The following is a 288358-nucleotide window of genomic DNA, read 5'->3' on the forward strand; positions in this document are numbered from 1 at the left end:
ATATAATTTAAGTTTAATGTTTCCCTGATGAACACAGATACAAAAATTCTCAACAACATATTGAAAAACCAAATTCAACAGTACATTAAGAGGGTCATACACCATGATCAAATGGGATGTATTCCAGAAATGCAAAGGTAGTTGAATATCTGCAAATCAGTGTTATGATACACCACATTAACGAAAGGAAGGTTAAAATTGTATGATTACCTCAATAAATGAAGAAAAGCACTTGACAAAATTTGATATCCATTCATGAAAAAAACTCAACAAACTGGCTATATGGGAAATGTACCTCAACAGAATAAGGCAAGCCCACATCTAGCACGACAAGCCCACAGCTAATATAGTTAATGTGGAAAGCTGTAGATTTTCCTTCAAGACCAGGAATAAGACAAGGATGTTCCACTTTTGCCACTTTTAGTATTGGAAGACTTAGCCAGAGTAATGAGGCAAGTAAAGGAAATAAAAGCATCCAAATCAGAAAGAAAGAAGTAAATTTGTCTTTATTTGCAGATGATATGATGTTATATGTAGAAAATCTTAAAGCTTCCACCAAAAAGCTATTATTAGAACTAATAAATTAATTCAGTAATTGTAGGATACAAAATCAACATACAAAATCAGTTGCACTTCTATATACCAATAAATTATCCAAAAAAAGAAGAAATTATAGGGGCACCTAGGTGGCTCAGTCAGTTAAGCATCTGTCTTTGACTCAGGACATGATCTCAAAGTCCTGGGATTGATCCCCGTGTTGGGGGCCCCTGCTCAGCAGGGAGTCTGCTTCTCCCTCTGCCCCTCCCCCACTCATGCACACACTCTCTCTCTCTAAAATAAATAAGTAAAGCCTTTTAAAAAAAAATAAGAAGAAATTATAAAAACAATTTTATTTATAATAGCATCAAAATAATAAAATACTTAAACATAAATTTAGTCAAGGAGGTGAAAGATCTGTGCATGGAACATTGTTAAGACTTTGATGAAAGAAAGTGAAGAGTACACAAACAAATGGAGAGATATTCTGTGTTTGTAGGCTGAAAAATTAATATTGTTAAAATGGTCATACTATGCAAAGCAATCTACAGATTCAGTGCATCCTATCAACATTCCAACAGCATTTTTCACAGAAATTTTTTTAAAAAGTCTTAAAATTTGTATGGAGCCACAAAAGACTCCACGTAGCCAAAAAAATCTTGAGAAAAAACAAAGCTGGAGGCATCACACTTACTGATTTCAAGCTATGTTACTAAAGCTATACCTCAAAACAGTATAGTATTGGCATAAAAACAGCCACATAATAAATGGAGCAGAAAAAAGGAACCCAGAAAGAAACCCATGCATATATGGTCATTTATTTTTTTTTTTTTACAAAGGAGTCAAGAATATACAATGGGGAAAGAATTGTCTCTTCAACAATAGTTTTCGGAAAACTAGACAACTACATGAAAAGAATGAAACTGGACCCCAGTTTTACACCATATGCAAAAAATCAATTCAAAATGGATTAAAGACTTGAATAGTAAGACCTGAAACCATAAAACTTCCAAAAGAAAATATAGAGGGTAAGCTTTTTGACGTTAGTCATGGTAATGATTTTCTTGCATTTGACAACAAAAACAAAAATTAACAAGTGGAACTACATCAAACTAAAAAGCTCCTACACAGCAAAGGAAACATTCAGCAAAATGAGAAGGTAACCTTCCAAGATGTATTTGCAAACACATATCCAATAAGGCGTCAGTGTCTAAAATATTCAAGGAACAAATACAACTCACTAGCAAAAAAAAACCCAATTTAAAAAATGGACAAAGGACCTAAAATAAACATTTTTACAAAGAAGACATACAAATGGCTAATGAGCACACGAAAAGGTGCTTAGCATTACTAATCCTCAGGGAAATGCATATCAAAATCATGAGATATTGCCTCATACCTGTAGGATGTTTATTATTGAAAAGACAAGAGATAGACGCTGCTGAGGATGCGGAGAAAAAGAAACATTTGCACAGTGGTGGTGGAAATGTAAACAGGTATATCCACTACAGAAAATAGTATGGAGGTTCCTTAAGAAATTCACAACAAAACTACCATATAATCTAGCAATCTCAATTCTGGGAATATATCCAAAGGAAATAAAAACCATTGTCTCAAAGAAACATATGCACTCCCACGTTTATTACAGCATTATTCACAATAGCCAAGGTATGAAAACAACTTGAGGCATGTAGACAAAAGAATGGATAAAAAACATGATATATATGTTATATATATATGTTATCTATATGTTATATATATATGTTATACATATATATATAAAATGGAATATAATTCAGCCTAAAAAAAAAAAAAGGAAGTCCTGCCCTTTGCAACAATATGGAGGGCATTAGGCTAAATGAAATAAGCCAGAAAAAGACAGATACTGAATGGTGTCATTTACATGGGGTATTTAAAACAAACAAATAAAAAAACAAAACCCTTGAACTTATAGAAACGGAGAGTAGAAAAGGTGGTTGCTAGAGGCTCAGAGGTTAGGGGAACTAGGGAGAGATTAGTAAAGGATACAAATTTTCAGTTATTAGATGAATAAGGTCTAAGAACCTAATGGATAACATGGTGACTATAGTTGGTAACACTGTATTGAATAATTGAAATTTGCTAAAAGGGTAGGACTTAAATATTCTCACAAAAAAAGTAAATATATGAGGTGATGGATGTGTTCATTAACTCAATGGTTGGAATCCTTCCACAATGTACGTGTATATCAAATCATCCTGTTGTACACTTTAAATCTTACAATTTATCAGTTTTACCTTAATAAAGTTGGAAACAAATTATTTTTCCCTCTACTTAGCAGAGAACTCCCTAAGACTACATGAAGTTTTTGTAGACATGATGTTTTTCTGATAAAATGACAAACCTTTCTTATTCCTTGCCCAACACATGTGATAAGGCTCTGACTTTGGAGTCTAAAGTATATATGAGTCCACAAGTACTATGACATTATCTGACACTTTTTCTTTATGGTATTTAAAAAAAAATTTTATTATAAAAACACATTTACAATAGAAGAGTTGAAATGTTTTGTTTTGTTTTTTAATTAAAGAAGAGAAAATCTGAGGCACCTGGGTGGCTCAGTCGGTTGTGTCCAACTCTTAATTTCGGCTCACGTCATGATGTCAGGGCTGTGGAATCAAGTCCCAGGTCAGGCCCTGAGGTCAGTGGGGAGTCTGCTTGAGATTCTCTCTCTCCCTCTCCCTCTGGCCGCTCTCTCTCTCAAATAAATAAATAAATCTTAAAAAAAAAGAAAGGAAAATCTTACATCACCCCACCACCCAGAGAAGATTTCCTTTTTTTTTTTTTTAAAGATTTTATTTGTTTATTTGACAGAGAGACACAGCAAGAGAGGGAACACAAGCAGGGCGAGTGGAAGAGGGAGAAGCAGGCTTCCCATGGAGCAAGGAGCCTGATGCCGGGCTCCATCCCAGGACGCTGGGATGATGACCTGAGCCGAAGGCAGACGCTTAATGACTGAGCCACCCAGGAGTCCCCCCAGAGAAGATTTCTATTAATATTTTGGTGCAATGTCTTCCAGTCTTCACTCAGTATAATTCTTTTCTAAACATGTGGCCATACCATCCAAACAAAAAGTACTCTTTTTTACACATAAAAATTTTTACATGCTATTACAATTACAAAAATGAATATACCATTTTTATTGAGATATAATTTATATACCATTTAGGTTACCCTTTTAAAGTGTATAATTCAATGAGTCTCAGGATATTTGTAAAGTTGTACAACTATTACCACAATCTAGTTTTAGAACAGTCTCATCACCCCAAAAGAAACCTGTACCCATTAGCAGTCATTCCCCATTTGCCACTCTCCCTAGCCCCTAACAACTACTAATCTTTGTCTTTGTGAACTCCCCTGCATATGTCATATAAACAGAATCATAGAATATGTGCTCATCTGTGTTCCACTTCTTTCACTTAACATAATTTTTCAAGGTTCATCCATGTTGTAGCATGTGTCAGTACTTTATTCCTTTTTATGACAGAATAATATTTAATGTATGACTATACCCCATTGTGTTTATCCATTTATCAGCTAACAGACATTGGGTTTTTACCACTTTTTGGCAATTATGAATAATGCTGCTATGAATATTCATGCACAAATTCTTGTGTGAACATGAGTTTTCAGTTCTCCTATGAGTGGAACTGCTGAGTCATATGGTAATTTCATGTTGAACTTTTTGAGGAACTGATATTTGAGAATGTTTTCCAAAGTGGGTGCCCCATTGTATGTTTCCACCAGCTATGTACCAGTGTTCCAATTTCTCCACATCCTTGCCAATGTGTGTTGTTATCAGTCTTTTTAATTAAGGCCGTCTTAGTGGGTGTGAAGTCGTAAGTACCTAATTGTAGTTTTGATTTGCATTTCCATAAAGACTATGATGTTGATCATCTTTTCATGTGTTTCTTGGTCTTTACCTTCTTAACAGAAATGTCTATTCAAATCCAATGCTTTTTAAAGTTGCATTACTGTGCTTTATTTTTGGTTCATAAGTTTTACAAAATATATTCTTTATGCCAGATCCTTATCAAATTTATGATATACAAATATTTTCTCCTTTTCTGGGGTGCTCTTTTCAGTTTTTTGATAGTGTCTTTTCTTTTTGGTCCTTTCACAAGATGGAGGGCTTGAGTGTCACTTTCCAACTATGCTTTTCTTATTTCCTCTAAATCTTCTCTATTGTTCTCTATTGATAGAGACTAAAGGGAGCCAGTCTGCAAAGCTGGGTTCTAGCCCCACCATCACAATGCAGAGTATTGAAGGGTGGACTTGAAGTCAGTAGACAACAGCTTAATAAATGGCACATAGGAAAGTAAATCTTCTTATGGGTTTATCAATTGCATGTTTTTTACCAGAAAAAAATTTTTTTCATTGAGCCTATCTATTAAATGGTTGTTTTCCATTTCACTGATACCTGTTCTTTGTTGTTTCCAGCTTTGTAATCTCTGAAATTTTCTTTTGGTAATTTCTTGAAATGTATAGCTCAAGTACTTTCAGCTTTTTTTTTCATTTCTAGTGTATGCATTTAAAGTTAAAATTGCAAAAAAAAGTTAAAATTGCCCTCTAAATATGCTTTTAGCTCTATCTCACTTGTTTTGATATGTATTTTTAAATTATTATTAAGTTCAAAAATATTTTCTAATTTTCATTGTGATTATTTTCTTTTATCGATAAGATTTACTCATGGGCTACCCATGTGTTAATGCATCTCCAAATATTTGGGGTTTTTAAGTTACCTTTTTGCCATTAATAAGTATAGAATGATGTTTCATATAATAACTAATGTATAAAATGTTTTATAATAGTATAGTTATCTTTTTATGTCAGGATATAAAATAGTAATTATAGATATATATGGATCTATAAATAGAAATGTGTAAATATATAAAATATATAGATAATTTCATATGGGCATACATATTTGGAATTACTATATCTTCATGGATTGCAAATTGTGTTATTATGAAATGTCCTATCTCAAGTAACTTATCTTATGTTAAAGTTTACTTTGATATTAATATAGGTACATCAGTATATCTTGGTTAGTATTTGCATAGTATATCATTTTCCAAATATTTACTTTTAACTTTTCTTTAAATTTATATTTAAGTTTGTCTCTAGTAATCATCATGTAGCGAGTTTTGGTCTTTTTTTTAATCCAGTCTGTCGGTCATTATCTTTTTAAATGGATAATTTGGTCAATTTACAGTTAAATTATTATATTTGGTTTTAAATCAACCATCTTAACTATATTTTTCTATTTTTGTACCTGCTCTGTTTCTTTTTCTCTCCTTTCTTTTCTTCTTCTGGATTCTTTTTTCAATGTTCAATTTCCCTCCTCTGTTAGCTTGCTTATCAAATGTTCTTTTAATATTGATTTTAGTAGTTACCCCAGAGATCATAACAAACATCCTTGAGTTATTGAAGTTATATTTAATTAGAACTTTTTAACATATGCTGGACAACACAGGACTTGAGAATCTCTTAATTCCATTCAATGTATCTTGCCTTTTATGTTATTATTTTGTTAACCTCAAATCAATATTATTATTGTTTTCAGAGTCAATATTTATTTATATTTACTCATGTTGTTCTTTACTCTTTCCTTCATTATTTTGTTTCCTCTATGATCATTTTTTTCTTTGCCTAAAAGTCTCCATTTGATATTTCTGTAACTATGAGTCTGTAGCTAATGAATTCTCTCAAGATTGGTTTACTCCAACCAGTTTTTATTTCCCTTCTTATATAAAGGATTTGTTCACTGGCTATATAATTCTAGCTTGGCAGTTATTTTATTTTAGCATCATTAAGATATGGAGATGTCTTTTGGATTCTAAGGTTTTCATTGAGAAGTCAGCTGTTGGTCTAATTTTGCTTCTATAATGCCAATACCATTTTTGTGGTTGTTGTTCTGGATGCTTTTAAGATTTCTTTTTTTCCTTATCTGATTTTCAGCACTCTCAATATAACATGTCCAATTTCATTTTAATTTAATTTTTTTTTTTTTTTAACTTAGCCTGCATGAGTTCCTAGTGTTTCTTGAATCTCTGGCTTGATCTTTTTCATTAGTGGGAAATTCTCACCCACTATCTTTTAAAATATTGCCTCTTCTTCATTCTCATCTTCCTCTCCTTCTGTGGTCCTATTAAGATTTACATTAGGTCTATTCATGTGTTTCACTTTTATTTTCTCTTTTCTGTACTATCCATTCTTGGTCTCTGTGTTTTATTTTGTAGATTTCTTCTGGTTTATCTTTTAGCTCAATGGTTTCTCTGTAGCTCTTTCTAATCTCAGGTTAAATTCATACATTGTTTTTAATTTCATCATTTGTCTTTTCCTATTCTAGAATTTTTATTTAATTTCCATTTCTTACTTGAAATCGTCAATATTCTCTGCCAATTTCTTGAATATATTACTCATAGTTCCTTTGTTGTCTTGGTTCATTTTCTTGATCTCCTGTGGAACTGTTTTGTCTACTTGTCTGCTTTATCCCTTCCTTTCTTGGAAACATCCTTTTGTGTGTATGTGTTTGATTTGATGCTGGATATTGTATATTAAAAATTAACAAGTTAAGCGTCTGGAAGATGTCATCTTAATTGAAATAGGATTTAGTTTTGCTTCTGGCCAACAGCTAGGCTGAGAGAAGAAACAATTCCAGATTGCCTTTCTCAAATAAGGAGTAAAAATATTTAGGACTTTAGTCTTGTGATTTTGTCTATTTCGGGTACATTTTTTACTCATAGGTTAGGCTTTTTAGAGTCCCAGCTAAAAACATGGGGTGTTTATTAGGGCACTTCATTTTTTGTGATCCTTAAATTTCAATTTTTATCTCCTTGCTTCATGAGTCTGTCAAGCTCTGCTTATCTTACCAGCTTTTCAGTTGTTGTTTTTCAGTCAGTAACTGCTTTGAGGGAGACGCTCCCCGACATGACAGGATCACTCTTTGAGCTTCTTTTTCTTGCAGATCATGACCTCACAGTTTCTTAAACACTTCGGTAGCTATCCCATGCATTCAAAACAGAAGCTTTAGTTAAAACAGCATTTTGACCTAGCTGTTCACAGCAGGAGAATTGGTTTGAGCTCCATGCAAAAATTTTTAAGTTTATATGGCTAATTTAAAATTTTATCCTTTAATTACTTGTGAAATTCTGATTCATGATTAGAGTGACCCTCCCTATTTTGCTGTTATTAGAAGTTTTTTGTGTTTTGTTATAGTACTTTTATGGTTTCAGTCTTTACATTGAAAATTTTGATCCATTTGTAATTTATTTTGACCTGCTGAGAAGTTTATATACAACTGACTTTTACTTTTGATGCCCACCTCTTTATCTATTCTCATTTACTTGACAGTCTATCTTTTTTCATAGACTTGAAATTTTCCTTTTTATATACTAAATTCATCTGTGAATTTGAATCTCTGGGCTTTGTTTTTCTATTGCTTATTCGTATGTCTCTATTCATGTGTCTGTGTGCCATTCTTTGTTCTTTAATGACTTTATTTAGGATTAATTATCATGCAATACTCTGCATGCATTTAAAGTGTATAATTTGATCAGTTATAACATATGTATACACTAGTGAAACCATCACTGCAATCAAAACAATGAACAAAATTTTTCTTTTGTGTCCTATTTTAATCTATCACAAACTGACCCCATTTGCTGTAACCAAGCAACAAAGTGATGGGCTTTCTGTCTTTATAATTTGCAGTTCCTAGAATTTTGAACAATGGAATTCTACAGACTACATTCATTTTGTCTTTTATTCAGTGTAGTTGTTTTCAGACTCATCTATGTTACCTTTATCATTAGTTTGTTCTTTTTTATTGTAAAATAATAGTATTCTATATTTTGAATATATAACTTGTTTATGAAGTCACCTGTTGTTGGACATTTGGGTTAATTCCAAATTTTGTTAAATTTTAATTCCACTATAGTTAACATAGAGTGTTATATTAGTTTCAGGTGTACAATACAGTGATTCAGTAATTATGTATATTTCTCAGTGCTCATCATGATAAGTGTACTCTTAATCCCCTTCATGTATTTCACCCATCCTCCCACTCACCTCCCCTCTGGTAACCATCAGTTTATTCTTTGTAGTTAAGAGTCTGTTTCTTTTTTTTCTTTGTATATTTGTTTAGTTTCTTAAATTCTACATATAAGTGAAATCATATTGTATTTGTCTTTCTCTGGCTGACTTACTTAACTTAGCATTATACTCTCTAGATCCATCCGTGTTGTTGCAAATAGCAAGATCTCATTCTTTTTTATGGCTGAGTAATATTCCATTGTATATACATAACGACTTCTTTATCCATTCATTTATCAGTGGACATTTGGCTTGCTTCCATAATTTGGCAGTTATAAATAAGGCAGCAATAACGTAGGAGTGCATATAACTTTTTGAATTAATGTTTTCCTTTTCTTGGGGTAAATACCCTGTAGTAGAATTAACTGGATCATATGGTAGTTCTATTTTTAATTGTTTTAGGAACCGCTATACTGTGTTCCACAGTGGCTGCAGCAGTTTTCATCCTACCAGCAGTGAATGAGGGTTCCTTTTTTTTCACATCCTTGCCAACACTTGTTTTTTCTGGTGTTTTTGAAATTAGCCATTCTGACAGGCAAGTGGGGGGTGATATTTCATTGTGGTTTTGATTTGTGTTTCCCTGATGATAAGTGATGTTGAACATTTTTTCCTGTGTCTATTGGCCATTGGGATGTCTTCTTTGAAGAAATGTCTAGTCATGCCTTCAGCCCACTTTTTAATTGGATTATTTGGGTTTTTTTTTTTTTGGTGTTGAGTTATACAACTTCTTTATATATTTTGCATACTAACCCCTTATCAGATATGTCATTTGCAAATATCTTCTCCCATTCAGTAGATTGTCTTTTAGTTTTGTTCATTGTTTCCTTTGCTGTGCAGAAGCTTTTTATTTTGATGTAGTCTCAATAGTTTACTTTTGCTTCTGTTTCCCTTGCTCAGGAGACGTATCTAGAAAAATGTTTCTATGGCTAATTTCAGAGACTTTACTGCCTGTGCTCTCTAGTAGGAGTTTTATGGTTTCAGGTCTCAGTTTTAGGTTTTTAATCCATTTTGAGTTTAATTTTGTGTATGATGTAATAAAGCGGTCCCATTTCATTCTTTTGCATGTAGCTGTCCAGTTTTTCTAGCACCATTTGTTGAAGAGATTGTCTTTTTCTGATTGTATATTCTTGCCTCCTTTGTCAAAGATTTATTGACCATATAAGTGAGGGTTTATTTCTGGGAGTTCTATTCTGTTTTATTGATATATTTGCCTATTTTTGTGCCAGTTTCATACTGTTTTGATTACTACAACTTTGTAGTATGTCTTGATATCTGGGATTGTGATACCTCCAGTTTTGTTCTTTTTCAGAATTACTTTGGCTATTTTAGGTCTTTTTGGTCCCACACAAATTTTAGGATTATTTGTTTTGATTCTGTGAAAAATTGTTGATATTTTGACAGGGATTGCATTAAGTCTGTAGATTGCTTTGGTTAGGATGGACATATTAACAATATTTGTTCTTCCAATCCATGAGCATGGAATGTCTTTCCTTTTCTTTATGTCTTCTTCAGTTTCTTTCATCAGTGTTTTATGGTTTTCAGAGTACAAATCTTTCACCCCTTTGGTTAACTTTATTCCTAGATATTTCATTATTTTTGGTCTAATTGAGATTATTTTCTTAATTTCTTTCTTCTACTTCATTATTTGTGTATAGAAATGTAACACATTTCTGTATATTGGTTTTGTATCCTGTGGCCTTACTGAATTCATTTATCAGTTCTAGTAGTTCTCTGGTAGAAACTTTAGGGTTTTCTATATGTAGTATCATGTCATCTGCAAGTAGTGAAGAGTTCACTTCTTCCTGACCACTTTGGATGCCTTTTATTTTTCTTGTCTGATTCCTATGGCCGGGACTTCCAGTACTATGTTGAAGAAAAGTGGTGAGACTGGACATCCTTGTCTTGTTTCTGATCTTTGGGGAAAAACTCAGTTTTTCACCATTGAGGATAATGTTAGCTGTGGATTTTTCATATGTGGCCTTGATTATGTTGAGATATGTGGCCTCTAAACTTACTTTGTTGAGAGTTTTTATCATGAATGAATGCAATACTGTGTCCATTGCTTTTTCTGCATCTATTGAGATGATCACATGGGTTTTATCCTTTTTCTTATCAATGTGATATATCACATTGATTTGCAAATATTGAACCCACCCTTGCATCTTGGGACTAAATCCCACTTGATCGTGGTGAATGGTTTTTTTTAATGCATTGTTGGATAATTCCCATTTTTTTACTATTACAAGTAGAGTTGCTATGAACTTTTGTATATAAGACTTTGTCGATCTAATGCTTTTGCTTCTTTCAGATAAAGATGGAATGGCCAGCTTGTATGGTGTGTGTACGTTTAACATTGCTCAACTATTTTCCAGGGGAGCCTGGGTGGCTCAGTTGGTTAAGCAACTGCCTTCAGCTCAGGTCATGATCCTGGAGTCCCAGGATCGAGTCCCGCATCGGGCTTCCTGCTCAGCGGGGAGTCTGCTTCTCCCTCTGACCCTCCCCCCTCTCATGCTCTCTCTCTCTGTCATTCTCTCTCTCAAATAAATAAAATCTTTAAAAAAAAACTATTTTCCAAAGAACTTGTACCATTTTACATTCCAACAAGAAGTGTATGGGATTTCTAGTTGATCCACATCATCACCAACACTTGATACCATCAGTCTTTACAAGGTTAGTTATTCTAATGGATATATAATGGTATCTTACTGTGATTTTAATTAGCATCCTCTTTAAGATGCAGTATAAAGATAAAAAAGGTCTTTCATGTGCTTATCTTCTTTCATGAAGTGTTTGTTCAAATATTTTGCTCATTTGCTCATTTTATGTATATTTTCCCTTCTCATTAGTTGTAAAAGTTCTTTTTATATTTTGGATATAAGTCCTTTGTCAGGTTTGTTTTTGACTATCTTCTCCTAATCTGTGAATTGCCTTTTTATTATCTGTTGGAAAAAACAGCATTTAATATTGATGAAATCCAATTTAATGATGTCTTTATATCTATAGACCAATTTGTGGGCAATTGATATCTTCATAATATTGATTCTTCCAATCTGTGAATATGGCCTCTTTCTTCAATTATTAGGTCTTCTTTAATTTCTCTGAGGTATGTTTTAGAGGAAGGGCTCAGAAAACAATGGCTAATAGGTCAAATTCAGCTCATGGCTTGTTTTTGTATGGTCCATGAAATAAGACTAAATTTTACATTTTTGAGAGTTGTCAAGAAAATAAGGAATAAAATGGGATAGAGGTAATCTGTAGCTTATAAGCCTAAGATATTTAATATATGGCCCCATACAGAAGAAAATGTCAGCCCTGTTATAGAGAATTGTGTATAAACGTCTTGAACATAACTCATTAGATTAATTCCCAAGTATTTTATATTTTTAATGTTGTTGAAAAACATCTTTTTATGATTAAGTTTACTTAAAATGTTACATTCTTGGTACAAGTTAGTTGTTCAATGGATATTCAATGAATAAATGAAGAAAAACATTTTCACTTTCTCATATAAACTTGTGAAATAGCCTGTTAAAGGATATTGATTTAAGACTATGACAGATCAGCAAAAGGAAAACACAGGGAAGAGATTCTAGAGAGTTGTAGGTTTCATTTCTTTTGTGGCTTTCTATCTCTGCTCTTTCCTCATGGGCCCTTGTCCCATCACCTACTTCCTCTGACAAAAACTTCTGACACCTTGGAGAAATGGCAATTGGTGCTATATAACTGAGGAAATTTAAAAGGCATTATTTTTAAATTTTTCTATTTTTTTTAAATATATTTATTTGTCTGAGAAAGAGAGAGAGAAAGAGAGAGAGGGAGCATACAAGCAGGGGGAGGGAGAAACAGGCTCCCCACCGAGCAAGGAGCCCAATGTGGGACTCAATCCCAGGACTCTGGGATCATGACCTGAGCTGAAGGGAGACAGAACCGACTGAGGCACCCAGGTGCTCCTAAATTTTTTATTTCTTTATTGTTCACTGGTATATTAGTCGGGGTTCTCCAGAGAAACAGAACCAATAAGATAGATGTTTTAAGAAATTGGCTTACAGAAACAAAACAGAGGATCATAGAGGAAAAGAGGTAAAAACAAAACAAGATGGAATCAGGGAGACAAACAATTAAAGACTCTTAATCACGGGAAGCAAACAGGGTTGCTGGAGGGGAGGGAGGTGGGGGGATGGGGTAACTGGTGATAGACATTAAGAGGGCATGTGATATAATGAGCACTGGGTATTACATAAGACTGATGAATCACTGACCTCTACCTCTGAAACCAATAATATATTATATGTTAATTAATTGAATTTAAATTTAAAAAAAGAAATTGGCTTACATGTTTGATTGTGGGGGCTGGTAAGTCTGAAATCGGTAGGGCAGGCCTGCAGACTAGAAAGTCAGGTAAGAGTTGATATTCCAGTGTTGAGTCCAAATACCTCAGGGCAGTAGGCTGGAAACTCGGGCAGAGTTTCTATGTTGGAGTCTTAGAGAGAATTGCTTCCTTAGGGAAAGCTCAGTCTTTGCTCATAAAGCCTTCAACTGATTAGATGAAGTCTAACAAAGATTCTGTCTTTGACCAAACTTTAATGAGGCTCCTCTAAGCTCTCTCTCAACCAGGCCCTGACTTTTGAGCTTCTGTGTCGGTTTCCTCATTGTTCAATTTTATCAAGAACCCACTAACTCAGCTTAGTCAGAATCCCTCACCTTTACTGTCCACTATCTTGTTTCTCATCCTCCATCACACCACAAGTGATGACTGAACAAGATGGCTTGCCTTCAGCAAGAATCCTATCAGGTCAATTTAGCCAAAATCCCCCCTTAACCCCGATGTTACCTCCTAATAATTTTCCACCCACTGGCATGCGCTCTACCCTAGCCTGCTCCTGAGCTGTAAATTGTCACTTTTCCTTGTATTTGAAATTGAGGCCAATCTCTGTTACCTACCACAAAACCCCATTGAAGTAGTCCTCCTGAATAAAGTCTGCTAGGACACTTCTTTAACAAGTGTCAGGAATAATTTTTCTTTAATAGGTTCATCCACATTATGGAGGATCTTTACTTTACGTAAAGTCTACTGAAATGCATGTTAATCACATCTAAAAAATACCTGCACAACAACATCTAGAGGGATATTTGACCAATTTGACCACATTGACAGATATGATCATCCATCACAGCTCATATAGTATATTATTTTATTTTGCCTGTTAACTTTGTGTTCTACAATTTTTTGTATTAATAAAATTTATCCATAGTTTTTTTTCCTAAATGTCTAATCATGTCTTCAGTAAACAATAATTTTATTCTTCCTTTCCAAGCCTTATATCTTTTATTTCTTATCCATGGTTATTTCTCCTGGGTAAGATCTCCATTAACATGTCAAATTAAAGTGATGACAAAAGGCATTCTTTGTGCATTCTCAATCTCCGTGGAAATCTTGACATTTATTCTGGTCAAGTATGGTATTTGCTGGTGATTTTTTTTTTTTGGTAGATTCCATTTATCATATTAGGAAGATATTTTTATTCATAATTTGAGATATTTTTTTAAAGTCATGACTCTGAGTTTAATTTATTAAATGTTTTTCTGCATCTATTGAGATGGTCAGTAGTTTTTGTATTTTATTCAGTTAAGAATTACATTAGTTCATTTCCAAATTTAAACAATTCTTGCATTCCTCTATTAAATCCCATTTAGTTGCATTGTAACTCTTTCTCTCTCCCTCTCTCTCCCACTCCCCGCACATATACACACAACACACATATACAACACTTGGATTTGACTTTAAGATTTTTGCGCCTAAGATTTTGAGTGAGTTTGACTTGTAATTTTCACTTCCTGCAATGTCCTTCTCAGGTTTTGATATCATGATTATGCTGGCCTCATAATGTAAGGTATATATATTGCTCCCTTCCTCTTTTTAAATGCATTTTTGGAAGAGTTGTATAAAATTGGTAATATTTCTTCCTTCAGTGATAGAATTTATTATCTGGAAGAATTTTATAATGAATTTACTAAAAATAAGCCAGTTAAATCTTTATTTGATTCAATTTTGATAATTTATGTTTTTCTAGGAATTTGTCTCTTTTATATAAATTTTGACATTGTTATAAATTGCTTATAGTACCTTCTTGTTATGTTTTTAATGTGACTAGAATCTGTAATAATACCTTTTTTTATACCTCATGTTATTTGTTCCTTCTTTTGTTGTTGACTATTCTTTCTGGTAACATATCAGTGATATAAGTCTCTTAAAATAATAAGAGTTTAATAAACGAAATAAATTTTGGTTTCTGAATAATTTGTCCATTTTATATTATTGAATTTATTGGAAAAACATTCTTATTAACTTTTAATTGTAGGATGTGTAATGTCCTTATCCTTTCTTTTTCTGGGGGAGGGGCAGAGGGAGAGGGGAGGGAGACAAACAGACTCCTAGCTGAGGGAGGAGGCTGATGCAGGGCTTGATCCCAGGACCCTGGGATCATGACCTGAGCTAAAATCAAGAGTCCAACTCCCAAGAGACTGAGCCACCCAGGGGCCCCTGTGCTCCTCCTTTCTGATATAGGTATGTGTGTGTGTGTGTGTGTGTGTGTGTGTGTGTGTGTGTGTGTGTGTGTATTATATATATGTGTGTGTGTATCATCATTTATGCTACAGGCTTATCAATTTCTTTTTTTTTCCCTGAAAGAACCAACATTTGCCTTTGCTGATCTGTTAAGTATGCTTCCTTTCTATTTCATTAATTCTTATCTTATCCTTTTTCTTATGTTTAATTTACTTTTCTAACTTCTAACTTCTTGAGAACTTAGATGCTCATTAATTTTCAGCTTTTTTTGGTAATGTTAATTTAAAGATATAAACTTTATGTTGCATTTTCATTATCATTCAGTTCAAATTATTTGGTAATTTCCATTGTGATTCCTTCTTTGAATCATAGGTTATTTGTAAGTTAAATTAGTTTCCATTATATGGAAAATTTTAAATTATCATCATTATTGTTGCTATTCATTCATAATCTCATTACATTTCTTTGAAATATGTTGATAATTCCTTTATGGCTTAATACCTGATCATTTTTTTTTTTTTGCCTGATCAATTTATGTAAGTGCTCCATATGTATACTTTAACTGTTAGATGCACTATTTCATGTGGATCATTTAGGTCAATTTTGTTAATAATTTTTTAAAAAATGGTATCCTTCTTAGTAATTTTTATCTTCTGATCCAATCAATTACTATAAGTTATTATATGAATCTAGATTTGTCTTTCTCATTTCAGTTCTGACAATTTTTAAAGTACAAGTTGATATTTTGTTAGAGCATTACATCCATCATTTTAATCACTATTGCATTCAGTTATATTCTCTTTACATTCCTAAGATTTGGTGATCCATCAAATAGATTTACAGCTCATTCAGTTAAGCATGCAGGGAATAACAGGTTAAGGACTAGCAAATTCCGTCAGAACAGCTAAACTCTTTTGCATTTTCAGACATTATTAATAATGGAATGTTTTTGGAATTCTTAAGGTCAATTCTAAAGAACTCATCTGAGTATCACTTTGTTGACAGGACTTACAAAACTCACTTGTTAATAGGACTTACAAAAGTTTTAAGAAAATAAACTCTTGGGTTTATATTGTATTTCTCTTAATAACCGAATCTTGCCAGAAATGTCTCAACTTTTCAAGTATTCTAATATTCAGATTTTTGCTCTATTGTTTCTCTTTCTTACATTTCAGTAAAGTTTTCTTTTTCCATTTCTTTGGATATATTCATTTTCTACTTTGTTTTAACCTTTCTTCTCTTTTAATATAAGAATTCATAATTATACATTTCCATCTATGTTCTAAGTACTAATATAATGATAGCTTTCATATCTAAATTGTTTTCTTAATCTGCTTGGTTATTTTTAATAATTTATTTACTTTCCTTCTTTTATTTTTAAAAATATTTTAAATATACAAATTTCTGTTTTTGAAAAATCCAGTATCTGAAGCCTATAGACATTGTTTTTAAAGTTCTTTTACTCTCGTTTTTTATTTGCTCTCATTTTGGACGGCTGGTTTTTGTGGGAATGAGTCACCCAGGTGATAGGAATCCTTGTCTGGAATTCATGTGAGTACTTTTGCTAGGAATTTTCATTAAGAGTTTTAACCATTTTCAAATCAAAGAAAATTTGAGTCAGTCAAGTTTCCGTCTTTTGTAGGAGAAACTTTCCACCCCCACAAGTTCTTTCACTGAGAGAGGTGGCCCTTCTAGGTTCCCAGCTATACCTTGCGTGGGGCGGGGGGGGGGTGATGGGTGGAGTGGAGGGAGTGGGCGTCACCAGTCTGGTTACCCCATTCTATTTGGCCTCAGTCTCTTATTTTCCTTGTTTCTGTAAAATCCCCTGATCTAGGACCTTGCTACTAAAAATGTGGTCCTCAGACCAGCAATATCAACATCCCTTGGGACTCTGTCAGAAATGCTTAGGTACCGGCTTCACAAGTTGTTCTTGTGGATTTTTCTTTTTGTTTTGGCTGCCTTTCCTGTCCTAACAGCTGTATACTTACATGTACATTTTCCAATGTTTTCTGTGTACATTAAGAAGTTAAAAAATAATTTTAGGAGCAACGGCGTTAGCCATTTAACGCAGAAAAAAACCGAAAGGACATCAACATCTGTTCTTTAGATGCAGTGTGTTTGCTAAGACCGGCTTCTGTCCGTTGCTGCGTGGTTGATCACAAACTATTAAATATATCGGCGAGGATGAAATCCGTTCGTGCTATCGTGCCTCTCCCAGTTTATACTAAACTCCTCATCAGTCTCCCCACCCCACCCCCCCGCCATTCCCCAGCGAAGCTTCCCGCAAAGCTCCCTCTGGTTCAATCACAGTAGGCCACCAAACCACCGCGAAAACCCGGAGTAACGGATTTGGGGCGTAGCTAGGTTCCTCTAGGGAGCAAGAAGAATTTACAGAGCATGCGCAAAGACGGGCGCGCGCACATGCGCAGTGGTCGGCGCAGGGCCGCGCGCCGGTCTCTCCGGGAGGCTTGGAGGCTGCGCGCGGTTGACGTGTTCCGTGGCTGTGGAGGCGGTGAGGCTCTGGGAGGGGAAGGAGCAGAGAGAGGGAGGGTGAGGTGGGGGGCTGAACCCGGAAGTGGGTAGGCGCTGGAGAGAGCGCGCCGACAGTGGAGCTCAGCGGCTGGGAGCCAGCGGGGGAGCCCTGGGTTCCCGGTAATGGATCTGTGGGGCGTTTGCCCAGGGAAACTGGGGTGGGAAGGGTAACGGGTTCGCGTCGGCGAGCGCTGTCTGCGCCTGGGCAGGGCCTGGGAAGGCTCTTCTGCTTCCTTTAGTCGTACCTGTGGTTGACCCTACTCCTGCTCTGCGCCCCTCCTGGGGCCATCTCCTGCGGGGTGATTTTGGCCGGGGGACACTCTCTGTCCATGAGGAGGGGTGCCTTGCCCGCCCTGGAAAAAGGCATGTTAATGGAGAGACATGGATTTCGCGGCCGCGACGGCCTTATTGTCATCAGCCCAGCGCCCCTAAACCATGAATGTAGCGCGCCTTAACCTGCACCCTCAGTGATCTTGGAGGGATCCCTCCCTTTTCAGCCCTCCTTTTTCCCACCCTGTTCGTGAATCAGGCCTGAAAGGTGTGCTGCGGCTTCCTTTAAAATTATTCTTTTGTTGGCTGTCTTTTATAACCCGGCCCTTCTTGTTCTCCACGCTAAAATCTTAGCCATGAGTAGGTGTGACTTTATCATAATTTAGTTCTAATTTAGAAAGGATTAGTAGACGAATGCCGTGAATAATTAATTTAGCATTGTTTTGCCATGGAGTTTTTTTACGTGGTTCTTACTCTTTTGCAGACCATGAAACCCTCGGGCACGCCCCTCCAGAAGCTGTTAACCAAGACAATCTAGTTTTTTGTTTTTTTAAATAAATCCTTTAAGACACTTATGAAGTTTCTTGTTCTGAAATTGTTGTACTGCAATGAAGAAAAGGAGAAAGGTTACTTCAAATCTTGACGAGAAGATCCATCTAGGCTATCATAAAGATTCTTCAGAAGGCAATGTTGCAGTGGAGTGTGACAAAGTAACCTATACTCATTCCACAGAAAGACCAATTCCTGAAGCTCTTCACTGTTACCAGGAACTTCCTCCCTCTCCAGATCAGAGAAAACTTTTGAGTTCTTTGCAGTATAACAAGAATTTGCTGAAGTATTTAAATGATGATAGGCAGAAGCAACCATCTTTCTGTGACTTACTTATCATAGTAGAAGGAAAAGAATTTAGTGCACATAAAGTTGTTGTTGCTGTTGGCAGTAGTTATTTTCATGCGTGTTTGAGCAAAAATCCAAGCACTGATGTTGTCACCCTGGATCACGTAACACACTCAGTTTTTCAGCATTTGCTTGAATTTCTTTACACATCAGAATTTTTTGTGTACAAATATGAAATACCTCTTGTTTTAGAGGCAGCAAAATTTCTGGACATTATAGATGCAGTTAAGTTGCTAAATAATGAAAATGTTGCCACTTTTCAGTCTGAGCTGGCTGAAAAGTCATCACCAGAAGAAACACTAAGTGAATTAGCTGGAAGACTATCAAATAATCATCAGTGTAAATTCTGTAGTAGACATTTTTGTTATAAAAAGTCTTTAGAGAACCATTTGGCTAAAACCCATAGGTCCCTTTTATTAGGGAAAAAACATGGGTTAAAAATGCTGGAGAGAAGTTTTTCCGCAAGAAGATCGAAAAGGAATCGGAAGTGTCCTGTTAAGTTTGATGACACCAGTGATGATGAACAAGAAAGTGGTGATGGGTCAGACAATTTGAATCAAGAAAATTTTGATAAGGAAAAGTCAGACAGAAATGATTCTGAGGACCCTGGAAGTGAATATAATGCTGAAGAAGATGAACTAGAGGAGGAAATGTCAGATGAATACTCTGACATTGAAGAACAAAGTGAAAAAGATCATAATGATGCAGAAGAGGAACCTGAGGCTGGTGATTCTGTAGGAAATATTCATGAGGGGTTAACTCCTGTAGTCATTCAGAACAGTAACAAAAAAATATTGCAATGTCCTAAATGTGATAAAACATTTGACCGCATAGGTAAGAAAAGAAAGATTGTTTTCTGTCTCTAATAACTTAATTTTTCCTGGTATTTTAAAGGTGATAATGAAAAACCAAACTTTGAAGGTAACTTTTGAAAGGAATACTTAACTAGGGTGGGTATTTGATAGTCAATACATATTTTATCCTGTTGTTTTAAATTTGTTTGATTCAGGAATTTAACTGTTTTTATTAGCTTTTATTTTCCCTACCTCATGTTCCATTAAAAGGTGATAGATCATTAGTTCAAATATTTGGTATGAAAAAACTCCCGACTTAATAATTGTGAATGTAGTGCTTTGATTTATATGTTGATTTAATTTCATATATAAGTGCCATTTTTGAGTCATAGAAAATTATATTATTCAGTTTAATAATTTGTATACTATTTCCTCTTGAACATGGCTATACCTGAGTTAGAAATACAGTCACTTCTCTAGTATCTAGTACTGTTTAGAATTGGAATGTTTCAGTTTAGGCTTGTAATTAAGAATAAAACCGAACTGGATATAATTTATTCTGTAGATAGAGTCTTTAGGAAACGTCTTGATTAGTAGTAGTCTTTGGTTATTATAATAACTAATAAATCAACTTTTCCTTTATTAGAAAATATATGCCAGGAAATGTGGTCTATAAGCTTAAGTTAAAATTATGTCAGTGAACATATAATTTCAGGAGGTCTAATATTTGCTAGTAAAATAATTTTTGGAGGTGTTTTACATGAACTGTTCTAATGTGAACTTTTAAATTGCAGCAATTAAACTATTTCTATATAAATCAAAGTTAGGAAATTGTGAAATATGTCTGCCACATATAATGTTAAAAGGAACATTTAAGTGCAGTTTGACCTTGTAATATTATTTATGCAGTTTAATATATCCCCATGTATTTTGCAGTGTTGAGTTACTTACGTTATTGGTTTAGGTGGAATGATTTTATAAGGTATTGGTAATCATTTGTTCTCAAAATATGGGACAGTACACACTATAGCATAAGTGGTAACCTCTTTTTGCTTTTTATTATGCCTTTGAATCCAAATCAGAATATTTTGACAGTCCAATTTAATAATTCCTTATCATTGTTTTTACTGTGTTTGAGACTCTGTTAAAACATGAGTAAAATAACTTTTCATGAGTAACTCAATTGGAAGAGCATAGCATAGGAATACAAGGAACTTGCTACACTCAGGCTGGACAAATGCTCTCTCTCTCGTAGAGCTATAAACAAGTACTGTGAGAAGAGAATATTTTTGGATTCAGATACCTGAGAGCACATTATCTTTTCAGTAGATTCTGCTTCTTCAACTTTATATTTTAGTACATGCCTCTCTATTCTGCCTTAATTTGACCTAATTTGACTTGAGATGAATGAGCAGGGGTCAGGTCACAAATGGCATTGTAGGCCCCCAACACTTAGATTTCTGAACTGTCCTATTGAACACTAGGGCTGTGAGATACTTTAAGAGAGAAGAGTTCTATGTTCAAGTAGGTTTGGAAAACCTATATACTGTAATTCATAGTCTGTAATAACTCTGTCAAACTCTCTAGTAAAGAAAGTTGGTAATTTCATTTAGTCTGGTATTTCCTCAAATAATTTTATCATAAGACATTTTTGTGGTACTTCTTTTAATGTCCAAAAAACCCACTACCTTTCTTTGCACACAATTTAGGAAAACACTGCTCAAGATTAAGTTCCTGATATACTAAGAGGAAGGTGTTTTGCAGCTTTTTTAACCGAGGGCAGCCCAAATAATTGTGAGAATCAATAGGTCACATTGTAGACTTACCTGCAGCCTTCCTGAATGCATTGGACTTTATACCTCTCTTTTATCTACCCTTCTCTTTTGCTTAAGTCTCCCACGGGGCTGCTTGCGTTTCCCCAGGACTGAGAGAGAGGAAGATTGAGATTATATCATATTGGTTAAAAAAGCATGAGCTATAGTGATGTCAGACCACCTGCATTTCTGAATCCAGGTCTTGGGCAGGTACTTAACCTGTCTGTATTTTTGTTTCCTCATAGGTAGAGTGGGATGATGCTAATGTATGCTAATAGTACCTTCTCATGGAGGTTATTATGAGAATTAAATGGGATAGTCTTGTGAATCACTCAAAATACTGTGTGAAATTTAGGTGTTCAAGGAATACTAGCTGCTCATATTGTTAATATAGTTATTGAGTATCTCTAATACCAATAAACAGGTAATGAAGTTATATCTTCTGTGTTCTCAAGAATTTTAAAGTTTTATGAGTACATGCAAAAACACAGTCGTATTGCAGTGTACAAAGGACTAAAGGAATCAGTAAAGATTTCATAGAGCAGATAGCATTAGAGCTGAGAACTAAAGAATAGGGAAGAATTTACATGGCAAAAGGACCAACATGTGCAAAGACATCTAGGTATGTTGTGTTCTGGAAATTGCTGAGGGGTGGGTGATTTCAAGATGGGCAAGGAGGTATAATGAAAATGATAGATGAAGATAGGCAAGTAGGCAGAGGTCAAATTTTGCCTGGTTTTTATGCTGTATAGAAAGTTTAGATTTTATCCAGTAAGTGATAGAAACTTGAAAAACCTTTGACAAAGGAAATGACAGCCTATTGAAGTTTTAGGAAGGTCATGCTGGCTTCAGCACAGAGAATGAAATTGGCAAGGACCAGAAGGATATTGTAGGCTTGGACTAGTTAGATGAGTAGCGTTGAGAATGGGCTGTAGGATGAGGGTAGATCAGAGAGTTGCACTGAATATAGGTAGGCTAAGTGGACTGGTTGATGGATAGAATGTAAATGTGTGGAAGGAGAAGACCTCTGTTTCTTAAATGTCCTCCTTTCTCATCTCCCATCAGAAGTCCTTTTTATTCTTAAAAAAAAAAAACAGTTTAAAGACCATTTTCCAATAAGCCTTATAGCATCCATAATTCCTATCATATGATGTAAAAATGTCTACCTAGATTTTTGGTTATTTATTTCTCATTAGAGTTTAAGCCTGAAAATTTTGTGTCTTGATTACTGTCCCTTGTTGATACCCTAGGTCATTTCAAAAAGCAAGTGCTCAGTAAGCTCCTATTTGAGTGAACTAAATTGAAAGGTTGGTGTCTGACTTAACTTTGAACTTGTAAGAAGCCAGTTGGGCTTCTTTATAAGCTTCTAACTTTGGTGTCTTGGAGTGGGTTATGAGAATTAATGAATAAGCTGTGAGACCTGCTGGAACCATTAGCTCCATGATATGTAGTCGACTAATTTGATTCCATTACTTTGGATCTTTTACCCTTTCTGATGTATTTAATAGTTGCTTGGAGTGGGACTCCTGATCCGTTTACATTTTTCCTTAGGCTACCAGCTGTCTTCCCCTTAGTGTATTCTCATGCAAAGAGAGTCCTTTGACCTTTGCCCCTTAAGGTTAAAGTGGGTGAAAAAACCTAGTGGGTGAAAAAGCAAAAATAGGGAAAAGATGACAGATGGGGTGAGAGAGAAAATTTGGATAATTTATCTCTTTTATTGTTCCTACTGGGAACTAAAATCTTTCCTTGGATTAAATTTATAATCTCTTCTAGAGGTAAAAAATGCTTTACAGCTTTTTTAAGAAATGTGACTCTCTAGACCAACCTGACAGAGATTCCACTTTGTTCTTAATAGATTAGAGTTATAACAATGACACAATTCTTTAAGGTTAAGTATTTTAGTTAAGTATTTTTTAGAGTATGCCATATGCATAAATTCAAGGAATAATAGAAGATTTAGTAATATCAAATAAATAATGAGCTAATTTGGCAATGTTTCTCTTTGTGAAAACTCACAAAATCTGACTGGTAATTTTGCATAATCCATATGGGGGAATAATAAATTTTTAAGCACAAGGTCAAGTTTTTTCATGTGAAAATTTCTTTAGTTTGGGACACAGTTCATATTGGGATTCATTTCAGAAAAATTCTGTGGATAAAATTTGTTAATATTATGCATTTTCTTTTGGTAATCAAGAATGGTTGGACATAGTATATTATTCTCTGAAGGAATACGATTTTTTATTGAAAAGTTATTTGAAATAAACATTTTGATTTATTGTTGAATCTCTCCTCACCCCATAAGAAAAGAAGAAACATGTAGATATTGACTGTTATTTATGCTGAGTACCTCCCACACTGCTATCCATTTTTTTAAACATGGAATTTCTTTAGAGATTCAAATTTTTCCCCACTGGGGGAAAAATGCCCTGGAGATCTACCTGACTCTTATGGGTTCAGTGTTTCCACAGAAGTTGTGTCTCTTTTATGGTTCAGAAAATCAAATCCATAGAGATAACTGGCCTTGCAATGCCTGTGTGCATAAAATTGAATTAATAACTTAAAAAAGTTTTTTCACCTTAGAGATTCTTAATGTCATAATGAATCGTTCAAATTTATGTATTTTCACTGGTCTCTGGACTCTGCTTAATTTATTTAAATTAATTTTTTTTAAATTTTGGCTCTTCTGGCTAAAATTTTTTTTCTTGGTTAAATCTTAAGTCTTCCTGTCTGTAGGAGAATGGAAGTTTAATAGTTAAAAGTGCTTTTGATTTTTAACTTGTCATTTTGATGGTTTTACTATTCAACTACATGTAACTTAATTTGTATTTGCAAGCAAGAAAAAAATTCTTTAATTAAAAGGAAAATGCTATTAATGATTAACATCTTTTCAGCAAAGGCATTTGCATAAGAAATACAAAATTTGGTGAAAAAATTTTCTTACACTTGAAGACTTTATTAAGTTGCTGTTTTTGTTCACTTGGGTATAAAAATGAGATTTTTGCATTAGATGGTTGGTTTTCTTTTAACTAAATATACACAGTTAATGCCCAGTTAAGAGTGGGCCTATTCTAAAAAAAAATACTTAAAAGTTAATCATTTAAAAATCACACTATATACTCTTGATTTGTTTACACTTTTTTTTTTTACCGCAAGTGTGTGTCACTTACATAATTTGAAAAGCAAGTTTAATAAAAATGAAATGTGGAAATTTTCACAATCACGGAAAACCTTTTATTCCATGCAATGACCTCAATCTTTTCAAAATTAAAATTCTGGGATTTTAGTACATATTAATAATGTTTGGATTCTGTACTTTATATCTAACTGATGTGTAATAAAGGTTAAGGAATCTAATACATGCCTGCCATATTATAATAACAGAAAAAGAATAAGATCAACTCAAAGTATTTTCCCAAAGATACTATAACAGTAATGGTCTGGTTATATCCTGCAAAAAGTAATGTAAATCAGTGTTTTGGATAGTTCAGGGTCAGAGATGCAAATTTTATTATATATACGTATTTACACATGTGCTCATATATAAATTGAAGCAAAAAATTGCACAAAACTAACGTGAATTTATTCTGGTATTTTCTACTCTATTCTTTTCTTCCCCCTGCCCTTAGGTCACAACCTAAGGGATTTATTTCATGAACACTAATGACCTTTAGTTTGTAAAACACTGATTTAAACCATAACATAGCTCAGCTCTTGTTCTATAGAACCTACTTATTTGTGATGTTTCAGATTTCACTTGGGGACACACAAGAACACCTTTCCCTCAATAAATTCCGGTGTTAAATCTCATCCCTTGAACGCAGCAGAGGAAGGGGTGATGGTAGGGTATGTGTATGCATGTGTAAATGGAGAGTATGCCCCAGCAGTGGTGGAGAGAGGACAGAAATACTGGGCCATTTTAACAATGGCAGGGGGAAAAAGTGAAGTTCTTAGAGTGTTCTCAGCTGAAACCCCACTTTGATCTATTGTAATGTGTATTCATAAATCAGCTATATCCATATTTATATTTGAAGTATACCTACATATCTGCACTGTGACTAGTAACCATGTAATAATAGTAGTAAATGACTAATATTTATTAGTGCTTACTATGTGCTAGAATGTCTTAAGCGTTGTGTACATATTAACTCGTGTACTTCTCACAACCCCGTGCAGTATTAATAAACTCAGAGAGGTTAAATTATTAGCTTAATTAAGATCCCAAAGCTAATTTAACAGGTAACCAAACATTGAGTTTTTTGACTACATGTATGTAAATAATGCATCGACATCATCTATGTGGTCTATACATAAATGCCTAATAGATTTTCATCATACTTCTGTTTTTCTTTGCCTGTAATTGTCAGCCTTCCCCCTCCCTTGAGGAAAATACTTTGGTTCCCTTTCCTGGGTATTCTTTATGTAAGTGCAGTGGAATTAATTTTTAGGTAATATACTATGTGTTTATTAAATTTAATCATACATAGACTATGTAATAGATTAGTGAACTCATTTATTTTACTAAGTAGAAAAATAATTATTATCTTTCTTTAGTGGTCTGGAATTTTTTTTTTCTAATTTCCATGACATATATAGAATTTTTTCTGAGTATATGACTGAAATGCTGCTACACTTTTACATTAGCTTTGGCCTGAAGAAAAATTTATACACTTACTTTGCAGAGCAAAGCTAAGCTTTTAATTGAAAACTGCTGTTCTTACCAATATATTTTTTCTTATTTTTATTGCTTTTTGCTCAAAAGTATCCTTCGTTGAAATTTCTACTACTCTAGATGTGCACGTTCACAGCTTTGATTCCAGAGTAATAATAGCAAACATTAATTGATAGTTTATAAAGTGTCAGACACTGTTAGAAGTGCTTTAATGTGTACTGATTCATTTATTCCTATGACAATCCTATATAGTAAATATTTTCATTTCATACTTTCACTTGAGAAAGATTTTAGGCATAGAAAGGTTATTTTTTTAGGCATAGAAAGGTTATTTGTCCAAGGTCCCCTAGCCTGTTATTTTAAGAGCCAGCATTTATATCTGGGTGCATGGACCCAGGGTCTGTGCCCTTACCTGTGATGCTGTTCTGTCTCTGGACTTTAGAAATTTCTATTCTAAATAATGATGTGAAAAAATTTTAGTCTAAATAGGAAAAAAATTAAAATTAAGCCAAAATATATCTTCTTATTTCATTTTTTATCGTAACTTTTTCCCCTGGAAAGTCCATGTTAAAATTTCTTGATTTTTTTTTTTTTTGTTTGTTTGTCTGTTTGTTTGTTTTTGTTTTCGCTGTTGGAGAAACCTGTAACATTTGTACAGAATTTAGATATGTATTCAGATTATAATACAAATCTCATATTAGTATGACTCTGGATGTCTATGCATTATACCAGTTCATCTTTTCCTTTTCCTGCTTTCTTTGATACTTCCCGTATATGTTGACTTTGGCAGTTTAGCGTTAAGCATGCATCAGGTACAGGTGATTTACTTGTTTTCTAATGTCTTATAAGTTGGAGAGATCTTACATGAATATGCTGTGGTGAAGTATAGGTTTTGTTGAGTAATCTAGATATGTGGTACCATTTCCAGATTACTTTCTGTGGGAAGATAGATAAAACTGTTATGTATTATAAGAAACGTAAGTATGTTATTTTGCCTTTTTAAGGTATTTTTAAAAGGACTGTCAAATCTGAAAATTTCTTTCCATTTATGCATATACATAGTAAAAGTGAAGTATAAAAACAGCCAGTCTTCTCTTGAGTAGAACTTTTGATGGTCAATTTTAAATTAAAAAATATATATATTTTATTTTATTCAAAGATTTTATTTATTTATTTGATATAGATAGTGAGAGAGGGAACACAAGCAGGGGGGAGCCAGAGACGGAGAAGCAGGCTGGAGAGGGAGAAGCAGGCTCCCCGCCGAGCAGGGAGCCCAACTGGGATCATGTCCTGAGCTGAAGGCAGACACTTAATGACTGAGCCACCCAGGCGTCCCCAAAATATATATATTTTATTTATTTTTCTTTTTTATTGTTATGTTAATCACCATACATTACATCATTAGTTTTTGATGTAGTGTTCCATGATGCATTATTTGCATATAACACCCAGTGCTCCGTGCAGAACGTGCCCTCTTTAATACCCATCACCAGGCCAACCCATCCTCCCACCCTCCACCCCTCTAGAACCCTCAGTAAGTTCGGAGAATTTGCCAACAGAATTTTGAGCAAATTTACCCAAAGTTTTGATTTTTTTTTTAAAGATTTTATTTATTTATTTGACAGAGAGTGAGCACAAGCAGGGTGAGTGGCAGGCAGAGGCAGAGGGAGAAGCAGGCTCCCTGCTGAGCAGGGGGAGCCCGATGTGGGACTTGATCCCAGGACCCCGGGATCATGACCTGAGCCAAAGTCAGTTGCTTAACCAACTGAGCCATGCAGGCGCCCAAAGTCTTGATTTTTAAAATGTGTAAACATGAATAATTTTTTTCTTTTTTATGACCCAAGTTTTCAAGGAAAGCAGTGAGACCAAAGTAGTAAGTCTTGAGGTTTATCTGAGACACATATTTAGGTAAACTTTTTTCTACTTTTGTGTGTGGGTGTGTGTATTAAATATGGTATTAATCATGGAATTTTATTCAACTGTCGAATTTCAGTCACTGTACTAAATGTACTGAATTTAATTTTAATTTATCTCTTTTTATAGGGAAATATGAGAGCCACACACGTGTTCACACAGGTGAGAAGCCCTTTGAGTGTGATATTTGTCACCAGCGCTATTCGACAAAGTCTAACCTAACTGTTCACAGAAAGAAGCACAGTAATGAAACAGAATTTCATAAGAAGGAGCACAAGTGCCCTTACTGTAATAAACTTCATGCAAGCAAGAAGACTTTAGCCAAGCATGTTAAGAGGCAAGTATTATCTTGCTTCCATAATATACTTTATTGTGCCTTCTAATTTAAATATGGAGTAAGCTAAAAACATCCATGGAGTGCTTGTCTCCAATTCTTTCTTTGCTTAATATTTTCCAGACAATTTTTATTGCAAATATATTTGATTACAGATTTATTAAGAACAGTAAATGTTTGTTTTTTATTAATGCTATTGAGATGAAGTTTTTTGATGTTGAAACAAGAACTATGGAAGTTTAAGACAGCATTTTGGTTATCCTGTTTTTTATTTTGGGTTTTGACAAGTATATTTTCAAAATATATGGTTTTAGAACTCTAGGAAACTTATTCCTCATGCTCAACTTTGTCTTTAGTGTATAAAAATTTGTGAAAGAAAGCATGCTTAGTGCAGTATTGCATATTTAATTTTAAGAAAGGATATTTACTGAAATTTGGATCAAAAAAAATCAAGTGAATTACCTTGACAATTATCTGTGAATAGCTAGGTTCCTGAATGTATTTAAAATATTAGACTTTTCTTTGACTTCTTCTGCATAAATTTAGACATATACATTTTTAAATGTTAGCAATACTTATATTCTTTAGGTATTTACATGTGCCTGTCTCTTTATGAAAGGAATCAGTGCCTGATTCTTATAATCACTGTTGACAGATCATATGGAATATGGACTTAACTAATATAATCTTTTGCTAATAGTCTTTTTTTTTTCTTGTAGATTTCACCCTGAAAATGCACAAGAATTTATTTCCATTAAGAAGACCAAGAGTGAAAGTTGGAAATGTGACGTAAGAGCTTTTAATTTGTAGTAGAAAACCAAAATAAATAGATGTTACCTTTGGGGAAAGTAATTAGATTTTAGAGTAATATAAACCTAGCTTATCTCACTTTTAGAATCCTTCTTTTATACAAAGTTATCCTAATATTTGTAAATTAAGCCCCATAGAGGTTAGTTTCTAGATGGTGGACCTGGTGGAAATCTTAGTTTTTATTTTTAATGTAACTACCATACCATATGCTTATATTTGTGTATATAAACTGACATTACTGTATAAGTAGGAATTAAAATGTTAGAATTTTCCCCCCACTTCTGGTTATCTGTCTCAAAACTTAGTGGTTTTTAACAACCGTTTTATTATATCCCACCATTTTGTGGGTCAGCAGTTACATTTGGAGCACAGCTTTGCTAGGTAATTCTGTTCCACATGGTGTCAACTGAAGTCACTCAGTTGTTTTCAGCTGATAGAAGTGGTCTGGTTTGGTTTGGAGCCACTTCCAAGTGTCTCAGTCACACGACTGCAACTTGGTGTTGGCTGACAAGGGGCTCGGCAAGGACAGTTGGCTAGGAATTTTGATTCTTCTCCACAAGTAGTCTCTTCATGAGGCTACTTAATCTTCTTTCTATCATGGTAGCTAAGCTCAAAAAAGCCCAGATAAAAACTATCAGGCTTTTTTTTTTATAAAGATTTATTTATTTTTAGAGCTAGAACATATGTGAGTAGGGGGGCAGGAACAGAGGGGAAGGGAGAGAAATCTCAAGCAGACTCCCCACCAAGCACAGAGCCCGGCATGGGGCTCAATCCCATGACCCACGATCACAACCTGAGCTGAAATCGAGAGTCAGATGCTTAACCAACTGAGCCACCCAAGCACCCCAAAACTATCAGACTTTTTATGGCCTAGCTTCAGAAATCAGACAGCATCACTTTCAACACATTCTGTTGTTCAAACAAGTCACTACAGCCAGGTCAGATTTAAGGAGATGGGGATTAGTTTCTATTTTTCCAGTAGTAGCAAAGAATTTTTAGATATCCTGCCACACCCCCTAATACTTTTTTCATTATATAGGTAAATATTATTTGAAGGAGTCACAAGCTATCATTTGTCTTCCTTATTTTCAGGCTTCAGTTTATGTATACAACAAAATTATTACCATTTCTCTGATTTCAGCTTCTAGGGATTGAAGTTAATTATTAGCTATTTGAATCTACATAAGCTGCTTTCTTCTCCTTGCTAAGCTTCATCATCCTCAGCTGTAAAATGATTATAATAATTATATCTACCTCATAGGATTATTGTGAGAATTAAGTAAAATAAACCATGAATTATTTAGCATTGTGCCTGGTATATAGTACATGCTATAATTATTGTTGTTTTATTGTTGTTGTCATCATTATGATAGCAGCCCCTTCTCCCCCAACTTTTTTAATAAAAAAAAATTAAGACTTTATTTTTTAGAGCAGTTTAAGTTTTATAGCATAATTTTTGAGGAAAGATAGTGATTTCCCATATACCCCTGCCTCCACAAATGCATAGTCACCCCCCATTATCAGCATCCCCTCAAAGTGGTATATCTGTTACAATGATGAACCTACATTGACCTCCCACTTTTTAAATCTCATGTCTGCCAGATTTCTTTAAAAAGTTGTATCTCGGGGCACCTGGGTGGCTCAGTCGTTAGGCGTCTGCCTTCGGCTCAGGTCATGATCCCAGGGTCCTGGGATTGAGCCCCACATCAGGCTCCCTACTCTGCTGGAAACCTGCTTCTCCCACTTGTACTCCCCCTGCTTGTGTTCCCTCTCTCGCTGTGTCTCTCTCTGTCAAATAAATAAAATCTTAAAAATAAATAAATAAATAAATAAAAAGTTGTATCTCTTCCTTTTGACCACTTTAAGAGATAAATTCTAAAATTATTTTTCTGTGGTTTCTTATTCCTATTCCTAATTAAATGTATGGCAATAATAATAAAACATTTTATTCATGACATATAAGTGATTTAAAATACAAATTTAATGGATTTTAGAAATGTTGACTAGAATTAAGATACTAAGATTACTGTGTAATCCTAGAAATTAGCCTATTCGAATGGGGGAGTTGAAATTCAGCTACTTTTAGTACAAATTTAAAATAATTCCATACTGTAATTCCTCCAAGGCATTTTTTTCTGCACAATGAGAATTTGATTATACTTTTGGTAACTTTTCTGTTGGGAGAAATTTCTCTTTACTTGAATTGGTATGTTTATTTCACATCATGAGCTTGGTATTTTAATTTTTAATTCAGGCTCCCTTACATTTTGTGTACATTTTCTGTTAGATTTGTAAGAAATCTTTTACTCGAAGACCACACTTGGAGGAACATATGATTCTACATTCTCAAGATAAGCCTTTTAAGTGTACCTATTGCGAAGAACATTTCAAATCACGATTTGCACGGTTAAAGCATCAAGAAAAATTCCATCTGGGTAAGCAAATTACTTTTTCTAAGAGCAGTCATAGCAGTTATTTTTTTAAGTAATTTTTTTTCAAGATTTTGTTAATTTATTTTAGTGGGGGAGGGGCAGAGGGCAAAGGAGAGAATCTCAAGCAGACTCTGCACTGAGTGCAGAGCCTGACATGGGGCTCAATCTCACAGCCCTGAGATCACGACCTGAGCCAAAATCAGGAGTCAGACGCTCAACCGAATGAGCTACCCAGGCACCCCAGTCATAGCAATTATTGATTATCACATCATGCTAGAGGAGCCTGCTGCTGTTGAACCACTTAGGAGAAGGAAGTCAGATAAATTGGGAGGAACACTGGATTTGCTGCTATTCCTGCAGATGAGTAAATATGTTTATTTTCTGTTTTGGTGGCAGATGTGTCTGTGGTCATAAACTGCATTTATTCACAGTTGATTGTTGGATAGGTCTGTGAGTGCTTGAATACGGCATTTTTGTTTTGGAAAAACTCATTTTTCAGGGAATGAAATGAACCTAGTATATGTGGAATTCAGTATGGTATTTGACGAATCCTCTATCTAATGCTTATGGTTACGATGGAAACTTGTGTGCTAGATGGTAGTACAATTAGGTACATTTATGACAGTTAATACTGATAGGGAGTTACCGTCATCCAAAGTAGAGGCTATTTGCTCTGCAGCATTGGTGATATAGTGGTGAGCATGGCTGCCTTCCAAGCAGAAGGCAGCCTTTTCCCTGTCCTAATCAATGGTTTTATTGACAGATGAAAGTAGATACTTAATGCTTATAAAATTTGTAGATGACATAAAGCTGGCATGGGTAGTTGATATGGTAGGAAATAAAAATGTAAAAAAAAAATCTTTGTGCTATGGAAAAGGTTAAAACAAATTAAGCTAAAATTAAGAGTAAATACAAAGTCATAAACATGGGAATTATCTGACTTTTAGTCGTTGGGGATTGCAGAACTGTAAAATGGTATAGAATCCAAACTCCTCTGTTTACAGATGGGCTTAAAAGCAGAAGCTTTTTAGGCAGAATCTGAACCAGTAATATCATATGAATAGTTTTAAACTATGTTAATAAAAATCTGTTGTTCAAAATCAGGGAGGTAATTATCTCACTGATTTTAAATTCATCTGTAATATTGCATTCATTTCTGGGTACCACATTCAAGATGGATATTGACAACTACATTCTCAAGAGGTGGGTAATTACGGTGACCTAGCGTCTTAAAATTACATGGAAGAACCTTGAAATATTTTGGGAAAAGTAGAACAATTGTGCAATAAGGGATCTTTGCAATTCTAGTATATAAGACATGTATGCTGGAAGATTATTTTCTTAGCTTAGTACTTTTGGAATTGCCTTTAGTAAGTTCTATCAGGGTATTTCATCAGCATTTCTAAGAAGTCATCATATGAGGCAGTTTTTATACTTAATAGAACTGTAGTTGGAGACATGTTCATGATCGCATGAGGCATGTGAGAAATTTCTTTATACATTAGTTCCAGGAAAAATAATTTCTCCTGGGAAATTGGTGGGCTTCTTCCTTTTTGAGATGAAAACCATAGGTAATCTTTTTTTGTCCCATGTTATAGAAACATCATAGCAAAATATAATTTTTATGGTTAACATAGTTGCTTCTGCTTCCTTTTTCTGTTCCTGATTTTCTCTTTCAACATTTGTTAAATACATCATTTAGTAAATACATAGGCATTCTAAGAATATTAAGTGGATATCCTAAGGTATAGGTTTAGTGTCAATTTAGAAATTTTTTAAAGTATTGGAACTTATAAATTGAAGTAACTTATCCTGCACAATAGTTATTTTCCTATCAGTAAAATTATACAAGCAGATCCTTGAACTGATAACAGAATTGTTGAAGAAAGCATTTCTCAAAAGGTGGTTGAATTAGAACTATGTGTGCATGTGTTTTATATATGTATAATATATGTGTGTGTATATATATATATTATGTAGTATATACATTTTATGTATACACACATCACACCTCTATGCTTCTGTTTACTTGAATCACTGTATGCTAGGTGAGTGGTTCAAGTCTGAGGTATGGCCCAAGAATTTGCATTTCTGACACATTCCCAGGTTGATGCTGATGATGCTGGTCCACATACCACACACCTGTGTATTACTGCTTTTAGGTTATTCAAAGACATACTTACACTACCTGCATTAGGATTATATATTCTGTAAATCAGAGGGAGATATTTCTAAGAAATACAGTCTGTGAACAGTTAGGGTAGAAGAATAATATATTTCTGTGTATAAGTATAAAAATCATAGTTGGCTTTAAAGTCAAATCTTCTAATTTTATCCTATTTAGAGAGTTGGCATGAAAACTGCTTTAGTAACTTCCCAGCATAGTTTCATAAATACAAGTTCAAGGAAGTTTAGCTTCATGCAATACTGGGTATCTAATATAGGGGAAAGAATGTAGGTATTTCCTTTGAAAAACTGGTAGGTAACTGAACATGAAGGAGAATGCTCCTTTCTTTCTTCACTCAGCTGGAGCCTTCAAAAATAGGTATAGTTATTTCACTCTTTGCCTAATACACACTTGCCATAATATACTCATCTTGGCACTTTTCGCTTTTATTTGCTTCATCTATTTATCTTTAACTGTGCAAATGCTGAATCTCCTTTTTTCCACCTTCTTGGAGTTTTTTTTTTGCGGGGGAGGAGAGGGATGTAAGGAGGTGAGGGATTTTCCATAGCACTACTTTACTTAACCCAGTGCTAGATATGAATTAAGAATCAATAAATACTTGTTGAATTAGTTAATGAAAAAAAGGCTCAGATCTCATGAAAGATGAAATATTAGAGATTTTAAATGAGAGTATGTTAAAGATACTTAATATATTTTGAGGTCATCTCAAAAACATGTTGAAACTCCCCCAAAACTACTGTGGCTACCGAACAATTCTGCTTATAGATTTGCTTCTGAATTTCAGTGTCCAAATGCCATTTTCTTTCCATTGTTCTATTATGATTAATTTCTCATTAGAGTTCACAGTAGAGTCTACAGTATTTTCAACCTAGGCATCATCATTAAAAATTTGTGGTCTTGGGGAACAACAGTTCATTTCCAGTTTATGAAGTCTCTGAAGTCCTTTGTTTATTCTTCCAAAGTTTCTCAGTACCTTCTTTTCCCAGAAATCTGGTATATAACATTTTTTACTTTGTTCCAGTCTGATTTCAAACTAGGAACTGGCCATTTCAGTTTATTAACCCATTAGATTATACAGCATTTACTATATTAGATGCCACACCATAAACTCAGCTCTAAGCATATAAGGATGAGTGTAACTTGCCTTCTAGGAATAAACAATCTAGAAGAGAAAACTATAAATGAATAACTGCATTGTGTTATAATATATGCACTTACAGTGGTAGATACACATTCGTAACATACCGATCCTATTAAATTTAACTTAGTATCTATTCTTTAAACTTTAAATATATATTCTTTCCTTTTTAGGTCCTTTTCCATGTGATATATGTGGTCGCCAGTTTAATGACACTGGAAATTTGAAACGCCATATAGAATGTACCCATGGTGGAAAGAGAAAATGGACTTGCTTCATCTGTGGAAAATCAGTACGAGAAAGGTGAGGAATTTACTACACACCCAGAAAAATCCTGGTAACTGTTATATAGAAATAATTAATGAATATAGTTTATAAGGATTAGGGTAATACAAGATATAAGATACTTAAAATTATACTTTAATTTGAAATTTAAGGACAGAAGAAGAAATTTTGTAAAATGCTATAGAAGATGATATAAAGTCAGGATTTGCCGGTTTAGATGGTAAATTTCACATAGATACCACTTTGTCTCTTTCTGAAACCCCACTAAAACTATATTAAAGGTTATTGATTGATTTAAAAGACAGTAAGCTACAAAGACAGGAAGAACAGAAATGTGACAAGAGCAACACAGATTCGGGAGGTAGAAAGCAGGTGGATCAGTGGGAACTGACTTAGCAGATCTAAGAAAGACAAATCCCAGGGTGGCAACGGAGAAATCGAGAACATAGTTTACATCATAGAATCCACAAAAGGTGTAGGAATGGGCAGTATCAGATACCTCTGGAACTAGGGTGAAGGAGAGGTAGAACAGGGAGTACTTGAGTAAAAACTTCTTTAGAAGTTAGATTATTTGGATTTTCTCCTGCCATCCACACAGGTCATTGCTGCTGAGCACCTACCCCTATCCCTACTTGGCAGATATCTGGACTGGAGTATACCATGTTGTTATATGATGAATGCATTCTGAATGCTGAAAGCAGTGAGCCACAGGCCTTATCCCTGCTGATGTCTTGGATTTTAGATTTTATCCCCCAGGCAGTAGATTAGAGAACAATTCCCTGAAAATCTGAGCAACCAGAGGGCAAATATATTCCATAACAAATAGTACACTTGGGTCACCTACTGTGTAGCCTAGTCATCAAGACCCACTTATGCATGCTCTTTGATTGTACCATCTACTTTTTAGTCTATCACATGTAATCGACAGATCAAAGAAACACAGAAGGAAATCATTTAACATGGAAGCTAGATTCTAACACAATCAGGAAGAAAAAACAATCTTGAAGGAAACATTATTCAGAAAGAAGAAAACTTTCAAAAAAAGAAATAAACAGCTGGTTGCTTCATAAGAAATACTCATATTATGAATATCCCCAGTTGAAGATCTAGAATCCATTAGACAAGAACAGGGTGCTATAACAAATCAGAGCACCCAGAAATTCAAGGCATGATAGACAAAGTAAAGACCCTAATAGAAGGATTGAAGAACAAAGTTGAGGGAATCTCCCAAAAGGTAGAGCAAAATAAGGTAATAGTGTAAAATAAGGATTAGAACATTAGAGAACCAGTCAAGAGGTCCAGAAAGAAAGAGCGAACAACGAAAATAGCAAGGGAAAAAAATCGTCACTGAATAATTCAAGATAATAACCCAGAACTGAAGGACATGAGTTGCCAGACTAAAATTACCCATCAAATGCTTAGGACATTAGATGAAAATAAACCTACTCCAAGATACATCACTGTGATATTCCAGAACACTGGGGACAAAGAGAGGCTTCTGTATGCTTCTAATTGTTCAGGGAAAAAAGTTACATATGTTGAATTATGAATTAGAATTACTTGGACATCTCTCTGAAGAGCAACACTAGAAATAAGATGATACAGTTGTACTTCGAAGATTCGTAAAGAAAATTATTTCCAGCCTAGAATTCTGTTCTTAGTCAAACTAACAATCAAGTCTGAGGATCATTAAGACATTTTTCATGATATCAGAAAGTTGGCCTTTGATGTACTCTTTCTCATGAAGCAACTAAAGGGTATGCTTTACCAGAATGAGAAAGTAAACTGATGAAGAGGAAGACAAGGGCTACAGGAAATAGAAATTCTAATACTGGAAAGAGGCAAAAGGAATAATAGGAGGATAGTGCATGAAGTTTCCAGGATTGTGAGATGTGCAACATGTCTAACAATGGGTAGTCAGTCCACACTAGTAGTAGTAATGCCCCATGACAGATTGAGGGTTGTCACTGCTATGATCCCTGCTGGCATGTTTCCTCTTTTAACTAGGGGACAGAATGTGAGAGTAGGTCTGACCCCAAAATTTATTTTTTATTTTCTGTGGTAAGAACATTTAACATGAGATCTACCCTCTTAACAAATGTTTAAGTGCACAATACAGTATTGTTACTAAGTTACAATACAGTATTTTTATCAATACAGTATTATTATTGTGTTAAGGCACAATGTTGTACAGCAGACCTCTAGAATTTACCCATCTTGCGTAACTGAAACTTCATACCCATTGAATAGCAGCTCCCTGTTTCTCTCTCCCTGATTCAAATTCTTATCTATACTCTGCCACTGTATAGTACCTGTATGCTAGTATACTAGCATACACCATTGTACTATTATATTTATGCCTTGCTACTTGATTTAACTGAGGACACTTGTTTCATTTCACAGAAATATTCTTTTTTGACCTGTGAGAATTAGAGATAGTTCATAGTAAGTTTAGAAGCAAAATATATACATCAGCCTTTTTACTTTGGCTGTATTTCTGCCAGACTTCTAGTACCTGATCCACTCTAGATTGTCAGATGCTCTGATTGTGAGATGAGCTCTCTTTTCCAGTATTTATTTATGACTTTACCCGTTGACATGTTGGAAAGGACTCTTGCCAATGCTCAGGCAAGCTACAGCCAGACTTTGATAAAGAGACCATGTTCATACTATCTTGTGGGCTCTTTAGCTAATAGTGACAATATTGTTAGATTTGTGCTTGCTACTCGGTTTTTCAAAAATATACAGTATATTGTTTAGTGATATATACTACTAAGTAGTAAAACAAAGAAGAAAGGGAATAGTTAACATAAATGGTTATCTCTGAGAGATCAAGGAGGAACATGTAGAGGCATTCTAAGGTATAGCAATGTTCTAGGTCTTATCCTGCATTTAAGTGTAGTAATAGCATTCTTTAAACAATATGTATACATTTTCTATCCTTCAGTATATAAAAGTTCCATAATTTTAAAACATTAGAATTGCCACATTCTTAAAATATCAAATTGATAGGATGGTAAAATAGGGAAACCAGTATGCTACACTTGATCTTAGCCTACAGATGGATACAGTTTATTTTATGCATTATACATTCTTTTTTTCTTAAAGGTCTTTCTATAAAAGCAAAAAGCAAACCAAAAACTAAAACAATCTCTCCATCTTTTTACTTTTAGTTACTTAGTAGGTAGGGGTCTCGGAATAGTTTTAGGGATAATTTCCACAAAGCAGAATATACCTGCAGATGCACCTGTCCAGTGTTGGTGGGCCTTGTAGAAGAGCACCATCTACTGGCATAGATCTGCCTTCATTTCAGGTTCAGCCTTAACACTCACTAGATGTGGAATTAAAATAAAAACCAAGTGGTAGAAACAGTCAAAAGCCTGCAAAGGTCAGACACATTGCCTTTTACTTCTTTCCTCCCAAAATAACTTTGTCTATCCTTACTCAGCACTTTACATATGTAGGAAATCTCCGAGTGTTAGAACTATAGGAAATGCTAGCTATGTATTTGGAGCAGCAGTGGTTATACAATAGCCTGCTAAAAGTTCAGAAATAACAGAAGTAAAACCAATGAATCACCAAAGTAGTAATTAGTAAAAGCTTATTGTGCATATGTAAAAAGACAGTTTGCAAACCAGGAGAACTCAAACCAGAACACAGAATGGGACTCAGGTATATTGTTATATGCAGCTTAAAAATGAGAAAGCAGTGACTGTTTATTCTTCACAGTAGTTGGTTGTGACATTAGGATTTTCTTAAGTGATAGGGAATTGGTAAATGGTTACCTCACATCAACCTTGGGAAACAGTTTAAGTTTTCCCTATGATTTTCAGAGGCATAAACAAATGACCCAGGACAGGTTATCCTTGCAAAATAAGCTACATTAGGCTTTGTTTATGGGACTAAACTGTTTGGGGAATTTTCAAGGCTGGTCTCTGTTTTTTATTTTAACAAGTCCATCCCAGGTCAGTAGGACTGGAAGATTTAGGAATGACAGTAATTGTATTCTTTATATGGTTTCCCCTTTTCACATTGGCATCTGGAAGTTATAAGTACCTGTAAAGCTTTCTTTGCCTTAAAACATTCTTTTCACAGATACTGAGCACATATTTGAAAGGAATAGTACTGATAAACTGGGTTGGCTTATGTATTATTAAATTTTCTCTGTTAAAATTCACATCAGTTTTACTTAATGCAGTAGTAACAGTTGAGAATTTTTCATTGTACTCCTTGATAGCTGCTTAAGCTATATAGTTAAATCTTTGAGCAAACTGATGGCAAAGGAAGCCAAAGTTAATTTTGTGTTTGTGTGTGTTTTTAAAGAAGAGAGACAAAGCAGGCATGATTATATGCTGGTGAGACTAATCCAGTAAAAAGCAAAAATACTGTAGGAGAAAGGGAAAATTGTCATAATATCTGTTAGCTTGAATACCTTTCTAGTAAGCTTTCTGAATACCATGTTTGAGAGAGAGAGAGAGAGAGAGAAAATGTAAGCAGGCGGAGGGGCAGGGGAAGGGGCGGGGAGAGAATCTTAAGGAGGCTCCATGCCCAGCACGGAGCCCTATGCGGGGCTTGATCTCACAACCCTGAGGTCATGACCTGAGCTGAAATCAAGAGTCAGATGCTTAACTGACTGAGCCACCCAGGCACCCCTGGAAACTTATGTTTAATATAGATAATGACATTAAAAAGTCTCTAGATAAATGTATATTTTTTAACACAGGACTACTTTGAAAGAACATTTGAGAATCCACAGTGGAGAAAAACCTCATCTTTGTAGTATTTGTGGGCAAAGTTTCCGTCATGGAAGTTCATACAGGTAAGTCAAGCCATTTTTCCCCTATATTAGGTAAGGTAAATTATTTTAATTCTCTTTTATCATTGCATTAGTTGTTTGTTGAATTAAAATATTTCTTAGCACTTACAGTAAACAAAATTATGCAAAAAAACTTTACAGACTTTTCCCCCACATTACAACTTTTAATAGTCTTTATTCTGTAGTACAAAATATTAAATATTTCATCACCAAGTTTGCTAAATGCTTTACTGTCCAAGTCACTGTCATTTAAATGTTTATTTCATTACTTTTCTTTGATTCAAAACTCATTAAAACTGTGATATTCTAACCTTAGTGTATTTCATTACTCTTGATTATCAAAAAAATATTTTGGTATGAAATATGGCAAAATTGAAAACTCTAGTAGGACTCTCAATTTTGGAAAGTCTTCTGTGTATTAGTTGTAACCTGTGTAACTGTTTTTATAGCTGAATCCCTGACCACATTTGAAGTTTATGAAAAGTTGGCTTTTTCCTGAATAATTAAAAGTGACTGCCTACTGTTAGACATGTACATTTTACATGTTTATTAATGCTCTTAGGGTTTTTAATCTTAAGGCTTTAATTTTTACACTTTCATTTATTATTTACTTCTTTTACCTCTTTTTAAAAAATTTTAAACATAATGGGTCCTTTTTAGATGCAGCTCAGTTGGTTTACTGGTTTTAGTTACGGAATCGATATCTGTTTTGGCAACTTGAATGGGAAAGCTATTCATTTCACTGGGATATATATAGATGGAGGATTATGGTGCTAAAAATAATTCAAGTTAAATGAATTTTAATAATTTAAACCTTTTATAATCTGTCTTTGGGTGACTATAAAATGAACTAACTTTGGTTAGTGTGAAGAAAAGTAGCAGAATATAATTGTGAGAAAGTTCATTACTTATAAAATTTACCAAATTCTCATCTATCGATTTGTAAGTGGTATCGTCATCCAGAAAAGGGTTAATTCTTAATTATTTGCTGTATTGTGAGTTTAAGTCACTTACCCCATTTGTCTGATTCTAATTCTTTCTGACTCATTCCTACTTGCTATCTCTGAAACTCCACCAGATAGATAACAACCCTAGACATTTAGTATGTTTAGTGAAGTAGATTTAAGTCAGGAAGGAAGGTCATGTAGACGTAGTGTATGTGCAAATGTTGAGGTGTTTTTTTGAAAGAGGTGACTAGGAGCCCTGGAGTTAGATAGTGAAAGAGTGGGGAAAGAGGAAAGTCATAGAAATGAAGCAAATAATATATGAGGGTGGGTGAGTCCAGTTTCCCTATTTAGAGTTAATCAGGATTTTACCTTTGGTGTCACCAGTTTTTATGGTCTTCAGTTTTTTTTTTTCTTTATAGACTTCACTTACGAGTACATCACGATGATAAAAGATACGAATGTGATGAATGTGGGAAAACGTTTATTCGTCATGACCATCTTACAAAGCACAAAAAAATACATTCAGGTAAGGTGTACTTTGTAATGATGTTTACAAAAGCCTTTAAAAAAGCACCTGCTAGAGGACATACTACATCATGTTGATGTTGGCTATAATTTTAATAATTTGGCATTGATAATGCTGACTCTGAAAATTTTTTTTTTAAATATCTGAAAGGGACATAATTTTATGACATGTTTTTGTTCACTGTAATTTTAATCATTTGGTTGCCTTTTATGACTACAGACTATATTTTGATGTTTGTTTTAATCAAATTCTCAAAATTTGCATTTTGCATATTATGTGGATGTATACAATAATTAATATTGACATTTCTCTAAATGGAGATGCCAAGATAACATTGCTCATTTTGATTGGATTGGAAAGAAGTTAGCAAAACATGTTTGAAGAGATATGATTATAATTGGGTGTTAAAGTTTATGTATTAGTCAATTTTTGAAACCCTGTCTTTGGAAAAGAGTACCTTAATAATCCTGATCAATTTCAGATCTTTATACCATATTTATAATTTTCATATTCCGGGGCTTTCTTTCATATTTTCCTCTCAGATTGATGTTCAGGAAGTGCTTAAGAGAGCCAACTATATGAGCACAATAATGGGAAAGAGCCATCTCTATGAGCACAGTAGAACAGGTGATTATTATTATTATAAACATAATCTAAGTATAAAGTGTGCAACAGATATAATTATTTTCTTAAATGATCCCAGTGAGGTTGCAGGATGCAGTTGTTATCAACACTTTTAAGAGATGCTCACGGTCTGATGACTTTTTCACTGAAACTATGCGTTTTCGTTTTTAGGAGGAGAATTCTAAATTCCTAATTCTAGAGATTACATGCTTTAATTGCTTACTGGATTAAGTTGAGACAGTGGTTTTTAAAGGCCAAGGCTTTGTAACTGAATATAAGAACAGAGATGAGAAATGGGACTCATCTAGAATTTTACTTCATATTTGTATTTTGGCTCATTACAAATAAATATATGAAATCCCCATAGATGAAAAATATTTTAAAAGTAGAATACAAAGAGGGTGCCTGGGTGGCTCAGTAGTTAAGCATCTGCCTTCAGCTCAGGTCACGATCCCAGGGTTCTGGGATTGAGCCCCGCATCGGGCTCCCTGCTCAGCGGGAAGCCTGCTTCTCCCTCTCCCACTCTCCCTGCTTGTGTTCCCTCTCTCACTGTCTCTCTCTCTGTTAAAAAATAAATAAAAAATCTTAAAAAAAAAAAAATAGAATACAAAGAGGGGTGCCTGGGTGGCTCAGTCGGTTAAGCATCTGCCTTCAGCTCAGGTCATGATCCCAGGGTCAAGCCCCTTGTTGGGCTCTGCTCAGCAGGAAGTCTGCTTTTCTCTCTTCCCCTGCCCCTCCACCCTGCTTGTGCTCTCTCGCTCACTGTCTCTCTCAAATAAATAAATGAAATCTTTTAAAAAAAATAAAAATAAAGTACAAAGATCTGAAAATGTTCAGGTCCTTTTTATTAACAGTAAAACAGCCTCTTCTTGATTCAGTGTATTTTCATTTGAAGTGTTTGACATCTAGACTTACTATATTCCTAAAAAATTACTGAGTTTTGAAGTAATTTCATTTATCTTGCTCTGTTACATTGAAAGGTAAGATTTGAAGTCTACAGCAAAAACCCTATTCATTCCTTTTCCAAGTGAGGGAAAAGGGCTCACATCCATGAAAATAAGCATAGATTCACTGAAGAAAGGTTTTTGAGTAAGGAATATAAAGCAAATAGCCCAGAATAAAGGGTGGCTTTACTTTTCTGGTATATTTCCCATCATGTTATCTTACTGTTTGATAATATATTTCTGGGGAAAAACTGAATTGCATATTATAATCAAAATATTTGGGTCTTTAAGGTGAGAAGGCTCATCAATGTGAAGAATGTGGAAAATGTTTTGGTCGTAGGGATCATCTCACTGTTCATTACAAAAGTGTACACCTGGGAGAGAAAGTGTGGCAAAAGTAAGTGAAAAAGCAGTTTCCCATAATTACTACATTGGATAAGTGTAGGTTAGAGGAGAGTTATAACTTTTCTCATAGTTTATTTTGTTTAATTGGGGATAGGTTAACTAGCTCTCTTTTTTCTGGCTTCTATAGCTTCTCTGCTGACCTAATGGAATTGAATGAAACATTTTTGTTTTACTTGTTTTCAGTTGACTTAAGGCTGGAGTTGGTAGACATTGAAGCTAATGACTAATATAAAATCTTGAAATTCTTTGGGCGTTTCATTTATCTTTGGTTGCTGTGGCTTTTACCTAAAAGTATAAATGTGCTGCCCTATATATTACACTTAATAAGAGCAATTATTGAGACATGTTTCTAGTCAGAATTTAGATTTCTTTTTAACCACACTGAGCATTTAAAATGGTATTTTATTTGAAGGAGGCATGTGTTATCCTAAATAACCAACTTTTTTTTTTAATTCCAATATATTTAACATACAATATTATATTAGTGTCAGATATACAATATAGTGATTCAGCAATTCTATACATTACTCAGTAATCATCATGATAAATGTACTCTTAAATCCTGAACCTGTTTCACCTATTCCCCCTGCCTACCTCTCTCTGGTAACTATCAGTTTATTCTCTAAGAGTCTGTTTTTTGGTCTCTTTTTTTTTCTTTTGAACACCAACTTTTTAATAAAATTTAGTATTCAGGTTTAGCTGAGATGAGTTGTTGAGTGTAAAATGTTCAGAGAATCCATGTTCTTGGACTAGGTGTTTGGAACGAATGCTAAGTAATGGGTGCCAAGAAACTTAGGTTAATATACTGAGCATGATCAACAAAATATACATAGTATCTTTAAATGTAATAAGTGATAGACCACTTTGAAGAAGAGTAGGAAGTGCTGATTTGTATCCATTTTTAATATATTTACATACTGGTTTATATTTTCTTTCACTGATTTTGTTCAGTGATTCACTCATTAATCAATGTATTTATTGTAGTCATTGAATTCTTTTATTCATGAGATAATAGGAATCCTGCTAAGTGCTAGGATAGAAAGATATACATGATGCTGTATAGAAAAGGAAATAAGGGGGCACCTGGGTGGTTCAGTCGGTTAAGCATCCAGCTCTTGATTTTGGCTCAGGTGATCTCGGGGTCGTGGGATCAAGTCCAGCGTCAGGCTCTGTGATCAGCTTAAAGTCTGCTTGTCCCTCTTCCTCAGTTTCTCCTGTCGTTCGTGTGCACTCTCTCTCTCAAATAAATAAAGTCTTTTTTTTTAAAGGAAATACGAATTTCAACATAATGTACGAATGGGTGGAAAATAGACTGAACTGCAGACTCACTTGTTTCTGAGGGTCTATAACTTTTTCTCAACCTCTTTATACAACTTTAAAAATTATCCAGTATCTCAGGAGCTCTTGTTATATAAATTACAATATAAAAATTATATTACTGTTTAAATAAATTATATAAATCATATTAGAAATTGAATTGAGAAAAAATTCAGTACTTATTAATTCACTTAAAAATAGTAATATACCCATCACATGCTCACATAAAAAGCAATTTGTGAAGAATAGCTACTTTACAAAACAAATTAAAAATATTAAAAGAGTGGCATGTTTTACATTTTTGTAAATCTCTCTAATGACTTAATAGAAGACAGTTGAATTATCATATCTGCTGCCATGCATTATTTTATTTGAAGTAAATGAACAAAATCTAGCCTCTCTCTATACATAGTTGGTAAAAGAAGGAGTATTATGATAGCAGTCTTAGATAATTGTGGTTATTAGTCTTTGCTACTGCACTAAAACTGTGCTAGTTTCTTAAAGGTAGTTGCAAGGTGCAATCTGAAACAAGATTAATGAAGTTTTCATACCCTGTTACAGTCTATTAGTCTTGTACTTGAATGAATTTTTTTACCTATGCATAAATTGTAATATGATGCATTTGTCATTTGGAAAATATGGGTTCACTAAATTATGCCAGTTTTCTAAATGCTAGCACATTTCACAGTACAGGATCAACAAATCACATTTGTTAATATTGCCTCTAGTCTCTCAGAAAGGGGTATTGGGAAGCTGTCAACATCACAAGGGCAGCTGCAAGTTCTCCACAATTTTTATACTAGCTTGAAAGCTCAAACTTTATCGTTGATGACAAACACTGAAGTAACAGTTTTACTTCCTTTAATTTTCGAGAAAATATCTGCCAAATATTCAAGTTTGTAACTGTGGCTTGTCTTTTATTCTTTTCAAGTGAAATGGTATTTCATGAAGGAAGTGGCTCCTTCAGCCCACCACTCAGACTCAGGTACTTCGGTGTGCGGTAGAAGTGCTGTGTCATTGCCACTTTATCACAGAGAACATTACAAAGGCCACAGTCTGAAAGGTTGAAACTTAGAAAAATTAGTAATTTAACTCCTTTACCACATTTTTCTTTTCTTTCTGGCAGTGGGGAGCACAGTGATAATTAGTACATTTTGGTACCACTACCTTGTTTAGAGCTGAGGTACTGGTACTTTTACCTGCCATGTCTTTTGTATATGTCATTAGTGTAAATGTCAACACAATGAGAAAGGCAAATAATGTTATGGTATCATTTTGAAAATAACTTTGAGCTTAAAAACCCTATGAAAGAATTTTGGGATTCCCTCACTGCCACAAGAGCCTGTGGGCCTATCTGCTGGCCTAGATAATTATGGAACCAGAAGCTGTAGGTTCCACTTTCTACAAGGGTTGGCTAATGGTGGATCTAGAATATGAAGCCTTGCATATCATTTTATGGAACCAGTACTTATCCCAATGTGATAAACAGCCACTGAAGATTTTAAACAAGAGGGTGACACAGTTGGATTTCTTTTGGGGTAGATCACTCTTATTGGTGTAGGGAGGCTGGATTTGTGGTGGATAATTCGAGGCAAGTAAATCAACCAGTTAGAAAGCTGTTAGAATTTAGGAAAAAGATGGTGAGGGCCTAACTAGGTAGTAGCATTAGTAATAAATAGTAGAAGGTACTTATTTGAAAAATACTTAGTTTTTTGAGATAATGGGAGTAGTCATGGCTAATTCCTGTTTTCAAGGAATTCCACTTTTCAAGTGGTTGGTTGATAAGCCAGCCACTGAGATAGAGAAAACAGAAAATGGACTAAGTTTACAGAGGGAGATGATGAATTGTTTGGTGTGTATTGACTTTGAGATGCTTAATGGAAACTCAAACATAAAATGTAATAGGTAAATCTAAGTCTAAATCTCAGGAGTGAAGTCTGACCTGTGGATAAAGATTTATACGTGAATACGTAAAAGCAGATTATCCAGGGAAAGAATGTGGAGTGCTTAAGGTTAGTACCCCTCCTTCTACCCATTATTTTCTAATGTTTCTTCTTCCCTTTTAAACATTTTAAAATGGTGACTCTATTTCAGTACCCTTATCTACTTCTCCACTTCCCATTCACTGTAATAAGCTATTGCGATATGACCTCTGACTTTACCTCTTAAATTGCTGTCAGTATAAGTTCCTTATTGCCAACTCCAATAGACATTATTAAGTCCTTTTTACACTGGGCATCTCAGCTTCAGTTGGAACTGTTTATCACTCCTATCCTGAAAATCTATACTCTAGCATCCATGTGAGAAGGGAGAGGTACATATATAGGGCCTGACCCATCGAGGTCTTTGTACATTTTATCTTTATTCTATGTTCACTGTGAGACACTTAAAGTGTTGTGAGCATATGTATGTTTAAAACTTCATTCCGTTCATGGTATAGACCATGATTTCTTAGCCATAGCTAAGGGGAGGACATTTTGGGCCAGATAATTCTTTGTTGGGGAGCTGTCCTGTGCACTGTAGGATGTTTATTTATTGGTATTCCTGGCTTCTATCCAGTAAATGGCAGTAGCACGTACCTACCCCCAGTTGTGAAAACCAGAAATGTCTTCAGGCATTGCTAAATACCCCATGCAGGGCAAAATTGCCCCTAGTTGAGTACTGCTGTGTCTCTATGTGTGTGCCCATGGTGACCCTGTTTGTATCTCTCTTTATATTTACTATGGATATGAACAGAATGAGACAAACCAAGTATACTGGTTACAAGTCTTTTGCTAAGTTTATCAGTGACACTCCCAAGTCACTAAATCTAGATTATCTTTTTAAATGTCTGTTTCATCAAGTATAGAAGTAAGTTTCTGGAAGACAGGGCCTTGCATAGGGTTTTTGTAGCCACTTTGTAAATGTTGAGTTGAACGACTTGAAAAGTATGAGTGGCATTTGAAACCTTAGGTGTACTATTGCTATTGAATATTGGTAATGATATACTAAACATTCCAGTAAGACTCGGTAGATCTGTTAAAAGCAAACTGTCTTACAGAACATTATAGTAGTCTATATTTGAGTTAATTATTTGGCATGTACTCATCAGATATGAATTATTTCCAAGGTGAGATGATAGGCTTTCCTAATAACCACCACTTAAATGCTAATCATTTTAGAAATATCTTAATCCTCACAATGAAATTGGAGTCTAGGATTATTTAAATCACAAACACGTATTCTTAGGTACTGCTCTCTACTGCCTGATAAGGTAGCTTTGAGTACTTTATAGCTTTTTATGTCTATTAATCTGTAATAAAAATAAAGGACTGGTATCTCGTTCTTTTAAAATTTAGGTATAAAATTTAAGTTCAAGTTTGTAATATTTATTACTTGTGTTATTAAGTGAACCAGTTAGAGCAGTGTCACCTTTTTGATGAAGGCACATTTTGAGGTTGCTGTAGTTTCTCTTCATTCAGCCCCAGCATCTATTTTTAAATTTAATTGTTATACTCTACATGCAGAGAAATTCATTGTTTGTAGCGTATAGTTCTGCAAGTTTTGACAGATACATGTAGTCATGTAATCATTACCACAGTCAAGATACAGAATAGTTCCATCACCCCTAAATTTCCACCAGACTTCTTTGTTCAACTCCTTTTTTCTTCCTTCAACCCATCATTGATCTGTTTCTGTCCCTATAATTTTTCCTTTGATATTTTTAATAGCAAATAATAATAATACAGAAGTCCAGGGATTTAAATCTTAAAATTAAGTGGTTTAAAGTTAAAAGTCTAAGGACCTCTTTTTACAAATTTGTATGTTGAATGTAACTGGAGGAAGAAGAGCCAGAGGTAAGGTTGGTACTTTAAAAGTATTTCCACATTCCTTTGGATTTCTGTGCTTTATTAATATGAGAATTATATGTAAATCTTGTAGATGTAACCTATTTTCATTATGTTATTAAAGTTATATTGAAAACTCAACCCTTTTTATGTTTCTTAGATACAAAGCAACCTTTCATCAATGTGACGTTTGTAAGAAAATTTTTAAAGGCAAATCAAGTCTGGAAATGCATTTTCGGACGCATTCAGGTAAAAGCTAATGGGTACTTTATTTATATATTTGTGTAATTATTCAGGAGTAAAATATGGACATTTAAACTTTGTTGTTCTTGGTTAAATTTTTTCTTTTCCCCATACAATTTTTACTTATTTTATTAAAATTGATGTCATAAATGAGCAATATTCTGCCTTTCGATTATCTATAAGCTTCAATATTTTTTAATATTATTTTGTAAAATTGTGGCAAATTTTTCTTCATAGGGAATTTACTCAATGTTTAGCTGTAATTTTCCCCTTTTCTGGATGTTTATATTTGCTCTATATCTGTGTAACTCTGAAGACATTCCTTTTTTTTTCCTCTTTTAAAAGAATAAATCAGATAGGATTTGATTATCTTGCTTAACCAAGTTACTCTTGTATACTTTCCTTTACACATAGTCATTTGTGATTTGTAGGTAGTTACAGTAGAATGACTTGCTTCAGCTCCTTTCCAGAAGATAATCATTTTCTAAACCTTTATTTTTTCCCCCTTGGTAATGCTACCACATTTGAAATATAGACTGTGTTGGATTCTTTCTTATATGTTGTCATAGTCCTTGTTTGACTTCCCATAGAAATTAACAATTCTTAAACCTTTCCTTTCTTTCTTTTTAAAAAAGAAACTTATTTGTGCATTTATGGCTGTTTTATATTTATTTGGATTTTGTCAAGCTGCTGTTCTAGAAGAGAAAAATAGTTGATTTCATAAATATTAGAATGGAAAATAACTGGATTTGGGAAATGTCAGTACCAAAGAATTTATTACTTATAAGGTGCTGCTGTTAAAAATAAAATACAACCCCCTCCAAAGGAAAAAGTCATAATTTGGGGGTACATACATAGGGATATAAAATGAGGAAACCATATTAATGCTATCTTCCATATTATTTATAAATAATAAGCTTAATAAACTCTTGGTTTGAAAGAAATGATGAACTTACAGAAAGTTAATTCAAGACCATTGATGATTTAAGAATTGTAAAACTGCAGGAATTATTTTAGAGGAGAAACTTAAGGGCTGGCTTTATAATTGCATTCAGTTTCTAAAACCATTGATTTATAGTAATTAGTCAATGACCAATGACAGTGTGGAATTTCCATCTCTGAATATCTCAGTTAGTTGGAATTAGGGACAAGTCACTCTGCCCATTGAAAATTGCAGAAATGAGCTCTATTACAGAATAAGACAAAGATTATGGCAGTTATGAAATGAGAGGGAGAAATCACCTAAAGCAGAGGTCAGTAAACTTCTTTGGTAAAGAGCTAGATAATAAATATTTAAGGTTTTGTGGGCCAGTCTCTATCACTCAGCTCTGCTTCTGTAGCATGAAAGCAACTGTAGACAACGTGTAATCAAATAAACATGGCCACGTTCCAATAAAACTTTATTTGCAGAAACAGGCAAGAGGCTGTATTCGTCTTTCGGGCTATAGTTTGCCAACTTCTAAAGTAATCAGCAGGCTACCAGACAGGACTTCAGTGTGGCCCTTCGACAAACTGGTTTCCATATTTCCCGGTCCATTCCTGAAATTTATAGGTCCAGAAACTCACTTTTATATCTATACACTGAGAGTTATAAATACTCTTAGGAGTTCTTTGTAATAACCACTGGAAATAGATTCATGAGAATGTCCGCTTAATTATTCACCTTCTAGAGAATGAATAGTGTACTAGCCAAGTATCCTTTTCTCTAATCAAGGAAGCAAAGTTGCTAAATTTATTAGGCAGAAAAATATAGAGTAAAATTAGGTAGTAATTTTATGGAATAGTTTATCAAGAAAATGGTGAGGGATACTGAATCATCCTTACCCTTGTAATAGTGTACCTCTTCTTGTGACCAGAATAATTTTGCTCCCCAGATTCTTTTTCCCTAGCCAGGATACCCTTAGTGCATTGTCTATACTGCTTTTTTTAAGAAAGAGATTCATGTTTTTTTGGAATCCCCTTAGCTAGATTCCATATAGACCTTTCCTTTTCTGGTAATATATTCTTTCTCTAGGCGAGCTATAACTAATGGATTGGTTTCAGTTTTGGCCAGGTCAGTATACTTAATTGGTTCAAATGAGTAGATATGATCAGTGCTTAGCCCAGGACTTGCAAATAGTAGGTGCTTAATAAGTATTTGTTGAATGAATGAATTTACCTTTGACTAACCTCTCATCTATCTGATGTTTTCAAACCACACAATTAGGGAAATTGGTTGAAGTACAGATCAAGATTTTTTTTTGTAAATGGCTTACTCTCATCCATTATGTGTTTTGCTTGTTGTAATTCTCAAGAGTAGTGATTACATCTGTTCTTAGCAGTAGTCTTGTTGAAATGTAGTGTATTTATTTAAAATAGGCATTAAAGCTGATACATTTAGGGCCTGATTTTAGACTTGGTAGAATTTTTTAAGCTGTATGTAAAGTACCCAGATCTTAATGAACAGCTCAATGAAGTTTTATAAATGAATACATCTATGTAAACACCACTCAGATTAATATAAAGTATTAATATGTTACCAGTACCAGAATTGCAGAAGTATCTTCTCTGGACCCTCCCAGTTGATAACCCCCTTGCAAAATAATCATTATTTTGACTTCTATCACCATTCATTAGTTTTGCCTGTTTGAACTTGATATAAATGGAATCATACAGTATGTACTCTTTTTTTTTTTTTGTCTGGTTTCCTTCGCTCAGTACGATGTCTATGAGATTCATCCATAGAAATGGATTTGTTTCTTTTAATTTTCATAGGACTATACCACAATTTATCCATTGTACTTAGATGGACACTTGGTTTGTATTTACTTGGATCTATTATGAATAAAAGCTCTAAAAATTCTTGTTCATGATTTTTCATTATACATACACATTTATTTCTCTTGTGTATATAATATGCCTTGCCACGGGATTGTTGGCTGATAAGATATGCATATGTTCTACTTTAGTAGACACTACTGAATAGTTTTCCAAGGTAATTGTGCCAGTTTGCATTCCTGCCAGTAAGTATATGGTTTATGAGAACTCCAGTTGCTCCATGTTTTCACCCACACTTGACACTGTCTTTTTTTTAAGCCATTCTGATGGCTATGTACCACTGTCTCAAAGTGGCTTTAATTTGCATCTCTGAAAGTAGTGATACTGAGCACATTCCCATATACTCATTTGAATATCCTCTTTCTTGGAATACCTGATTCATTCTTCTGCTGATTTTCTTAAACTGGATTGTCTTTTTCTAAATGATTTGTAGGAGTTCTGTCCATATTCTAGATATGTGTCCATTGTTGGATATCTAAATTGCAGATTCATTCTACACTGTGGCTTTCCTCTCACTCTAGTAATGGTATCTTTCAGTGACTGAAGTTTTTGAATTTTATAGAAGTCACGTATCAGGGTTTTTTTTCTAGTTAGTTTCTTACTGTATCCTCTTTAAGAAATTGTTGCCTGTTCCAAGGTTGTTAAATATTTTTTTCTGTTACCTTCTAGAAGATCTATTTTAACTTAAATATTTAGGTTATGAAACTTCTGTAATTTACTTTTGTGTTCATTATTAGGTAAAGGTCAAAGTTCCTTTTTTACTTTTTTCTTTTTACATGTAGCTATCTAGTTACCCCAGCACCATTTATTGGAAAGACCGTCCTTTCCTTACAGCATTTCATTGGCGTATTTGTTTTAAATTAAGTGATCATATATGTGTGGTTTGTTTGGGGGCTTTGCTCAGTTCTTTTGTATTATTTGTATACCCTTGCACCGTTGCTATACATAAATTACTATGGCTTTTGATATCTGGTACTGTAAATTATCCAACTTTGTTCTATTTTGGTGTCTTTATTATTCTTGTTCCTTTATGTTTTTATACAAATTTTGAAACATCTTATTAATTTCCAAACACAAACACCTGCTCGGAATTTTATTAGAATGTCATTGAATATATAGTCAATTTTTCCTTAATTGATTACTTTATAGTATTGAATCATCCAGTCCATGAACAATCCCTACATTAACTTAAGTTCTTTTAAATGTTTTTCAAAGATGTTATAGTTTTTGGGGGTACCTGGCTCATTTGGTGGAGCATGTGACTCTTGATCTCAGGGTCATGAATTCAAGTTTGCCGTTGGGCATGGAGCCTACTTAAAAAAGAAAAGATGTTACAGCTTTTTAGTGCAGATATCTCACACATTTTCATTAGATTTATACCTAGATGTTTGATGTTTTTGTACAAAATTATAAGTTGTATTTTTATTTGTATTTGTTTCTGATGTATAGAAATGCAGTTGAGTTTGTATATTCACTTTTTATCCAATGACTTTGCTAAGTTCTCTTATTAATTTTTGTAGTTTAGCTCTTTTTGGATTTTCCAAGCATACAAACTGGTCATCTGTGAATAGTGACAATTTAATTTTTCCCTTTTCAAATCCTTTTCTCTCCCTCTTGGCCTTATTGCTTTGGTTGACATCACCAGTGGTATATGAGTAGAAATACTGAGTAGTGGACATCCTTGTCTTATTTGCAATCTTCAGGGAGAAGCTTTCAATATTTCATAATTAAGTATGATGTTTTCTGGGACTCCTGGGTGGCTCAGTCGGTTAAACATCTGCCTTCTGCTCAAGTCATAATCCTGGGGCCCTGGGATTGAGCCCTGCATTGGGTTCCCTGCTCAGCGGGGATTCTGCTTGTCCCTCTTCCTCTGCCTCTCTTCCCCTGCTCATGCTCTCTCTCTCTCCTCTCTCAAATAGATAAATAAAATCTTTAAAAAAAAGTATGACGTTTTCTATATATTTTGTAGGTACTGTTTATCGGATAAATTACCATCCATTCCTAAATTATTTAGAGTGTCATGAATAGGTATTAAATTTTATCAGCTTTTTTCCTGCATTTATTGAGGTGATCATATCTTTTTCCCTTATTAATGAGATAAATTACATTGATCAATTTTTCTAATATTAGATCTTGAGTTCCTGAAATAAACACATATTGGGGTTATTTATTTTCCAGTTACTATATAGTTGAATTTAGTTTGTATTTTGTATCTTTTTTCTTTTTTGTCTATGTTAATTAGGCATATTCCTTTTTTTTCCCCCTTGTAATGTCCCTGACAGGTCTTGTTATTTTGACTCTGCTGGCCTCAAAAAATGATTTGGGAAATAATACATCTTTTTAAATGAAATGGAGGAGTTTATGTAAAGTTGGCATTATTTTCTTATTAATATTTGGAGGAATTCACTGATAAATCCCTCTGAACTTCAATAAAACATTCTTTATTAGTTACAGAGCTGTCAAATTTTTATTTATCTTTTATTTTTAAAGAACTCTAAAATATGAAATCTATCAGCAGAATTCAAGTTACCATATTCTGTATCTTTTCAGTGACTGTAGGAATTTGTTGATTTTTCCCTTTTTTTTTGATTTTTCCCTTTATACATGTTTTTTAATTTCATTTCTGCTTTTTCTTTTTTTTTTAATTTTGTTTTGGTTTAATTTCTGTTTTTCCCTAGTTTTTTTTAATCCATGCCTAACTTATTAAATTTTAGCATTTCTTTTTTTTTCTTTTTTCTTCTTCTATGTATTTTAAAGTTCTAAGCTGCCCTCTGAACATTTCTTTAGTTAGATTCCACACTTTGTTTTATGGTTCATGTTTTCATTATAGTTCAGTTACAATAATTTCTAATGTCTGTTCTGATTTATTCTCTCATTAATGGCTTATTTTGAATTGTATTACTTAATTCCTAAATATTTGGGGTTTTTCTAAGTATTTTTATGTTACTGATGTCAGTGTGTATTTTTTCTTTTTACTTTCAATCCTTCTGTGGACCTGTATTTAAGATGTGTGTCTTTGGAGCATTGTTTTATTATTTATTATGATAATCTCTTTTAATTGGGATGAGTTTAGTCATTAAAATTTTACATGGTATTTATTTGGGTTTAAATCTGTCATCATGCTATCGGTCCCATCTGTTCCTTGATGCTTTCTTTCTCTTGTCTTCACTTCCTGTAATCATGAAGAATTTTTATTATACATTTTCCCCTCAGTTAGCTTGTCAGTTGTATGTTCTTGCATTGTTCTTTAGTAGTCACCCTAAAGATCGCTATGTGTATTCATAAATTTAATAATTAGAGTCTATCTTAAGTTAGTTCTTTATCAATTTCTAGACAATGCAAAGACCTTACAATACCCTTATCTCTCACCTTTTGTGCGTGGTATGTATTTTAATTCTACATATACTTTAAACTACATAAGAGATAATTTTTTGGTTTGTTTTAAATAACTCATATTATTTATTTTTAACCATATATTTGCCCATTACTGTTACTACTTCCTGCATTTGCATTTTTCCACCTGGAATTATATCCTTATGCAAGAAGAACTCCTTTGGTGCCTAGGCACCAAGTTCTCGTAGGTTTTGATTATCTGAAAATGTTTTTATTTTTCTTTATGGAGAATATTTTTCCTGACTATAGAATTTACAATAGTAGTTAATTTTCCTTCAACATTGTAAATATGTCATTTTTCCTCTTTGAACTTCTTTTGTTTTTGTTGAAAAGTATACTGTTGTTATTCTTATTGTTGCTCATTTAAAGGAAATGCCTCTTTTTTTTTTTTTTTAAGAGAGACAGCAAGAGAGGGACTACAAGCAGGGGAAGTGGAAGAGGGAGAAGCAGGCTTCCCACTGGGCAGGGAGCCCTATGTGAGGCTCCATCCCAGGACCGTGGGGTCATGACCAGAGCCGAAGGCAGATGCTTAATGACTGAGCCACCCAGGCACCCCGGAAATGTCTATTTTTAATTGGTTGCTCTTTAAGATTTTTCTGTCTGTGATTTTTAGTAGTTTTATTATAGTGTGTCCAGATGGGGTTTTTGGCTTTAGGGTTTTTTTTCCGTGTTTTGTGAGGTTTGTAGAACTTACTGCATCTGTCACTTGAGATGTCTTTCTATTGTTTAAGAAGACTCTCAGCCATTTTGTCTTTCAAATATTGCTTTTGCTCTGTACTCTCTCCTTTTTCTGGGATTCCAATTTATGTATTTTAGATATTTTACTTTGTTTTTTATATATATATCTCATGCTCTTCCTATTTTGTTTTGTTTTGTTTTTTTTAGAGAGATAGAGAAAGAATGTGTGTTCTGGTGGGAGGGGCAGAGGGAGAATCTCAGGCAGGCTCCATGCCCCGCCACAGAGCCCAACACAGGGCTTGATCTCACAACCCTGAGAGCATGACTTGAGTTGAAATCAAGAGTCAGATGCTTAACCAGCTGAGCCACCCATGCATATTTCTGTATTTTCTGTATTTTCAATCCTATTTTTCTCTGTGCTTCTATTTGGATAATTCCTATTGATCCATTTTCCACTATACTGATTATTTCTTCTGTAATGTCTAATTTGCTACTGAATCCATCTACTGAATTGCTCAATTATTTATCTGTTCCAGAATTTCCTTTTTTCCAATAGATTCCAATTCTGTGGTGAAATTCTCTTTTCTGTATTTTCCTAAACATATTAATCATACTCAATATTTCAGGTCTTAATGTAATTTTTCTTTACCTTTAGATGTATCTGTTATCTTTTTTTTCCTCCCTCTTTTGGCATTTGGCCATTTGGTTCTGTTTCTTGATATGCCTGACAGTTTTGAATTGAACTTTAGATTTTGTGAATGAAAAATTGTAGAAGCCCCTGAAGTTGTGTTTTTTCCCAGATATATTTAATTTTCTCACAAGCAGATAGACTGAGATGGCATTGACCTGTTCTGGTCTATTTCTACTCTACATTTCTTCTAGTTCATCATCATTCTGGGGTCTCAACTGAAGTATGATGTTTGTACCAGAGTCTCCCCACTTTGGTGAGACTTAAACTCCAGTCTTTGTCTCTGCAGTACCCTTGGGATTGCTGCAGTATCTGTTCAAACCTTCAGTATCCCAGCTTCTGGTTTTTAGCTGTCTCATCCAGCAAATGTTCATCTTGGGAGTTAAAAAATAGAGGCATTTTTGTTAATTTCTTTGTTGTTCTTTCCAGGCTCTTGACCCCTTAAATCCTTGGTAGTTCCAAACTCCAGCTATTATCTTTCCATTCCAGTGGAATGTCATCAAGCTCTCGGCTGCCACTTGGCCTCTGTTTCCCTATACTTTAAATCTGAAAGTGCACTGAGAAAAGAAAACACCTCCATATCTTCCTGTGTCTCCAGAACCTTGGCCTCTTATGTCCTGGCTGCCTTGTTTGTACTTCAGTGCCTCTAAAGAATAGATTGTTTTGAGTTTTTAAAAATCTTGTATCTTTGCCCCTTCACCAGCAAGAGACATAGTGTGACATAAACTGCTCCATCAAATCTGAATGGAAGTTCTCGAGTTCTCTTTTCATTTACTAATTTTTAATATCTAAACATAACTGATCCACTGGAAGACTTTTTTAATTCTAAAGATTTTATTTTATTTATTTATTTAGAGAGAGCATGAGTGGGGGGAGGAGCAAAGGGCAAGAAGAGGAGAGCATCTCAAGCAGACTCTGCGCTGAGCATGGAGCCTGATGTGGGGCTCAATCTCATGACTGAGATGATGACCTGAGCCAAAATCAAGAAGCAGATGCTTACCTGACTGAGCCACCCAGGCGCCCCAACAGTTTTTAATTCTAAAAACTCATAAGTTACTATGATTTTAGCTGAGAAATAGATTACATTTCTTTGAGCATTGTTTTATCTACTCCTACTCTTAAAAAATAGACTTTCTGTATATCTTGCAAGAGACATTTCCTTTGTTTCCTTAGGTCTCTGATATATGAAATTGAGATTCATCCAGCTTGAATTATTGTCAAATAGGTAATTTTGCTACAGAAAGACTTGCTGTAGAAAGTATGGTTCTTTAATATGTATTCCTCTTTTCATTAAGTTCATAGTTGTTGACCCTTTTCACTATGTATCTTTAAGCACTCTAGATTTGGTTTTTAAATATAATAATATCAACATTTCCTTTGTGGTTCTTTATACAAACCTAAATTGATTTTTATATTGGAAAATGACATTTGTTTAAAATGATCATAGAAACTTCTCAAAGAAATATGCCTGTTTGGGTCCCAGTTTCTTAAAAGTATTTGTGGGACACTGGAACTGAGTAACTATGACTTTAAGTCCTTTATGAAAGCTTCTTAATGAATGTGCTTAAGAAACTATCATGGTTAGTACTGTGCCAAAGGAGAACACTTAAAACCAATACTTTTATCTTTAAAAATAAATTCTGTGCTTGGTGGTGGTGTGAATAATGCTGTGCTAGGTAAAAAGCTCCTGGTGTGACTGGTTTTGATGCCAGGAATTACAGAAAGAACTTTATAGTTCTTGCATTTTGGAAGTGTAATTTTGTTTTTCAGAACAGTCTTTTATAAACTTTTTCATACTGTCCCTGATTCTAGGTATTTCAGGTGAAATCAAATGTTGGATACAGTGTGTTCTATACACAGTTGCAAATACTATCTTTTCAGGAATTTTAACCCTTTATATAATGTATTACTTCGTGTCTTAACTTCTTCTTTAGTGACATCAGTAATGGTATTAGTCTAGAAACTAGTAGAAATCTAATAGTACCAGAAACCAGCATCCAAGTCTGTATAAATTTTCTTCACTGGGATTTTAAAGTTCTAATGGTCTACAAAATAACAATTAAGCAATAAAATTTAACAAATAATTGTTTGATATTAGTGGCTCAACTTGACGATGCAATTCTCTTAATTTTCTAGGAGAATTGGCCTTGTTTTAAATGGAAAGATGAAGAAAATAGTGCTATCAACAAACCAATATAACAATTAATATAAAATCTTTTCATTTAGCTTTAAAAATATGTGCCTTTGTGTCTGTTGTACAGTTGTATGTCTGGATTTATTTGTTTTGTATTGCTGCTGTAACAAATTACTACGACCTTAGTGGCTTAAACAGTATAATTGTGTATGATCTTATAGCTCTGTTGATGAGAAATCTGACGTGGGCTAAAATCTAGTTGTTGGTAGGGCTGCATTTCTTTCTGGCAGCTCTAGGGAAGAATCGGTTTCCTTCTCAATTGTCTTATTGGTAGAACTGATTCTTTGAGCTGTAGGACCAAAACCCAGGTTCTAGTTTTATTACTTACTGTAAGCTGAGAGTCTTTCCTAGCTTCTGGAGGCCACCATATTTCTTGGGTCCTGGCCCCTTTTCCATTTTCAAAGCCAGCAATGCAGGGGTTGAATTCTCTTCCTGTTGCATCTCTCTGACCCATTCTTCTTCAGTTAGCAGCCACTTTTGAAGACTCATGTGTTTAAATTGGGCCCACCTGGGTAATCCAGTTAATCTCCCCATTTCAAGGTCATTAATCTTAATCAGATCTGCACAGTCCCTGTTGCCATGGAAAATAACATATTTATAGCTCCCAGAATGTGTACATCTTTGGGAGGCCATTATTCTGCCTATCACATTGGTTAATGTAGGAATTTATAATGTTTCATATTTTAAAAAAACAAAAACAAACAAACAAAAAAACAAACCCAACACTACAATGTGGAAACCTGACTCAGGAAGAAGTGAGAACAAGTCCAGTTTCCTTGTTCTTTACCCTGATCAGCTCTCCTTATGTTAACCTCAGGCTAGACCTAAGTATCACTACTTCTTAGCCTGATTCTAAGAACCTGGTTAATCAGAGTTGCTGTTTTACTTTTTGCCCTTGTGTGGGAGGATATCAGATGTTTTGGTTTTACAACTTTTTTAAGGGCTGTAGTAGGAGTAAAAGAAAGCAATAATAATAGTTTGGGTCCATTAAGTACTTATGCCAGGTACAGATCTAAGCACTACTCATTTTCTCATTCAATCCATTTACCAACTCTGATGTAGGTACTATTGTTACTCCGTATTACTGGCAAAGAAACAATGCTTAGAAACTGTCTTGCTCCGGGTTTGACTGGGAAGTGGTACAGCGAGAATTCAAACCCGGATCTTTTTAATGTTTGAGCCCATTCTCTTTATTGTGATAACATTTAATATCACTACTTTTATTAAGTTCTTGTGAGTATTCATGTGGAAAATGTGTTACTTTAAATCACTGTCTTACCAAGCGAATGCATTTTACACTTAATTTCATTTTTGTTCATACAGGTGAAAAACCATACAAGTGTCAAATTTGCAATCAATCTTTTAGAATTAAGAAAACTTTAACAAAACACCTGGTTATTCATTCTGATGCCCGACCTTTCAACTGTCAGCACTGTAATGCAACATTTAAGCGGAAAGACAAGCTGAAATACCACATTGACCATGTTCATGGCATAAAATCTCCTGACGATCCTCTCAGTACTTCTGAGGAAAAACTTGTATCTTTGCCAGTAGAATACTCGTCTGATGATAAAATCTTTCAAACAGAAACAAAACAGTATATGGACCAACCCAAAGTTTATCAGTCAGAAGCCAAGACTTTGTTACAGAATGTGTCTGCTGAAGTGTGTGTTCCAGTAACATTGGTTCCAGTTCAGATGCCGGACACTCAGAGTGATCTGGTGCGTCATACAACCACGCTGCCACCATCTTCTCATGAGATCTTGTCGCCACAGCCACAAGCAACTGATTACCCCCGAGCAGCTGATTTAGCTTTTCTGGAAAAGTATACTCTCACTCCTCAACCTGCAAATATAGTTCATCCAGTACGACCTGAACAAATGCTAGATCCTAGAGAACAGTCTTATCTTGGAACATTACTAGGCCTTGATAATGCTACTGCTGTACAAAGTATTTCTAATAATGAGCATCATTCATGAGTAAATCTAAACATTCCACAGACTTTTTTGATGGTTATGTGCTAATGGTAGCCTAGACTGATGGCTTTTAAATTAGTAAGGCTGCTATTTTTTCATTTTCTCTAGTTTCTCCAGTCCTCAGAACCATTTCAAATCAAGAAAAATATGTATATCTGTTTACTGAACATATGAATGAATATTTGGACACATTTTGAGGTATAATATTTGAAATGAACATTTTTGTGATTTTTTTAAAGATGACTTAGTGCTAATTTTTAATGGTTTCTCAAACTTTTCAAAATTACTGGCTGTTGACTTTATGGTTTTGTTTTTGGTTTTGTTCTTAATTATCCATGGAAATTTTTATTGTTTAATTTCAATCCTTTTTTCTCCCTTCACCATCTTCTAAACAAGCTTAAGGACCATGTAGCCTTTAAGAAAGAATTTAAGAGTACACTGATAATTACAACTCTTCCTTATCCTAACTTAAGATTCATTATTCTTCCTTCCACATTTTAAAAAACTGAAATTAGGAATTTAATTTTATAGGGAAGTCTTGGATATTTCTGTGTTTTTTATTTTTTATGTGGCCCTAATTTTAGGTTATTATTAATCCTTTGGTCTTTTGACAAACTCAAAGCCAGAAAGCTAACTTAATTAAGATTAGCTTGTTAAATGAAACCTAGAATTGAAATAATTCTCCAAATGATTGGTTTTTGCCTATGCTTCAATTATTGTAAGAAATACAAATTTTTAATGTATAGGCATTAAATTATACAAGTTGAAAATGTATTAAAGACAAATTGTGACAGTTTTAACTAGATAGCTTTGAAGGTAAGTTCATCTTTTATATTTTGTCACTTAAGAAACATCAACAATACATCATACCAGGTATCTTCATCTCACTAAAGGAGGGGCAATTATAATAATCAATGAAATTTAATTAACACGCTACTTTTGGTCTCATCTACTTTGGCTAACAAAATTGTGGGAAACAGAACCTAGGTATTTCATATATAATTGTTAGGGAAGGTGCCAAATTATAAAATTCATGTCTAACTAAACTTAATGTTTACTTTAATTAAAGGGAACCACTATTTGTATACAGATTTACATGTAATCTAGATCTTTATTTTGCTTTTCACAGAAGCCTAATGTCTGTAATTATCCTTGATTTTTATTTTTGTAGGAGATAAAAGTTGAGGACTTGGTGAAAGGAAATAGCAGTTAGAGCAAAAACCTCACTGATAAAAATTAATCGAGGAAAAAGTCAGTCAAAATTATAAAATACCTTTAAAGATGTGCACTTTCCATATTTTCAAGTCAATTTAAACTTAAGCTAGGATAATGTTTCCTAGTAGAGCTGCTTGAAGGATTAGAATAGGCAGGGTTGATTTATTATTAGCATGTCATTTGTATGTAAACTACTGGAAAATAGCAATTTTAAGAGTTTTCTAGTTCAGTTTTGTTTACACTCCTAATTGCTTTAAGCACTTTTTTTTGTGTGTAAACTGTAAAGTCTGGCCCAGCCCTTGTGAAAAAAATCACAAATAAAATAATGAAGTTTTAATGAATAAAATTTAACCACTTAATAATGGGGAAACTTGTTTGCTGAAGCACTTAAGAAATGAAGGTACTTTAACATTCACCATACTAGTGGCAATAAAACAAAAGAAAAAAAAATGTTGAGATTGAGGCAGTTAACCAAAGTAGCTCATATAAGTAACAAAACCGACCTGAATTTTGCCTCAGTTATCAAAGTTTGGTTGTAATTAATCTAGGACCAGTAGATATAATTAATGTATTCTTCTTTTTAAAAGGTTCTTACTTTTGTGTGGAAATGTTATATCTGGGGTACTTACATGATTTAACTTGACTATATGAGGTACTATTGTTAGTCTGTTAGTCTTTCAAATTGACTTAAATATACAGATCTTTATGATTTTTATCATAAGGAGCAGCAAGACTTTTAACTAAAAAACATACTGTAATGAGATGAAATAATACCTAAAAGTATACCCTGCCTTACATATAAACCATCATAGAAAAGTTTGGACTTATCAAAAGGCAGATGATATGTATGTGTCTGTGTATGGTATATTGTATGCTTGGTAGCAAGAAAGAAGGTGTTGCATTTTCACATTGAAAAGAATACTTTGCTTTTTGAAGGTATTTACTTTAGGATTCTTTTAATAATAATTTCCTAATGCTTTAAATATATAATTTGATTGTAGGAATTGGTTTACGGTATAAAACTTTTCTGGAATACATCTCTTAATGTAAACTGAAATAGAATTATATTTAGTTATTATTGTAGATAAACTTGAATACTGATTTACTCTTTCATAAAATGCTTTCAGTTATCTCGTTTAACCTCATAACCAGCTCTGAAAGAGAAAGGACATGCTATATTCCCATTTTAGAGATGAAGAATCTGAGGTTAAGATAAAGGACTCAGTTAAGCTCACATCATTAATAAATGTCAGAGCTACTAATAGGGAAAGAAAGCCAGCATTAATAAATGCTTACTAAGTGCCAGGCACTACATTTTCTCATGTAATCTTAAACAGTCTGGGAATTAGATAGTATAATTCTTACAAAGAAATTATCTCAGCGGGTGGACAAACACACACAAATCTGCTGCCTCTAATTTCCAAAATTAGAATATAGGAAATTTTAAAATTGTGAAAACCTCATGGATTTGGGCAAACTGAATGTATATAAGTTGTTGAAGTTGGCACAAAAAATAATGTAATGAGGCCTACTCTTTTCAGTTAACCTTTTGTAATATTTGGAGTATTTGGACAAATGTTCCATTAACTCTGAAATCCATTAATTTTGTAACTATACTTAAAATTTTGAATCTTGCAACTAAGTTTAGCCTCATTCAGAATTTTTTATTTTATGAACATAATTTATTGTTTTAAATTAATTTTTTAGCTGATAGCAGTTAGCACTTAATATGTAAATTGAATAATTTATGAAGTATAGAAATTTGTTAACCTAATCAGTTTTTACTTAAATGCACCAAAGATTTTTAGTAGGTATTAAAATAGTTTAAAAGAATTAAAATTCTTTGTTGTTTGAATAAATATTTGTCCAAAGAAGCACAGTTGAAGTCCTAGGATTATGGATTTTTAAAAAAAAAATCATTAGTTTGAATAATAAGATTAAGTGTTTGTGTTTATATGTATAAAAATAAAAACAGAAGAAAACACTCTGGGAATAGTCATACTGACAAACCAATTACAAGTAAGAATACTCAGTTTTCCTCAGTTTAATTAATTAAATGTTACCTTTAAGTGGACACTATTAAATGCTAAATAATAAGCTTATTTTTTACACTACACTATTAAAATAATTTTGCCTTAGAATTTTTTTTTTTAAGACAAGTCGAACTTATTTTTATAAGAAACCCCACCTATTTTTTGCAGCCTAAAATACCATTTAAGATTAGGGTTAGTTCTTCATGCCAGCAAGATTTAACCAACAACTGTAAAGGTAATGATCTTTGCATACTCTTAAGTAACTTAATCATTTATTGCTGGGAGAAAAGGAATAGCATAAATAGGGTTTTAAACTGGTGCTTTATTAAGTGACTTCCTTTTAAGTGATTGTAGGTCATGAAGTAGGTACACTAATATTCTGTCAGCTTTAAAAGTGTCAAGACATCTTTGCAGAGTGACTATAAACTGTTAAGGGCTCATAAGTAATTAAATATCACTCAATTGCTTTTCACTCTTTAATTGCAAACAAAAACACAAACTGGTGTGTTTAGAAGTTTGAGTTCTCTTCCTACCGGATCATTTTAACATAGCATTGATGAAAAGTCAGATTTAGAGCATTAGCTCTTTGACAGTGTCCTTTTTATACCCAGTCTTTTCTGAATTGAATGCTTTGTGCCTTTTCGCTGTGTTGTAGTTGCTTAAAATTGATTCTGCTCACTAGATTGTACTGGTTAATAAATGATTTTGATTTTGTTGTTGTTGTTATGGGTTTTATGTTTGTGTTGCCTGCTGGTCAGGCAACACTTTTTTAGATTATTTTATGATTATTTAGGAAAATGGCACTAAGTACAAGTGTGAACATTTGGTTTTTTAAAATCTCTTTTGTGGCCTTTATAGTTACTGTGAAGCCACTCCAGGCCCTGTCTCTAGATGCTTATTAGAGGAATCTGGCAAATAAAATAAAATGAGTAGTGTGTCTGCCTCTCTGTCTCCTCCTCCCCTCCCTTTTTAAAAATAATCAGTTCCCATAACTGCACAGCTCTACATTGAATGGCTTCTCATTTCAGTTTGCCTAAAACTGAACTAGAGGTGATGGTTTGAGATGAGTTTCTCATTAGGAGCAGCAACATTCCAACCAACATACAATTTGAGTTGATGAACTCAGGAAAAATTAGGACTTTTAAAGTCATATTGGATTATTCTAAGATTCAGTGCCAAATTTGGAGTAACTAAAAATGTATTCTTTAATAGGGAACAAGTAGCATTCTAAAACTTTAAATAGTGTTATGATAAATGTTACTTGTGATTAGGGTGAATAACGGATAATGTGAGAATAATTTTCTAAATAATTTCTAGGAACTATAGGCAATTCTTCCTTAGATCCTCCCCCTTTCTTTTACACATTCCTCTCGGTAAAGTCTGTGGTGTTCTTTTGGGGGATCACCCCCTTGTTTCCTCTAATGTTATTTCAACTTAAAGATACTTTTATCCTAGAATATTAGCATGCTTTCTGCTCTTCTCTTTGGAAGTAGCATTAATAAGATAGAAATAATAGGATTAGGTTGTGTGGAAGACGAGAGAAAGAAGGTCTTGGTAGAGTGACTATGTTTTGTTTACTCTTCATGTTTCATTCAACTTGCTATGTATTGATCTTAAATCTATGACTATTGAAGAAGCCCAAGACAATTTAAATTTAGCCTCTGCAGCCATTTATACAGAGAAAATAATTATATTCAGAGAATAGAGGTTATATAAAGATGGACGTATCTTTTTTTAAATCTCAAGTAAAAAAGTAATTTCAGTGCTTGCATTGTTGGAGATTCTAAAACATTTCTTGAATGAAGAGCATGTATACTTCTCATTGTTATTTTGCCTCTTTGCTTGGTATTCCTGCTTGCGTTAAAGTTGGACAGTGTACTGTGGTGTAATTACAAAATTTTTATTTCTTCCAACAATTGGACTTTTCTTATCCCTATAGATAACAACTGTATTACAATAGTTGAGTGTGGCTGCCAAAAAGAATGAATACAGAGGTGGGCATTTAGCTGCTCCATGTTGTGTAGTAAGTGTTCTAATTAAAGGGATTTATGATGTACATTAAAGTGGAAATGCTTTTGAACTTAGCCTTCAGTCTCAAATCATAAGTTTTGTTTTTAATCATTAAAGGACACTTAAAAGCAATTACAAAGAAAAATCTAAAATATCAAAATTCATTATTTTGTCAACCGTGTGTGAAGTATCTTGTGAGTTACATAGGTATTTTAGCTGTCTCATGTTTCGTAAGTACAAATGTATAGAAAAACTCAGTTCTCTGTGAAGACTAGGAAGTGTATTGTATATTGAACTAGTTCTTTGTGTTATTTTGATATTTAAAATAAATACAAAGTTCTTTGGTCCTAATAAAGCATATCTAGGTTTTATTGAACACATTTTAACAGCATGGAAATGCAGAACATACTCTGCATGACTCCTTAAAAATTGAATGCAAAGACCATAAACAAATGGAAAATCTGGCTTACCATACAGTTCCATCCATAAACCAGGCTTTTCCTTCCTTTACGAAATGGTCATAAGGAAATCCCCAATTTTCCCAAGGTGTAGATTGAGAGAGAGCCTGCGAAATACAGTTGACTCTTGAATAATGTGGGTGTTGGGGGAACTGACACCTGGTGTAGTTGAAAATCTGTGCATAATTTTGACTCCTCAAAAAGTTAACTACTAATAGCCTACTGTTGACCAAAAGCCTTACCAATAACATAAACAATACATGTTTTGCATGTTATATGTATTATATACTATATTCCTAACAATATAGTAAGCTAGAAAAAATAAAATGTTAAGAAAATCATAAGAGGAAAATACATTTACAGTACTGTAAAAAGTCATGTAAGGGAACCAGTGCAGTTCAAACCCAACTGTCACCTACATTTGCAAAGATGTGACTGGGATGTAGGGAAACAAGCAATAATGCAATACCCTGGAACTATTAACAACTATGGTATTCCCTCCCCCAGATCCAACGGGACAAGGGGAAAGACCCCTGTGGAGAGGGCACCTGTTCAGCTATGTGTTGCTTTCAATGTTGAGATGTAGTCAGCCCAAGGTGGGAGAGGGGAGGAAGTAAGTACCCTCCCCTCCCTCTTTTTCCTTAGTGATCTCCCTCTTTGAAGCAAAACAGAAGCCACAGAGTAAAAAGGCTATTAATGTAGCATATACAGAATGTAGATCAGAATCCCATAGCAAAGTACAGTCTGGAAAACAGTGGGGAGTAGAAGTGAAGGGGCAAATACAAAATATCCAGTACAGTAAAAAAAAATTGTGTTAATAGCATTTGTTCATGAAAAACTATGAAGGGAAAACATTAAAAAATGTGCTATCACCATGTTAAAAGAGTTGCACCAAACATTTCAGTGACTTAAGCTTTAAGAGGACTTATATTTGCAATGTTAATTTGATGAATAACAATAATATGAAATAATATAAAGTGTACTTGAAAATCATTGTAATTAATATTAACATTTTTTGCTTAAAAAAACTAGTAGTGTTCTTACTGTGCATCAATCCTAAAGGCTTCCCCCACCAAAAAAAACCTCAATAAACAATTTTGTTTAAAAATTGTTAAGGTAACAGGATTCAACTTCAGGTTATGTTGGGCATAAGTGAATATAATTTAATATCTCCCCTGTCTCATTTTTCTACTCAGACTTTGCTTTCTCTATACTTCGTGTACCCATACACACATCCATACATTATAGTTTCTTAATATCTTTAGAGGCAGTATGGTATAGTGGGTAAGAGCAAAACTAAAAACTGCCTGTGTACATATCCTAGCTTTGCAAGTTGCAGTCTTGTATGCTCTGTATTGTTCATCTGTAAAATACAAATAGGAGCTATTTCAGAGTTGAAGTGAAAGTTGAGGTAAATGTGTAAAGGACTTTAAACAATCCCTGGAATATAGTAATAGCAATATGCAAGCCATAATCATTATTATTAGATACCTACAGTTAAAAACCAAGAAGTTGTTAAGGGCAATGGCTGTCAAAACCATTACTTACGAATTCTTGGGAATCTCGGTTTTCTTTGTTTATCTAGTTTTGCTCCCTGAGGTAAGAACCAGCATGGAGAATTACTGAGCACTTGTATGGTCAGTCACTGAAATAAGCACGTTCACACAACTATAAATTTAATTTTCTTCATTTTTCTCCCATCTCTCCCCAGGAAACCGCAAAAGGAAAGCTAATCAATATAATTCTGGGTGGGGTCTATTAGATGAGAGGAATGATTTAAATTAATTTTTGCCTACTTAACGGTTTTACCTAAGGTTGTCTCGGGCACCCGCAATGATTGCTACATTTACTGTGGAAATGCTTTTACTCTGTCCCCTTTAACCCAACCTGTTTACAAATAAGCTAATTTCAGTTCTAAACCATGGGTTTCGGGGTGTCGTCAAGACTCCACCAAGGTTTTCGCCCTCTTCACGCAGAGCGAGCGGCTGCCCATGTAATCGTTTAAATAAGGCGCTGTCGTCCCATTGGCCGGAGGCTGCTGCCCATTGATTGGCCTTGTAAGGAAGTGGGCGGTTCCCGGGCGCACCCATTGGTGGAGGCGAGAAGTTTAAACCGAGGTTAGGGCCACACTTGCTTTGCTCCGCTTTGGAGTTTGCGAATTTGTGGCGTTTGTTTCTTTTTTTCCGGCGTGTCGGCGACTGGAAACGAAAGGGGGGAGAATTCGCTGTACGACCTCCACAGCCGCCTCCGAGGGGCCGCGGCCGGGGTCCCCGCTCCGCAGCAGCCTTGTGGGAGCCGCGCCAGAATCTCGGCGGCGTCTCGAAGCTGCCATGGCGACCCGGCGTATGGGGCGAAGCTGGGAGGTGAGCCCCACCGAGCGGAGGCCGCCGGCTGGGCTGCGGGGCCCCGCGGCCGAGGATGCGGCAGCTTCCCCGCCGGTCCTGTCTCTCAGCCACTTCTGCAGGTCTCCTTTCCTCTGCTTCGGAGATGTGCGCTTGGGAGCCTCGCGGACGCTGCCTCTGGTCCTGGACAACCCTAACGACGAGGTCGCTGAAGTGAAGATCTCCCACTTCCCAGCCGCGGAGCAGGGCTTTAGCGTCTCGCAGCGCTGGTTCGAGCTGCAGGTAGGTGGTAGGCGGGGCGTGCCCGGGCCTGCGCCCCGGCTCCCTGCTCTCCCGTGCCCTCTTTGCGGGGGGTGGGAGGGGGCGACTTGGAAAAGACACCCACAAACGAAGGATGCCCTAGCTCCTTTTCACTGATTCTGGGCTAGTCCTTATCCCACCTGCTCCACAGATGGTTAGGGTAAGTGCTAATTTGGGCGGTGACAGCACATCACCGCGCGTGCAGGGTGCATCTTTAGAAGCATTTTAATAGATCTATCTATTTAGTTATTTTTAGGATTGCCAGGAGTAACTTGGTTAGAGCAGCTTTTTAAAAAATTATTGCTTCCTATCAGTCATCTTAATATGCGTTTTAGTGTCCATATGTATCAGGGAAACTGACTCCAAATAGAGTCAGGGTAACTACTTATGCAGGTGAAATAGGGAGCTTTGTTTTGGCTGAATGTGTCTACAGCAAAAAAAACAAGCATGGGTGGTACATATGTTTTAATATCATACTCCTTTTTTTCCTCTCTGCTACAGTGTCGTTTTAATGGTGAATCAAATTTAATTTTACAACTGTTGCTTCAAGAACAACCTGCGTAGCTGTTCTGCATTGCATTGGCCATAGTAATGTTCCCATCCCTCTTACCAAAAGCTAGAGAATTTATATTATTTTGACTGCTGTGGCCTTCCCATTGAGAACCTCTGAAAGTGTGAAAATAAACCATTAGCTGAGGGAGTCTGACTAGTCTATACAACTGCTTCATAATGTAGTGAGAAGAGGCTCTAATCTGAGGTCTATTAACTTGTGAGCCAGCAGTGGTTCAGTTACACTTTAAGAACCTGTCTCTCCCCTCTACTTTAGGAATGCCTGCTTTTCGTTCTATGCGAAGATAGACTTTTTTTTTTTCCGTCTGTATAATACTTTTTATTTCTTTTTGTTATGTGGACTAGAGTTGTTTTATGGGGTTTTTCAATTTATTTTGTTAGAATTTGCTGTTTTATAGGATAAAAGTTCACTTTTTTAAAGTGTTTTTTTGTTTATGTTAGTGACCATACAGTACATCATTAGTTTTGATGTAGTGTTCCATGATCCATTGTTTGCGTATAACACCCAGTGCTCCATGCAGTACGTGCCCTCCTTAATACCTATCACCGGGCTAACCCATCCCTCCACTCCTCTCCCCTCTAAGACCCTCAGTTTGTTTCCTGGAGTCCATAAAACTAGCTGTTTATGATGTTTTATGGTTTCTACTTTAAAACAAAACTTGTCTTTTTTCCCCTGAAAAACGATGGACACAGAGTTTGTTTTGTCATTGTCAGAGTTTTGCATTTGACAAATTCCTGCCAGGCTACGGGTATAGATGCAATTAAGATTTTATTATAATTTTATTTTTTTGTTGAACCTTGTTACTATTAGTGGCTTTTTTCCTTATAATGAAATTAGGGTAAGAAAATATATTTGACTGTTAAACTTACTAGGGTGTAGAGCATTGGTGACTAACAATTATTAGTCATCTGTATTCTAAACTGTACGTAATATGTTTCGATTATTATGCATCACTATTTTTATACTCATTCAAAATGTGTTCTTTGATTATAGCCTAAAGAAAAAATAGTTATTTCTGTTAAGTGGACACCATTAAAAGAAGGCCGAGTAAGAGAGATTGTGACATTTCTTGTAAATGATGTTCTGAAACACCAAGCTATATTACTAGGAAATGCAGAAGAACAGAAAAAGAAAAAGGTAATCAGTTTTAATCATTCTGTGATTTACTCTAAGAAAATAAGAACATGTAAAAATTTTGAGAAGTCTTTTGTGTTATTTTGTTTCAGATTTTTATTTAAATTCTAGTTAACATATAGTGTAATACTGGCTTCAGGAGTAGAATTTAATGATTCATCATTTACATATAATACCCATTGCTCATCACAAGTGCCCTCCTTAATACCCATCACCCATTTAGCCCATTCCTCACCCACCTCCTCTCCAGCAACCCTCAGTTTGTTCTCTATAGTTGAGTCTCTTAAGGTTTGTCTCCCTCTTTTTTTCCCCCCTTCCCCTATGTTCATCTGTTTTGTTTCTTGAATTCCACGTATGAGTGAAATCATAGGTATTTGTCTTTCTGTCACTGATTATTTCCCTTAGCATAATACACTCTAGCTCCATCCACCTCGTTGCAAATGGCAACATATTCTTTTTGGTGACTGAGTAATTGTCCATTGTGTATATATACCCATCTTCTTTATCCATTCATCAGTCAATGGACATTTGGGCTCTTCCCATAATTTGGCTATTGTTGATAATGCTACTATAAACTTTGAGGTGTATGTGCCCCTTTGAATCGGCATTTTTGTATCCTTTGGGTAAATACCCAATAGTACAATTGCTGGGTCGGAGGGTAGTTCTATTTTTAACTTTTTGAGGAACCTCCATACTGTTTTCCAAAGTGGCTGCACCAGTTTGCACTCTCACCAACAGCATAAGAAGGTTCCCCTTTCTCTGCACCCTTGCCAACATCTGTTTCCTGTGCTAATTTTATCCATTTTGACAGGTGTGAGGTGCTATCTCATCGTGGTTTTGACTTATATTTCCCTGATGATAAGTGATGTTGAGCATATTTTCATGTGTCTGTTAGTCATCTAGATGTCTTCTTTGGAGAAATGTCTGTTATGTCTGTTCTTGTTTTCTGCCCAACTCCTGATTGTTTGTTCTTTGGGTGTTAAGTTTGATAAGCTCTTTATAGATTTTGGATACTAACCCTTTATCAGATATGTCATTTGCAAGTATCTTCTCCCATTCCTTAGATTACCTTTTTACTTTCATTGATTGTTTCCCTCACTGTGCAGAAGCTTTTTGTCTTGATGAAGTCCCAATAGTTCATTTTTGCTTTTCTTTCTCTTGCCTTCAGAGACCTTTTAGTAAGAAGTTGCTACAGCTGATGTCAAAGAGTTTTCTGCTTGTGTTTTCCTTTAGGATTTTGATGGTTTCCTATCTCACATTTAGATCTTTCATCCATTTTGAATTTACTTTTGTGTATGCTGAAAGAAAGTGGTTCAGTTTCATTCTTCTGCATGTGCCTGTCCAATTTTCCCAACACTATTTGTTAAAGAGACTTTTTCCCATTGGATATTGTTTCCTTCCTTCTTTGTTGAAGATTAGTTGACCATATAGTTGTGGGTCCATTTCTAGGTTTTCTGTTCTGTTCTGATCTATGTGTCTGTTTTTGTGCCAGTACTGTACTGTCTTGATGATTACAGCTTTGTAATAGAGCTTGAAGTCCAGAATTGTGATGCTTCCAGCTTTGCTTTTCTTTTTCAAGATTGCTTTGGCTATTCAGGTCTTTTGTGGTTTCATACAAATAATAGGATTGTTTGTTCTAGCTCTGTGAAAAATGCTGGTGGTATTTTGATAGGGATTGCATTAAATGTGTAGATTGCTTTGGGTAGTATAGACATTTTAACAAAATTTGTTCTTCCAACCCATGAGCATGGGATGTTTTTCCATTTCTTTGTGTCATCTTCAGTTTCTTTTATAAGTGTTCTGTGGTTTTCAGAGTACAGATCTTTTACCTCTTTGATTAGGTTTATTTCTAGATATCTTGAGTGTTCAGAATGATTGTTTATCTAGCTGTGCTTGAAGGACAAGGCAAGCATAGGGTCCCCCTACTATTCCATCATCATAACTCCTCTGAAAGATCATTTTGGTAAGTCTTGAGGTAACATACATAATATTGCTAATTTAAAGGTAATATTCAGTAGCTATCAACTTAACCTGTATGTTTTGCTTATTTTTTGCAGAGAAGTCTTTGGGATACGAGTAGTAAGAAGAAAATGTCAGCCTCTTCAAGTAATAAGAGGATTTCCTGTATTCAAAATGTTAACAAAACATTTTGTGTTTCACAAAATGTTGACAGAGTTAGGAACCCACTACAAGCTTGTGAAAATTTGGCTATGAATGAAGGCTGTTCCCCAACAGAAAACAGTTCTTTAATCCTTGAAGAAAATAAAATACCAATATCACCTATTAGTCCCATTTTCAAAGAATGCCATGGTGAGACTTCCTTGCCTCTTTCTGTACGTCGGTCTACAACATACACATCTCTTCATGCCTGTGAAAATGGGGAACTGTTGAAAGTAGAAGGTGCCAGCATTTTGGAAGATTTTAATTTTAGTGAGAAAGTTGTAAATGAAACTTCCTTTAACTCCACAAATAATATTAATGGCCAAACTGAAGAGAATAGTAAACTTATTCTTACCCCAAACTGTCCTTCTACTTTGAACATTACACAAAGCCAAAGAAATTTTCTAAGTCCAGATTCCTTTGTAAATAACAGCCGTGCAGCTAATAATGAACTAGAGGTAGTGGCGTGTCTTTCATCAGATACGTTTATGAAAGATAATTCAAGGCATGTGCATTGGGAATCAAAAACTGTACATGAAAATTACCAGACAATCTTAAGTCCTGATTCTTTCATAAATGATAATTACGGACTAAATCAGGATCTAGCATCAGAGTCAATTAATCCAATTCTATCCCCAAATCAATTTGTAAAAGATAATATGGCATATATATGTATATCTCAGCAAACATGTAAATTATCACCATCATCAAATAAAAATTCTCAGTTCTCACAGTCTCCTCAAGATCAGAGAACAAATGGAGTTTTACCTCATATTCCTGAATGTCAGGGTTCAGAATCTCCCAAAGCTATTTTTGAAGAACCCAGAGCTTTAGAAATGAAGTCAAATTGTTACAGTTCTACAAAAAATCGACCTAAATTTTCTGCAATTCAGGATATTTCTAGTTACAGCCATGATAAACTTAAAAGACGCCCAATACTTTCTGCTACTGTTACTAAAAGTAAACCCACTTGTACCAGGGAAAACCAAAAAGAGACTAATAAACCAAAGGCAAAAAGATGTCTCAACAGTGTAGCAGGCAAATTTGAAAAAGTAACAGATAATCAAAAAGAGAAAGATGGTTTTCAATCTTGTCTTCCAATTATAGATCCAGTATGCAATAAATCTACAAGTTATAAAAATGTAATAACTCCTCCCTCAAAAACCACTTTAGTTGCCCGTAAAAGAAAGAGTGAGGGAGACAGGGACGAAGCAAATGTTAGAATTACAGAACATACAGAGGTACAAGAAATCAAAAGAATCCATTTTTCTCCTGTGGAATCTAAAACATCAACTGTTAAAAAAACGAAAAAACTGGTAATACCCATCTCAAAACATATGAACAGAGAGAAATTAAACCTGAAGAAGAAAACTGGTGAGTCTCGTTTATAAAATCTTCGATGAAAATATACCTCTAGGGTGCATATTTGCTCTTTCTTTTGGTTTAGTAAATTGCCCATTGATAAGCTTGAATTAAGTTGCACTTTTCATTTACCAGTTTGCTTAGTAGTAGTTGGGGCCGAATTCTAAAATAGTTTTGATCTTGTTCTTAATGAAACTTTGATATTTTGTTCACTTTTTGCATTAATTTCAATTTAAAAAAAACTGCATTAAAATACTTATCTTGATTACAGAGTTACTTGGCACCCCTCAAGTTTTATACCCAGGGGAAGTACTTTACTTGCCTCACTAAGGTCCAGGCCCTGACTGGAAGACCCAGTGATGTGCCTGGCCCCCATCATACCATCTGAGAAAATGCAAAAGAGGCCTTTGCATACTCTGTGCACCTCCTGACATTATTCTCCCTCAGCCTTTACTTAGCCATTAATTAGGAATGAAGATAGGGCCCCAGAGCTCTGCATTCCTTTGGGAAAAACATCACTGTTCCTTCCCCACTACTCGCAGCCTTACCATCAAATCTGCCTCAAAAACAGGACTAATTCCATCATGCCCTTTTAACCCAAATTACCTCATGACAGTCAAGTTCCAGGCAGGAAAACAAATCACACTACTTACTTAGCAGATAATTTAAAAGAATCCTAGAAGTCCCAAGAAGTATCATACATCTCATTTCTCATTTATTATCTCATTTCCCTTTGAACATCCCCTAATTTGAACATCCGCTCATTTATTATCTCATTTCTCTTTGAACAGCCCCCAATCTCTCATTTATTATCTCATTTCTCTTTGAACATCCCCTAATCTCCAGCTCTTTAAACTGTCTGTGCCCTCTGAACTCATGGTCCTTCATTAGCATTGTCTTTTATAAACATTCCCTCATTTTGTTACCTTGCTGAAACCTGGCTCTTCTGAAAACACTGTTTTCATTGCAACCCTCTCAAGTTGTGTCTGTTTTCTTTCCTATTCCTCTGACCTTGGGCCTCTTGATGAGATAGTGGTCCACCTTCCTTCTCACATCTACTTCTAGACTATTTTTTTCTTTATCCTTGAAAACAAATGAAAAGAAAACAAACAGCAACAGAACAGCTTGAAGTTCATTTTTCATTCTCTTCCACCTATATTCCTTCTTGTAATAATGAAAGATTACTCTCAAGATTTTTACATATGGTTCATTTGGCTTCTCCAAAACAGCCATCATTGTTTTTTATCATTTCAAAATCCTTGTAGGATCTTTCCAATATCCAGGCCTTTTAGTTCCAACGTACTTGGTCCTAAAAACATCTCCATCTCTAATCACCGTCTCTATGATTTTAGCATTTTCTCTAGAAACCCAACTCAAACATTTTTTTCTCCCCTTCCTACACGTACAGTCCTTTAATCCAGCATGGTTTCAGCAGCTCTCATTCTGACATGTCCTTACTTTCTTACTTCTACACCTGGATTACATAACTCATGATCATTCCATTGATCTCTCTTCCCCTCATTTGTCTCGCAAATTCCAATCCCAATCCAACTCTACCTGCTCTGTGCCTGAATCTTGCTGGTTGGTCTTTAAATTAATGACCACAAATCTCAAGTAAGCCCTTAACTCTTTTTGGCTATGTCTTTTTGGGTTTATTGACTTTTATCACTTTGCTACAGACCGTCTCATCCCTCCTTTCTTTTCTCCTGAAACCTCTTAACACTTTTCTTTCCTCCTCTCCCATGATTGAGAATAGTAGGTAACACTTACTGAGCGTGTCTTCTGTCAGACCCAGTTGTAAGTGCTTTACTGTTACCTCCTTTAATACTAATAACAATCACACAAAATAATTGTTATCAATACATTTTCAAAATGAGGAAATCAGTGCCTCCAGAAGTTGAATAATTTGCCCAAGATCGCAGAGGTAGTAAATGATAAAGCTAGGGTTCTATCCCAGGCAGTTAGGCTCCAGAGATAGTCCTCTGAACCTTGTCTAAACTGATGATCTGCTTCTTGCTTCATTGAGTCAGTAGAAGTATTGAAGAAAACCTTAACACACTTGACATTTACCACCCTTACTTGTGTTTCATCCACTGCTTTCTTCCCACTTACTAAAGCATGAAATGTCTATGCACTCGATGTGGCTGGGCTCTTTACTGGTACAAGAGATCCTGTGCCCTTCTACGCAAGGACGTTGCTTTAGTGATTGTCTTCTTTCTCCCATATTTTCCAATTTTTTACTCCCTGAGTCATTTCTGATACAAATATGCTGTTATTCCATCCCTTAAAAAACAAAAACTTATTAATACCATTTATCCCTCCTTTAGCCCCTGCTCCATTTTTCTGCTTTCTTTTTAGCAAGACTCCTTAAAAGAACCTAAGTATTCACTTTGTCATTGTTCACTGAGATGTGTATACTTTTATGTGTAAACATTTACTTGAATTAAAAGGTGCTTTTTAATGTAAAAAAATCATTTAGAAAGTTGCTTGTATTAGCTGTTTCCACTTTTTTGAACCCACTTCAGTCAGGTTTTGACTACTGAAACTTTTCTTGTCGATTAAAACCTCCCTCCACACTATTAAATCTGATAAATATTTATCAATCTTCATCTTGAACTATTACAAACTGATACTTTGAACCTCTGTCTTCTTGGAACACGTGATGCTGCCATCCCCACTCCCTCCTGGTTCTTTTCCTACTTGTTGCTTCTCAGTTTTCCTTGTGGAGTGCTCTTTATCACTCCAAACTCTAAATCTTGGAGTAAGTGAAGCCTTAGTTACTGACCCTTTTTCATACTCTTTCTTTTTTTTTTTTTTTTTTTTGAAGATTTTATTTATTTGTCAGAGAGAGTGAGAGCACAGGCAGGGGGAGCGGCAGGCAGGGGGAGAAGCAGGCTCCCTGCTGAGCAAGGAGCCCGATGCGAGATTCGATCCCAGGACCCTGGGACCATGACCTGAGCTGAGGGCAGCCGTTTAACTGACTAAGCCACCCAGTCGTCCCCCTTTTTCATATTCAGATTCTTACTCATTTCCTTAGTGATCTCGTTCCATCTCATAGTTTTCAGTGCTATCCATACATGGAGGCCTCCCAGTTTTGTGTCTTTAGGATGGACCTCAAATTTATTTTATCCAACATGTAACATTTCTGCTTCACTGTCTAGTGAACATCTTTATTTAATTTGTCCAAAGCCAAACCTTTGCTGTCCCCTCTCCCATGATACTCCTACCTGGCATGTCATTCCCATCACAATACTTCTTGTTGGGACCTCTCATCTCAGGCCCAAACCTTGTAATGTCCTTAAGTGTATTTCTCTCCAACCTTTTCTTTATAAATTCAGTCTGTCTGATTCCAAATTCAGTCCTTCGATGAATCCTATCTTCTCTTTCTTCTAAATACAGAATCTGATCACTTCTCACCATTTCCAGTAGCACCTAATTTAGTCTCTCATTGCAGAGCCTACTAATAGATCTTGCTTTCACCTTTGGCTTCTCTATAGTCTATTTTTCATATAGCAACCAGGGTAATACTTTAAAAATTAGTTGGATTCTGATGTTCTCTGGTTCTGTACCCTCTAATGGCTTCCCATTTCACTGAAAGCCAAAGTTTTTCCAATGATGTTCAAGGCCTTGTGAGATTTGTATTACCACCCATCTCCCCACTTCACTCTTAACCTCTCTCCCCCTTGCTCACACTGCTCTTACCACCCTGGCTTCCTTGTTATCCTTGAATCCTCAAACATGCTCTGTCCTCAGGGTATTTCAAGTTTATTGTCCCATCTACATAGAATGATTTCCTTCTCCAACTCCCTTATATCAGACTCAAAAAGGTCAGTAACTTGCCCAAGGTCACAGAAGCTACTAAAATAAAGTTTATAATTGAAACTCAAGTCTCCCTAACTACAAAGTAAATGTTTTTTCTACCATATTTTGCTATACCATGGTTTAAGGAAGAGAAGGAACAGGTAAATGTAAGGATTTTATTTTGGGCATTGACCAAAGATGATAGTGATTGGGATCCACTGGCCTCAAATTTCTGATGTGCCAAAATAGAGGGAGGCAATGAGTGGTATCCAATATCTGGCTTTCCCACTCCCTTGCTCAGGAAACTTGGAGTGGCTCTCTGCTGTTATCAGATTATTTCCAGGCTTGTTATTCTGCCATTTAAGGTCGTCCTCATGTGACCTCCATGTAGCCAGCCTGCTAACTTACGTTCCACAACATTCTTGACCATGCTGGTTCTGGTTCTGTCATTCCATCCATTTATCTTCCCTTTTTTTTTTTTTTTTTTTTTTTGCTGCTGTTAGCCTCATACATAGTTACATAATTTTTTTTCTTGTGATGAGGACTTTTAAGATTTACTTCCTTAGCAACTTTCAAATAGGCAGTACAGTATTATTAACTGTCACCATGCTGTATATTACACCCCTATGACTTAGGTATTTTATAACTGGAAGTTTATACTTTTGACCCCCCCTCACCCCCACTCCTCCCCACCTTAGGCAATCACAGATCTGTTCTCTGTTTTGTTTTTGTTTTTGTTTTAGATTTCACATACAAGTGAGATCATATGGCATTTGTCTTTCTCTGTCTGACTTATGTCACTTAGCAGAATGCCCTCAAGGTCTTTCCATGTTGTCAAAAGTGGTAAGATTTCATCCATTTTTATAGCTGAATAATATTCCATATATATATATAGCATTTTCTTTATCCATTCACCCATTGAAGGGACTCTTAGGTTGTTTCCATATCTTGGTTATTGTAAGTAATACTGCTGTGAACATGGGAGTGCACGTATCTGTTTGAGTTAGTGTTTCTGGTTTCTTCATAAAAATACCCAGAAGTGGAATTGCTGGATCATATGGTAGCTCTAGTTTTAATTTTTTGAGGAACCTCCATACTGTTTTCCATTGGCTGTACCAATTTACATTCCTACCAACAGTGCACCAGGGTTCCCTTTTCTCCTCTTCCTTGCCAACACTATTAATTCTTTTTGATTGTAAACGTTCTAACAGGTATGAGATAACAGCTCATTGTGTTTGTGATTTGCATGTCCCTGATGATGAGTGACGTTGAACGTCTTTTCATGTGTCTGGTGGTCATCTGTATGTCTTCTTTGGAGACATGTCTATTCAGATCTTTTGCCCATTTTTTATTTGGATTATTTGGGGGATTTTTTTTTGCTATTGAGTTGTTTGAGTTCTTTTTCTATATTTTAGATATTAACCCCCTATCAGAGTTTTCTCCCATTCAGTATGTTACCTTTGATTTGGTTGATGACTTTCTTTGCTGTGCAGAAGCTTATAGTTTGATATAGTCTCACTTGTTTGTTTTTGCTTTTGTTGCCTTTGCTTTTGATGTCAGGTCCAAAAACTCATCACCAAGTCAAGGAGCTTACCGCCTGTGTTTTTTTTCTAAGAGCTTTATGGTTTCTGGTCTCACATTCAAGTCTTTAGTCCATTTTGAGTTGATTTTTATGAATAATATAGTAGTAGAGCTTCATTCTTTTGCATGTGGCTGTTCAGTTTTCCCAATACCATTTATTGAAGAGACTGTATATTGTATATTCTTCCCTCCTTTGAATGTAAATCAATTGAACATGTATGTATGGATTTATTTCTGGGCTCTCTGTTGCACTGATCTGTGTGTCTGTTTTTATGTCACTACCATACTGTTTTGTTTACTATAGCTTTGTAATATAGTTTGAAATCAGGGAGTGTGATGCCTCCAGCTTTGTTCTTCCTTCTCAAGATTACTTTGGCTATTTGGGGGCTTTCGTGGTTCCACAGAAATCTTAAGACTATTTGTTATATTCCTGTGAAAAATCCATAGGACATTTGATAGGGATTTCATTGAATCTGTAGATTGCTTTGGGTAGTATGGACATTTTAACAACATTAATTCTTTAAATCCATGAGTCTGGAATCTTTCCATTTATTTGTGTCTTCAGTTTCTTTCATCAGTGTCTTATAGTTTTGTATATTGATTTTGTATCCTGCATCTTTACTGAATTAATTTATTCTAACAGTTTTGTGATGGAGTCTTAAGGAGTTTCTATATATAATATTTCATCTGCAAGTAGTGACATTTTTACTTCTTTCTAATGTGGATTCCATTTATTTCTTTTTCTTGACCAATTGCTCTAGTGCGAACCTCCAATACTGTGATGAATAAAAGTGGCAAGAATGGGCATCCGTGTCTTATTCCTGACCATGTATCCTCTTGTTAACTTTCTTACCTATTGTTTTCTCACTAATTCAAATCTTTTCACTTATTTCAGGTACTATAGTCAGCTTTTATTAACTCCCTGATGGCTTTCCCTCTAGGTATGTTCCCTAAGCAAATTTGAATTCATATGTAACATCTCGTATGTTAACTCTATTTCTTTCCTTCTGTTTCTTGTTTCTTATAGATATTATCTGACCAGATAACAAATTCTTTGAGAATAAGGAACATACCTATACCTGTTGTGATCTCCTACGAGATGTATAATAAATGATGAACGAATGACAGTTTCTTTAAGGTGGCCACCTAGTTGGGCCTCTTTGTGAGGTTTAAAGAGAACTGGACACATTGAGTATCTGACTTATGAGCCCATATGAAAGCATGGTAACACTCACTAAGAATAAATGACTCCATTCTGGCAAACCCATGAGAGCAAAGAAGTCAATTTTCCAAGATACATTTATTCAGTATTGATAAGGTGCCTACTGTGTGCTATGCATTTTTCTAGGATTTATGGATACAAGGAAAAAAGGTATAATTCCTGTCTTCAAGCTGCTCTCAGTCCTCTAACTGAGCTATGCCCAGGGAGTCATGGAAGCACAGAAAGGGAGGCACTTTACTTGGCCTTTCTGAGTGGTGAGGTGCTGTGAGATGGTCCCATGAAAGCATTCCCACAGAATAAAATGATTCCACGCAGAGGTACCAGCTTCTGTGGTGTTTTGGAATGAGGACTTTTCCCTCTTATTTTTATTTTTAAAATGTTCAAATACAAAGAAACGCATAACCTCATAAATATGTCACAATTTGACTGTGTTCCTTACTTTCACAATTGGCATAGATTTGCAATCCCTGTAAATCAAAACTAAGCAAACTTTTTCTCTAAAGGTCCAGATAATAAATGTTTAGGTTTTGCAGGCCAAATGATCTCTATCACAACTACCGAACCTCCCCCACTATAGAAGGAAAAAGAGCCACAGACAATGTGTAAATGAATAAGTGTGGCTGTGTTCCAATACAGTTTTATTCATGGACACTGAAATTTGAATTTCATGTAATTTTCATGTGTCATAAAATACAATCATTTTGATTTTTTCCCCAATTATTTACAAATGTGAAAACTAATCTTAGTTTGTAGACCATATAAAAATAGGCAATGGGCTGGATTTTTGCCTGTGGGTCATAGTTTGCTCTTTCTGCCTTGTCTTAGCTCTTTGTTTATATTTAGTAGGTGTATCATCTGGTATGATATCTACTTTTGAGAGAGTGAACTGCTATTCTGATATAACCTATATTAACCTATGAACTATATCACTTTGCCACTGTGACTTTTATCGCAGTTTCCTTTGTAGATACCACATGCTATCTCCCTCAGTCACCTGGGTTAGATACCTGGAAATCCTCTGAAGTTCTCATTCTTTACCACTCACCTAGCCAGTGATTATTAAGGCTTGTAGGTTCTACTATTAAAATAACTCTTCTTTCTAGCTTATCTACACTGCTTCTGTTTTAATTTAAATTCTCATAATAGCTAAGTTGGGCCACTGTGATAGCTTCCTCTTAGTTTTCTAACGCTAGTCTTGACCCCTTTTATTCCATTGGCCACTGTTTTCTAAAATGTAAATGATGGTGTTACTTCCTAGATTTAAATCTTTCATTGGCATACCAGATACATCAAACTGATTAATAGTGCAGGCTCTGGGACTATACTGCCTAGCTCTGCCACTTACTACCTTGTGTGACTTTGACCAAGTAGCTGAATTGTTCTACGCTCCAGTATCCTAATTATATAAGATATGGATAATAATAGTACACTTCTGAGAGGTTTGCCAGGGTGATTACCTGAGGTATTCTATATTAAAAGACTGTGATAGTGCCTGCAACAAAGTATTCAGACATTAGCCACTATTTTTATTATGATTGAACTCTTTTCTACTTTTTCAACCTCTTCTTCTGTTGTTTTTCTGATAGGTATTTTTTACTCCAGCCACATTGCAGTTCTGTCAACAGGTCACATTCCTCATACCTGATTTCCACTTTAAGAGTCAGCTCGAGTATATCCACATTTAGGAAGGCTGTCCTACCCTTCTAGGTGAAGTTAGCTCTCCCTTTTTGTTCTCATAACTGCTTAAATGTACTTCTCCTTTATGTAGTGTATTATAATTTCTTTTAAACTCTGTACTAGCCTGACAACTTCCAAGGGCTGGGACCATATCTGCAATTCTGCATTCTCAGCACCTAGCACAGAATCTGCAATATATACATACAATAAATGGTGATTGAATGTGAATCATAGCTTCTGCAGACAGAAGATAAAGTGTAGCTTCTGGTCTGTAACTTCCAGATGTAGGTTTTGTTGACCACCAAGTTCATAGCATAGTACCAGACACATAGTAGTTATTAAGTATTTGCTAAATGGATGTGATATTGAAGAACTTAAATTCAACTTTAAAACAGTTCATTCATGAAATGTATTTCATTTTTAATGCTATTATTCTGCTTTCTAATTTATTTTAGATTCATTAGTATATAGAACTCCTAATTCTAAAACAAACAAAAGGACCAAACCCATTGTTGCTGTGGCACATTCTACTTTGACCTTCATAAAACCATTAAAAACAGGTAAGTGTTCATTATTTTTTAAGTAACTGAAAAACTGACATGGGATGAAGCATTAACTGCATTTCAAGTAGAAATGAATTGATACTTTTTATTGAATTAAAGCCTTGGAGAATTGTAAATATGTGTATTCAAATAACAGGATATTTCCTCAGACTTCGGTGAAATTAACTCATGGTGACTGGATTTTTAAATAACTAGGAGGTACAGTGGTACTTTTTTCCTTCAAACTTTGACTATATTTTATACCTAAAACGTTTTCAACTGTTTTTAGCAAGTGGTGGAAAGGCAAATATTGTTCAGTGTTTTAAAGGTGGTCTTGCTAGTAAAAAATGGTCTTTTGCTATATATTGCATGATAATTTAAAAGAGAATTTCTTACACAATAAACCAACTGTATTCTTAGATATTCCTAGACATCCAATGCCGTTTGCTGCAAAAAACATGTTTTATGATGAACGCTGGAAGGAAAAGCAGGAGCAGGGCTTTACTTGGTGGCTAAATTTTATATTAACTCCTGATGACTTCACTGTAAAAACAAATATTTCTGAAGGTAAACATTAAATTGATGTTTAAATTAAATAATGCTCTTGTTTTAACAGATAGTTCTTAATATGAATTGTCATTTTTAATTATGCATATATATTATAGTTAATGGCATGGTTCACTAATTCATTCACATGAATGCTAAAGAATGTGTAGGTGAGAATTTTTAGGGAATTCTTCACTGAAGGTACTAAACTTTGCTTTTTCCTTTTGCTTTCCATTCTTGTTTATCAGCCAGTGCAATTCCAGCATCTCAGGGGAATGAGTTTTATTTTAATATAGATTCAGTCTGAGTTAAAAGTGAAACATGGCTACTAAGAAATCCAATTCAATCTTCACCACATTAATAAAGTATAATGTCCTAGTGAATAAATCTAACAGTCTTCTATGGCAAACATCTCAGTGCATGTTCTGGAAAAGAGGAGACTCAGGTGTAGAACAAGATGGAAACATGCTGTCCTTCAGATATTTGAAGGCTTTTTTCCTGAGAGAGAAGGAAACTTCACTTGTGATACTCTTGCATAGAAATTACAGGTTCAGTTCTACTCAAGCTAAGAAAACATAGTTTCTCCTTTGTTGCAGTGTTCAGAGGCCTGTCTCTATTTGTTAGAGAATACTGTATAGCATGTTTACATTAAAAGGCCCTTTGGCAAGACAATCTCTAAGGCAGCTTTTCTTTTTCTCCAAAAGTAAACACAGCCTGATTTTTAGTTTTCTTCTTCAGAGAAAATATGTTTTATAAAAATTCAAGTTGCATTTCAGAATTTAATTGATTGTTTAAAGTCACATTCTTTAGAGACTTATTTTGTTTTTAGTTTATTAAAAAGGATGGAAACAGAAACTAGTTGGGAGACTATTTCATTAGCATAGGTTAGAGATGATAGTATGTGAACTTGGGTAATAGTGGTAGAGTTTGTGAGAAGTGATTAGACTTGAGATCCATTTTGCAGGTAGAGCCCCAAGTTGCAATGATAGAATGGCCTAGGGTACTGAGTGAATGGTGACACCCGTATTTTGAGATAGGAAAGAAAAGAGCAAGCTTGGAAGGGGCGGAGAATAGACCCTGTTTTGGCCATCTTAAATTTGCATTTATTGCTGTATTTAAGGACATATGTATATATTGTTTAACCAGAAACATTCTTCCTTTTGTTTTTGCCCAGTAAATGCTGCTACTCTTCTTTTGGGAGTGGAGAGTCAACATAAAATCAGTGTTCTTAGAGCTCCTACAAAAGATGAAATGTCTCTCAGAGCTTATACTGCTCGGTGCAGGCTGAATAGATTACGTCGTGCAGCATGTCGCTTATTTACTTCTGAAAAAATGGTTAAAGCTATTAAGAAGCTTGAAATTGAAATTGAAGCTAGGCGGTTAATTGTTAGAAAAGATAGACACCTCTGGAAAGATGTGGGTAAGAAGATTATAGAAATCTTTATTTATAAAGATTCTTTATATCTAAAGATGTGATTATTTAAATTTTTTAAAGATTTCTTTATTTGGGAGAGAGCATGCGTGTACATGAGTGGGGGGAGGGCCAGAGAGAGAGGAGGAGGGAGAGAGAGAATCCTCAAGCAGACCCCCCACTGAGTGCAGAGCCTGATGCAGGGCTGATCCCAGGACCCTGAAATCATGACCTGAGCAAAAATCGAGTCGGATGTTTAACTGACTGAGCCACCCAGGCACCACTTGAGATTAATTCTTTAAAAATACTCAAGATTTTATATTTCAGAGTCAAATATATACATGATCTGACTTCATTGCCTAAAATCTCATGTACTTTAATATGATCATATATATTTAAGAATGGCATGTATTTAAGTGATTATCCCTATTTTCCACTGATTTCTCTCCATAAAATTTTATTTATTGTCTCTATTTGATTAGTGGTCTGAGCTTACTTGCTTTTCACATGCATTTCAGGAGAACGGCAAAAAGTCCTGAATTGGCTGTTGTCATATAATCCTTTATGGCTACGAATCGGCCTAGAGGTAAGCATACACGCTTCAATTTTTGAAATTTTATATTTTTTATTATATACTTTTTTTATATATACCTTTAGCAGACTTATTATGTATTTTTAATAGATTTTTTAATAAAATATGGTTTCACTTATAAAGTCATTTTATTAGCTTAATTGGTCTTTCAGTATAAAATTTAAGGTCCTTTAATAAATGCTTAGTAGGTAATTAGATCTTGCCAGTATATATTGTTGCCGTATCATCACATAGTAATTTTCCTGTTTTCTTAAATATATATAGTTTGGTACTGGATATCATAAGTATTGTAAGCTCCTTTTTGAGCTTTTACAAATGATATCCTTGGCTGTTTTAAATATATTTTCTAATTTAAGCCTCTTCAAATCCCAGTAAGGTATGTTTTGTTATTTCTACTTCACTGACAAAACTGAAGCTTAGATTTTAAGTGACAAGCTTAATGTCAGGATTTGAATCTATACCCATCTGATGCCAGAGCCTAAACTTGTAACCATTTTGATGCAACACTTCTCATAAAAATGTTGTCAAATTTGAGTTTTTCACTTAGTGCATGGTTCAATAATACTTAGAGTTTTAAACTAACTGAATGAAAAAGACATTAGTAGTTGACTATTAAAGATATGATTCTATTTTAAAAATGCTCTGTTTCCAGTTTTCTTTCATCTTTTACTAGTATACTTTTACATTTTCTTTAGGCTTTTTGCCATTGTCATGTAGGATATTCTATTCTTCAGTTTATTCCAGGTGTTAGAATAGAATGATCTTTGGGACTGAAAGGAACTGTTAACAATAGTTTGGCTTTTATTTATCAAGAAATTGAGGCCCAAAGAGAACAAATGATAAGCTTACTGAGGTCACACAGTTTGATAGTATCATTGCTAAGTTTTCTTATTTCAATTTAGTATGCTTTTTGTTAATCAGAAAATTACGTATCAACTGGCTCTGCTTTCACATGTCAAATAATTCTAGAACCTTAATTGGAGTAGAACCCCTCTATTTGGGCCAAGATAAAAAGCAAGAGAGTTAGTAGAAACTTGTAATGCCTTTTAAAACTTCTGCTTGGGAGTGCCTGGGTGGTTCAGTTGTTTAAGTGTCTGCCTTCGGCTCAGGTCGTGATCTCGGGGTGCTGGGATTGAGTCCCGCCTCAGGCTCCCTGCTCAGCAGAAAGTCCGCTTCTCCCTCTGCCTCTCCCTCCCAGGCTTCTGCTGTCTGTCTCACTGTCATTCTCTCTTTCCTTCTCTCTCTCTCAAATAAATAAATAAAATCTTTAAAAATAAATAAAAAATAAAACTTCTGCTTAGGTGTAGTATGTGTCGCTTCCATCCATATTCCACTGGCCAGAGCACATTATCTGGCCAAACACAAATGAGGTAGGAATATTATCCTCCCACAAGAGACACAGCAAGTCCATGTCAGTTGGTGGGAATGTATAATCCTTTTAGATGGAAAGGAGGGATGAGTAACTGTGAACACCTTAAGGTTCTGGTGGTGGTCATGACCTTTGAGGATTTTAAGAAAACATCAAAGGCAAAAAAATAAGTAAATAAAGTTTTTCTATTTTGGCATATATTTTCAATGCTTTTATCTCTACGTTTGGTCAATGTAAGGTTATAAAATATAATTTAATATGGTTTTTTTTTCTAATTGCTTTAAAAATCATTAATAATGGGGCACCTGGGTGGCTCAGTCATTAAGCGTCTGCCTTCAGCTCAGGTCATGATCCCAGGGTTCTGGGATCGAGCCCTGCATTGGGCTCCCTGCTTGGTGGGAAGCCTGCTTCTCCCTCTCCCACTCCCCTTGCTTATGTTCCCTCTCTTGGCTGTGTCTCTCTCTGTCAAATAAATAAATAAAATCTTTAAAAAATAATTAATAATAAGCATATTGATGTTAAATTTCATATTTAAATCAATTATGTTATACGCAATCAATGAATCATTGAACACTACATCAAAAACTAATGATGTACTATACGGTGGCTAACTGGTCATGATAAAAAAATTTTTAAAAATCAATTATAAACAGATCTGAACTTCGTAAATTATCATTTTAGATTATTTGCAGATGGGTTTCTACCCGTTAACTATTAGAAAACTTATAATATTTAAGTTTCTGTTGTACCTCCATGATATACTTAGTAGAATAATTAAAATTGAATTTGAACAACATGCTTACATTTGATAGTTCTTTAAAGGAAAAAATTAAAATGTAAATATGGTTTGTCAGATGATTTTTAAGAATTTATCTTAGTCCTGAGCGTTTGCCTTTTTTCATCGTACACCATATACACTAAAGAATGCACAAAGCATATAGAGTTTAAAGAGGTTGTTCAGCAAATATCCATGTTATTTCCATACTACTTAGAAAATAGAACATTGCCAAATCCTTAGAAGATTGTAGTTTGCTTTCCCCTTGCTGTATCCTTTTGCTTCTTAAAGGTCACATAGTCTTGACTTTAATTTCTTTTCAGACAATTTTTGGAGAACTCCTGTCTTTGGAAGACAACAGTGATGTCATGGGGTTGGCTTTATTTATTCTGAACCGCCTACTTTGGAATCCTGATATAGCCGCTGAGTATAGACACCCCACCGTTCCTCATCTATATAGGGATGGTGAGTAGTTCTGCCTCCACTGCATTCTTTCCACACTGTGCATAAATGGCTTCTTCTTATTCTTTCTGGTCTCTGTTTAAAGTTTACCTTCGTAGAGATGCCAGTATAAATATTCTCCCTTTCTTTACACCCATCACTCCCCATCACTTCCTCCATCACTATAATTATTTTTACCTTTTTGTTGTCTCTACCCACCTTCTCCTCACAAGTAAGCTGTAAGCCCTGTGGAGGTCATATTTCTTTTAGCTTGTTACTATAAATGTGGCATCTAGGATGCCACTGGCATAGAGTAGGTGCTCGTTAAAAATTTGTTGCATGAGACAGACTAAATCACTGGATACTCTGTGTCTGTGCTTCCTCCTCCATGAGCTGGAAATATTAGAAACATGCAGTTTTATGAGTATTACATGAATTCATATATTTAAAGCACTAAGAAAGTCACATAGTGTTCTATTTGTGCTTATTATTACTTTTCTTTATTAGTATGTTATATTTTAAGGTGAAACTTTTCTTTCACAGATTAACTTGCTATGCTTTTTTGTACTTTTACTTAAGGTCATGAAGAAGCTTTGTCTAAGTTTACATTGAAAAAGTTATTGCTGTTGGTTTGTTTCCTTGATTATGCCAAAATATCCAAACTTATTGATCATGACCCTTGTCTCTTCTGTAAAGATGCTGAATTCAAGGTATAGTTCTCATTTTCTCTTTTATATTTCACATTTAAGACTTTTACTTGTTTTTATTGTATATTTTCTCTTTAAAAACTTCTAAGTTTCCCAAAGAAGAGTACTCTGGAGTGGAATAGGATAGGAATACCTATCTAGTCCATTTTATTAGTAGTTCTAATCCTGCCTAACTTATTGGTTGACCTTTCACCAGCACACAACCCTATTAAGTTTTGTTGATTTGAGAACTCTGAGGAATTAACCGGAGGGGAAATTTCTTTCCTAATTTAGCATATTATCAAATGAATTCTAATTTTTGGAGTCTGTTATTAATTATGAGCAATTTTTTAAAAGGCCTTAAATTGGAAATAGATGTACATTATTACCATATGATATGAAACTGACTTTTGTTATGCTACCATTAATTTTACCTCATTTCTGTACGCACAGGATAAGAATTTGTTGTTATTGTAAACAAAATTATAATCTTGGGATTTAATACCTGCAACTTGTTTCTCCACAGACTAGTAAAAGCATTCTTCTGGCTTTTTCACGAGACTTCCTAAGCGGTGAAGGTGACCTTTCCCGTCACCTTAGCTTATTGGGATTACCTGTTAACCATGTTCAGACACCATTTGATGAATTTGATTTTGCTGTTACAAATCTTGCTGTAGACTTGCAATGTGGGGTGCGTCTTGTGTAAGTATAAGAAATAGAAATATTTTACTTAATGGAATAGACTAAAATTTTCTGGAAAACACTTTTTTTCTGTATTTACATAGTCTTTCTTGCTCTTTCTTTTTTAATTATTAAATTAATTTTAGAGAGAGAGAGAGTTGGGGGAGGGATCGAGGGAGAGAGAGAATCCTCATGCAGACTCTGATGAGCACAGAGCCCAATATGGGGCTCAGTCCCACAACCCTGAGATCATGAAATGAGCCAAAATCAAGAGCTGGACACTTAACCAACTGAACCACTCAGGTGCCCCCTCTCTCTTGCTCTTTCATGTGATGTAATAAATTTTTTTTAGCGTAAAAAAGATTGGAATAAGTATCTGCAACACTTTTATAAAATGGTGTCAATTTTAGGTCCAGAAACCTTGTCTCCTATGCACATTTTTTTTTCATGCTGACAGTGACAAGGGTCTGTGAGTAGTGACCAGTGATGCCCCAGAATAGAAGTTGGGACAAGCATGGAACTAATTAAAATTCAAACATTTAAGTAACACATTATGTTGACAGGGTTTCATAAGTACTGTTATTACTTGGAACCAATTCTAGTAGTATTATTAACCTTGTTTTACACATGAGAAGTAACAGTTTTATACCAAGTTTTATACCATGGTATTGGGACATAAATTCAGGATGTCTGGCTTCAAATCATATAATATTTCTCAGTAACAAACTAAAATCCTCAAAATTGGCTTTTGTATGAGTCCAGTGAATTACCAGTTCCTGCTTTGGAAGGAGTGAGCATGAGCACAGTACTGCAGTTGGCCTTTTCAGGATATCTGCGTGGGGGACATTTGTCTTGTTTCTAGGAAACTCTCCAGTTTATATTACATTTGACATTTGTGAGGAAGGGATCTCTGGATCTTTATGAATCCCCAGTTCTTCAAAAACAACATACATGGCACTTGCTTCCTTCTAAATTAAATTTCCATGAACATTCTTTTCTGATTATATGTTCTCACAACAAGGTAATAGTCTTTTGAACCTTACACTAACTATTTCTCACTTGAGCAGTTTCCATATAGGCTAGAGCATTTGCTGAAAATGTTTCATATGTTATTTTTATATTTGTTTAATTTGTTCATTTCATAAATCCAAACCACTACATCTGTTTTCTGGCCAATAGGAATTCACATTTTTAGACTTTCTCCACTTTCCAAGGGGGGGCAGTGATTGGTTTTATGTTCAGTGCTATTTTCCACAATGGAAGACATTTTTTAGGCTTTTAGGCTAGTTACTAAGGATTTAGCAGTGTTGGATGCTGATGCTTTTTAGTTGGTCAGGAATTCTAACTCGTTAAGAGACTTGATTTTGCATACTAGATTTCTACTTACTTCAGTGTCAGCAAAATGATCATGGATCTTCAAGGTCATTTGAGAATGCTTGAGAATGGTTAATCCACTAATGCCATTGATAACGGGTTGGTCTACTGTTGCAGAAATACTTCATATGTCAATTGGGTGGTTAGCTTGGGATGATCTGAAGTGACTTTCTAACCTTTAGAGATTATGGTTATATAAACAGTTCTGCCAAATTTTAGTTCTGTAAACAATTCTGCCAAATTTTACCTGTCTACAATAATCCATTGGGGCTCACTTTTTCTGTAGAAATATCGATTATTGTCTAGTAGATAAAATACTAGTGACCTAGATGATATTAGGGGTTTGAATTTAAGTTGTAGTATATATGTCTTTTTAAGGTAGGTGCTCAAATATTTTTACAATAATCTGGTACAGATATAACAGAATGGCTTTTGAATCTGTTAAATCTGAGTTTTAGTTCGTATTATTAACTGTGTGACTGTTAGTAACTGTGTGACTGTAGGTGGTTTACTAAATTTCTCTGGGCTTTGGTTTCTTCATCTGCAAAAAAAATGGGATAATAATGCCTGATTGTGGGACTTGCTATGAGGACTAAAATAAGAAAAGAAAGTACTTGCTTGGTGTGTAGAATACAGTAGCCCCTTCATAAATATACTTTCTCCCTTCCTTTCCTTTTCTTTTTTCCTATAGAACTCTGTTAATTTGTTCATGTGTGCATTTGTGTATGTCTTATCTTTTTTTCTTACATTCTCTTCATAGACCTCAAACCGCAGGCTTAAAATGAAAAATGACTTATTTGCCAATTATGGAGCAACAGTTTTCAGTTAGTTTTTTGGGATCTTTTTCACCTAAAATCCTTTAAATTAGGGGATTTATGTGGGTGATAACTGTATTTAAACAAAGTTCATCTTGCATTTTTTGTTTGTTTTTTAAAGGAAAGTTAAGTTTATTTCTTCACATGATAAGGACAATCATACATTGACAGATCCTTACTGTCTCAGTGTGGGGAGGGTAAAGGCAGGATATTTATGATATTTTGGGGTCTGGTTTGAGCCCCACCTTTTGATGCAGGGAGCTTTTCATATATGTTTTTATATGCCAGTGTCATCTGAAAATTCCTTTATTGTTAGGCGAATCATGGAACTTCTCACACGGGACTGGAATCTCTCAAAGAAACTCAGGATTCCTGCAATAAGTCGCCTTCAAAAGATGCACAATGTTGACATTGTTCTTCAGATTCTTAGATCACAAGGAATTCAATTAAATGATGAGCATGGTAAAAATTGAGTAAAGATAAAACTTTTTCTTCTCAGCAAAAATTGATATGTATGTATATTGTGCTAACAGATTGTCTTTTCATTTACAGGAAATACAATCCTATCTAAGGATATTGTGGATAGGCACAGAGAAAAAACTCTTGCATTACTTTGGAAAATAGCATTTGCTTTTCAGGTAATATACATTTGGTAAATTTTACACTTCTTATCAAATTTTAGTATTAATTTATAAAAGCATTTTTCATCAAATAGACTAACAATAACTGTTCTTACTGGGGTTTATTCTGTCCCAGGAACTGGGGCAATTGCTTTATATATATTCCAATTTAATCTTCACAACACCCCTATAAGGTAGGTGTTATCACTGCTTCATAGGTAAGGAAACTGAAGCTAGAAGTTATAGCATTGATAGGAAGCAGCAATGAGATTAGAACCCAGGCTTGTGTGACCCCAAATCTTACACATGACACACTATACATTAGCCACTATGCATTCTATCACTTCTGCATAAACTATGTTTGCCTTTAAAAAAAAAAAAGAAGAAGAAGAAGAAGACAGCAATGACAGTGACTAATTTCTATGGGTTAAAAATGATATATGAAAAACATAAAGATAATTATCCTTTTTTGTGTGTGTTTCAGGTGGATATTTCCCTTAATTTAGATCAGTTAAAAGAAGAAATCGACTTTTTAAAACACACACAGAGTATGAAGAAAACAATGTCTGCACGATCATGCCATTCTGATGCTATTATCAATAAGAAAAAAGACAAAAGAAATAGTGGTTCCTTTGAACAATATAGTGAAAGCATAAAGCTGTTGATGGAGTGGGTAAATGCTGTTTGTGCTTTCTATAATAAAAAAGTAAGTTTCTTTGTTTTTGTTTTAGCTCACTATCTCTTAAGTACATTTTGGTGAAAGTAAAACTTTATTCATAAAATATTTTATTGCATTGCTTAAATAATGTAGTTTATATATAAGCAAACTTTTCCTCAAATGAGTGAGGGTGTTTTCACATACTGTATTTTATCTAATCTGTCAACAATTGTAGAATGCACAATCTTTTTATGTATTACTAAGAAAGAAAAAATGCCCTAGTCAGGAGTCTCAATAGGAGACATTTGTATAGAATGGGGCACCTAAGGATCACACCCTTATCTGAAAGGTAAATGCAAATAAACTCACCATGCAGAAGGGGACAATAGAGAACCTGACCACTGGGTACAAGGAGGAGAAAAAAATCTAAGTTGAGTGTTTTGTAATCATTTGTTTGATTGATACTGTATTTCTTTATGAAGTGTACCTTTAAATGTAAATATGTGAAAATGAATAAAATATCTAGTAGAGAATATGAAGCCAGAAAAATGATAAGAGTACATGTTACTAAATATAGTAAACTGTTAACACCTTGAACAATATTGTTAGTAGAAAATTTGTCAGATATATGGATAATCTTCTACGTTTTGACTAAATACCAGAGAGCTACTGAAGGCTCTAGGGGAGAATGTGTTCAATACCTTTTCTCTTAACTTCTGGTGTTGCTGGCAGTCCTTGGCATTCCTTGGCTTATAGATACTTTACTCCAATCTCTGCCTCTGTCCTCACATAACATCTTCCTGTGTGTCTGTCTCTGTGTCTCTCTCCATATAAGGATACCACACATTGGATTAGAATGAATCTACCCTACTCCACTGTAAAAATTAAACCTGTAATGGCCCTATATCCAAATAATGTGATATTTTGAGGTTCTAGGAAGGACATGAATTTTTTGAGAGACCCTATTTCTCCTAGCACAATAATCAAATTCTGTTTTTGAAAGTATTTTATAATTGAGAATTGGCTATAAATATGGTGTTATCCTAGGTGCTATTAGCCACTAATGTGATTTTCATAGCTATTAAAAGGAAATATGGACTACAAAACCACTAATATCCATATTACTGTCTAAATACAGTTAATCATTTTTCTGCAATTTCCAATCAGGTGGAGAATTTTACAGTGTCTTTCTCAGATGGCCGTGTGTTATGTTACCTGATCCATCACTACCATCCTTACTACATGCCTTTTGATGCTATATGTCAGCGTACTACTCAAACCGTAGAATGCACACAAACTGGTTCGGTGGTGTTAAATTCATCATCTGAATCTGATGGAAGTTCTCTGGATTTGTCTCTCAGAGCATTTGATCATGGTTAGTCCCTTTTGCCTGATTAACTTTTCAAGTGTTTTCTTTGTCACATCAGATTTTTGACTGGAGCTGTCTAATCTCTTTTTTTTACTTACATAGTAGAAAACACTTCAGAACTATACAAAGAACTTCTAGAAAATGAAAAGAAAAATTTTCAATTGGTTAGGTCTGCAGTTAGAGACCTTGGTGGAATACCTGCTATGATTAATCATTCAGATATGTCCAATACAATTCCTGACGAAAAGGTAAGAGTTTCTCAACTAATAACAAGAGTCTCAGAAGGTGACAGTAAGATGTGTATTCTCTGTCAAACTTCTGTTTTCATCTCTTCTGTTTTCTCTTAGGTGGTTATCACTTATTTGTCATTTCTTTGTGCAAGGCTTTTGGATCTTTGTAAAGAAGCAAGAGCTGCTAGACTTATACAGACAACTTGGAGAAAATACAAACTAAAAACAGATCTAAAATGCCAACAGGTACTCCCCCAAAATGAAAACACTACAATGTGAATTGTACTTCACAAAATACCAGTTGATTGATTCCCGATGTGATTTTTACATTTTACTGATGTATGAAGTTATTGACATAATTTTAATAATTGTGTGTGTTTTGAGTTAGGGATGGGTATTTCTCCCTAACTCCTGATGTTTCTTCCTTCACTGGGTGTGGCTTCAGCCACTGTGCCCTCGCTTGCTCTACGGAAAGTAGAGTAACTTACCCCCTTTGTAAATTTGTAAAAATGAACTGAGGATACCTGACTCAGCTCTTTTCTTCTTCGTGGAACCTATCTCTGGGAGCAGTTTTCCATGAATTTTTCATGGGGTGTTCTGGAAGGCTTGACCTTGCTGCTGGAGTGCCCCTTGAGTCTGGGTGTCAGTGTCTGATTTTGCAGTTCAGTTAGCCAGCTCATTTTATCTGTCATGAAACTGTTTTCCAGTGTATCCTTTATTAGTTTAAATGTGGAATTTGGTTTCTGTTGTTTTATTTCTCAAAATGTTTGGGACCTGGGCACAGGGATAGTGATGTTATTTTTCGTTTCCTTTTGTGACCCCAACAGTACAAAATTTTACGTTACTGTAAGCTTTTTTTTTAATTCTGAGAAAAATGCAATTTTTAACCATCTGTGAAATGGTCTCCTTGATCAAGTTGAACAAACTATTCTAACGCTTTTTTCTCCCTACCCCTATAATGATCCTATATTCACTTATTTGGAAAATCAAACAAAATAAGCATCCAGGCTTGATAAATTTATCAGATATTTCAGAAATACTTTCCACCTTATACTCCTCCTCAGTTTTGAGTTACTGTGCATTTATGATAACGTTCTTAATAACTATAAAACAACTACATTTTGGCAACTCTTAAACATAACATGTATTTTGTCATAGTTTATCAGACTCGGAAATAATGCTAATTGAAATAATTTGCTCTTACCCACTCAAACTCTTGGTAATAACTTTTGGGAACTAGGCAGTGGCTTATACTCACAAATGGTCTTTTCTGCTCCCGTATATATTCTTTGTGCCTTCTTGTGCCCCTTATCTTCTCAGAATCTGCCTCCTTGCCCACATATTCCTTAGAGGATAACTTTGTACTTCTGGAAGCTTATAGGAGAATTGCTTTAGGAGAGTTTTCAGCAAAGACTCTTTCCTGGCTGGTCCTCAAATTATTTCACTAATTCTGTTTTTATGACATGGAGAGATTTAAAATCCCATGAAACAGATACTTATCAGAATTGGGGGGGGTAGTAAATGAAATCTGCTTTATTTTCTGCTCAAGATGACCTTATACTAATAAGATATAAACTAGAAAGATTTCTTATTAGCTCTTTGCTGGTGAGATCCCTTTTCCTGATTTAGGAAGTAGAAATTTTTCCTATCTAGGTAGTAGAAATTTCCCTGTTTTTTGAAGACCACTGGTTCTCTCCTTTCTCCAGGCAACCATGCTCCATCTCTTATACAATTACACTAGCATCCAATTACGTCTTTTCTTTTGCTATTTGGAACATTAAGCAGTAGGTCCCCCGTATATTCTCATCGAAATATTATAAGCTAATAAACATATAAATATTACCTTGGGATAGCTAATTTTTCAGGTGTTGTATTTTCATGTTATTGTTATTCATATAAACTATCCATTGAGAATAGACTGGCTCAAGTTCTTGTAGTGACAAGTGAAAATTGACTAATGGTCTAATTACCTAATGAATGAAGCAGGATTATCCAAGGGTACCCTGACACATTCTACCTTTTAGTTCTTCCTGTCAAAGAGTAGGCATAAACTGTAAATTAAAGTAAATCGCTGTATGTGGCCCATATGCAAGGTAAAATAAAACAACCTTGTAATAGGTGGGCTTAACAACAGTATAGAATTAAAAATGATGACATGCAGTCTAATTTAGAGAAGAAACAGTGACTTCCAGGATTGGAATTTTTACCATCAGTTTATATAAGTTTTCAAACAGTTGCTAGTTTTTGTAGTACATTTGCTTCTTTGGGTTTGTCTATTTTCCATCTGTAGCTTCTCTAATGTCACATAAAATTGTTCCATTTTAATCGGCTTGAGATTGAGATGTTCTACAAACAGGTAAGTGTCAACTTACCTTAGCCTACTGTATCTAGGAGTGCCCCTTGCCCATAGAACTTTCGACTCAAATGCAACTTTTGACTTTTTTTTTAAGCTAATAGGAAATGCTTTTTTTTAACCCAGTTTTTGTTTAATTGTGGTAAAGAACACATCATAAAATTTACCATCTTAACTCTTTTTAAGTGTACAGTTCAGTAGTGTTAATATATTCACATTACTATAAAACAAATCTTCAGAAATTTTTTAACTTGCAAACCTGAAATTGTGCTCCTTAAATAACCCCATTTCCCCTTCCCCCTAGCCCTGGAAACCACCATTCTACTTTCTATTTCTATGAATTTGACCATTTTAGATACCTCACATAAGTGAAATCATGCAATATTTGTCCTTTTGTGACTGGATTATTTCACTTAGCATATGTCCTCAGGTCTCATCCATGTTGTAGCATGTGGAAAAATTTCCTTCATTTTTCAGTCTGCATAGTATTCCATTATATGTAAATAGCACATTTAGTTTATCCGTTCATCTTTCTGTGGGCATTTAGGTTATCCCCACCTATGGGTTCTTGTGAATAATGCTGCTGTGAACATGGGTGTATCTCTTTGAGACCCTGCTTTCAGTTCTTTTGAATATATACCCAAAAGTCGGATTGCTGGATCATACACGGTAGTTTCATTTTTTAATTTTTTTGAGGAACTGCCATACTATTTTCCAAATTGGTCACTATGCATCGCATTTTACAATCCCACCAGTAGTGCACAAAGATTCCAACTTCTCCACGTCCCTGCTAATACTTGTTAATAGTGCGGAGATACCTCATTGTGGTTTTGATTTGCATTTCTCTGACAATTGGTGTTGTTGAGCATCTTTTCATTTGTGTGTCAGCCATTTGTATGTCATCTTTGGAGAAATGTCTATTCCTTTGTCCATTTCTAGATCAGGTTATTTGATTTTTTTTTTTATTGTTGAGTTATAGGAGTTCTATATATATTCTTGAAGTTCCCTTATTAGATATATGATTTGCAGATATTTTTTTCTCATTCTGTAGATTAAATTTTCACTTTGTTAATTGTGTTCTTTGCTGAACAAATTTTTATTTATTTATTTATTTAATATTCTGGTTCCTTTCTTCTTTTTTTAAGTTTTTTATTGTTATGTTAATCACCACACATTACATCATTAGTTTTGGATGGAGTGTCCCATGATTCATTGTTTGTGCATAACACCCAGTGCTCCAGGCAGAACGTGCCCCCTTGAATATCCATCACCAGGCTAACACATCCCCCCACCCCCTCCCCTCTAGAACCCTCAGTTTGTTTTTCAGAGTCTGTCGTCTCTCATGGTTCATCTCCCCCTCCGTGAACAAATTTTTTTTTTAAGTTTTTGATGTAATCTCATTTGTCTGTTTGCTTTTGTTGCTTGTGCTTTTGGTGTCCTCCAATAAATCATTGCTAGATATGAGATTTTTCTCTATGTTTTCTATAAGTAGTTTTATAGTTTTGTATCTTACATTTAGTACTTTAATCCTTCTGGAGTTGATTATGTATATGGTATAAAAAAAGGGTCCAGCTTCTTTCTTTTGTATGTGATTATCTAGTTTTTCCAGCAGCATTTGTTATAGAAACTGTTCTTTTCCCATTGATGGCTCTTGACACCCTTGTCAAGGATCATTTATCCATGTATATGAGGGTGTATTTCTGGGCTTTCTATTCTATGCCATTGGTCTGTATGCTTGTCTTTATGCTAGTACCACAGGCATTATTGTAGCTTTGAAATATGTTTTGAAATTGTGGGTGGGAGGGGGGATGCTTTTAATTTGGATATCTGCAGTCTTAAAGGCCATACGCTTCACAGGGGCACTGACAGTGATGTTAGATGGCTTCATCAATTTGTTGGACGTAATTCCTCAGCCCAATTTTAGAATTGTCTAGTCTTCTTTCACTTAGGAGTGACCTAATATATAACTCTCACCATTTCTTAGTATTTGTTTCAATCCATTAACTACATTTTTCCTTTCTTAGAGTGGCTGTTTGATCCCTTCCATAGTTGAATGTGTTCCCATACTGTGCAGTTTCCACCCATAGATACCAACACCTGATTGTAATTAATTAATAATTAGAATCTAATGTCTGTGTAGAGCCCATCCTTGGATGGTGTGCTGTCCCGAATAGCTACATAAAGGGTTATCAGACATGCTATAAATTGTTCTTTCCACCAAAGGGAATAACTTATATTCTAGTTTCCAATCAGATAACTGAAATGATAAGTCTGGCCTTGGAGAGTGTGGCAAAGTGATTGCATAGTTCAAGTACTGGTTATCCTACCAGTGGACTGACAGTCTACTTGACTTCTCTATCTCAGTTTCCCCATAGTCATAAAAGTGGTACCTGTTCATCTGTTCTTATGGTTGTGTGAGAGTTCATGAAGTGTTTAGAATGGTCTCTGAAGCCTAGTAAGTATTTGACCTATGTTGTTTTTGCTGGTAATTCATTATTAGAAGTAACAGAAATAGAGATATGTAGGGTACCAGCTTGTAGTGCTCCCAGGGCAGGTAGCTCTTCTTCGGTCACTTATGCTATCGAGCACTCCTGCTAGCACTTCTCGTAACCTACTATTCTGTCGTCTTGACTGTCTATGCCTTAAAGCCATAATGTATTCTGTGCTAAAAGTAGATATTTTGCTGCTTCTCCCTTTTTGTAAATTCCTTTGTTCAAGTTGTTACAAAGCAATACAATTGTAAGGCATTTTGTTTATTTTAGGGTCTCCTTTTTTCTTTTTTATTTCCCCATATGGCCCACTGCTTTTTTCAAAATCAAGCATGAATTCTTTGGGCCGTAATCTAAGAAACATACCACATTTAAATTGCCTTTATATTGATTATTGAGGATCTGTGATAAATCAAACATGTCTGTAATCTTTATCTTAGGATTATATTCCTAGGAATTTTTGTTCCATCATATAAATATATATGCATGTCCACCTATCAGACCTTTAAATATTCCTGGAAGTATCTATATGCCAAAGATAAGCATATCTTAAGTCTGGGGGATGTTTTATTTTCAGGATCAATTTGATTAATATTTAATAGATGATCTTCTTACAAATTTAAGTAATTAAGCTTTTGATTCATATTTGCTTTTTTTTTTTAGGAGCGAGACAAAGCTGCAAGAATTATTCAATCAGCTATAATCACTTTCCTAACTAAACAACGATTGAAAAAGGAGATTAATGCAACATTGACCATTCAGAAATATTGGCGAAGACTCTTAGCACAGAGAAAATTATTAATGTTAAAAAAGGAAAAACTAGAAAAAGTTCAAAATGAATCAGCATTGGTTATTCAGGTATAGTATCCTGGTATTTTGAATTTAAAAAGTTTTAATGACATTTTTAAGGAAGAAAGTAAAATACAAAGTTTTCAATTTTATTTTAGGCTTTCAAATTTTTCTGGTACTTGAACAAATATTTAATACCTTCCTACTACCTCCAAAACTCTTTACTATAGTCAGCATAAGGCTCAAAAAAGGAGATGCCTCCTTTTCTCTGAAGTCTAATTCTTTACCTGTTCTGTCTTCTTTGTTTTTTATTAGAGGTTTATGCTCCATGGGACATGATGACATACTGCACCATTTTACTTTGTATATCCGCAGACTCAACCAAGCTCTTTGTTTAATCTCTACTATGGGTCCTGGAAACTTATTTTGGGATAAATGTGTGCACGTTTTCCTCTGTAGCCCATTTAGTTGGCATATAACAAAATATTACCTATAATGTATAGAATGCCTATGTTTTCTACATAGTAAAAAAAATTTTAACATATCTACTTTACATAGTAGACATATTCTTTATGTTATTAGATCCTATTTTAATAACAACAGAGAGGTGTACTATTTAAATTTACCCTATGTAAATGTCATTGAAGCTTCACCCCATAATTTTATCTATTTTATAAATTTGGAAATTTTTGTGTCTGGCTACTACTATTGATAAATGAAAGATTCTGATTTAATAAATTATCTTTTTTTGAACCTTTTTTTAATGTGAAATATTACATATAGAAAATTGCATAGAACACATATGTAGAGCCTGATAGTTTTTCACAAAGTTAATACCCATGTAACCACTACCAGATCAAGAAATAGAATATTGTCAGCTTCTCAGAAGCCATTTCACAATCCATTAACCCTCCCCACTACCCATAACCATTATTCTAATATAGACTGTTTTTCTATACATCTTCTTTAAACACTATAGTTTTGTCTTGCCTGTTTTTTGAATGTTATGTAGCTAGGTTCAAACCATGTAAATTCTTTATTCTACATTATTAAATTTGTGAGATTTATCAGTGTTGAGTATAACTGTTGTTTAACTTTCAGTCTATAATATTCTGTAATTTATCTTTTCTATTGATGGACATTTGGCTTTCCAGTTGTGAGTTATTATGAGTAATGAATGCTTCTATGAATGTGCCTTTTGGTGTGAAATGTATTCACTTTGTTTGATATATATACCTATGAGTACAATTCTTTGTTTTTTGAGTGTATAGATTTCAGTTTTCATAGATACTGCCAAAAAGTTTGTAAAGCAATTGTAATACACACCAGCTATTTATGAGTGTTCATGTAACTTCATGTTCAGGTAAATAAATACTAGGAAATTGTCTATTTAATTTTAGCCATTCTGGTGGTTGTGTAGTAGTATCCTGGAGTAGTTTTAATTTGCATTTTCTTGATAATTGGACACCTTTTTAAATTGGAAATCTTCTCTTGTGAACTATTTCAGGTCTCTTTTTCAATTTTTCATTTTGATGGTTTGTCTTCTTGTGGATTTGTAAGAGATGTTGAATATTCTGGTTATTAGAATTTTGTTGGATTTGGGTGTTATAAATACCTTCTCCTAGACTGTGATTTATTGTTTTATGAAATGAAAATTCTTAATTTTCTATTATTGTTAGTGTTTTTTGTGTACCATAATCCAAGGCCTTGAAGATATTCTTCTACAGTATATCCTAAAAGCTTTAATGTATTATCTTTCACATTGAGATCTCTCCTGATTTGTATTGGGGACTATTTTTTCTTTTTTTATATATGGATGGATATCCAGTTGTTTCATTCGATTTACTGAAACAACCATCCTTGCCTCATTACTATACCACCTTTAGCATACATCAAATATTCTTATATCTGTGCTTCTGTTTCTAGAATTTTTTTCTGTTCCATTGTTCTTTTTTGTCTTTCTTTGGGCCTTGTACTCTAGCTTTACATGAAAGCCAAATAACTGGTAGATAAGTCCTCCTTCTTTGTTTTTTTGTTTGTTTGTTTTTTTAAAGATTTTATTTATTTGACAGAGAGAGACAGCGAGAAAGGGAACATAAGTAGGGGGAGTGGGAGAGGGAGAAGCAGGCTTCCTGTGGAGCAGGGAGCCTGATGTGGGGCTCGATCTCAGGACCCTGGGATCATGACCTGAGCCGAAGGCAGACGCTTAACCAACTGAGCCACCCCGGCACCCCGCTCCTTCTTTGTTTTTTTAAAAGAAGTTTTTATTAATTCTTCTGCATTTTGATATACATTTAGAATCTGAAGTTTAAAAGTGTTGGAATTTGATTGAGATCTAATAAATACTGAACATGGTATCTATTCCCTATTTATTTTGGTCTTGTTTAAATGTCTCCTAACTTGGTTTTATGATTTGATGCAAGAGGTCTTAAATATTTTTGTTTTTATCTGTATGATACATTTTTTAAAATTTAGATTAAAAAATTTTTAATTAACGTTAATTAAAATTTTAATTTTTAAATTAGCACTCAGTAAAATAGACCTTTTTTGATGTGCAGTTCCATAAACTTAAACACCTGTACATATTTGTGTAATCACTACATCAGTCAGGTTACAGAACAGTTCCATCACCCAGAAAAACTTTTGCCTGCTATTTGTAGTCATTCCTCCAGCCACACCCAGCCCTAGGTGACCATAACTCTGTTCTCTGTTACAACAGTTTTGCCTTTTTGAGAATGTCACCTAAATGGAGCCATATAGTATGTAGCCTTTTGAGACTCACTTTTTTTCACTCAGCGTAATGCCTTTGAGGCTCCTTTAAGTTGTTGCATGTATCAATAGTTTGTTTTCATTGCAGAGTAGTATTCTGTTGTATGGAGGTACCACAATTTGATTATATATTAACCTGTTAAAAGATATTTGTGTTGTTCCCAGGTTTAGGTGATCTCATTTCTTTAAGGTAAATATTTATGAGTGGGATTGCTGGGTCATTTGGTGAGTGTATATTTAACCTTATAAGATATTGGCAAACTGGTTTCTAAAGTGCCTATACCAGTTTTCATTCCTACCTTAGTGCATAAGAGTTCTCATTGCTCCACATCTTCCAACACTGTGATGTTAATGTTTTCTAGCTGTTCTGTTAGATATGTAGTGGTATCTAATCTTGGTTTTATTTTGCATTTCCCTAATCACTAATGATGTATATGTTTTCAAGTGCTTAATTTTCTTTAGGGTATCTTGTGAAGTATCTGTTGAAATCTTTTGCTTATTGTTGTAATTGAATTGCTTATCTTAATGAGGTTTGAGAGTTCTTTCCATATTGTGAAGACAAATTGTTTGTCAGTGATTTGCGACTATTTTCTCCTAATCTGTAGGCCTTTTACAGAAAGTTTCCTGATCCCTGGTCTTGGTGAATGGTCTGAGTACTTAAAAAGAATATGTTATCTGTTGTTGTTGTGTGAAGTGTTCTATAAATGTTAGATCTATTTGGTTGATGATGTGTATTTAGTTCTTTTATATCCTGGCTGATTTTCTGTTTGCTCTCTCAGTAAAAGAATAGTGTTTGAGGGCGCCTGGGTGGCTCAGTTGGTTAAGCGACTGCCTTCGGCTCAGGTTATGATCCTGGAGTCCCGGGATCGAGTCCCGCATCGGGCTCCCTGCTCAGCGGGGAGTCTGCTTCTCCCTCTGACCCTCTTCCCTCTCGTGCTCTCTATCTCTCATTCTCTCTCTCTCAAATAAATAAAATCTTTAAAAAAAAAAAAAGAATAGTGTTTGAATCTCCCAACTGTAATGGGATATGTTTTCCTCCTTTCAGTTCTTTGTTTATCTGTTGTTAGGCACATGCACATTTGAAATTGTTCTGTTTTCTTGGTAAGTTGGGTCTTTTATCATTATGGAATGTTCTTTTTTATCCCTCATAGTTTTCTTTGCTTTGAAGTCTACCTTGCTGGCTGTAATATAACTACTCCAGCTTGGCTGTGGACTTGACTGTCATCTGGAAGTTATATTTTTTTCTTTCCTTTTACTTGTTAATTACTTACATGATTATGTAGGACGTGAAATCTAGGCAGGATTTAGTTTTTATGTTTTGAAAATCTCTGTCTTTTGATTGGTGGTTTAGACTATTTATATTTCAAGCATTTATTGATATTTGTGAATTTAGGTCTATCTTTTTATTGTTTCTGAATGTTTCCATTCTTTCATTCTTCCCTTTCTCCTTTCCTGGATTTTCAATTCTTTGAACACCTGATAGTGTTACACTTTAGTCTGTTTTCTTTCTATTTCCCTTTGTACAGGTTTGTTTTGTTTTGTTTTTTGGTAATTGCTCTAGGGGTTACAGTATATGTAACTTTTAATCCACTTAGAATTAATATTTTATTACTTAAACTTGAATATAGAAAACTTACTACTGTCTAAGTCCCTTTGTGCCCCGTCTCCCACTTTTATGTTTAGTTGTCTTGCTTACTACATCTACATACAATGAAAATCACATCAGGGAATGTTATAATTTTTGCTTTCAATCATAAATATTTTAAACAACAGATGAGAATAATATTCTATGCTGTTAATGCAGATGTTTATCATTTCTGTTGCTTTGCTTTATTTTTTTGTAGTGCATTTTTTACCATTTATAAACCACTAGTGATTCATTATTATTAACTAAAGTCCATAGTTTACATTAGGGTTCACTGTTTATGTGGTGTCGTTATGTGTGTTTGATCAAAATCCTGCCCTGGAAATCCTCTGTATTCCACCCCTCCTCACAATTCCTGGCAACCCCTGATTTTTTTTTACTGTCTCTATAGTTTTGTTTTTTTCCAGAACATCCTGTAGTTTGAATCCATCAGTATGTAGCCTTTTCAGATTGGTTTCTCTCACTTAGCAATGTGCACTTAAGTTGCTTTTTTATGTCTTCTTTTGGCTTGATAACTTACTTGTTTTTATCACTGAATAACATTCCATTGTAGGATGTACCTCAGTATTTTTTTTTTATCCATTCACCTACTGAAGGCTATCTTGGTTGCTTCTAATTTGGGGCAGTTATGAATAAAGGTATTATAAACATCTGTGCACATGTTTTTCTGTGGACCTAAGTTTTCAACTTCTTTGGATAGTTACCTTGGAGTGGGATTGCCTGATCATATGATAAAACTAGGTTGTGAGAAACTGTCTAACTGTTCTCCACAGTAGCTGTACCATTTTGCATTCCCACCAGCAGTGAATGAGACTTCCTGTTGCTCTACTTCCTGGCCAGCATTTGGTGTTCTGTGTTTTAGATTTTAGCCATTTTAGTAGATGTATATTGGCATCACATTGTATCAGTTTGTAATTCCCTAATGCTATATGATGTTGAGCATCTTTTCATATGCTTATTTACCAGATGTTTATCTTCTTTCATGATGTGTTTGGATCTTTCGCCCATTTTTTTAATTCTTATTGTCCATTTTTTATTTCTTGTTGAGTTTTAGGGGTTCTTTGTATATTTGGATACAAATCCTTTATCAGATATGTATTTTGCAAATATTTTCTCCTAGTCTGTGGCTTATCTTTTTGTTCTGTTAACAGTTTTTCACAGAGCAGACTTTTTAATTTTAATGAAGCCTGACATCAATTTTTTTTCTTTCATGGATTATACTTTTGGCATTATATCTAAAAATCCATTGCCAAACCCAAAGTACTTAGATATTCTATTGTTATCTCCTATACGTTCTATGATTTTTACATTTTACATTTAGATATATGCTTTATTTTAGTTAAGTTTTGTGAAAGGTAAAGAGTCAGTGCTTACATTCATTTTTTTTCATATGGTTGTCTGCTTATTCTGCATCATTTTTTGAAAACAAAATTATCCTTTACTCAGTTGGGTTGTTCCTTTGTCAGAGATCAATTGACTGTGTTGCATGGGTATACTTCTGGGCTCCCTATTCCATTCTAGTGATCTGTTTGTCTATTAGTTTGCCAATACCACACTGTCTCAATTACTATAGTTTTATAGTAAGTTTTGAAGTTGGATAATGTTGGTCCTCCAGCTTTCTTCCTCTTTAATAATATGTTTGCTATTCTAGGTCTTTTGCCTCTCCATTTAACTTTAGAATCAGTTTGCTGGTATTCACAGAGTAACTAGGTAAGATTTTGATTGAGATTGCATTGAATTTATAGATTAAGTTGGGATGAACTGACAACATTGAGTCTTCTACCCATGAACATGATACATCTCTCCATTTAATTAGATCTTCTTTGATTTCTTTCATTAGAGTTTTATAGTTTTCCTCATACAGATACTGTGGATATTTAGATGCATTTTGAAGTGTTTCTCTTTTTTTGCTAATAATGTTAATGGTGTTATATCCTACAAATTTACTGTAATTGCTTATTAGTTCCAGGAGGTTTTTTTGTCATTTCTTTGGATTGTCTACATAGATGATCATGTCACCTGTGGACAAAGAAAGATTTATTATTTTTGTCTTTTGTATACCTTTTATATCCTTTTCTTATTACAGTAGCCAGGAGTTTCAGTATGTGTTGAATAGGAGTGGTGAGGGTACATCCTTGCATTATTCCAGATCTTAAGGGAAAAGCATCTAGTTTCTCACTGTTAAGTTTGATGTTAGCTATAGGTTTGAATAGATGTTCTTTATCATATTGAGAAAGTTCCTCTCTATTCTTAGTTTGTTGAGGTATTTCTTTTTTAAGTCATTTTTCTTTTTCAGCCTAGATAATTTGTATTGATCTTACAGTATATTCTTTTATCATCTTTATTCTGCTATTGAGCCATTCCAATGAGTTGGTTTTTTGTTTGGTTTGGTTTTGTTTTTTGATTATTGTGTTTTTCAGTTCTAATATTTCCATTTGGATCTTATTTGTATCTTTGATGTTTTTACTGAGACTTTCTATTCTCCCATTAGTTTCAACTTTTGGAACATTTTTACATCTGCTGTTTTAAAGTCTTTGTCAGGTAATTCCAATGTCTAGGTCATCTTCATTGGCATCTGTTGATTGTTTTTTCCTATGCAAGTTGAAATTTTCCTTTTATTTTTATGCCAAGTAATTTTTAATTATATCTTGAATATTTTAAAAGTGATGTGAATGTGGATATTTTAGTTTTATGAGGTGGTCTGCCTTGTTGGGCTCAGGCCACAAGTTCTTATCAATGTTCTATGGGTATGGCTTCAACATCAGTTCCTTTTTTAAAGTGTTTACAGTGATATTTGTATCAGTCCCATGCGTATGTCACCGAGTGACCAGTTTGGGATCTAGGTGGTGTTGTGTTTCTTAATTCAGTACTCAAAGGCTAGTCTGCTGTCAGACCCACATGTACACAGCTTAATGGTGAACCCAAGAATTCATAACATTAAGGGATTGCTTTCTTGAGCTATCCCTTCTCTTCAGTCTCCCTGGGACTCTACAGGTGTGTTTAAGGCTGTCCTGTTTGGTTCTCTGGCGAGAAAGCTAAATCTTTGGTTACACTGGTATGCTGTGTTCTTTCTGTGACTACCCTAGCTGAGATGAAGCAAAGACTCTGTATCTTTAGTAAGAGGAAGTACAAAATATGGCAAACATTGTGGAGAAAGGGAGAAATGAAGAATTGGAGCTATGAAAACAATCTTCCACAGATATCTATGGTGGAGAAGAAAGAGCACCTTATTAGATATTAAAATCTAGGCCCCAGTATCAACTCTTGGTTGATATTGGCTATGTGACTTTGGAAAAAGTTTTACATCATAAGTTTTCTTTTCTTTAGATGAACAAAGAATGCTAACTTACTGTGTTTTTGTGAGAAGTAAGAAAATTATATGTAGGGCGCCTGGGTGGCTCAGTCGTTGAGCGTCTGCCTTCAGCTCAGGTCATGATCCCAGGGTCCTGGGATCGAGTCCCGCGTCGGGCTCCCTGCTCAGTGGGAAGCCTGCTTCTCCCTCTCCCACTCCCCCTGCTTGTGTTCCCTCTCTCGCTGTGTCTCTATCTGTCAAATAAATAAATAAAATCTTTAAAAAAAAAAAAAGAAAAGAAAATTATATGTAATGCTCTTTAGTAAAAGCTACTTAGTTTTAATAGACCCTGGCAGTGCTGCTAAATCTCTACTGTGATGAGAGGGGATGAACTTATCTCCCACGATCCATATCAACACTGACTGATGCTTCAGTAACAGACACTGGTAACAGTATTCAGAACAAACGATTATCAGAGTGTAGAATAAACTATCCACACTGACATTTTGATTTTTGAGTTTGAAGGTTTCACAAATGAATGTCTAGAGGGAAGAAAAGAGAATGGCCACTGCAACTCTGAATAGTATCTGCTTTACTTTTCCCTACTTTTTTGAGGCAGCTTAATAAAATACTTCACATTTGCATCAAGCTTACAGTTTTCAATGCCATTTTGCATTAATATGCTTAAATATAGTTGGATAAATGTTTTAATTACTTACGCATCTCTTCATAGTAATGTGGTATATACTCATTATTTCTCATCAGGCTGAAGAGTAGGAACAAAATCACAATCCACACATAGTAAAGGAATAAGGCAGTATCTGTTGGGAAAAACTCAGAGGGTTCGTAACTCTCCTCTCCTGTGGGTAGGTGTGCTTGGACCAGGCACAGGTGCATAACAATGGCTATAGTGCTCCAGGAGGCAGAAGTACCTAGCCCCTATACTGTTTCACTTATATAAGAGAAAGTAAGGTGCAGTAGGGAATTCTCGCCCCACTCTTGCCCTAACGAAGGAGTTAGGGACGAAGGAGTTAGGGAATGTGGGTGGTATGGGAAGAAAGCAACCTTAGCTATTCAAGAGATAAATGGTTTATCACTTCTCATATCTTTTCAGAATTCTACTTTTTGACTATGTGTCTATAATTCCTAAACTTATGAAGAAGTAGTAATTTAATTCTTAATGAAAAAAATGACTAAGAATGATTTAGCTCACTTGTTTCTCAGATTCCTGTGTTTATATTATTGGACCTGTGTAGGATCCCTCACATAACACTTTCCAATCATTACAAGATAGTTTAGCAGCCTTGCTATTAAGGGGAAAATACAAAATCCAAAGATACAGTCATAGGAAATTACTTAGAATCAATAGATAGCAGAATATTACTATAACTTTATTTTTGACTATTTTCTTATATGTTATTCTATTAGAATATAAACTTGCTTTACATTTCTTTTGTCTCTGGAATACAAATATAAATACCACTAGGATTGAGACAAGGATTTCTGAATTGGCTATAGCTATATCGATATAGAAACTAGACTACAAACAAAAGAGACAAGTATTTTCCAAAAATAATACTCTTTTTCAATTTAACATGTTTATTTTTAAGCAAAAGGTTAGAAAAATTAATACTTGCAGAGGTGTTAAGTACAGAAAGTTATGTGTTTTACTTTGTGTCCTTTCTTACCTTTTTCAGAGGTATTGGAGAAGATATTCCACTAGAAAACAGTTTCTGAAATTGAAATATTACTCAATCATCCTGCAGTCTAGGATAAGAATGATAATTGCTGTTACTTCTTACAAACGACATCTTTGGGCTGCAGTTACAATTCAGAGACATTGGTGTGCTTATTTAAGAAGAAAACATGATGAACAGAGGTATAAGATGCTAAAATCATCATGTCTCATAATCCAATCTATGTTCAGAAGATGGAAGCAACGTAAAATGCAATTACAAATAAAAGCTACAATAATATTACAAAGAGCTTTTAGAGAATGGCATGGCCGGAAACGAGCTAAAGAAGAAAAATCTGCTCTTGTCATACAATCATGGTATAGAATGCACCAAGAATTACGGAAATATATTCACATTAGATCTTGTGTTGTTATCATTCAGACAAGATTCCGGTGTGTTCAAGCCCAAAAATTATATAAAAGAAAAAAAGAGGCTCTACTGACCATTCAAAAGTACTACAAAGCCTATCTGAAAGGAAAGACTGAGCGCACCAGCTATTTGCAGAAACGGGCTGCGGCCATCCGACTGCAGGCTGCTTTCAGGAGGATGAGAGCTCGCAATCTACATAGACAAACAAGAGCTGCTTGTGTTTTTCAGTCCTACTGGAGGATGAGGCAAGACAGATTTCGATTTCTAAACCTTAAGAAAATTACTACCAAATTGCAGGCACAAGTAAGAAAACAGCAACAATTACAGAAATATAAGAAGGTAAAGAGAGCTGCCCTTGTAATTCAGATTCATTTTCGAGCTTATGTTTTAGCAAAGAAAGTTCTGGCATCTTACCAGAAAACACGTTCTGCTGTCATTGTTCTACAGTCTGCATATAGAGGGATGCAGGCCAGGAAAAAGTTTATTCACATCCTCACATCCATTATAAAAATTCAATCATGTTACAGAGCTTATATTTCCAGAAAAAAATTTCTGAGACTAAAAAGTGCTACAGTAAAGTTACAGTCAATTGTCAGGATGAAACAAACTCGTAAACAATATTTACATTTGAGAGCAGCGACGCTATGTATCCAGCGACAGTACCGGTCCACAAAAATGGCTGCACTAGAGAGACAAGAATACAGACAGATGCGGGAATCCTGTATCAAACTGCAAGCTTCTGTTAGAGGTCACCTGGTTCGGAAGCAGATGCGGGTGCAAAGACAAGCTGCTGTCTCACTACAGTCTTATTTCAGAATGAGAAAGACACGGCAGCACTACCTGGAAATTTATAAAGCAACTGTTGTCATTCAGAACTACTATCATGCATACAAAGCACAGATCAGTCAGAGGAAGAACTTCTTGCAAGTCAAAAGAGCCGTTACTTGTGTGCAGGCAGCTTACAGAGGTTATAAAGTACGCCAGCTAATCAAACAACAATCTATAGCTGCTCTTAAAATTCAAACTGCTTTTAGAGGCTATAGTAAAAGGAAGAAATATCAATATGTGCTTCAGTCTACTATCAAGATTCAGAGATGGTACAGGACATACAGGACTGTTCGTGGTGTTAGAACGCAATTTTTAAAGACCAAGGCAGCTGTGATTTCTCTCCAATCTGCTTATCGTGGCTGGAAAGTTCGAAAGCAGATCAAAAGGGAACATCAAGCTGCAGTGAGGATTCAGTCTGCTTTTAGAATGGCCAAAGCCCGGAAACAGTTTAGATTGTTAAAAACAGCCACGTTGGTCATCCAGCGACATCTGAGAGCATGGACTACAGGAAAGAAACAACGCATGGAGTACATTGCGCTCTGTAAGGCAGCACTGACGCTTCAGTCTGCATGGAAGGGAAAAACAGTGAGAAGGCGGATTCAAAAGCAACACGCATGTGCTGTCATCATACAGTCATACTATAGAATGTATGTGCAACAGAAGACGTGGGAAATCGTGAAAAAAGCTGCTTGTCTGATTCAAATGTATTATAGGGCTTATAGTGTTGGAAGGAAACAGCGTCAGTTGTATTTGAAAACCAGAGCAGCTACAGTCATTTTACAGTCAGCTTACCGAAGTATGAGAGTAAGAAAAAAAATAAAGGAGTGCAACAAAGCAGCAGTCACCATACAGTCCACATACAGAGCTTACAAAACCAAAAAAAACTATGCAACCTGCAGAGCTTCAGCTGTTATAATTCAGAGATGGTATCAAGGTATTAAAATTGCAAGCCATCAACGTAAGGAATATCTTAATTTCAAGAAGACAGCAGTTAAAATTCAAGCCATTTATAGAGGTATTAGAGTAAGAAGACAAATCCAACACATGCACATGGCAGCCACTGTTATTCAAGCCGTGTTTAAAATGCATCAAGCAAAAATGAGATACCATAAAATGAGAACAGCAGCTGTCATAATTCAGGTAAGATACAGAGCATATTGTCAAGGTAAAATTCAGCGTGCAAAGTACTTGACAATTTTGAAAGCTATTACTGTTCTTCAGGCAAGTTTTAGAGGAATAAGAGTTAGACAGACTCTCAGAAAGATGCAAAGTGCAGCCACACTCATTCAGTCATATTATAGAAGACACAGAGAGCAAACCTATTTTAGTAAGTTAAAGAAGGTAACAAAAACAGTACAGCAAAAGTACCGGGCAGTGAAGGAAAGAAACGTACAATTTCAAAAGTATAACAAATTAAGGCATTCCGTCATACGCATTCAGGCTGGTTTTAGGGGGATGAAAGCTAGACAACATTTAAAAATTATGCATTTAGCTGCAACTCTTATTCAGAGGAGATTTAGAACTCTCAGGGTGAGAAGAAGATTCCTGTCTCTCAGGAAAACTGTTCTTTGGGTTCAGAGAAAATACCGTGCAACTGTTTGTGCAAAGCATTACTTCCAACAATTCCTGCAGTTACAAAAGGCAATCATTAAAATCCAGTCATCATACAGAGGATGGATGGTAAGGAAAAAGATGCAAGAGATGCACGGGGCTGCTACTGTCATCCAGGCAGCTTTCAGAATGCACAGAGCATATGTGAGGTACAAGGCCTTGAAACATGCCTCAGTCATAATCCAGCAGCAATACCGAGCAAACAGGGCTGCAGAGCTACAGAGACAATGTTATCTCCGACAAAGACATTCTGCTCTGATCCTTCAGGCTGCTTTTAGGGGGATGAAAGCTAGAGGACATTTGAAAAATATGCATTCCTCTGCAACCCTTATTCAAAGCAGGTTTAGATCTTTAGTGATGAGGAAAAGATTCATTTCCCTCAAAAAAGCTGCTATTTTTGTTCAGAGGAAATATCGGGCCACCATTTGTGCCAAGCATCACTTGCACCAATTCTTAAAATTACAGAAGGCAGTCATTACAATCCAGTCATCTTACCGAAGGCTGGTGGCAAAGAAGAAGTTACAGGAGATGCACCGGGCTGCAGTTCTCATCCAGGCCACTTACAGAATGCACAGAACATATGTTACATTTCAGACTTGGAAACATGCCTCAGTTCTAATTCAGCAACATTACCGAGCATACAGGGCTGCGAAATTGCAAAGAGAAAATTATGTCCGACAAAGACATTCTGCTTTGGTCATTCAGGCCGCCTATAAGGGAATGAAGGCAAGACAACTTTTAAGGGAAAAACACAGAGCTGCTATCATAATACAAAGCACATATAAAATGTATAGGCAGTATCTATTTTACCAAAAGATTCAGTGGGCTACAAAAGTAATGCAGGAAAGATATAGAGCAAATAAAAAGAAAGCTCTTCAACATGATACCCTCAGGAAAGCAGCAACCTGTATTCAGGCAGATTTCCCCGACTTGATCATAAGGAAACAGATTCAGGAACAACATCAGGCTGCCACTATTATTCAGAAGCATTTTAAAGCCTCCAAAATAAGGAAGCGTTATCTCCACTTGAGAGCAAAAGTAGTTTTTGTTCAAAGACGATACAGAACGCTAACTGCAGCGCACACCCAAGCAGTCATTTGTCTACAGTCTCCATACAGAGATTTTGAGGTGCGAAAGGATATCCAGCATATGCACCTGGCTGCCACACTAATTCAGTCAGTCTACCGAATGCACAGGGCCAAACTTGATTATCAAGCAAAGAAAACTGCTGTTGTCGTTATACAGAATTATTATAGGTCATATGTCAGAGTAAAAATGGAAAGAAAAAGACTTTTAGCAGTTCAGAAATCTGTACTAATTATTCAGGCTGCTTTTAGAGGCATGAAAGTTAGACAGACGCTGAGACACCTATCGGAGGCAAACATGGCAGCCATGGCCCAACAATCTGCATTCTGCCCTCACAGAATGGAAACTCTGCATGGAGCTGTTCACAGCTCGGCACTTAGGGTTCAGAAGTGGCATAGAGCTTCTCTAGTGGCTTGTTCCCAGGAGGCAGAGTATCCTCAAAGAGAGGTTGCAGTAACAACTCAAAAAGCTTTTTGTGAAATGCTCACAAGAAAATTGGAAATGCAGATGTGTGCTGCCCTGCGAATTCAGTCCTTCCTTCAGATGGCAGTGTATCGGAGAAGATTTCTTCAGCAGAAAAGAGCGGCTGTGACCCTCCAGCAGTATTTCAGGACGTGGCAAACAAGAAGACAGTTTTTATTGTATAGGAAGGCAGCAGTGGTTTTACAAAATCACCACAGAGCCTCTTTGTCTGCACAACATCAAAGACAAGTGTATTTACAAATTAGGAGCAGCATTATCATTATTCAAGCTAGAACGAGAGGATTTATACAGAAACGGAAGTTTCAGAAAATTAAAGATAGCACCATAAAAATCCAGGTACTTGTATATTTAAATGTAAAGCTTGAATTCTTTCTTTAACCAATATTTGTTAGAATTTGTAAAATTAACTTAAGCAGTTCATAAAGAATAATACTTCATTTATGTAACCATTTCATTTATCTTCCAAAACAGAACATTTTTGAGAGTGGGAAAAGGGCACTAATAATAATTCAGCTAATACAACACAGAACTGGAATTCTTCTGAACGTGATCACTATATGCTTGATGCATTTCAATAGGTGTTAATTTTGAGAATATAGTTTGATAAATGGGAGTTCTCTACGGAGTAAAAAATTTTTTTAAGTGAGAAATTTACGCTAAGATAAAGTGAGATTTGGCAAAATTTAGGCCAAATGGGATAACTTTATTCCCCTACCAATCTGTTAATAAGACCACTTAAGCTAGATAGACATGTGTACTTTATTCAGAGCATTTAGACTTTGGTTTCCAAAGCAATTTTATATAATTTTTTCATTAATTATTATTGTTATATGTAAAATATATACTATATAACAAAAATATTGTATCTGCATTTCTCACACACATACATATATCAGTGGGTGAGGTGTAGAGTATTATCTCTTTTGAAATATGAAGCAACTGAGAAAGGTTAAATAACTTGCTAATGTAGGGAGAGGCAAATCCAGGAATTGAATCTAGGTACTTCAGCAATTTATTTTCTACCTGTTCATACCTGGGCTTTGAACCTCGATGTGATATGTTGGTATCTTGTTGGTTTGCTGTTGAACTTAGATATACTGTTTTCATTCAGCAAATAAATGTCCAGTGCTGGCAATGTGCTCAAATGCTATCATGGTTGATTGGCATAGACAAATATACTTAGTTGCTGTCCTTAAAGCACTTAATTGAGCAAGGAAGCTTAATTATAAAACAAAATGAGAGGTTTATGTTGCTGGGAACATAAAGAAGGGAAACCTAAGTTAGTCCCAGTGCTCAGAAAAGGCTTCCCAGGACAAGTGGCATTTAATGAGATGTTAAGCCAAAGGATGAATTAAAAATAGCCCACTAAAATGTCTCGCATGTATGCAGCTATAAGCGATAACACAGAGTTCAGAAATGAGAGAGCGAGTGTGTGTGGTGCAGTATAGAGAATGATAGGAGACTAGGCTGGCAGCACCGGGAGTGAGATCGTGCATAGCTTTGTAAGACATAGACACAAGCTTAGTCTCTTCTACTGGATTAAAAGAAGTTCTAGAAGAATTTAAAATGGAGAAAACCAGAATCATATTTTTATTTTTAAAAAATTACTCTGGCAGGAATGTGGAAGAGGGACTGGAAGGGGAGCAGGGAGACCAGCCAGGAGACTATTGGCATGAGGTCAGGTGAAAGATAGTTTAGTAAGGTGTAGTGACAATGGGATTGTGAGGATTAGTTTGAGTGGAAAGGGTAGTATTTGCATTATATAGAGCATAAACAAGCATCTAAGCCATGTGTATGGCTTAAGTAACTCAGCAGATGTTACCGTTCTCTGACATAGGGAGCAAGGAGAGGAGCAGATTGGAAGATTGATGATGAGTTCAGTTTGGGGTACATGATGAAGTACCTAACAGATGTTTCAGTTGAGATGTCTAGCAAGGCAGTTGGCTGTGCTTGTCTGGAGTCTGGAGAGTAGTACAGATTTCAGAATTTGACTTCTACATACATGTGATAATTAAAGTCGTGGGGGTGATGGGATCACCCGGGAATAATGTAGAAAATGAGTAAGAGAAGAGAGCCTGCCTGGAACTCAACCCTGAAGAACGTCAACATTTGAGAATACTGAGAGGAGAAGCCAAAACATGGTAGTAAGAGAGAACAAGCAAAACTGAAAGATTTATGGTATCAAGAAACCAAGGATTGAGGGAGGAAGAAAAGAATGCTCAAATTCCAAATGCTGCCAAGAAGTTAATGTTTGAAATATGTTAATTGGATATATTAGTTAGGGTTATATATATATATATGTATATATATATATATATACATATATATATATATAAACTGAAATGACAGAAAAGCCAAAATAACAATCTTAGGAAATTGTGGCTATTTTTCTCGTATATAATTAAATTTAAAAATTATATTTTACACATCTTGTTTTTAACATATAATCAGTGGTCTCAAACTTTAGTGCACATTGGAATCACTTGGAACTTTTAGAAATATTGATGCCTGGCTCCCGGTGTGAATACCAGTATGTTGATATTCAGATTTGTTTACATAAAAACCACACATAATATACTTCGAGTAAGTTAAGGACATCACAAGAGTAATTTTGACATTCATATAATTCTTGCCTGTCAGCTGACTTTGGATCCTGATCCCCATGTAAGGTGTGGCTGCAGTATTTGTTTTAGGTATTTTGGGTCACACAAACTCGGGTTCGGATCTTGACTCAGTTGTGGCCATGTGGTATAACACGTCTCTTCTTCCTCAGCATCAGTTTCTGTTTTGTAAAATAGGGATCTTAATCATTTCATGAAATATTTGTAGAGAAAAAATAAGATACCTTTTCCACTTATTACCTGTACATCAATAAGTTACTAAATTTCTCTGGATTTACTCATCGCTAAATTAGGTAATGATATTATCTACCTATGGTGTTGTAAGGACCTACAGTGCTTAGTACAATGCTAAGGGCTTAATAAGTTGTATTGTCACTTAAACATTTAGTCAGCCTCAGGGTCACAGAAATTGGAAAAACTGAAGTCCTCTGATAGAGAGTTGCTCTCAGGAATTTGCTTCAGCCTGGACACAAAACCCAGGATATATGTGAGGGAGGCAAGGTGGGAGGTGGGAAGGATTCCTTTCCTTCCCAGGAAGTAGAGTAGTCAGTGTGTTCCTTTTCCTTCTGTTCTTCCAAATGGATTGAGATAGTGAGGCCAATGCACATATCTGGCTTTCCAGACATTGTACATATATTACAATTTAGAAATATTTGTTAGGGTTATATTAGTCTTAGCTCTCAGGCAGCCACAGGTTATGTGTGATAAAGTACATACATACTCACCTACTATGGTGAGCCCCTCTGTTTTCAGAGGGCTCATAGGTGTCAGGAATGAATGAGCCTAATCGAAAGAAGAGTCATTATATGACTATATTTCTGCCATTGATTTTTGTCTACTTAACCAATCTTACACTAGCTGTCTTTAATACTGATTTTTTTCAATTTACAAGAAAATATATCTCATTGCATATTTGTTATATTTATGTGTTTCATAGGCTGTGTGGAGGAGCTATAAAGCCAGGAAATATTTACATAAAGTGAAAGCTGCCTGCAAGATTCAAGCCTGGTATAGGTATTGGAAAGCACATAAAGAATATCTACGTGTACTAAAAGCTGTTAAAATCATTCAAGGTTGCTTCTATACCAAACAGGAGAGAACACGGTAATATGTGATAGCTGTTGGGGGGTGGAGGGGAGTGTGTGTGTGTGTGTGTGTGTGTGTGTGTGTGTGTGTGTGTGTGTGTGTGTGTGTGTGTGTGTGTGTGTGTGTGTGTGTGTGTGTGTTAGCCAAGTCTTTATATAAAATAATAGTGCTTATTGATTTTTCTTTTAAATATTTGCTATGCCTAACTTGTACGGTTTGTTTTGTTGGTCTTATCACCATTAATGTAACAAAGTATATCTCTAAGACTATCTTATTTTTTGAGATAGAGCCTTGATATAATTCAGTAAAAAGTACTTCAAGTTGATTTGGTTTCATATGGGGATGAGGGTAAGGGGAAGTAAATAAAATAATCCAGGAAAATATTGGTTTCCTTATTAGTGCATTGGTCCGTTTTGTTTGCCAATTTAGCTACTGGCAAAATGTGTTTTCTCACTCATTTTTCTTTTCTTTTTTTTTTTTAACTTAGCCCCCACACTCTTTTACCTTAATGATGAAGACCTAATTACCAACTTATTTATGTTCATTGTATTTTCCTATTCCTTGTTCATTTCTTTGAAACACCTTTTCTAAAGCTCTTAATCAGATTATCGATATTATTTTTTATTTCATAGTGTAAGAATTTTTCTTCAGTTACCAGAATTGATGAATTATTGTTATCAGTGGTGGTTTTAAAGATTGTTTTAGGAGAACACACTAGTGTTAGAAGAGTTTCTTGATAGATTCCATGGGTAGAAGCTCAGGGCTTGCCATATAAAGATATAGTTGCTGCTATCAGCTGTTAAGGACCAGTATCTAAGTTCCTGTTCCAAAATGCTGAATTTTTCTTATTAATGCTCAGCTTTGTTTTCTAAGAAATGTGGCAACATGTAAGTTAAATCCATTCTCAATTTTTATGTATTACACCATGTTGACACCTAAAGTTTAAGCTCTGGCCCTCACTTTCTAAGTTTTTCTCCAGTTCTACTTACAGAATATTTCTTTTTAAATATTTGCATGATGCCTAGCTTTCCTTTCAAACAAGTGTCCATTTCTCGTTTGCCTGATGCTCTTCTAATCTCCCAAGTTCTCTTAGTGACCCCCTCCTGTCTGCTCAATGACTCAATTGCAATGACTCAGATTTTATACTCTGCCATTATTTCTACCCGCACCCCCTTTATCTAGGCTTTGTCTAGGTCTACATAATTGTACTTTCTTTTGATCCTGTTCAGAATTCTTTCTCATTCTAGAAATTCATATTTCTTATCACTGAAATATTGCCAATATTGCTAATTGCAAAACTTCTTTTTCATTGTGTCAGTTCCGGGTGTGTGTATGTGTATGTATAAAATTCTGATGACTACAATTTAAATATAAGTTATACTTTTCCACTTTCTTTTATTCTCATTATCTTTCTTGTGTTTTCTTTCTCTAGTATTTAGCGGGGGGGAGTGAGGTGTACAATAAATACTTATTGAATAGATTAAAGACATTTGTAATTGCTTTCCCAATAACTACTTTTTAGGTTTCTGAATGTGAGAGCATCAACAATTATCATTCAGAGAAAATGGAGAGCTACACTTGCTGGAAGAATAGCTCGTGAACACTTCTTAATGATGAAAGTAGGTGCAGAAAGAAAAAAATAGCTCCTTTGCAAAGAATTATTTTAGGAAACAAAAATTGTTTTTTGTTAACTATACATTTTAAACACATCACTGCAGTTAATTAAAAATTGTATTCACTCATAAAAATATTTTATGAATGCTTTTGTTTGTATATTTATAAAATATTCTCAAATCCAAGTTTGAAGTAACTAATTTTAGAGTAAATAATTTATTTGGAGGAAGTCCTAATAGATGTAGCATATTTTGTCTACTATAAGTCAAACACTTAATAATATAGTCTTTAACAAAACCAGCCACGTCCCTGTCACACACGATGCCATCGGCCTGTGGGTCCCAAATTCACGGTCCAGCTGCCCTCCTGCCCGAGTCAGCGTGCACGGCCTGTCCCCTGCTAAATGCCAAGTCAACACACCTTCACCTCAGATTGCCAAGGGCTCAAATTGACACTGTTCCCCTCAAATTTCAGCCCCTGTACCCAAGTTTGTGCACAAAAGTGGGAATAATTATAACAGCAGGATGAAGCAACCTATTTCTGTGGAATACAGAATGGATAAAAGTTGTGTGCTAGGCTGAGAACATCTCCAAAAAGCACATGAACAATACATACAGCATGATTCTGGTTAGTTAAAAAAAAACCAAAAACCTGGGAGGAATAAAACAAGATGAAACCAAAGAGGGAGACAAACCATAAGAGACTTCTTAAGCATAGGAAAGAAACAGGCTTGCTGGAGGGGAGGTGGGGGGGGATGGGGTGACTGGGTGGTGGGCATGAAGGAGGGCACGTGATGGAATGAGCACGGGTGTTGTATGCAACTGATGAATCGCTGAACTCTAAAACTAATAATACACTATATTGTTAATTATTGAACTTAAAAAAAAGGAAACCCCCCCAAAAATAATATAGTCTTTAAACTACAATTGGTGATCTATTAAAAATATTTAACATCAAAGTTTAGAATAGCTGCAGTACCTATAGCCTTTTATTAAAGAAATCAAAACTAAAATTCTACTTATAAATCTCAACATTCATGTAATATTCACTATTATTATATAGCCATTATTATTATACCTACTAGTGTATATTTGCTAATTGGATGCTCATAATCACCCTCTGAAGTAGTTATTATTAGCATACCTATTTTACAAATGAGGAAACTGAGGTCTAGAGAGAGAAAGTGACTTGCCCAAGGTCATTCGGCCAGTTGGCCGGGGAATCTATGTTTTAAGGCAAACCTAGTTCCCATTTTAATTTATATACTTCTTCAGGTGTCTTAGAATTTGGTTGTGGAGATGTTATGTAATTGAAACTAAGATGTGCTAGTGCTAAGATGTACTCTAAGGTTCTTGAAGCAACAAACAGCTTCCCTGATAGCTGTTTACAATACCCATTCTGTTCTTTACATTGCTAGCATTTTTATTAAATGTATAGGTCCTGTGGTAATATTAGTTCTTTTCTCCCTCACAATGAGAGGTATCAAGAAGATGAGAGGGAAAGAGCACCAGATACCTATTGACCTTGGCTTGCACCTTCATAAAAATTTAATTTTTAGCTGTAGACCTATATAGGTTTAGAAATTATACACCATCACCTTTTCTTTTATATGAAATATGACATTCTTAAGCTAAAAATATAAGGAAAAATCACAATTATACGATCTCATTTTACATTGAGAAATTCAGAAACCTATGGGTTGAAATTATTAAGCCTTTCTATTAATGCCACTTGCACATTTTTCCTTATAGAGACATCGAGCTGCTTGTTTGATCCAAGCGAATTTTAGAAGATACAAAGGAAGGCAGGTCTTTCTTCGGCAAAAGTCTGCTGCTTTGACCATACAGAGATATATACGAGCCAGGAAGGATGGAAAGTGTGAAAGGATAAAATATGTAGAATTAAAAAAATCTACAGTTGTTCTGCAAGCACTAGTGCGTGGTTGGTTAGTAAGAAAAAGAGTAAGTATTTATAAGTAGAATATCTCAGTCCTATGAAATGAAAGTATTTGATGTTAAATTGTGTTAAGAAATTTTAGATTTTGGAGAATAATTTCAGAGCTAATATAACCATTAACTTGAATTCAGCTTCTGCAGAGCCATGTAACAAGATCACTGTCTGCTATCGAGTTTTGTTCTTTGAGCCTGTTTCTCATAGATGCTCACCAAAAATGCAAACTAAATTTTCTCTTGTGATGAATCTTAACAAAGGAACTGAAAGAAGAGTGAGGGAAGAGCTCCACACATGAAGGAGGTTGTGATTCAGGTAGCCATTTGCTACCACCAAGCAACTCTTTGAGGTGTTCTGAGCTACCGTTCCTGTGATAACTTCCACATCTTCAGCAAGAGAGAATCCTCTGGGAGAGTTCATGATGTTTTTGGCATCTAATATATGAAGCACTGGCAAAGACAAAAAAATTTGAAATGAAAAAGGAAATCTTTTATATTGTGTTCATTAAATATAAATTGGAAGTTTAAAGGCCACTATTGAGAGGTTCTGCTACAGGAGTCTTGTGCTAGATTTGTGCAAGACTGCCTAATAACTGGAGAAATTGATTCGAATAATTTTGTCTGACTTACTATGACCATCTCTAGCAGTTCTTCTTAGAATACTGTAATTTGTTTTGAGTTTAGTATTCATTACACTTCTCTCATTATAGTTAGTACATTCAAAGCTTTAATTAGCTGTTTTTGTGTAGTCTAGTTAAATTAAATACTGTTCTTTAGTAAGGTGCCCAAAATACAATTTTGCTTTTTATACCCTGAGTTAGGGGTTACACATGTGGAAATATTGTATAGTAAAGGATTATAATCACTTTGAGTTACAATGTAAATAATCTTAATTAAAAGTTAACTTATTGCTAATTTACATAATTTGGTATTGAGGAAATACAAAAATAAACATTGATCAGTTGTCCTAAGAGTCAAATATCTGGTTAATTTTTTATTTCTCTTTTAGATTTTAGAACAGAAAACCAGAATTAGGCTTCTTCACTTCACAGCAGCTGCATATTATCACCTGTCTGCTCTTAGAATTCAAAGAGCATATAAACTTCACATGGCTTTGAAGAATGCCAACAAGCAAGTTAATTCAGTCATCTGTATTCAGGTTAGCTTTTCCTTTGCAGCAGTAAAACTATGGAATAATTTTTGTTACAAATTTTCTATCTTAATAAATAATTTCCAAATACCTTATGCTAAGGTCATATAATATGTAGCCTTTTGCTTATAGGATGACATATTTAGGATGGCTTGACGGGTTAGAAATAGGTTGATGTTTTAAGGCACAGGAATAAAGCTATGAATTATTTTCTGAAATAATTATACTCATTTATACTCATAGCAAAGTCTGAGGGTACCTGTTTTTCTACATTCTTGCCAACACGTAGTGTTAAAGACTCTGATTTTTGCTATTTTGATGAATGGCAAATTGCATCTCATTTTTGCTTTGGATTTCCTTTCATTGCTAGCAGTTCTAAAAAATGTTTCATGTGTTGGTTATTCAAATTATTATCTGTGTATTGTGTGCTTTTTCTTAATGTATGTGTGTGGTTTTTTTTTTGTTGTTTTTGTTTATTCATATACTTTGCCCTTTCCTCTTTTGGATATTCTTTTTTCTTATGATTTATAAGAGTTCTTTATGTATTTTGGATAATAACTCTCTTTACATACATTAACATATACTTATATGTAAAATACTGAGTGAGAAAACAAATTGCAGAATGACACGTACAGCTTGCTAGAGTTTGGATAATTTGTGAAATGAAGGCTATGTTGTACAGGGTTAAATTGACACATACCCAATGAGGACTGGAAGATTTGCACCCAGTGGAGTGGAGAAGTAATGCCACTGGGGAGGGTTGAAAGATATTTCAATATAATCTTCTGTTTATTTCACTTGTGTATGTATGTGTATATATGTATTTATTTGTTTTAAAAACCTGAAGTAAAGAAAATCTCTATATGTTTTACAAACAGAGATGGTTTCGAACAAAATTACAGCAAAAGAGATTTGCTCAGAAGTATCATAGCATCATCAAAAGTCAGCATGAAATTCAAGAATGTATGAGCCAGCAAAACAGGGCTGCGTCAGTAATACAGAAGGCAGTACGCCGCTTTCTCCTCTGTAAAAAACAGGAAAAATTTAATAATGGAATCAGTAAAATTCAGGTAACTGGAAATATTATGATGTTAGTTCCAGACTTTGGTTTATGATTCACCTACATGATATCTAACATTTTAAAAACACAGTCACATTTTAAAAAGCTGAGGTTTGCCAGTTGAATAACTCATAAATACTGTATCATTATTAAGCCCTTTATTTTCAAATTTCCCTAGAGACATTTAGGATTGAGGTGAAAAAGTATTTTAGCATTTTGTATAGATTTAGACATCTTTGGTCAATGAATGATGCTTCAGGTTATATACAGGAATATTATATATATTTCTTTTTATAAAAATCTGTGTAGCTATTTATTAGAACATGAACTGAGGTTTTATTTGCAAAGTGTCTGATTATATCCTATAGATTTACTGAAAATACTTATTTTGTAGAAATAGATGTAGATATAAGTTCAAAACATCATGGGATTAATCTTAAAATTACTGTGTTTTGTCTTTTTAAGGCATTATGGAGAGGATACTCTTGGAGGAAGAAAAATGATTGTACAAAAATTAAAGCTATACGACTAAGTCTTCAACTTGTTAACAGGGAGATTCGAGAAGAAAACAAACTCTACAAAAGAACTGCACTTGCACTTCATTATCTTTTGACCTACAAGCACCTTTCAGCTATTCTTGAGGCTTTAAAGCACCTAGGTTAGTTTTTCTTAACAATATCTTGTATAAGGTTAGAAATGCATTTTTACCTTTGAGGTGTACAAAGAATGTTATAGTACAGTATTAGCTAAAATTTCATTTTGTTGCTATGAATTTATCTCTCTCTTTTTTTTTCCTCCTTTCAGAGGTAGTTACTAGATTGTCTCCACTTTGTTGTGAGAACATGGCGCAGAGTGGAGCAGTTTCTAAAATATTTGTTTTGATCCGAAGTTGTAATCGCAGCGTTCCTTGTATGGAAGTCATCAGATATGCTGTACAAGTCTTGCTTAATGTCGCTAAGGTAGTTTTCCATTTTAATAATGAATTGTTCATTGGTCAAGAAATCTAACCCAGCAAATTAAGTTCATGCTTGTTCACCACTAGAACTTAGATCGCCCAGTTAGAATTCATTTATGTGCAAGAGTCTTAGGGGGGAAAATATTTACTCTGTTAACATAACTGTACATAGAAGCACTAATTTTTTATGATTTTATTTTTTCTGTCTTTATGATATTAATAACAATGATTACTAACATTTATTGAGTACCTCCTACGTGCTAGTGTTTTCCATGCATCATTTAATTTTTCTTACAGTAATCCTCTCAGGCAGTTCATGTTGTTATTCCGATTTTATAGAGAAGGAATAATAATCCTTATAGAAGTTAAGTCTCCTGCCTAAACACTTGAGTGTGATAAGTGATAGAGCTCAATTCAGATCCATGTTGTCCACCTCTAGAGCTGGTGTTCTTATCCACCACATTGTATCAAAACAATAGAACCTCTTATAATCATGTCGGGCAAAACATGATGAAGGTATTGCTATCACTTAGTTACCCTGTATGTAAGACTCTATGTAGGTATTAGCATTTAAGATTTTTGGCTTTGGACTAGTAGTAGATATCTGTACTAAACTGTAATGCATGCAGTCAAAAATACTGAGATGACAGATTTGTCTTCCCCACCCAACCCCTTTGCCATAACTTAGAACACTTTACCTGATGTTTTCTTACTGAGAAGTGGTGGTTAAGAACACAGACTGATGCCAAATTACCTGGGTTTGAATCCCAGCTCTGCAGCTTATTATAGGTTACTTAGCCTCTCTCTGCTTTACTTTCTTTAACTATAAAATGGGTATAGTAATGGTATCCACCTCATAATGTTATTGTGAGAATGAAATGAGTCAATATATATAATGTGCTTCATACATAAAAGTGCCAAATGTTAACTGTTAATATTGTTTTATTGTTGTTTTTATCTTAGTATCATTAGCATTATTTGTTCCCATGCAAATTTCAGTATGAATCTAGTGATACAATTAGGTATTTGAAGCAGGAAAAATATATCCCAATCTTAGTCTTTATCATTATTTTACCCTGTGATTAACTACCACAGATAAGTTATCTTTTTCCTGTGAGGTTCTCAGTAAAATTGCCTTGTCATTAAGCTTTTTAGGGTGTTCATGTTCAAAGATTTTAGATTTCATTCATAATTTGTGGAACTTAAAAGTCAGTTGGGAAGAAAACAATTAAAATGCAGATATGCATATAAAATGGATCCAGAAATGATAGTAAAATCAACAAGTCATTTCACAGAGTCCTTCGGACTTGCCATAGATAGTCCAAAAAGTTGGCTCTAAGCTTTTTTTTTTTGATTGGGCTATTTCTAAGGCTAACATGTGTTTGTTACAATGTTTGCTTTCATTCTGTTCTCTTCAAGTATGAGAAAACTACTGCAGCAGTTTATGATGTAGAAAATTGCATAGATACACTGCTGGACCTTTTGCAAATGTACCGAGAAAAGCCTGGTGACAAAGTCGCAGACAAGGGTGGAAGCATTTTTACAAAAACTTGTTGTTTGTTAGCTATTTTATTGAAAACAACAAATCGAGCCTCTGTAAGTATTAGTTGTCTTCCTTTGAGGTTATCTTTCCAGGTTTTTAGGTTTAAGATTTACATTTTTCCTTCAGTAATTGTCACAATTTAAATAGGGTTTTGTGTATGTTCAAACCTGCCTTTTAAAAACAAAACAAAACAAAACAAAAAAACCTGCCTTTTTTGTTGATATAGGAGGTGTTTGCCTGTTGTGTTGTGTGCTGTGTGTGTTGTGTTGATATAGGAGGTTTTCTAATGTATTAAAGAAACTAAATTTTAAAAATAAAGTTTATTACAGTTATATAAGTAGCCATTTCCCATTTACGAGGAAAGTAACAAATTATCCTACTAAGGTAGAATACCACATATATGTGACTCCTCATCCTCCTGTTGTAACCATAAATACATTTCAAGCTTTTCTATGGTAAGACCTCTCTAGGTGTTACAGTCGAACATGGGGGAACCACAGGCTATGATAGAACAAAACCACTGAAGGATTTTACATGAGGGAGTATGTTCTAGTTTAAATTTCAACATGACTTTGGCTACTGATTGAAGAATGGATTTGGGAAAGTGTGTGTGGATGTAGGGAGACCATTCAGGAAGGAGGGACGTATAGATATGTAGTGGTCTAAGCAAAGAAGTGTACTTGACCTAGGGTTGTGAGAGATAAGTCGATAACTTTGGAAACCTAGAGAAAATTCACAGGACTTGGCAACTGGATATAATAGGTCTATTGACTATAATACTTACCCTTTTATTCAGTATGGAGATAGGTATAGAATCTTTAAATATGTACCTTTTTTATAATTGTCTTACAATTTAGTTTATAACTTAAACCAGTCTAACTGCTCAACTTGGAAAGTATGGCTTTTGATTTTGTTAAAGACACATAAGTTTATTGTCTGGTGGTTATTATGGTTGATTTTACTAGCATAGAAGGGATACCAAATTTTTATTAATTTTAATAAATGTATATTTTCTTTTTTAGGATGTTCGAAGTAGGTCCAAAGTTGTTGACCGTATTTATAGTCTCTACAAGCTTACAGCTCGTAAACGTAAAATGAATACTGAAAGAATACTTTATAAACAAAAGATGAATTCTTCTATAAGTATCCCCTTTATTCCAGAAACACCTGTAAGAACCAGAATTGTTTCAAGGTAAGCAGTAAATGTGTACTCTATAGTTTTGTGTCACTGTTCATTCATTCATTCATTCATTCATTCATTTAGCGAACATTTTTTGAGTACGTACTATAAGCAAGATACTGTACTTGACAGTGGAGAAACAACATATGAGTAAAAATAGAATCTTTGGTAAATCTAAAGTAGACCTTCTCAGGAAATAATGAAGTAATACTAACACTGTGGCTTTGGGTATTTAATAGTTATTTGATAAATTCCTTGTATTAAATAGTTAAGTACTAAGTCTAACAATTAGCATTTTATAAGCTTTGCTGTATAAACTTTTTTTTCCTTGCATGTAGAACAAACTACACTGTTCAAAAGCTGCCAAAAATCCCTCCTGGCTACAGTATCAACTTCCAACTCTTCTCCTAATCATCATGATACTTGAGATTTCTCCTTCTAAAGAAGTTCTTTATGAGACCCTGTAGTAGTTTCCCTAGAGCTGCTGTAACAAATTACCACAAACTTGGTGGCCTTAAACAACAGTAACTTATTCTCTGATAGTTCTTGAAACCAGAAGTTCAAAATCAGGGTGTCAGCAAGACGTCGCTTTCTCTGAGGGCTCAAGGGCAGAATCCTTCCTTGACTCTTCCAGTTTCTGGTGACTCTAGGTGTTCCTTTGCTTGTGGCTGTACAACTCCATTCCCTGCCTCATGGGCCTCTTCTCCTCCTCCCTCCTCCTTAAAAGGACATGTGTTGGATTTAGGTCCAGTTCAGATAATACAGGATGATCTGATCTCAAGATCCTTTAGTTAAGTATATCTGTGGAGACCTCTTTTTCAAAATAAGGTAACATTTACAGGTTCTAAGGATTAGGATGTGGACATACCTTTTTGCGGGGGGGGGCGGCCATTCAATCAACAGCAAACCTATAGAGATAATAGTAGCTTAACTAGTTTAAGACATGTACCTTTAGAAATTTTTTAAAAAATGGGTATTAGCTTATCTGGTTAACCAAGTAGACACCTTTATATCAGTGTCAGAGTAAGTATGGTATGGAGCTGCACCCTATGCTTTAAAGTGCTGAACTTGTGATTATGACACAGCATGGAGCCACATACTTCAGGAGAATGACAGTAAATAGGCAAATAAGTGAATAAAGTAAAGAGAATAACTTAGAGGACCTGCTAAAATAGTGTGACTGGGAAATTGTCTCTGGGATGTAGTTACAAGAAGTAAAAGTCAGAAAGGACAGGAGAAGATAGAGTGGGAAGGGGCATTGAATCATGGGTTTTGTTTTGGAAAGCCTGAGGTTCCTGTGACAGTTTAGAGGAGGAGAGAAACAAGCTATTAGAAAATCAGGGCTGTGGTTCTAGGCAGAAGAATCAGTCTAGAGATTTAAATTTGGTAATCCAAATTTAAATTTGGATTCAGGAGTCATTAGATCACATTTAAGGGTATGGTAATAAATCCAGTCATCTCAGGGGAAGAGAATTCCTAGAAGAGAAATTCCCAAACCGAACCTCAGGGTAACCCCACTTTCTCCAGAACTCAGAGAAAGAACCAGCCAACAGCTCTGAAAAGGAATTGGTAATTAGATAGACGATATTCCAAAGTGGTGTCCCATCAACTGTGTGGAATGCTGCCGAGAGGTTGTTAGATAAGGTACGAAAAATGCCCATTGGACTTGGCAAGATGGAGGTTAGTGGTTAAGTGGTGACACGTATAGATTAAAGAGGATTGAAAAACAAATGGACCACATCATATGAAAAATTCATGAGTTTATGATGATACTAAGGAAAAACATTGGTTACCCTTGAAGAATACTAGAGAAACAACTCATGATGCTTAGTATGGGTAAAAGGAAAAAATCAAGTATGTCCCATTTTTCTTATATAGACACTATCTTAGGGCAACCCAATGGCTGATGTAGGAGTTTTCTATTAAAAAAAAGTGTTTAATAAATGCAGAAGGAATATGAAATTATCATTATTTGTAGCCCCAGTGAAATAATAGGTCTACTTGAGGCCACAATTCATGCAAGTTTGATAACAAAGCTTTAGATGAATTAAATCTTTGTAGGTGACAATAATCTGTTGATGAATCTTGACATAACAAAAAGATAAGACCACCAAATATTGTCTTTCTGGGTACACAAGACCATCTGAATATGATTATTGTCACAAAAGCACACCTGAATCACCTCATGCCTTTTTGCACTATTCTGAGTGTTACCCCTAGACCCGTGCCAGGTTGCAAATTCAGTTACTGCTCTGTGTTGCTAGAAGTTCAGAAGCGTGGCATCAACGTTTAGAAACTTATATAGTAATTTAAGCATACTATTACATAGTTTTTTAAAGTCAGGTTTATTGGGATACAATTTACACAGTAAAATTCATCCTTTTTATTACGTGTAACGTTTGATGAATTTCCTTATGACAAAAATTGGTCTTGGGCGCCTGGGTGGCTCAGTTGGTTAAGTGGCTGCCTTCGGCTCAGGTCATGATCCCGGAGTCCTGGGATCGAGTCCCACATCAGGCTCCCGGCTCAGCGGGGAGCCTACTTCTCCCTCTGACCCTCTCCCCTCTCATGCTGTTTATCTCTCTCTCTCTCAAATAAATAAATAAAATCTTAAAAAAAAAAATTGGTTTTCTGTTGTAGGGAACTCTAGCAACATTCTTCAGTTAGATGATATAAATTAGAATTGTAATACTGATTTAATCTACAAAATTGTTTTTATTTATGAATTCATTTTTGGCCCAAAATTTATAACATTAGAACTTCAGCTATGACTTTTATATTTTGCTGAGGCAACTAAAATTTTATTTAAAAATGATTAATTTAGCATTTTCTGGTTTTACGTTGTTAATAAAAGATTTAATTGATTTTGATGAACTAAGTTAACTGATGATATTTAATATCCTTCTTTCCCTCCCCACTTCCTTCCTTCCCTGCCTGTCTCCATCTCCATGACTCAGCACTTCTCTACAAATCATAAATCCTACAGTGTTGACAATACACTATTTTTTGACCTGGGTTATATAGCAGTTAGCTTTATAGTTACTCATAATTATAAACTATGTAGTAGTTGTAAATTGGTTTTATGCTTACATATTTCACAGTATAACATAAAAAAGAGCCTACTTGCTTGAAACTTACTAATGAGGACCATTTCTACATTTGATTTCTATTTAAGGAATTGGGAAATTTTAATGCTAATTATGTTTTTAAAACTATAATTAACATGGGACGCCTGGGTGGCTCCTTTGGTTAAGCATCTGCCTTTGGCTCAGGTCATGATTCCAGGGTCCTGGGATGGAGCCCTACATCGGGCTCCCTGCTCAGTGGGGAGCCTGCTTCTCCCTCTCCTTCTTCCCCTCCCCTTGCTCATGCTCTGCCTCTCTCTCTCTCTCTCTCTCTCTCTCAAATAAATAAATAAATAAAATATTTAAAACTGTGATTAACATGAATTAACAGCTTCCCTTTTTCTCAGCTGAGATAAAATATTTCTATCACACCAAAGTTACCTTGTGCCCCTTTGCAGTCAGTTATCTCCTTTTAACCCCTAGATTCTGGCAACTGCTGATCTTATTTCAATACTTTTAGCTTTGTCTTTTTTATATGATTACACAAATGGAATCATACAGTATATATCTTTTTGTGACTGGATTCTTTTTTTAGCTTAATGTTTTTGAGATTTATTTATATTGATGCATGAATTAGAATTTCATTCCCTTTTATTCCAGAGTACTGTTCCATTGTATGGCTATACCACACTTTGACCATTTACCAACTAATAGATATTTGGATTTTTAACCAAATGGAAAGACTAAGAAGATGGAAATGCATAACATAGTAGGGAGTTATGTGAGAAAGATGTATGAGCTCCCCTCCAATGGATGTTATTTTCTTAATGAAGTATGAGATTATAAGCATCAGCTCAAAAGCAGACCAGAGAGGGTGTGGCAAGGACATTTGAAAAGAAGAAAGGAATAAAATGGTCATCTTGGGGAAAGAGGAAGGAAGCATACTAGGCAATTTCAGGCACCCATTTAGTTCTGTAATTATTGATGTAAAATCAATCAGCCTGGTTCTGCGATCTTTCTTTTCTTCTGGTTCAGCTGTACAGGAATGGAGAAGGCAGATATTTGGATTCAACTTGGAATCCAAATAGAACTTTCCATTAGAAATTAATAGGAAAGAGAAACAGTAGCATTAATGAAATTTGCCAAGGAGCTTATATTGATGGATCTAAGCTAGACAAGGAGGGAAGTGAGGTCAGCATTCTGATGGATGATGGGTACGTGTTGAGGTCAGTGAATTAGAGATCTCAGTGGGGTGGAAGAATATGTGCAGTAGATGTATTAAATCAAATGACATGGATGAATCAGAAGTGGTGGGAGAATGGCAGTCTCAAATTGAGATGTCAGTGGTGGGGTACTTTCTGATGATGATGATGAAGGCTATTATGTGATCATGTAAGAAGGAGTTAGTTGAGGGGGTACAGAAGGAAGGGGGTTGCAAAACTGCAGATGAGATTGTTGGATTTTCAGCTAGCTACATGGATGTTGAAGTTACTGAGAATGGTGGCAGGAGTTGAGAGAAGACCAAGAACCAAGTTTACAAAGAACAGAATCCCGGGAGTTTGATAGTTGACCAGAAGGCAGTCGTGAGCAAATAGCATAAGCCTCAAAGGAGGAAGGATGGTGAGAAATAGCCTGACAGTGGTAAATGGCGATAAACCCTCACCTGTTTGAGATGGTTGTAAGGGAAGTGATGTGTTCAGGAGGAGCCACATTTTTGTTAAGACAAAATAGTGAAGGTAACTCTTTTAAGAGAAGAACTTTGTTAATCCAAGATTTTTATTCTTTTCACAGACTTAAACCAGATTGGGTTTTGAGAAGAGATAAAATGGAAGAAATCACAAATCCCCTACAAGCTATTCAAATGGTGATGGACACGCTTGGCATTCCTTACTAGTAAATGTAAACATTTTCAGTATATACAGCAAAAAGAAATATTAAAGCTAATCATGAATGTGTGAAGTGTTTTTGGCTTTCTTTTGTACAACTTCTAAAATCTGATTTTGTATTAAAATTTAGAAAAACATATATATAACAATAAACTGTTTTCATATTTGTTGTTTCTTTTATTATTTTATGGCTTTATGCATGTAAGAAACCACTATGTCATAAAATGATTCTAACACTATTATTCATGTCTATTATCTTAAAATATTATGTTAGTCTGAATATAATCATATTCCAAAAGGGGAAAGAATAGCTTATTACTCTCATTTTATAGGTGAAGCGTTTTTCTAAAACAAATTTTGGAAATATAAGATTCTGCCAACACACTTAGAAGTGACAAGAGGACAAAATAATCTCACAAATGCTACAAACAACATCTCCATTTATCTCCCTGACTGACTGGACCATCCAGATAGGCAAGTGAGCTCCTCTAGGCAAATTAAATTCAACCTGCCCATTATATACTAAAAACCCTTAACTTTGAACTGATTGGAGTTATAATTTGACCTGAAAAGAACATGCTGTTGCTTACAAGAGAAACTTGTCACCTAGTCCTGATAGTGATTGGGTGTTGAAACCTAATTCGTTATTTTCAACAGCTTTGGGTCACTATTACCAGTACTAAACCAGTGTGGTTTCAGGACCACAGAAGCCTAATTCCAGTGGCTGTTTGAGATCTGATCGCATCCCAAAGTCTGTTCATATATGGAAGCCATAAAAGTTTTTAACTCTCTTAAATGAATAAAGAGTAGCTAAAAATGCAGAGATCATTTAACCACTTAGTTTACTAATTTGTTAGAATAAGGATTAAACCTAATTAGTCTGAAATTGGCTGAGATTTGGTTAGGATAGCTCTAAAGACCGTTTTGGTGTATTAGAATATATTGAAATTAACTGTAGAATTTTTGGTATTTCTTTGCCATTTTTCTTTCTTCTAATAAAGTGTTTTAGGAATTCTCAGTACTCAGTATTTTTCAAACATGATTTTTGTTGACTTTCCCAAATGTTTTGCTTTTCTCTTTGATTTAACAAAATCTTAGTATAAGCAATCTATTTACCTTGGTAAATTATACTACTAGGATATAATGTTTATTGGTATTAATTTCCTTTAAGATGGTTCTTTTTTAGCAAATATTTTTATTTTTATTTTTAAGATTTTATTTATTTGACAGAGAGAGACACAGTGAGAGAGGGAACACAAGCAGGGGGAGTGGGAGAGGGAGAAGCAGGCTTCCCGTGGAGCAGGGAGCCCAATACAGGACTTGATCCCAGGACCCTGGGATCATGACGTGAGCTGAAGGCAGACGCTTAATGACTGAGCCACCCAGGCACCCCTAAGATGGTTCTAACCAAAAAGTATTTCTATATAGTATTATGACTTCCAGATGTTAAAAAATTTTCCATTGTTGAAACTTAAACTAAATTTTTTAAAATATTTATGTTAGAGAGAGAGAGGGAGAGAGCGAGCATGCACGTACTTGTGAGAGGGGAGGGGCAGAAGGAGAGCAAGATAGAGAATCGCAAGCAGACTCCCCACTGAGTTGGGAGCTCTTTCCCAAACCCTGAGGTCCAGACCTGAGCTGAAACCAAGAGTCCAACACTTAACCCACTGACCCACCAAGGCGCCCCAGACTAAATTTTTATGAATTTTATATAATATCCTACACTTACTTGTAGAACATTCCTCCTAAATTTGTGTGATAAATCCATATCAGGATTCTAAGACCTAAAGGCTAAAAGGCTTGTCTGTCTGTGTTGATGATTGGGAGGACTGGTTGAGAAGTAATTAAACCTTTTTTACTTTAGAAGTAACTATTTTCCACAGAGATATTACATTATATTAAGGAAGGAAAATAAATATATTAACTGCAATCTAATTTTATTTTTCATGATTTCATTAATGGTGAAGTTAGGTGAGTTTCAAATTAACCTTCTTGTTAACTGTTATTAACCCAAATGTCCAGTAGATGTCATTATGCCTATACAGTATCATTTTTAATTTAGTTTTAAATGTATAAATAAATATATTGTTATATAGCTATGATTTTTGCAAATAAAATACATACTTTTAGATCCTTGGAAAATTTTATCTATATATCCCTAATACAGCTTGTTATTCCTACTGTATTTTGGCTTCATGCTTGAGAGGAATAAATTCACATTAGGCATTCTATATTCAAAATTGTTGAATTTTTTTCAATAGGTGATTTTTTTTCCAGGTTTATTATCTTTGTAACTTCTAAATTTTTGCCTGTAGCATTGAAAACCTAATACATTTACATTTACTGAATAAGAAGATACTATCTTTTGGATTGCTTGTTGCCAGTAGCTAAATTTTCTAATAGGCTGGCTTGTTTTTTTTTGTTTTGTTTTGTTTTGTTTTGTTTTTAAGTAAGTCCTACCCTCAACATAGGGCTTGAAATCCCAACACAAGATCAAGAATAGTATGCTCTACTGACTGAGCCCTCCAGGTGCCCCATCTAATAGACTTGCTTTTAACTTATATATTGTTCAGTCATTGATTCTTATTGTAAAGAAAGAGTGATAATAATCTTCTATAGTTCTGTTTTCAACAAAGAGGGAGAATCCCAATGAAAATACTTTGGTTATAACTTCTTTATTATTTCTCAAATAATGCAGAGAAATATTTATTTCAATTTATATTTGAGGGCATATATATTTGAGTGTGTGTTAAAATTTCCAACCTATGTAAAGGAAGAAGGAAATATTCTAAAAACTTGCCTATTTCAAGAAATGTTTGTGGAGGACCACCTAAAACAGCTTCTGAAGCTTGTGTAAATTAAGGACACATTTTTACCTGATAAATTTATAGAAGCCTATTTCAGAATGTAGAGTTTTATCCTATGAATAATATTTCATTATTACTGCAGATAACTCTTTATTTGTAATGGTGGTATTTTTATTTGTAATAGTGGTATTTTTTACAATTTTACAATTATGATCTAAATGAAAACAAAATGAATTTGATCTAAACTTTGCCCTTGCTTTGCCAAAGCATCATTAAGTTTTATATCTGCTGAACATTGAATATTTGAAATAAATTCTTCTTGCTGTCAATCTTTGCAATTGATCTTTATCAGGGTACATCAAAAGAATAGTCCAATAACAATTACTTTCACAGTGTTACTGAAGACATTGATTTACAGTGTTGCTCAGAGTCTTCCTCCTACTGTTACTTTCTCTTGAGGCCATCTGAATTCCATTGCCATTTTCCTAAAAGACCTTTCAGTTCCATTTGTGTTCGAGGTACTGACTACTGGTAAGCAGAAGCAAGCTCCTTCCCATCATACCCAGGCAGCTTTCCCAGGAAACACTCGTCTTGATTCAGAGCCTCACTGTCAGCCTGCAGATCTCTGATATTGTGCACTCTGGGGATACTGTTAATTTCAGGTTACCTGGAAACCAATCAAGGAAATTTAGACCACAAATGATGAGCCAAAAGGTGGCTCCAGGCAGATACTGGTATTCAAATCTCAGACAGTGTTGCATCACATCTCCATTTTGTCCAAGTGGAGACTGGGCAGATTCATAAATCAGCTTGAGTCCAGTTTTTCTTCTCTGGGAAAACAGGGTCAAGTGGCTTCTAGCATTAGCCGTTAGCACCAGAGCTGAGAGAGACAGCTAAGAGTATTTTCAGGTAAAACCCTCTTGTTTGCCAGAACTCCTGTTCCTTTTCTTGCCTACTGTTTTAACCCAGACCTTCCTCCCCTGGCTCAGATTTATTAATTACCAGTAAAGCAGACAGTAACATCAATCTTACCATGGCTTCCCATTTGTCCTATTCCCAGTGAGATGTGTTAGATTTGACAGATAAAGAATTATAGGACTGCCCTTGCTGCTTAGTAATGGGACTGCAGATAACCCTAATTTAGCCACATAAGGGAAAGGTGTGATGGCTCTGACATTCTTTTAGGAGCACATACCATCAACTTTAATGGTATGAACGTTGCATTGTCTTGTGCATTGACAGCAAGCTCCACTAGTACACAGCAGTGCAGGGCCAGTCTGGAGACAACTGGGTCAGTCAACAGAAAAGAAAATTTTGTGAGGAACAAAAAATAGAAAGTAGTATCACTCTATCCATCACCCCTCATTCTCATTTTCATCTCTGGTTCTAGATGCTTTTCCAGTAGAGTCTCCTCTTTGCTCTTTATATCATACTGAATGTGTGAACAAGTTCACTTAATTGACTTTGTCAGCTCCTCACATCTTTTCTCCTCCTGGTTTATTTGTCCATTACAATTTTCAATGAGACCACTGCTCTGAGGGGGTGAAGCAATGCAGTATGTCTGCCCAATATGTTTCTTTGCATATTTATATATTGGTAACATCCTCAGGAACACTTTCTACAGTCAAACATAATTTTAAAAATTCTATATAGATGAATAGTGTTATCTCATTGTGTTTTAATTGACATTTCTCTAATTCTAATGATGTTGAACATCCTTTCATGCATTCTTTTGCCATCCATATGTCTGATGAAGAGCCTGTTCAAGTGTTTGTCTACTTTTTTTTTTAAGATTTATTTATTATTTTAGAGAGTGCAAGTAAGTGGGGGAAAGGGACAGAGGGAGGGAATCTTTCAAGAAGACCCCGGCTGAGTGCAGAGCCTGACCTGGGGGATTTGATCTCATGATCCATGAGATCATGACCTGAGCCAAAACCAAGAGTCGGTCGTTTAACTAACTGAGCCACCCAGGCACCCCAAGTCTTTGTCTACTTTTAAAAACTGGGTGGTTTTTCTAAGTTTTGATGATTCTTTATTCTGGATAGAAGTCCTTTATCAGATAAATGACTTGCAAATATTTTCTCCTTGTCTGTTACTTGTCTTTCCATTCTCATAACAGTGGCTTTTGAAGAGTAGAACTTCTTAATTTTGATGAAATCCAGTGTACCAATTTTTTCTTTTATTCTTTATACTTAAAGTGTTGTGTCTAAAAACTCATTACTTAACTCAAGGTTACAAAGATTGTCCACTGTGTTTTTCTGCTAGAACTTGTATCATTTTGTTTGTTGTGTTTTTTTGAGCCATTTCAAATTTATTTTTGCATGTGGTACAAAGTATGGATCAAAGTTTATTTTCTTACATCTGGATAACCAATTGTTCCAGCATCGCTTATAGAAATGACTATCCTTTCTCCACTGAATTGCTTTTGCACATTTGTCAAAAATCAATTAGCCATATAAGTAATGGTCTCTTTCTGAATTATTTTCTTTTCCACTGACCTGTTTATTTTTTTGCCAATGTTATGCTGTGTTGATTACTGCAGCTTTATAATAAAGCTTGAAATCAAGTAGTATAAGTCCTCCAAGTTCTTTTTCAAAGTAGCTTGACTATTCTAGGTCCTTTGCATCTTCATATGAAATTTAGATCAGTTATTCATTTCTTCTCTTTACTTGCAATTTCATTTGGTCTTCACTTTTTAATTCTTTTTTTTTTTAAGATTTTATTTGAGGGAGAGAGAGACCACAAGCAGGGGGAGTGGCAGAGGGAGCAGGCTTGATGATGTGGGGCTTGATCCCAGGACCCTGAGATCATGACCTGGGTCAAAGGCAGACACTTAAGCGACTGAGCCACCCAGGTGCCCCCATTTTCTAATTCTTGATGTAGAAGGTGAGTCAATATTTTGAAATCCTTGTTTTCTAACATAGGTAATCAGTGATTTAGATTTACCTCTAAGTATTGCTTTAGCTTATATCTCAGAAATTTTGATATGATGTTTTTCGTTTTCATTTAGTTCAAAATACTTTCTCTCTTTTTTTTTTAAAGATTTTATTTATTTATTTGAGAGAGAGAGAATGAGAGATAGAGAGCACGAGAGGGAAGAGGGTCAGAGGGAGGAGCAGACTCCCTGCCGAGCAGGGGGCCCGATGTGGGACTCGATCCCGGGACTCCAGGACCATGACCTGAGCCGAAGGCAGTCGCTCAACCAACTGAGCCACCCAGGCGCCCTACTTTCTCTTTTGATCTCTTGTTGGATCCATGGATTATTTACAGATGTGTTTATTTTTTTTAAAGATTTTATTTATTTGAGAGAGTGAAAGTGAGAGAGATCACAGAGGTAGAGGGAGAAGCAGACTCTCCACTAAGTGGACAGCCTGATGTGGGGCTCGATCCCAGGGGCCCTGGGATCATGACCTGAGCCAAAGGCAGATGCTTAACCTACTGAGCCACCCAGGCATCCCTATACATGTGTTTAAATAACAAATATGCGCAAATTTTCTAGCTCTTTTATTAGTTGTGGAAATCTTTAGGATTATTATGTTGTCTTGATAAATTTATCACTCTATAATTGTAGAATGAATTTATTTATCCTTGGTAATATTCTTTGTTCTAAAATCCATTTCACTTGACTTAATACAGCGACTCCTGTTCTCTCTCTCTTACATTAAAAATATTTGTGTTAAAATATACATAACATAAAACTTAACATTTTAATCGTTTTGAGTTCATTGGTATTGATTACATTTACATTGTTCTATACTCCAGTTCTCTCTCTCTCTCTCTCTTTTTAAGATTTTATTTATTTATTTGGGGGGGGAGAGTAAGAGAGAGATCATGAGCAGGGTGGAAGGGTAGAGAGAGAAGCAGACTCCCCGGTGAGCAGGGAGCCCAATGTGGGACTTGTTCCCAAGACCCTGAGATCATGGCCTGAGCAGAAGGCAGACGCTTAACTGGCTGAGCCACCCAGTTGCCCTCCAGTTCTCTTTTAATCATTGTTAGCACATGGATTAGTTTCGTAGAGCTTTTGTAACAATTGCCACAAAATTGTTGATTTAAAACAACAGAAATGTATTCTTTCATGATTTTGGAGACCATTCATCTGAAACCAAGGTGTTGGCAGGGCTGCACTCTCTCTTGAGGGCTCTGGGAGAGAATCTGTTCTTGCTTTTTGCAGTTTCTGGGTGGCTCCAGATGTACCTTGGCTTCTGGCCACATCATTCCAATCTCTGCCCTTGTGGCCACATTGTCTTCTCTTCTATATAATTTTCCTCTGCCTCACTCTTCTAAGGGCATTTGTCATTGGATTTAGGGCCTACTGTGATAATCCAGAATGATCTCAAGATTCTCAACTTAATTACATCTGCAATGACCCTTTTTTCCAAAAAGGGTCACATTCATAAACTGCAGGGATTATGCTATAGACACATCTTTTGGGGGCCACCATACAACCCACTACAGTATGGTATATCTATCCATATTTTACTTTTAACCTATTTGTATATTTGTGTAAGATGGGTTTCTTGTTGAATGCATAGAGTTGGGCCTTTATATTTTAATCCAGCCAGCCCATCTCTGCCTTTTACTTTGGATATTTAGACTTTTTACAGTTAATGTAATCACTGATATGGCTGAGTTTAAATCTGTCCTCTTGCTGTTTATGTTCTATTCATCCCATCTGCTTCCCTCATTACCACCCTTTTGCTTTCTGATCTGTTTCGGATTAATTAAATAGGTTCTTTTCTTCTTTTTTAATGATTCCAACTTACCTACCTTGTTGGCTATTACCTATAACTCTTTGTTATGTTATTCTATTGGTTACTTTCAGGTTTTTAGTAAATATCTTTAACGTATCAGAATCCACCTGTAAGTGATATTATACCAATTCACATATACTATAAAGAAAGGCCTTGCAACATACTACATTTCTGCCTTCTCAATCTTTCTGCTCTTGTCAACATTTTACTTTTAGTATATTATAAACCACAATAATTTGTTATTTTCATCATTTTTGCTTTAAACCATCAGATATCTTTTTAAAAGATTTAAATAATCTAAAAATCTTTAAACTTGCTCACATAGGTGCTGTTTTAAGGTGCTCTTCAGTTCTTACGTAGATCCAGATTTCCATCTGGCATCATTTTCCTTGGGCCTGAAGGATTTCCTTTAATATGGTTCATCATGCAGGCCTGTTAATGAAGAATTTCAGCTTCTATATGTCTGAAAAACATATTTTGCTTATCTATTCTTTGGCTTTCATTTCTTAAAAGTATTTTTACTGGGTATAGAGTTCTAGGTTGCAGGTTTCCTTTATTTCTTCTTTTTTTCCTTGTACTTAAAGATGTTGTTTCAATTGTTTTCTGACTTGCAATGTTTCTGACAAAAAGTCTACTCTCTTCTTGTTTTTTTTCCTCTGGGGTGTTTTTCTTCTGAGTGCTTTTAAATTTTTCAATTTCTAGGTTTAAGCAATTTGATTATGTTTTGTTTTACTCTAGTTTTCTTTATGCTTCTTGTTCTTAGTGTTTGATCACCTTTGATCTATGTTCTTATAGTTTCCCTCAAATTTGGAAAATGTTCAGCTATTATTTCTTCAAATATTTTCTTTCCTTCCCATTCTCTCCTTTGGGGACATTGTGAATCTTACCTCTTTGGTTATTGGATAATTTTGTACTCCTATAAATACTTTTGAGTTTGTTCTGGAATTCATTTACTTTACTTGGGAACTGATCCTTTCTGGTATTGCTTTAAGCTCAGCTTTTCGCCACTACTAAGGTAAAAACCTCCTGAGAGCACTATGAATGCCATGTAAATCATGAAGAGTTCCACTCTGACTTGTGAGAACAGGAATTCTCCCCAATCCCAAGTGGACTCCAGGCATTCCTCCCTTTAATCTTCTCAGATGATACCTTTCTTGGCCTCTGATACGTTTTTCATTCAGATGTTCTGGTCAGTACTCAGCTAAAAACCTAACGTGGACGCTCTGCAGATCTGTCTAGGCAGCTCTCTTCTCTCCTGTACTTTGCACTCTGAATCCTACCTGCTTTGGTTTCATAATTCTCAGTTCTATCTCCTCACCTCAGGAAGACCACCATACTGTGTAGTGTGGCAAGAAACCCTCAGGCACTAGGCTTGGGTGATCACAGGGCTCATCGCATTGCCTAATCTCCAATGTCTTAAAAACTATTGTTTTTTTAATTTTGTCTTTTTTTTTTTAAGTTGTTTCAGGTGGGAGGGTATATCCAGTTCCTGTTACTCCATCTTAGCCATAAGCAGAAATTTGTTTTTGTTCCTTCCTTTCTAGTTTCTGGTCTTTATTTAGGATTATCATGTGTGAGTTTTTTGTGATTATTTTTATCCCTTTAATCTATTAATTACACATTTTTTAAACATTATTCTGTAGTGGTTAACCTCGAAATTTTATATACTGAACCTTGAGTAATGATAATTAAGTAGGCACTACTACTTCTCCAACTTCTTTGAAAGTCCTAGAAACCAAGCACACTGAGTCCATTTCTTCCCTCTTGGCTTTTGTGTTATCGATGCCATGCATTTTAATTCTACATATCTATTTGCTATGTAAGCATTATTGGTTTTCTTTTGTGCAGTTAATATTCTCTTATATTTACCCACAGACCTAAGCTCCTTCCCTCACCCCTTATTCTTTGCTCTTATTTCCTTCCTGAATTTTCATGTTTCATTTTCCTTTAGTCTACAGCACTCCATTTAGCCGTTCTTTAGGTAGAATTCTACTACTATTCTTTAGGTAGAGTTTACTAAAGTAGAACTAAAGTTCTACTTTAGGTAGCTACTAGGTAGACATACTCTTTATATTTTTATTTATTTGAAAACATCTTTCTTTTATTTTTGAAAATATTTTTAGTAGTTATAGCATTCTTGGTTGGCAATTATTTTCATTTAACATATTAAAGATGTTATTCCACTTTCTCCTTGTTTTTATCACTTATGTTAAGAAGTTCATCAGTCCTATTACTGCTTGTTTGAAGGTAACTTTTTTTCTTTTAATAATATCAAGATTTTCCCTTTCCCTTAATTTTCATCATTGTTATACTGAGGCTCCAGTTAGATGATGTTACCCCACATACATATATGCTCCCAGTACTCCTAATAGCACACCACAAAACTGGCCTGGGCATGTGCTGCTTCTGCCAAGATCTTGAAGTTGAATCAGGAACACACCTGCACAATGCTGGGGTCAGGACCATACCATATTTACTGTAATTGTTATCAACAGTAAATACTCCATAACCTGCCCCTTGACATCCATGAAGCTAGACACTAGAGTCTCAGGCTTCTGCTGCACCTGTTTCAGTAAAGCCATGTGCTTCCAGGATTGTTCAAACTAGGCAAAATGGTAGAACCAACATAAATGTGGCTTCTGCTTTATGATATTCACTTTTGACATCTGTTTTTTTCTGAGCATGCATCTACTGGGTAAAATCTAGGTTGGTATAAGAGCTGCCGTGTCCTAAAGTCTTGGACGTGTATTTTGGCATGTATTAAGCAAACTTTACAGGAGATACAAATAAGAGAAGTGAGCCACACTTTTCGTTGTTTATCCCTAATGTGCGAATTTTGGAAAAATGTTGGGTATAAATGATATTTTGTCAAGTATATATATAGTCCATAGAATATACTCAGTTATATAATTAAAAAGAAACTGTTGTTATAGTTGGCTATTCAAAACCTATATGAAGTAGAGAGATTTTAGATTTTTATTATTGACAGGTAAGTTTGAGAGATAATGAAGGAAGAAAGAAGGAAAGAGAATTAGAGAGAATGACACATTTATAATTTCATCTTTATTATCTTTTAATATTTCCACTAAATGCATTATTACCCCTTTTCCCCCCTGAATTGAGATATACTTCCTTGGAATGTAATTATGAAATTTGGCTTAGGATTTTATTTCTAAAATCATTTTTAATAGCGACTTTTTTAGGGATCAGCAAAATGTGGAGTACTAAATTATCCTCAGCAGAATTTCCATAACATGCTTGAGGTAGCTACTACTTTTACAATTATTTTAGAAATGTGGAAATGTAGGTACAAATGAGTCCTCATTTTCCAAAGTCACAATCTGGATATTGAGATTATAAATCAGCATTGAGTGACTCCAAAGTCTTCCTAACATGACAACGCTCTGGAAAAAAATGAGGCTGTGGGGCGCCTGGGTGGCTCAGTCAATTAAGTGCCTGCCTGCAGCTCAGGTCAGGATCCCAGAGTCCTGGGATCCAGCCTGAACCGAGCTCCCTGCTCAGCGGGGAGTCGGCTTGTCTCTTTCTCTCTGCCCCTCCCCCACAATTGCCAGAGCGCACGTGGGCGAGCTCTCTCTCTCAAATGAAATATTTTTTTTTTTAAATGAGGTTGGGTACTTTTCTGACACTGTTCACAAAGATTTATTTTACATTCATTGATTAAAAATTAAACCAAAGGAGTGTTGTAAGATACCATGGCAATATAGAGAGAAAGGGGAGAGAGAGAAATGCGCATGCAAGTGAGGGGAGGGGCAGAGGAAGAGAATCCTTAAAGCAGACTCCCCCGTGAAACAGGGAGCCCGGATGCAGGACTCAATCCCACAACCTATGAGATGCTGGTATATTCTGTTTCTTATTGTGAAATGTGTTCAGCTAGTGAGAATTCATTGTTCTGTGCTGTTATGGCATGTGTACTTTTCTCTGAATGTATTTTATTTTAATAAAAAGTTACAAAATAAAAATAATAACAGCTCTCACCTCACTATATTATTTTATAGTTCAAATTAAAACGCATTAGAATGTAAACTCCATGAGGACCGTAATTTTAATCTTTTTCTTTCCACTGCTATATACCCAAGATTAGAGCAGGACCTGGTATACAGTGATCACCTAGAACATTTTTCACACATGAATGATAATAGAGCACATGCTGATTTCATCACCCGCCACAGAACACAAACGCTCTAAACATTAGACATTACTATCAGTAATACAGTTTTATCATTGCTTGAGACAAGTAGGTCATTTTTCTCTTTAAGCAGTGTAACCTAGACAACTGTGTTTTCACATGAGGTATCCATTACCTCATGTTTCTAAGTTCATCTCTCCATTTGATCAATGGTGGTAAAGAAATCAATGACCACAGGTGAACTTTACTCCATGGACTTACAATAGGGAATTGAAGTTGAAAATTTACCTTGATCTTATGCAGCCTGAGTTAATGATTTGTGCTCTTGCTATTGTTGCCCTTATGAATTATCGCATTCTTATTGGACTCTGGCATGAAAAGTATTGTTGATTAACATAGTCATGTTATTTTAGAATTATTTGAAAATATTTTAAATGAAATATAAGTTTTGTTACAAAGACACTTTGACAGATGTTGTAAATAATTAACTTTTTCTTCAGGCAAAGTATTGTGTACTTAATGAGTCCCTATTGCTTTAGAATTGTTAAAATCTTTGTTGGGCACACCATTGAAGATGAGGTCAAAAGATTTGGCTTTTATCATCATATTAATCATCTCAGGAGAAGTCTATGCAGGAGGTAAAATTAATTTTTCATATTCCTTATTCTCTAAAAATTATAAAGGGAAATTCTAACATTCATTTAACTTGAACTTTTATAGTCTTTCATTTTTGTGTATCAACTTTATAAAAAGCATACTTCTTATAATTTGTTATAAATACATAAGCAGATTTTTTTTTCCCTTTGGGCATAACTAGTAAACTATTCTTAGAGTGACAAACTTAGAAAAACAAAAGACAAAAAAGGAAAAAAAAACAGCTTTGTATCTCTAGGTTTTATGACATAGGAGGTGAGGATCTAAACACTTTAAAGGATTTTCAGTCTAACAGTACCACCATTTAGAAGTCATATGTTAATCTTAATTCTAATTTCATACTAGAATTTATTCCTAACATTGCACAGCTTGTACAATTTTAATTTTCTCTTCATAAAGTTCATAAAGTGAGAGCTTAGTGTAGGAGATTTGAAAAAGAAATAGCCATGAATCATCAAGATTTTTGAATCTTCACCCTTTGATTTTTATCCTAATTTATTCATTGGTTGAAATTTGTAAGTAGTGATTAGAAGGAGGACTGTATAATTGGTTATGCAGACAAGGACATTTTTGAGAGTGAAATGGAGCTCTATTAATAGTTATGTGAGACACCAGTGTAAGTTAGGACTGTCCAAACCAATACCCATGGACTCCCTAACTCTTAGAAATCTTTATAGCCAGAGCTCCGTGTGTAAATAAGTGTGAGTGAAGCAGGCAATATATAAGTGTGGGTTATTTAGGAAGAGTTAATAGTGTTATTAGGCTGTAGGGATAAGAAACAAGAAAGGATAATTAGGTGTCAGCAAGAGTGAATATACAAAAGAGGAAACCACAGCAGTAAGACTTTTCTAAAATAAACACCTTAGGGAATCTGTTGAAATAAAATATTCTATGGATTATAATTGCCTTGTAGGTAATAGTTTGCTACAAATTTCCTACCAAAAAAGGTCTGCAATTAAGATTATGAAAGTGAAATAAATAGAATTCATCTTATTTGATACATTCAATTCTATAATAAGATAATTTTTGCATGAATAGTTTCCTTTGGTTTTATTTTTCTGTCTAAATAGGGAAAAACCAGCTGATATAATTCTCTGTCATCTATATACCATGAAGACATTGCATTTTCCTCAGGATGCCTGGGTGGCTCAGTTGGTTAAGCGTCTATCTTCAGCTCGGGTCATGATCCCAGGGTCTTGGGATCAGGTCCTGCATCGGGCTCCTTGCTCAGTGGGAAGCCTGCTTCTTCCTGTCCCTTCCCCTGCTTGTGCTCTCTCTCTCTGACAAATAAATAATAAAATCTTAAAAAAAAAGACATTGCATTTCCCAGATAATTTCCTAATTATTATACGGTTATAATCTTCTTTTACTCAAACAAACAAACAAGCTAACAATAATCTCATCTTTCCATGCTTTCTCTCATCCCCATTAGGAATATTTGGGGCAAGAATTGAATTAATGGTACTTCTCATTTTGTGGCAGGCAATCATCATTGGCCTATGAAAGTTTCCACTTTTGCTTTATTTATACACTTCCTCCCTTTATCCCTGACCCTGAATTCCATTTCCCCTAGCATCAAACTGGGAGCCACTATTGTGTGTTTGATATATTCTTAAATATGATATGTAACTATCTTTCTGAATTATGTCTTCTTTTGTGTATGTGCTTTACATTCACATAAATGAAAGCTTGCCATCAGTTTGATCTCTGTACTGTTTTGTTTTACTTGCTATCATTTAAATACAGTTCCATGCTGCTGAATCTATTCTGTTGCTTTTAACTGCTGCATAGTGTTTCAGATATTTTACTTATCCATCTTACTTGTGATGGACACATCATTACCTCTAATTTCCTTCTAACCACAAATAACGTTTAGAATTATGAATGTGTCATATAATCACCTAATTTCTTGTTACAATTTGTCCTGTATATGTTCACATGTGTGGTTTGTTTTTTTTTTTAGATTTTATTTATTTGACAGAGAGACACGGTGAGAGAGGGAACACAAGCAGAGGGAGTGGGAGAGGGAGAGGCAGGCTTCCCACTGAGCAGGGAGCCCGATGCGGGGCTCGATCCCAGGACCCCGGGATCATGACCTGGGCCGAAGGCAGACACTTAACGACTGAGCCACCCAGGCGCCCCATGTGTGTTTGAAAATTGCTAAGAGAGCAGTTCTTAAAAGTGCTCATCACAAGGGAAAAAAAATTGTAACTCTGTGGTGACAGATGTTAACTAGATTTATTGTGAGATCATTTTGTAATATGTGCAAATATACATGTGGAACCATTGTGCTGTATATCCAAAACTAGTATAATGTTAACCTCAATTATACCTCAATAAAAAATTATGTCAGTACATATAATATTTACTTATGTGTGACAGTCTTCTTTCACTAAGTAATATGTTTGTGAGATTCACTATTCAACATTCACTACTGCTGCATGATATTCAGCATTGCATTGCTGTATAATATTCCATTGAATGCATGTCTAAAATATGTTTATCTTTTCTTCCATGGAATGGGCATTGGGATTGTTTCCAGTTTGGGACTACATGAATAGTGCTGCTATGAACATTCTTTTACATGTCTTTGAGTGCACAGATAAATACTTTTATTCTATCTTTCATTTTGTTGATGTGGTGTGTAACATTGACCAATTTTCATATGTCGAATCATCCTTGCATTCCAAGGATAAAGCCCACGTGCTCATGGATTCTTTTACTATGCTGCTGAATTCTGTTTGCAGTATTTTGTTGAGAATTTTTGCAGCAGTGTTCATAAGGAATGAGTGCTTTTTAAAAATGGCATGTGTACATTCTGCCTTAATATTGCCAAAGAAAGCCGAGTACTTTTTATGAGGTCTGTGACCATTTACATGTCCTGTTTTGTAAAGCTCTTGCTCGAGCAAGATTTTTTAAATTTATTAAATAAGATTTTTTTAAACTTATTTTTTATTTTTTAATTATTTTCTTATTATTTATAATTATTTTTTAATTAGTTTTCTGTCTTTTTATTTAAAAAAAGCCATTCATTTCAAAATTTTGTGGGTTTGCCTATTTAAGTAGAACTTCATCTGTTCTAGAACCCTGCTGTCCAATATGGTGGCCGCTAGGTATATTCAGCTATTGAAATGTGGTTAGTCCAAATTGGGAGGGGCTGTAAGTATAAATACACTCTGGAGTTCAGACTTAGTAAGAAAAAAAATGAAAAACATTTTTAATATTTTAATGGGTTAAATAAAATGTATTATTAAAATTAACTTCAACTGTTCCTTTTATTAATGTGACTACTAGAAATTTTAAAATTACATATGCAGCTTGCATTGTATGTCTATGAGAAAGTGCTGTGTTACAAAGTTAGGGAAAGCGTCCCTGAGGAAGTAGCCTGACCAGCTTTATTCTGACTGTTGGTTATTGGGGTTGCTAGCAGATTAATTCTGACTGAAAAAGATTGTCACAGAATCCCCTTAAAAAGCCAGGTAATAAAAATAAGTACGAGTTAAAGTCACTGCAAACACTTTGAATTTAAAAATTTACTGCCATTTGATCACACATTCCATGGTTTTAGATATGTTTTTCAGTTTTCAGCTTGATATTTACTCATTTCAGAGAAACCCTGTGGTCTTCCTAGTGTGGAAAATGGAAGGATTGCCCAATATTACTATTCTTTTAAAAACTATTACTTTCCAATGAGAATAAATGAAAAACTGTTGTTTTCCTGCTTGGCTGGTTATACCACTGAAACTGGGAAACAAGAGGAGCGAATCACATGTACCCAAGAGGGCTGGTCTCCAGAACCACGTTGCTTCAGTGAGTCTGTGGGCTGTGTCCACAAAATGTTTATAATATTTAAAGAGATCAGTCCATAAAGGTCCAAGAAAACTTGGTGGGTGGTGAAACCTTTTGGTCGATAAGAACAAATTACAGGCCCACTGTCTCTTTTACAAAATGAAGACATATTTTGAAATTCTGTAAATAATATTTCTTATTAAAGTGTTATTGTCTTTGTTTTTAATAATACCCTATAAAGAGAATACGGATAATTATTGAAAATGGTATTATCATATTGCAAGAAACAGATGCAAATGCGTTACTTTAAGGAATGAGGAACTTATACAGATAATAATGCATAGGAAGCCAGAAAAATGCTTGACACTGGACTTAGGAAGAATAAAATTGTTACTCCAGTGTTTTATCCTTTGAAAGACTCATCTCTCCTTTGTGTGCCAACTTCTCCCACAAATTCAGAAAAATGTGTTTTCTGAATTTTGAGTTCAAATTTAGAAAAAGGAAATCTGATTGGTTCATCTCATTATTTCATGCCAGGCTACCCTATAGTCAAACTATTAATGGGCTTCCATTAGATCAGCTGACCTCTCCTGAACAAAAGATTCTCTAAGCTCTGTTTTGCAGAGTAGAGGCTTTAGTTGGGTTTGTTTTATTTAGAAGAGGAAATGAGTATGATGGTTACCATGCTTAATATATCTAGTGAACATATCCATTTAGGATAATTATCCTTTCCATGACTTGAGAACAGACCATAAATTTAAGCATTGCACATTTAGTATTAACATAGACCACAGATTAACTCAAAGAAAGAAAGAAAGCAATATTCATAACTAGAGCTTAAAAATAAATTTAACATTAGCAAGAGCTTTGAAATAGGCACCAGAAGAGAAGAACTCAGGTTTAGCATGTAGTCTAATGGTTAAGATACAATCTCTGCAGTTCACCTGCCTGCCTTTGAATTCTGCTCCACCATTGGAAAGTGAGCATTGTGAGCCTAAGTTTCTCATCTATAAAATGGGCATAAACCTGCTTCGCTAAGATAATCCATATAAAGTGCTTGCCACACAGCAAGTACTACATATATTTAATACTAACCTTGGCTAAGTCTCTTAACCTTTCTGAATTGGTTTGTTATGAGGGTCTAATAGTAGGGCTTAAAAAAATTACTGAGCTGAGGTACATATATTATCTAACACAACATTGTTGCAAGTATTTGATAAAAAATAACTCTGCAAACTCAAAGGTTTTGAGTAACATGTCTATGATTCAGTCACGGTCTACACAGCCTGACTATGGACTGGCTACACGGACTTATTGTGTGGCCAGGTGATCATTTGCTGAATTAAAAGAAAAAAAAGAATGAACAAAGTTTTCACATTAAGGTATCTGCAGACTTATTTAAGGATCCATAAGCTGGGTATGTGCTTTTGTTACATGGTGTTAAAAATTGTCAAACACAGTAGATTTAAAAATATTAGGAAGTAAATCCAAATGAAATTCCTTCCATTTGCCATTAATGACAGTTAGTGAAAGAGCTCTGTTATATTTTCTAAAAGTAGATATGATAGGGTGGGAGTCACTACAAGAACTGAAGTCAATAAGCACAAAGAATGTCATTGTCAAGTTGAATCAGTTTTTGAAGAAATTTGATGCAGAACATGCAGGATAATTCCAAAATTAAATCAAATCAAGGAATTGAGTGAAATTTTTCTCTCTCCTTTAAATTCCAAGAAAAATATTAAACTTTTGCCTTGGTTTTACAACTAAGTAAAAGACAAGCTTAATTTCACCAAGTTAAGCAAAGATTTTTTTCCCATAGAAAAATGCACTAAGCCTGAGCTGAAAAATGGTTACATCTCTGATGTAACATTAATGTACAAAATTCAAGAGAACATGCGTTATGGTTGTAATTCAGGATATAAAACCACTGGAGGAAAGGATGAAGAAGTGGTTCAGTGTCTTGCTGATGGATGGTCTTCTCAACCTACCTGTAAGAAGGAACATGGTATGTGTTTAAGAATCACTTCCCAAAACTGAAGATAAGAGACTGTGAGGCTAGTACTTTCTTATACTGATAGGCATTTTTATTTAATAGAATTAATTTTTCAGTATGTCTGCAAATGCAAGAAGTTGATATTATATTGTTTTTCTTAAATGTTAGGTGTTTCCTTAACCCAAGAGTTCTCAATTCCCACAACTCACCTACTCCATTAGTTCCTATTTTTTTTTAATATTAATAGACTTATTTTTAGAGCAGTTTTGGATTTGCAGAAATATTGAGCAGCTAATACAGAGAGTTCCCATGTACCCCTTCTTGCCCTTGGCCACATACACTTTCCCCTATTATTTGCATTTTGCATTTAGTGTAGTATATTTGTTGTAATTGATGAGCCAATACTGATACATTAATTGAAGCTCACACTTTAGGGTTCATTCTTTATATTATACATGCTGTGGATTTTGTCCAGTGTATAATGACATGTATCCACCATTAAGATATCATACAGAATAGTTTCAATGCCCTAAGAATCCCTTGTGTTCAACCTATTCATCCATTTTTCCTTTCCACCAACCGTTGGCAAACCTTGATCTTTTTTTTTTAATTGCAGTAAAATATACATAACATGAAATTTTAACTATTTTTAAGTGTACAATTCCATAGCATTAAGTTCGTTCACAATGTTGTATAACCATCACTACTATTTCCAAAACTTTTTCATCAACCCAAACAGAAACTCTGTACCCATTAAACAACAAACCCCTCTATCCCCCACCCTACCCCAGTACCTGGTAACTTCTATTTTCTGTCTCTATCAGTTTCCTTATTTTAGGTACTTTGTATAAGAGGAGTCATGCAATATTACTCTTTTGTGTCTGACTTATTTCACTTAGCATAATGTATTCAAGATTCATCTATGTTGTAGCATGCATCAGAATTTAATTTCTTTTTATGGCTAAATAATATTCTATTGTGTATGTATATAAATATACATATACATATATAGATATATCATATATACACACTTTGTTTATCCATTGATCCATTGATGGACACTTGGGTGGGTGGCAGTTCTTCTAAAAATTAAACATAGAATTACCATAGGATCTAGTGAATAAATGAAATCTTAAAAAAAAAAGAGTGGAATGGAATAGGATGAAAAAAACTTTAGACCTTTTTCTGGCAACATATATAAATTACTGTTTCCTTTATTAGAGAAGAATTCAAGATAATGCCCATTATCTTTATTGGTAAACCAATATCAGGCATACTTAAAATAATCCAATAATTTGAATATGTATACTTTGTTAGTGTGTTTTTAGTTGTTTAAATTGTACAAATCCTCAGATGGCACAGAATCAAAAAAGCTGTACAAGGCTTCAGTTGAATTGTGGCCTTCTGCCAAGTATACTAGAGTAGAATTTCAAGAATAGAAGACTGGTGGCATTAAGACACAAGGTGTATTAAAAAAAAGGAAATAGAGACACAAAGGCAAACTGGCTGTTTTTCAATTTGGCCAAAGGTGGATTCAGCCAAATATGCTTAAGATTTTGTGAAAATACATTTTGAGATTTCTTTTTAATATTATAGTTTTAGTGATACATTTCATAAAATAAATAACATTGATTTTTTTTTTTAGAAACATGTTTGGTCCCTGAATTATACCATGGAAATTATTCCACAACGCAGAAAACATTCAAAGTGAAGGATAAAGTACAATATGAATGTGCTGCTGGCTACTATACAGTTGGAGGAAAGAAGACCGAGGAGGTAGAATGTCACACATATGGATGGTCTCTCACACCAAAATGTACCAGTAGGTTCTCATTTTAAAGGCAATCTAGTCTCATTTTAAAAACTTTCTCTCGTCCAGAAGTGTATATAAATTGTCACACTCATGTTTCATTTTTCATACTTTTTTGGGTTTGTTTTTTTTTTTTTGCTTCTGGTTTTAATTATTTTGATCATAGGCTTTGATCACTTAAAGATCTCAAATAGAAAAAGAATTTCTTTTAGCTCAGATTACATTAAAATAAGCCTAATGATATTTAATAAATATAGGAATTGACAAGCTTTTGTTATATATAACAAAATATGGCAAATTTACTAATTTCTATTCCAGATATGGTATATAAGTAGTAGGTGAATTTTGTTCAACAGAAAAAATAACACTTTTGTATTTTATTTGTTCTTTCATTTTTAGAATTAAAGTGCTCTTTAAGATTAATAGAAAATGGTTATTTTCATCCTATAAAGCAAACATATGAAGAAGGAGATGTAGTTCAGTTTTTCTGTCATACAAATTATTATCTAAGTGGATCTGACTTAATTCAGTGCTATAACTTTGGTTGGTACCCAGAATCTCCTGTATGTGAAGGTAATTTTTAAAATTTCACACTCGTACAAATAAAATATCATGTCTTAATCAGCTTTAATTTCTATGAAAAAAATGTTTCTGATGATATCTAATTCTTGTCCTGAGTGCTTTTTTTTAAGTTTCAGAGGCAGAGTTTAGTGATTTATCAGTTGCATACAACACCCAGTGCTCATTACTTCAAGTGCTTTCCTTAAAATGCCCATCCCCCGGTTACCTCATCCCCCCACCCACCTCCCCTCCTGCAACCCTCAGTTTCCTAGAATTCAGCGTCTCCTATGGCAGCATCTCCTATGGTTTGCCTCCCTCTCTGTTTTCGTCTTTTTATTTTTCCTTCCCTTCCTCTATGTTCATCTGTTTTGTTTCTTAAATTCCACATATGAGTGAAATCATATAGTATATGTCTTTCTCTGACTGACTTATGATTACTCAGCCATCAAAAAGAAGGAAATCTTGCCATTTGCAACGACGTGGATGGAACTGGGGGTATTATGCGGAGGGCTATTTTTAAAAATAAGTATGGTCTTTTAAATCATTGCTAGATATTTTCAGCAATATTTAATCTGGAAGAAATCTTAAATTTTGCATTAGTTTGTAAAGTGGATATAACTTTTAAACTCTCTTATTATAAGGAATAAAATATTTATTGGGAATTACTAGACCCAACTATCCCAAGCTGGCAGCTTTGTGAGGCATCTTTCCTATTTGGCTACATATTTCCTGATGTGAAAAAACAGTCTTCAAAATGGTGTGGGTAAAGAACAGAAAAATCAGGAGAATATTACCCAGAGTAAAAATGAAAACTATGGTTCTCGAGTAAGAACTCTCCTAAAATGTAATGTCTATGTATGGTAAGTTTCTACCACTGCACATGTCCAAGCAGATAGTATGATCACCTATTGGGAAACAACAATTCAAGCATCATTTAAACATACCTACAATGAGATATGAAGGAAGTCCAAGCCTAGCAGAGGGAACAAATTTGAAAAAGTAATTGACATAATGTGACAAATATAATCAAGTCAGGTATAAAGTATTTGAAAAAACCCTGAAGATTTTGATTGGTATGGTGTGGGATAGCATTTTTGGAGGTGATGGATAACATTTGCACTGAAAGATAAAAAGGAGTTTGAGGATTTGGGGGAATGGGGAGAGGTAAAGGTCTTGATAGCCTCTATTTTCTCTGCGGTATAGAAATTAATGTCATTATTGATAGACAAGAGGAAGACAGGAAAGTGGAACTTGGAAGAGGGGGTGAAGATTTGAAGCAAATGCTAGGAGGGGTGGAAGAGGGAGATGACCAGGGGTATGAAATGAGATTGCCCAGAATGATCCTAATTCTTTAAATGCACCAAATGATAACTTCAATGTTTTTATTTTAGTTTTTAATTTTCCAGTCCTGCCCAAGAAACTTGGTCTAACAGTAGAGAAGAAGAATGTTATCAAATTGTCTCTAGCATGTTATTTCAGAAATAAATGGTAAACCTACTTAATATCTACTCCAACAGCCCCCATCCAAATTAGCATGCAAGTGTGCCTGTTATTTTCTCTAGTAAATAGTCATTAGATGTACGGTAGGCAGTGCAGTTGGCTGAATAATAATAAATTACATCCTAATCCCTGGAACCAGTGAATGTTACCTTACTTATATGGCTAAAGGGACTTCGCACATGTGATAAAATTAAAGATCTTGAGGTAGGAATAATTTCTGGGATTATCCATGTGGACCCTAAATATAATCACAAGCCTCTTTATAAGAGGGAGGCAGAGGGAAATTTGACTACAGAAGTGGAATAGAGATGTGACAATGGAATGGAAGCAAGAGGTTGGAGCAATAAGAGGAAAGGTCATGTGCCTAGGAATGCATGCAGCCTCCAGAAGCTTGAAAAGGCAAAGAAGCTGATTCATAAAGCTTGCAGAAGGAATGCAGCTCTCCTGACAACTTGATTTTAGCCCAGTGAAACTGATTCTGGACTTTTGGCTTCCAGAACTGTAAGAGAATAAATTTGTGCTATTTTAAGCCACTTTATTATAATAATTTGTCACAACAGCAATAAAAAATTAAGACAGTCTGTGTTTTAGAATACTGAAGAACAGATTTTATTTAATTCATATAGACATAGGTACAAGAACAGATCCACCATTTAATAGTTAATTTACTTACTTCAGAAGTTTCAGTTTATTTATCTATAATATGAGACAAAAATTATCCCTGCTTAATAAAGTTATTTTAGGATTAGAGGAGGTAATGAATGCTGTTTTAATTTGCTTGCTTTTTTAGTTTTCTATTGGTCCATAACAATGCCATTACAAATTTAGCAGCTTAAAACAGCACACTTGTATTATTTCATAATTTCTGTAGGAGTCTGAGCCTAACTTATCTGGCTCCTCTGCCCTCCTGTTGGACAAAGCTGCAATAAAATGTCAGCTGGGGCTTCAGTCTCATCTGAGGCTTGACTGGGGAAGAATCTGCTTTCAAACTCATGGTTATTGGTAGCACTGAGTACTTGGCTGACAGCTGAACTGAGAGCCTCAATTTCTTCTTGGCTGCCAGCTGTAGGCAGCCCTCTGCCCCTTGCCCCCTCATTTGGAAACTTACAATGTGGGGGCTTGCTTTTTATCAAAATCAGCAGGAAAATAGTCTCTCAGCAAGAATGGCCTTACCATCCTCTGTTGCATATCATGCATACATAATCACATACTCCCATTTTCTTTGCTGCATTCATTGGTTAGAAGCAAGTCACAATTCCTGCTTATGAGGAGGGTTATCACATAAGGAAGTGAACATCAAAAACATCAAAAGTGGAGATCAAGGGGGTGACCTTAGGGTCTGTCTTCCATACTTCCTATGGTACTTGGCTCTATGAATGTGCTTATTAAATCTACATATTATTTTTTGTAATTATATGACCAAATATGGTGATTTTTTTTAATAAGGAAGAAGAAATCGATGTCCTCCTCCGCCTCTGCCTCTAAACTCCAAAATTCAAAGATATTCAACAACTTATCGTGATGGAGAAACAGTTCATGTAGAATGTGAACTTAATTTTCAGATACAAGGATCAGAAGAAATACGTTGTAAAAATGGAAAATGGACAGAACCTCCAAAATGCATTGGTTAGCAACACCTTAATCAGCTTTCCCTAAAATTAAGTCTGCATGTGCAGCCAAATGGTCTCTTCTCTTTAATTGGTCTCTTTTCAGAAGAAAAGGAGAAGACAGCCTGTGGGGACCCACCCTTCATTGAGAATGGTACAGCAAACCTGGACTCTACAATTTATTACAATGGGGATAAAGTGGCATATGAATGTAAAAGTGGGTATCATCTTCGTGGATCAACAGAAATAACTTGTAAACGTGGGAAGTGGACACATCCTCCTGAGTGTGTTGGTATGTATGCTACACTTACCAGCGATAGCTGAGCCTGTTGTGTAAAAATTTTTCATTTTCCTTATTTAATCCACATATTTCTTAGAAAACACACTGATTCAGCACCTACTCTGCTACTTTTTTTGTGTGCATGCAGCCTTCTTAGAATTTAACCCAATATAAATAATTGGGAAACTAAAAAAAATTTTTTGAATATACATTAGTGCTAACTAAGCACTCTTATCTGACCTGTTTGACACCATGACTTCTGAGCTTTAGATGAAAGCACATAAGTAACAGTGGAATGGGTGACTGGCCTTGATCATGATCTTCTTTCTCTTCCTTCATGTCCTACAAAGTCATGTTAGAGCACTCTGTTCCTGCCTTTGGGTCAATCCTTCTGATATTACTTATGCATCTGGCCAGTTTGAGCCCTACACCATTCTGAGACCTGTCCCTGGTCTTTTGTTTCACTAACGCACAACCAGGCTATGGTCACACCCACTCCTGGGTGCTACAGTTCCTGTCACCCTTCTCATTTCTTGATCTCTCCTAGAAAGATCTCCACAAACATGTTTACTTAAGATATTTATTGCATAAGAGAAAAGCTATTGAGGATGCTAAAGAAATGAGCAGAGTAAAAGAAAAACTAAAGAGAGAAAAAGTAGACAATTTCATCCATGGATTGACTGAGATCTGGGATGAAAAGAATGAGAATTAAAAAATAAAAGTGGATAATGACAAAAAATAGTTTCAGAATTGACCATAATCTTCAGGTTATTGTTTACCTTTCTATACATTTTAAGAATATCTGTATCATGATTCCTTCATAAGAAAAGTGACAGATATGTGTTTTTAGGCAAAACATTTACTGTTTATTCTTAGTAAATTTTTAAAATATTTGGTCTGAATAACATTTTTCTCATTTCTGGAGAATTTAGAAATCAACTGTCCTAAACTATGTAATACAAATAATGAGGGACAGGAGTATGAGTAACTATATGATATCATTAGGTTGTTATACATTCATATTAATTTTAAAATAACCTCTTTTCTTAGAAAATAATGAGAATTGTAAGCCTCCACCTGATGTAATAAATGGGGCTGTTGTTGATGGATTATTGGCAAGCTACACAACAGGATCCTCGGTGGAATATAGATGCAATGAATATTACTTACTGAGTGGAGCAAAAGTATCTCACTGTGAACAAGGAAGATGGTCATCCCCACCTATTTGCTTAGGTAAGACAGAGAACACATTGTATTTTTTTTAAAAAATTTCCCAGCTCTATTGAGATACAATTGACATATAACATACGAATTTAAGGTGTACAATGCCATGAGTTGATACACATATATGTTTTGAAATGACTACCACAATCAGGTTAATTAACATTCCCTTCATTTCACATAGTCATAGTTGTACTACTGTTGTTCTTGTCTTTATGATGAGTGCATTTAAGATCTACTCTCTTGGCAACGTTCAAGTATTCAAAACAATATTGTTAACTATAGTCACCATTATGTACGTTAGATCCCTAGAACTTATTCCTTTCATAACAACCCATTGAATTTCTTATACCATTACATTTGTATTTTTATGTGATTTTTTATATAACATTTTATAGCATGGAAATGATGATTTTTGTATAAATCTTTTTTTCCAAAGTGTTTTTCCTTCTCATTTTTGTAAGCAGAATATCTAATATCAGAGGGTCTAAAACTACATTAGTTCTTACCTACTACTTTTTAAAAAATTGTGGTAAAATTTGAACAACAGAACTTTACCATGTTAGCCATTTTTCAGTGTTCATTTCAATGGCCTTAAGTAGATTCACATTTTTGTGACTGATTACTTTTTTCCTAACTGATATCCTTAGCATCTCTCCCTATATTATCCCCAGAATGTCATTTGGGGAGAATAATCCATCCAATTCTTTCCTTGGTAGAGCATATTGTTAATAGCTTTCTTGGCTGTCAATTCCTCACTTGAATGGTCACCTTTGTTCTATTTTGTTGAGCAAATAAAAACATGTTTATAGTTTAATAATAATTAATTAATTAGTATTAATAATTAATACTTTAAATGTATTTTGAAAGACGTGGTATAACTAACATTAATGATTCAAGTGGAGATTTAAGAGAACTATCTAAATAATTATCTCATTTGAGATAACTTTCAAAACATAATATTCACCTTTCATTTCAAACCTATAGATTTGCCTCATTTTTTAACTTTGCTAGTCAGAATTACATTTAAAAGTAATGTAATCGGTCACTACAGTTGCAATGAACTTGTTACGTTGTAACTTTTACAAATAGGTAATGGTATCATAAACTTTCTCTAAGTTAAAATAAAATAGTCACTTAATATAAATATTAGCATTTCAAACTATAAATGCAAATCATTGTTATTTACCAAAAAAAAAATCATATAGAAGCAACTAGAAGAAAACAGAAAATATCAGTAACTTGCGCTGAAATAAATGCTATTAATGACTTAGATAATGGTTTTCTAAACCTTTTTATACACACACACACACACACACACACACAACACACACAACACATATTTACAAAAAATATATGCTGTCATGAGAGGCTATGTAACTCGTTTTTTTCCCACAAACTATATTATGAACATGGTTGGGTATACTTCTACAATATACAATTTAATGGCTGCCTAGTATTCCATAATGCAGATATGCCATAATTAAATTAGTCACTTTTTGATGGAAGTTTAGTGTGTTTTCAACATTGCCAAATTGTCCTTCAGAAAGTTAATCCACTCTACCATCAGTGGATTAAAGAGTAGTTGTCTTAATCCTTGTCAACTTGAATATTTTAATCTTCATATATTGTTAACCCAACAATTAAAATTATTTTAATTTGGTTTATTTAAGTACTAATCAATTGAGTTTATTTTCATTTGATTTGTTTAAGTATTAATATATTAAATTTTTAATATATATTAATATCTTTCATTTGGTTTATTTAAGTATACTAAATTGAGCATTTTTCAATTTTCTAGTGGCCACAGGTTGTTTTATTCAATGATAAAGTGCATCTCTTCTAGCTTAAATAATTTTTTTAAGATTTTATTTATTTGTTTGACAGAGAGAGACAGCAAGGGAGGGAACACAAGCAGGGGGAGTGGGAGAGGGAGAAGCAGGCTTCCCGCGGAGCAGAGAACCCTATGCTGGGCTCGATCCCAGGACCCCGGAATCATGACCTGAGCTGAAGGCAGACCCTTAACTGGACCACAGAGGCGCCCCTTAAATAATAGTTTTTAGTGTTCAAATTAAGTGGTTTTAATTTATAATATAACAATAATAATAAGAGATGTATAAATTCATTTGATAGCAATAAAGTGTATATTATGTATATGTGTGAGGAGTTTTAATAATGTAAATGTTAAATATAAAACTTTGCTTTTGATACCTGTCAAAATTTTTCTTTCAAAAATACATTAAACTTCATATTTGTCAAATGAATAAATAATTTAAAAGAACATTTTGTTTTACAGAGCCATGTACTATTAATGTGGATTACATGTACAGAAATAACATAGAGATGAAGTGGAAGTATGAAGGAAAGGTCTTACATGGAGATTTAATAGATTTTGTATGTAAACAAGGATATGACTTATCTCCATCAACCTCATTGTCTGAATTATCTGTACAATGCAATAGAGGAGAAGTGAGATATCCTTTATGTATTAGAAAAGGTAAAACAATGCTTTCTGACAATTTCTCAAGTGATCAATATCACCACCCTGGGTGCAAAGTATAAGAAAGACCCTACCTAACTCACCACCATCATCTTCTAATCTATAAATTGGGAATGATCTGACCAATTTCCAGTAAGCACATACACTTAAATAGGATGACTATGCTGACATCTTTTAATTCCAATAAGTCAGTTTTATAAAGGGAGAAATTAATAGATCTTATAGATATCACCAGACTATCAGAGGACTGATCCCCCTAATGTGAACAATCAACAACTCTGGAAAACATTGCTTTTCTTGGGGTTTGCTGGAGAGTATTGTTTCAGAAAAGGGCTTGATCAGATTGAAAGATTTTGTGTGCTGCTTGGATATGGAACTATTACTTTTAATAAGAAAAAAATGGAAGAGAATACATGCAGAAAGCATGGCTTCAAATGGGTTTCATACATTTTCACATCTAGATAAAAAGGGAAAAATAAAATAATGTTTATTAATACTTTACCAGTTTTAAATATATTTTTCAATATTATAATATGAGATTCTAATTACAATAATCAATTTTATAGTATGAAGTTGTTGTAGAACTATGCTCTCAATAGTTAAAATTTGACAGCTATCTTAAAAATGCTTTTACGTGAATTATCTCATTTTATTTCTTTTTGTTTATTTTTTTTTTAGAGAGAGAGAGAGAGCATGGGGGGTGGGGGGGGCAGAGGGAGAGAAATCCTCAAGCAGACTCCACGCTGAGCACAAAGCCTGAGGTAGGGTTCAATCCCACACGCCTGAGATCATGACCTGAGCAGAAATCAAGAGTTGGTGCTTAACCAACTGAGCCACCCAGGAGTCCCTATCCTATTTTATATCTATAGCAATTATTAAAGTATTGGATGTTTTTTGTAGAAATTCATTGTATGCTTTTAAAATCATTTTTTCAGAATCTAAAGGAATGTGTGTATCTCCTCCACTTATTAAAAATGGAGTCATAATTAGTTCAACATCAGACATCTATGAAAATGGTTCCTCAGTAGAATACAAATGTTTTGATCACCATTTCCTTCAAGGATCTAGGGAGTCCTATTGTTTAGAGGGGGTGTGGACTATGCCACCATTGTGTTTAGGTATGTACTACAAAATATCCACCTATTTAATAAAATAAAACCATATCTTTTCCCACTTTCTCATCTGTTAGTTAATATAATACTACTATAATGCTTAATTTGCTATATTTGTGTATCAGTGTGCCTATTTCATCACTGGTTTCTATTCTCTCCTGTAGATCATAAATAACTATAGTCCATCTTGCCCTAACAAATATTTACTAAATACAAACCATACACTAAGCACTGGTGTTTTATGGGGCTATAAGATGAATAAGTCATGGTGGTGTGGGTACATATGTTAACAGTTATCATTTAGTACCGTGTGACTGGTACTATAATAGAAAACATGAGTGCAACGGGGAAACAAAGAAAGTTAAAGCAAGTTATGCCTTATTAGTGAAAATTTTCAGGAGACATAAAAAAGCATATCTTTAAATAAAAAGAAAATATTTTTTTGTTTCCATATCTAACTTATTTACTATCTTATTTCACCAGCTTGGACTTGAGTACAATACTGAGTAGAAGATGTAGTGGGTATCTTGTTTCCCAATCTCATAAGTAAAACTTTCAACAATTCATCTTTAATTACAGTGTTATAAATACTTCAAAATCAAATTAAAAATATAGAAAGTTTAATTTCTATTTTTCTAAGAGTTTTTAAAAAATCTTGTGAGTGTTTAATTTTAGCACTATCTATTGAAATAATCACTTATATTTCTTCTTCTTGAATGTTAAAGCATGATTACATTCCTGTAATTAATCACACTTGGTTGTGATGAATTATGCTTTCTACATGTTATTGGATTTTATTTGCTTATATTTACTTAGAAGTTTCACATCTATTTTTATGAGAGAGATGAGTCTGTTATTTTCCTTTGGGTTTGGTATTAAGTTTCTGCTTTCCTTATATGGTGAATTGGTAAGCTCCCTCTTTTTCAATTCTCTGGAATTTGTGTAAGATTGGTACCATTTCTTCCTTAATAATTGTAAGAATCCACCAAACATGCCATTTGAACATCAAGTTCTCTCTAAAGAAAGATCCTGACAGCTGTCAGTTTTCGTAGGGTGGTTTATAGAAATTTGTCGATAATATCTAAATTGTCAAATTTGTTGACATAATGTTGTTTACAACATCCTTTTACATTATTTTTAATGCCTTTAGTGATATGTCATTTGTTTTTACTGCTATTAAGCTGTATCTCTTTCTTTCTTGACATGGCTTGCTAAGAGTCTATTACTGTCTTTTTTTTTTTTAAGTTTGGGGTTTTTTAAAAAAAAAGGTTATTTATTTTAGAGAGGGGGAGAATCAGGAGCAGAGGGAGAGGGAGAAAGAAAGCAGACTCCCCACTGAGCATGGAGCTCAACCTAGGGCTCTAATTCAGCACCCAGAGATCATTCATGATCTGAGCCAAAACCAAGAATTGGTCACTAAACCAAATGAGCCATCCAGGCCCTGGGTCTATAACTTTTATTAGGCCTTTCAAACAACTAGTATTTACATTTGTTACCCTTTCATCAAATGTTGCTTACTATTTTAATAATTTAAATTCTTATCATTCTTTTCTCTCTTCTAATTTCTTAAATTTATTTTATTACTCTTAGCTTTTTAGGTGGATACTTATATTACTGATTTTCAGCCTTTCTTTTTTAAAGGATTTTTAAAGAAAATTTAATTTAATTTGCTAATGATACAATAAGGATATAATTATATCTTTAAATTTCCTACTGAGCACAACTTTATCCCACTCATTTTTATATTTTGGAATTTTATCATTATTCAGCCATCCAGTTAAAAAATACATGATACCCTTTTTGATATCTTGTATGCACTCTGAGTTATATAGAAGTTTGTTTTTTAGTTTCTAAGCATTGGAAGATTTTCTAGTTTCCTTTCGTTATTGATTTCTAATTTGAATCCATTGAGACACACTTTGAATTATATGTCTTTTGAAATTCATTGATACTTACTTTATTACAAGCATTTATTTATTGTAGGTACACATTCTTTTGTACTTGACATAAACAAATAATTGTCATTGTTGGATTCACTATTGCTGAATATTAAGTGCATTCATATCTGTGCTGATTTGTGTCTGTTTTTCTATCAGTCACCAAAAGAAGTATGTTAAAGTCCCTTATACTCTGTGCATTTAAAAACATTTCTTGTATTCTCTCAATTTTTGCTTTTGTTTTTTTTATGCTATTCTACTAGGTACACACAAATTCAAGCATATTAAATCTTGGTGTACTGGCCCTGTGTAATTTTAAAAGAGTCCTCCTTTATCTATACTAATACTTTGTTTTTGTTTGTTTTTGCCTGAAGTCTACTTTAGATGTACAAGTTTTCAACAAGTATTTACAAGGCATACATTTTTTCATTCTTTAACTTTCAACATTTTGGTTTCTTACTTTTAATGTGTATATATTGCAAGCAATATATAGTTGTTTACTTTAAAGCATATTTATTTAGTCTGACCATCTTTTTATAGTATTTGTCCATATACATGTTATATAAGTACTGATATATATCCTTTCTGTTCTTTCTTCTTCTCTCTCTCTCTTTGCTTTCTTCTGGGTAAATCAATTCTTTTTAAACCATGTCACTCTCTACTAGCTTGTCGATTATTCTTTTCTCTTGGATTCCTTTCAAATTGTTATCACATAAATTACATAATTCAATCATGACTTATTACAGTTGAATATAAATTAGAACTTATACCACCTCTCCAAGACCCAGAACACTTTAGCTTGATTTACCCTTCCCACTTTTTGCATTACTGTGTCATGCATTTTCATTCTACATATTGTTTAAGTCCCAAAGATACAGTGAATATTATGTTTTCCAAAAATATTCTTTAAGACTTCTTGATATGTTTGTCAGTGATTCGTTTCTCATCTTCTCCTGTTTGTTGCTATTTCTGATTGGGATCATTTTGCACATGCCTGAAAAATATTATTTCTTTATTATTTTCTCAGTTTTTGTTTGCTTGCAAATTTCGTGGTTTTCCTTCACTTTTGAAGAGGAATTTTACCAGAGATAGAATTCCCTTTTTCTTTCCATGCTTTAGAAGATGTCATTTTTATCCTTTTCTGCATTTATAGTTTTTTTTTAAAGATTTTTATTTATTTATTTGACACAGAGAGAGACAGCGAGAGAGGGAACACAATCAGGGAGTGGGAGAGGGAGAAGCAGGCTTCCTGCTGAACAGGGAGCCCGATGTGGGGCTTGATTCCAGGACCACTGAGCCACCCAGGCACCCCTGCATTTTGTAGTTTTTGTTAGCCAATTGCATTCTTTATTTTTTTTAAGATTTTATTTATTTATTTATTTATTTATTTATTTATTTATTTATTTATTTATTCATGTGTCAGAGAGAGAGAGAGAGAGAACACAAGCAGGGGGAGCAGCAGGCTCCCCGCTGAGAAAGGAGCCCGATGCAGGACTCAATCCCAGGACCCTGGGATCATGACCTGAGCTGAAGACAGACACTTAAACAACTGAGCCACCCATGTGTCCCAGTCAATGCCATTCTTAGTGGTACATCTTTGAAACTAAGTTTCTTTTTGTACTCTACTGGTTTTGAGATTCTTTTTCCCTTTATTTTCAGTAGGCTATTTATGCGGGGCCTTGATATGTGTTTCTCCGAGCATTTCATTCTTTTCTTTTTTTAAAGATTTTATTTATTTATTTTTGTGAGAGAGAGAGAGAGAGCATACGCACATGAATGGGGGAGGGGCAGAGGGAGAAGCAGACTCCCCACTGAGTGGGGAGCCTGATGCACGACTGGATTCCAGGACCCTGGGATCATGACCTGAGCCAAAGGCAGATGCTTAACTGACTGAGCTACCCAGGGGCCCCTGAGCATTTCATGCTTCAAGTTGGTAGCACTTCTTGAATCTGTGGCTTTATGTTTTTCATAGTTCTGGAAGGTACCTTTAATCTTCTTTGTTCCCATTTGGTAATTTTCTATTGATATATCTTCCAATTCATTAATCCTTTCTTTAGATGTGTCCAATCTGCTTTAAACTCATCTATGGAGCTCTCAATATCCTTGTATTTCTAGAATATCATTTTATGCCTTTTTTTTTGTAGATTTCAGATGTCTGATGAAAAACTTTATCTTAACATCTATTTCTTTACCATGTTAATCACACCTATCTTTAAGTCCTTGCCTGCAAACTCCATTATCTGGATCATCTGTAGGCCTATTTCGATTTCTAGCCTAATTTTTTGCTATTTCTGTTAACAGTTGATTGAATATCAAATATTATTTATGGAAAATTTTAGAGACTTGAAACGATGACGTCATCTTGTTCCAGAGAATACGCATCTCTTCTTTAGGCTGATAGTGTAGGGGAAATTGACCTCAATCTAATTAGAAATGCAGCTTTTTCTAAGCTTATTTTCAGAACTTTGTTTGCTCCTACTAATAGAACATAACCCTGCAGGGTTCTTCACTAAGAGTTTGGTGTTTATACCAAGGTTCCTCCTTCTTGACTGCCTTTCTTATTACTGGGAGACTGCCAAAAAAGCTTAATGTAGCTTTTCATTCACTTTCTGCTTGGCTCTTTATCCTCTCTCTTTGCACAAGTCAAGAATAGGCAAATGCTTCAAGGGAAAAAACAGCCAGTGCAGAGTATCACATTCATTCTCTGTATCTCCCATTCCTCTGGGTTCTTGACCACTCAAGTCCTGGCTGTCATGTCTGACTTAAACTTCTGTGTTTCTATCCTCAACAACATGAGATTTCCAAAAGCTCTGCTAGCTCTATGTTTGCTGTTGACCATTCTCTACAGTCTCTCAGCTCATGCTGAGAATCAACAAATGCCCCAAGAGGAAATGCCCCAACACAGAATGTTGGACTCATCTGAATGAGCTTTTACCAGAACCTTGGCATCTTGAGTACTGAGTGCCTTCGAAATGCTCTAATTCCTTGAAATACGTACTTCGTGTCAGTTTTCAAATTTTCTAGTTTTTGGTAGAAAAAACTGGTCTGATATAGACTATTCTGTCACTATTCTGATTAGCTGGTCTGATATAGACTATGCTGTCATAGCTGAGAACAGAAGGTCCATGAATTAATTTTTAACTTGTTTTAATTAAAATTTTATGTTTTGTAGAACTATAACATTTTATAGTGCTATTTGACCTGATTTTCAAAGATATTTTGCAGTGACTATAGAGATTCTCTTAGAGTCTTTCTGATTCTTTTTCTTCATTTTTATTCAGTCTATAGAACTTCTAGCATAACATCTGACACTCTAGGAATTCAATAAATACTTACCGAAAATATTGAATAAAGAAGTTTGTTAATGTATTCCAGTTGTATGATTTATATGCTTTATTAACAACTCTGGAACTTTAACCTGTCTCAGGACCTACTGTTTGGTGCCATGTCATCCAGGAGGCAAAGAAGGACACAAACAACTCATTTTCTGAAATAACTTGACATTTTGAAAATATCAATATTTTTATTATGAAAAAAGATCAAAGGAATTTGTTGAGTATCCTAATAATTATCTAAGTTTTTATTTTGTTTTGTTTAAATGCATTAGTGAAAGGACACAATAATATTTTCAATGCTTAGAATTCAAAACATCTTAATCTAATATTGATATTGATAACTGGAAATTTCAAAGAGAGGAAACTGTCAACCACTCTGGATGCCATCAGGTCATAGAATTTGAGTCATTGTTGACAATCCAGCTTCTTTCTACATTTCCATAATATTTTATCTATCCAATAATCAAACAAATACTTTGTTTCATGGGGAATTTATTTAAGTTTTCTGAAGAAAAAAATAAGAAAAAGAACATTATTTCAATAATTATTGGTAACTATCAATGTTCTTTATAAAAACACCTTTTTTGTTTACTATCTTTGAAAACCATAATGGCATAAAGCTAAGTGACTGGCAGGACATACATCTTTTCCAAGTCCAGGACCACACAGACAAATGGCAGATTGCTTTCTGTGAGCCTTGAACATATTCTCTGACTCAAATATTAATTCTAACTTAGTTGCCACTAGAGTCTGGGAATTTTAAGGTCATCATGAATAGGAACCACAATGCTTCCTGTTAGTGCCAAGATGTGTCAAGATAATTTTCTTCTTTTTATTTTTTCAGAGCCTTGCACATTATCTTTTGTTGAAATGGAAAATAATAATTTACTCCTGAAATGGGATTTTGACGATAGACCACATATTTTCCATGGCGAGTATATTGAGTTTCTTTGTAAGAGAAATACGTATGTAGCTGAGTTCTCTATTACTGGATCTGAACTCAGAGTGCAGTGTGACAGAGGGCACTTAAAATATCCAAGATGCATTCACAGAGAAAGGTAAGAAGAAGCTTGTGCCTACAACTAATTATTTTCTTCAGATTGTTATTCAAGAGATTCTTTATGTTATAAATTTCAGAAATACAGGTTCTACAAAACTCCTACTTCATGGTCATTATATAGGATAAAATAATTTCATTTTTTAAGCTAGAAGTATTAATTAATTCAACAAACTTTCTGAGTTGTCTGAAGTCAGAGTACTGTTTGCTATTTCATATCTGTGACACTTTGGCAATTTGGAAAATAAACTGATTTATATGTGCAATATTTAAATGTGGAAAAATTAACCTATATTTTGAGAAAGAAGATTGCATTTTCTCCCACTTCCCAGTATAGGTCCAAGTATAAGTTATAAAGATGGGAAACAAAGTTGTACAAATCTTTCTATTGATAGAAGAGCATATTAATAACAATGATTAAAATTAAGTTATTTTCAGGAACACATGTCTGTGTAAGAGCTTGGAAACACTAAAGTGTTTCCTCATAAGATAATTTAAAAGTACATATTTTATACTTTTTTGTTTTTTTTCCTCATTCTTTTTTGTTTTTTATTTGAGGATAATTTATGTACAATGTTACATTAGTTTCAGGTATACAACATAGTGATTCGACAATTCTATTGTTATGCTATACTCACCACAAGTGTAGCCATGATCTGTCACCATACAATGCTATTATAATACCATTCACTATATTCCCTATGCTGTACCTTTTATTCCCATGCCTTACTTATTCCATAACTGGAAGCCTGCCTCTCTCACTCGGTCCTCTTTTCCAATTTTGTCCATCCCTCTATCCACCTCCTCTCTAGCAACCATCAATTTGTTCTCCATATTTATAGATTTATGTCTGCTTTTTGTTTCTTTGTTTTTTTAGATTCCACATATAAATGAAATCATATGGTATTTGTCTTTCTCTGTCTGACTTATATAAAGTCCCCAAAAAGCCAAAGCAATCTTGAGAAAGAAGAACAAAAATGGAGGTATTGCAATTGTAGATTTCAAAATACACTACAAAACTGTAGTAATCAAAATAGTATGGTACTAGAATAAAAATAGACACATAGATGAACAGAATAAAGAGCCCAGAAATAAACCCATACTTTTATATGGTCAATTAATCTATGACAAAGGGGGCAGGGATATACAATGGGGAAAAGAAGTTTAGACATAAACGGTATGAGGAAACCTGGACAACTACATGCAAAAGAATGAAACTGGACCACTTTCTTACATCACACACACACACACACACACACACACACACACACACACACACACACAACCTCAAAATGGGTAAAAGATCTAAATGTGAGAACTGAAACCATAAAACTCCTAGAAGAAAACAGGTAGTAATCTCCTTGTCTTTGGCCTTAGTAACATTTTTCTAGATATGTCTCCTGAGAAAGAAAAACAAAAGCGAAAATAAACTATTGAGACTACATCAAAATGAAAAGCTTCTGCATAGCAAAGGAAACCATCAACAAAACAAAAAGATAACCCACTGAATGGGAGAAGATATTTGCAAAGGATATATCTGATAATGGTTAATATCCAAAGTATATGAAGAATTTTATTTTATTTTTTAAATATTTATTTATTTATTTGAAAGAGAGAGAGTGAGCTTAGTGGGGAGGGGTGGAGGGAGAAGGAGAGAATTCCAAGCAGACTCCTCGCTGAGCATGGAGCCTGATGTGGGGCCTGATCCCAGGATCCTGAGATCACGACCTAAGCCAAAACCAAGAGTTGGACCCTCAATTGACTGTGCCACCTAGGTGCCCCAATATATGAAGAATTTTAATCCCCCCCAAATGGGGTGCCTGGGTGACTTAGTCAGTTAAGTGTCCGACTCTTGATTTTGGCTTAGTCAGGCCATGATCTCAGGGTCATAAGATTGAGCCCCATATCAGTCTCCATGCTTAGTGCAGTCTTCTTAAGATTCTTTCCCTCTCCCTCTGCCCCTTCCTCCCTGCTCATGCTCTCTCTCTCAAGATAAATAAATGAATACCCAAATAATCCAATTAAAAAGGGGCAGAGGACATTTTTCCAAAGAAGATATACAGATGGCCAACAGACACATGAACAGACAAAAAGACACTTAACATTACTAATCATCAGGGAAATGCAAATCAGAACCATGCGATATCACCTTCCACTTGTCAGAATGGCTAGAATCAAAAAGACAAGAAATAACAAGTGTTGGCAAGGATGTGAAGAAAAAGAAACCCTCATGCCCTGTTGGTGGGAATGTAAATTGGTACACCCACTATGGAAAACAGTATGGAAGTTCCTCATAAAATTAAAAATGAAATACTATATGATCCAATAATTCTACCTCTGGGTATTTTCCCAATGAAAACAAAAACAGCAATTCAAAAAGATATATGCAGCTTTTTGTTTATTGAAGCATTATTCATAATAGCCAAGATATGAAAGCAGCCCAAGTGCTATTGATAGATGAATGGATAAAAAAGATGTAGAATATTATATATACAATGGAATATTACTCATCCATAAAAAGGATGAGATCTTGCCATTTGTGACAACATAGGTGGACCTAGAGGTTATTATGCTAAGTGAAATAAGTCAGACAGAGAAAAACAATAACCCTATTTTATATTTCTTGATGAATGAAATATAATCCTGTTTTTAGTAAAATATTACAATAATACAATAAAATGATGTAAATCATTTTATAGAATCAGGATTTTGACGCTTTTAAAGATACAGTATAAAATGGAAATTATACTTTATCTTTGATTAAGAATATTATAAAAATATGGGTGCCTGGGTGGCTCAGTCAGTTAAGAGTCTGCCTTTGGCTCTAGTCATGATCCCAGGTCCTGAGATCAAGCCCCCCATCGGTCTCCCTGCTCAGCGGGGAGTGTGTTTCTCCCTCTGCCCCCACCCCCTGCTCATGCTTGTGCTTGCTCTCTCTCTCTGAAATACATAAATAAAATCTTTTTTAGGAAAGAATATTATAAAAATAACTTAATGGCAAAGTGTATGTGTTCTAATCATTGTGAACAATGAACTATATGAACAACATAAGGATAACTTTTTAGATACTTTGAACAGTCTATAAAAACATTCATAAGAGACACATGGGTGGAAAACTAAAAATTTTTAACTATGGTAAAATCAGGACAGAAAAATTTTATATGTGTTTAAGTGTCTTAGTGTGTCTTGTATTTCTCATTTCAAAGAGAAAAAGAGGTAAATAACTTAGAAAAAATGTTTAAAATGGCATTATTCTATCAAATGACACTGAGATTTGAAAAAGGAATTTGTGGTATAATTCACCAAGTCTGTCTACTTGCTTTTATCAATAACTAGCTAAAACAATGACTAATTATATGAAGTGTTGAAGGGCTAAGTTATAACAAATACTTGACCAAAAATGGTGCTTATTTCAAAAATCTCTCTTCCTTCTCTCTCTTTCTCATCAAGGATGCTGTCTTATCAACAACCCTTCAGGACATAAAAATGTATGGCAGAAAGAAGAATAGTGCATCAACACATCATAAAATCCTTTATAAAACAATTTTTAGAAGAAAAATTACAAGTCTCTAAGTTTTAACTTTTGAAGATTTGAATCTAAATTGTCTATGTTGACCTTTTTTTATTTATAAATAAGCCAGAACATGTTGTTTCCATTCTAATTTGACTGATCTGACATGTAACCTAACTTTTATTGCATGCTTTCCCTCTGTTAAAAAGATTGATCTACATGTCAAAGTATTTCTGTTTCCTATTATCCATTCATTGTGTTATATAATTGCCTTCAAGATATTTGTTTTTATCATATTCATTAACATTGGGTTTTCTGGTACTTTTAATTCAATCTTTCTGTCAATATTAAAGAACCAAACACTAGAGATAAGAAACTATACATCATATTAGAGGATTTACCTTATTAAATAGAGAAAAGACTGCCCTTTATACTTCCAAATGTAAAGAACTTCAAAAAATTAACTGTAGTAGTAGCTTCAAGGTTAATCAAATTATGAGGTGGTGAACTATCCACATGTTAAAATGTTGCCCAAGGAACGTGGCTAAAAAAAGAACAACACTTTCCATTTTTATATTTTACACTTTCAAGTAATATTTTGAAGTAACGTTTACACTTCCATTTAAAGTAACAGTTATACTTCCATTTGTTATTAGTGTTCATTCATAAGCCTGTGTAATAGCACTACTGGGGTACTAAAACCCCCTAGTGGGACTGGTTGTTGTTACTAGAATAGCACATTTTCTTATCTGGAAGCTATTCAGTTCACCTAAGTCAAGATCTTCTCAATATGATGACATTCTTTTCTTTTTTAAGATTTATTTATTTATTACTTATTTGACAGAGAAAGACACAGCGAGAGAGGGAACACAAGCAGGAGGAGTGGGAGAGGGAGAAGCAGGCCTCCCACAGAGCAGGGAGCCCGACGTGGGGCTCGATCCCAGGACCCCGGGATCACGACCTGAGCTGAAGGCAGAGGCTTAATGACTGAGCCACCCATGCGCCTTGATGACATTCTTTAAACCCTCAAGCTTCAATTTTCTAATGAAGGACAACTGGACCTAACTCTGTGGATTAAATATGAATTCATCCAGTGTTCAACATGTATATTTCAGAACTGTCCTTGAGTTCATAATCATTCTTTTAATATGCTATAGTCATTGTCCACAGTGGATCCTATAAAATTGAAATTTGATTGAAATTAAATATCAATAGAAAAGTGTTAATCATTTTCAATTAATCAGTTAATCCATTAATAAACAATATTGAGCGCCTGCTATATCTCAGAAAACAGAAAATTTGCTCAAGGTGGGTAACTGTCTTGGGACTATGTATTTAGTATTGTCATATCTTCTGATTTTTTAGTGAAATCTACTGATTTTTATATGTGGAGAGGGAGTCTAAAAATATTTTGTGAGCAATGTGGCTCATGAGCCATCAATTTATAAACTCTAAATGCTAAATAAATGAATGTGTGAAAAATGCAACAATGGAAGCATGTGCAAAGTAAAGTGGTGGCATGGAGGAGGTGGTAATTAACTTTCTAGGGGGTGTATTGGAAGCTTCCTGGGAAAAGCCTGAGGTCTGCAAGCCTAGAGAAGACATCCCACAGAGAGGGAATGGCACACACTAAGTCAAATATTAAGCAGGCACCATATGCTAGGCATCATGCTGAGCACTGGGGGAAAACAGTGAATAAGACACATTGTTCCTGCTGTTATGGAGCATGTGCTCTGGTGGGAAAGGAAGATGTGAACCAAATCTATAGAAGATGACATGTGCCAAGAAAGACACTCTCTTTGTCAATGAACACCAGGGGATGCAACCTAGTCCTGGATGCTCAAGAAAAGCTTCCTTGAGGAAGTGATATATAAGCTGAGACTTGAAGGGAGAAAAGAAAATATTTTGGGTGAGGGAGGATCATATGGAAAGCATGTGCAGAGAACATGATGTTTCCAAGAAGTTAGTATATAGCCAGTGTGGAATGAGTGGAAAGGAGTGAAGGAGAGAGTGAAGCAAGGTAAACGTGGAGAGATTGCAGTCCCGTGATGAAGGCCTTTGTAGGCCAAACTAAAGATATTGGAAGTCACTGACTGAAATGAAATGTTTATAGTAATTGCTAAAAAGACACCACTGACTGTTGTAAGGAGAGACTGGTCTGAAGGGGGGGAAATGTAGGCATAGAGAAACCACTTTTAAGAAAAGAATGCCATCATCCAAGCAAACTATGATGGTAATTTACACTGGAGGCTGTTGGGGAAGGTCATCAAAAAGATGTGGCCACCGGTTGACCTGTGAGCTGGATCTCTGCTCCTGACTCCCTCCCCTGTCCTTGGAATATGGGTTCCATCTGCCTTTCCCACTCCCAGAGGTTACTCCAAAGACATAGATAGATAGTCATGGGGTATTGAGAACACCTGCATGGTACGCATGACTGAACCTAGTTAAGGCCTCTATATAAACCTTAAGATCTGATGAGCAGGTGCAAGGATCCTGTGATCTTGCTGTCGTCCAAGGCAAGCTTCATATGTAAGTCCCCTTTGCTTATTACATCTGCCACCTACCAACCTGGAGTAGGCTGCCTCTCTTCGTTCTCCCTGCCCTCTGCCCTATCCAGCTCACAGAGTACAGGGGCCAGTTTCAGATTCTACCTGGGAAACTCCCAGGAGCGTTGCAAATCAACAGATGCAGCAGCAGGGAGGGTACAAGTTAGATTGGAGCAAGAGGATGACTTAGGATGTGAAGTCATCGTGACATTTAGACTGATCAGATGTGGGTGGGGGTGAGGCAGACAAAAGGTTCAGGAGGACACTTGGGTTTCTGGCTTGACTAAGTGGATGATAGCCGTCTGAGTGTGGTAGGAGGGCTCGGAGGAAGAAGCAGTATGAGGGAGTGGAGTTTAGCATGAAGCGTTTAGTGTCAAAAATGTTATTTTTGAAGTATCTCTTGGGAAGCCAAGAAAAAATACTAAGTAAGCAGTTGATTCTTGCAGTCGATGCTGTGATGACCGACGCAGATTCCTTTCAGAAAAAAAAGGCTTACTCTCTCAGCTGCTGGAAGTTCTCAATTATCAGCTTCCTAAGGCAGTTGATTCGGCTGAAGAAAATCTTTCCTCCCAAGGTCATAGCTCGTTCCAAGGGTGGCCTGCCATTAACCAGTGCCTGGCCAATAAGAATGATTAAGAAAAGACCCTCCATTCCAACTGAGGACACTTCTAAAGGGATATCCCAGTTGCAGAGGTACCCAGAGTTGGCAGACGTCACTGCTCCCTGCCTTTCCCTTCCACAGATGTGGATCCTAAGAGTATTCCCTAAAAATGCTCCCGGCTGCTAATTTCCATCCCACAGTCTGGGAACCCAATCTATGAGCATTATACAAGCCTGGGTGTCAGAACAGAGCTCTGAAAAAATTTGCAGTTATCAGTTAGCAGATGTCTACAAAACTAAGGCAACAGATGAGTTTTTCAGGGTTAGATGCAGGCCTAGTTCAGGGCTTTGAGGGTATCCGAAGTGTAGTGATTGCCATAGGAAAAGGAATGATGAAAGAGGCTGATAAGGAATGGCTGGACTGCTCCATTGAAAACCAGGAGAGAGGAGGGTTGAAGATGCTGTTTCGATGTTATTGATTACTTGAAAGGAACGTCACCATCATTAAGTGTGAAATTGAGAGAGGAACAGGTTGAGGAATAAACGTAAGGTACAAAAACCAGAGACATGACTATAGTGAGCTTGGCAGTAAGTGTGACAGCGAAGGGGAGAGAGGTAGGGTGGTATGGGGGAGATAGGGATAAAGCAGGAATTTTTTTAATGGGATGGAAGAAATTTGAGCATGTTCTAATTCGATGGGAATGGGTGAGTAAAGAAGGACAAGTGGCAGGTACTGAGAACATATTGCACAAGAGATCGAAGAGGATTCTTGAAAAGGGGAGAAGAGACGGGACCCAAGATGCAAGTCAAGGGTGGCTCTTGGCTGGGAGGCGATTCACCAGGGTGCCGCCTGGTTCTGCAGAGAGAAACTGATTTTTCCAAGGGAAGTTAAGATCGTAGATATCTGTTACTTCGTAGTGAAAGATCGCAACCCTGGAGAACATTACACATTAAAACTGAATTCAGGGAAACTCAGTATGATTCCTTTGGAGGAAAAATGGAGAGCATGAGAAGTATAAAAAGTCTAACCCGACCTGAGAAGTACATTGCCTAATACACTTCTTCTCAAATGTAATTTGAGACTAATCATCAGACAATAGGCAAGGTTTCAACTGACAAGGATTTTAATTTGTTTTTATATACTTTATTTTCTCAGGAATTATTCTAGTCTTTAAATGAACAACTGCGTTGTATTTTATATACTTCAGTCTTTAAATGTACATTACAAGGCCCGCAGAACAGAACCTATGGTATTGCAGTAGCAGGTGGGAAACCTCTGGTCATGATTTGGTCCTCGTTCCGTTGTTACTCTTGAAGGCCAGGAGCCCTGTGAGCACCGCGAAGAACCAGGTGGTCCGCAGATTCCCCTGTGCCGTGACAGGCTGCCCGGCACCTCAGGTTCCTCAGTGCTGGAGCGTGTCCAGGCCTCAGTGCCACAGGTGCCCCTTGGGGGATCCAGGAGCACTCCTCAGAGGACCAACACTGATGTGACAAGTCTCTTTTCCTTCTTCCTCCAACATGCAACATCAAAAAAACAAAAAAACAAAAAGAATACCTTTTTATTTTGTTCAATCCACTATCAGTAATATTTAATGTTATTAAGGTATTGTTTTATAATATTTTATAGTATATGTACCAATATATATAAAAATTATATGCATGAAAAATTATGCCATTAAAAAGTAATATCCTATAAAAAGTAAATAAAATTTTGAATATATGTAAGTTCAAAAAAAGGAAAAAGAAAGATAAAAGGAGAAAATAAAGCCTTACTTTGTTTTACTTGCCATTTATTGTAAGAAAACTTTAAATCATTTTTAAGGAAACATTCTAAAGCAAGGTTGGAAAATGTCTGATCTTTCTATAGAAAGCTGGGTACAGTGTAACTGCCGAAAACCCACTGCCCTTTGTGGTCCATGGAACCCAAAACATACAGATGTATTTGATGTTCTCAGCAAGAGAAAGAAAGTATGGTCCAAATTAAATTTTCCAAAGATTAAAAAGTTCAGTTTATATATAATGCATTTAGCATCAGGTAAATTTTTCTATGGCCAGGTATTTTTTAATTTACAATTTTGAAGTAATGTATTATTTTTGTCGTGTATAAGAGCAACTCTTCCACATTGTAAAACAGTTCAAACAATACAAATGTAAACAGGATAAAGAATGAAAATTCCCTTTATTCCTCCCAAAACCCCATATCTACTTCCTCAGTCCAGAGATTCTGACTGTAAAGAATTTGCTCTGTCTTCCAGATGCTACTATACACACTTAAAAATGTATTTTTATACATATGTGCATATTTTTGTTTTTGTATATATTAGGTGGCATATATATTGCATATCATACATTTTATATATTGTTCTAAGACTTTCGTCTTCATTTGGTATATGATAGACCTATCCCCATATCAACACACATGGATTGATCTCATTCTTTATAAGATGTCAATAGTATTTCAAAAGCTGGTGGTAACATATTTAATTATTCTCTAATTGACGGACTTTTCAGTTGTTTCATTTTCCTCACTTCCTTTCTACCTTCCTTCTGTTTTTCTTCCTTCTTCCCTTTATTCCTTCCTTCATAGGTTGTAGGTGGAAATCAAATATAATTTAAAGCTGAAATGAAATCAAATTCTAAATATATGTAAAACAACAAATATAAACACCAAGAAAGATCTTAACATTCAATAAAATTAAATGATGGAGGAGAGGGAGGGAAGAAGAAGAAAGGAAGAAGTTGTAAGCTAATTTTATTGTTTCTCATCATAGGGACAAATAGACATTGCCTGAAGCTTGTGGGAGTAAATTTTATAAAGCAGGAACTACGTCAGACAGGTAATAAGGCAAGTGAGTAATTGTTTCAGTCTAAAATACTTCATGTGAACAAAATATAGGTAAAGGATATAGAACATTCTAACAAGTAGTCAATAAAGTACATCTTACAAATTTATGTTAATTTTGTACCCAAATAACAGTGGGCATGAAGCAGTCATGAAAACTGGCTGTATATATTAAGCCATAAAAAAATCTAATTAAATTCCAAATCTATTATATAAGAAAAATTCTCTGGTTCTATGCAAGGCATTTACAACTTAAGCAAAATAAAAAAGGCTCTTCTAAAAATGTACAAACTTTCTCTTAGACAAGTTGGGTTGAAATGGAAATATGAACTAAAATTGCAGGATTTCTAGAAAACATAATGAAAACATTACATATCAGACTTTATGGGCTATAGATAAAATAGTGCTCAGAGAAAATATTAGCTTAAAAACTATATCAATTAATGTTCTTAAAAACGTATTAAACAACCTAATAGTTGGAGAAAGAACAGTAGGCGAAACAAAAAGAAAAGGAAGAAATTGGGTGCCTGGGTGGCTCAGTCGGTTGAGTGTCTGCCTTTAGCTCAGGTCATGATCCCAGGGTCCTGGGATTGAATCCCGCATCGGGGCTCCCTGCTCCGTGGCAAGCCTGTTTCTCCCTCTCTCTCTGTCTCTCCTGAATAAATAAATAAAATCTTTTTAAAAAGGAAGAAATTAACCCAAATAAATAGAAACCTTAATAAAATAGGAAACAAAGAGTAAGTAAATAAAAATTGACTTAAAAAAGATAGAAAAATAGAAAAATAAAGATACAGTAAAACACAAATATAAATGACAAGAAATGATATGGAGTAATAGCTCCTCAACTCACTGAAAATTGTCTTCTTGCTCCATTATTCAGTTTATTCTAATCTGCAAAATTCAGGGAACATATGTGCATCTCAGCCTTAATTTTTTTTTAATTGAAGTCTTGTTGACACACAATGTTACATTAGTTTCAGGTGTACAACATAGTGATTCAGGAAATCTATACATTATGTTGTGTTCACCACAAGCCTAGCCACCATCGGTCACCATACGATGCTATTACATTACTACACTACCATTGATTATATTACCTTTTATCCCAATGATTTATTCATTCCATGACTGGAAGCCTATACTCCCCTTATCCCATTTTGCCCAGAGCCTCCCCCACACCATCCTCCCCTCTTGCAACCACCAGTTTGCTCTCTGTATTTGAGAGTCTGTTTCTGCTTTTTGTTTCTTTGTTTTTTAGATTCCACATTTAAGTGAAATCATATGGCATTTGTTTTTCTCTGACTTATTTCACTTAACATAATACCCTCAAGGCCCTAGAACTATGTAAGACAGGTATATATACTGTATCTTCTTTATCCATTCATCTATCAATGGACACTTGGATTGCTTCCATATCTTGGGTATTGAAAATAATGCTGCAATACACATAGTGATATATGTATCTTTCCAAATTAGTTTTTTGTTTGTTTGGGCAAAAATCCAGTATTGGAATTACTGGATAATATGGTATTTCTATTTTTAATTGTTTGAGAAAACTCCATGCTGTTTTCCACAGTGGCACTATTGAGTATGATGTTAGCTGTGGGTTTTTCATACATAGCCTATATTATTTTGAGATAAGTTCATTTAAACCCACTTTGTTGAGTGTTTTTTTATCATAAACAGATGTTGAATTTTGTCAAATGCTTTTCCTGCATCTATGAGATAATAATATGATTTTTACTTTTTTTTTTTACTGATATGATGTATCATGATGATTTGCCAATATTTAACTCTCCTTGCATCCCCAGAATAAATCCCACCTGATTGTGGTGAATATCTTTTTAATGTATTGTTCAATGTGGTTTACCAATATTTTATTGAGGTCTTTTGCATCTACGCTTATCAAGGATATTGGCCTATAATTTTCTCTTTTGGTAGTGTCTTTGGCTTTGATATCAGGGTGTTGATGGTCTTGTAAAATGTGGTTGGAAGTTTTCTTTCTCATTTTATGGAATACTTTGAGGAGAACGGGTGTTTTACCTATTAACTCTTCTTTTTCTTTGGTAGAATTCACCTATGAATCTATCTGGTCCTGGGCTTTTGTTTATTGGGAGGTTTTGTTTTGTTTTTCTGATTACTGATTTTTTTTTTTTTTGTTACTAATAATTGGTCTGTTCCGATTCTTTATTTCTTCCTGATTCACTTTTGGAAGATTGTATGTTTCTAGGAATTTATCCATTTCTTCTAGGTTGTCCAAGTTTTTGGCATATAATTCTCCATAGGCGTCTCTTAAAATCATTTGTATTTCTTCTTTTGCTTCTGATATTATTCATTTTTGTCCTCTCTTTTGTTCTTGCTGTGTATGGCTAAAGTTTTATCCATTTTGTTTATCTTTTCAAAGAACCAATTCCCGGTTTCATTGATCTTTCCTATTGTTTTTTGTTTTTTTGTTTGATTTTAGTTTCTATTTCATTTGTTTCTACTCTGATCTTTATTATTTCCTTCCTTCTGCTAACCTTGGGCTTTGTTTATTGTTCTTTTTCTAGTACCTTTAGGTGTAAGTTTAGATTACTTAGTAGATTTTTTCTTGTTTCTTGAGATAGGTGTGTAGCACTAAAGATTTCCCTTTTAGAACTGCTTTTGTTGCATCCCAAAGATTTTGGACTGTTGTGTTTTCATTTTCATTGGTCTCCGTGTATTTTTTTATTTCTTCTTTGATTTCTTCATTGACTTATTGGCTATTTAGTAGCATCTTGTTTAGCCTCCACATGTTTGTGTTTTTTCTAGTTTTTTTCTTGTGATTAATTTCTAGTTTTATTGATATCACGTTGATTTGCCAATATTTAACCATCTTTGCATTCCCAGAATAAATCCCACCTGATTGCGGTGAATAATCTTTAATGTATTGTTCAAAGTGGTTTACTAACAATATCTTGATGAGTATGATACTGTTGTGGTCAGAAAAGATGCATGATATGATTTTCATCTTCTTAAATATATTTCATTTAGGAACCAACAGTAAGTAATAGGACCGGAAGGCTTGGGGACACCTGAGAAGAGCTACTGGTTTGCAAGAGTGACTTATATTTTCCTTCTCAAACCAGGTGACTGAAGGTTGGTTACCAGGAAAAAACCCTGAGAAGGAAGAGAGTATAGCTGAAAATTCATGTTAGATGCACACATATTTCTTTTTAAAAAATTTTTTTTGTTTAAAATTAAGAATTTAATTAACATATAGTGTATTATTAATTTCAGAGTTAGAATTTGTGATTAATCAGTTGCATAGAACACCCAGTGCTCATTACATCAAGTGCCCTTATTCATGCCCATCACCCACTACCAATTGCACCACCCCCTCCTCCAGCAACCCTGTTTGCTTCCAAGAGTTCAACATCCTTTATGGTTTGCCTCCCTCTCTGTTTTTATCTTATTTTATTTTTCCTTCCCTTTCCCTGTGTTTATCTGTTTTGTTTCTTAAATTCCACCTATGAGTGAAATCATATGGTATTTTTCTTTCTCTGACTTATTTCACTTAGCATAATACCCTCTAATTCCATCCATGTTGTTCCAATTGGCAAGATTTCCTTCTTTTTGATGGCTGAGTAATATTATACACACACACACACACACACACACACACACACACACACACACACACACACACACACACACACACACACACACACCATATTTTCTTTATCCATTCATTCGTCAATGGGCATCTGGGCTCTTTCCATATTTTGGCCATTGTAGACACTGCTGTTATAAATGTTGGAGTGCATATGCCCCTTTGATTCGCTATGTTTGTATCCCTTGGAAAAATACCTAGTAGTACAAATACTGGGTCATAGAGTAGTTCTATTTTTTAACTTTTTGAGGAAACTCCATACTGTTTTTTAGAGTGGCTGCACCAGTTTGCATTCCCACCAACAGTGTAGGAGGGTTCTCCGCATCCTCACCAACATCTGTTGTTTTCCTGAGTTGTTAATTTTAGCCATTTTGACAGGTGTGCAGTGGTATCTCTTTGTGGTTTTGATTTGTATTTCCTTGATGCTGAGTGATGTTGAGCATTTTTTCATGTGTCTGTCAGCCATTTGTATGTCTTCTTTGGAGAAATGTCTGTTCATGTCTTCTGACCATTTCTTAACTGGATTTTTTGTTTTTTGGGGAGTTGCATTTGATAAATTATCACTTAGGATAAAGGGTGAGTACCCTTTAACTGATATGTCATTTGTGAATATCTTCTCCTATTCTGTAGGTTGTCTTTTAGTTTTGTTGATTGTTAACTTTGCTGTGCAGAAGCTTTTTATCCCGATAAAGTCCCAATAGTTCATTTTTGCTTTTGTTTCCTTGCCTCTGGAGATGTGTCTAGCAAGAAGTTGTTGCAGTCAGGGTCAAAGAAGTTGCTGCCTGTGTTCTCCTTTAGGATTTTGATGGATGCCTGTCTCACATTTAGGTCTTTCACCCAATTTGAGTTTATTTTAGTGTATGGTGTAAGAAAGTAGTCCAGTTTCATTCTTCTGCATGTGCCTATCCAATTTCCCAACACCATTTGTTGAAGAGGCTTTTTTCCATTAGATATTCTTTCCTGCTTTGTCAAAGATTAGTTGCCATAGAGTTGAGGGTCCATTTCTGGGCTCTCTATTCTGTTCCATTGATCTATGTGTCTGTTTTTGTGCGAGTACCATACTCTCTTGATCAGTATAGCTCTGTAATACAGCTGAAGTTTGGAATAGTGATGCCTTGAGCTTTGATGTTCTTTTTCAACATTACTTTGGCTATTTGGGGTCTTTTCTGGTTCCATACAAATTTTAGAATGATTTGTTCCAGCTCTGTGAAAAATGTTGGTGGCATTTTGATAGGGGTTGCTTTGAATGTAGAGATTGCTTTGGGTAGCATAGACATTTTAACAATATTTGTTCTTCCAATCCATGAGCATGGAATGTTTTTTCATTTCTTTGTGTCTTCCACAGTTTCTTTCATAACTGTTCTATAGTTTTCAGAGTACAGATATTTTACCTTTTTGGTTAGATTTATTCCTAGATATCTTACGATTTTGGTGCAATTGTAAATGGGATAGATTCCTTGATTTCTCTTTCTGCTGATTCATTGTTAGTGTATAGAAATTTGACAGACTTACCTATGATGATTTTAATCCTGGGACTTTGCTGAATTCCTACATGAGTTCTAGCAATTTTTGGGTGGAGTCTTTTGGATTTTCTACATAGAGTATAATGTCATCTGCGAAGAGTGAAAGTTTGACTTCTTCTTTGCTGATTTGGATGCCCTTTCTTTTTGTTGTCTGATTGCGGAAACTAGGTACTTCAGTACCATGTTGAACAACAACAATAAGAGTGGATATCCCCATCATGTTCCTGACCTTAGGGAAAAAGCTCTCAGTTGTTCCCCATTGAGGATGATATTTGCTGTCGGTCTTTTGTATATGGCCTTTATGATGTTGAGGTATGTTCCCTTTATCCCCACATTGTGGAAGGTTTTTTTTTTTAATTTTTTTTAATTTTTTTATTGTTATGTTAATCACCATATATTACATCACTAGTTTTTGATGCAGTGTCCCATGATTCATTGTTTGTTCATAACACCCAGTGCTCCATGCAGAACGTGCCCTCTTTAATACCCATCACCAGGCTAACCCACCCCCCTGCCCCCCTCCCCTCTAGAACCCTCAGTTTGTTTTTCAGAGTCCATCATCTCTCATGGTTCGTCTCCCCCTCTGACATACTCCCCTTTTCTTCCTCTCCTGTTATCTTCTTCTTTTTCTTTTTTCTTAAAATATGTTGCGTTATTTGTTTCAGAAGTACAGATCTGTGATTCAACAGTCTTGCACAATTCACAGCGCTCACCGTAGCACCATTTCTGGACCCTCAACTCTATGGTCAACTTATTTTTGACAAAGCAGGAAGGAATGTCCAATGGCAAAAAGACAGTCTCTTCAACAAATGGTGTTGGGAAAATTGGACAGCCACATGCAGAAGAATGAAACTGGACCATTTCCTTACACCACACACAAAAATAGACTCAAAATGGTTGAAAGACCTAAACGTGAGACAGGAGTCCATCCAAATCCTAAAGGAGAACACAGGTAGCAACCTTTTCGACCTTAGCCGCAGCAACTTCTTCCTAGAAACATCGCCAAAAGCACGGGAAGCCAGGGCAAAAATGAACTATTGGGATTTCATCAAGATAAAAAGCTTTTGCACAGCAAAAGAAACAGTCCACAAAACCAAAAGACAACCGACAGAATGGGAGAAAATATTTGCAAATGACATATCAGATAAAGGGCTAGTATCCAAAATCTATAAAGAACTTATCAAACTCAACACCCAAAGAACAAATAATCCAATCAAGAAATGGGCAGAAGACATGAACAGACATTTTTCCAAAGAAGACATCCAAATGGCCAACAGGCACATGAAAAAGTGCTCAACATCGCTCAGCATCAGGGAAATCCAAATCAAAACCTCAATGAGATACCACCTCACACCTGTCAGAATAGCTAAAATTAACAAGTCAGGGAACGACAGATGTTGGCGGGGATGTGGAGAACGGGGAACCCTCCTACACTGTTGGTGGGAATGCAGGCTGGTGCAACCACTCTGGAAAACAGTATGGAGGTTCCTCAAACAGTTGAAATTAGAGCTACCGTCCGATCCAGCAATTGCACTACTGGGTATTTACCAAAAAGATACAAATGTAGGGATCCGAAGGGGTACGTGTACCCCAATGTTTATAGCAGCAATGTCCACAATAGCCAAACTGTGGAAAGAGCCAAGCTGCCCATCGACAGATTAATGGATAAAGAAGATGTGGTATATATACACAATGGAATATTATGCAGCCATCAAAAGGAATGAGATCTTGCCATTTGCAACGACGTGGATGGAACTGGAGGGTGTTATGCTGAGTGAAATAAGTCAATCAGAGAAAGACATGTATCACATGACCTCACTGATATGAGGAATTCTTAATCTCAGGAAACAAACTGAGTGTTACTGGAGTGGTTTTTATCAAGAAAGGATGCTATATTTTGTCAAATGCTTTTTCTGCTTCTATTGAGAGGATCATATTGTTATTATTCTTTCTTTTATTGTGGTATGTCACGTTGATTGATTTGTGCATGTTGAACCACCCCCGCAGCCCAGGAATAAATCCCCCTTGGTCATGGTGAATAATCCTTTTAAGGTACTGTTGGATTCTATTAGCTAGTATCTTGGTGAGAATTTTTGCATCCATATTCATCAGGGATAATGGTCTGTGGTTCTCCTTTTCAGTGGGGTCTTGTCTAGTTTTGGGATCAAGATAATGCCTCATAGAATGAGTTTGGAAGTTTTCCTCCTATTCTTATTTTTTGGAAGAGTTTCAGAAGAATGTTTGGTAGAATTCCCCTGGGAAACCATCCGGCACTGGACTCTTATTTGTTGGGAGATTTTTGATTAATGATTCAATTTCTTTGCTGGTTATGCATCTGTTCAAGTTTTCTGTTTCTTCCTGCTTCAGTTTTGGTAGTTTATATGTTTCAAGGCATTTTGCCATTTCTTCTAGATTGCCTAATTTGTTGGCATATAGTTACTCATAATATTATCTTATAATTGTTTGTATTTCTTTAGTGTTGGTTGTGATCTTTCCTCTTTCATTCATGATTTCATTTATTTGGGTCCTTTCTCTTTTCTTTTTGATAAGTCTGGGCAAGGGTTTATCAATGTTGTTAATTCTTTCAAAGAACCAGCTCCTAGTTTCATTGATCTGTTCTACTATGTTGTTTTGTTTTTTTATTTCTATGTCATCGATTTCTGCTCTAGTCTTTATTATTTATCTTCTCCTGCTGGATTTAGGCTTTATTTGCTTTTCTTTTTCCAGCTCCTTTAGGTGTAAGGTTAGGTTGTGTATTTGAGATTTTTCTTGCTTCTTGAGGTATACCTGTATTCCTATATACTTCCCTTTTAGGACCGCCTTTGCTGCATTCCAAAGGTTTTGAACTGTCGTGTTTTCATTTTCATTTGCTTCCATGTATTTTTAAACTTCTTTAATTTCCTGGTTGACCCATTCATTCTTTAGTAGGATGTTCTTTAACCTCTACATATTTGTAGTCCTTTCACAATTTTTTTCTCGTGGTTGACTTCAAGTTTCATAGCATTGTGGTAGGAAAATATGCATGATATGATCTCAGTTTTTTGTATCAGTTGAGTCCTGATTTGTGATCCAGTATGTGATCTATTCTGGAGAATGTTCCATGTGCACTCGAAAAGATCATGTATTCTCTGCTTTAAGATGAAATGTTCCGAATATATCTGTTAAGTCCATCTGGTTCAGTGTGTCTTCCTGCCTTCTTGATCTTCCGCTTAGATGATCTGTGCATTGCTGTGAGTGTTCAAGTCCCCTACTATTATTGTATTATTATCAATGAATTTCTTCAAGTAGTTATTAATTGATTTATGTATTTGGCTGCTCCCAAGTTAGGAGTATAAATATTTACAAATGTTAGATCTTCTTGTTGGATAGACCCCTTTATTATGATATAGGGTCCTTGTTTATCTCTTATTACAGTCTTTGGTTTTAAATATAGTTTGATATAAGGATGGCTACTCCAGCTTTCTTTTGATGTCCATTAGCATGATAAATTGTTCTGCACCCCCACACTTTCAATCTGGAGGTCTTTGAGTCTAAAATGTATCTCTTGTAAGCAGCATATTGATGGGTATTTTTTTAATCCATTCTGATACCCTATGTATTCTGATTGGAGCATTTAGTCCTTTTATATTCAGAGTAATTATTGAAAGATATGAATTTAGTGCCATTGTTTTACCTGAAGAGTTGCTCTTTCTGCAGATTGTTTCCGCTCCTTTCTGGTCTTTGTTACTTTTGGTCTCTCTTTCCACTCAAAAGAAGAAAGAAAAAGAAAAAAATAACAAAAACAATAATAACAACAACAACAACAACAAGCTAGATCCTGGGTGTGTTTTGGTCTGCTTGTTAAAAGAAACTAGATCCCAAAATAAAGATAGATAGATATATAATATACATAATATTATTATGTATTAATCTATGTATGTAATTATATATGTAATATTATGTATATATGTATGTAATATATATTATTATGTATTATAATTACATATAATCATACATATTTACATATTATATTATCCATAATACAATATAGATTATATTTTACATATAATTATACATATTATATAATATACATATTATATATTAATATATGTATTATGTATATTATATATTATACATTATAATTATATATAACTATATATTATATATAAATAAAATAAAATACAATGAAAGGAAACAAAAAGTAAGAAAAAATATATATAAAAATAAAATTGAAAAAGAATTAAAAAATAAGAAAATAACTGAAAAAATAATACTAAAAGAATAAAGAATAAAAATACAAAGATTGCTATATACTGTTTTCCCCAAGGGTTGAAGCTTTGGAGCCCTCCATGATCGGTAAACTTGGTGTGAACGAGTTCTTCGAGCTGGTCTTCTGGGGGCGGGGCCTGTTGTACTGATTCTCAGATGGACTTGCCCTAGTGGACAGGAGCCTCCACGGTGCAGGGAGGCCGCGCCCGGTGTAAGCGGCTCTGGACTCCACTAGATGGTGCTGTTTTGCTCCCTGAAAGCTTTCAGCACTGATGGGTGGGGCGAATATGCTGTGCCCTGCTCTCTAGACCCGCTCCTGAAAATTTGAACCCACCACTCTTCATTGAGCCTTCACAGAAGAGCAATCAAGCACTCTTGTCTCACAGAAGAGCAATCAAGCACTCTTGTCTCCCCAGTTTCCGCCAGAACTCTGTGTTCACCCAGACTGTGGCCTAGCGTTTTTATCTCGGCCATGCAACTGAGTTTCAAAACTCCAAATTTTAAGGACTTCTGCTGTTCCTCCCGGGGTGGGTCTTTCAACACTTCTGCCTTTTGCCAGATCCCTCCCTGGAAAGCTGTCGCATGACCCTGCGGTTGTTCGCAGGTTATGGCAACACAGAGCAGATAGCTGGAGCCTACATTCACTGTTAGCTGGTTTCTCCACTCGGGTGCCTGGGAACTTGGCTGCACTCAGGCACCACCTGATCTTTTTGAGATCCCAGGGATCCTCAGACCACCCTGTCACACCTGGGATTCCACCCTGCTTTCGCCATCTGAGCACATTTGAGCCAGGCACGTCCCCCACTGTAGCAGACTTCTAAAAGTTCTGATTTTGCCCTCTGCTGCTTATTCTACTTTAGGGTAGCTTCCTTAAGCAGGCTCCCTCCCCTCCGCCTAGCCTCAGCTACGTCACACTAGATTCAAGTCTCAGCACCTCCTACCTTCCAAACAGTGGTTGTTTTTCTATTTCCAGAATTGCAGTGTTTGTTTTCTCAGATCTCTGATTGATTCCTCGGGTGTTCAGAATGATTTGATAACTATCTAGTTGTATTCGAGGAACCAGACAAACTTAGGGTCCCCCTAACTCTTCTACCTCCTAACTCCCGATGCACATGTATTTCTGATAGCGCAGGTCTCCTGGCAATGGCTTGCCCTGGCTAATTATTTTACTTTTCTTATTTCTGAAAATGTGCTTATGTTGCTTTTTTTTCCTTGAAGGATTTTTTTTTCACTAGACATAATATTTTGAGTTCAGAATGTTTTATTTTCGTATTTAAAAACTGTTTTCCATTATCTTCCAGCCTCCATATCTGCCAATAAGAAGTCAGCCTTCATTGAAATTATTGCTCCACTGTATGTAACGCATTTTTTTTTTATGGCTGTTTTCAAGAGTCTCATTATCTTTAGTTTCCGGTAGTTTGTATATAATACATTTTCTTTGTATTTATCTTGCATGGACTTTATTAATTTTCTAGATCCTATATAGTTATGTCAGTCATCAAATTTGAGGAATTGATGGTCTTGCTTCTTCAAGTATTTTCTTTCCATATTCTCTTTCTCCTTTCCTTCTCAGACTCCACGTACATATTTCCTTTTCCTATTGTCCAACCATTCCCACAAACTCATTTTATAATTTTTTCTTTTTTATTTAAATTGGATATTTTCCATTGTTTATTTCCATTATTTTCATTTATTTTTATGCTCACTGTCTTTTGTCAATTCCATCTGTTTTAAGTCTCCCCAGTGAAGATTTTTTTTTTCAGATATTGAACTGTAAGTTCTAGAATTTCTTTTATGGTTTCTGTTTTTCTATTCATGTCTTATATTTTTATTCATTGAGAGTTTTTTTTTTTAATTTTGTTCTTTAGAATAGCTATAAAGCTTGTTTAAAATACTTGTATATTCCGATATCTGGATAATCTCACACTCAGTTGATTTTCTTTCTCTTGAGAATGGGTCTGGATTACAGTCTTCTAGTTACTTGTATATCACATAATTTACTCACCTGACAACTAAGAAATGCTTTCTGGAATTTCCAATCCTACTCTTTTTTTTTTTTTTAACTTTCTTTACATCTTAGAGGAGAGTAGTAAGCTAAGGGTAGCAAAGCTTCTCAAATACTACATTGCTGCTCAAGCAACTTGTTTAGAAATATGTGCCACAAATTAGTTTGAGAAAGAAATTCTCAGAAACTGGGCAAGAATATCCAAGTTTAAAATACTGTTACAGGGGCATCTGGGTGGCTCAATCAGTTAAGCATCTGGCTCTTGATTTTGACTCAGGTCATGATCTCAGGGTCGTGAGACTGAGCCCCATGGCAGGCTCTGCACTCAATCAGGAGTCGGCTTGAGATTCTCTCTCTCTCTTCCTCTGCGCCCCCATGCTCCTTCTCTCTCAATTAAATAAAATCTTTAAATAAAATACTGTTTCCTATTCTCTAAATAAACATTTTTTAATGTATTTTATCATTCTAAAATTTTAACAGTTCCCTTTCAAGAGTTCCCCCTCAGAACTGAGGAGGAGAAATGAAACTTCTACCTGCCTTTCTCCTATCAGCTGTTTTAATAGATAGTCAGTGTGAGTTATAAGTTTTTACTTTTTTATTCAACCCCATCAATCTTTTAGTATAAATTCATTATAAATTCTGATACTGTCTTAATTTTTCATTTTATTTTTTAATTCCTGGTATTTGTCATGATTTTAAAATGTTGGCCACTATTTTTTTGAATCACTTTATTGAGATATAATTCACATATCATACAATTCACTCATTTAAAATGTATTGTGCATTCAGTGTTTTTTGGTATAATCACAGAGTTGTATAATCATCACCACAATCAATTTTAGAACATTTACCTCTGTTAGCTATCCGCCCCTGCCTCCCTCCTCCAGCCTTAAGCAACTACTGATTTACCTTCTGTCCCTATATAATTGTCTATTCTGGACGTATCCTAAAAATGGAATCACATAATATGTAGTCTTTTTTGACTGGCTTTTCTCACTTAACATAAAGTTTCTGAGGTTCATCCATGTTGTGGCAGGTAATAGTATTTTATTCCTTTGTTATAACCAAATAATATTATATAATATATATGTTTTGTGTATATCGATAAGCATCTGGATTGTTTCTACTTTGGTTATTATGAATAATTCTGCTATGAACATTCATATACAATGCTTGTGTGAACATGTGTTTTTATTTCTTTTGGTATATATCTAGGAATAGATTACTGAGTCTATAATAACTCTATGTTTAACCTTTCAAACAACTTCCAGATTTTTTCCAAATTGGGTGTACCTCTTTACATTCCCATCAGCAGCATATGTGGATTCCAATTTGTCCATATTCTTAACAATACTTGTTACTATCTGACAGATTTTGATTTACATTTGCTTAATGATTCATGATGTTAAGTATCTTTTCATGTGCTTATTGGCCATTCATACATTTTTTTTTGAGAAATGTCTATTTAGATCTTTTTCTCATTATAAAATTGGGCTGTCTTCCTATTTTGAGTTGTAAGAGTTCTTTAATTCCAGATATGAGTCCCTTATCAGATATATAATTTGCAACTATTTTCTTCTATTATATCTGCTGTGCTTTCATTTTCTTATGTCATTTGAAGCATTAAGGTTTTTAATCTTGATGAAGTCCAATTTGTCCTTTTTTTCTTGCTTGCTTATGTTTTGATGTCATATTGAAGAATCTATTGCTATATCCATAGTCAAGAAGATTTTAAGCCTTAATTTTTACCTGTATTTGTCAGCATATTCATAGATACTTAAAAAAAAAAAGAAAGAAAACCTGTTGACCAAAAAATATTTTAACTATGAAATGCTACTTAAAATACAGGAACATGCAAAGTATATTTCTAAAAGTTCCTGTTCAGTATTTCCCTGAACTATGGTATATCAAAAAATAATGGAGTTTTTTCCCAAAATCAGTTTCATGACCTACAGGGTCTTTACTCTCTCATCTTCACTTTCTTGGTTTCTCATCACAGTTCTTGATAACTCTCATCTAACTGTAAAAGCAATATAATTCAAAATGAAAAATTATAAAATACAGGAAGTATAAAAATTTGCAAGTATTCTAATTTCTTAAGCCTATTAACCTTAAACCACATAGAATTGTTACAGCCACACTTTGTATTTCCTCTCAGTATTCTTTAAGTATTTATATATCTAGATAATACTATAAATACAATATTGTAACCTCCAAATTTTCACTTATAACTATAGTTACCTTTGTGTATGTTTATATCGCCTCTTGACTATACTAGTAGTTCTGTACTAGGATTTGTAAATATTTTAGTCTTCTACTCATTTGAGGAAGATGGTATATTTGTGCCTTTAAGCATTATTTAGTATTTGATGAATAACTAGGCTCCCATTAGAGGACTTATTAATACTTACTAATGCTTGCTACAAGCATAAGAGGTGATAGTTTTTGTATTTTTATGATGTGATAGATAGATATTACATTAACAACTTTATTTCACAGGAAGTAAAGTTGACTCAGAAAGCCTTGAAGTTATCTCATAAATTTTAGACAACTGGAAGAGTTTAGTTGGAATTAAGTACTGAGGTGAGGCCCATGCTCACTTTCTGTGGGTACTATACGTATAGGAGACCTAGTGCTATGATTTGCCAGGTAGAATGCAGTCCACCTAATGAGTGAAGCACTGCTCTCAGCTTATAAATTTGTGAACCTCTGAAAATCCAAGTTCAAAATAAAACTGAGATACACAACACTTGAAAGAATAAAGAAAATAAGTATAGAATTGACTACATAATGCATACTTATACATGTAGGTTTACTTTTTTTTTTTAGATTTTATTTATTTATTTGAGATAGAGAGGGAGAGTGAGTGAGAGAGAGCACAAGCAGGGTGAAGGGCAGATGGAGAAGCAGACTCCCCGCCGAGCAGGGAGCCTGATGTGGGACTTGATCCTGGGACTCCGGCATCACAACCTGAGCCGAAGGCAGACACTTAACGACTGAACCACCCAAGCACCCCATGTAGGATTACTTTTAAAATATATATTCAGCAAAACTATGCTGGTTTCATTCACACGTGGGAAATTCAAATTTCCCTTCGTGACAGAGTACCCGAAATGACTGCATTGATGTCTTTGCTCTATATGGCCATTTACAGTCAAATTCCACAAAATCCCCCGTTTTCACATAAAGTTTTTTTATTTCTTTACTTCTTAACTGTATGTTATTTTTGTTCATGTTACCTTCAGAAATTATACAAGCATCTGAAAGAAGAAATAAAAAATAAATTATTAATAATATAACTTTTCCTTTCCAAGAATAGTGAAATTTCATCTAAGAATATTTTGGAATTAAATAAAATTATGAAAGAATATTAAAAGCTAATATTTATTGAGTTTGCCAGGTACTGTTCTGAGTACTTTGTATGCATTTTCTCTAAATACTGCACATCATTTCCCTGGGCTACATAAGAGGAGATGGGGGTTCAGAGAGATTGAGTAATTTTTCCAAGGTCACATACTTTAGTGAGTATTTTGAGCCAGAATATGGACCCTGGCAGTTTGACTTCAGAGACTATGCTCTTAATTACTATGCATTATATACCTATAATACCAAATAGGATTAAATTAAAATGTTCTATTAGGGTCAATGTTATTCACCTTCCTTTCCCAACTCAGGATCCTCTTTTACATTGTTTCCAAAATGTGCAGTGTGAGCACATGAATGTATTAACTTCTTACTAAATATTATAGTAAAAATAAGTTTATTTCCATCTATCAGATATATAGTACAGAAAGTGGGCTGAAGAAGACAACAATATATATAAAAACGAACCATCTCTTTAAGTATTCACTTAGCATATTCTTGAAGGTAACTATAAATGAGACCGAAAACTCTACTAGCTATTATATTGCTTGTTTAGAGCTCCTTTTCTACAAAATAATTATTGATGGTTCGTAACTTTTGTGAAACCTTGATTTCTGTAGAAAAGCAGTGTTACTTCCCCTCCCCCCATGATCAGAGTCCACTCATTCTTTTTTAAATTCAGCATTGTGAGAGGTAACATTTCCCTGAGTAAATAGCACACCCTGGCACTACTAAGCAGTATGTTCTCTACAGCCCATAATCTCTGACAATAGGAATTATTCAAAGTTGCTGAAATAAGCCCAAGGTGAAATTTGAGGAGCCATCCTAGGCAGTGGTAACCATAAGGAACTTCTTTTAGTACCTAGATTTGTCCAAGCCCAGGAGATTGTAAGATAATATTACTGAGTGTTTTCCTGATAACATATGATAGACTAGTCCTTGTACTGTTAAGGAGAGGTTGACCTTTTTTCTCCCTGACTTTTCTGTAGACATGAGAGGCCACCAGAGGATATGGCTTAAATACATGAAATTTGGAACCAGACTGCTGTGTCTAAATCCTAACTCCACCAAATACTCGTCAAGTGGCTTGATCAATGTCAGACAGGTTTTCAGCTGAATTCAATTAAATAAAAGTCATCCTATGAAATTAATCCATGAAAATTTTACTATGAATATCAAATCTCAGACTCCAGGAGAATATGAAGAACTCACCTATGCATTTTGGTGGTTCTGACCACTGTCCATTTCTGCATATTACATCTATGGAGCCCCGAAGCTCATAGAAAGACTGGCAACGGTACCGGACTGTTGATCCTGGAGGATATACTGATAATGGGAATGATGTGATATCTCCATTGCTAATAGATGGAGGGGCACCACAATATTGTGTAGACTCTGGAAAATAAATAACATGTATATGTTGAGAGAAAACCAACAGGTAGTTTAAGTGAAGTAGTATAAATAAATCTCCTTATATTATATCTTCAGTGTCTTATATGATGTCTGAGAGCTCAAGTAACTCATTGTATAATTTCTATAATATAACCTGATAACCAAAAAATATTATAGTGCTTCCTTTTACCCTAAAGTAAAATACTCTTAAATATTAAGTGTATATGTATTATAAGGGCATGCAAGTATAAGTATTAAGAATAGGTTTTTTTTTTAAGATTTTATTTACTTATTTATTTAACTGACAGAGAGAGAGGGAACACAAGCAGGGGGAGTGGGAGAGGGAGAAGCAGGCTTCCCGCCAAACAGGGAGCCCGATGCAGGGCTCCATCCCAGGATCATGACCTGAGCCGAAGGCAGATTCTTAACCGACTGAGCCACCCAGGCGCCCCAAGAATAGTTTTTATTTAAAGCATGATGAAGAGATAAGTAAATCTTATCTGGTCTACTGCCTACCATCTTCATAAAAATTTTTACTTAAGGAGGAAAGGTAAAAATAAATAACTCCCTTTCCATTTCTATTCTCTGGGACTACTGTTATTTTATGCAAATAGCATGTGCCTATCAGTACATGATCATAAACTCTTAGTTTTACTGAAATGAATTATTGACATACTACTTTCCATTTATTTTTCTGATTCCAAATAATAGCATCTTTCTCTCTCAATAAATGTTTCAACTTCATGTTAAGAATGACTGGGATAGGGGCGCCTGGGTGCCTCAGTCGGTTAAGTGTCTGCCTTCGGCTCAGGTCATGATGCCAGAGTCCATATTGGGCTCCCTGTTCAGTGGAGAGTCTGCTTCTCTTTCTGCCCCTCACCCCACTCTCATGTTCTCTCTCACTCTCTCTCTCTCTCTTTTTAATAAATAAAATCTTTAAAAAAAATGAAAAAAGAATGGCTAGGATACAGGGGCACCTGCGTGGCTCAATTGGTTAAGCGCCTGACTCCTGATTTCTGCTCAGGTCATGATCTCAGGGTCATGAGACTGAGCCCCACACTGGGCTCCATGCTCAGTGAGGAGTCTGCCAGAGATTCTCTCTCCCTCTCCCTCTTCCTCTGCCTCTTCCTCTGCGCTCTCTCTCTCAAATAAGTAAATAAATCTAAAAAAAAAAAAAAAGGAATGGCTGGGATACATTCCATTGTACTGATTTGTCTTCCCATATTCACTAAAGATATAGATAAGAAATGGCCAAATAAATACTCTTATCCCAAATAACTTCTTCTACCTCTTGTTTCACTGAGTTACTATTCCTGCATTTTTCTCAGACTAACTCTTTCATGTGGGCACAAGATTCCTTCCCCTTTAAATTCAGCAAAAACCCTACTCCCTTTTGTCTGTATCATCAATTTCTCCTTAACTGCCAAATCATTCATCAACATACAAACATGCTGAAAATGTCACAACAGAGTAAGGTAAAATTTCCATTTATCCATACCCCCTGTCTAGCTACTGCCTCATTTCCCTATTCCCATTAGAGCAGAACTACTTGTTTCCTATCCTCCCTGATCTGACTGTATAACCCCACATTCTCTCTTGAACACACTGCAATTAAGTATTCCCCCCTGCTGAAGTACCTCTAAGCAAAGTTACCGATTACTTCAGGGAGCTAAATTCATTGTTCAACTATCACTCATTTTGTCTAGCTCTAGGCAGTCTTTGACATATTCGCTGTCCTGTTGAACGACATTTTGCAATATGTCCTTTGCATTGCTTCTGGGACACCAGCTCTGGTAATGTGATTTATGATAAATATTTGTCTTTCTCCCCATTGCTGGCATAGAAATCCTAAAACCCTTGGGATTTCCTAAGTGATGAGAGTAGTACATGTGTCTTTTGTTATGTAATGAGATAAATTTTGGAAAACCCATAGGTAACCTGAGGATAGGCTGGTTGCTAGGAGGACTAACCATGTGATTAGAAGATGGAACTTTCAGTCTCATCCTGACATGTGGGGAAGGGAGAGGGGCTGGAGGTTTGAATCAATCACCAATGGCCAAAGGTTTAATCAATCATGCCTATGTAATGAAGCCTCCATAAAACCCCAAAAGGACAAGGTTCTGAGAGTTTCTGAGTTGGTGAACTTTTGGAGATGTGGGTAAAGTGTGGGCTGGAGAGAGCATGGAAGCTCTGTGCCGTTTCCCCATACCTTGCCCTATACATCTCTTCCATTTGGCTGTTCTTGAGTTAAATCCTTTTATAATAAACCTGTAATCTAGTAAATAAAATATTTTTCTGAGTTCTGTGAGCTGCTTTAGCAAATTAATCAAACCCAAGGAGGGGGTTTGTGGGAACCTCCAATGTATACCCAGTCAGTCAGAAGCACAGATGACAACCTAGACATGCTACTGGCCTCTGAAGTGGGGGTGCAAGGAGTAGTCTTCTAAGACTGTGTTCTTAACCATGGAGTCTGATGCTATCTCTGGGTAGATGAGATAGTCTCTGAATCTAGGTGAATTGTAGGACACCCAGCAGGTGTCCTAGACTTGCTTGTTGGTTGTGGGGGAATCCCCCTACACACACACACACACACACACACACACACACACACACACACACACACACACAACGTAATTGTGTCCTTGAATCATTTTATCAGCCTTCATTAGTTTTCTTCCACAACCCTATCTGGGGGCTCCTCATTTCCCAGATCTCTAATAATGGAGAGTCTCCAAGGCTGTCCCTTTGACCTCCTCTCTTACTTAGCCATTTGAATTCTCTATGTGGTCCCATCCAGTTCTATAGCTGTAGATATCATCCGTATACTAGCAGTTGCCAAATTTACATCCTAGCCCTGACCATTTCCAAATTGCCCATTATACGTCTTAAGCTGCATATCAAGTAAGTATACTTAATAGAAGTGGGTATCTCAAGTATAAACTTATTTCTTCTGTGGCCACTGTTGGAAGTACCCCATAGAGAAACAGTTTTTTAAAAGTGAGAGAATTGGGTAACTAGATGACAATTTAATGCTTTAGAATACAGTGCAATAGATAAATCATAAGTTCTTTTTCCTGTTCTTTAGATAAAGCAAAGAAGATTAGTAAACACTTTTTTGTAGCACTATTTAGAAAAAAACTACTAACCAATACACTGTGGTAATGACTGCCATTGTCCATTTTTACACACAATTTCTCTTGGTCCGTGAAGTAGATAATTTTCTTTGCAGAGAACAGCTACTTTTGTTTTATCCCAATAATTCACTGTGGTTAGCATATTCTGAGCATTAGGTATCTGAGGTGGAGGTGGGCAGAATTCTCTCCATTTTTCTAAAAAAGTTTGAAATTAAATTATTTCAATAACAAAAGCTAAGGAAAAGCAGCTCAACAAGATAATGCTGTTATAATTTCAGTATCGTGGAGCATCAAATAACTAGTAACTCCTTCTCCGTGTGTGTGTGTGTGTACATATGATGCTATAGTAACAAATATACTTTATCTTAACCTAGTTTATGGTTTGCAAAGCACTTTCACGTTATAACCACTGGGTTAAAATTTGTATTTAAATAAAAATATTTGAACACCTAACAAAAATTAATAAATGACACTGCAAAATTCCTCAACAAAGAGGAAATGAGACACTGAAGTAGGAAAATTTCTGCATAGCAAACGGCCCCATCTATCTACTGAATGTGCCTGGTCTTCTTTTCATGTGCTATCCATAGCTTGTCCTCTAGCCTGTGAATCAGACTTCACTAATTGAAAATGTACAATAACAGTAATATCAGGCTATTCTTTTTTTTTTTAAGATTTACTTATTTATCTGAGAGAGAGAGAGCACAAGTAGGAGGGGCAGAGGGAGAGGGAGAATCCCAAGCTGGCTGTGCTGAGTGTGGAGCAATAAAATAATTAATAAAATAAATAATTCCATTCTCTTTTTCCCAAGATTTTTTGTGTAGATTTTGCCAAGATGAAGAACCTGACCAAGAAATACCGTATGGAAAGGGAACTCAGGACTCCAAAGAGAACTCAAGGGAAAGAGAGGTGTGCAACCGGAAGTCATCTCAACACTGACGGTGGGGTAGACAGACTCCCTGGATGCTTTATTTAGATTTTCTTGCCCTAACATCAGATGTTAGCAGGGCACTTGGAAAAGATTGACACATGTTTTTTTGTTTCTGAGCTCTTAGAAATTTTAACAGTCATGCCGGCCTTCATTCCACCTATAAATATTCTTTAAAAACTCTATTTTATTTATGTTTAAGTTTCTGATGGCTATCTCACCCTCTCACCGTTCTAGGAAGGATGAAAGCAGCAACATGACTTTCTTTTTTCCTTGGAGAGAAATTTCTGGAATTTCATTTATTGGTTTCTTAGCTCTCTGATGGACTGTTTTTTTTTAATACTGTAATTTTATAGTTTATCTTGATTTTTCTTGTTTTCAGGGTATAAGTAACATTACCTTCTTCCTTTTCTTAATAAAAGAAACTAAATTCTACAGCCATAGTAAAGTTACTCTTGTGGCCCAGCTTGTTTCATCATTTTTCCTTTTCTCCTACCACATATGTGTAATTTCCAGTTTTTATTTTCTACTCTAAACATATACATATGAATCCACAATTAATATATTATTAGTGTCTGTGTATTTATCTTTTTAGCATTTATAAGGGCTATGCTATAGCATATTGTAAGGCAACTTGCTTTTTTCATGAACTATGATGTTTTAAGACCCATATATGTTTGGATATATAATACAGAGCATTAAAAGAATATCCTTATTTCCTTTGCCTAGTCCTCCAAATTCAATTATACCAAGATGTAAAGTGAGATGATAGGGGCGCCCAGATGGCTCAATCAGTTGGGTGGCTGACCCTTGATTTCAGCTCAGGTCATGATCTCAGGGTCCTGATATGGAGCGCCCTGTCAGGCTCTGCTCAGCACAGAGTCTGCATGGGATTCTCTCTCTCTCCTTCTGCTCCCCCTCCCCCATCCCTTCTTGTGCTCTCTCTCTCCAAAAATAAAATAACATAACATAACATAAAATATAAAAAAGTAACATGATAAACAACTTTTATAACACATGCCAAGAGATTATAAAATATACTCTGCCACTTTTAAACTAGTATTACAGACATGAGAAGCTAAAGAAATGAGTTTTAAAGAGCCAGTAGTGAAGGTTTCTTTAAAAAGTGCTGTCTGTATGTTATATCATGGGAGAGAGAAGGGAAAACTCCCATTGAACTTAAGCCAAGTGAAAGTAGAAAGCTTCTAAACAATTGTTTTTCCTATAGAATTAATGGTACAGGGAATAGTCTCCGACCCACATAAAATTTAAGATGAACAGAAGTGGTCTGTCTGGTAAAACTCCTGATGACATAGCTGCACTGGTGATCCTCTCCATTTCCGAATCTCAGTGGCTAGAAGTGAACCCATGGGAAAAGGCTAGCTGTGGGGTGTCTTAAAAGGGCTCTCCCCGAAAAGTCAACTATGGGGAGTGAAATAACTCCAATGGAGAAATGGACTCAAAATCCAGGGCTGGTAGAGTTTTACCAAGGCAAATACACATGGATAAGGGAAATCTCCAGAAATATCATTCTCCCAAGATCTGTAAATGCCCTTTTCATGGTATTTTCCTTTTCAATTATGTTTTTATTTTCAAAATTGTATTCTTATATTATTTTTCTTATATTTGTATTTTTGTCTGCTTTTTGGTTATAGAAATGCCTATTTGGACCCATCCACTATTCTTCTTGACTAGAGTAGAATTGATTAGAAGGCCTGTTTATTAATCTTTTCCAAAATTAGTATTATTTCATGGATCAGCTGTAAGTAAAATATCCTCTTTCATTCACACTGCTTTTACTTTTATTATCTTACCTCCTAATATCTGGAGTTAACTGTTCCTAACTTTTGGGGAGATAGATAGATATCTCCAAGCTTATTTTTTTAAGGCTATGAATGTCACTCCAAATTTTGGTTAGGTTGCATCTCATAGGTTTTACTATATGTTCTTACAATTATCATATAGTTCTTAGTATTGTAAAGGCTATATTATCAAGTCATTTGGAAGTGCATTATTTCACAAATTGAAGGGTAGAGGAGTAGATAAATGTTATTATTTTAAATATTATTTCTTTGTGGTTATAGAAAGTGATCTATAGGGTATTAATATTTGAAACATGTGAGAATTATTTAATGCACAATAAGTGGTTAATTTAAGTAAACATTCCAGAGGCATAGAAAAGGTTTTAAAATTCTTGAAACTCTCAGAACAATATTTCTTCCTTACATAAAAATAAAAATATATTCAATAAAGAAATTTAATAAAAATTAAAACATTTTACTTGTTTTAAACAAATCAGTTACCTTCTTGAAATTATTGCCTATTTAAATTTAACATATTCTACTTTTCATTCACAATTTCTAATGACATCACACTCTTTTGTTAAGAATTAATACTTCATCTTGCTGATTGGTATATATTTTATAGGATTTCTTTCAAAGGATGATTTCAAGTGGTAAATTCTCTTGGCCTTTCCTATGTTTAAAAATTTCTTTACTTTACAATCATCATAATCACATGTAATCATAAATAATTTGGTATAGAGAACATTTGGTTGCCAATTACTTTCTCTAAGCACTTTAGAGATATTACTGTGTTTATTCTGGCTTCTTATATTGCTGGTGAGAAGTCTGAAGTCTACTCTATTTTTTCTATTTTATTGTCATTTCTCTGTAAGCACTCTATCTTCTCTATAACTGGTTTATTTAATTTAACACGGTGCCCATTTTATAATTGTTTGTAATATATAATCCTGTTACTCAAATAATTTGAAAATAAGCCTTTGAGGAATGTGAGATTTAATCTTATGAAAATAATTTCTTAATCAGATCATTTTTCTTCCCGATTTTCTACTTTTGGTCCTTCACAATGTCATTGGGTTTTAGTTGTTTCCTAATGTCATTGAAGGTCGAGTTTTGTTCGATTGTTACAGTTCTTTTTTTTCTTTTATGATTTCAAGAGTTTGTAATAGAGTAAAAATGGGCTTACTCTATCATCTTTACCAGAAGGCAAGGGTTTTTAAATGATAATATTTGTCTGAAAATAGTGTTATGAGTTGTCTCGAACTTCATCACTTAAAAATTACATATTGGAGCACTTGGGTGGCTAAGTCAGTTGAGCGTCTGCCTTCAGCTCAGGTCATGATCTCGGGGTCCTGGGATCGAGCCCCGCATCAGTTTCCCTGCTCGGCGGAGAGTCTGCTTCTCCCTCTCCCTCTCCCTCTGCCTCCCCCTCCTACTTGTGCTCTCTCTCTCTCAAATAAATATATAAAATCTTTAAAAAAAATTACACATCACAATAAATAATTTAATTTAAAAACATACTGATTACAAGAGAAATTTTCTGATAAAGATGTAACAAGGTCTACAAAATCTTTAAAACAAACCTTACCTCTGCAGTCTGGTTCAGGATACCATTTCCCATTTATGCAGACTGATTGCATGTATTTGACCTCCCACAAACATCTGTAATTTATTCTGGCACTATGATTATATTCCCTCATATATGGCTTCATCAGTACTCTTGTATGAAGCATTGGTCTTTCGCAACTCTTAAGTTGGTTTGTTGCTATAAAAAATTCATATAAGAATATTGAGCAGAAACTAGCAATTATTTCAATAAAACATCTAAAATATTAATGGTACAATTAAATTACGTTTGATGCCTTCAAGCAATATCACATAAAGCTGTTCTTAATTTCATTGCATGGACTATGCTGTTGAAACAGGAAAAAGGAAACAAAAATCTGTATTCCATCTTTGAATGACAGAAAAATATGTCGAAGTCTTTTTGGGAAATGTGAGGGCAAGATGGATTAGTCTGGTCCAGGGTCTTGACTAGAGGACAGTCCTTATAAACTTCATTCAGCCTAATTTTTAAAGGCCATGAAAAGGCATACATACGTGATTGTTTTCCACTAAACTATGTTAAATAAATATTCTCAAAGCGTTTCAATAATAAAAAGAGGTGATGCATGAGTAAGTCTGTGGGAAGTACAGTCTTAGGAGAGAGAAATCTGGATGTCACTTGAGGTTCAATTACTCCCACATTTCAGAAGCTTAGTAAAGACCCTGACTTAATAAGGCAGAGTAAGCTCAAAGGAAGACCACCCTGATGACAACACTCAGAACAAGCCTTTACAATGGGCCACTTGCTTGTCTAGGTAGTTTTTATTGCCATAATTCTTCCCTATTGTCCAAAATATATAGATCATTAATGGAACCTTTCCTGAGGGTGTCAAAGGATGGGATAATGAGACATAGATTGCTCTGCTACTTCTCCCCATTTATGTGTTTTTCTCCGGTAATCCCTATTTTTACATTTACCCTGTGTGATGCTAGTGATTGGATGTCTGTATTCCCCTTATATAAGAATTGTTGACCATGAACATATCTAATTTACACCTTCTTATAACAGAGTCCAGGTTCTTGGGGTTGGAGAACATTCCCTGCTGGTCATCATGAGTGGACAGTGACCAGGTATCTGCAACAGCTACAGTTTTCATCCCCTGGAGTGGGGAGGCTGGTTGATAATCCAAAAATCTAGATGATGAAGGAAGAGAGTGGTCCTGGGTTTTCTACTTTAGAATCTTGAAGAATAGCAACAGGGTCTGCTAGTCTTTTTTTTTTTTTTTTAAGATTTTATTTCTTTATTTGAAAGAGACAGAGTGAGAGAGAAAGCATGAGCAGGGGGAGGGGGAGATGCAGGCTCCTCTGCTGAGCAGGGAGCCTGATGTGGGACTCGATCCCAGGACCCTGGGATCATGACCTGAGCTGAAGGCTGTCGCTTAACTGACTGAGCCACTCAGACATCCCAGGGTCTGCTAGTCTTTAAAGCTTAAAATTAAAGGCTTGAATATATTGGGATTGCCGGACATCGGACAAAGGAGAACAGTAGCTGAGGACATCAGGAGAAAACTTGCACACACTTATGCATTATGTCTGAAAGCCCAAGGACTGCTAGAATGCGGGGTGAAAGAGCAGATCGCACAGGCTGGTGGACTGAAAGAAAAACCTGAAATGGATTTTACTACGTCTGTGGAAGAATCATGTAGACAATCATGTAGACAAGAAAGTCTAGAATAGAGTTAAAAGAATTAGAGGTACGGGAAGAGCAGGGATCAGATCTAGTTCCTAGATCATGTATCCAACTCTTTCTCTAAGAGGAGACTCCAAACACCCCAGAACTTAATGGGACTTAGGCTATTGTTTTGGTTGTTATTTCTGGACAAGGCAGAGGTATTTTTTTTTTTTTTTACTTAGTTCGTATTTTATTGGGACTGACTTGACTGATTTTCACCATTTGAGACGTAATTACAACAGGACTGAATGTCAAGAGCAAAAGGAGCCACCCACAAATGAGTAAACTGGAAAGATTCATTAGCTTTGGATTGGAATTGAGGGGAAAAAGTTGTTCAGAGCTGAAGGAAGGTCCTTAAATCAAGACTACTGGGTCAGTTTATGGAAATAAAAGTCCCGATTTGTACAAATGCCCACTAGGCAGGAGAAATGGGCAGGACAGAAGACGTGGGCTGTGGGGACAGCTCGTCTGCACCAGGGACGGCTGGGCTGGGTCCCGGAGGTAGGAGGCTGAAGTCTAGAGGTAGGTTAACACATTCACCCAAAACCCTTGTTTCCCAGTCCGTCTCGAGGATGCAGCAGTTTTCCTCATACAAGGAGAGGTATTTTTATGAGCTAAAGCAATAAAATAAAAGAGATTAAACTGTAATTATTTATAAAAATAAAATATCCAAATTAATTATTAGAACTAATATGGCAATCCAGCAAGAATTGGACCAATATACAAAATTAAATTATAATCTTGCATGTAGAAAGTATAACTCTCCATATATATAAATTAGTAGAAAATCTCATTTGTTTTATCAATAGAATCCCAAAGGACTTAGGGAAAAAATTTATTTAGAAATAATTTTCATGAGGTTTGATATAAGACCTGAATAAATAGATTAAAGCATTATATTCATGAGAGGAAGAATCGATAATAAATAAAATTGATTACAGTTAGCTGAATTTATAAATTTCATACAACCCCAAACAAAATTAAACCAGAATTATCAGAGAACTTGTTTTTGAAATACAGATGGATTGGGACATTTTAAAGAATAGCCAAGATGATTCTAATAATTAAGTGATAAAGGTTGTTATAATAATAATGACTTCCATATTAGCATAAGAATAGACAAACAGGTTAAGGGAGCAGAATAGATAATCTAGAAATAGATATATTTATAAATAGGGTACTAGTAAATGGCATATGGAGAAATAAATATTAGTAGAAAATAGAACAGACAATTCACTTAGTATTGATATAGTTTTCCATATAGAGACAAACGAAAGCACTCTGATATAATGTAAATATATCAGATAGATTAAAGAAATAAATCTTAGTCATGAGATCATAATGCTTAGAAAAAAAGGGAGTATCTTTATGCCCTAAAAAAGTAAGTGATTCTTCAACAAGATACATATACATATACAACTGAAGAAAGGAAGATTGATAAATGAGTTTAAACAAAACCTTCCAATGAAAAAGACATCATAGAAACATTACAATAAAACAAAAATACTTTAGAACATTTACAATATAATTATGAGAATATTCAGTTCAGAACTCAAATAAATCTTAAATCAGTAAGAAAGTACAAAATAAAAGAAAAACGCTCATTGCACAGAAGAGAAAATCCTAGCCTCCTACAGATACTTGTACTGATGCTCAATATTACTATTATTCAGAAAAATAAAATTAAATATGAGATAATGATTTTGACCCATCGACCTGGAAACAATTCAAAAATATTAAAATATCAAGTGGTGACAAAGAGGAGTAAGGTCTCTGTATATATTTGGCAGTACCTTGTAAAGTCAAAAGTATCTACAACCCGAATCCATTAGCTCCACTTGTACGTGTATACTTAAGGAAATATTGAAGCATGTCTTTTATACCAGGACAAAAATAAATAATTTCCATTTCCAGTAGGGTAATGAAGTAATAAAACAAGGTACATTCTTAAGGTAGATGAAGACACAGTAAAATTACAATGTTGAAGGAAAGAGCATTTTGCAAGTAGACAGTAATTGTGTAAGTTTAGGAAAAAAACACAAAAATCTCATCCTACAGGTTTTAAAAAATAATATATATATTACTTATATAATTTATAAATAAGTACAAATTCTACTCAATTGGGATTTCCTTCGGGAGGACGATAGGATAATGGATACTTCCCTTTTTCTTCAATGATTTTATTTAAATTATTTATTCTATTACCAAGTATTTGAAGCAAATAATGTCAAAAATGTAAATTCTGAATAGTGGAACATGAATTTTTCTCTTTGTTTTTTCCCCATTTTTTTCAACTTTAAGCAAAAATTGAATCAAAGTACCTCAGCTATGTCTTCTCATCTAGAACCCCTCTGGGTCTACAACTTGCGTAGGCTGAGGAGGAGAGAGATCAGGACGGGTTTTGAGACATTAAAAATGTCAAATAAAACCTATAGGGACTTCCTATGTGTATGACAAAGTCTAGACCAACAGAAAGTAGAGTGTAGGTATGTGAGACGGAAAAGAAAGCTGATACCAAATGGACCATGCCCCAGAGGAGGAACCTATGGAATAAAAACCCAAAATAATTGTGAAATAAGTTACTGACACAGAATCTTAATACTTTATGTAAACCTAAGTGAATGAGTACTAAGGCAGTGAATTAGAGATTGGGTCCCTACAGACGGGCCCTGCCGTTCTGACACTATACAATCAAATTGGGAAGACAAGTATCTAACAGGTACAAAACAATGTGACGTGATAAATGTACAGTCAGCCCTGTCGATAGACTATCTCATTCTACTAGAGTTTTGAGATCAGAGAGTGGGTAGTGGAAAATGAACCCGGAGAGGTTTCAGAAGTGAGTAAATTTTGAGTTGAATCTTGAAGGTGAATAGTTTTACATGTGATTAAACTGGAGAAAGATAGGAGGGTTCCCCTTTCTCCGCATCCCCGCCAACATTTGTCTTTTCCTGACTTGTTAATTTTAGCCATTCTGACTGGTGTGAGGTGGTATCTCATTGAGGTTTTGATTTGGATTTCCCTGATGCCGAGCGATGTTGAGCACTTTTTCATGTGTCTGTTGGCCATTTGGATGTCTTCTTTGAAAAGATGTCTGTTCATGTCTTCTGCCCATTTCTTGATTGGATCATTTGTCCTTTGGGTGTTGAGTTTGGTAAGTTCTTTAGGGATTTTGTTTTTTTGCTTTTTTTTTTTCTTTATAGATTTTGGATACTTGCTCTTTATCTGATATGTCTGTCATTTGCAAATATCTTTTCCCATTCTGTCGGTTGTCTTTAGGTTTTGTTGACTGTTTCTTTTGCTGTGCAAAAGCTTTTTATCTTTTTTTAAAATTTTTTATTGTTATGTTAATCACCATATATTACATCATTAGTTTTTGATGTAGTGTTCCATGACTCATTGTTTGTGCATAACACCCAGTGCTCCACGCAGAATGTGCCCTCTTTAATACGCATCACCAGGCTAACCCATCCCCCCACCCACCTCCCCTCTAGAACCCTCAGTTTGTTTTTCAGAGTCCATCGTCTCTCATGGTTCGTCTCCCCCTCCGACTTACTCCTCTTCATTCTTCCCCTCCTGTTATCTTCTTCTTTTTCTTTTTTCTTAACATAAGTTGCATTATTTGTTTCAGAGGTACAGATCTGTGATTCAACAGTCTTGCACAATTCACAACACTCACCATAGCACATACCTACCCAATGTCTATCACCCAGCCACCCCATCCCTCCCACCCCCCACCACTCCAGCAACACTCAGTTTGTTTCCTGAGATTAAGAATTCCCCATATCAGTGAGGTCATATGATACATGTCTTTCTCTGATTGACTTACTTCACTCAGCATAACACCCTCCAGTTCCATCCATGTCATTGCAAATGGCAAGATCTCATTCCTTTTGATGGCTGCATAATATTCCATTGTGTATATATATACTACTTTTTCTTTATCCATTCATCTGTCGGTGGACATCTTGGCTCTTTCCACAGTTTGGCTATTGTGGACATTGCTGCTATAAACATCAGGGTGCACGTACCCCTTCGGATCCCTACATTTGTATCTTTGGGGTAAATACCCAGTAGTGCAATTGCTGGATCGTATGGTGGCTCTATTTTCAACTGTTTGAGGAACCTGCATACTGTTTTCCAGAGTGGCTGCACCAGCTTGCATTCCCACCAACAGTGTAGGAGGGTTCCCCGTTCTCCGCATCCCCGCCAACATCTGTCGTTTCCTGACTTGTTAATTTTAGCCATTCTGACGGGTGTGAGGTGGTATCTCATTGAGGTTTTGATTTGGATTTCCCTGATGCCGAGCGATGTTGAGCCCTTTTTCATGTGTCTGTTGGCCATTTGGATGTCTTCTTTGGAAAAATGTCTGTTCATGTCTTCTGCCCATTTCTTGATTGGATCATTTGTTCTTTGGGTGTTGAGTTTGATAAGTTCTTTATAGATTTTGGATACTAGCCCTTTATCTGATATGTCATTTGCAAATATTTTCTCCCATTCTGTCGGTTGTCTTTTGGTTTTGTGGACTGTTTCTTTTGCTATGCAAAAGCTTTTTATCTTGAGGAAATCCCAATAGTTCATTTTTGTCCTTGCTTCCCTTGCCTTTGGCGATGTTTCTAGGAAGAAGTTGCTGCGGCTGATGTCGAAGAGGTTGCTGCCTGTGTTCTCCTTTAGGATTTTGATAGACTCCTGTCTCACATTAAGGTCTTTCAACCATTTGGAGTCTATTTTTGTGTGTGGTGTAAGGAAATGGTCCAGTTTCATTCTTCTGCATGTGGCTTCCAATTTTCCCAACACCATTTGTTGAAGAGACTGTCTTTTTTCCATTGGACATTCTTTCCTGCTTTGTCAAAGATTAGACCATCTGACCATAGAGTTGAGGGTCTATTTCTGTCTTGATGATTATAGCTTTGTAATAGAGCTTGAAGTCTGGAATTGTGATGCCACCAGCTTTGCTTTTCTTTTTCAACATTCCTCTGGCTATATGGGGTCTTTTCTGGTTCCATACAAATTTTAGAATTATTTGTTCCATTTCTTTGAAAAAAGTAGATGGTATTTTTATAGGGATTGCTTTAAATGTGTAGATTGCTCTAGGTAGCATTGACATCTTCACAATATTTGTTCTTCCAATCCATGAGCATGGGACGTTTTTCCATTTCTTTGTGTCTTCCTCACTGTTGGTGGGAATGCAAGCTGGTGCAGCCACTCTGGAAAACAGTATGGAGGTTCCTCAAAAAGTTCAAATTAGAGCTACCATATGACCCAGCAATTGCACTACTGGGTATTTACCCCAAAGATACAAATGTAGGGATCCAAAGGGGTATGTGTACCCCGATGTTTATAGCAGCAATGTCCACAATAGCCAAACTGTGGAAAGAGCCAAGATGTCCACCAACAGATAAATGGATAAAGAAGATGTGGTAGATATATACAATGGAATATTATGCAGCCATCAAAAGGAATGAGATCTTGCCATTTGCAACGACATCGATGGAACTGGAGGGTATTATGCTGAGTGAAGTAAGTCAATCAGAGAAAGACATGTATCATATGATCTCACTGATATGAGGAATTCTTAATCTCAGGAAACAAACTGAGGGTTGCTGGAGTGGTGGGGGGTGGGAGGGATGGGGTGGCTGGATGATAGACATTGGGGAGGGTATGTGCTATGGTGAGCGCTGTGAATTGTGTAAGACTGTTGAATCACAGACCTGTACCTCTGAAACAATACATTATATGTTAAAAAAAAAAGAAGAAGAAGAAGAAGAAGAAGAAGAAGAAGATAGCAGGAAGGGAAGAATGAAGGGGGGAAATCAGAGGGGAAGACGAACCATGAGAGACTATGGACTCTGAGAAACAAAGTGAGAGTTCTAGAGGGGAGGGGTGTGGGGGGATGGGTTAGCCTGGTGATGGGTATTAAAGAGGGCACGTACTGAATGGCGCACTGGGTGTTATATACAAACAATGAATCATGGAACCCTACATCAAAAACTAATGATGTAATGTATGGTGATTAACATAACATAATAAAAGAAAAAAAAAGCAGCTGTACCATTATACATCCCCACCAGAAATTTATGAGGTTTCTACTAGGTATCCTAGTGGGCGGGAAGTGATATCTCACTGTGGTTTTGATTTGTATTTTCCTAATGACTAATAATGTTGAGAATCTTTTTATGTGTTTGTTATAATTTTTATTATGTCTTCTTTGGAGAAATACATATTCAAATCCTTAAAAAAATGGAGAAAGATATTTCAGGAAGAAAGCAAAGGCACAAATGAGGAATAGCATGGAGATTTAAAAGAACATGGCTTATCCAGAAGCTAAGGAAAATCAGTTTTGCATGGTGAAGATGAGACGCAACAGTAAATACCTAGAAAAAAGCAATTTGATATTATTCTGAAGCAGAAGTCTCAAACTCTCTTGGTTCACAGAGCCCTTAGCATCTCAGTAATTTTGCACAGTGTACACAGTCAAAGAAAATCTTTAACAATTCATTTTTTAAATAATTAGGAGCAAAGAATTTAACATCTTATATCCTAATTATTTAATACCTTATGGGCACCAGCATGTGCTGGTCTAAATATATTTATTGATTTAAAAAATTATAAACAATCAAATACAAAAGTAAGAAATGTATTCTCACCAACACACTTAGGAAGTTTAGTCCATGTTCCATCAGTACAGGTAATTACATTATTTCCAATCATTGTATATGTATCTCTGCAATTCAGCTCCACAGAAACACCATGTTGAACAGGAAGAATAGAGAACTGGGCATAGCCATTGTTGAGGTGAGGTATGGAGCCACATGCTTTAACTTGTCCTAAGAAAATGTAATAAAAGATCTTGCTTTTAAAATATTTTAAATCTTTTTATATATGTATTTATATATAAGTGCAAAGTTTAAACTGTTCTGTTTAAATATTAACATCTATTTACCAACGCAAGTGGGCAAATCTGTCCATTCTCCATCGATGCACTGTATTTTCTTTGGCCCTGTCATTAGAAAATGGGGAGGGCACTCATATTCCACCATCTCACCGTGTCCATATTCTTCTTTCCTTCTCTGTTTTATTTTACCATTGGGGAGTTGAGGAGGTTGACCACATGACTGTACTTTCCCTATCATAAAAAAAAAATATTTAAATAATGCTTAAAGAGTCTAATGAATCTGGCAAAATGTGGAATCACTGTTTTGGTTGACTTAGAACTAAATTACATTTATGCTAAATTCCTATTTTTTTTCAGGTTTGCTTTTTACCGTGTACATAGTGTACTAAGTATTCTTTTTCTCAAATATTGACTTTTTATTATAAACAATTCTGAACAAATTAAAGAAAAATGAACACATATACTGATCACCTAGATATATATTAATGTTACCTTTTGCCCAATTTAATTTTTTTAGCGAAGTAATTTATTTATTTAAGATTTTACTTATTTGAGAGAGAGAGAGAGAGAGCACAGGGTGAGAGAGAGAGAGAGAGGGCACAAGCAGGGGGAGGGGCAGAGGGAGAAGCAGACTCTCCATTGAGCAGGGAGTCTGATGCCAGGCTTGATCCCAGGACCCTGGGATCATGACCTGAATGGAGACACTTAACCGACTGAGCCACCCAGGTGTCCCAAAGTAATTTAAAGTAAATGATAGACATAGTAAAATTTTTCTTCTAAATTCTTCAGAAGGCCTATCTAAGAAATAAGGACATTGACCTGCATATACAAAACACCTTGTTGCATTTCTTTAAATTAACAATAATTTTTAGTGCCATCTTACATTTTTTTCTATATGTAACTATTCTAATTGTCCCAACCCCCAGTATTTTGCAGGTTATTATGCCAGGATATTAACTGTGCCCTGAAGATTTTAAAGTAGTTCAATAATCTGGATATCATATAAAAGTAAGTAGTTATTGAATATGTGGTATGATATATATATGCAAATTATACTTATTACATGTTTTTATTAATATGTATAAATATATAAAATAATTTTATCAAATATTTTTAAAAAGTAATGTCATCTGAAGCAAGTAACAAATCATTGGTTTATAGTGAATAATTCATATGTTTATTTGATTACTTCTTGATTACTTAATAAAATATAACAAGACCCATACAATATTTTTTAAAGTATAATTTTTTATCGAGTTTGGGGGAAAATCCCTAACACTTCCCCGTTCTGGCAATTATATTTTCATCTATAAAATTCCATTATACATTTCAAAACAGAAGAAGAATTACCTCTTGATAAAGGAAACATAAATAATCTACGGCCCAGCACCTCCTCTCCTTCTCAGTTAAAATACTACCTTTGCCATTTTTTTGCAGTTTGTCAGATTATATATATAAGACCAAGAAAATACATAGACATTAATATAAATTGATGTAAGTTGTTTCATCAGTTCTAAAATAAATACTGACCTTTGCATGTTGGAAAATTAGGTGACCATCCAAAGTAATAGCATTGAACTGAATCTGGTCCAACTCTTTTAAGTCTTTGTCCACAGGAAAATTCCAACACATCTCCAGCATTGTATTTTACTTTTCTTGGATAAACATCTAGATTTGCTTTTAAAACTGGAAGAAGACATTCTATATTGAAAATAAAATAAAAGTAAATAAATATATGTGAAATAATCACTGCAATATTAAATTTAATACATGCTATTAAATAGCAGGGGGCTTCATACAAGGAGGCACTTACATTCTTACCTTCAAGAATACCCCTACCTATTTACACCCAACAAATGTGTGTAAACCCCTTTAGAGAAATTAGGGTTGAACAGCAAGGTAAAATTGTGTATGACAATCTCCTCAGGACTGAGGAGTCCCGAGCAATCATATAAAGTAAATTATTTCATTTATTTATTTAACAATAAAAGTTTAATAACTTTTATTTGTCCTATAAAATGGCATATGAATAGTTTTCACAGGTCACATGAAAATCAGTTTTTCAAGTAGTAACAATTAAAGTGCAACATATTTAATTAAATGATAGGTATGTTTAAAAAGTTAGTACCTGGAATGGTCCAAACGAGAATTATGTCTAGTACATTTTAAGTAGGAGGGAACATTAAAAAGCAAATAATTCCTAACTTTACAAATGGGGAACTGTATTTAGTATATGGACTTTTTAAAAAACACACGGCCAAGTTGCTTCTAGGTGTTTGGAATCTTTCCATTATACCCAACCACATCTTTAATATCTTTCTAAAAACCAACACATTATGAATACCTTCTGATTCAAGTAAAAATGAATAGATAGATAGATAGATAGATAGATGAATATATATGTGTATTTTTCTCTTTTAATCTGTTATTCATGGTTCATTTCTTAAAATTAGATATTGAAATTCACATGTGAAAATATAAATGACAGGGGCAACTAGGTGGCTTCAGTTGGTAAAGCGTCTGCCTTTGGCTCAGGTCATGATCTCAGAGTCCTGGGATGGAGCCCCACATCAGGCTCCCCCCTCAGTGGGGAGTCTGCTTCTCCCTCTCCCTCAGCCCCTTCCCCCTGCTCATTCTCTCCCTCTCAAATAAATAAATAAAATCTATTTTAAAGAAGAAAATATAAATGACATTCAAGACAAATACTCTCAATAAATCAAGCATATATCACAAAAATATGATGAAATATTTTCTAACTAAATCTCAGAAATATTATTTAAACTAGCCAGTTTTATGCATTGTTATTGGCAATTTAATACTTTAATAATGGTTTGTTCATATCCCCCTGAAATGTGACTCACTCACTTTTATGAAAAGTTGCACCCCTGTATCTTTGTATTTTATTCCATTAATTTTGTATGACAATTCTTTTTTGGTTGTTTATATTCCCTTTCTAACCCAGTTGCAAAAAAAAAAACTATTGAAAATAACTGATCTTGGCTGATGTAGGATTTTTCAGCTGATTTATTCAAGTATGGTTATTACATGGTATTATAGACAGAACCATGGCCTCCCCAAAATGTCCACGTGCTAATCCCTAAAACCTGCAAATATATTACCTTCCTTGGCAAAACAGACTTTGTAGATACAATTAAGTTAAAGACCTTGAGATAGAGAGATTATTTTGAATTATTTGTATGGTAGTGGACCCAATGTAATCAGAAGGGTTCTTACAAAAGGAAGCAGAGTTGTCAGAATCAAAGTAGGAGTTGTAGCAACAGAAACAGAAGTTGAAGTGATATGAGGAAGGGCGGTGAGCCAAGAAATGCAAAGGGCTTCGAGAAGCCGTAAAAGGCAGAAAACAAATTCTTTCCTAGGACCTCCAGAAGGAACTGTGATTCAACATCCTTGATTTCAGGACTTTTGACCTCCAGAACTGTAAGATAATAAGTTTGCATTGTTTTAAGTAATTAGGTTTGTGGTAATTTGCTACAGCAGCAGGAGAAAACTAATATATATGGGAAAAAAATGTACAGCCATATTTAAGGAAGGGTGTGATTCGGCATGACCTGAAGGCATTCTGTCCTGCATTTAAGTCAAAGACTGTGCAACACCAAGATTGAACTGTAATATAAACTATGGACCTTGGGGATTATGGTGTGTCAAATTGTTCATCAATTGTACAAATATAGTGTGCTGATCAGTCAAGTTGATAATGGGACAGATTATATTGCATGTGTGGGGCAAAGGGTATGTCTCTGTACCTCCCTCTCAATTGTGCTGTGAAACCCAAAAATGCTCTAAAATAAACAAAAAGCCAAGTCTCTGACTATAGATTTCTTTTTAAGATTTTATTTATTTGAGAGAGACAAACACACACAGAAGGAAAGGCAGAGGGAGAAGCAGACTCCCCACTGAGCAGGGAGCCTGATGTGGGATTCAATCCCAGGACCCCGAGACCATGACCTGAGCTGAAGGCAGACACTTAAATGACTGAGCCACCCAGGAGCCCCAAGTCTTGACCATAAATTATGAGTTTATAATCAAATGACAAGGAAAAGGATGAAAATCAAGGAGTAAAACATCTAAAGTTGTTGTAGCATGCATAGCAGACTATAACTTGAGTAACGTTTGCCTCATTTTGAATTATTTGGCAATTTGAATTTGAGGTACCTTCAAAACAGCATTCATCTTGGTCGTAAATATTACAATGCATGTGGCATATAAACAACCTTATTTTGGATGAGCTAAGTGCTTTTCAAAGATCTGTTATTAAATCAATATTTAACATCGGTCTCTTAAAGCTATGTGGAGTCACCTTAAATGTTGATGATTGTTCATTAGGAAACATCTTTCAATAGAGTCTACTAAAGAGAAATACATTCAGAACTGCTTTTTATTTCCTAGAAGAAAAAGGACTTACCATCTTCACCACATCTTATGGAACCTGTGATACTTCCATCTCTGTCTTAGATCCATCATGGCATTACAGTCCAACTTGTCACTGAGTTTAAACCATACACCCTTACCTTTGTTTCTGGCATTCACGAATACTGTCATATCATAAGACTCAAGGCATATTAAAAATCATGGTCTTATTTCTAATGTTATCCCAAGCACACAACAAGCGGACAAAAACCTTTAATCATTATGTACTAGTGGATAAGTGATCTTTTAGGAAATTTTATTATGAATAATTTAGTAAAAATTGATTTATGCACATTTTCCTTATATATCAACTCCTAAATAAATTATACTATTTTTAAATATACATATGTATTCACCATATAAATATATATATGTCTGTGTATATATCTACCATGTATAGTATATTATATATTCTATTCTATGTATTCTATATAATATTCTATATTATATATTCTATATTCTATTGGTGGTAGTATATTATATATTCATATATGAATACATGTGTATTCACCATATAAATATATATATGTCTGTGTATATATCTACCATGTATAGTATATTATATATTCTATATAAGTGCCTGATGTGTGTGTGTGTGTGTATATGTACGTGCATATGGAAATGTATCCTCCTTCCAGGAAACATTAGTTCTCTAGATCAGAGACTAAATAGGTTATTACTCACAAAGAGCTATATTCCCAGTTCTCTGAGCTCCAGTCTCTGACCCGGCAGGCTCCAACTGATCAGATGCAGTGACGGCCCAAGGTGATCGTCATGCTCAGGGAGTGGCTTTGCGCCATAGGAAAGGAACCTCTGAAGTAAGAGACTTGGAACTTTTACAGGGTGCTGGCCCATTGGCCCATCCTCCCCACAAGAGAGAAAGGGAAGGAGACTTTTGCTCTGGAACAGAGACAAATTTGTGGGGAGAGAGAGGAAGGTTTTTACTCCTCTGAAACGTAAGCAAATGGCTCCAGAAAGATGTCTCTCAGTCTCACTTGAGGAGCATATACTCTAAGGTCCAAGGCTTGTTTGCGAATCATTTTCTGGCCAAGTTTGCTAGCACTCTTCCTTCAGAAAGCCTGGACCATGCAGAAATGTGAAAACCTCATAGGAACTGTCTCCTGATAATGGGTGGTAATGAACTTATTAAAGCATAAAATGCACGTAGATGAGTATAAAAATCAGAAGTTCAGTAAGTTTTTACAAAATAAGCACACTGCTGTGACTGCCATCCAGCTAAAACAACAGAATTATGACACGTGTTCGAAGTTCCTCATGACCTAACCACTAACACTCTCTTTCCTGCAAACACCACAGAATAATTTTGCCTGTTTTAAAATTTATGGAATTTTTTAAATCTTATTTTCATATTGGTGAATGTCAGATTTGTTTTTGTGATTAGCTGTAGTTTATCACAGTATTTCATTATTTAAATAGATCAAATTTTTAAAGGTTAAGTACACATTCTAAAATCGTCTAAAAGGACAAGTCAGTGGCAACATCCTTCTGATAGAATTACTAAAATTTAAAATTTAATTTACTTGCATATTACTTTCCTAAAGACATGAAGTTGCTTAAATATGAATAATATGGATGACTTCTTTTTAAGACTGTAGCATTAAGAGTAAAGCCAATATATTTTTTTAAAACGGGTGATTTACAATGTTGTTAACACTCCCACAAAATTTAAAAGCATATGTATATCATGATTGATTTAATGAAGTGATTAATGATTTTATGAGCATTCCCGCAGCTTATTTTGGGGAGCAAAAGGTGCGCAAGCTTCTGAAAAAGTTTAGAACTCTTGTTCTAGATATTTATTTTTCTTTTTTTTTTTTTTTTTTTAAAGATTTTATTTATTTGACAGAGAGAGAGAGACACAGCGGGAGAGGGAACACAAGCAGCAGGAGTGGGAGAGGGAGAAGCAGGCTTCCCGCCGAGCAGGGAGCCCGATGCGGGGCTCGATCCCAGGACCCCGGGATCATGACCTGAGCCGAAGGCAGACGCTTAACGACTGAGCCACCCAGGCGCCCCGAGGAGAAAGAGCTAGAGAAGTTTTCTGAAGAGTGTTCTTGAGTCTTTGGTTGAGTACTAAGCTGTGCAAGCATAGGCTGGAATTCCATGAACTATCTTAAGAATGATTGCCAGAGAGCTGTAAAGATGAAGAATTGCAAGTGTTCACACAGGTCTGGGAGAAGCCTTCATATTATACAGTTTCTTAAGGAGTTGTTTTCCAAAGCCACTGACAAATAAGCATAATGCTCACAGGTACAAAATATTTTAAACATAGAAACTGATGGTTTATTGAATTAAGCCTGTGAATTTAATAAACACACATAAAATAACTATAAAAAACTATCTTATTCATAAGACATTTTAACTAGCATTGGACTTACGTTCACTTAAATAGTCTATTTTCAGTTTAATACTCCAGTTTTAAATAAAGTTGATTTCCAACTAACTTGATAATTTTCATGTAAGCAACAAATGGGTGTTCCTTTAACATAAAGGGACTGCCTTCTACTATTTTTATTTATTGCATGCACCAGATTCATGTAGGCAGGCAAACTATGCTATTTGTATATCTATCAGACTCAACTGGAACTGAAAAACAAATGCATAATGATAAAAGCCAGTGGTGAAACCTACATTTAGCCCCTGACAATAGATATATTTTTTTAAAAAATCGCATCACATGTCAGGATGTGAAAGGACAGCATTTTACTTACTGGTGGAGCTGCATTTGGGAGGAGAAGACCAGCCATCTTCCAAACATGAAATGGTGTCACTATTATTAGGAAGGCTGTAGCCGACATCACAGATAATTTGCACAGTGTCACCTTCCAGGTGTGTTTGTCCTGAAGATGCAGAATGACCATTTTCCACAGAAGGAAAGAAACACAGTCCTAAGAACCAAAAATTGTTTAATGTACAAGATGGAAGTGGTAAAAAAAAAAAAAACCACCTAAATTTCCTTTTTACAATATTTTAAGAAGAATGGCAAACTTTCAAAACTGAAATCAGGTATGAAAACAAAATTTCTAAAGAATTCTGATCATGCTACTATATCCATGATATTACTTTACAGAAGTAATTTAGAAGAAGATATTTAATTTACAGAAGTAAATTAACATTTCATTCCGTTCAATGGTTTTTACAAAAAAATATTTGATTTTTATAAACTTTTCTAGGTACAAAATTAGATTTTAATATATCCATTTCTCTCTTAATTCTCATAAATGTTTCTTACAGAAGGAGAAAGACCATTACTGTCTCCTTTGTTGGCTCATATTTTCTGCCTGCCATTGTTTTTTTCTTTTTTCTTTTTTTTTTTTAGATTTTATTTATTTATTTGAGATAGAGAGAGAAGGGAGGGCAGAGGGAGAGGGACAAGCAGACTCCTCGATGAGCACAGAGCCCAGCGCGGCGCTTGAGCTCATGACCCTAAGATCATGATCCGAGCCAAAATCAAGCGTCAGATACTTAACCAACTGAGCCAGCCAGGCACCCCCCATTGCTTTTTGCTTAATATACCTATTCTCTCTTGAGTCTGCTCGTCACATTCACCTAAGGATTAATATAGATATCACTATAAGAACAAAAGACGTGTTTTATGGAAAATATGAAAGTGAAAATATTTACACTTACACAATCTTTTCAATACTCAAGAGAATGGTAAGTTTCAAAACAGAATGTGTATGTAAAAAGATTTGTTTTAAAGGAAAAATATGCCCAGGCTAATACCAAACAAATATTAGGAAATACATATTAATAGTCAAATATATAAATCATCAGTTTAAAATTAAAATGTGTAAAGCACTTCTAGGTAACACGAGAAAGTTCACATATTTATTCTTCATTTGGTTTTCATAAAAGCCTTCTCAAGAAAGGACTACATTTCTCATCTTCGCTGGCTAGTGCTGATCCGTGTGATTGTCTGCCAAGGGCCTGATGTCACATCTGGAACATCTCTATTTACTGAATGATGCATCCACATCTACTGATCAGGGCATTTACTCACTGAGACACTTGGGTGTTGGTGACCATCCTTCCTCCGTGCAGATTATGCGAGTCCAAAAGGATCGTGAAGGAGATGCAAAATTATATTCACAAGAATAATAATAAATTTCCCCAACAGTACTTAGGGAAGGCTCCTCATCGGACTCTTTGCCATATATAATTCCATGGTTTATTTTTGGGAAATCACAATAGGAAAACGCTGGGAAAAATAAAACTGAAGAATTAATCTACATTAGTAATTCATTAAGTCATCTTTTAATCATCTCTTTGATTTTTTTTTCTTTCATCCAGCTCAAGTTCCTCTACCTTACATGCCTTGCAGTGTTCTAATCAGTCGAGAACAAAAAAACAATCTCTAATTAAGAGCACAAGAGTATTTGAAAAGTCTGTTGTCAATGAACATGAAATTTATGTTTGGAGTCATGTGGAATAAACTCTTCCGCAGTAACTCCGAGAAGAAAATCCCACACAGCGGTCTATGAGCGGCGGCCGAGGGGAGCAGGTCACGAGTCCACACCGCGAGCTGACAGGCAGGGACAGAGTCGTGTGGGCTCCCCGGGCCTTTCCTTTTTCTACTCTGATTCAGTCTCTGTGCTGTCTGGTTTTTCCTGGTGCTGGGAGGATGAAGCGGTTTTGTTTTCTCCTTATGTGAATAAAGAAAACAACTTCCAGAAACTCAGCTCACCAACCAGTTACCTCAGGAAATTCTCTTTTGCATTTGTCTAGAGGTGACTTTCCGTGTGGCACAATATTTCACACTAGTGATGCCTGTGGTTTTTAACCTGCGTAACCCGGGGTTACTTATCTGTTTACAATTTGATACGAGGTGGAGGAAAAGACCCTCCGTTAAACATTGACAGTCACACCTCCCATAATTATTTTTCCAGATATGCTTTGCGCTCCCCTCAAAGTACAGCGTTTGATTTCCATGCATTTCTACCTATGTATACTTCACTATCCAGAATAATGTCCCTTCCGTTCTCCGATCCTCCCCGTTCTACCTATCCTTCAACACATTCTGCAACATTTAGCAAAAATATTCATTGTGCGCACAGCAGTGTGATAGTTCTGAAAGTTAACTTCTCTTGGCAGACCTCCCTTAGCCAGTCACCCTCTCCCAAAAGTAGGAGATGTGTGCTGTCTCTACACTCTGATAAAAGCTCATGACTACATTTCCAATGAAATTGAGACACACACTCATATATATACACACATATATCACACGTATCTACATAGACACACATAGTCTTGCAATCTATCTACTTATTGACACGTTTTGCTTTCCTCCAAGGACACTCAAAGCTGTAGTGAGGCACAGAGTTTTCATTTTCTTTTGAGCTTCTTTGCTGCAACATGCAGCATAATACAGTGCTCGATCAATATTTCACTACGGAACACAGGCAGGGTTTTTATATAAGCGTGACTTTAACACACTGCTTTTGCTCTGGGACCAGAGCACCTCAACACGCACCTCAGCCTAACCGCAACACAAAATTAGAAGCCATTTAACAGCGACACAAATTCTGGATAGAGCTTCACTGAAGGTTCTCCGGAGACTAGTTTGAAGTTTGAATATCTTTTTCCGGGTTCTGGGTTGTAAAAATTCTACATATTATTCTCATATTTTACACTTCTTTTCCTCTGCTTTTTGCCCATTTAGAAATCCTCTCAATGCCATCACTAACATGTTTAAAACAATATTTATCAGACCCACGGGTAAAAAAAAAAAAATCAAAGACACCTATCTATACAGTTCTTCAATGAGGCTGTTGTATGTCTAATCAGAGAATTTGGTATTTTTAATTGAGACTAAGCAATGCCTGTTGCACTTTTACCCCCATCAGCTAATGATTGTCCTGTGATTCTATCTCAATGCTAAAAGTAGTAACAAACAAAAGGAGTTTCAAGTCTATAGAAATAAGGTTTTATAACTTTTATGAGGGTGGCTCTTAAAGCATTTTTATTGTTCCTATTTTTCCTCTTAAGTTAGGATTAAGGAGAAACTTTCCCCAAAGAACATCTATTATATGCAAAAATTAGCAAGCAACAAACTAGCAAAATAAATCCCTTCTGGTAATCAAACAATAAAAGGTAGGACTGAAAGTCCATTTGCACATGTGGTCTAATCAGCGGTCCTGGATCTTGTTAAAGAGGTTCCGTTTGCAATTATTTGGATATGATGACTTTTATTTCAACATGAAATAAGATGAGACAGTTTTTAAAATATTGTAAGATGTGGTTTATAGTTTGAATAAAGAAAGGATGGACAACTTCTTTTCACTTTTAACATTTGTTGAAGAGCTCAGAAAAGCAAATAACAACCAAAAAAAAAAAAAAAAGAAAACAACTCATTGACATTTCACTGGCTTATTACACACAAAAATTAGGACATACTGCACTGTTTTACTAAAAGAGATTCCCCTTAGTTGAATGATAATTAGATTGAAAAAGGAAGTTCCTGGTTTAATAATATTTAAATCTTAAATTAACGAATCTATGAAAATACAAATATTTTGAAGGTGTCCAGATTTTCTTGGGATGCTTTTTCTGGCCAGTGGCATTGCAGAGCTTATGGAGAATTACACTGGTACTTGACCCTTTCGACTTTATGATATGCAGCTTTTTCATCCTGTAATTCCTCTCCAAAAGTTGTATTTGGTGGCTATTCACATGGGAACTTAGAGGACAGAGAAAATAATTTCATTCTATTTTCTCTTAATTTCATATTAGAAAACATTTTGATAAAATAGATTAAATTATAAGCCTTTATTCAAAATGTTCTTACCTATTTATTCATTTTAAAACAGACTTACACACTAATACACACCCAACACACACATATGAGAGAGGAACTAAATATTCAGGTCTGCTTTTGTGTTTTCAACTTACCTTGCACCCCAACAGTAGAAATCCAGAAGATTGGAATGGCATTAATTAAAAGCAGCATGCTAGATTCTCCCAAGCACATATACTTAGAAATGGTCCAACAATGGCGGTGTTGCTCCAAATCTTGCTTTCATTTGGGGTGATATGCATGACTTTTGAATTTCAATGCATTCAGTACCGGGAAGCTGGTGTAGTGAAATACTTTCGGTAAATATCAAAGTTCACAGAGGGTAGTGTGAAAAAACTAAATAATGTCTTATTCTGTTTTCACATCAAGACTCTAAATAGCTGGGCAACTTCCTGGCTGCAGTTACAAAGTTTCTAAGTTTGAAGCATTCGGAAATGGACCTCCCAGGAGGGGAAATGAAGCTCTCCCTTGCCTCTCTTCTTGCCAGCCATGAGGTAAGCATTTCAGAAGGCAACCAAGTGTAGGTCATTCTAATGCCATGTCCATCTTTAGTTATTATAAATTCCTCTTCAAACTGGCACTAGGAATCAGGCTCCCTCTTAATAATTGTTATACGTTTGTAGTTATTTTTTTAAATGTAGTCAAGAATAATTTTGTCAAATAACGCTTCCTGAAATTTTTTGAACAAAGTATATTTCAAACTCCTTTAGGTGGGACTGGCAAGAATGGCTAGAACTGGAGTGTGGTAGATTCCCTTTCCAAAAGGCAGAAATAAAACTGGACAAAATTATAAAAAAGAATAACCAGTTATAGTTTCTGTAAATTGGCCAAAGAGCATACTGTTGAGAAATGTTTATTAAAGAAAATCTCCGTAAGTCTCACTAAAAAAAGAGTGGCTGCTCCCAACCTGCGGCTCACACGTTTAACTCAGATGGGCGGGCAGGCATCGTGACTGGCGGCTTTGCTGCCCTTCTCGGGCCGGATGACTTTGTAGTGGATCTTGGAAAACATCCACACCCAATGACACTGTTGAACACAATAGAGATTACAGTGGGAAACAATCCAGGAAGGCTAATGTCTACATGATACTGTTGGGGCAAGTAACAAAATGGCAGGCTAGCCAGAAATTTAACAGGGAAATTTGGAGGAAAAAGCCAAAAAGGGCCCCACTAAGATAATACGTACTGCTGGTGGTCCAGAAGTCGCTGGACATAGAACAACTGTGCCCAGAGAAACCAGAGAGGGCCCTGTGAGCCACTAGTTCCTGGTTAAATGTGGAGCAGACTTGTACACTCCCTGAACATTGAAAGCATTTCCTAACCCACATAACAGTTTCAGAGACAAAAGGTAGGATGTTTAGTGAGTCGATGTGTTTAAGCATAACCTTTGACCCATTATGGGGGTTGACTAATTCCAAGGCTTAACCGACACAAATGTGCATATTCCCATTAGGGGCAAAGCTGGGGGCATTAGGACTGTTTGGGCAGAGTGGGGCCAGGAGCGCTGACCAGGGCACTCTCAGATACCTGGGGGCCCCTGGTTGCTGATGAACATCAGGACCCCATCAGACAGCCAGTCCAAATGGGGACACTGTTGTCAGGTTAGAGCTGGTGTCTCAGAAAGACTTACCGTGGGTGGGCTCCTTCTACTCGGAGGGCACTGAGGTCATTGGTGTGCCCCTGCAGCCCAAGGCCGGGTTACAGGATACAAGTACACATGAGCAGGCCTGGAAGTTGAGGCCGGAAGGAGATCTGCAACAGGCATTGGTGGACGAGGCGTATCACAGGGGAGAGCTAGTGGGGGTACAGGGTAGCAGCCTAATGAACAAGGCCTACCTACACATTATGGAACATTCCCCCCAAAAGAAGAGCTGGAGGTTTTTCAACTGCCTTACTAGGAAGTGGCCTCCCTGGCAGGATAGGGTATCCGCCGTATGGGGACACAGGGGAGTCCTGATTCCTACAGAAGCCCTAGAGCCTGGCAGGCAGTAAGTCTGCATGCTGACTGCCTGTTGCCCTTTCGCACCTCTTGGCTCAGAGCGATTTTCAAAAGGTGGGCTCCCTCCACACCAGGGGTGATGCTGGTAGTGGAGGTCTGAATTCCACAGGCTTGGAGGGCAGGGTCTGCCCAAAGCCAGCTTTTGGGGTACATACTGCCCATGTGCAGGCCTCCCAGGTAAGGGTAGTCAGGGACGGAAAAGAAGGCAAGCGTCCAGAGATCCCAAGTTCCAGGAGCATGCTCTCGGGGTACAAAGAGTCTGCCTAATTCTAAGCCCCAACCTATGCAAATGTAAATATTCCCTCTGAAGGCATAGCTAAAGTGTTCTGGATTGCCTTGCCCTGCATGGACCATATAAAGGTCATGCTTCCTCCAGTAAGAGACCCCCCCCCTTGGGAGCCCTGGTTGCTAGAGAAGCCAAATACCCCATCAGGCAGCTAGTCCAAGTGGGGACTCATTGTCTCTAGTTTAAGCTGGAGCCTCAGGATGATTTTAGTAGGGGTGGCTGTCTCCACCCTGCAGGCCAGCCGGTGTTTCAGGACCCGCCTAACCTCCACAGGCAGAGAGGGCCCCGACAGCCAGAAACCAACTGACAGACTATGGACCACTCAAGCACAGCCCACGCAAGTCCAAGTAGCCAGGGTAACCAGGGACCTGGAACTGGGCGATGTTGGCTGAGGTTGGGTCACAGGAGGGGGCAACTGGGGTACCCGGCCTCTGCCCGATACCAAGGCTTCACAGACAAAAAGGCACACATTCTCCCTGAAGGCAGAGCTGGAAGAATCTGCACTGCCCTGCCTCAGTGGGGCAAGAAGGGGTGGTCGAGGAACCCTGTAATAAGAGACACCTGGGATCCTTAATTGCTGGAGAAGCCATTGGGCAGCCGCTTCCAATGGGGACGAACAGTCAGCAGTTAAAGCTGAAGCCTCAGAAAGAATTTCAAGCTCTCCCCATGCTGGCAGCTAGTGGGTATTTGAGGACTGGCTCGAGCCCCACCGGCCTGTGAGGGCCCCAAAAGCCAAGGGTCGGCTGACATTGCAGGTCAGGGCGGTAAGGGACCCTGAGATGGGTGATGGCAGATGTGGCGGGTCACAGGAGGGGGCTATTAGGGAACCTGGCATCCACCTAATTCCAAGGCTTAGCCTCCACAAATGCATATATTCCCCCTGAAGGCGGAGCTGCAGAAATAAGGTTGGCCTTGCCTGGGCAAGGCTAGGCTAGATGACCGGAGGATGCTCCAATAAGAAACACCTGATGAGCCCTGATGGCTAGAGCAGCCTGATACCCCATCAGGAAGCCAATGCAAATGGAAGCAATGCGGACTGTTTTAAACTGGGCCTCAGAAGGATTTTCAGGGGGTGGGGCTCCCTCCACCCTGAGGTCATTCAGGTGCCTGGGTTCGGGCTGGAGTTCCACAGGCCTGGAGTGCCCCCTGCAGCCCAAGGCCGTCTGTAGTGTGCCAACAGCGCATACGCTGGTCTGCCAGGTTAATTTGGCCTGGGATCTGGAACAGGGCAGAACTGGAGGATTTTCAACAGCCTCTCTGGGGAAGGACCAGGCCCACAGGACGGGGTATCTTCCATTTGGAGACATCAGGGGGTCCTGGTTCCGAAAGAAGCCCGAGACCCCATGCAGAAGCATGTCCACATGGGGATCGTCTCCCATTAGTAGGGGTCAACTAGAAGTGATTTTCCTAAGGTAGGCTCCCTTCTTGCGGGACGCTATGTAATTGGTGAGGGCCTAGCCAGGGTTTCACAGGCTCTGAGGGTTGGGTCTGCCCAAGATTGGCTTACAGGATATGCATGTGCCTGCATGGGGGTGTAGGTCAGGGGAGCCAGGGACCTGGAACAGGGCAAGCATCTGGAGATGCCAGGTCAGGGGAGCAGGCTCTTGAAGTTTCAAAGCATCTGCCTAATTCCAAGCCCTACCCTACAGAATTGTACATATTCTCACTGAAGGCAGTCCTTGAGAAATCTGGAGTTTCCCCCAGTAAGAGACACCTGGGAAGGGTGCTTGAGGCAGAAGCCCAGACCTCAGGACAGTAAGGCCACATGGGATTGACCGTCACTCATTTCAGCAGCTCAGAGTGATTTCCGATTTTCAGGTAGTGATTGGGATACGAACGTGCATATTCCAGGTGAAGGCAGACTTTGAGTAGTCTGGACTCCCTTGCAGGGCTAGATCAATGGGATGGTAGGGGTAGGGTATCCTGCAATAGGAGACTCCTGGGAACTTTGATGGACGCAGAAGCCCAGGACTTCAGCACGCAGTAAGTCAACGTGAGGACTGACTGTTGCCCTTTTCTATGGCCGTTACAGAGCAATTTTCGGGAGGTGGGTTTGGTGTCCCCCACTGTTGAGGCACAAGAGCAGGCTATCAGAAGTACCTGGCATCTACCTGTTTCCAAGACTTAACCTACACAAATGTGCACATTCCCCTGGAAGGCAGAGCTGGGGAAATCTGGTTGGCCTTGCCTGGGCTATGCCTGATGGCCAGTACACCCTCCAATAAGAGACACCTGGGAGCCTTGATTGTTGGAGAAGCCAGATACCCCATCAGGAAGCCAATCCAAATGGGGGCCATTACCAATTTAAAGCTGCTGCCTTAGAAAGATTTTCAGGGTTGGATTCCTTTGTCCTGGAGGCTATGCAGGTGGTTGGATACTGGCCTCAGCTGGAGGACCTATGCTGCCTGGTGGGCCTATGCTGCCCTCAAACTGACTACCCGAGTGCATACTGCACAGTGCAAGTCACACAAGTCAGGGAAGCTGGGGACCTGCAGCAGGACAAGTGTCTGGAGAGGCCTGGTTTCAAGAATGAACTCTAGGGTGTCCATGACACCTGCCTAGGGCATATTCCCCCTGCAAGTAAATCTGGAGGATACTACCCTCCTTTCTTAGGGCAAGGCTGAGCAGGCCAGCTTGGGTATCTATCATCTAATAAGAGATACCCGGGAGTCCTGCTTGATGACAAACCCTGGAACCCTTACCGTCACGTCAGCAAGTTCAAATCAAGACTGACAGTGGCCAATTTGCGGCTTCTGCCTCCAGGTGATTTAGGGGCTGGGCCCTGCCCCGTTAGCCTGGAGGCGCCCAGCTGCCTCAGGCCATCTGAAGGGGCATGAACAGCCCGTGCGTGGTCAAAGCAGTTCAAGGTAGGCAGGCAGCTGTAAAGGGTATGGATCCAGGTAGGTCATGTCAAGGAATAGGATGGTATGGACAAAAGGCATGTGCCTCAGCTCAAACTGTAACCTATGCAAATATACAGGCTTCCTTTGAAGACAGAGCTGGAGGATACTGGTCTGCCTTGTCTGGGGAGGGCTGGGCTTTCTCATTGGGGTATTATCTAGTAAGAGACACCTGGAATCCTGGTTGATGAAGAAGCCCAGGACCCCTTCAGGCAGGAAGTCCAAATGGAGACTGTTAGTGGCCAATTTGCCGCTGCAGCCCCCAGGGTGATATTTGGTGGTGGGCACGACTCCACACTGTAGCCTATGCAGGTATTGGTGTCTGGTACAACTTCCAGTCCTTGGAGGTTCCCAGCTGTCTCAGGGGGATGAACTGCATGTGTAGCACTGTTCAGGGGAGCCGGCGACCTGGAACAGAGCACTGGTCTTGGGAGGCTGGATTAGAGGAGCGGCTCTTAGGGACAAGATGTATGGGTACTTGCAATCCCTATCTTTCCCCACAGGCACTAACCCCTCTGAGGCAGAGCTCAGAGGTTACTGGACTGCTATGGTTGTACAGGGCCAGGAGCTCTTTCCAGGTATCATCTAATAAGAGACTCTTGAGAGCCTTGTGGGAAGGAAAAGCCCTGGACCCACTCGGGCAGCAAGTCTAAATGTGGACGGACTGCCCCCAGGTTGTACCTGCTACATCACGGTGATGTTTGGGGCTGGTCCCATCCACACTGAACCTATGCAGGTGTTTGGCTGCAGGGCCCCAGCAACCCCACAAGGCTGAAGTGGTACTTACTGTACATGCGCGGGCCAAGAAAAGAGGTCAGGTTAGCCAGGAACCTGGAACAGGGCAAGTGTCAGGAGAAGCCGTGTCACAGGTGTGGACTCGGTGGTGCAAGGCGTCAGCTTAATTGTAAGGCTACTCATCCATCATATAATACTCCCCCTGAAGACAGAACTGGACATTTTCCAACTGCTTTGCCAGGGATGGGCAGGGTATGTAGGACAAGGTATCTTCCATTAGGAGACACCTGGGAGTCTTGATTCATAAAACAGCCCTGGACCCCATCAGGCAGCAGGTCCACATGGGGACCGACTGTTGCCCATTTGCAGCTGCCACTTCAGAGCATTTTTCAGAAGATGGGCTCTCTCCATGTCAGAGGCTATGGAGGTGGGTGGTGGCCTGACTGGAGAGCCAGGTTTGCCCAAGACCAGCTTACAGGTATATTCTGTGCATGTGCAGTATGCACAGGCCAGGGTAGCCAAAGATCTGTTATAGGATCAGGCTCTTGGGGTTACAAGTCACCTGCCTTGTTTCAAGCCCTAACCTAAACAAATGCACTTATTTCCCCTGAAGGCAGATCAGGAAGAAGTTGGACTGGGCAGGGTGTTGCTGGGCAGAATGGCCAGGGCATCCTCCAATAAGACACCTCAGAGGCTTGATTTCAGGAGAAGATTTGCGACCTCATTAGGCAGCCAGTCCAAGTAAGGATTGCCTCTCACCCATTTAAAGCTGTCACGTAAGAAAGATTTTCAGGGAAGGGATCCCTCTACCCAAGAGGCTATGTAGGTGGTTGGGGACCATCTTGAGCTGGAGGGCCCATGGCCACATGATGTGGTGCATACAGCATATCTCTTGGCTGTGAAGGTCAGGTAGACAGGAACCTGGAATGGTGACCTTTTGTGGGTCAAAGACATCTCCCTAATCCTAAACCCTAACCTTCATAAATGCAACTATTGCCTCCAAAGGTAAGACCTGGGGAAACTGGATACCTTGCCAGGGTGAGGCTGGGCAGTCTGATTGGAGTATCCTTTAATAAGAGAGACCTGGGAGTCTTGATTGCTAGAGAAGTCCAGGACACCATCCGGCAGGCAGGCAGTCAAATGGGGACTGTTTCAAGTTTAAAGGTGATACCTCAGAAGGATTTCGGGGGTGAGCTCCCTTCATCCTGGAAGCTCTGCCAGTAATTATGGACCAGCCCAGCTCCACATGCCTAAAGGTCATTGGCTGCCAAGTTCAGCTATTAGGGTGCATACTGCACATTTGCTGGCCATGTAGATTTGGAAAGCCAGAGACCTAGAACCTGCAATGTATGGAGAATCCAGGTCTCAAGAGTAGTCTTTTGGGGTTCCATGGCATCCTCTTTATTCCAAGCCCTAACCAACCCAAATGCACATATGAGGGCCAAGGCAGGCCACCCAAAATGTGCCACTTTGGCATATTAATAATTTTGATTTAAAGTTATGTAAGAAACAGTGCAAGAAAGACACCCAGACTGCCCCCCTTTGTCTCCAGAAAGCAGGAAATAAATTTTGCTTTTTTTCTCCTGTTAATCTATCTTACGTCAATTTAATTCTTAGGCCAGCTAGAAGAATGTTGAAGAGTACAGAAATATTTTGCCTCCACAACACTTGGTGTAATCAGCAGGAAAAACTTCCCTGGCTGAACACAACTGCAGCTGAGAGATCCTGAGACACCTGACAAAAGCACGAAGTAGTTAGGAATTTTTGCCACATCAGCCCCTGGCTCTCTGCCTGGGGCGGGGGGGTCTAATGTACCTGCAAGTGGTGAGAGTCCTTTTTCTCTCTCTTTCTAAATTTAGATCAGCTGGAGAAAATATTTGTGGAATCAGTTGCTTGGATTTGGCAAATCTAGTAAATTTGGTAGAATAGTCTTGGTTTGACTGATCATTTCCTCCCTGAGGTGGTCAGTTTTCCCTTATCTTTGTGTCATCTGTCATAAATAGGAATTACTATGGGGAAAGAATGCGGGCATGGGCTCTATCAGCCTGCTGTTCAAATTGGGCTCATAGACTGGTGTGTTCACAGTTCTCCCCAGACTGGTATCTGTTTGGACAAACTTTGCTGTGGGCTCCCTTTGTAAAAACCAGATGAAGTTTTTCCTTTCATCTTGTTCTACATTCTGAGTGCTTGACTTAGTGACCAACAAGAATATTCTGTTTGTCTCCACCATTCAGAGGGTACACCTTGGTAGTCAGTTGAATAGACTGGTTATATAAGGTCATAAGCAGCACTCTGTCCAGTAATGCCAGGGGTTTGTCATAAGAGGTTGCCGCCCAAAGGGACCTTTGTCATCTTGAACTTTGTTGCTTCATAGCCCTGGAAAAGTCCCATCCCAGTAGTACCTGCCTGATCAAATAGCTTAGTCTGAGACTGGAAACATCTTACATATCCATGGGGGACCAGAGACACTGTCTTCACTACACCGTCCTTTTTGTTATTGGACAAGGGCCCATTGCTCAATGTACAGCAAGCCAAACACTGATGCTGGCTTTGTGGTAGAGAGAAAGGGTTTTATTGCAGGGTGCCAAGCAAGAAGATAGGAGAAAATTTCTCAAATCTACCTCCCCAAAGGGTTTAAGTTCAGTGTATTTAAGGATAAGGGGTCAGGATGACAGGGTATGTAGGTTGAATGGAATATGCTGATTGGTTATATGGGAAAAGGGAGGTGTGCTCCTCTCTGAGCATGGGAATTCAGGAATCCTGTCTTTTCATGGGACACATGTTCATGAAATAGCAGGGTAAGCATGACAACTGGGGGGTATCTCAGAGTGTGTCATAACGGAAGTTACTTTCATTCACTCTTGGTCCCTTCTGTGCAACTGCAAGAATTCTTCCTGGTTTGCTCCAGTCTCAGCTAGTCTTGCTGGTGGTCAGTCAACTTTTGCAAAACAAGCTCATAAATCAATCAGGTTAGCCAGAGTTTCCCTAGAGTAGAACAGCCAAGCATTTTTTTCACTCAGCATATTGGTTTTAGTCCCCTCTATCATTAGATCATTCCCCAGTCTTGAGGGAATGGGATGATGACCGCTCTGGCTAATTCCTGCTGGTTTTAGGGGCACAGTTTTGGGCTTGAGGAATGAAATTATTTTGCACTTACTTGGAAGTATTTTCTTATTCCTGGCTCTGCATGTACATTTTGCATAACTCGGATATTAGTTCCTTCTTTGACCATCTTGGAACAACACCATGCACACATTTTGTCATTCCAGATGAATTAGTATGATGCATATGGACATGTCCATTGTTATTAGTCCCTGTAACATCAATGCCTTAGAGGATCCATGAAAATAAACCTGAAAACCAGTCTGATCCCAGAATCCCCATGTCACTATATCCAATTTTTTTGAAACATAGGCAATTGGTCTTCTCATGTTACCAAGAGTCTATGTTAACACTCTAAGACTCTGTCTTTCATGAATGGACGAATCAAAGGACTTTCTTATATCTGGAAGTCCCAATGCTGGTGCCTTTAACAAATTTTTTTAATAACAAATGCCTGGTGACATTTGTGACATTCTCCTGTCTAATTACAGAGTTTATTGTTTCCTCAGTTGAGGGCTTCATGGAAGGGCGTAGCTGTGAATCCAAAGTTGGGAATCTAGATATGGCAGAATTCTGCCAATCTCCACAGTTGCCTTTAGGTAGTGGGTACCACCACCCTGGCTAATGTCTCTTCCCTATCAGGGAGGAAACTTCTTTGCCTCTGAGACCAAACAGCAAATATTTCACAGAGGGTTGAGAAACTTGTCCCTCTTTTTTGTATACCTCATCCCCAGTCAGCTAGAATTTTTTTTATTATGTTACGTTAATCACCATACATTACATCATTAGTTTTTTTTTTATTACACTCTGGAATACATCATTAGTTTTTGATGTAGGGTTCCATGATTCATTGTTTGTGTATAACACCCAGTGCTCCATTCAATACGTGCCCTCTTTAATACCCATCACCAGGCTAACCCATCCCCCCACCCCCCTCCCTTCTAGAACCCTCAGTTTGTTTCTCAGAGTCCATAGTCTCTCATGGCTCGTCTCCCCCTCCGATTTCCCTGCCTTCATTTCTCTTTTCCTACTATCTTCCTTTTTTTTTTAAACATATAATGTATTATTTGTTTCGGAAGTACAGGTCTGTGATTTATCAGTCTTATACAATTCACAGCACTCACCATAGCACATACCCTCCCCAATGTCTATCACCCAGCCACCCCATCCCTCCCACCCCCCACCACTCCAGCAACCCTCAGTTTGTTTCCCGAGATTAAGAATTCCTCATATCAGTGAGATCATATGTATCATATGTACCATATGATACCATTTCTTGCCAGCTAGAAATTTCTGAGTCAAAATAGTCTTTAGTCTCTGGTCTTACTGGCTATCAAAATGTCATCGACATATTGAAGCAAGGCACCCTCTGTGAGCTGAAGTTCTCTAAGATCTTTAGCCAGAACCTCACCAACAATAGGGCATTCCTAAATCTTTGGGGGAATACAGTCCAGCAATATTGCTGCTTAAACTTAGTGTTCAAGTCTTCCCATTCAGAGGCAAATAGCTCTTGAGATTCTGGACTTAGAGGCACACAGAGAAACACGTCCTTTAAGTTGAGCACAGTGAACCAGTGAAAATCTCCACACAAGGTGTTAAGCAAGGTATAAGGACTAGGTACCACCAGGAGACCATACTCCATTATTTGTTTGATTGCTCTGAGGTCTTGGACAAAGTGATATTCTTTTGTGCAGTCTTCTGAACCAGCAAGATTGGAGTGTTGGAGGTGAGAGTGGCAGGACTGAATTAGTCCTATTCCAAAAAGGCAATCACCAGCATTGGTGGTATAGTGGTGAGCATAGCTGCCTTCCAAAAAGGCAATCACCAGAGGCTGCAAACCTCACTTAAGACATTCCCTTAGGGAACACAATTTTAGGTTTGGAATCCTTGCCTTAGGACAAAACCTCACCTGGATAGGTGCTACGGTTTTTGCCCATCCAGTCCTCCCAACTGTCCAAATGTTGGGGTTTACCTTTTGTAGACTCTTCTGACAAGTCCTTCAGCTGTTCCTCTCCTCATTGCAATATTGCCTGGAATACACAAGTTTCTCTGGTCGTACTTTGGTATCTATTTGCCCAGACAAAAAAGTGACTTGTGTATTGAGCTTATTCCGCAAGTCCCTTCTGAAGAGTGGAGTGGGGCACTCAGGTGTATACAAAAAACTATGTTTCAAAGAAGTTTTTCCAATTTGACAACCTAGGGGTTAGAAGAACAGTCTTTGCAAAGGTTCTCCTGATACTCCTGTTACTTTCATGGAGGATAATTTTATTAAGCAAGTATTTAATACAGAATAGGTGGTGCCTATGTCGATCAAAAACTCAGTCATCCATTTTCCCACTTTCAATTGTGCCAAGGCTCCTTGTGAGAAAGGTTAGTGGAGCCTGTGGGTTGTAATGGAGTGAGGGCTTCATCACTCTTGATCCGTCTCAGTAAGCTGGGACATTTCAAGAGTAATGAGATCTTGCTCCCCTTTTTCCCCAGGAGCGTTATTTAATCTAGGGGCAATTCTTTTTTCCAATGGCTTTCTTGTTTACAATAGGCACATTGCCAAGGCCCTATTGTAGTGTGCCCCTTCTGATTCTGCTTGCCAGGAATTCTTACCCTGGGTCTGTTACCTCTTCTTTGTCCTTCCCGTGTGAGGGCAGTAGCAAGCAAGGTTACGTGCTTCATCTTGCATTGCTCCTTTTTCTCCTGTTCGTGATCTCTGCCTTTAAAAACCTTAAAGGCAATTTCACCCAGTTGTGACATATACATCTCTATGGCCCCTTCCAAACTCTGTCGTTTCTTTTGAATATCTAGGACACCAGCATAATTTCCCCCTATCATTTGCAACTCAGTTGGGGTCAGCCGCCAGCACCACCATGGCAGCTGCAGCCCTTACCAAATTGCCTGGAGCCTCAGCCTGGAGCTTATCAGCTTCTTCTAACATCATTCTCCACTCTTCTGACATAAGGGGAGTGGTGAGTAAACTGTGTACATTTGCCTGGATGAGGTTATGGGTGGCAAAATTGGGGAGAACAAGTTTTCCATTCCTTTGGGGTCATCTCTATATGTTGGCATATTATTTTTCCAATTAAGCAAGTTGCAAGTAGAAGAAAAGGGAATATACCCAAATCATTTCAGTCGGTTGATCACCATTATTTGTTTCCCCAATGGGCACTTGCCTTAAAGGGAATTGCCCTGCCTGAATTTGAGTGGCTCCCTGGCCAAATTTTGCTCCCTGCCCTGTTGGGTATGAGAAGGAGAGACTATTCCTTTTTGTTCTGATTCCTCATGAGCCTGGGACCCTAGAGCCCATGGCTCTGAGGTTTGCACAGCTGAAGCCCCTGCTGCACCTCCCTATAGAGGTCAAACTGGAGCCTTTGGTAAATTCAGCTATATTAGTTGAGGGGTCATCCTGTCACTCATTAGACTCTGGTAAAACCTTTGGGGGTTTATTCCCCTTTTGGACCATAGTTTCTTCTGTACCAGCTTGTTCTGCTATAACAGCATGAAAGATAGTACATACAGAATGTCATCCATCTTGTTTCTCCTCTCTTTTACAGAACAATTCTAACTGGAGAATAGTATTATAATCCAAAGGCCCATTTTCATGTCATATTTCTCCTAAGTCCAGGGAGCATTGTGGCCAAGCAATATTACAGAAAAATATCATCTTGTTTTTCATGTTATCATAACTACTAGCTGCCCAGTTTTTAAGTATGCATATCAAAGGGCTGCATGAAGAGATCAAATTACTATTACCCATGCTTTGGCTTTAATTTACTTCCTCTATCCTAATCAAGATATTGCCTAATACAATCCTAGCAAAACTAGATGCACATTATCAAAAATTCAAGAAACAAGAAAACAAGAGAACTTCTATGGGTAGGGTCCCTAACTCTTCCTTGATGCCAGGGTTTCCCCCAACAAAGGCTTCCTTTCAGAAGTCAAAGCTTCCTTGTGGAACTCTATCAAGTTGGCCCCTAGAAGAGAATCAAGGAGAAGAAAAACTTGTCCTGTGCTGTCACACATGAAGTATTCAACAACAGACTTTTTCCAAATCAAGTCCTGTTTTTCCACCACAGAAATGAAACTAAAATGCAGAAGGGTGACACAATCCCACCATGCGGGAATCCCTAGACACCTCCCTGGATCAATGGTCCAGGCAGCTGCTGGACCCTTTCACAGAATCCTGGGCAAGCAAGGGGCAGCGAACCATAGACAGGTGTGCAGAGAGGACTCAGAGTCCCTTCTTGGTCACCAGTTTTGTTACTGAACATGAGTCCATTGCTCAGTGCTCAGCAAGGCAAATAACATTGATGCTGGTTTTGTGGTAGAGAAAAAGGGTTTTATTGCAGGGCACCAAGCGAGGAAATGGGAGAAAATTTCTCAAATCTGCCTCTGCAAAGGGTTGCAGTTGGGTGTATTTAAGGATAAGGGGTCAGGATGTCACAGGCATGTGGGTTGAATGGACTATGCTGATTAGATATAGGGGGAAAGAGAGGTGTGCTTATGGGAATTCAGGAATCCTGTCTTTTCATGGGACACATGTTTATTAAATGGCAGGATAAGCATGATGATGGGGGAGATCTCAGGGTATGTCATCACAGAAGTTACTTTTATTCACTCTTGGTCCCTTCTGTGCAACTGCAAGAATTCTTCCTCATTTGCTCCAGTCTCAGGTAGTCTTGCTGGTGGTCAGTCAACTTCTGCAAAATAAGCTCATAAGTCAATCAGGTTAACTAGAGTTTCCTTAGGGTAGAACAGTCAAGCATTTGTTAATTCAGGGTTTTGGTTTTGCTACCTGTGGAGTGAAGATCTTTGCTTTCTTAGACTATTTTTGGGAGTAGACTTTTGGATCATGGGGGCTGTGTTATCTATGCCCTCTCCAGGGACGCTTCTTGTGTCCATGGTCTAAACCTGGAGAGTGGCTCCAGTCTCTCTTTTTTCAATTAATTAATTAAAATTTTAATTCCAGTGTAGTTAACATACAATGTTACATTAGATTCAGGTGTACAATATAGTGATTCAACAGTTCCATATATTACTCAGTGCCCTTCAAGGTAAGTGTACTCCTACATCCTACCAACAGTGCACAAAGGTTCTTTTTTCTTCATATCCTCAGCAACACTTGTTGTTTCTTGTGTTTGTGATTTTAGACATTCTGACAGGTATAAGGTAATATCTCATTGTAGTTTTGATTTGCATTTCCATGATGATGTTGAACATCTTTTCATGTGTCTGTTGGCCATCTGGATGTCTTCTTAGGAGAAATGTCTGTACATGTTTTCTGGCTATTTTTAATTGGGTCATTTGGTTTTTGGGTGTTGAGTTATAGAAGTTCTTTGTATATTTTGGATACCCTTTATCAGATATGTCATTTGCAAATATCTTCTCCCATTCCATAGGTTGCCTTTTAGTTTTGTTGTTTCCTTTGCTGTGCAGAAGCTTTTTATTTTGATGTAGTCCCAGTAGTTTACTTTTGCTTTTATTTCCCTTGCCTTCATATCTAGACATATCTAGAAAAATGTTGCTATGACCAATATCAGCGAAATTACTGCCTGTGCTCTCTTCTAGGATTTTTATGGTTCCAGATCTCATATTTAGGTCCTTAATCCATTTTGAGTTTGTTCGTGTATGATGTTAGAAAGTGGTCTAGTTTCATTCTTTTCCATGTAGCTCTCCAGTTTTCCCAACAGCATTTGTTGAAGAGACTTTTCCTATTGCATATTTTTGCCTCCTTTGTCAACTAGATTATATATTTGGGGGTTTATTTCTGAGTCTTCTATCCTGTTCCATTGATCTATGTTTCTATTTTTATGCCAGTACCATACTGTTTTGATTACTACAGCTTTGTAATATAACTTAAAGTCTGGAATTATGATACCTCCAGCTTTGCTTTTCTTTTCAAAGATCACTTTGGCAATTCGAGGTCTTTTGTGGTTCCATATAAATTTTAGGATTGTTTGTTCTAGTTCTGTGAAAAATGCTGTTGGTATTTTGATAGGGATTGCATTGAATATGTAGATTGCTTTGGCTAGTGTAGACATTTTAACAATATTTTTCCAATCCATGAGCATGGAGTGTTTTTCCATTTCTTTGTGTCATCTTCACTTTCTTTCACCAATGTTTTATAGTTCAGAGTACAGCTCTTTTACCTCTTTTGTTAGTTTATTCCTAGGTATCTTATTATTTTTGGTGCAATTGTAAATGGGATTTTTTCCTTAATTTCTCTTTCTGCTGCTTCATTTTTAGTGTATAGAAATACAATGGATTTCTGCACATTGATTTTTGTATCCTGTGACGTCATGGAACTCATTTATTAGTTTCAGTAGTTTTTTGGTGGAGTCTTCTGGGTTTTCTGTATATAGTATCATGTCATCTGTAAATAAAAGTTTTACTTCCTCCTTAACAATTTATATGTATTTTATTTCTTATCTGATTGCTATAACTAGGACTTCCAGTACTATGTTGAATAAAAGTGGTGAGACCGTCCTTGTCTTGCTCCTGACTTTAGGGGGAAAGCTCTCAATTTTTCTCCATTGAGTATGATGTTTGCTGTGGCTTTTTCATAGATGACCTTTCTTATGTTGGGGTGTAATCCCTCTAAACCTACTTTGTCAAGGGTTTTATCATGAATGGATGTTGTATTTTGTCAAATGCTTTTTCTGCATCTATTCAGCTGATCATATGGGTTTTTATCCTTTTTCTTATTGATGTGATGTATCACATGGATTGATTTGCAAACATCGAACCACCTTGTATCCCAGGAATAAATACCATTTTATTGATTTTTTTTCATTGTATTGTTGGATTGTATTTGCTAGTATTTTGTTGAGGATTTTTGCTTCTATGTTCATCAGAGTTGCTGGCCTATAGTTCTCCTTTTTTGTGGTCTTTATCTGGTTTTGGTATCAGGGTAATGCGGACCTCAAAATGAATTTGGGAGTTTCCTTCCATTGTTGGGAATAGTTTGAGAACAATAGATACTAAGTCTTCTTTATATGTTTGGTAGAATTTGCCTGTAAAACTGTTTGGTCCTGGACTTCTGCTTGTTGAGAGTTTTTTCACTATTGATTCAATCTCCTTGCTGGTAATTGGTCTGCTCAAATTTTTTTATTTCTTCCTGCCAGTTTTGGTAATTTATGTTTCTAGGAACTCATCCATTTATTCTAGGTTGTTTAGTTTGTTGGCATATAGTTTTTCATAATTTTTTCTGACAATTGTTTGTGTTTCCGTGATGTTGGTTGGTATTTCTCCTCTTACAAGGGTGATTTTGTTTATTCAGGTCATTTGTTGTTTTTTTTTTTAATGTTTTATTGTTATGTCTTGATTTTATATCCTGCCACTTTACTGAATTCCTGTATGAGTTCTAGCAGTTTTGGGGTGGAGTCTTTTGGGTTTTCCACATACAGTATCATATCATCTGCAAAGAGTGAGAGTTTGACTTCCTCTTTGCCGATTTGGATGCCTTTGATATCTTTTTGTTGTCTGATGGCTGTGGCTAGGACTCCTAATACTATGTTGAATAGCAGTGGTGATAGTGGACATCCCTGCCGCATTCCTGACCTTAGGGGGAAAGCTCTCAGCTTCTCCCCATTGAGAATGATATTCGCTGTAGGTTTTTCATAGATGGCTTTTATGATATTGAGGTTGGTACTCTCTATCCCTATACTCTGAAGAGTTTTGATCAAGAAAGGATGCTGCACTTTGTCAAATGCTTTTTCTGCATCTATTGAGAGGATCATATGATTCTTGTTCTTTCTTCTGTTGTATCACGTTGATTGATTTGCGGATGTTGAACCAACGTTGCAGCCCAGGGATAAATCCCACTTGATCATGGGGAATAATCCTTTTAATGTACTGTTGGAACCTGTTGGCTAGTATTTTGGTGGGAATTTTTGCATCCATGTTCATCAAGGATATTGGTCTGTAATTCTCCTTTTTGATGGGGTCTTTGTCTGGTTTGGGGATCAAGGTAATGGTGGCCTCATAAAATGAGTTTGGAAGTTTTCCTTCCATTTCTATTTTTTGGAACAGTTTCAGGAGAATAGGTATTAATTCTTCTTTAACTGTTTGGTAGAATTCCCCTGGAAAGCCATCTGGCCCTGGGCTTTTGTTTGTTGGGAGATTTTTGTTGACTGCTTCAATTTCCTTAGTGGTTATAGGTCTGTTTAGGTTTTCTATTTCTTCCTGGTTCAATTTTGGTAGTTGATACATCGCTAGGAATGCATCCATTTCTTCCAGGTTATCAAATTTGCTGGCATAGAGTTGCTCATAATATGTTCTTATACTTGTTTGTATGTCTTTGGTGTTGGTTGTGATCTCTCCTCTTTCATTCATGATTTTGTGGATTTGGGTCATTTCTCTTTTCTTTTTGATAAGTCTGGCCAGGGGTTTCTCAATCTTGTTAATTCTTTCAAAGAACCAGCTCCTAGTTTCGTTGATCTGTTCTACTGTTCTTTTGGTTTCTAGTTCATTGATTTCTGCTCTGATCTTTATGATTTCTCTTCTCCTGCTGGGTTTAGGCTTTATCTGCTGTTTTTTTCTCTAGCTCCTTTAGGTGTAGGGTTAGGTTGTGTATTTGAGACCTTTCTTGTTTCTTGAGAAAGGCTTGTACTGCTATAGACTTTCCTCTCAGGACTGCCTTTGCTGTATCCCAAAGATTTTGAACAGTTGTGTTTTCATTTTCATTGGTTTCCATGAATTTGTTTAATTCTTCTTTAATTTCCTGGTTGGCCCATTCATTCTTTAGTAGGATGCTCTTTAGTCTCCATGTATTTGAGTTCTTTCCAACTTTCCTCTTGTGATTGAGTTCTAGTTTCAAAGCATTGTGGTCTGAAAACATTCAGGGAAAAATCCCAATCTTTTGGTACCGGTTGAGACCTGATTTGTGACCTAGGATGTGATCAATTCTGGAGAATGTTCCATGGGCACTAGAGAAGAATGTGTATTCCGTTGCTTTGGGATGGAATGTTCTGGATATGTCTGTGAAGTCCATTTGGTCCAGTGTGTCATTTAAAGTCTTTATTTCCTTGTTGATCTTTTGCTTAGATGATCTGTCCATTTCAGTCAGGGGGGTGTTAAAGTTCTCCACTATTATTGTATTGTTGTCAATGTGTTCCTTTGCTTTTGTTATTAATTGCCTTATATAATTGGCTGCTCCCGTGTTAGGGGCATAGATATTTAAAATTGTTGGATCTTCTTGGTGGATAGACCCTTTAAGTAGGATATAGTGTCCTTCCTCATCTCTTATTACAGTCTTTGTTTTAAAATCTAATTTGTCTGATATAAGGATTGCCACCCCAGCTTTCTTTTGGTATCCATTAGCATGGTAAATGGTTTTCCACCCCCTCACTTTCAATCTGGGGGTGTCTTTGGGTCTAAAATGAGTCTCTTGCAGACAGCATATCGATGGGTCTTGTTTTTTAATCCAATCTGATAGTCTGTGTCTTTTAATTGGGGCATTTAGCCCATTTACATTCAGGGTAACTATTGAAAGTTATGAATTTAGTGCCACTGTATTGCCTGTAAGGTGAGTGTGACTGTATATTGTCTGTGTTCCTTTCTGGTCTATGCTGCTTGTAGGCTCTCTCTTTGCCTAGAGGACCCCTTTCAATATTTCTTGGAGGGCTGGTTTCGTGTTTGCAAATTCCTTTAGTTTTTGTTTGTCCTGGAAGCTTTTTGTCTCTCCTTCTATTTTCAATGACAGCCTAGCTGGATATAGTATTCTTGGCTGCCTATTTTTCTCGTTTAGTGCTCTGAAGATATCATGCCAGTCCTTTCTGGGCTGCCAGGTCTCTGTGGATAGGTCTGTTGCCAGTGTAATGTTTCTACCATTGTAGGTTACAGATCTTTTCTCCCGAGCTGCTTTCAGGATTTTCTCTTTGTCTCTGAGACTCGTAAGTTTTACTATTAGATATCGGGGTGTCGACCAATTTTTATTGATTTTGAGAGGGGTTCTCTGTGCCTCCTGGATTTTGATGCCTGTTTCCTTCCCCACATTAGGGAAGTTCTCTGCTATAATTTGCTCCAATATACCTTCTGCCCCTCTCTCTCTTTCTTCTTCTTCTGGGATCCCAATTATTCTAATGTTGTTTTGTCTTATCATATCGCTTATCTTTCGAATTCTGCCCTCATTATCCAGTAGTTGTTTATCTCTCTTTTTCTCAGCCTCTTTATTTTCCATCATTTGGTCTTCTATATCGCTGATTCTCTCTTCTGCCTCATTTATCCTAGCAGTTAGTGCCCCCATTTTTTATTGCACTTCATTAATAGCCTTTTTGATTTAGATTTGGTTAGATTTTAGTTCTTTTATTTCTCCAGGAAGGGTGTCTCTAATAACTTCCATGCTTTTTTCAAGCCCAGCTAGGATCTTTAAAATCATGATTCTGAACTCTAGGTCGAACATTGTACTAATGTCCATATTGAGTAGGTCCCTGGCAGATGGTACTACCTCTTGTTCTTTTTGCTGAGGTGATTTTTTTTTTTTTTGTCTTGTCATTTTGTCCAGAGAAGAATAGATGAATGAGAGAACAAAATTCTAACAGGTTAACAACGTCCCCAGCAAATATACTCTAAACAAATCAGAAAAGCCTGAAATGAGGGGAAAATAAAGGGAAAGAAAGAAAAAAGAAAGAGGAAAAAAAAAAGAAAAAGAAAAAGATAAAAACAAACAAAAACAGGACAAAACAAAAAGAAACAGAATATGATCAAATATGATCAGGCTAGTCCATAGGTCAGTGCCACACACTAGAGTTTGGGTGTATTTTGGTCTGTTAGAAGAAAGTGCCTCCTAAAATTTTAAAGAATGAAAGACTTATATATGTACAAAATAAGGGTTGATACAATGAAGGGATGGAAGATGACTGTAAAGATGAAAATTATAAAAGATTTTATAAAAGGAATTGATAAGATAAGAAGTTGTTTGAAAAAAGAAGATTTAAAAAGAAAAAAAAAGGGAGAGAATGTGATCAGGCAGGAGACTAGAACAAAGACATACACTAGTGATTTAGGGTATAGTTTGATCTGTTAGAAGAAACTGTATCTCAAAATTTTAAAGAGAGAACAACTTAATATATGCCAAAAATAAGGGTATCTACTATGAAGGGATAGAATATGACTCTAAAAATGAAAAATAACAATGCTTTTTTTCAAAAAGGGATTGATAAGATGTTGGTTGAAAAAGGGAAAAAGAAAAATTAAAAAAAAACAGTTAAAAAAATTAACTTTGAAAAACTAAAGAATCATGGTAAAAAAGCCATGAATTCCATGTGCAGTATTCCCCTAGAGCTGGAGTTCTCCCGTTCTCCTTGATCGGTAACCTTGGTCTGGGCTGGCTGTTCTTGCTGATCTTCTGGGGGAGGGGCCTGTTGCCGTGGTTCCCAAGAGTCTTTGCTGGAGGCGGAATTGCCCCACCCTTGCCGGTCTGAGCTAAGCAATCTGCTCGGGTTTGCTCTTGGTAGCTTTTGTTCCCTGCAAGCTCTCAGTACAGCTTTGGAGGATGAGAGTGAAAATGGTGGCCTCCCAATCTCCACCCGGAGGAGCCGAGAACTTGGGGCCCCGCTCCTCAGTGCGCCCCCAGAGAAAAGCAGTCAGTCACTCCCGTGTCCCCGGTCTCCGGCCACACTCCGTGCTCACCTGGCCTGTGACCGAGTGTTTCTATCTCTGGCACCCGACCCCGTGTGGAGTCTCCAAACCCAGCAGATCCCTGCGGTGCGCTCCCGCGCCGCTCCTCCTGGGGGAGGAAGGGGAGTCTCCCCAGCTCTGCCGGTTGTTGGGTCCCTGCTGGAGGAGCAGTGGCCCGACTGTGTCGCCGATCACAGTTTATGGCCACCCCAAGCTGAGAGCCCATGCCTTGGCTCCGTCTCTGCAGCAGGCTTCCCCGCTCCAGTACCTGGGAGCTCTGCTGCACTCAGGCACCCCCGGTCTTTCTGTGACCCCGAGGGTCCTGAGACCACACTGTCCCGTGAGGGTTCCACCCCCCGCTTAGCCACTGGAGCGACGTCCCTCAGCGGAGCTGACTTCTAAAAGTTCCGATTTTGTGCTTCGCGGCTCTAGCACTTGCCAGAAGCGGCCGGCGGAGGCCCCTCCCCCACCGTCTATCCTCCCGAATATTGCCTCGGATTCACTTCTCCGCATGTCCTACCCTCCAGTAAGTGGTCGTTTTTCTGTTCAGAGAGTTGTTGCTATTCTTCTCTTTGATCTCCTGTTGAGTTCGTAGGTGTTCAGAATGGTTTGATCCCTATTCAGCTGAATTCCTGAGACCAGACAAAATCCAGGTCTCCTACTCCTCTGCCATCTTGCTCCCAGGTCATTTTTTTTTTATTTTTTTTTTTTAGGAGTCTGGCTAGAGGTTTATACATTTTGTTGATGTTCTCAAAGAACCAACTGCTGGTTTCATTAATCTATTCTGTTTTTTTAGTTTCTATTTTGTTTATTTCTGCTCTGATCTTTATTATTTCCATCCTTCTGCTGGTTTTAGGTTGTTTGTTCTTTTCTAGCTCCTTTAAGTGTAAGGTAAGTTTCTCTGAGATTTTTCTTGCTTCTTGAGGTATGCTGGTATTGCTATAAATTTCCCTCTTAGATCTGCTTTTGCTGCATCCCAAAGATTTTGGATGACTGTGTTTTCATTTGTCTCTATTTATTTCCTCTTTGATTTCTTGGTTGACCCATTCATTGTTTAGTAGCATGTTATTTAATCTACATGTAACTGCATTCTTTCCAGATTTTTTCTTGTCATTGATTTCTAATTTCATAGCATTGTGGTCAGAAAAGATGCATGGTATGACTTTGATATTTTTGAATCTGTCAAGACTTGTTTTATGGCCTCATATGTGATCTATTCTGGAGAATGTGCCATGTGCACTTGAAAAGAATGTGTATGCTGGTCTTCTAGTATGGAATGTTCTGAAAATATCTTTTAGATGTATCTGGTCCAATATGTCACTCAAAGTCACTGTTTCCTTGTTGACTTTCTGTCTGGATGATCTTTCCATTGATATAAATGGGGTGTTACAGTCCACTACTATTATTGTATTACTATAAATTGCTTCCTTTGTTTGTTAGTAGCTGCTTTATGTATTGGGGTACTCCCATGTTGGGTATATAAATATTTACAATTGTTGTATTTCTTGTTGGATTGTTCCTTTTATGATTATTTAAGTGTTATTCCTTGTCTCTTGTTATAGTCTTTGTTTTAAAGTCTATTTTGTCCAGTTTAGTCTTAATAGTGTTGTCAGTGCAAACAACTAACCCTGAGGACTGAGGATGATGTTCACAATGAAAATGTTGTAAAATCAGCCAAACAGCACAGATGTGTCAAAGCACCTGACCAGTACAGTGGGTTTCTTAATCACTATGAAGTTTTAGAGAGGTATCCCAAGTAGGGATAATCTTTTCTAACATAATTTTAGCCACAGAAGAGACATTGGAAAGCTTCAGTCCAGTGAGAAAACATACAAACCATTACTAGAACATTTTACCCATGAGATGGAGGGAGCTGTATGAAATCCACTTGCCAAGGCTCAAACTGTTCATTTGGCAATTTAACATGCCCAGGGCCAGTATGGATAGGTTTCCCAGTATTGTAATTTGGACAAGAGGAACAACCAAGGGAGGCACTTTTTGTGGTATGGTTAATATTTCCCCACCAATACTGGTTCATGAACACTACCATTTTATCAGTAGAATAGTAGTTTAATGCGTATACAGTTGAAAGTAGTAGGAATTTTAGAATTTCTGGAACAGTTGGATAGTTATTTGGTCCAAACCAGAGTTATTTTTTTTTCAGAGTTATTTTTATCAAACCAACAATTATCACATTTCTAATATTGTTTCTTCTTTTCTGGGGCCAATTGTTGGGCATTTCTAATCAGTTTTTCTCAATTGTCATTTGAGAGAATATCCCTTTGAAACATGACACTGGTTTAACTATTGGTCTCTGTGAGAGCTGCATATTTGGAAATATCAGCAAGGTAGTTTCTTTTAACATGCTGGGAGTCAAGTCTGGAATGTCCGAGAAGCTTAATAATAGCTAGAGCCCCTGGCAAAAGTATGGTATCTAATATCATTTTGGACATAGGAGCCATTTTTAAATGTATTCCCATTGGAGGTAAGGAGACCTCATTGTTTCCATAGCATTCCAAAATTATTAGAGACCCCAAAGGCATCAGTATAAATATTTTTAGTTTACCCTTGGCTAAAGTACACACTCAGATAAGGGCATGTAACTCAGCCTCTTGGGCTGAAGTAGCCAAAGATAAAGGTGCTGCCTCAATGAATTCAAAAGGATTTGTAATGGCATGCCTGGCATAATATTTACCATTTTTATTCTTTAATAACCATCAGTAAACTATGAAAATGCATTGGTTAGTGGGGTTGGTTAGAGGCGTTTCCTGTAAATTGTCACAAGGAGTCAAAAAATGCAAATCTCCATCCTCAGCCATTAGGTTTTTCCACAAGTGAAAAAGGAGTGTTACAGGGACTAGTGTAGCAGATAAGGAGACCCTGAGCCTTGTAATCTCCTGTAATGGGCTTGATACTTTGAAGGGGTTCTCCATTTATAGGGAATTAATTCTAGGGACAGGTTTGGAGTGATCTATTTGAATCTTGATGGGAGGTACACTGTGGACTCTGCCGATATCATTGAAGATTTTGCCCATAAGGAGGATGGTAGTTGATCTAACAGGAACAAATGATCAGTGTCCTCAGACTCAGCTATAGCGCCATCAGAGACTAAGGATAGAAAAGATGCCAAAGCATCATTTATTTTCCCTGCTTGACTCTTTTAGTTACTACTGTCAAATTCTAGAAGTATTTTCCTTTAGAGAGAAAGAAACTCCTGCATGGTATTTTTCTAAGAAATCTCGAAATAAATACGGGTGGAGGAACTAAAGAGAAAAGAATGTGTATCTCTCAAAGGGCCTAGACCAAAGGGAATAGGTTCAGAGACAGGAACTTGTTGGGGTTTATTAGAGCCCCTCACTGTTTGAACTGGTTTAGTACTCCAAGACAGGGGCTGCTTTATAGCAATGGGGTTGAGCACCAAGAATGTAACTCTGGTGTCAGTAGGAGCAGGGAGAGATTCATTCCCAATCTGAAGAGTGGTTTCTCTGATCTGATTGAGAGAGAGGGTTGGGAAGAGCCCCTGTAGCTCCTTGGAGCCCCATCAGTGGAAATTAGGAGGACATTAAAAAGGTTGGCCAGAGGGTTGAAGGCACCTGAAGCACTTAAATTTGTAACAATCTTTTCTTCCAATGTCCTAGTTCTTTGCAGTAATAGCAGAAACTAAGCTTCCAGTTTTGTTTAGAGGCCTTCATTCCCTGGATTGAACATTGAAGATTTTAGTAGTCTTTCCTTTAAATAATTCATCTAGGGTTCAAAAGAGCTGGTTTGCCAAATTAACTAAATCTGGAGTGAATATAATTTCCCATTCCATCATGGTCTTTTTAACTAAAAGGGAAAGATCTCAGATCTGCCCATTAATAAAGTGTTAAATGCTACCCAAGGGGATTCAACATCTAACAGAGGATCAGGATTTTTCTTTTTTAAAGATAGTTTGGAATCAAGTGTAATAATCATGAACAGATTCATCAGGCTTTTGTGTTCAAGCCTGAATTTTCTTCCAATCAACAGGCTTTTTTTAAAAGCTACTATAGAGGTGCCTGGGTGGCTCAGTCAATTAAGAATCTGCGTTCAGTCAGGTCATGATCCCGGGGTCCTGGGATGGAGCCTGGCATCTGGGTTTCCTGCTCAGCGGGAAGCCTGCTTCTCTCACTCCCTCTGCCTTCTGCTCCCCCTGCTTGTGCTCTCTCAAATAAGTAAAATCTTTGAAAAAATAAAATAAAAATCTACTATAATTCCTCAGTAGAGATCTCCAGCAAGAGTTCTAGCATCTTGCCAAAAGTTAGGGCTCTGTTTCTCTAAATCCCTTTCAAGATGTTCTCATCAGGCTAGTTTCATCTAACATTTGAACTGATCCTCCTCAACAAGCATGTGGACTAATTGATATAAATCTGAGAAATCAGGTTGGCAAGTTTGAAAAACTATGTTAAACTCTTCAGCAAACATACGAGGGTCTTCAGTCACTATAGGAATCTCTTTATGGCTCACAATTCATCCTTAGTCCAGGAACACAAGAAACTTGGGATTTATTTAGATCCTCAGAAGCCTTTAAAGGGGCAGGTTTTAATAGGCTCAGGAGAGGAGGGGGTGGAGGAAGTTTCGAAGGAAAACAGAAATTCAGCAAAAAAGATTAGAATGAGGGATTAGAGGGTATAGAGGAGATGTGAAAGGTGCAGAGAGAATAGAGGAAGGTAATACCAGAGGTGGAGCCTGAGCATAAGACACCTGTCATGTTAAGAAGATGAGGAAGGGAAAAAAAGAAGCCTCAGAAGACTTCCCCCCCCCTTTTTAAAAATTTTTTGCCTCCGTTAATAGATTGTATTTTGCAGAGGTGATTTTAGATTCCTAATGAGGTTTGGAAGCTTCAAAATACCAATTCAAATGGGAAACTCATTCAGCTTTGTCAATTTTAGATCATGGCTGTCCAACTCAGTTTTGAGAAAATTAAGTTTGGAGAGACTGTAAGTTCCCCATAATGGCTACTGAAGTTCTAAATTACTTTTGGTTAAGTCAGTCCACTTAGTTATAAATGTCCATGCAGAGGGATGATAGTTTTTAATCATAAAACTGACCAAAGTCCCAGAAGTTGGGGTGGGCACCTTCAAAGTGTTTGGATGACTGGGATCCCATTTCTTAGAGGTTTTGTTTTGTTTTTCTCTAGAGCAAAAAGAACATTTCTAAAGACCACTGTTTTGACAGGAACAGCCTGGTTCCAGAAAGAATCAGAACAAAGTCCAGCACAGTTCCAGTAAGAACAGCTTGGTTGCAAACAGGAGTCAGACCAAAGGCCAGCACAGTTCCAACAGGCACCATTCCAACTGGAACAGTCCATTCTCAAAGAGGAGTCAGACCAAAGGCCAGAACAGTTCCATTAGGAACAGTCCAATTCTGAAAAAGAGTTGGACCAAAGGCCAAAAGACTACTCTCAGAGATGTTTTTAGAAGCGGGGAGGCAGGGCTGAAAACATATCCCAAATAAAGCCTGGAGAGATTGAACAGAAAGTATAGAGCTCAAAATCTAGAAAACTTACCCTCAAACTCTTAAGGTCAGGGAGAAAGTGGTGAGCCCAATCAGCTCTGTGTGTACCTGCACCTGTTTGCTCACTAGCCTTGGAGTTCTTGGGGGGTCGTCTCTGGATCCCACTTCTGATCACCAAGTAATGTTAAACTTAAAATTAAACTGCTAGTTATTTTGCCAGGAAAATATAGGTTTATTAGGAATAGCAGAGAATTGCAATCCAGAACAAGCAAGCACTGGCAAAACCATAGGCAAATCTGGAGAACAAAGGAGGGGTATGCTCTTTTATAGAGGAAAGGGGAAGTCAGGAAGGCCATTATAAACAAAGTCTATTGGAGCAAACTGGGAGTTTGAAGTATAGTGGCTTCTCATTTGCCAAGTTGTGCCTGTCTCTCATTGGCTGGGCTGTTGGTGGGGGAGGGGCAAAGGCTTTCTTCCTTGCACTGGAATAGCGTGAGAGCGTCTCCTGCTGAACCTCCCAATTCCAGTTTAGTGAGGTTTCCGTTTATTAATTTTTACAGTATTAGAGTTAATTTAAGGTTACTGTTTAATTAAAATAGGCATGTCTTTAGAGTTGACAGCATTCAATATAATACTTTTATCCTACATGACTTCACTAATCAAATAACTTCATGTTATCCCTGTTACAAAATTTGTCAGTAAAAATAACTTAGAAATGATAACTGACTAATATCTCATGAAATGTTCATTGGTAATCTAAACATAACCCTTGGGAGCAAATGGTTTACATATGTGTAAGAGGAATAAGAGTTTATACATAAACGTTTTAGCAATAAATATTTTTTTAATTTTTTATTGTTATGTTAATCACCATACATTACATCATTAGCTTTTGATGTAGTGTTCCATGATGCACTGTTTGTGCATAACACCCAGTACTCCACGCAGAATGTGCCCTCTTTAATACCCATCACCAGGCTAACCCATCCCCCCAGCCCCCTCCCCTCTAGAATCCTCAGTTTGTTTTTCAGAGTCCATCCTCTCTCATGGTTTGTCTCCCCCTCCGACTTACTCCCCTTCATTCTTCCCCTCCTGCTATCTTCTTCTTTTTCTTTTTTCTTAACATATATTGCATTATTTGTTTCAGAAGTACAGATCTGTGATTCAACAGTCTTGCACAATTCACAGCGCTCACCATAGCACATACCCTCCCCAATGTCTATCACCCAGCCACCCCCTCCCTCCCACCCCCCCCACCACTCCAGCAACCCTCAGTTCGTTTCCTGAGATTAAGAATTCCTCATATCAGTGAGGTCCTATGATACAAGTCTTTCTCTGATTGACTTATTTCACTCAGCATAACACCCTCCAGTTCCATCCACGTCGTTGCAAATGGCAAGATCTCATTCCTTTAGATGGCTGCATAATATTCCATTGTGTATATATACCACTTCTTTATCCATTCATCTGTCGATGGACATCTTGACTCTTTCCACAGTTTGGCTATTGTGGACATTGCTGCTATAAACATCAGGGTGCACGTACCCCTTCGGATCCCTACATTTGTATCTTTGGGGTAAATACGCAGTAGTGCAATTGCTGGATCGTATGGTAGCTCTATTTTCAACTGTTTGAGGAACCTGCATACTGTTTTCCAGAGTGGCTGCACCAGCTTGCATTCCCACCAACAGTGTAGGAGGGTTCCCCGTTCTCCGCATCCCCGCCAACATCTGTCATTTCCTGACTTGTTAATTTTAGCCATTCTGACTGGTGTGAGGTGGTATCTCATTGAGGTTTTGATTTGGATTTCCCTGATGCCGAGCGATGTTGAGCCCTTTTTCATGTGTCTGTTGGCCATTTGGATGTCTTCTTTGGAAAAATGTCTGTTCATGTCTTCTGCCCATTTCTTGATTGGATTATTTGTTCTTTGGGTGTTGAGTTTGATAAGTTGTTTATAGATTTTGGATACTAGCCCTTTATCTGATATGTCATTTGCAAATATTTTCTCCCATTCTGTCAGTTGTCTTTTGGTTTTGTGGACTGTTTCTTTTGCTGTGCAAAAGCTTTTTATCTTGAGGAAATCCCAATAGTTCATTTTTGTCCTTGCTTTCCTTGCCTTTGGCGATGTTTCTAGGAAGAAGTTGCTGCGGCTGAGGTCGAAGAGGTTGCTGTCTGTGTTCTCCTTTAGGATTTTGATGGACTCCTGTCTCACGTTTAGGTCTTTCAACCATTTGGAGTCTATTTTTGTGTGTGGTGTAAGGAAAGGGTCCAGTTTCATTCTTCTGCATGTGGCTGTCCAATTTTCCCAACACCATTTGTTGAAGAGACTGTCTTTTTTCCATTGGACATTGTTTCCTGCTTTGTCAAAGATTAGTTGACCATAGAGTTGAGGGTCCATTTCTGGGCTCTCTATTCTGTTCCTTTGATCTATGTGACTGTTTTTGTGCCACTACCATACTGTCTTGATGATGACAGTTTTGTAATAGAGCTGGAAGTCCAGAATTGTGATGCCGCCAGCTTTGCTTTTCTTTTTCAACATTCCTCTGGCTATTCGGGGTCTCTTCTGGTTCCATACAAATTTTAGGAATATTTGTTTCATTTCTTTGAAAAAAGTGGATGGTATTTTGATGGGGATTGCACTGAATGTGTAGATTGCTCTAGGGAACATTGACATCTTCACAATGTTTGTTCTTCCAATCCATGAGCATGGAATGTTTTCCCATTTCTTTGTGTCTTCCTCAATTTCTTTCATGACTATTTAATAGTTTTCTAAGTACAGATCTCTTGCCTCTTTGGTTAGATTTATTCCTAGGTATCTTATGGTTTGGGGTGCAATTGGAAATGGGATCGACTCCTTAATTTCTCTGTCTTCTGTCTTGTTGTTGGTGTATAGGAATGCCACTGATTTCTGGGCATTGATTTTATATCCTGCCACTTTACTGAATTCCTGTATGAGTTCTAGCAGTTTTGGGGTGGAGTCTTTTGGGTTTTCCACATACAGTATCATATCATCTGCAAAGAGTGAGAGTTTGACTTCCTCTTTGCCGATTTGGATCCCTTTGATATCTTTTTGTTGTCTGATGGCTGTGGCTAGGACTCCTAATACTATATGTTGAATAGCAGTGGTGATAGTGGACATCCCTGCCGCATTCCTGACCTTAGGGGGAAAGCTCTCAGCTTCTCCCCATTGAGAATGATATTCGCTGTAGGTTTTTCATAGATGGCTTTTATGATATTGAGGTTGGTACTCTCTATCCCTATACTCTGAAGAGTTTTGATCAAGAAAGGATGCTGCACTTTGTCAAATGCTTTTTCTGCATCTATTGAGAGGATCATATGATTCTTGTTCTTTCTTCTGTTGTATCACGTTGATTGATTTGCGGATGTTGAACCAACGTTGCAGCCCAGGGATAAATCCCACTTGATCATGGGGAATAATCCTTTTAATGTACTGTTGGAACCTGTTGGCTAGTATTTTGGTGGGAATTTTTGCATCCATGTTCATCAAGGATATTGGTCTGTAATTCTCCTTTTTGATGGGGTCTTTGTCTGGTTTGGGGATCAAGGTAATGGTGGCCTCATAAAATGAGTTTGGAAGTTTTCCTTCCATTTCTATTTTTTGGAACAGTTTCAGGAGAATAGGTATTAATTCTTCTTTAACTGTTTGGTAGAATTCCCCTGGAAAGCCATCTGGCCCTGGGCTTTTGTTTGTTGGGAGATTTTTGTTGACTGCTTCAATTTCCTTAGTGGTTATAGGTCTGTTTAGGTTTTCTATTTCTTCCTGGTTCAATTTTGGTAGTTGATACATCGCTAGGAATGCATCCATTTCTTCCAGGTTATCAAATTTGCTGGCATAGAGTTGCTCATAATATGTTCTTATACTTGTTTGTATGTCTTTGGTGTTGGTTGTGATCTCTCCTCTTTCATTCATGATTTTGTGGATTTGGGTCATTTCTCTTTTCTTTTTGATAAGTCTGGCCAGGGGTTTCTCAATCTTGTTAATTCTTTCAAAGAACCAGCTCCTAGTTTCGTTGATCTGTTCTACTGTTCTTTTGGTTTCTAGTTCATTGATTTCTGCTCTGATCTTTATGATTTCTCTTCTCCTGCTGGGTTTAGGCTTTATCTGCTGTTTTTTTCTCTAGCTCCTTTAGGTGTAGGGTTAGGTTGTGTATTTGAGACCTTTCTTGTTTCTTGAGAAAGGCTTGTACTGCTATAGACTTTCCTCTCAGGACTGCCTTTGCTGTATCCCAAAGATTTTGAACAGTTGTGTTTTCATTTTCATTGGTTTCCATGAATTTGTTTAATTCTTCTTTAATTTCCTGGTTGGCCCATTCATTCTTTAGTAGGATGCTCTTTAGCCTCCATGTATTTGAGTTCCTTCCGACTTTCCTCTTGTGATTGAGTTCTAGTTTCAAAGCATTGTGGTCTGAAAATATTCAGGGAATAATCCCAATCTTTTGGTACTGGTTGAGACCTGATTTGTGACCTAGGATGTGATCAATTCTGGAGAATGTTCCATGGGCACTAGAGAAGAATGTGTATTCCGTTGCTTTGGGATGGAATGTTCTGGATATGTCTGTGAAGTCCATTTGGTCCAGTGTGTCATTTAAAGTCTTTATTTCCTTGTTGATCTTTTGCTTAGATGATCTGTCCATTTCAGTCAGGGGGGTGTTAAAGTTCTCCACTATTATTGTATTGTTGTCAATGTGTTCCTTTGCTTTTGTTATTAATTGCCTTATATAATTGGCTGCTCCCGTGTTAGGGGCATAGATATTTAAAATTGTTGGATCTTCTTGGTGGATAGACCCTTTAAGTAGGATATAGTGTCCTTCCTCATCTCTTATTACAGTCTTTGTTTTAAAATCTAATTTGTCTGATATAAGGATTGCCACCCCAGCTTTCTTTTGGTATCCATTAGCATGGTAAATGGTTTTCCACCCCCTCACTTTCAATCTGGGGGTGTCTTTGGGTCTAAAATGAGTCTCTTGCAGACAGCATATCGATGGGTCTTGTTTTTTAATCCAATCTGATAGTCTGTGTCTTTTAATTGGGGCATTTAGCCCATTTACATTCAGGGTAACTATTGAAAGTTATGAATTTAGTGCCACTGTATTGCCTGTAAGGTGAGTGTGACTGTATATTGTCTGTGTTCCTTTCTGGTCTATGCTGCTTGTAGGCTCTCTCTTTGCCTAGAGGACCCCTTTCAATATTTCTTGGAGGGCTGGTTTCGTGTTTGCAAATTCCTTTAGTTTTTGTTTGTCCTGGAAGCTTTTTGTCTCTCCTTCTATTTTCAATGACAGCCTAGCTGGATATAGTATTCTTGGCTGCCTATTTTTCTCGTTTAGTGCTCTGAAGATATCATGCCAGTCCTTTCTGGGCTGCCAGGTCTCTGTGGATAGGTCTGTTGCCAGTGTAATGTTTCTACCATTGTAGGTTACAGATCTTTTCTCCCGAGCTGCTTTCAGGATTTTCTCTTTGTCTCTGAGACTCGTAAGTTTTACTATTAGATGTTGGAGTGTTGACCTATTTTTACTGATTTTGAGAGGGATTCTCTGTGCCTCCTGGATTTTGATGCCTGTTTCCTTCCCCACATTAGGGAAGTTCTCTGCTATAATTTGCTCCAATATACCTTCTGCCCCTCTCTCTCTTTCTTCTTCTTCTGGGATCCCAATTATTCTAATGTTGTTTTGTCTTATCGTATCGCTTATCTCTCGAATTCTGCCCTCGTGATCCTGTAGTTGTTTCTCTCTCTTTTTCTCAGCCTCTTTATTTTCCATCATTTGGTCTTCTATATCACTGATTCTCTCTTCTGCCTCATTTATCCTAGCAGTTAGTACCCCCATTTTTGATTGCAGCTCATTAATAGCCTTTTTGATTTCAACTTGGTTAGATTTTAGTTCTTTTATTTCTCCAGGAAGGGTGTCTCTAATAACTTCCACGCTTTTTTCAAGCCCAGCTAGTGTCTTTAAAGTCATGATTCTGAACTCTAGGTCCGACATCGTAGTAATATCCGTATTGAGTAGGTCCCTGGCAGACGGTACTACCTCTTGTTCTTTTTGCTGAGGTGATTTTTTTCATCTTGTCATTTTGTCCAGAGGAGAATAGATGAATGAGAGAACAAAATGCTGACAGGTTAACAACGTCCCCAGCAAATATACTCTACACAAATCAGAAGAGACCTGAAACTAGGGGAAAAGAAAGGGAAAGAAAGAAAGAAGAAAGAGGGGGGGAAAAAAAGAAAAAGATAAAAACAAACAAAAACAGAACAAGAAAAAAACAGAATATGGTCAAATATGATCAGGCTAGTGCATAGGTCAGTGCCACACACTAGATTTTGGGCGTATTTTAGTCTGTTAGAAGAAAGTGCCTCCTAAAATTTTAAAGGAAGAAAGATTTATATATGTACAAAATAAGGGTTGATACAATGAAGGGATGGAAGATGACCATAAAGATGAAAATTATAAAAGATTTTATAAAAGGAATTGATAAGAGGTTGTTTGAAAAAAGAAAGATTAAAAAAAAGAGAAAAAAGAAAAAAAGGGAGAGAATGTGATCAGGCTGGAGACTAGAACAAAACCATACACTAGTGATTTAGGGTATATTTTGATCTGTTAGAAGAAACTGTATCTCAAAATTTTAAAGAGAGAACAACTTATATATATATATATATATATATATATATATATATATATATATATATATGCCCAAAATAAGGGTAACTACTATGAAGGGATAAAATATGACTCTAAAAATGAAAAATAAAAAATGTTTTTTTAAAAAAGGGATTGATAAGATGTTGGTTGAATAAGGGAAAAAGAAAAATTAAAAAAATTAAAAAAATTAACTTTGAAAAACTAAAGAATCATGGTAAAAAAGCCATGAATTCTATGTGCAGTATTCCCCTAGCGCTGGAGTTCTCCCGTTCTCATTGATCGGTAAACTTGGTCTTGGCTTGCTGGCTGTTCGTGCTGATCTTCTGGGGGAGGGGCCTGTTGCTGTGGTTCCCAAATGTCTTTGCCGGAGGTGGAATTGCCCCGCCCTTGTCGGTCCGGGCTAAGCAAGCTGCTCGGGTTTGCTCTCAGGAGCTTTTGTTCCCTGCAAGCTCTCAGTACAGCTTTGGAGGACCAGAGTGAAAATGGTGGCCTCCCAATCTCCGCCCGCAGGAGCCGAGAACTCAGGCCCCGCTCCTCAGTGCGCCCCCAGAGAAAAGGAATCACTCCCGTCTCCCTGGTCTCCGGCCGCACTCCGTGCTCACCCGGCCTGTGACCCAGCGTTTCTATCTCTGGCACCCGACCCCGTGTGGAGTCTCCAAACCCAGCAGGTCCCTGCGGTGCGCTCCCGCGCCGCTTCTCCCCGGGGAGGAAGGGGAGTCTCCCCGGCTCTGCCGCTTGTTGGGTCCCTGCTGGAGGAGCAGTGGCCCGACTGGGCCGCAGATCACAGTTTAGGCAACCCCGAGCTGAGAGCCCGCGCCTTGGCTCCGTCTCTGCAGCCGGCTTCCCTGCTCCAATACCTGGGAGCTCTGCCGCACTCAGGCACCCCCGGTCTTTCTGTGACCCCAAGGGTCCTGAGACCACACTGTCCTGCGAGGGTTCCACCCCCCGCTTAGCCACTGGAGCGACGTCCCTCAGCGGAGCCGACTTCTAAAAGTTCCGATTTTGTGCTCCGGGGCTCTAGCACTTGCCAGAAGCGGCCGACGGAGGCCCCCTCCCCCGCCGTCTATCCTCCCGAATATCGCCTCGGATTCACTTCTCCGCACGTCCTACCTTCCAGTAAGTGGTTGCTTCTCTGTTAAGAGAGTTGTTGCTACTCTCTTCTTCGGTCTCCTGTTGAGTTCATAGGTGTTCAGAATGGTTTGATCCCTATTCAGCTGAATTCCTGAGACCAGACAAAATCCAGGTCTCCTACTCCTCCGCCATCTTGCTCCGCCCCCCACGTTTTAGCAATAATTATATTTTATAGCATGCATCATTAAAATTAACTCCCAAAATGTTTTTGGTAACCTGAAACCTTTAAGTTTTCTGAAGGGATAAATTAAATTCATTGACTATCTAGATCATTTCCAAATAGGACAAAATAATGAAACATTAATTGCTGAACATAGATTTATTTACTTTTGGCTTCCCTATTTCAAAGAAACTAAAGATAAAATTTCGGTCTGTTAGTGAACATGTTTCATGCTTTATTGAAAGATTACACTATGAAGAAGCATGTTTCTAGAAATTATAAAATGTGTTCATAGATCTGTCAATCTAAACAAAAATGCTGGTGTAACAACAGTTCACAATTGCTTACTACTTATATTTCATTAGAAATTTAGGTTTCTATGGGTTAAGAATTCTAATTAATATATGTGGTTAAAGCTACTACAAATAAGAAAAACATTTTCATATGCAAACAAAGTAGAACGTATGCCTTCAGTAAAAGAAGGTATGAGGAAAAAAATGCATTTTTGTTTTTGAGGGAAAAGAAAGTAATTTTGTCCTAAAGAGAAGCTGGAAAAGAGGAAAAATATAGGACAAAATCTGAATGTAAAGAAAAAAAAAGTGTAAAGGTTTATGGAAAAGGAGTCTTTGAAAAGGAATTGTATGTGACGTCAGGACTGCCTAAGATTCAAATAAAGTAAATAAATTAAGTAAATGAGCTTTAGTATCAAAAGTACACTGGTACAAAATTAAAATTAGGTTTTCACATTGGTAAAAGGACAAAGTTTTCTTGAACTGTTGGTTTGCTCTTGGTAAGAGATTATAAAAGGTCTCAGCTTTCCTGCCTAGAAAAGAGGATTTTATGTTTTATCAAAATCTGTGTTTTATGATATCTTTATCATCAGATCTTTGATTACTGAATAAAACTGAGTCTTCTTAATATTGTTTTGCTCACAACTATGTCACCTTCTGCATTTGCCTTTGAAATCTTTTATTGTCACTTTGTTTAAACAGATAAATATTGTTTCATAAAGATTTGTGATCCTATTAATCAAATGTTCAATCCTTTTTATATTCTTTGACAAACTTCCCAACATCAAACTCTAAAAGGAAGTCTTTTGATCACAAACCAACTTTCTAGAGGGTCCCTGGAACATTTGGAAGGATTTGTTCTTCTAATATAAGAGAGATATTAAACTAATTATGTATATTTGGTGTGCTAAATAACATGAGAAGCATTGTCAAATAAGTGATACCCTCTTTGATTATATTTCTGTAGATATATTGTTAAAATAAGTGTTTTAGAAATTGTATGAAATTCCTAAAAATCTGATATGTCCTCTTACCAGTTGTAATTCTAGTTATTATCTTAAAATGTGTGTGTCACAGTAATAACCAAATTTCCTTCTCAACTGCATTGTAATAAACTCTAATCAGATCTTTAATCATTGCCACTTTTAAGTCTTTTATCATTTACAAATAATTTTACTTTCCCTCAGATGTTTTTTATAAAAGTCTTTCTGCAAAATTTATAAAAGTGTTTCTGCAAAAATTCTTCCTCAAGAAGATTCATGAAAATGACTCTAGAACACAGGTTTCTTGTAACTTGAAGATCAAAAACTGAACTGGGTAAGCAATTTCCAGGACTAATGGAAAAACCAGATTTAAGCAAACCAAGAATTAATTACATGGGACTGAATATTGAGGAAGATGATTATTATATTATGACTGTTTGTTAGAAATATTGATTTTAATGTTTTGTCCCAGATTTAAGGAAACATTTTCTCTTAAGCTAACTGATTTACAGCAATTGTTGAACTGTACCTTTTAAAGCAATATTGAAATATTTATCTTTTTCTCCTTACCTGATCAGAATTCAGAAGCACTCAGTGAGCATTCTTTTATTTTCTTGGCAATATATCTATTTGCATAAGTTCATAAGAATCTGTTCTTCTTATAACAGGACACAATTGGAAATATAGGTGATATTAACAAGGCTTTGACTATAATGTCATATTTGAGAGAAAAATGCATAGACTTAGATATAACTAAATACTTTCAAGGAACTAAGATTGACTTTATAGAGCTAATAAAGCCTCCTGGAAAATCAGCCTACTATGTTGCTTACAGGGCTCCCAAAAGCCTTACCAGGTAAGTAAAAAAGGTCACTTTCTGGCAGGTGCCAGAACCTCAGGATATTTTGAGGACCTTGAGAAGAGAAGTAACCCAAACCTATAGGTATTACAGGCAAAGTCTGATGGCGAATATTTGGGTTGGCTTCTTAGCCCTGAGAAGCTGTTAAAAACTCAATCTGAGGATTCTTTATAAAAAGTTCCAACAAAGCAGATTTAAAAGAACCTATATGATTAATCACTATTCTTACTACACCTATGTCAATAATCAGGCCAAGTTTATAAAAACTAAAATTATTTTACAAATAAATTGGTTCTAACTTGGCTAACTTTGAAAATGAGGGTAACTTCAGAGGAAAAAAAATGTTTCAGTAACACAGCTTTGTGGATAGTAGATTCTAGTTCTGTTCATTGTTTTTGAGGTTTTGTTTCCTACCTATAAACTAGACTAAATCCTGAATTCTTCTACTTCCTTCTAACGTCTGGCTACAGCTCTCCAAAATAGCATTTCCAATTTTTTCCCACCTATTTGACTTAGAATTACTAAGTAAAATGCCATTTTTCCTGAAGCCCTACAAACTGAATATGAATGACATTATGTAAGCTTCAGAGAAATCATTATAATAGCTCATTATAGACAGTCTTCATAGCTGTTGCTCTATGGGCCACTCAAAAAGATCACTAGAAACACTCGAGCTACAAATCAGGAAAACCAGTCTGATTGCCACTGCCTGCCTTCACTCTTTGAGGATGCTTTGAGCCTGACATCTATGCAGGTGGTTGTGGACAGGCTTGAGTTCCATAGGCCTGGAGGACCCCAGCTCCCCAAGGCTGGCAAATGGGGTGTACCCTGCCACACAGTGTGGGCCACACAGGTCAGGTTAGACAGAGACCTGGAACAGGGCAAATGTCAAGAGAGGCTAGGTCATGGGAACAGGGTGTTGAGGTCCATGGCATCTAATTAATTCCAAGTGCTAACCTACACAAATGTGCACATTCCCCAGAGAAATTTATCCATGTGCAACAGGTGGTATTCACTATTGAGCAAATGCCTTTTTGTTCAGTGAGTAGATAAACAAGAACTATGCAATTATTCAATGAATTAAGTGATCATTCTATGGGCTCTTGTGGAGTCAGCTAGTTCTCCTAACATTAGGGAGAGATTTTTCATCATGTATTTATTGGCATGTACTTCAATCCATGGGAGAAAGTCTCTCCCTACTGAGGCAAACTCAGAATCATGTATGCCTCCTGGAAGTTCCCATTTAAGGCAGCCATGGAGGCTTAATGGGGTGGACCAGTGGGAGGCTTATGACTTGTTATGGATTTTTTTTTTAAGTAGGCTTCATACCCCATGTGAAGCCCAACGCAGGGCTTGAACTCCTGACCCTGAGATCAAAACCTGAGCTGAAATCAGGAGTTGGATGCTTAATGGACTGAGCCACCCAGGTGCCCCTGATTTGTTACGGATTTTAACAGGAATAGTTAAATGTCCCAATAAACATTGGCTTCTGATTCATCAGCTATCTAAACATTCATTTGCCCACGGAAAGTACTGTCTATCTCGAAGAAAAATAACTAGGTAGAGTGTAGAGGACTTCAGCTAAGGAAGGAGTTGGAATGACATTATGTGAAAGGCTACCCCTTCTTAAAGGAGTCTTTTCTAAAATCCTTACAAAGAGGTATAAACCCATTTGGTGCAGGGAAACAGGTAGTAAGGAAAAGAATGTGCAGGAGCAAGGGTTGTCCAATTGACAAAGGTGGAGATGTTTAGTTGAGTTAGTAGGTTATGACTGGGGAAAGGTTGAAGCAAGGTATAGGAACACTGGTCATAACAACTTAACTCAGAAGGTAATATCCATAGATGGGCAGGTATAATTGACGGTAGCATTTAGGACTAAAGAGAAGTTAGGTCCAGGTAAGACCAAAAGTCTCCAATATTGTGAACAGATCAGAGTTTCTGGTGTCAGATCCAACAGTCAGAGAGGTTTCCCCTTTTGCCAAAGACTGAGGAATGAAGAGTATTGTTTCTGTGAAAGAGGAAAAGAAGAAAACAAGGTAAGAAGCAGCAGTGACAAAAGTGTATACAGGCCTAGGCTGGTCATCTTGGGAAAGCTTCAATTCCTGGAAATCTTTACGTTAAGGTCACCAGTCGGGGTGCAGATCCAGTCAGGGATTGGTGCTTTCTTTAGCTATAAGATGTGAATCTAAGAGTCTGTTCCATGGAGTTTGGCAGCACAAGGATTGGTTAACAGTACTTGATTTGGGTCTTTCTCATGGGGTTGAAGAGACTCTTTCTGGAGCTGCCTTTTTCAATAGACGAATTCCCCAGGTTTGTCTGGGGTATGATGTTTAAGGTCTTCATCCCTTGGGAGTACACTGAAAAGATTGCTATACAAAGTGTGGTTATTTTTAATAGAGGCAATTAGTTCTTTACAATATTAGAGTATATCTCCTTTTATAAACTGTGAGTCAAAGAAGCAGGGGTTAGGTGTATTGAGTGTCCTGTTACAAAGAGAACAGATTCTTACTGAATTTATGTAAATACACACATTGTCATGAAAACTAAGAATATTTAATAAGAGTTTTAGAATTCTGGAGGGATCAAATAGAAAAGGATAAATACTTTAACCTTTGTTGTAAAGATATATTTTGCCAAATTGCTGTTAAGTTATAGGCAACTTAAAGAAAAAGGAGTCCATTAAATCTGGAAAAATATACTAAAGCAATCAGTTTTCCATTAGAGTTCTGGAAATTCTACCAAGTTCAGTGTTATGATCTTAAATTTATCAAAACTACATTACTTGTCAAATCCTTTTCATGAATCTCTTTGATGAAGTGCTTAAACAATAACTGTCCATAAATGACAAAGGCATAAAAATAGGAATGATTAGAGATCTGATGAGAGTTCATTATGATGTAATTGACAAGGAAATTGGGTTATTTTGTAGTAGACAACACTTCAAGATAGTAACATACCAGGACATATCAGATTTCTAAGAGTTTCATACCATTTCCAGAACACTTAACAATATCTGTACAAATATCTATACAAATCAAAGAAATTTTAGCATCACTTATTTGACAATGCCTCCTATATAATTTAACATACCAAATAAGCCTAATTGGTATAACAGCTCCCTTTTTACAAGGAGAGGAACAAATCTAGAGGGTCTCTGGAAATTCTCACTTTTAGGTCCAAAAAAAAATGACTTAGAATTTGATTTGGGGAAGTTTGTCAAAAATGTCAAATGTTTTTTTTGGGATGCCTGGGTGGCTCAGTCATTTGGGCATCTGACTCTTGATTTTGGCTTGAGTCATGATTTCAGGATCGTGAGATCAAGCCCCATGTGAAGTTCTGTACTCAGCACAGTCTGAGATTCTCTCTCTCTCCCTCTGCCCCTCCCCCTGCTCATACTCCCTCCCCACCCTCTGTCTCTAAAAAAAAAAAAAAAAGATAAATAAAATCTCAAATATATACAAATGTTTTGGACACTTGACTGAATAGAATCATGGACCATCATGAAGTGATATTTAATTATCTATTTGATCAAAGTGACAAAGATTTCAAAGTCAAATACAATGGTCACATACTTATAAGAAAAACTTACCTCTTTTAATATCCAGAAGACCTCAGTTTCCTTGAGTAATCAAATATCTGATGAAGACCAACCATAGAAACTTTGTTTTCTAGGCAGATTACATTAAAGGCAAAGAAATGTCTTTGTTTACAATTTCTTGAGAGTGGACCAATAATCTAAAACTTTATTCTTTTAACAGAAAACCAAATTCTAATTATGTACCAGTGTATTTTGATGTTAAAACCACCTTTTTAAAAAACTTAAATCTATTCTAATCTTGACTACATATAAAATTCCTTTTTTAATACTCCTTTTACCTTCTAAAACTTTCAAGAACCATTTAGACTTTGTCCTTTTTAAAAAATTCAGGAACAATAATTTTGCTTTAGAACAAAATTATTTTTCCTTACAAAACAAAAAAGTTCATACCTTTACTTATCAAAAAACATTCTATTTTTTAACCTATTATTCATGTATAGTCATTTTCTTTTGCTCTTACTATTTCTAGTAGTTTTGTAAAAAAAAAAAAGGTTGCTAACAATTTCATCAGTTCAAATGTCATTTTTTCAATTTAAAAAATGTATAAAGCTTATCTAGAAAAGGAATGATACAGGACTGTTACAGAATAATTAGAGTAACTCTTAAAATCTAGCATAATTGTTTATGTATTACATTAAAAGAATATAAACATACTTTATATAATTATAATAAACTGAATGCTTTTGGAAATTACAGTGAGATTCACTCATGTCTCTAGGCTCATCTTGACATTTCTCAGACTAACAATGATAGAACAGGCAGGGGCAACAGGAACCCAAATTATTGTTGAAGAGGGTTGCTGTAGGTTGAGTAGGCAGAACAAAGATTTTAAAAATGGGACAACTTTTAAACTGATGCCAGAGCTATAAATACCTGAAAGCCAAGAGAATTCCCAGTCTTGCAAGTTGTTATAAGAAATAGGAAACGTTCTTTTTAATTTTTTTTAAAGATTTTATTTATTTGAGAGAGAGATATCAAGAGATAGAGCATGAGCAGAGGAGAGAGGGAGAAGCAGGCTCTCTGCTGAGCAGGGAGCCCGATGCAGGGCTCGATCCCAGAACCCCGGGATCATGACCCAAGCCAAAGGCAGACACCTAACTGACTAAGCCACCCAGGCGCCCCTCAGGCCTCTAAAAGGCAGCTCCTTATTAATTTCTGCCTCTTCTGTGTGACAACCCTAAAGAATTTCAGGACTGCTGCCCCATCCCTCAGCGTCCCTCAGCTGCTCCTTCAGGGTTTCTCTTCTTTTAAATAAAGATTGTTTCAATGAGTTAAGCACAGGGTTATTCCCATTTTCTACAGTTATGTTTGCAAATACTTATATTTTAATGAAAGAAATTGTTACTTGAAAAACTGATTATACACTTTATACTATCTTTTAAGTAACCTCTTTTTTTTTTTAAGATTTTATTTATTAGACAAAGAGAGACACAGCAAGAGAGGGAACACAAGCAGGGAGAGTGGGAGAGGGAGAAGCAGACTTCCCGCGGAGCAGGGAACCTGATGCGGGGCTCGATCCCAGGACCCTGGGATCATGACTTGAGCCGGAAGCAGACGCTTAACCATCTGAGCCACCCAGGCGCCCCTTAAGTACCCTCTTTTAATAAGATGTAAACTTATGTGTAAAAGTATATGGGAATAGCCCTGTGCTTAACTCATTGACACTACACTATGTATAAACTGTCCTTCAAGTAACATCTTTTTTTCATTAAAATATAAGTATTTGTTAAATAGGTGATGGGGATTAGTGTACTTGTGATGAGCACCAGGTGTTGGTATATAAATGTTGAATCACTATGTTGTATATCTGAAAGTGATGTTACACTGTATGTTAACTGGAATTTAAATAAAAACTTAATAAGTAAAAACAAGCAAACCAATATTATATCTGTTTATTGTTGCCTGGCTGCAAGTCTGAAAAGACAAGCAACAAGGTATGAGCCTGTTAAAGAGAGACTCCAGTTTGGCCTTGAGGAGTTATCCCTGTGTATGTACAGGACAGAAAGGGGGGGTCATTCTTGTACTGTCTTTCAGCTGGCTACACAACCCCTTTTGTTTCTCAGTTTACTGGAATATAAGAACAATGGTTTTCAAACACATGGGTCATTCCACAGCAAGAAATATGTGTATACTATGGCTGAGCATATACCTACATATATAAAACCATATAAGTAACAGAAAGTTTAATAAACTGACATGTATTTCCTATTTTGCATGTTATGAAATTATTCTGATTTATATAGATAAATGAATCTATAAAATAAAGTTTATGAATTATAGATAAAATTGAAGATATATATTATCCATTGATCTGTGTAGATATAATGGGTGTGTTTTCTATTTAAATAAATGTTAGTCATAATTCATCAATGGTGATTGACCATAGTTTGAAAAATATGAGGGTATGGTCCATCCTACCATAGTAGGAGTAAACTCTCATGGGAGTTCCGATTGTTTCTCCTTATACCAAAAGGTGGTAACTCAAGATCATGTTTCCTTCCTTAAGTGACAATATTCTAATTTCATAGCTGCCCAAGGAATTACAGCCATTAGGATGTGTTGTATCTACTTCTGGTTGGGCTGTCTGTTATCTCAGGCAATCAGCATTTTTTTCCCTTTTTTTTGTATTTTTTTAATTAACATATAATGTATTATTTGTTTCAGGGGTACAGGTCTGTGATTCATCAGTCTTACACAGTTCACAGAGCTCACCATAGTATATACCCTCCCCAATGTCCATCACCCAGCCAGCCCATCCCTCCCACCCCCACCCCTCCAGCAACCCTCAGTTTGTTTCCTGTGATTAAGAGTCTCTTATGGTTTGTCTCTGGTTTCATCTTATTTCATTTTTCCCTCCCTTCCCCTATGATCCTGTTTTGTTTCTCAAAATCCTCTTATCAGTGAGATCATATGATACTTATCTTTCTCTCATTGACTTATTTCACTTAGCATAATACCCTCTAGTTTCATCCACGTTGTTGCAAATGGCAAGATTGTGTTGTTTGATGGCTCATAATATTCCATTGTATATATATACCACATCTTCTTTATCCATTCATCTGTCGATGGACAACTAGGTTCTTTCCATAGTTTGGCTATTGTGGACATTACTGCTATAAACATTGGTGTGCATGTGCTCCTTCAGACCACTACATTTGTATCTTTGGGGTAAATACCCAGTAGTGCAATTGCTAGGTCGTACGGTAGCTCTATTTTCAAACTTTTGAGGAACCTCTATACTGTTTTCCAGAGTGGCTGCACCAGCTTGCATTCCCACCAACAGTGTAGGAGAGTTCCCTTTCTCTGCATCCTCGCCAACATCTGTTGTTTCCTGACTTGTTAATTTTAGCCATTCTGACTGATGAGAGGTGGTATCTCATTGAGGTTTTGATTTGTATTTCCCCGATGCCGAGTGACATTGAGCACTTTCAGGTGATCAGTATTGACCCAAGATTATAGCTGTCCTAAGAGTACTCCACATGTCAACCAATTGTACATTGATAATCTACAGTTAGACATTTTTATGTTGTTTAGTATTTTATTTTTCAGCATTTTCTTCAGCTGCTTATGTTGAATTTTTACCACCATGTGGAACTTGTTTTGTAATATGTTGCTAATTGTATCCAATTATGATGGTAACCAATGATGACAAAACTCATTGCATGTGTGTTAAATTGAGTTTATTTCAAAATTTTAAAATTTGATGTTATTTGATTTGGAATTGAGAAAAAGTGGCTGCCATTGTTCCTCCAGTTAAACCTCCTACCAGTCCAACAAGGAACTTTAAGGTTTTCCTTCCTTTGAGCAAATCTGTTTTTGGCATATGTTGTTGTTGTTGTTGTTTTTCAAAGATTTTATTTATTCATGAGAGACAGAGGAGGAGAGAGAGAGAGAGAAGCAGAGGGAGAAGCAGGCTCCCAAGGAGCAGGGAGCCCGATGTGGGAATCGATCCCAGGACCCCGGGATCATGACCTGAGCCAAAAGCAGATGCTTAACCATCTGAGCCACCCAGGCGCCCTTGGCATATGTTGTAAATTGGGTATAAATGAGATGGATAAGCCAAGCATAATTTGAGGATTTGTACTTAGAAAGTTCTATGTATTAAATTTTAATGTATAAGCTACAATTATAAGTTGCAATATGACTGGCATGGATTTATTAATATAGATTTCTATATTCTTGGGGTAGAAATCTGTGATATGAGATAGAAGCCTGATGCATACCACTAAGGATCTTGATACATGTAATATGCTAGGTTTCCTAGGTGTTCTCTATACACCATACTTGATGCCCCTGTTCTTTTAAAGTCTGGGCATAATGTCCATAGATCTATTGCTCACTTTCTAGTAGGTGAATATGGATTAAAAAGTGTAAATTGGGAGTGTAGTAAATGATCAGTTTTGGCCTGTTTATATTTAAAGATATGATTGCCCATTCTGCATAATCATCAGCTGCTCTTTACAATAAAATGCTAGCATACAAATCAGGAATTAAATCAGGATTATTTGCACAGAGTTTGTCACGTGTCCAAAACTGTACTCAGTTCAGTAAGATAAGGGAAAAGAACAAAATTCAGCACCTGGTTGCATTGGTCTATATGCTGGGTTATAATACCAAGAACCAGTTAGTGGTTCAGACCAATCATCATCCTTGAAGTCAGTGTCTAATAGAGTTGTTGTTCAGAATCCTTGTTGCTTCTTATGGAGATTAAAATGGAGGTGTCCACTGCTTCAGTTTCCCTAACTCTACTGATTGAAGCTTTCCTAGTGAGTAGATGGTGCTGACAGTGAAGGATGGGGTGGAGACGCTGGGTTTGGTGATGCTGGTGATGTGGATGAGTCCCCCGTTGCAGTGAGGTGACCAGGATAGTGATCCCTGGATAAGGCAGGGGATGTCCCAGACAGTTGTACGGGACCAGAAGATGGCATTCCAATTCAGAACACTGGCACAACCGCTACTGCTGGAGCTGGCAGAAGAGTATCCATGGCTGCAATGAGTGTGGTCTCCAACAGTGAGCAACAGGCAACAGAGTGCGGCCAGCAGGCAGCATGCGGCACTGACCCGCTGAGTAATCTTGATAGGGTTAAAGATGCATAGTGGATTCCTGCCTGCAAGATAAGGATAGTATCCTAGACATTTGTAATTCTTTCTTGTTGTTCTTGCCACTCAAGGATATCTATCATTATTATGTCCATTTTTGCCAACATTTCCCCAAGCACAGTCACCCTGCATCATGCTAGGCTAAATATTAGGCATCTAGTGTTAATACAGTAAAGATGGTGTTCTTCATGCCTGACATTTTTATAGAGGCATATTATCGTCTTTAATTTGATGTAATATGGTTTTTTCTTCAGTCAGCTAGTAGGTTTTATTGGTGGCAGGTGTTATAATTTCCCCAGTACTACACACACACACACACACACACACACACACACACACACACACACACACACTCACACACCATTATGGCTTCTCTTAATGAATATTTTTCCTTCTAATTTAGATTCTGGGGTATTGTTAATACCCTTATCTGTGTGGGTGCTTGCAATATTAACTGAAGGGGCATTGGTCATTCTTTCTATATTTATGGTTTAGAGATCTTGCCACCTCCCAGATTGCTTTCGTCCAAGCTTTTATAACAGGATTAGTGTGTTTCTGCTTGACTAAGCCATTATACCTTTCATTTGACCCAGATGTGGTTGGCTTGTGGGTTTAAGTGGAGGTTCCACATTATTCTTTGTTCCTTAGCCCATTCTTGTATTTGTTTCCTTTGAAGTGGGTGCCCTGATCTGAGTCTATGATGGTTGAGATACTATAGCAAGCAATCCAGATTTCTAATGCTCTGATGGTGGATTTTTGATAATTTTTCCTGCAAGGATAAGAGTAATCCTATTCCAGACCATGTGTCTACAATGGTGCATGAATATAGTTGATTCTCTGATATAGGCAATGGTTCTATACAATTATTTGTATAATTTGGAAGGGTCTGCCAGCTTTGACCTTACATGGAGTATTCATTAGTGACCTCCAACCTTTAAACTTTCAGCAATTCCCACATTCCTTAATTTGAAACTGGAAGTATTTGGTAAGTATGTATGTTTTTATTTCAAGTTTTTATTTAAATTCTAGTTAACATATATGGTAAAATTGGTTTCACATGTAGAATTAAGTGATTCATCTCTTATGTACAACACTCAGTGCTCATCACAAGTGTCCTCCTTAATACCCATCACCCATTTAGCCCATGCCCTCTTCACCTCCTTCTGTCAACCCTCAGTTTGTTCTCTGTAGTTAAGTCTCATGTTTTTTTTCCCTCTTTTTTCCCCTTCCCCCATGTTCATCTGTTTTGTTTCTTAAATGTCACATATGAGTGAAATCATATGGTATTTGTCTTCCTCTGACTTATTTTGCTTAGCATAATAGACACTAGTTCCACTCATGCCATTGCAAATGGCAAGATTTCATTCTTTTTGATGGCTGAGTAATGTTCCATTGTATATATACACCACATCTTTATCCATTCATCAGTCGATGGACATTTGGGCTCTTTCCATAATTTGGCTATTATTGATAATGCTGCTATAAACATTGGGGTGCAGGTGCTCCTTTGAATCAGTATCTTTGTATCCTTTTGATAAATACCCAGGAGTATTGCTGTATTGCTGGGTCATAGGGTAGTTGTATTTTTGACTTATTTAGGAACCTCCAAACTGTTTTCCAGAGTGGCTGCACCGGTTTACATTCCCACCAACAGTGTAAGAGGGTTCCCTTTTCTCCATATCCTCACCACCATCTGTTGTTTCCTGTGTTGTTGATTTAGCCATTCTGACAGGTGTGCGGTGGTATCTCATTGTGGTTTTGGTTTGTATTTCCCTGATGTTGAGTAATGTCGAGGATCTTTTCATGTGCCTGTTAACCATTTGTAGGTCTTCTTTGGAAAAATGTCTGTTCATGTTTTCTGCCCATTTCTTAACTGGGCATGACAATGAGTGATGTTGAGCATCCTTTGGATGTCTGTTGGCTATCTGGATGTCATCTTTGAAGGAATGCCTATCATTTCTTCTGACCATTTTTAAATTGGATTATTTGGTTTTGGGGTGTTGAGTTGTATAAATTCTTTATATATTTTGGATATTAACCTTTTATTAGCTATGTCATTTGCAAATATCTTCTTTCAGTAGGTTGTCCTTTCATTTTATTGTTTCATGCACTGTGCAGAAGCTTTTTATTTTGATGTAGTCCCAATAGTTTATTTTTGCTTTTATTTCCCTTGCCTTCATATCTAGACATATCTAGAAAAATGTTGCTATGACTAATGTCACAGACATTATTGCCTGGGCTCTTTTCTGAGATTTTTATGGTTTCAGGTCTCACACTTAGGTCTTTAATTCATTTTTGAGTTTATTTTTGTGTATGGTATTAGAAAGTGGTCCAGTTTCATTCTTTTGCATGTAACTCTCCAGTTTTCCCAACACCATTTGTTGAAGAGATGGTCTTTTTCTCATTGTATATTCTTGCCTCCTTTGTCAAAGATTAATTGACCATATAATTGTGGGTTTATTTCTGGATTTTCTATTCTGTTCCATTGATCTATGTGTCTATTCTTGTGCCAATACCATACTGTTTTGATTACTACAGCTTTGTAATATAATTTGAAGTCTAGAATTATGATACCTCCAGCTTTGCATTTCTTTTTCAAAATTGCTTTGGCAATTTGGAGTCTTTTGTGGTTCCATATAAATTTTAGGATTGTTTGTCCTAGTTCTGTTGGTATTTTGATAGGGGTTGCATTAAATCTAGATTGCTTTGGGTAGTATAGACATTTTAACATTTTAACAATATTTGTTCTTCTATGCCATGAGCATGAAATGTCTTTCCATTTCTTTGTGTCATCTTCAATTTCTTTCATCAATGTTTTATAGTTTAGAGTATAGGTCTTTCACATCTTTGGTTAGGTTTACGCTTACATATTTTATTTTTGGTGCAGTTGCAAATGGGATTTTTTTCTTGACTTCTCTTTCTGCTGCTTCATTATTACTGTATAGAAACACAAAAGATTTCTGCACATTGATTTTGTATCCTGTGACTTTATGGAATTCATTTATTCTAGTAGATTTTTTGGTGGAGTCTTCTAGGTTTTCTATATATAGTATCATGTCATCTGAAAAAAGTGGAAGTTTTACTTCTTTCTTACCAGTTTATATGCATTTTAGTTCTCCTTGTCTAATTACTATGGCTAGGACTTCCAGTACTATATTGAATAAAAGTAGTGAGAATGAACATCCCTGTCGTCTTTTTCCTGACCTTACAGGGAAAACTCTTAATTTTTCCCCAATGAGTATGATGTTCACTGTGGGTTTTCCATAGATGACCTTTATTATGTTGAGGTATATTCCTTCTCAACTTTGTTGAGGGCTTTTATCGTGAATGGATGTTGTATTTTGTCAAATGCTTTTTCTGCATCTATTGAAATGATTATATGGTTTTTATCCTTTCTTTTATTGATGTGATGTAACATGCTAACTGATTTGCAAATATTTTTTCCTATATATTTTGCCAGTCCTTACATTTTATTTATTATTATGTTCAATTAGCCAGCATATAGTACATTAGTTTTGATGTAGTGTTCAATGATTCATTAGTTGCATATAATTGGACCACCCTTGTATCCCAGGGATAAATCCCACTTGATCGAGGTGAATGTTTAATGCACTGTCGGTTCTCTTTACTAGTATCTGTTGAGAAAATTTTGCATCTATGTTTGTCAGCGATATTGGCCTATATAGTTTTCTTTTTTTGTAGTGTCTTAATCTGGTTTTGGTTTCAGGGTAATCCCTAAGACTCCAATTAAATGCATGTATTTTATTTTGCAGCTTGAGGTTTTGTCTTTTGTTGGTCGACAATTGATTTAGAGTATGCTATTTCTTTATTGGCTTATTAAAGACATGATCCTATATGCTATTGACTGGTAAAATTCCACAGTGAACCTGTGTGAAAAAAACTGTTGCCAAAGACCATCATTGAGTATTTGTCTCCCCCTACTAAAATAACTGGGTAGTCTACAATCCAAAGCAAAGTAATAATTGGAATCTGTGAAAAGAATAATGTTGGTCAGTGCTCTGGGATATATCATACTCTATGCCAAATTTGAAATATAGGTTGATACATTATATTAAATTTATAATTGACTAAAATCTGGTTAAGCCCATTTTCAGATTGAGAAATTTCATACTTAGTATACTACTTACATCTATACCATCCTACTGAAATTATAATTGACAGCTGTTATAATTTGGTGCCACATAGGCCACAATTAATGCTGCTTTACCATACTGTAGACACTTAACAGAGCATTCCAAATGGTTTTATGATAAAACATTTTTTTATTATGTTAAGTTAGCCACCATACCATACATCATTAGTTTTTGATGAAGTGTTCAATGATTCATTAGTTGCATTTTGAACACAGTTGTGAAAGACAGGAGAAAAATAGCAAATATGCCTTGGTAGCTAACCCTATCAAAATTACTCGAGGTGCTTTAAGGGTAAAATAGATTATATATTAACTTCTGAGGATTCCTGGAGACCTACTGAGGACTTAGTTTGGATAAAACTTAAAATTAAGGAAATTCCAGAAGTTGGCCGGATCAACTCAGTTTGTTATATCTTGTATTAAAAAGAGTAACTAAGGGAGGGGGTGCCTGGCTCAGTCAGTGGAGCATGAGGCTCTTGATCTTGGAGTTGTGGGTTTGAGCCCTACATTGGGTATAGAGATTACTTAAAAAAATAAAATCTTTAAAGACAGAGAAAGAGCAACTAAGGGTTAGGGGAAGATGGTAGTAGAGTAGGAGGACCTAGGCTTGCCTTGTCCCATGAATACAACTAGAAAACTATCAGATCATCCCAATATAGTGAGTGAGCAATTCCATACATCACCCAGTCCTTTCATGACAAGTGCACTCTTTAATTCTCATCACCTATTTCACCAATCCCCCCTCTGGTAACCACCAGTTTGTTCTCTATAGTTAAGTCTGTTTCTTGGTTTGTTTCTTTTCTCCCTTTGTTTCTTAAATTCCACATGAGTGAAATCATATGGCATTTGTCTTTCTCTGACTTATTTCCCTTAGTATTATACTTTTTAGTTCTATCCATGCCATTGCAAATGGCAAGATTGTGTATGTGTGTGTGTGTGTGTGTGTGTGTGTGTGTGTGTGTATAGGTACACCGCATCTTCTTTATCCATTCATCAATCAATGGATACTTGGGCTGCTTCCATAGTTTGGCTATTATAAATAATGCTACTATAAACATAGGGGTGCATAATTCCCTTTGAATTAGTGTTTTTGTATCCCTTGGATAAATACATAGTAGTGCAATTGCTGGGTCGTAGAATAGTTCTTTTTAACTTTTTGAGGAACCTCCATACTGTTTTCCACAGTGACTGTACACAGCAGTTTACATTTGAGGTGGTCTCTAATTTAGGGGGAAATGAGCATAAAACATGGAGGCTTTTCTTGAAGCAACACTATCCTGACACAGTAAGTGTTAGAGGGTGGTGTTTTGCAGTAACTAATGGAAATATTTGGGACCATGGAGAAGTTGTATATAGGTAACATGGAGTCATCATTATCAATAAATGACCTGTAGGTGTACAGTCAGAAAAATTTTCAGAAGTAGCAAGGGATTGAGACATCTGAATTATAGCACTGTTCTTCTGATTGAAAGTGGTAATGAGGGGGGAGAGCAATATTAATAAACTCATAAGCCTCATGAGAATTGGCATGAGGACTCTTGTGAACATAATACTGGCCTGGTCCTGAGTCTTGGGAGAGCAGTCTATACAGATATCATCTGCTTTTTTACCCCCAAACAAGTATTAGTTTAAGGTCTCTGGTTAGTCTGGTGTTTAGTTAGATATTGGAGACTTTTTTAAATAGGAAACACAAACCCCTGAGTCTATGCCTTCTAATTTAACAGCACAAGGATTAGTCAATAATACCTGGTATGATCCTCCATACCTTGCTGGTGGGGATCTTGATGGAAGTGTCTTTTCCAATAAACCATGTCTCAGGGTTGAAGGCCATGATGTTTGAGGTGTTCATTTCCCTGCAAAAAGACTTTTCTACCAATCTTTCATTTCCTTAAAGGGCCTGAATTAGTCCCTTAGAGTAAGTCATCACTTCACCTTTAAGTAAGCTGAATTCATATGTACCTTGATCTATTCTCATTGGTCTTCCAGTTATTATTTCAAAGGGTGAGAGTTTAGTCTCTCAGAAGAAATGGGTCTAAGATTCCATAGTACCAAGGGAAGAACTCTTGGCCATGGCAAGTAGAAAAATTCCATAAATTTGCCCGTTGGGTTTTTATACTGCCATTGGTACATTCTACAAGGCCAGATGATTGAGGATGATAGGCACAGTGGAAATGTTGCATTATTCGCCAAATGTGGCAAATGACCTATAATATCTATCCAGTGAAATGGGTCCCTCAGTCACTATGAAGTCCTGAGGGCATGCCCCAATTTGGAGTAATCTTTTCTAATGACATTTTTCTACTGCTAAGGCCATAGCTCTGTGGCAAGGAGAGGCTTCTACCCAGTGAGAAAATAATACAAATGTTTTGGTAGTGGTTTGTGTGTTGAGATGGTGGCAGCTGGATAAAATCCAATTGCCATTATCTCAAAGGGCCCAGAAGGGAAAATTTTCTTTTGAACTATGAAGAGGTTTTCCAGGGTTATGTTTAAGGCAAATCTGACATTTTTCATAAATTTGAGGGGATATTTTTGGAGATGGTTTCCAAAAGTATAGTTTTCCCTGAAGGACCATCTTGTCAGTATTCCAATGGGTAAGTTCATGAATATAATTAAAAACTTGTTTCTGGACACAATCAGGACTGGTCTGTTATTTGACCCATACCAAATATTTCATTGAGAGTCAAACTGGCAGCCTTGATCAGACCAAGGTTTTTTTTATCTTTTTCTGAGGCAATTTCTTGGGCCTAAGTGTTTAAGATTTTTGGTAAAGTTAGTAGGTACAAGTGGGAATTCAAAAAGTGGCTTACAATTTTTCTAAAAGCAGCCTATTTGGCAGCTGCATCAGCCAAATGATTCCCTTTTGTTCCTTGGTGTTTGCCACTGAAAGGCTAGGATTTTGATAATGGCTAAAGACTTATGGCTTGGAACTATCAGATGCTATACAAGGACCTAAGAACTATTTTCAGTCTGTTGTCCAATAGAGGTTCAAACACTCTTTGTTTCCAGAACATACCAAAATCATGTGCTACAGTGACTGTTGGTGTAAATGTTAATGGTTTGTCCTTCTGCCAAAAGGCAGGCTCTGGTTAAGACAAATAATTCCGCTTGTTGAACTGAGAGGGCTACAGAGATAGGTCCTGCTTCAGTGTTTTCTGTTAAGGAGACAACCACATAGCCAGCTTGATAGTTTTTTGTTTTATCTTTAAGAACCACTGGTAGACCAGACTAAGTCTGCATTTTCAAGTGGTATGAGAAGTCTGTTAGATACAGTCATGAGGAGTTTAATCAGAGGGTAAAGGCAGCAGGATACCAGGATTTAAGGAATTACAGCATGTGACAGGAACATTTGGGGGTGATAGAGAAGAAGTTCTTAAGAGTTTTCTCTGCTAGAGGATAAAGGTTGAGTATGAAGAGAATTGAGAGAGGTTTCTACAGCATGAGGAACATAGTCAATGGGGAACCCACGGTGCTTTCTTCTCTATTCTCAAGTAATTTAGCACTTACAGCTATGGCTCTCATGCAGGGTGGCAGTTCATTGGCTACAGGAGCCAATGTTTGGCTATAATATACAACAGGCCTGTGTTCATCCCCGTGTCACTGGATTAGACCAGCAAGGGCATTGGGTTGGTCAGACTTGAGAGAATAAAGTAGTTAAGCCAGGGCTGAAAAGTTGGGTTTCCAATTTCTATAGTATCCCACTAAGCCCCCAAGTCCTTGTAGTTGGTGTTTGGTTTTTGGAGGTTGGAAGGACAATATTCCCTGGACTCCATCTGGGTCAAGGAGCAATACTCGATTTGAAATGAGATGTTCCAAGTACTTAACATGGGGGTAACAAAATTAATCTTATGTCCCCCCATTTTAATGATTTTATTTGAGAGAGAGAACACATGAAGCGGGGGAGGGGCAGAGGGACAAGCAGACTCTGCTGAACAGGGAGCCCAACGTAGGGCATCTTATGTTCCTTTTAGTGAATGGCTTTAGAAGGTGAAGGTTGTATTTAATACAGGCCTCTTGGGAAAGAGAACAAAAGAGGAGGCCACCCACATGGTGTAACAGAGGAGAGAATTCTATGAAATGTCTACTTTTGGCATTTGAGAAAAATAAGTGGGGCTTTCAGTATCAACAGGTATGCTATAGAAGGCACTGCAAATGTCTAGAATAGTAGAGGTATTGCTATTAGGGGAAAGGCTATGAGCAAGTTGTGAGGGTTGGGTACTACAGGGTGCTGAGGAATAATAATATGGATTGCCTTGAGGTCCTGTGCAAACTTCCATCCTCTCCCATGTGGTTCATAGACAGGACAGGGGTATTACAGCAACTAGTACAGGGAACAAGTAAATCTTCTTGTTAATAATTCTAATGATAGGTAAAATTGATTGGTGCTGGTAATAGCTACAGTTACTCTAATCTGTATGCGATGGTTTGCTAGAGCTAGTATTTTAAGTGGGAAGTCCATTTACATCCATTTAAACATGCAGGAGATAACCTTGACTTTTAGCTGAGAAATTGAGACAAAAGATGAATAGTCCACTTCCTCAATGTCCGCCTCGCTCCATTTCTGATAACCCTCTTAGTGATGCTTATTCCATGTTTTCTCCATTATCACAATGATAGGTTAATCACACTGTTGTTCCAGGCAAGGGGAGGTAAAAAGGATAAAGTCCAAATTTAGTTAAGATATACCTTTGGTTAAAAAAACAAACTTCAAGTGAGTAAATGTGAAGATCTACTTGACTTATTGGTGAATTAGTGATTCATGAATCAGGCAGCATCCCACCCAGCAAGTAGAGAGATGCTCCGAGGAGTTATACAAAAGGGAAGGTTTTTACAGGAAGAACAGTGGGGCAAGGAAGTTAATAGCAGAAGAAAGAACTGTTTCAGTCCAGGATATCTTTTTTCCCCACCCCCAGGGGTGAAGGGATGAACAGATTTTTTTTTTTTAAATCATGATTACCTCACTACTCCTCATCAGTAAATTTCAGATTGACTTTTAAAAGGTCACCTCTGAATTCTTAATCTCAGGAAACAAACTGAGGGTTGCTGGAGTGGTGGGGGGTGGGAGGGAGGGGGTGGCTGGGTGATAGACATTGGGGAGGGTATGTGCTATGGTGAGCGCTGTGAATTGTGCAAGACTGTTGAATCACAGATCTGTACTTCTGAAACAAATAATGCAACGTATTTTAAGAAAAAAGAAAAAGAAGAAGATAGCAGGAGAGGAAGAATGAAGGGGAGTAAGTCAGAGGGGGAGACGAACCATGAGAGACGATGGACTCTGAAAAACAAACTGAGGGTTCTAGAGGGGAGGGGGGTGGGGGGATGGGTTAGCCTGGTGATGGGTATTAAAGAGGGCACGTTCTGCATGGAGCACTGGGTGTTATGCACAAACAATGAATCATGGAACACTACATCAAAAACTAATGATGTAATGTATGGTGATTAACATAACAATAAAATTAAAAAAAATAAATAAAAGGTCACCTCTGTGGAGTAGGTTGAAACTGTAATTAAGTCTTGTTTTGTTGATGTGAGGAACAAAGGACTCCATTTTGGACTTATTAATACTTTATAGGAGTTGGTACCCAGGAGAGACCATTTAGCCAACCTGGAGCTGAAGTCCAGCTGCCAGCACAAAAATCTCATGTTGCTAGAGCATGTTGCTAGGGAACAAGGGCACTGGTGTCGATGGGTCAGATGGCTTTCACCATTGCCAGTAAAAGAGTAATCTTAACCATAGGAGGAGCTAATTGCCCCCAGGTCTTTAAGTGTCATTTGAGATCAGCAAAGTGTAGCCTTGCTCAAACCAAACACTCTCAAGATAGTCCTCACAGACTCTCAGTATTTATAACCTATGTCCCCTTATCATAGTTGTTTCGCTTCTTCGTATGTTTTGATTTGTAAGCCTATGGCCAGGGCCCTCAGCCACTAAGCTACTAAGTTGTTATGGGTGAGAACAGATGAAATGATGACATCCTGACACAGTGTACTACATTCTTTTTTTTTTAAAGATTTTTATTTATTTATTGAGAGAGAGAGAGAATGGTAGAGAGAGAGCATGAGAAGGAGGAAGGTCAGAGGGAGAAGCAGACTCCCTGCTGAGCAGGGAGCCCGATGCGGGACTCGATCCCGGGACTCCAGGATCATGACCTGAGCCGAAGGCAGTCGCTTAACCAACTGAGCCACCCAGGCACCCAGGGTATTTCATTCTTATATCAAAACAACTTCTGAAAAAAAAAATTTGTCTTTGTTATAAATGGACTTGAAATCACATCAAACTAATATGCAACAAAGGTAAAAGCTGAAGGAATCTGGATTGCCTTGCCAAGAGGGGCCAGGCCGGCTGGCCAGGGTAGCCTTGATTCCTGGTAAACCCAGGACCCCAGCGGGCAACCAGCCTAAAATGGGGACTGACTGTCGCCCGTTTAGAAACCATAGCCTCCTCCGAAAGATTTCCAGAGGGTGGGCTTTCTTCACCCTGGAGGCTGCGCTTATGGCTAAGAACCAGTCCCAGTACCACAGGCCTAGAGGGCCTCAGCCTCTCAACGCCAGCTTTATTTTTTTTTTCCTCCTGTTAATCTGTTCAGTGTTAATTTAATTCTCAGGTCAGCTAGAAGAACCTTGAAGGATAAATTAAAATTTTTCCTGCCCAAGCCATGACAAGATGTGTACTGAACATGCATGTGTAGCTCAGTTCAGGGTACACAGGGAACTCGAACAGGGCAGCGTCCTGAAAGGCTAGGTCATTGGAAAGGGCTGTTGGGGGTACAAAGTATCTGCCTAATTCCAAGGCCTAACCTACACCACTGTGCATATTCTCCCTGAAGGCAGACCTGCAGGAAATTGGACCACATTGTCAGGTTGGGGCCTGGAAGACTGATAGGGGATCCTCCAAAAAGAGACAACTGGAAGGCTTAATTACTGGTCCTATTCTGGTAAGACAGTCTAGTTTCCTCCAGCATGACTTCAGGGGAAATATGTACTTTTGTTTACACTGGGGCTTGGAAGGAGGCAATGCCATGGACCCCCAAGAGCTCACTCTGGAGACCTGGATTCTCTCAACATAGGGCAGTTCCAGGTCATTTGCTTCTCTGACCTGTGTGGTGAGAGCATGTGCGGTGTGCACCCCATCAGCCAGGTATGGGTGGCCAGGGCCCTCCAGAGCTGTGAAGCTAGGGCTGATCCCCAACCACCTACACAGCCTCCAGGATGAAGGAATCCCACCCTTGAAAATCTGAGGCAGCAGCTTTTAAAAGGTGGCAGTGACCATTTGGCCTGGCTGCCTGGTGGGGTCCTAGGTTTATCGGTATAGGGGATCAGGGCCACCCAAAATGTTCTGCAATGGCATATTAATTATTTTGAATTAAAGTTATTTTAAAAATGTCTGGTGCGGGAAGAACACACTGAACCTCCTTTGTCTCCAGAAAACAGTGAATAAATCTCCCATGTGCAAGTTACCCTCTTGTACCAAGAGATAGAGAGACATCCATAAAGTCAGACACAAGGAATTCTGAGCTGAAAACCTATAGTAACAAAACCTTGTTACTTTTACTAACTTACTATCCCAGCCCAAATTGTTTATAATTCTGTACTAATTGAAGTTCCATATATAAAAGGTGCACGCATTGGTCATTTCTTTGGGTCTCTATTTTAATATTGGGTTTTTGTGTATACATAATTAAACTTTTTTGTCCTCCTATTAATCTGTCCATGTTAATTCTCAGGCCAGCTAAAAGGACCTTGAAGGATAAATGAAAATTTTTCCTGCCCAACAGATGGCATAGTCTGCAGGATAAACTATAACTACCTGGATGCTGCTGCAGCTGAGAAATCCTGAGACACCTGACAACCACAGCAACCCCCAGCTCTGCCTGTAGGGTCTAATGTGTGTGAGAATATGAAAATTCTTTTTCTGTCTCTTTGCAATTTAGATTAGCAGGAGAAAATATTTGTGGAACTACTTTCTTGAGCTTAGTGACTCTGGAAAATTTGGCAGCATACTCTTGGTTTGACAGATTTCATTTCCTCCCAGAGATGGTCACTGTTTACCTTTCTCTCTTTTTTGGCATTTGTAATAAAAAGGAATTACCATAGGACATAATGCAGGACTTTTTTAAGCCTGCTGTTCAAGTGAGCCTCACAGACTATTGATTTCATAGTTCTCCTCAGACTGACACCCACTTGATCAAACTTTGCTGTAGGTCCCCTATGTAAAATCCAAATAAGGTTTTTTCTTTTCGTCTTATTCTATGTCCTAAGAGCTTGGCTTTATGATCAGTGAGAATATTCTCTCGGTCTCTGCCATTCAGAGGGTGCACTTACCTGGGTGCACCTTGGTGGCCAAGTAGAGTGGGTTTCCAAGATCCACAGGTACAAGTAGTACTCTCCTTGTCCAGCCGTGGCAGATCTCAGGGGAGGTTGTCATAACAAAAGCCCCTTATGAGCTGGGACCTTGTATCCTAACCACCGTTGCTTGTTAGTACTGGAAAAGTCCCATTCCAGTAGCACCTGCCTGGTGACACAGATTAGCAGGGCTAAGATTGGAGGCATCCCAGGTCTTCCTGGGAGACCAGAGACTTATTTTCACTTTACCATCCTTACCACCTGTGGAACGAAAGATTTTTGCTTTCTTAGGCTCTTTTTGGGAGTATACTTTTGGATCATGGGGGGCTGCATCATCTATGCCCTCTCCAGGGACGCTTCTTGTGTCCAAGGTCTAAACCTGGAAAGTTGTCCCCAGTCTTTCCATAAAAAGGCTTATTGGTTTGAGTTACTATTAAGTTTAAGAAGATCCTAATCATCAGTTGCCAGATAATGGATCCTTTAAGTGTGCTATGTTTGAAAGAAAAAAATTCTTTGTAAGGGGTTCTCAATTGTCTTATTAGTATAACAGCTAGCCTTAGGGACTCTCTTTGAGAAGATGAAAGAACAGACACTAGACTTAAGACAAAAACTAATGTCCACATTCAAGCTAAATTCCCCTTATCAAAATCTGGCCCCATCTGCCTGTTTTAACTTCCCTTTCCCTACACAATTTACAGAAAGAACTCTGGCCTAATTTCTTGGTTCAAAGTATACAGGTTGCTAATATAAATGTTGAAAGCTAGGAAATGAATTTAACATTCCAAAACTAGCATTAAGGTTCACTTTACTTCTACTTTATAGGACTTTATAATCAGGCTCTGCCAGCTTTAGGCATTCTTATACAATGTCCTTTGCAGATGTATTCTAGACCCCCCTCCATCACCAAAAAAAAAAAAAAAAAAAATTGTTTCCTGAACAGCAACATATCTTTCAAATTATAAAGCCCTTTTATCTCCCCTTTCACAAGATCCTACCAAATTTAGAGAGGAATTAGAAAGATTAATAGCCATTTACAACACCCCTCTCACAGAAAAAAGCAGATGACCAAAATTTCTCCTAGGCCCTCCTACTGATCAGCAGAAGGCCGATGTTCAGGGACTGATGGAAGCCAGCATTGAATCATGTACTCAGAAAGCCTTTGTTAAAATGCTTAATAAAGTTCTATCAGGGACTTTCTTAAAGTCTTTAATTTACAAAGCAGTTCAACCCCTTAATATTCAGGCTGTAATTCAGTTCTTCTGTGGAATTAAAAACAATAGTTTTTGTCTTGCAAATCTCTACAAAACCAGAAATGCAACTTTACAGATTAAAGCCCATCTAGCTTTACTAATCCCTAAACCTCACTTTTTCCTTTCAAAATGCTTACAGATAGTACAAAAGATCAGAATATTTGCCTTTTTAAAGTACAGGACAATTTTGTTCCAGTAACAATTGCCCCAAAACTCTTAGAGATAAAAACTTGTATTTTTTCTCTGTCCCTTAAAGTTATGAAGCATATTGTCTTTGAAATGTAAACACAGCCCACAATCACCTGAGACTGAAGGAAGAAAAAAGGGGGGCGGGGGGGGGGGAAGAGGCCTTTTTAAGACACAAACTACTGAAAGAGCTCTTGTGGCCAAACTCTAGCACAGCCTCCTTAAGATTACTTTCAGGGACAAATATAAAGTCTTCTCTAAAAATAGAAAAGACTTTAGCTATGTAAGCAAGTAAACAATTTCTTCCAACTATTATATATGAACTAGTGAGTTTTATATTGTTTTAAAAAGAAGCTATAAGAACTCTGTGTTTGTCTATATGTATATAAATGTATGTATAGTATAGATCCGGTATTTTTCTACCTCCGGATGGTACTGTCAAAATTAGTTTGTAAAAAAGCTCTTTCGCTGGCTCAAAGAAAATTAAGAGCTTATAAAAATTAAATGTTCATAAAATTCTCAAACAGAAATTTAATCCAAATGAACTTCAGGTTCATGTGATCTGGGAAAATATTCAACATTAAAGCTATTTTAAGGTTGTTGGTTAATAAAATACACATGCCTTTATAGTTATCAGCAATAGAAACTTTTATCCTGCCTACCTTTCCTGAAAGTAAAGTAAGTTCATGTTATATCTAGATTTCAAAATTTTCAACAATAAAAAATAACTTAGGAGAATGACTGGGTTTCTCTGATATCATAGGAGTTTTTCTGGGTAATCTAAACATAATTGTTAAGAAGTAAATTGAAAAGGTATAAATAAAAGTGTTTTATGTAAACTTTTTAAAGTTTCCCCAAACCTTTTTGGTTTTTTATTTTAATTTTTTTATCTTATGTTATGTTAGTCACCACATAGTACTTCATTAGTTTTTGATGTAGTGTTCCATGATTATTGTTTGCATATAACACCCAGTGCCCCAACCTTTTTTTTTTAAGATTTATTTACTTTTAGAGAGAGCATGAGGGAGAGAGAATCTCAAGCAGACTCCACACTGAGTGCTGAGCCTGTTGCAGGGCTCTATCTCACGACCATGAGATCACAACCTGAGCCAAAACCAAGAGTCGGATTCCTAACCAATTGCACCACCCAGGTTCACCCTGCAAACCTTTTTGATAATCTAAAACTTTAAAGTTTTGCTAGGTTAAAGATGAGTTGTTAAACACATTGAATATCTAGATTGTTTCCAAATAAGATAAACCTTTGTCTAGAAATTAATGTTTCATTGTTTTTTTCTCCATGTCAAAGGAGTTTGTGAGCCCCATAGTTTATGGTCCTTCTCCACCTTGATAGTATCCACAGGATCAAGGTCCGGATGCCCTTACCAGCCTGCCATTTCAGTGAGCCCCAGACCCCTAGCCAACACCAGCCCTAGCCATCCTACCAGGGCAGCCCAGCACAGTGCATACAAGGACATCGGGGGCAGTGCTAACCACAGCTCCAGCCATCACACTGGGGTGACACAGGCACACAGCACCCCCTAACACTCCAGGCTCATACCACTTAGGCGCCAGATAGCCATGAGGGCACTTCCAGTGCAGAGTTCTCTGGGACCTGCTGGCTCATGCCTGCTTCAGCTCCAGCCACCCAACTGGGGTGCCCCCAGGCAGAGTGCCCTGGGATGTGCTGGCCCATGTTGGCTTTGGCTCCAGTCACCCTGCCAAGATAGCCCCTGCCCTGAGAGCCCAGTGGCATCTCAGCCCAGGCCCATTTCATATAGCTGTTCTGCCAGTGTGCCAACTGTGTGGAACAACCCAGAATCCCTCAGCCCATACATACTTCAGCTATCTTGCCAGGGAGCCCTCTGCAGGGAGAGCACAGGGACCACCCTTGAATTCACCCACCACAGCTTCAGTTCTGCCAGGACACCTCCCACCCAGAGAGCCTTGGAACCACCCTAGACCACACCTCCTTCAGCTCCAGCCATCCTACCAGGGAAGGCCCAGTATGGCATGCCCCCCTGAACTCCAGCTCATATCAACCCCAGCTCCAGCCAGCCAAAGTCACCAGATATACACAGTCTTCACAGGGGGCAACCATACACAAGACTATTTCTTCACGTTTCGGAGAAGTAGTTGTTCCGCCAAATACACAGAAACAAAGAAAGTCAAGCAACATGGGAAGACACAGGAATAGCTCCCAACAAAAAGAAAAAGGAAAAAAAACTCAGAAAAAGAACTAAATAAAACAGAGATAAGAAATATGATAAAGATGCTCAATGGACTACAGAGAAGAGTGGAAGAACTTCAACAAAAAGATAGAACAATATAAAAAAGAACCAATAAGAGATAAAGAATACAGTAACTGAAGTGAAAAGTGCAATAGAGGGAAGCAAGGGTAGATTAGCAGATGCATAAGAACAGCTCAAATCTGGAAGACAGGATAATGGAAAGCATCCAAGCTGAACAGTGAAACAAACAAAAAAAAAATTTAAATGAGGATAGATGAAGGGATATCTTGGACAATATCAAGTGAAAAAATATTCACATTATCCCAGAAGGAGAAGAGAGGCAGAGAGGCAGTATTTGAAGAAATAGCTGAAAACCTTCCTAACCTGGGAAAGGAAACAGACATACAGCTCAGGGGGCACAGAGAGTTCCAAACAAGATGACCCAAAGAGGTCCAAACCATGACATATAATAATTAAAATATCAAAGGTTAAAGATAAAGAGAGCATTTTAAAAGCAGCAAGACAGAAGCAAAAATTACATACAAGGGAAACTCCATAAGGATATCAGCTGATTTTACAGCAAAAACTTAGCAGGCCAGAAGAAAGTAGCAGGAAATATTTAAGGAACTGAAAGGGAAAAGAAAACAACAACCAAGAACACTCTACATGGGAAGGTTATCTTTCTCACAATGAAAAGACAGATAGTTTCCCAGACAAACAATAGTCAAAGGAGTTCATCACCACAAAACTGCCCTTACAATAAATGTTAAATGTACTTCTTTAAGTGGAAATTAAAGGCCAAAATTGGAAGAAAATTATGAATAAAAAATGTAAAATAGATACATAAAATGTGGAAAGGGAAAGTAAAAAAAGTTCTTTTAGAATGTATTCAAACTTAAGTAACTGTCAACTTAATATAGATTGCTATATACTTAAGATGTTATATATGAACCCCATGGTAACCACAAATCTAAAACCTATAATAGATACACACACACACACACACACACACACACACACACACACAGAAATAAAGGCAAGCATGACATTACAGAAAGTCATCAATCATAAGAAATAAAGGAACAGAGAAGAACTTTAATAACGAGTAGAAAACAATGAACAAAATGGCAATAAGTACATACCTATCAATAATTGTTAAATATAAATAATTTAACTGCTTCTATCAAAAAACATATCCAGTAGAATGGATAAGGAAATAAGAACTATCTATATGCTGCCTACAAGAGACTCACTTCAGACCTAAAGACACATACAGAATGAAAGTGAAAGAATGGAAAAAGATATTCCATGCAAATAGAAGCAGGAAAAAAAAAAAGCCAGGGTAGCAATACTTAGACAACATAGACTTAAAAAAAAAAAACAAACCTGTAAAAAAAGACAAAGAAGTACATTACATAATGATGAAAGGGTCAATGCAACAAAAAGATATAACAGTTGTAAATATGAACACAACATGGGAGCATCTAAATACATAAAGTAAATATTAACAGACATAAAGGTAGAAATTGATAGTAATAGAATAGTAGGGGTCTTTAACACCCACTTATGCCAATGAACACATCATCCAGGCAGAAAATCAATAAGGAAAGGGTGTCTTTGATTAATACATTAGATCAGATGGACTTAACAGATATATACAAAACACTGTATCCAGGGGTGCCTGGCTGGCTCAGTCAGTTGAGCACCCCACTCTCGGTTTTGGCTCAGGTCATGATCCCAGGGTCACGGGATCAAGTCCAACAATGGGGGGGCTCTGTGCTTGGCGCTGAGTCTGCTTGTCCCTCTCCTTTCCCCTCTGCTCCTCCCCCTACTTGCACTCTTTCTAAAATAAATAAAAATCTTTAAAAAACACTCCATCCAAAAACAACAGAAGACACATGCTTCTCAAGTGCACATGGACATTCTCCAGGATAGATCACATGTTAGACAACAAAACAAGTTTCGATAAATTTAAAAACATTGAAAGCATGCCATGCATCTTTTCCAACTGCAACAAGATGAACTAGAAATTAATAACAAGAAAAAAGATTGGAAAAAAACACAAACACCTGCAGGCTAAACAATATGATACTAAAGAGCCAATAGGTCAGTGAAGCAATCCAAGAGGGAATCAAAAAATACTGGAGACAAATGAAAATGAAAACACAACAGTTGAAAATATTTGGGACATAGCAAATGCAGTTCTAAGAAAGAAATTTATAGCAATATAGGCCTACCTCAAAAATCAAGAAAAATCTCAAACAGTTTAACATTACACATAGGAACTAGAAAAATAACAACAAAGCCCAAAGTTAGTAGAAGGAAGGAAATATCAGTAGGAATGAAATAGAGAATAAAACGTACTCATACACATACTTATGCAAAGATCAATGAAACCAAGAGCTGGTTCTTTGAAAAGATAAACAAAAATTTTTTTTGAAAAGATAAAAATGATAAACCTTTAGATAGACTCATCGAGAAAGAGAACACAAATAAAATCAGAAACAAAAGTGAAGAACACCAGAGAAATACAAAGGATTATAAAAGAATACTAAAATTATTTTTAGTATTTGTTACATACCAACAAATTTGACAAACTAGAAGAAATAAATTCACAGAAACATGCTATCTTCTAAAACTGAATCAAGACAAAATAGAAAATCTAAACAGACCAATTACTAGTAACAAAATTGAATCAGTAATCCAAAACTCCCAACAAACAGAAGTCCAGAACCATAAGGACTCATAGGTGAAATCTATGAAGCTTTTAAAGAAGAGTTTATATCTATTCTCCTCAAACGATTTCAAAAAATAGAAGAGGAAGGAAAGGTTCTAAATACATTCTAAAAGGTCAGCATTATCCTCATATCAAAACCAGGCAAAGACATCACAAAAAAAGAAAACTACAAGCCAATGTCCCTAATGAACATAGATGTGAAAAAATCCTCAACAAATTATCAGCAAACTGCATTCAATAATCTATTAGAAGGATCACTTACCACAAGCTAGTAGGATTTATTCCAGGGATTCAAAGATGGTTCAATACTCATAAATGATACACCACATCGACAAAACAGATAAAACTCTTATGGTCATCTCAGTAGCTGCAGAAAAAGCATTCAACAAAATTCAACATGATTTCATGATAAAAACTGTTAAAGTGGGTTTAGAGGGACTATACCTGCATATAATAAAGGCCATATATGAAAAAGCCACAGCTAATATCATACTCAATGGTGATAAATTTTCATCTAAGATCAGGAACAAGATAAGAATGTCCATGCTCACCACTTTTATGAAACATAGTACTGGATGTCCAAGCCACAGTAATCAGATAAGTAAAAGAAAAGGCATCCAAATTGGTAAGAAAGAAGTTAAACTGTCACTATTTGCAGATGATATATACTATACATAAAAAATCCTAAAGACTCCACCAGAACCTATGGGAAATAAAAATAAATTCAGTAAAGTTCCAGAATACAAAATGAATACACAGAAATTAGTTGTTTCTATATACACTTATAAGGAAGTAGAAGGAGAAATTAAGAAAATGTTTCCATTTACAATTGCACCAAAAAGAAAATACCTAGGAATAAACATAACAAAGGAGGTGAAAGACTTGTACTCTGAAAATTATAAAGCATTGGTGAAAGAAATTGAAGATGAGACAAATGGAAAGATATTCCATACTCGTGGATTGGAAGAAATAATATTGTCAAAATGTCCATGCTACCCAAAGTGATCTACAAATTCAGTGTAAATTCTATCAAAATACCAATAGCATTTTTCACAGGACTAGAACAAATAATACTAAATTGTATATGGAACCACAAAGATCCCAAATAGCCACAGCAATCTTGAGAAAGAACAACTAAGTAGGAGGTATCAAAATCTCAGATTTCAAGATAAACTACAAAGCTGTAGTAATCAAATCATAGTATTGAAATAAATATAGACACATAGATCTAGAAGAGAGAGCCCAGAAATAAACCCACATTTACATGGTCAATTCATCTACAACAAAGGAGGCAAGAATAAAAAATGGAGAAAAGACCGTTTCTTCAATATACGGTGCTGGGAAAACTGGACAACTACATGCAAAAGAATGAAACTGGACCACTTTCTTACACCATACCCCAAAATTAACATAAGATGGATTAAAGACCTAAATGTGAGACCTGAAACCATAAAACTCCTAGAAGAACACACAGGTAGTAATCTCCTTGACTTTGGCCTTAGCAACATTTTTCTAGATATATCTCCTGAGGCAAGGGCAAAAAAGCAGAAATAAACTATTGGGACTATACCAAAATAAAAAGGTTTTGCACAGCAAAAGAAAGCATCAACAAAATGAAAAAGCAACCTACTGACTGGGAGAAGATGTGTGCAAAGGCTATATTTGATAAGCGTTAATATTTTTAAAAATATATAAAGAATTTATATAACACCAATGAAGAAAAAAGTCTGATTTTAAAATGGGCAGAGGACCCAAATAGATGTTTTTCCAAAGAAAATATAAAGATGGCAAACAGGCACATGAAAAGATGGTCAACATCACTAATCATCAGGGAAATGCAAATCAAAACTGTATGAGCTATCATCTTCCACCAGAATGGCTAGAATCAAAAACAGAAGAAATAAGTGACATTGAGGATGTAGAGAAAAAGTGCACTGTTGATGGAAAGGCTTGGTGCAGCCAATACTGATAAACAGTATGGAGTTTCCTCAAAAATAGAAACACCATATGATCTAGTAATTACTGGGTATTTACCCAAGGAATACAAAAATACTAATTTAAAAAGATATATGCACCACTATGTTTATTGCAGCATGATTTGCAATAACCAAGACTGGAGGCAGCCCTACTGTTTATGGATAGATGAATGGATAAAGAAGATGTGGCATATATATACCATAGAATATTACTCATAAGAAACAATGAGATCTTGCCATTTGCAGCAACATGGATGAACCTAGAGGATATTATGCTAAGTGAAATAAATCAAAGACAGACAAATACTATATGAAATCCAAAAAACAAAAGAAATGAACAAACAAAAGCAGAAACAGACCCATGAATACAAAGAACAAATTGATGGTTGCCAAAGGGGTTCTGGGATGGGCAAAATGAGTGAAGGAGAGTGGGTGGTACAGGTTTCCAGTTATGAAATAAGTCATGGGGATAAAAGGTAGAGCATAGGGAATACGGTCAGTGGTAACAGTGTTGTATGGTAAGAGATGGTAGCTACACTTGTGAGCGTAACATATAGAGTTGTCCAATCATTATGTTCTACATCTGAAACTAATGTAACATTGTATGTTACCTATGCTTCAATTTAAAAACGCGGCTAAGGCTTTTTACAGTTTAACTTCCTGTATTTGCCTGTGAAGTCTTAAATCGCTACCTTGCTTAAATGGGTAACTAAATGTTTTATAATTATCTGCGATGCTAATTTAATCCAATGTCCAAACACTTATTTTTTTTTTTAAGTTTCCCAAATCAGGGGCACCTGGGTAGCTCAGTCGTTAAGTATCCGCCTTCAGCTCAGGTCATGATCCCAGGGTCCTGGGATCGAGCCCCACATCAGACTCCCTGCTCCACGGGGAGCCTGCTTCTCCCTCTCCCTCTGCTGCCACTCCCCCTGCTTGTGTTCGCTCTCTGTCAAATACATTTTAAAAATCTTAAAAAAAAAGTTCCCCAAATCAAATTTTAAAATGACGTCTTTTGACCCCAAACTGAATTTGAAATTTCCAGAGGGTCCCTGGAAAATTTCCAAGACTTTGTCCTCATAAAAAAGAAATGTTAAACTAGACATATTTGGTATGTTAAATGACAGGAGAAACATTGTCAAATAAGTGATGCTACACCTTCTTAGATTATATTTGTATAAATATATGTTAAGGTACGTGTTCTAGAAATTATATGAAACTCCTAGAAATCTGTTATGTACTGGTATGTTATCAGTTGTAATTTTAGTTATTATCTTGAAGTATAGTGTGTCACAGAAATAATCAAATTTCCTTGTCAGTTGCACTGTAATAAACTAATCAGATCTTTTGCCACTGTCATTTTTTTTTAAAGATTTTATTTATTTATTTGACAGAGAGAGACAGCAAGAGAGGGAACACAAGCAGGGGGAGCGGAAGAAGGAGAAGCAGGCTCCCCACTGAGCATGGAGCCCGATGTGGGGCTCCATCCCAGGACCCTAGGATCATGACCTGAGCCGAAGGCAGATGCTTAACAACCTAGCCACCCAGGTGCTCCTTGCCATTGTCATTTTTGAGACTTTCTGTCATTTAGTTATTGTTTTACTGATACTTTTGCAAAAATGTTTCATCTTCAAGGAGATTCAGGGAAAAGACTCTGACAAGTACTGCAGAATAAAGCTAATAACTTCAACATCATACCATTGAACCGGGTAAGAATTTATAGAAGTCTACTGGAGAAACTGATAGCCTCATAAAAGTACTTTAAAAAGATTAATATCAGTTGGTTCAGCATCTGCCTTTGGCTCAGGTCATGGTCCTGGAGTCCTGGGATCAAGTCCAGCATCAGGCTTCTTGCTCAGCAGGAAGCCTGTTTCTCCCTCTGCCTCTGCTGACTGCTCCCCCTGCTTGTGCACACTCTCTCTCTCTGACAAATAAATAAAATCTTAAAAAAAAAAAGATTAACAGCAGCAAGTATTAATTACATGGGGCTGAATGAACTAAGGAAGAGGATTGTAATTATCATGACTTTTTGATATATTGCTGGCTCCTTAAATTTTATTTTCCAGATATAAGAAGACCTTTCCTCTTAACTATGACTTACAGCAATTTGATAAGTTATACCTTTGTAAACAGAATTGAAATACTTATCTTTTCTTCCTACCTGATCCCTCCAGAATTAGAAACTCTCAGTGAGTATTCGTATGTTTTCATGGCAATAGATTTATTTGCAGAAGTTCAATAAGAATCTGTTCTCCTCGTACCAGGACACCATTGCAAACATTGCTATATTACCAAGGCTTTGACTAGAAGGTCGTATTTGAGAGAAAAATGCATAGACTCAGATACGAACAGACACCTTTAAGGAAC

General features: G+C 36.2%; 4 protein-coding genes across 14 annotated transcripts; 3 read left to right on the forward strand and 1 right to left on the reverse strand.

Annotated features, from left to right (window-relative positions):
• Positions 1-17688: 17688 nt before the first annotated feature.
• On the forward strand, positions 17689-67009 carry ZBTB41 (zinc finger and BTB domain containing 41). Of its 2 annotated transcripts, none has more exons than XM_027611760.2 (11): positions 17689-17750; positions 18525-19771; positions 28261-28468; positions 29185-29254; positions 31563-31710; positions 35207-35336; positions 40042-40137; positions 41501-41607; positions 43467-43572; positions 48885-48973; positions 60061-67009. In XM_027611760.2, the coding sequence occupies exons 2-11, from the start codon at positions 18649-18651 to the stop codon at positions 60714-60716; spliced, it is 2733 nt and encodes a 910-aa protein (XP_027467561.1). In that variant the 5' UTR covers positions 17689-17750; positions 18525-18648; the 3' UTR covers positions 60717-67009. The 2 variants fall into 2 exon arrangements, with proteins under 2 accessions (XP_027467561.1, XP_027467560.1); XM_027611759.2 differs by lacking the exon at positions 17689-17750 and adding an exon at positions 17765-17890.
• Positions 67010-68558: 1549 nt separating this feature from the next.
• Positions 68559-132717, forward strand: ASPM (assembly factor for spindle microtubules). 5 transcript variants are annotated; one of them, XM_027613549.2, is made up of 29 exons: positions 68559-69053; positions 70636-70779; positions 72834-74310; positions 83035-83139; positions 83542-83688; positions 84842-85087; positions 85597-85664; positions 88138-88279; positions 88835-88965; positions 89468-89643; positions 92128-92273; positions 92364-92449; positions 92916-93137; positions 94257-94464; positions 94561-94706; positions 94806-94934; positions 100194-100388; positions 109723-114474; positions 117697-117863; positions 119368-119464; positions 121211-121420; positions 122418-122567; positions 123437-123628; positions 124084-124276; positions 124423-124577; positions 125993-126169; positions 127139-127308; positions 132153-132260; positions 132580-132717. In XM_027613549.2, exons 1-28 carry the CDS (start codon positions 68760-68762, stop codon positions 132253-132255), a joined length of 10428 nt encoding a protein of 3475 aa, XP_027469350.2. In that variant the 5' UTR covers positions 68559-68759; the 3' UTR covers positions 132256-132260; positions 132580-132717. The 5 variants fall into 5 exon arrangements, with proteins under 5 accessions (XP_027469350.2, XP_027469348.2, XP_027469353.2 ...); XM_027613547.2 differs by lacking the exon at positions 132580-132717 and having other exon boundaries at positions 132153-132421; XM_027613552.2 differs by lacking the exon at positions 132580-132717 and having other exon boundaries at positions 109723-112098; positions 132153-132421.
• Positions 132718-144520: 11803 nt separating this feature from the next.
• Positions 144521-172303, forward strand: F13B (coagulation factor XIII B chain). 4 transcript variants are annotated; one of them, XM_027612388.1, is made up of 13 exons: positions 144522-144590; positions 148216-148416; positions 150215-150400; positions 152034-152210; positions 152598-152771; positions 155706-155885; positions 155973-156158; positions 157197-157379; positions 159664-159864; positions 160803-160985; positions 167096-167309; positions 170759-170796; positions 171664-171720. In XM_027612388.1, exons 1-12 carry the CDS (start codon positions 144527-144529, stop codon positions 170790-170792), a joined length of 1983 nt encoding a protein of 660 aa, XP_027468189.1. In that variant the 5' UTR covers positions 144522-144526; the 3' UTR covers positions 170793-170796; positions 171664-171720. The 4 variants fall into 4 exon arrangements, with proteins under 4 accessions (XP_027468187.1, XP_027468189.1, XP_027468190.1 ...); XM_027612386.2 differs by lacking the exon at positions 170759-170796 and having other exon boundaries at positions 144521-144590; positions 171664-172303; XM_027612389.2 differs by lacking the exon at positions 170759-170796 and having other exon boundaries at positions 167096-167182; positions 171664-172303.
• An 18812-nt stretch (positions 172304-191115) lies between these two features.
• On the reverse strand, positions 191116-220522 carry CFHR5 (complement factor H related 5). Of its 3 annotated transcripts, none has more exons than XM_027609780.2 (10): positions 220343-220522; positions 217455-217667; positions 216163-216339; positions 210536-210706; positions 209054-209236; positions 208758-208937; positions 200422-200598; positions 196116-196298; positions 192790-192972; positions 191116-191474 (listed from the first exon to the last, which is right to left on the reverse strand). In XM_027609780.2, exons 1-10 carry the CDS (start codon positions 220419-220421, stop codon positions 191278-191280), a joined length of 1743 nt encoding a protein of 580 aa, XP_027465581.2. In that variant the 5' UTR covers positions 220422-220522; the 3' UTR covers positions 191116-191277. The 3 variants fall into 3 exon arrangements, with proteins under 3 accessions (XP_027465581.2, XP_027465582.2, XP_027465584.2); XM_027609781.2 differs by having other exon boundaries at positions 217455-217652; positions 220343-220516; XM_027609783.2 differs by lacking the exon at positions 196116-196298 and having other exon boundaries at positions 191136-191474; positions 220343-220518.
• Positions 220523-288358: the final 67836 nt, after the last annotated feature.

The sequence above is a fragment of the Zalophus californianus genome, chromosome 10, assembly GCF_009762305.2.
Source record: "Zalophus californianus isolate mZalCal1 chromosome 10, mZalCal1.pri.v2, whole genome shotgun sequence".
NCBI lineage: Eukaryota > Metazoa > Chordata > Mammalia > Carnivora > Otariidae > Zalophus > Zalophus californianus.

Coding starts and splice junctions, on each gene's coding strand:
- F13B (XM_027612386.2), top strand. CDS start 144,527: ATGAGGTCAAAAGATTTGGCTTTTATCATCATATTAATCATCTCAGGA. Junction 148,417..150,214: donor TCCAGAACCACGTTGCTTCA/GTGAGTCTGTGG, acceptor TTTTTCCCATAG/AAAAATGCACTAAGCCTGAG. Junction 157,380..159,663: donor ATCCCCACCTATTTGCTTAG/GTAAGACAGAGA, acceptor TTTGTTTTACAG/AGCCATGTACTATTAATGTG.
- ASPM (XM_027613549.2), top strand. CDS start 68,760: ATGGCGACCCGGCGTATGGGGCGAAGCTGGGAGGTGAGCCCCACCGAG. Junction 124,277..124,422: donor TGAGGCTTTAAAGCACCTAG/GTTAGTTTTTCT, acceptor TCCTCCTTTCAG/AGGTAGTTACTAGATTGTCT. Junction 124,578..125,992: donor TCTTGCTTAATGTCGCTAAG/GTAGTTTTCCAT, acceptor GTTCTCTTCAAG/TATGAGAAAACTACTGCAGC.
- ZBTB41 (XM_027611760.2), top strand. CDS start 18,649: ATGAAGAAAAGGAGAAAGGTTACTTCAAATCTTGACGAGAAGATCCAT. Junction 28,469..29,184: donor TTAGCCAAGCATGTTAAGAG/GCAAGTATTATC, acceptor TTTTTCTTGTAG/ATTTCACCCTGAAAATGCAC. Junction 31,711..35,206: donor TCAAGAAAAATTCCATCTGG/GTAAGCAAATTA, acceptor TTTCCTTTTTAG/GTCCTTTTCCATGTGATATA.
- CFHR5 (XM_027609780.2), bottom strand. CDS start 220,421: ATGTGCTTGGGAGAATCTAGCATGCTGCTTTTAATTAATGCCATTCCA. Junction 217,668..220,342: donor TTCTACTGTTGGGGTGCAAG/GTAAGTTGAAAA, acceptor TTAATTCTTCAG/TTTTATTTTTCCCAGCGTTT. Junction 200,599..208,757: donor TAAACTTCCTAAGTGTGTTG/GTGAGAATACAT, acceptor AATTTTTTATAG/CAACAAACCAACTTAAGAGT.